The sequence below is a fragment of the Anolis carolinensis genome, chromosome 4, assembly GCF_035594765.1.
Source record: "Anolis carolinensis isolate JA03-04 chromosome 4, rAnoCar3.1.pri, whole genome shotgun sequence".
NCBI lineage: Eukaryota > Metazoa > Chordata > Lepidosauria > Squamata > Dactyloidae > Anolis > Anolis carolinensis.
The window spans coordinates 236,057,711-236,346,068 of record NC_085844.1 but is presented as its reverse complement, the minus strand read 5'-3'; the positions used below and the strand labels follow the sequence as shown (position 1 = coordinate 236,346,068).

Genomic DNA, 288,358 nt, shown 5'->3' with positions numbered 1-288,358 from the left:
GTGATGGTAATGTGGAATGTAACAAGAAACATTTACTCATTACTCTTAAAATAAGGTTTTTAAGGCTTGAAAAAAAAACATTAGTAACAATTTGGAAGATATTACTGATAAAATAATGAAAAGCATTAAACCTGATGGGTTATGGCTTTTGGTTTTGATATGTAAAATGAGCAACTAAAAGTAACACATCCTGCTTTTGTGAATAATGTTCCATGCTCTAACAGATACACACCTGGATGTGTACAGTATCTCTCTCTGTATCAGAGCCTCATTAATCTGGCTGGATGCAATGGAAGTTCACCTTAGAGTGAGTGAGTCTGACTCAGCTAAGTAATTTCAGAGCCAGGAATTAATGGCCTTATTGGGTGGGGTCTTGTTAGACGGGGATTTGTATTGCTTCACTCACTTACTTCAAAATGTGATAATCCAGTCCTGCTGCTTTTTGGGTTGCATCTTTAAGACTGTAAATTTATGAGCAGGGACTGCCTTGCTATTGATATTTAGAGGCTGTTTCAAGGAACCATTTTAATAGAAAAATGCACACCAGCCAGTATTTCCCAGATGAAAACAAGAACATATGTGGTAAGTGACACCAGTGTGTGGTCAAGATGGCAAAAATTACAATACGTGACAAAATTTGAAAAAAAAATCTGTTCCTGGTTTGAAAGTGTTATTTCCTGTTTAATTGTGAGGTACTTACTTTGAAAATAGTTGTTATACTCCAAAAACTTTGGTTTTGTGGCTGCCACAAACTATGTTGGATTGGTTGAGACTCTATGAGATATTCATTGAAAATTTGTAGCAAGATGTGCTGCAGGATTCCTGCAAAACAAAATTTTTGCAGTTTAATAAATCTTTTCCATGTTTTTATGCTAGAACCAATTAGGAAATGACATTTATAAACCAGGAACAAAAACTGTGAAACACAGTGTTATGGATGAAAGAAGAACACACATTCAAGAAGAAGTGTGTTTTTCACTGAGCCTACTGGGAAAAGAAAAATTTCTTCCTACCTCTCCTCCCTGCCACCTCCCTAAAGTAAAGGTGCAGCTACACTCTAGAAGTAATGCAGATTGACACTATTTTAACTGCGAGGGCTCGATGCTATGGGATGCTAAAGAGAACATTTTAATCAAAGCCATGAATACTCATATCCGCTAAAGCAAAACTTGTCAACTGTATTATCTCCAAATAGCAACTGGAATAAAAGGTGAGTTCAGACTGACAGATTAGCAGACAAAGTTTAGAAATACTGCTTTGGTTGGTGCTTAAGTATGCAGAAAGATTATTATATATTTGTTTTTTGTTATTTGCAGCAGTGAACTATGTTATTTGCAGAATTAAACTTTGTGTTACAGTAGAGTCTTGCTTATCCAACATTCTGTATTATCCAATGCAGTTTGCCTTTTAGTAGTCAAATGTTTTTGTAGTAAATTTTTCAATACATTGCAAAGTTTTGGTGCTAAATTTGTAAATACAGTAATTATTACATAACGTTACCATGTATTGAACTGCTTTTTTCTGTCCATTTGTTGTAAAACATGATGTTTTGGTGCTTAATTTGTAAAATCATAATGTAATTTGACGTTTAATAGGCTTTTCCTTAATTCCCTCATTATTATCCAACATTTTCATTTATTCAACGTTCTGCTGGCCCATTTATGTTGGATAAGTAAAACTCTACTGTATTATGATTTCAGAATGAATATTGGTATTCATGAATGCTTTGTTTTCCTGGTTGTACATTCTATTTTTTTTTAACTTTCTAGTGTAATCATGGCTACATAAACTCTGGAGTTCATCTAGATCAGTATACTTGGTCTTTCTTTCTTTCTTTCTTTCTTTCTTTCTTTCTTTCTTTCTTTCTTTCTTTCTTTCTTTCTTTCTTTCTTTCTTTCCCTGGTTGAATTCTCTGCATCACTTTTAAGGTAGCAACCTGGAATTACTTAGGCTTTTTTCCATGCTGAACATATTTCAAGACTATCCTAGGAAGGCAGGCACAGCATGATGCGACACTACTTCCAGCACGGAAGATGTGGTAACACAAACTTGACAAGTGAAATTAATTACTGCATTCCATTAATTTTGAGTCATACGCCCAGCCCATTAAAGCTGGGAGAACCTTGTGGAAAACAAGCTTGCCACACTGCACTGAAATGTTATTTTTGGCCTCCGTCTTCTCCATCCTGCTGGGGTCCTCTTGGACAGATCAACTCCTTTGTGGTTTGCTTCTACTGCTAGCATCAGTAGAACATCTGTTGTCCTCTGGAAAAAAGCGAGAGCGTGAAAGTGCAATCAAATCTCCATCTGGGGCTGCTGTGTAGGTGGATGAGGTCTCCAAAGCTATTTGAGATGGCGGCAATACCAGTTTCTTGCATTCTGTATGATATATTGACAGGTATTGTTTTCAGCCATTCTAGTTGAATAGCTTTAAACACAAGATTGCTAAAGTATTCTGAAAAATAAAATAAAACCACTATAGGCCTGGACCAGATGATCAGTCTGGCATGTCCAGTGTATTTTTTCACCCTTATTGGTCAACCAGATGCCTTTCAGAGCTCACAAGCAGGATCTGCCAATGGCTGATACCCAGTAACTGGTACCAGAGATATACAACCTCTGAAACTGGATGTAATATATAGCAATCATAACTGCTAGTCTTATCCTCCATGCATTTTTAAAATCTTCTTTTAATGCTGCTTCTGTTGGTGGCTACCTGTATCTTGGGTAGATCCTTCCATCATTTTTACTCCTTCAACATCAGATAAGCAATCCAATTCAGCCTCCACTGATGTGTGTGCACCTTCAAGTTGTATGTTGACTTATGGTAAATTCACAAATTTAATATGATTTTCTTAGGCAAGGTGTAGTTGGAGGTGGTTTGCCATTTCCTTTCTCTGAAATATACGAGGGTTATTCAGAAAGTAGATTATGTTTTGGAATTAAAAATGAACAAAGTATAGAAGAAAACATTTACCATATGCAGTTGAAAGCCACACCCAATACCACTTCTTAACATAGTCACCATTCAAATCTAGGCACTAATCATAGCGATGAATGAGCTTGGCAACTCCTTCCCCACAAAACTCTGCCACTTGCGTCCTCAACCAGCCAGTCACCCCTTTCTGCAGCTGTGCATCGTCGCCAAAACGCTGCGTTGAGGATGCAAGCAGCAAAGTTTTGTGGGGAAGGAGTTGCCAAGCTCATTCATCACTATGATAAGTGCCTAGATTTGGATGGCAACTATGTTAAGAAGTGGTATTTGGGTGTGGCTTTCAACTGCATATGATAAATGTTTTCTCCTATACTTTGCTCATTTTTAATTCCAAAACGTAATCTACTTTCTGGATAACACTCGTATGATGCTTGGTATTCCCTGGCTGTGATTGACTTTGCGTATTCCATGATTTATAATTACTATGAATAGCTAAACATATGGATAATTGTATAAGATACAATTGTGAATGCATTCCTTCACCATAGGAGCCTGTAGCTTTATACTGGAAAGATGAATATACAGTTCTCAGAAGGGATGCACTATGGAGAAGCAAACTGCTTTTATTTTTTGGCTTTAGTTCTCATTCATCTTATGGTGTGGGGTGGGGTCACTTTTGATCTACATACAGTTCCAAAATGTAGATGCCATGACCATAATATTGTCTTCTTCTCTCCCCCAAATGCTGTTTTATTTTCTGTCCCTGCTGAAGAAGCTTATGAAACTTTGACATCTAGCATGATGTAGAACAATTGCTAGAGGAAAGTTTGTGATTTTGGTGACTGAAAAGCCAAAAATACTCAGCAACAGGATTTCTGATTCAATGTGTCTGAATTATGGCTGCTGAGTTAAATTAAGTAGATTAATCCTCAGCTGTCCTACTTTTCTTCAGTTGAGTGCAAACTACTTTTGTACTCTGAACTCAGCTTTTAGCAACTTAAATAAGCTAAGAGGAAAAAAGGGGACAAAAGTAGTTTGCACTCAGTTAACTCAGCAGTGGGGAGAGGAAAAGAGGGAGGAATCTTCCCTTTCCCTGTGGGGCCAGGAAAAAGCAAACTTCAGTAGCTTCTCCTAGCTTGTCTTATTTTTTGTCATGAGGTGTTGTTCAGTTTCCAGGCTGTATGGCTGTGTTCTAGTAGCATTTTCTCCTGACATTTCACCTTCATCTGTGGCTGGCATCTTCAGAATGATTCCGGCCATGAAAGCCTTTGACAATACATTGAACTTTTGCCATCTTGACCAAATTTGAGGTTGCTTACCTACACAAGTCCCAGTATTCATTTATGTAATGCTGATGTCTGGGCTTCCCATGGGCATCTGGATAACCTTTGTGTGAAGCAAATGCTTGACTAGACAGGACATTTATCTGAGCCAACTTGCCTCTTCCTGTATTCTTATATATTCCCAGCCATAAGTATGTTTTTTCTAATGTCAGGCTATTTTTATTTTTGACCTTAAAAGCACTCCTTGTATACCCCTCACTGATGGGGCCTGGGAAGCCTCCTACACGGATGTTCATTATCTCATGTGAAAATGTCATAGACATCCATGTTGCTATAATTCAGTGTATAAAAACTCCGAAATATATGGAGCTATTGCCAAAAAAGAAAGACATTCACATGGATAAAATGACGTGCGTGCATATATGCACAATTTTGGCATGATGTATCTATTGATCATGATAGGTTGGCTATATTAGACATGATGCAATTTCTAAGCATCTGAGTGATGAGCTACACATTATCTGGATCCAAACTTCACCTTTGCCTCAAATTCGCTATGTGGCCTTAAGACATGCCAAGTTTCTTTCAGCCCATCTGTTGCAACATCAGGAAATGTATGTCTAACCTATTTTACAGAACCATTACGATGGTAAATGAGATCATGTTGTGTTGTAAGGTGGTTGAAAAAAAAGAAACATTTCAAAGGCTTGTCATTTTAGGTTCAGTGAAGCTGATTTAAGGTCTACTCCTGGGTAAGATTAAATTGCAGAAAAGCAGTATGACTGAACAATTACTGTATATCCCAGGCATGGGCAAACTTAGGTTCTCCAGGTGTTTTGGACTTCAACTCTTAGAATTCCTAACAGCCTGGAGAACCTAAGTTTGCCCATGCCTGGGATATACTCATATGTAAGTCAACCTCATGCATTAGTCTTGGGCAGGGTTAGGGGCCAAAATTACGAATTTTGAAATGATGGATAAATCAAGGGTCATTCTACACAGGGGAAAGCTCCAATGCCACCTCAGGAGGCAGCTGTCATTTCCCCATCCAGGCATTCAAAAAGTCCCGAAGTGACACTACAGCAGAGAGAGTAGAGGAGATTGCTGCTTGTTTTAGATCAGGGACAGACAGAGCCACATGTGTCTTGGTCTAACCCACGACACAATGAAATTGCTCCCATACCTCTAAAAATTACTCAGGGCACCATAAAACCATCTTTTGGGTTAATATCTGCATATAAGCCCCCCCCCCCCCCCCGCCAAAATAGTCTCCAGCCTTGTTTGTGTCTGTCATTGCACCTATCTGAAAAACCAAGCAAAAGTTTAAAAAATCATTATTTAACAAGGCCACCCAAGAGAATATGCACTCACGTCTCTTCACTAACAAACTCACAACTCAGTTTTCCTCTCATCTGTCATCTCTTCTCTTCCCGTCCATTTCTGGTTTTCCTACTAGATAACAAGGTGGTCTAAACATGGTGTCGGCCTCCATTATCTGCCTGGGTTATCCAAAAACCTCTTCTGAAGTGAACAGAGACACATTTGACATGCTTCACACCCTGGTGTCATACAGAGCTCCCCTTTTGGTTATCTTGCCAGCGTGAAGATGCTGGGAAAGGGAATGGATTAACAGCATCAAAGATAAGCTGAGCACACACAGATTTCTACAGTTGCAAGCGAACCATTAAGCTAAATTAGGGGGAGGATTTGTCTGAAAGTGAATTCAGTCTCTAGGAAAGACAACTGCATGATAAATGGTTATGTTTATCACAGGCAGCTCCCTGGACCTCAGGCCTCCACTTTGACCTCTAGTGGGAATTAATTGAGCCTAGGCTTGTAGGATGTCAGGAGATGTCAAGGAAGAAATCAATATTATCCAAGGTCATTCACTTTTTCCATTAGTGTTAGGAGAGGCAAAGCAATTCTTAAAAGTACCAGGCAGCCAAGCCTCTCCAAAAGATGTATGGAAGAGAGGATGAATAGAAGTACTGAACAGAAACCAGGGTTGGGAAAGGGGAGGTGGAAGGGGAGGAATACAAAAAAGAAACACAAGGGGAAAGCATCAGAAAAATTAAGGCTGTAAATACTTCCTGTATTGTGTGCATACACACCAAAGTTTCACAGATGAAAACCAGGGCATGTATGTTAAAGCAACATCAGAATGAGGTCAAAGTGACATTGGTGAAGAAGAGCTTGTAGGAGTGGTTCACTTTTTCCTGAATCTAGTGGGAAAGTCAAGATTATCCAAGCTAAACGGGCCGGCAGAAGCTTGGATAAGCGAATATCTTGGATAATAAGGAGGGGTTAAGGAAAAGCCTATTAAACATCAAATTAGGTTATGAATTTACAAATTAAGAACCAAAACATCATGCTTTACAACAAATTTGACAGAGAACAGTTCAATACATAGTAATGTTATGTTGTAATTACTGTATTTACGAATTTAGCACCAAAATATCACGATATATTGAAAACATTGACTACAAAAATGGCTTGGATAATCCAGAAATTTGGATAAGCGAGGCTTGGATAAGTGAGATTCTACTGTACTTTGAATTCAGTTTCTAGCAAGTGAAATAAACTGAGGGCAAGGTGGGAAAGCGGGAAGAGGAGATATAAGCTGGAACATTTTAAAAGCAGCCAAAAAGTGGTATGGCTGATTCTTAAGTAGGACTTTCGTAGAGTTTTCTGTGGTGCCCAGAACTGGATAGTATTCCAGGTCAGACTTCACCTGGGCCACTGCTTCCAATTCTGGGTACCACAGGTCAGGAACGATATTGACAAGTTGGGACATGTCCAGATGGGGGCAACCAAAATGATCAAGGGTTTGGAAGCCAAGTCCTTTGGGAAGAAACCGAGGGAACTGGGTATGTTTAGTCAAGAGAAGAGACATGATAGTCATGTTTAAAGACTTGAATTTAAAAAAATAATTTATTCTTCAGGTATTGTACAATTTTGATATATCACCACTTTGCTGAGGCTAATTTTCCTTCTTTTTTCAATGCAGATTTTGGACTTCTGCAATTTCAAAGTTTCCCAGAAGGAGGAGGAGGAGAAGAAATGGGCAAGGACATTTGCCCATGGGATAGCTTAGAACGTGGAGGATGCATTAGAAATAGACAAAAGTACATTGTCTGTGATGAGGGTGAATATATTATTCATTTTCCTTATAAAAAGAGTGAAATGTAACACTATTGTAAGAATACTTCCCATTCCTCTCAGGATGAAGTCATAGGAGAAGGCCCTCCTCTGAGGATCTTAGAACTCAAGCAAGCTCCTTCTGACTGTAAGAGCTGTTTAGCAGTGGAACTCTCTGCCTCAGACTGTGGTGGAAGCTTCTTCTTTGGAGGCTTTTAGAAAAGAGGCTGGATGGCTATCTGTCAGGGGTACTTTGATGGTGCTTTTCCTGCATGGCAGAGGGTTGGACTGGATGGTCCATGTGTTTTCTTCCAGCTCTATTATTCTATGATTCTGTAAGTGGAGATGCAGTCCTTAGAATATCCTGGATCTGACCCATATAGAGCTTTAGTGAATTGTGTTTGGAAACAAACTGGCAGCCAGTGGAGCTGATGCAACAAGAGTAATGTATGTTTCCTGCATGCTTCTTTGAAAGGCAAACTTTTTTTTTGTAGCTGGCTTGTTAAAATGACTAATGTCATGAAAGATCCAGACTGTTCAGCAGGCCTTTGTCTTCTAAACGTTTGAACTTCTCTCCCCACACCCCAACCCGTGTATGTACAGTTGAGTAAGTATCTATTTGTAACTGAAGCAGCATATCATTTTATTGTATTTAAACAGGAAAAAGCTTATCACAGGCGATAATGCATGGGTATTGCTTTGACAACTCTGTTGACACGAGCCCTCATGTGAAAGTCATTATGAAGCTGCTGGAGTGGGGTGGAGGAGATGGTGGACATATTTATTCCCTGATAGAACATTTGGAATAGGCAGCAAGGGTGTCTGTTGGACTTTGTGCATCTCACTTGGAAGCACAGCTAACAAAGGCCAGATGGAGTGAGGTGGCTTCGCATCCTCCGTCAGTACTGATGGAAACATTCAGGACGGGAGGTTGAAGCTTTTTGTACACACAGTTCTATGATGAGAACCACATTTGGGAAATTTCTTTGCTTTTGGAAGCTGAATAGAATCAATGGCTTCTTGGATATTTAAAGCCAAACATGCTGTGAAAGTGAGAAAACTATGAGTATAAAATCCCTTTTTAAAACCCGAGAACACCTCTTTAGAAATCTCTAGATCCTCCTTGCTTTAGAGGATCTAGACTAGAGACTCCTAGAGAGAAAACGTAATCAAAACTATTAATAATCAAAGTCAAATACGCAAATGTAAACATCTGACTGTATAGATCAGTTGTCCTCAACCTGTGGGTTCCCAGGTGTTTTGGCCTACAACTCCCAGAAATCCCAGCCAGTTTACCAGCCAGGGCTGTAGCCAAAGGGGTGGGCAGTTTAGGGGTTCAACCACCACCACCACCACCACCCCCCAGCCACCTTTGGGTTCTGAACCTGATTCAGAAATGAACTTTGACCAGGATGAAGCTTATTCTGACCTTTTACCCAGTTCTACGAGCTCCTTTCAATTACAGACCCCAGCTGTGGATAGCTCCGATGCTTCCTTAATTGGGAGAGATACTGAAAACATTACTCCCGTGGTAGAACCAGATGTCCCGAGTTCCCCAGGGAAGGTATCCTTTAACAGAAGGGAGTTTTTGCATCGCCAGAGATCAGAAAAACGGGAGCTTCGAAGGAGTCAATGATTGGCATCTAGAGGGGATACTGGATAGGAGATTCCCTTGGGAACCTTTGGGGAGTTGGTTTCCCTTCGCTGTGATTAGATCTAAGTTCCATAAAAGTGTCTTACACTGTGAACAATTCGTGGTGTCAACGTAGCAACTTCTGAGAACACTTCACCGATTCCAGTTCCCTGATTTCACCAAGCCAAGTCTCCTGTTCCTGGCGGCCGCCGAGCCGCGACTCCTGATTTAATCTGGAGTAAATTCATGTCCTTGCCTTGTTCCTGAATCCAGATTGCTTTTAGCTTCGTCTTCTGCTTGCCTTGATATCAAAGACTTCCTAGTGACTTTGGACCATGTTATTCACTCCTGCTTTCTTGTTTCCCTGCTCAAGAACTTTCCAACAGTTTTGAGCGTGTTTCGGTTTCCGGACTTTGGACAATAATATTGGACACAATTTTCTACTCTTTGGACTAATTCATACCACATCATAAAGGACTATTGCTCACTCACCCTTTCCGCTTATTCTTTCCTGAATTTATAATTGTTTTAATAAAGATATTATATGATGATTGGTCTCTCTTTGGTTTCCAGTGCTCACGCTGCCTTGGAGTGCAACACAGTAGTATAGATGGTAGGTGGACTAGGATGGATTAGGAATGTAATGTGGTAGGGTCATCTCTGTATCCCTGATCAGAATTGAGCCACTGTCTCAAGAATTTCAAAGCAGATTACATAGCAGACACAGCTATGTTCCCTGACACTTTAGACCAGGGGTCCCCAAACTAAGGCCCGGGGGCCGGATGCGGCCCATCGAAGCCATTAATCCGGCCCCCATGGCACAAGGGCAGAAGGGGGTTGGGCTAAATGACCCAAGGGGTCTCTTCTTCTCTTACAACCCTTATTATTATTATTATTATTATTATTATTATTATTATTATTATTATTATTATTATTATTATTATTAACATTGAGGCTGGGAGGCCATCTGTCAGGGGTGCTTTTCTTGTGGTTTTGTGCACAGAGGCAGAAGGGGGTTGGACTCAATGGCCCAAGGGTCTTATTATTATTATTATTATTATTATTATTATTGTTATTATTATTATTGTTGACATTGGGGCTGGGAGGCCATCTGTCAGGGGTGCTTTGCTTGTTCTTTTAGTGCACAAAGGTAGAAGGGGGTTGGACTCAATGGCCCAAGGGGTCTCTTCCAATCCTCTTTATTATTATTATTATTATTATTATTATTATTATTATTATTATTATTATCATTATTTATTGCTCGGTGGTCAACTATAGTACGGCCCTCCAACGGTCCAAAGGATTGTGAACTGGCCCCCTGTTTAAAAAGTTTGGGGACCCCTGCTTTAGACCCATGGTTTCCAACCTTTTTATCCTCCAGATGTTTCTGACTTCAGCTCCCACAATTCCTTAGGTGGCTGGGATTTCTGGCAGTTGAAGTTCAAAACACCTGGAGGACCAAAGGTTGGGAACCACTGCTTTCAACACTTCATGATGGGATAGGGGATCTCAGGTCTTGTGATCACATACAGCTCTTCCCGGGGCAGCAGGTGGACCTCTTGTCTTTCTCTGCTTGCCATACTTCTCCCCGATACTATTTCTGGTGTTTTCTCAGCTTTTGTATGGTTTTTCACCATTCTAGAAGGTCAACAGCAAGGGTGTTACATTAAAATATCCTTCTTTTGGCATTGTTCCCACCACTTACCAGTGAGCTGTAGCCTATAAGAAGATCTTAGAAACCGAATTCCATCATTTGGTTAAAATAAGTTATTCACTTTTGTCCTAAGATGTCAGCAAAAATCCCTAGAGCTCCATGGCTGGCTGCCACTATAAGAGGGATGGCAGGCCAGCTAAGGGGACAATCTCTAGCCAGACCAAACTGGATTTGGCCAAACTGGATAGTCTGGACTTCACTCCTACCACAGTGCTCGAACAGTTCCATGGAATCTGAGGCTGGTACAAAGCAGAAATATTGGTGCACATTAGGTGATCCTTTAGTTAATTGAGTGAATTGAGTGTGAACTATGGTACTTCTGTGCTTTGAACTCAGTTTCCACTATTGGAAATAAGCCATGGACAAAAAAAGAAAAAGAAAATGGGAGGGGGGAGAGAAATCGGGACACGTTTTACAAAGTTGAAAAAATGGGATGACAGAGGATTAATTGAGACTGTCCCAACCAAATCGGAACATTTGGAGTGGATGCAACAGGTGGAGCATCCCATGGCCCTGAACCAATCCTGATGTTTTACAGAAGTGTTTTCTGGCCCCGAATCTCTACCTCTCCAATCCTACTACTGAATCCACCCATATTTGCTGCTTGGCATTCAGCTGCAGCTCCCTTCATGTTGAAACCAGCTTGGTCCCCAGGCGTGGGAAGACATAATTTATTTAATACTTCAATTTCTTAGCACTTCCAGGTTTTAATTTCCATATTTCATATGAAACTTCATATTATATGGCTTTGGTGCAATGGTGGGACTTGGCGTCCATTTTGTTGGTTTAAGAAACTGATTTATTTTCCTCTCAGCATCTGTACTTCAATCATATTTTCCTAGACTTCTCACTGTTTTGGCGAAATGGAGACACATTTCCCTTTTTGGTGTTATTTTCTGCAAGTATATACACTTTGAAAAGCCACACACACACATTATTTCCAATGCATGATTACTCTGAAGTAAGTCTTGTGGAGTTTATTGGGATGTGAAACATGAATATAGCTTTTTAAGATACAAATATAGCTCTTTAAGAAGTTAATTTTGACACTTGGAAATCAAGAAGTTGGGAATATATGGATTCTACAAAACATATTTAATGTGGAACAAAAAATATAGCAGCAGGTAACAAACTTCTTGGAGCAATTCAGTCACATTGCAAAAGTGAAGTCCCAGAAAAACCCAGCAGCCTTTCCCCATTTCCTATTTTATTTGTACCAGACTATATTTATTTCATTTTAAAAATGACATTTATAAGCATGTTTTTCTGGTTTGCAGGTTTGTTAGTTATCCGTAGACCTCGCCATCCTTCTCTATGGAAAAAGTTTCCTTCCAAAGCAGGGAAATCTTCTAAATGTTTATGACTTATTAGGAAAAGAAAATATTCGGTGGTTTACAGAAAGAGGCCAACTAGAAGCCCATGGAAAAAATTCTAGCCCCCAAAGGAGTTTTATCTGGCCGAGCCACTGTGTCCTAACCAAATATTAAGGTGTGGTAAAAAGTCTGCTTACCATTTAATTTGTCAAGAAAAGTCAAATTTGTTTTCAGGCTCTAGGAGGCACATTGTGATTTTGCCTTGGGATTTAAAGGTAATGCCCAGTTTGCCTGAGCATATGTACATTCTTGCTTTGAAACCTGAACTATTAATATGGATCTGACGCTATTATGTAACCAAGGCAAACAATTTATTCAATAAAATCCAATTCCATCCTCTGAACTGGAGAAAAGAAACCCTCATCCATGGAATATTTGCATAGAGCAAGGATGGCGACATCAAAGGACCCCAGCCCCCAGTTTTCTGTACATTAATATATATATTTTTTGAAGTAACACCTCTCCCTGCTTTTGAACTTTGGTGCTGGCAGAAAATCTTGAGTGTGCCTTGGACCACAAGAAGATCCAACCAGTCCATCTTCCAGGAAATAATGCCCGGCTGCTCACTGGAGGGAAGGATATTAGAGGCAAAGTTGAAGTATTTTGGCCACATCATGAGAAGACAGGAAAGCTTGGAAAAGATCGTGATGCTGGGGAAAATGGAAGGAAAAAGGAAGAGAGGCTGACCAAGGGCGAGATGGATGGATAGTATCCTTGAAGTGATTGGCTTAACCTTGAAGGAACTGTGGGGAGCGATGGCTAACAGGGAGCTCTGGCGTGGACTGGTCCATGAGGTCACAAAGAGCCAGAAACGACTGTGCGATTGAAGAAGAACACCTCTCCCACATCTTATGAGGAGTGTGGAGTACCAATTTTGCAGGAACAGTTCCAGTTAACCTTCTGTTATCCCCATTTTTAGGCTACTTTTAAAATGTCCCAGTTTCTCTTTCATCTTTCCCGCTTTGTCCTTCTGTGATGGCATGCTCGAGCCTTTGGGAAAACTAGAGTGTCTGGCTTTATTCGGGGGGCATCTGTATACCTTCTATTAAGATCAAGACCCTTCCTTTAGTCAAGGTGAAAAGATAACCAAAATAATTTTACTGAAAACAAGATGAATAAAAGGTTAACTCCATCCGGAACTATTGTAAGATAGCTTAAAACAATACATTACAAAATGAGATTTTGCTGGTTGCAGTCATCTCTCTGGAGTCCTTAAAAGTCTTCTGCCTCTGATACAAAGCGATGGATGACAAGATGATGTTTATAAGGTGTCTCAGCTTTCTTTCTTTGTGAAACTCAGGCTGATCAAGAGCTTCTATTGCCTCTTGGACTGGTGGTATATAAATATTGCTAAATGCAGCGTGTAATGCTAAGGATGCCTGTTTTAGATTTCTGGGCCTAAGATTACCAGACAATGACCAGGCCTCTAATCACTGTAGCTTTGCTGCAGAAAGAAAGGGGAGTCTCGCAAGAAAGCTCTATACAGGCAAATGGAATAGACCAACTAAGGCTGGCCTCTAGGGGGATTTTATGCTCCACCCAAAAACTAATACAAATGGAGGTATCTACACTATTTGGGAAAACCTAAACAGAAGCTAAGGAGAGGAAAAGGCGAAGCCAAGACTTCACGCCTTGGCTTACTTCAGCTGCTGAAAACTGCATTCAAAGTATTAAAAATACTTTGCACTCAGTTCTAAGTCAGCAAGGAAGAAAGGAGGAAGCACATGGGACCTTCATCATGAAGCCACACCAAGAGAAGGGCATTTTTACTCTGTTCACCACATTGGTTTTTGTTATAAGACCAGAACAGCAATGTGAGAAGTTTTTTCGTTCCTGCTATATACACAACTTTACATTAACCAATAGCCTTTCCTGATTTCTTACTGCCTATATGCACTCCTAGGCCCCTTCCACACAACTGAATAAAATCTCATATTATCTGCTTTGGCAGTGTGGACTCAGATAACCCAGTTCAAAGCAGATATTGTGGGATTTTCTGCCTTGATATTCTGGGTTATATGGCTGTGTGGAAGGTCCCCTATTGGATTGGGTGTATCCCAGGGCAGTTACTTGAGCCTTGCCTGGAAATTACCTTAGCAATTCCATCCCAGTTTCTCTCTCCTCTCACTTTCCCCCATTGGTCCACAATGAGTTCAAAATCCAGAAGTAGTTTGCACTCAATGTAATGGATTTAGTGGCGGCTCTTCCACACAGTCATCTAACTCAGAATATGAAGGCAGGGGAGCCCTCGGTGGCACAGTGAGTTAAACTGCAGAGCTGCTGAACTTGCTGACCGAAAGGTTGGCAGTTCGAATCCGGGGAGTGGGGTGAGCTCCTGCTGTTAGCCCTGGCTTCTGCCAACCTAGCAGTTTGAAAACATGCAAATGTGGGTAGATCAATAGGTACCACTCCGGCAGGAAGGTAACGGCACTCCATGCAATCGTGCCAGCCACATGACCTTGGAGGTGTCTATGGACAACGCTGACCCTTTGCCTTAGAAATTGAGATGACCACCACACCACAGAGTCGGACATGACTAGACTTAATGCCAAGGGGAAACCTCTACTTTTACCTTTATCAAGGCAGGAAATCCCACAATATCTGCTTTGAACTGGGTTATCTGAATCCACACTGCCATATATTCCAGTTTAAAACATATTGTGGAATCTCCGGCCTTGATATTCTGGGTTATATGGCTGTTTGGAAGGGCCCTGAGTGGAAAGGAAACAAGAGGATAGAATCGTGTCCTCCCTTGTAGGCTCAATCAAAATCAAACTTCTGCAGCTTCTCCTAACTTTTCCTGATGAATAACGTTTGCCATCGTACCCACACACTGATGCTGCTTGGTTACACATGTTCTGCTTTTCTTCTCTGAGATGTTGGAGGTTGTGGTCCATGAGCTCTTTCAGGGGTCTGCAATGTACATGTTAGAGCAATCTTTAAAAGGACACTCCAAACTTTTCCATAAAGGACAAAATAAGAATAAATAAATTCACCAGGGAGAATCACCTCTCTCAAAGAAAAGAATAACTTAAGTGTTTACAATCTGTTATTAAGCCAATTACTTTAAAAGGCATTGTACTTCTTAAACAGATAAAAAAGGAGGGCAGGAAAGGGCCTTTTCGAAAATCTTATCAGACTCAAAATGGGAAACCATGTGAAAGGAAAGGCTGCAAGAGCCGCTATAAATGGAGGTGTCTGAGCTTCCCACAGTTTCAGTCATAACGGTGCCCAGCTTGAATTGGCTTTCAGCGGTGCAAACAGCAAGGAAACATAGGATATGGTAGGCTTGCTGATGCCCTTATCCTGCTGGTTGCTGACACTGGCCTTATGCACTCTATAAGGAAGCCATAGTTCTTCCAGAACTGTGTGCTTTTTATTAAGTTTGTGTTGAAATTCATTAGCATTGCTGCCAGTATGGAGATGTGGGGATGGAATAAGCTATGGAATTAAAGCTGGTCTTAAATGCTCTGCAGCATCCTGTTGTAGGCCTGGAGCCGGCTCAGGGCAGTTAACATCACTATGGCTTGCAATAAAAGTGTCCAGAATGATATGCTGTGCTCAGTCTTGCCAGAGGAGAAAGCGAAAGACAGTGGCTGCCTGCTTGTTCAGTCCTGGCAAAATGTTCTATGCAATGCGAAATGTTCTAGAAGACAGCACGGTGTAGTTAAACTGTGGAATGTATGGCCATAACATGTCATTACGGTTCCAATTGGATGGCTTTAAAAGGGGGTAGGAAAATATATGGAGGAGGGAGCCATCAATGGCTATATATCACCTCCGGAATACCTATGTAAATGAATTGCCAGGGTAAGCAAGATGGAGGTTTCAGTTGCACTCAATTCTTTCTGGGGACACCACCATATGAACACAATATTGAACTAGACAAGTTTGATCTCTTGGATTATGGGCTGTTTCATTTTTTCCCCATTACAATTGAGATGGGTCACTTCATGATTCTTAAACTGCCTCTCTTTCCTTCTTATTCCCCAAACCCTGAAACCAAAGAAGCAGCACTACTAATATCAACAGCTGCTGGATAAGGGCAGGGAGAGATAGGTGTAGCTTCACATGTAGGCTTTTTCTCTACAAACACACAGTGCAGAATCTCAGTCAATAGAAGCTTTTAGGCCAAAACACGATCAGCTGAAAGAACTGATATTACATAATGCAAAACCTGGGAAGTCTATTTATTGGGGAGGAGGGAGCTACCACTCTCAAAAACATGTAGCAAAAATTCAAAGAAAGGAACTTATAACACCTTTGTAATGGAGAGAAAGATTCTGGTAGAAGTTATCAATAACACAAGCAAGGAGGGTTGGATATCTGCTTCCATTGTGTTCTGTCCTTCAAGAGCAAACTACAGTAGAGTCTCACTTATCCAACATAAACGGGCCGGCAGAACGTTGGATAAGCGAATATGTTGGATGATAAGGAGAGATTAAGGAAAAGCCTATTAAAAATCAAATTGGGTTATGATTTTACAAATTAAGCACCAAAACATGTTATACAACAAATTTGACAGAAAAAGTAGTTCAATACGCAGTAATGCTATGTAGTAATTACTGTATTTACAAATTTAGCACCAAAATATCACAATGTATTGAAAACATTGACTACAAAAATGCTTTGGATAATCCAGAACGTTGGATAAGCGAGTGTTGGATAAGTGAAACTCTACTGTACTTAGTTTGCAGTTATTGAAATAAGCAGAGGACAAAAGGGGGAAAGGGTAGAAGGAGAGAAAACTGGGACATTTTTTAAAGCAGTTGAAAATATGGGACAACAGAGGATTAATTGGATCAATCGTTGTATTGTGAGTAAATACAATGGTAAATATAGTTAATTCAGTGGTTCTGCTCTGGTCAGGACTGACAACAGTATGGAGATAATAATTTAGCCAATAAAAACACAATTGGATAAATTGGAAACGATGCAAACTGAAATCCAATAACTGATCTTCCACGTCTTTTGGGAGATAGACCATTAAGATACTGAGCCGTTTATAAACAGTCTAGGGGATGGGGCATGGAATTACTTCACATCTGGCAGACATTAAAATAACAGTAAATATTTAAGAAAATAGAAGCTGCAATGTACGGCATTTGGAGTGAAACTTTACAAGATGAGGTATGGATGCCTCATTATGTTGTTAGCACTTTTTGAAGTTTGTTTTTGGCAGTAACACTTATTTACCTTAAAAGGTGGGTTTTCAGGATCACTGAGAACATGTGTATAATGTGCTTTTAACACAGAGAGTATTGACTATAAATGGAAAGTCCTGAAACGTATTGAGATTCTGTGCTAGATTGACATTATTCATTGTCGAAGGCTTTCATGGCCAGAATCACAGGGTTGTTGTGTGTTTTCTGCGCTGTATGGCCATGTTCCAGAAGTAACCCTAACTTGGAAAGACTTCTCAGGAGGTTTATGATGAAGAACTTTATTGCATGAGGTTTGTAACCAATGTTGGAGGCTCCTTAGCTACAAATGAAAAAACATATTACATGCTAACATCATAAACTCACTGGAAACTAATCTGCAGCTTATGTTGAAATAGTGATTTTTTGAAAGTGTGTGCACATGTGTGTGTGGAGGGGGGAGGACATATTTTGGGGCTGCTGAATGTATGTTCAAGGAGTCTTCAGAAGTGTTTTAAGCCATGCAGTGATCTCAAGCCACTTCTTCAGTAACTTTGTATCCGTGACATCTATTATGGATATGTTTTGGGCGTTCCTTCAGTCCTCTGCAATTCCCTGTTCCTAATCTGCTGCCATTTCAACATCTGGTAATCAGACAGAGAAGACCTCTGGCTACAAAGTCATTAATTTCCCCTTTCTCCCCAATCGCTTCCTTTTTGTTTTTAATTCAGCACAACCCTGTAACTCTACCAAGCCACTGATATAGACTTCCCATTTTAATTAAATGTTTCCCGTCCTTACAAGACTGTTTTTGCAGAATGTCCCAATCATGCATGGTTGTCCTTCGTTAGACAAGTTTATTAAGTCAAAAGTATACCTCCTCCTAGCAGAATACACAAAATAGGAAAACACTTCTAATCACAAAATTCTTCTTTATTTTTCAATTAATACCGTGTTTCCCCTAAAATAAGACAGTGTCTTATATTATTTTTTACTCCCAAAGATGCGCTAGGTCTTATTTTGGGGGGATGTCTTATTTTTCCATGAAGAAGAATTCACATTTATTGTTGAACAAAAAATGAACATTTATTCTATACTGTACAGTAGTTGTCATCACAAACCAACATAACCAAACCAGACAAACTGTGACTTCTGTCAAGAATTTCTTGTTACTATCATTATATCCGTATGTACATTTACCAATCCTGCATGCTATGGTGTTTTGTTTGGTGGGCGCCGGGCATGCTTCCAAACAAAAGCTTTGCTAGGTCTTACTTTCGGGGGAGGCCTTATATTTAGCAATTCAGCAAAACCTCTACTAGGTCTTATTTTTTGGGAATGTCTTATTTTAGGGGAAACAGGGTATTTTCCGTGCTATAGGGACAGTGCTTTGGTACATTGAAAACATGAAAGTATAGAGGTGTGCAGCTACGAACCTCTCACAGAGTGAAAAGCTCGTCTCATGAGATTGTGAACTATTGGAGTTGCACAATTCTAATTGAAAAGAGGAAGCATGGGGAATACATGATTGTATTCTTACAGCTACAGTAAGCTAAATGAGCTTTTTCAACATGCTTTCACATGGTTTTGTGCAATAAAAAGAGGGAGTAGGCAGGCAAACACTAGTCTCAAGCAATATGGGTTTGCAACAACAGAAACTCTTTTAGGAACCTCGTGTGATAATGTCCTTACTCAGTTTACTTCTTCCCTTCCAATCCCTGTGACATCAGGACTTAACATCTGCTCTGTATCTTCCCTCTGGTTAGAAGCTACATTACATGTTACATTACATTTCTCTATGTAAGTGAGAATGTAGATTAGATTAGATTAAATAAATCTTCTTGGCTCAAAAGTAGCCCTTCTTCTGTGTTGAAATGTAAAGGATGCTGCTATTTTTCCACCTGTTAATGTGACCAGAGACAATTTTAATTTAAAGTTTCACTGCTCTTGCCAACCACTTTTACCCTTTTTATTTTTTCAACAAGATCACATTATTTTGGTCATTGTAGACGTCTTTCTGGCTTGTAAATTCACCAGAAAACACTCACAGTGTCCTAAGCACAGAAACAAACTTGCTATTTTAAAGTATCGTACTGAAATGTCTTTGATAAACTCCTATATTTAGAACGCAGTCCCGTAATACCTAGGAGTATGTACCTACAGCACCTGATATTTGTCAGTCTTCCATCCAAGTACTAACCAGAACTGACCTTAGCATCTTATGCCTTTTGAGTATTTTGGAGGTTGCATTTCTCACCCAATTAGTTCCAGCTCAGACTGCCCTGAATCTTGTATATGTTGCTTTTAGTGATCTCACCCATATAAAGGATGCATCTATATTGTAGAATTAATGCAGTTCGACATACTTTAACTGCTATGGCTCAATGCTATGGAATCATGGGAACTGTAGTTTTATAAGGTCTTCAGCCTTTGGTAGAGCACGCTGGTGATGTAAAACTGCATTAATTCTACAATGTAGGGCCAGCCTTAGTTACACTCCCTTGGTGAAGAAAGGTGTGTCATAATCTCAGCATAAATCACGTATTTTGGAGTCATCTCAGCTCTCATTAAAACACAATCTCAGAATTATACCATCCTTCTTCAATGATACCTGTCCCTTTTGAGAGGTAATAACCATAGGCATTCACAGCAAGTGCCCTTACATATTGAAGTCTTAGAATGAAGAGGTAGAAGACATATTTGGAAACTCTTTTCAGATGCTGAGAAGGGCTCTGAAAGTAACTTAGAGTAATCTGAAAAGCATAACTAATTATCTCTCTATCCTGTAATATGAGATGAAAGCTTTGTAAGTAGGAAACCAAGGTAGAACTTTTTATGTGCTTTTCTGTTTTTATTTGTAACACAATTTTAAACCACATATTCCAACTTCACAAATTCTTTTGTATAAATAAGCCAAGCAAATATGAACCATGCCTTGCTCCTTATTTGCAGCATATATCAGTGACAGTTTTTCCCCCATAGGAATGAGTAATTCTTATCAACTATTCAGAAACAATTCGTTTAGGAATCTGACTTATTAACTGAATGAACAACCCAACAGTTCATAAACTGTTGCAAATCCCAAGAGGGGTTCCCACTGTTGTTCTAGCATCCATCTTGGGATCATTAACTGAAATTCTATCCTGGATCAAGGGAGAGATCTGCCAGAGCCATTATATCTAACTGTAACCCACTCCACTCTTATTCCATCAGGATTTTGACACTTCATTCTGCGGCTATAAACACAGACTGAGTCTAAGTATATTTAATTTGGGGTCCACCATTTTGAATTTTTTTTATGCTTTTGGATATTCCATAGATATAAATTGAGGACACATGAATAACATCAGATGTTGATAAAAAGTTATTAATGAGTAAGGTTATTCAGGCTGGATCTACACTGTCACATAATCCAGTGTCTGAATCCAGATTATGTGTTTTGAACTGGGTGAGTCCATACTGCCATATAATCCAGTTCAAAGCACATAATTTGGATTCAGAAACTGGATTATATGGTGGTGTGGATGCAGCCTCAGTCTAGGAGATACCGCTACAGTTTGCTGTTACCTGAATCTACCGGGAAGGGCAAGATTCCTCATCTCTCCATCTCATCTTTATTGAATTAGCTGGGTACAAACTACTTTTGCACCTGGGATTTCAGTCTGTACCACTTGAAATAAGCCTGGGAAAAGGTAGAAAAGTAGAAAAAGTAAAGAAAAACTGGGGGATTTTAAAAGCAGCTGAAAAAGTGGAATGGGAGAGGGTGAATCAGAATGTGCCTGCCAAATCGGGACATCTGGAAGGTATGAAAGTCTCAGAAACGGGCAGCTCTTGTGGCCAATGGATTCTACAGTGGATTCAGGAAGTTGTGGTCCAAAATGTAATTTCTCTGAGTAACGTTTGTGTCCTTTATTGGGAGCAATGATGCATGTTGGGCTTTGCAATTGGATCCTTCCTGCATGCAGAAAATATCGAACTATATTGGGCGCAGTCCTCATAACTGTAAATAATCACTGGCTTGTAAAGAGCTCTCTCTAAGGGTCACTTCTGCAGTGACATTTTGGATATAGCAGACTGTTCCAGATGTGATGGAAACTGTGAGACACCAAAGGCACTTTATGGTGTACCTTTTATGCAGTTCTATTTTCAATATGTGAGACATGTCCCATACAGTCTCAGGGTGGAATACACATCAATTAATTTATTATTATTATTTAAAATGTAAAATAATAACAATAATTTAAATGGACTCTAAGTATATTAAAAAAATAATAAATTAAGACAGATTACAAAGCGACATCTTGCAGCCATGTGTCATTTGGGAATATATCAGTTAGGTGTTAGCTAAAGGTAAAGATTTTCCCCTGACATTAAGTCTAGGCATGTCTGACTCTGGGAGATGATGCTCATCTCCATTTCTAAGCTGAAAAGCTGGCGTTGTCCATAGATACCCCCAAGGTCATGTGGCTGGCATGACTGCATGGAATGTTGTTACCTTCCCATCAGAGCAGTATCTATTGATCTACTCACATTTGCATGTTTTCAAACTGCTAGGTTGGCAGAAGCTGGGACTAATAGCGGGAGCTCACCCCACTCCAGATTTGAACCATAGACCTTTTGGTCAGCATATTTAGCAGCTCACCAGGTGCTCCATCAAAGGCTTTAGTTAGTCCTTTATAAAAGGTTTATACATCGGGGTTGCTGACCTGAAGGTTGCCAGTTGGAATCCAACCCAGGGAGATCATGGATGAGCTCCCTCTGTCAGCTCCAGCTCCCCATGCAGAGACATGAGAGAAGCCTCCCACAAGGATGGTAAAACATCAAACATCTGGGTAACGTCCTTGCAGACGGCCAATTCTCTCACACCAGAAGTGACTTGCAATTTCTCAAGTCGCTCCTGACATGAAAAAAAAAATCGGGGTTCCTAGATGTCAGGTTTCAATCCTTAGTGTAACGTGAGGATGAAAACTAGACCTAGATTACGACATCCACCCCATTTCAAAAAAAGGAATATCTCCTCAAATAATTTTTCCATACACAGAAAGCAGCATGATGTACCAGTGATGCACTCCTATAATCAGAAATAGAAACTTCAGTATGTGCGGAAAAGGCTGAGCCAAACATTTCAAGATATCTCAATGTAATCTCAGCTGCATATCTAATACGCAGCCTGACCCAAATCCTACAATTGATTTAACTTAGTCTTTACACAGGAAAACCTCCCACTGAAATAAAAACTAAGAAAGAAACCTCAAAACTGGATGCGCTGTTAATTTTCTTCAGTTTTTCATACAGCATAAAAGATTGTTTTGTTTAAACCTTATTCTCTACCCACTTCCACATCCCTGTGGGACTTTAAAAAATGTTTTTAGCATCTGACAGCTGAGCTGAAATGCCTTGATTCTTCCCTTTTCTTTTTTTAATGTTTCAGTTTGTAGTAATTACATGTATTTTTCCATAATCAAGTAAATCATGATGTCCAGATGTTGGCTACTTTCTGGCTCATTAAAGTCTACTTCAGAATGCATAAGAGCAGCTAATGAAAAATAAATACTGATTTTTGGTGTTTTACTGCAATGATTTCCAAAATTTAAAGGACTCCTTTTCACATTAGATTGGGTTCACGTATCAAAAGAGACTGTAATGTGGCTTGTTCAACCAATTTGTATAAACTGACCTCTGTTAAAAAGCCATATTTTTAAACTAGCTACAAACCCCAGTCATTGCCTCTTGGCTTGGGAATTCCGGCTTGTTTTTGTGACATCTGAATCTGCAACTATGGCTTGCTCCTTGCTTGTTTCCACAGCTGCCCACCTTGAATCAGAAGCTGGAAAAAAACAGCCGAAACAAATCAGAAATGGGGAAGGCAAGCTACAGTTTGCTTGGTGGCCTGCAATGCCACTCTTTTTAAGGCAACAGGGCATGGTTATTACACATCAAGCCATGGTGGCTTGTCATGATGTGGAAATATGTCCATGGAATCATTTGCTGAATAGTGCAACTAAGACTGCTAGGTCAGGAGGATGCCAGGCCCTGAGATTTCAGGGCAAAACCCAAAGCTTAGGGGTGGTTGCATGTGATTTCACTGGAGGCAAGCCCTAGTGATATGATGTTACAAGGGACAGCCTCTAGTGGTATCATTAAGCCTTGAACATTAAGCATCAACCACTATTTCAAACAATTCAAGCAATTCAAACAAAATGATCAGTCTCTTTGGAAGTTGCACTTGAAGACTATGGCTGTAGCTACACTGGGAAGTTTAGCCTGTTGTAAATCTGGAGCAACCCCAGATGGGGAACAAATGGAACAAATGTGCTTCTAGGCTGTCTAGATGAACATGCTAAATCTGGGGTTGCTCCAGATTTACAACAGGCTAAACTTCCCAGTGTAGCTACAGCCATAGTCTCCAAGTGCCTTTGAAAGGCCTTCAATTTTAAGGGAAGTCTAGTGCCTCAAAACCACTGTCAAATGTGATTGGTAGGATAGGGACAAAGGGCCGGGCTGTGGCGCAGGCTGGTTAGCAGCCAGCTGCAAGAGGTCATGAGTTTGAGACCAGCCCATGTCGGAGTGAGCACCCAACAATTAAAAATAAAATATAGCCCCTGCTCGTTGCTGCCCTAATTGTTTTAATTGCTTATATTTTATCTTTTTGTATTATATATTGAATTTTGCCAGATTGTGAGCCGGCCTGAGTACCTTTGGGTGAGAAGGGTGGGATAGAAATGATGGAAATAAATAAATAAACCTGAAAGATAGTTGCATCTATCAAGTAGGAAATTTAGGTACCACTAATTTACGACACCATAAAAATCATCCAGCCGTCGTTGGAATGAGGAAGTGCCATCGCAGTGGATGATGAAGCAGCTGCTCCCCCTGTGGCCAGAATCGAGCATATCCTCAGGAAGTTGGAAGCTGGAGAAGGTTTAAATTGCCTCTGTGTCTGTCTCTGTCTCTGTTCTATGTTATATGGCATTGAATGTTTGCCTTATATGTGTACAATGTGATCCGCCCTGAGTCCCCTTTGGGGTGAGAAGAGCGGAATATAAATACTGTAAATAAATAAATAAATAAATAAATAAATAAATGTCTCCCCAGAAGATGTCAAGACCCAAGCAGAATCATAAACAGTCCCTTAGATAGCCTGAACCTAGGCAGTACAGGACTTTATATTGATGTTACAAGACAGATGTATATTCTATCCAAGCTGTTTAGACTAAAAATCTTTGATAGTAACCATGCTCTTTGGGGATGAAGAGTATTGTAGCCCAAAGGCATTAGAAAGGCACTAGGTGAGAGATGCTATTGCAGGGCAAGATCATTGGAAGTGAGTGAGCTGTCTTTAAGAGAACCCTGTCTGCCATTACTGATATTCTCAGAAAGAAGGAACTGATAATTGTACCAAGAAATTTCAGCTTGCCCCAAGCCTCCTTTGCAGAATCTAGTGTCCTTCCTGCTTCCCTTCCTGCCAACAGTGTTTCCAAGAAAAGCAACCGTTTGGAGAATTACTGCAAGGGAAGACGGGAGGCAGGATGAGAGAGGCCTGTAAAAAGCAAGGAGAGCAAAAATGCACGGAGGCTCTGCAAAAATCAGACATGGACATCTGGACCACCCTGGCCCTACTTAAGAAATGCAATACCAGTCATGCCTCCCGAGTGGGAAAAATCAATTCCATGTTGTCGCCTGCAGATCCAACAGTAACTCACCCAGCTGATGTCTTGGAAAGATAATTTGCTCTTCTCTGCTGAACGTCATCTTGAGCCTCTTCCTTGAAAATCAATATTCTCTGCCTGTCAAGGCTGTATTTATGATGAGGATAACATTGTATTGTCTTTCTGCAAAGGCATAAGTAGATGGGAAGTATCTAGCAAAATCAAGCCAAGGACTAAAACATTTTAAAACTCCAAAGTCAGTCTTTCCTCCTTAGTTATATTGAGATTCATTACCCAGTCCGATGGTTGATTCCTTCCTTAAGGTTGTCTTAAGCAACTATGATGTGTCTAAGTCCAGGCAGTGGGGATTCTACAATGGAAAGCCAAGTAGATATGCTGGATTAGGGACATCGCAGACCCGGAAGGTTCTAGACCAAATTTTGAGATTTAAAGAGGGTACAGACAGAATAAGAATATTTAAACTGGCCTACTAGCTTCTAGACTGACGACAGATGCAAAAGTACAATGAAAGGTGAGTTCTGGCATCACAACAACTGGGGAGGAAGGAGGAAGCCATATAGATCCCTTGGAAAATCTTTGTAAGTTGCTTTGCAAATGATAGCAAACTGTTGCTTTGCTTTAAATTTATGTACACTTTTTTTCTTTGGCCTGGAGCCAACCCTTCAAAACTTCAGAATTTGCACCCTTCTCTGTCCCCTGGAAATGACCTAGACCTTGAGATATGGCAACCCTAGGTTGTTAGAATGTCAAACTAGATTTGGATTCTAATCTCAAATGAGATATAAGGTTCACTGGATGATCTTGTGGTAATCACTAGTCCTGTCCACACTGACTATTTAAAGCAGTTCAAAGCTGGCTTCAAACCGCAGTGGCCAAACAACAAACTCCCACAAAAGCGTGTGAAAGAAAGCCCTTAATGTGCACCAGAGCTCTGTGGCTTGTGTAATCATCATCCAGGCCTCAAACTGGTTCCAATATTTCCTAGGTAATCATCTCGACAGTGAAACAACTTTCTTCAATCCAGGTCTGAACCAGAATTAAATGGTCAGTGTAGACGTGCCCATAGTGTCTCTGTCCTTCACCAACTTCAAAATCATGTTGCAAAAATTGAGCAGGTGGGACAGAATTAGCTGAGTAAGATGTATTGAGCTTCTTTGGAAAGAGGTAATATCCAAAGTGTGTGTGATCATTATTGTTTGGCTATGTGAAGAATCAAAGAAGAAAAGTAACATTTACAACAATAACATCCAGCATGTTCACTGATCAAGATAGCTGGGTGATTCTGGGGGAGGGAAGTCTAAAGCATTAGGTTTAGAAGCTCTGAGAAGTATGGGGATTTCATACATGGGTCATGCTAGAGTAGACAAAGGGATTTTGAAACAGCAACTACTCCAGTCTAAATACCCTAAAGTTATTAGATTCTGCCTGATCTTGGAAATTAAGCAGGGTCAGCCCTGCTTTGTGCTTGGATGAGAAGCCTCTGACAAATACTAGGCTCTGTTTTCTATAGTCCAGAGGGAGGAACTTGCAAAACCACCTCTGAGTATTCCTTGCCTATGGAAACCCTCTGAAATTCATAGTCACCATAAGATGACAGCTGATTTTGAAGGCACACACAAACTCGAATACTACACTGAAAGAACCCACAAGCAAAAGACTTAGCGCATGTGAAATTCTTTGAAAGTTTAAAATACTGTTTTAAAAGTAATTAGCTACATTTCCTATAATTACCATAATACTTACAATTTTTGAAAATAACTTCTTCTCATGCTTCAATAATAACTCACATTCTTACCCTTCAGTTCTTTTTTAAAGAAGCATAACTATGCTATATGCCATTCAACAAGTCGACGGTACATAACACCTGTTGGTAGTGAGGACACAAATATGCGCACACAGCTATAAAAATAACTAAAACCAGTCACACTGCAAAGGGAAGAAAGCAATTAATTGCAGTGTAACTCAAGTTACACCCGCAATGCAGCTCAGGAGACACTCCTTACAAACCACAAATAACTTGCAATTAATTCTTCTTCTTCTTTGCAAGATGTTATTGCAAAAAAGGACTGAAGGAATGAATGAATTGCTCTAACTCTCTGTCTGTAATTGAGCTACTTCTAAACTTGGTGCTAGTAAGGAGTATTGGATCTAAGAATAAAAACAACCTCTTCACTTTGCTCACTACTTTGCCTTTCTGTTTGTCCTGCCCACCACCTTATTAATTTGGCCCCATACTGCTTCTGGCTCAGCCCCAACTCTGTGGGTCAATTCAGTGAAAGGAAAGAGTTTGAGAAGCATCTGGGATGGAGACGGCTCGGAAGGCCAGCCAAGGCGAGAAGAACAGAGGCTTTTCTTCTGCAGCCGGGCTGGCACCTGTGTGGGTGTTTGTGTGTGAGTACTGAGACCATACAGATGCCAGCACAAGAGTGGCATCTGCATATCTCTGGAGGAAAGTGTGCAAAGACACGTGGGAGTATGGCGAGAGCAGGGAAGTGGGACAGAAAGACTGGCCGTTTGTGTGCATTATTTAGGGCAGCCTACTGTCAGTGCCATACAGACTCAAAACCGTATGTGTGTGTTCGTTCCCTAAAGCAAAGACTGAATCTGGGAAGATATGAACAATCTAACCATTCATGCAGCCAAACTGGAGGAATCAGTAGGGCATCACTCCTAACCACCATAGAACAATAACGATTTCACATTGTATCATTTTCAATACTCAATGCAAAATTGTCTGACTTTTTGTACATGAGATCCACATATGATATAGACTACCTGATGTATTACAACCCGTCCAACAGAATGGTAGCACATTGGAATAATTGTTATTTATTCTTAATGGGGTGTAATGCTGTCTGTATATACTTTTTAATTTGGGATTTTCTGAAATGTTTGTAGTTTGGGCTCTTTTATATTCCTTAGTTTGTTCAAACTAGTCTTGTCAAATTAGTTTTGTCAAACTTGTCTTGCGCCTAGAAATGGAGATGAGCACCATCCCCCAGAGTCAGTCACGACTGGACTTATTGTCAGGGGAAACCTTTACCTTTACCTTTTGTCAAACAAAAGAATACATTTTAGCCTACTCTAGGGCTGTGCACAGTTCTGTTTTTCGAAATGGGCTCCAGCTGATTCTGCATTTTTGGATGCAGGATCGCCCGTAACTGCATGGGCGGCACAGCTATGCTTTTTTGGCTGCAACAAAAACATGTGGCAGCCGAAAACAGCTACTTTTGGTTTCTTTTGGATACACAAGGAGCACAGAACAGCAACCATGCAAGCGCACAGAGGGTCCCTATGAGCCCTATTGTTGTATCTCAGTGCTGTTGCTGCTTTGCACCGCTTTTTGCCTCAATTCTTTTCCTTTGGCAATTTAATTAAATTTTCTTAGTTTAATATCTTTCAGTCCTTTACAAAAAAATTTGCTAGGGAAGTGGGGGTGGGTGTGCATGGGGGGGGGCTGTGAAAGAGCATTTTGGGGGGCTGTTTAAATATTGAGGTGGTTTAGAGAAGGGAGGAGATAGCCTGACTCCCTTGAGCCCCTGTACGTTGTTTGTTGTTCACCTGTTTGTGGTTTCTGTGTACGTGTGCTTCTCCTCTCACACAAGAAGTCTATGCCTATTCCCTCCACCTCTCTCCCTCTCTCTCTCTCTCTCTCTCTCTCTCTCTCTCTCTCTCTCTCTATATATATATATATATATATATATATATATATATATAATATCTTATAATAATAATAAATACACACACACACTTTAAATCTAGTGGTGTCTGACTGTGAGGGTTGGTGCTCATCTCCATTTCTAAGTCGAAGAGCCGGCGTTGTCCGTAGATGCCTCCAAGGTCATGTGGCCAGCATGGCTGCATGGAGTGCCTTTACCTTTTCACCGGAGCGGTACCTGTTGATCTACTCACATTGGCATGTTTTTGAACTGCTAGGTTGGCAGAAGCTGGGGCTAACAGAGGGAGCACACCTCGCTCCCCATATTCGAACTGCTAACCTTTCAGTCAGCAAGTTCAGCAGGTCAGTGGTTTAACCCTCTGTGCCACCGGGCTCTCTCTCTCTCTCTCTCTCTCTCTCTCTCTCTCTCTCTCTCTCTCTCTCTCTCTATATATATATATATATATATATATATATATATATATATATGTTGATTGTGTGGCTGTGGTGTGGGTGCTGCTGGGTCAAGTCGCCAGGCTTTCAGGGGAGTGAAAGCCAGAGGGAGATATAGAGGGAGCTGTATTTACGGAATCTTAATCAGATCCTCCCACATAATACCTTTTTGGGTTTTTTAAAAAGTGAATTTATATCTAGAAATCTTAAGAATTTCTTAAAAATCAGTGGATGGCCCAAATGCTCTGAAACTTGGTGGGCTTGCAGTGGTAACTGTGTCCTCCAAGTGTGGCCATTTTCATCCTGAGAGCCCTAAAAATGACGAAAAGGGAAGCCTGAGAAGTTCCCCCATTGCTGCCAATGAGCTGGATCTTCCTGGGGTGAAAACAGATCTTTGGGCTGCTGGACTGAAACATGGCATTTTGCCCTCATGAATTCAGACAGCTCCCAGAAGAAGAAAAAAACCAAAATGAGGGCACTCGAAAACTGGACACCGAAAACTGAATTGGGTTTACGCAAAATGCACACCCCTAGCCAATTCAATCTCTGTAAGTTCTTTTTTAATATCAGGTTCTCATGCTATTCTAGCCCGATTGAATGTGGAGCTTTTCTTCAATAAGCCAACCATAAAACTGTTTCACTAAATTCTTAATAATAGGTCCCTGCATCATAGACCATTTCTAGGACTTCTCAAATTTCTTGGTATTTTAAGTAAGGTTTTTGTTGGCATTAGTCTATAAGTAGCCAATTGGTTGTAACATCTTATATTTTTAGTTTCAATTGTTCCCTAGTTATCAGTTGACGCCCCCCCCCCCCCCCAAAGGAAATATCTTTAATTCTAAAAATGGATTTGGCTCCCCATTCTATCTTCAATGTAATGTTTTTCTAAAATAATAAAATGCACTCTTGGAAAAAAAATGGAGGTACTATAGATGCTCATTTAAAGTATATCCCTTGCAAAAAGGAGGGAGAAAGTTTGTTTTTTGTTGGGGTTGTTGTATGTCTTTCGGGCTGTGTGGCCATGTTCCAGAAGTATTCTCTCCTGACGTTTCGCCCACATCTATGGCAGGCATCCTCAGAGGCTCTGAGGATGCCTGCCATAGATGTGGGCGAAACGTCAGGAGAGAATACTTCTGGAACATGGCCACACAGCCCGAAAGACATACAACAACCCTGTGATCCCGGCCATGAAAGCCTTCAACAACACTTTGTTTTTTGTTGCCCTGGATGCAGAACAATGGCTTCAAACTAGAGGAAAGAAGATTCCACTCGAACATTAGGAAGAACTTCCTAACTGTAAGAGCAGTTCGGCAGTGGAACTCTCTTCCCCGGAGTGTGGTGAAGGCTCCTTCTTTGAAGGCTGGATGACTATCTGTCGGGGATTTTCCTGCTTCTTGGCAGGGGGTTGGACTGGATGACCCACGAGGTCTCTTCCTCCTCTATGATTCTAGATGTGTCTGAATGAGAACTGGAGAGAGTTTCTCTACCTTGAATGGTTGTGCAGAAAAATGAATTACAGCAGCGGGTGCTTGCAACCCAACCAGTTAACAAGCAAAAACCTGCTGAAATTCAAACTTCTAAAAAATCATAAAATATAGGAGCTACTCTAATAACCCTAAGGTGCTAGGATCTTGGAAGATCTCAATGTTCAGGCAGGGTCTAATGGGAAGATAAGCCAGTGACAGTCAAGCAGTGTTTCTCAGTGTGCATTCCTGGGGACAGTTGGCTGACCCCAGTTAGGAACAGAGCTTAGATAGGTTTTTTAAATAACCTTTTTAGCTCTTTTTGAGAAACAGGATGGACATTAGAGCTGATCCTGTCAAACTCTCCTCTGGTGTTTTTGAAACTGAAGCCTGCACAACTTGCTTCACAAAAAAATAGGGACAAGTTCTGTCCATGGGTTTGGACTGATCACCGACAGACCTGAAATATGAGCAGCCCATAAAAATAATGACTGTCTGGGGATCCCTTTGCCTCATCTATTTCACTGGCTTTAAGACACATTCATATGTACACCTGAGAGTAAGCTCAATAGATCTAATGGTGCCCCCGTTAACATTTATACGTTCATACTAATATTCAGCTTATTAATCTTTCTAAGAATTGTACCTATTAGGAAGGACTAAGTGTATGCATAAACAAGGATGGGGAAAGGAGTCCCTTCCCTCCAAGTGTCTGTTCAATTATAGAGATGACCTTTGAAAGCCCTCAGCAGCCAAGCTGAACGGAAGAGGATGTGAAAAATACGGGATTCTGTTTATACTAATGATCAAATTTCAGATCCCACCGGTGGCATGAACCAAGAGGAGAAGGGAAATAGATGATGCAAGGTATCATTTCTCTAGTTTCATCTATCCTCAAGTGAAAAATAAAAGCTCAGCAGTGATCTAGGCTTGAAAATCTAGCAATTTTGCTGTAACCAAGTGCACTTGTTTCACATAGCAAAGCAATGGAGCAGTGGAAAGAAATACAAATAGGTTCAGAACAAGACCATATGTAAAAATGTGTGCGTAGCATATTTTGGGGTTTGTGCCATATGACTAAATACACTGCATGTCCAGTTATGCTGCATTTCCACATAGAAACAGACTTGCTGAATATAAGCAAAGTTTCATCTAGACCACCCAGATACATTTCCAGAGGTTCCACCATGACAACTATCTTCTCTACAGATGGATTGACAGACGTTCAGAAGCAGTATGTCTCTATACTCTTTATTCACCATAGTGCAGATGTACCCACTGTAACCTCCACAATTTAATCCAAATTAATCCAATTTATCTTAAGTATCATCCCAGTTACTTAGTAGTAAACCGTCTCCCATTGTATTGTCGAAGGCTTTCATGTCGGAATCAGTGGAGTGTTGTATGATTATAGCCATGTATAGCCATGTTCTAGCAGCATATTTTCCTGATATTTTGCCCGTATCTGTGGCTGGCATCTTTAGAGGATCTCTCACATCTCTCATTATTGGTCCTCACAATTAGAGTTGGTTTGAGTCTCTTTTACAAGAGGAAAGCAGAATCATCATCATCGCCATCATCTAAAAATGCTGGCAGCATTAATCCATACCAACCAAGCAATTATAGACATTTTCCATACTCACCACCATTTCTTCTCATAAGAAGGACAAAAGGAAGTGCTGGAGAGAGGAAGAGGAAATGGACAAGGATGAGAGGCATGAACACCAAATGTTTTGAGAAGTGAGACATCGTTTAAAAAAACACCTCCAACTAACTGGCTGTCTCTCATGAATGCTTTAACGATGACTTTCCTTCATTGCTGGGGAATACACTAGACGTTCCTTGAGGTTCCTTCCAGGTCTTTGGAAGACAAGTTTATGAATTGTAAAAATGGAAGAGTTGCCTCTGAATAGCAATAACAATATTTAAAATTCACATATCTCAAAACCCTCAACTGCCCCCATTTGGTAGGGACCATCCCAATTAATCCTCTGTCATCCCACTTTTTTAAGATGACCCAGTTTCTGTCTCCTCCTTCTGCTTCCTCCCTTTGGCCTCGGCTTACTTGAGTTGCTGCAAACTACATTTAAAGTGTCAAAAGTAGTTTCCACTAAGGAAAGTGGGAGGAGAGGAGGGGAATGGGGAGAAATCTTGCCAAGGCAAAAGCCAACTGCTGCAACCTATCCTAACTTGTGTATTCTTCATCATTAGCAACCTTGGCCATCTTGACTACTCTCTGATGTTCCTTGGCATTACATATCTGTTATTCACTGTTCAATTTGGGAGGTTATGCTACCTCTTCTGAGCCCACATATTAGCCATAGACTGTGATTTTCTGCATCGTCACACTGAAAATCTTTTTTTTCTTTCCAAATGGTGAAGGATAAGCAATTTTCCCCTTCACCCAGATGAAAAGCAACTCCCACCCCCTTTAAAAAATAATATGGCAATGGCCCTGGGACTTCAGGAGGAAAATGGTTTTTTAATATGTTTGGATCTGTTTTAACAGCTGCTTTATGGTTAACATAGCTAACGAACGAATACGAAGGGCTGTTTTACTGTTTCATTATTGATGCCAAGATTGCCAATGAATTCCTTTCTTCAGGCCGACTGAGACTGGCAGTGGCAATGGCCGGAACCACAGTTTGGATGTGGTACTTCTCAAAAATTGCATTAAACTGGAGTGATTTGTTTCCATGATGAAGGCCCCAATGGAAAGTGATGACCATGCAACAAATTGTTGTGTTTAGTCTACCTTTTTGCTCAAGCACCAGGACATTTCCCATGGCATCATTCCCTATGCTACAGCATTTCCAGGTTCTGCTACCAGAACAAGTAGATGGCTATGGGGTTTTAGGGAGTTTGTTACCAAGAGGTGATCTGGCATGAAAAGGGAGGGGAAAACAAAATTGCATGGCTTAATATTGATTAGAAAGCTCACATTCAAATACAGATGATGCTGCCCTCATATCCTACACCATGGTAGGACTCAAGCGAGTGCTGAGGGCATTCTATGAATATTGTGAGAAAAATCAGCTAAAGATAAACTACAGTAAAACCAAAATCATGATTTTCTCAAAAAAGCGAGCCAGACATAACTGGTATATAGGAGAAAACTTAATACAACAAGTTTCTTCCTTTAAATACCTGGGGGTGACCTTTCAGGCCTCAGGCTCCTGGGGTTGTCATCAAAAAATGGCAATACAAAATGCTTTATCCAGTAGTAAAGCTATAATACGCCTTTTCTACACAAAAGGTGGTCAATATATCCCTGCTGCAATAAAGGTTTTCCAAGCAAAGGTAACAGCCCAGCTACTTTATGCAATTCCTGTTTGGATCACAGGCTTCTCATCTAAAGCTGAACAAGTTCAATCAGGGTTCCTTAGAAAACTGTTCGCTGTCCCCAATTGTGTTCCATCTGCTGTTTTAAGACTTGAATCAGGAACAGCCTCATTGGAATCAACAGCTTGGAGAAGGGCCCTAGGCAGAGCCGGTTCTACATAATTTTCAAGAGTAGGCGAACAGAATTTTGGCGCCCCCCCCCCCCCACACACACCAATTGCTCCCATATAAAATTATCAAAGCAGATAATCCACATTATCTGCTTTGAACTGGATTATTTGAGTCCACACTGCCATATAATCCAGTTCAAAGCAGATGATATGGATTTTATATGGCAGTGTAGAAGGGGCCTTCTACACTCCCATATAAGATTATCAAAGCAGATAATCCACATTATCTTCTTTGAACTGGATTATCTGAGTCCACACTGCCATATAATCCAGTTCAAAGCAGATGATCTGGATTTTATATGGCAGTGTAGAAGGGAACCTTCTACATTCCCATATAAGATTATTAAAGCAGATAATCCACATTATCTGCTTTGAACTGGATTATCTGAGTCCACACTGCCATATAATCCAGTTCAAAGCAGATGATCTGGATTTTATATGGCAGTGTAGAAGGGACCTTCTACATTCCCATATAAGATTATTAAAGCAGATAGTCCACATTATCTGCTTTGAACTGGATTATCTGAGTCCACACTGCCATATAATCCAGTTCAAAGCAGATGATCTGGATTTTATATGGCAGTGTAGAAGGGGCCTTCTACACACCCATATAAGATTATCAAAGCAGATAATCCACATTACCCATTTTGAACTGGATTATCTGAGTCCACACTGCCATATAATCCAGTTCAAAGCAGACGATCTGGATTTTATATGGCAGTGTAGAAGGGGCCTTCTACACTCCCATATAAGATTATCAAAGCAGATAATCCACATTACCCGTTTTGAACTGGATTATCTGAGTCCACACTGCCATATAATCCAGTTCAAAGCAGACGATCTGGATTTTATATGGCAGTGTAGAAGGGGCCTTCTACACTCCCATATAAGATTATCAAAGCAGATAATCCACATTACCCGTTTTGAACTGGATTATCTGAGTCCACACTGCCATATAATCCAGTTCAAAGCTGATGATCTAGATTTTATATGGCAGTGCAGAAGGGGCCATTATCAAGCCTAAAACAGCAGTGTAGTGGTTTGAGCATTGAACGATGGCTTTTGAGACCTGGGTTCAAATTCTTTGCTGTGCTATGGAAGCCCATTAGGTGACCTTTGGTAAGTCACACTCTCTCAGCCTCTGAGGAAAGCAGCAGCATCCTCTCTTTGAACAAGTCTTGCCAAGCAACCCCTGTTATTGGATTGCCATAAGTTAGGAATGGCTTGAAGGCACAATGACCTAATCTCACCTAAAACTAGGAAATGAAGCACCTAAATATTAGGAATAATGTTTGTATTATGTGTGATAGTGGAATTGATTGTATGGGACTGTTGTGGACTTTCCATCTTTGGGGAAAGATGGTCATCTTTCAGGAATGCTTTAAGTGTGTATTGCTGTATGACAGAATGCGGTTGAATGTGATGGCCATTAAGGTCCCTTCTAATTTTAACATTTTATGATTCTACCAGCCAGTTGCTGTGGCATAGTCAATTGGTCACCCTGATAAGCACTTAATGGCCTTGGAGCCTGAAAGCCTGGTTTATTCCTCCCTGGGGGAATACTTTGTTGGGTGGTGTTAGCTGGCCCTGATTGTTGCCTGTCTGCAATTCCTCTGTTTTCTCTGTGTTGCTCTTTATTCACTGTCCTGGTTTTAAAGTGTTTTAATGGTGGTTGCCAGGTTTTGCCGATTTTCAATGGTTTATATAAGTATGGAATAATGTCCAGTGTGGGAGAAAGAACTCTTGTCTGTTGGAGGCATGTGTGAATGTTGCAACTGGCCACCTTGATTAGCATTGAATGGCCTTGCAACTGCAAAGTCAATCAGGGAGGGTGGGGACAAGTGGAGCGTATATATACCTGTGGAATGATGTCCAGGGTAGAAGAAAGAACTGTTGGAGGCAAGTGGGAATGTTGCCATTGGCCAAATTGATTAGCACTGAATGGCCTTGCAGCTGCAAAATCAATCAGGGAGGGTGGGGGCAAGTGGAGCGTATATATACCTATGGAATGATGTCCAGGGTAGAAGAAAGAACTGTTGGAGGCAAGTGAGAATGTTGCCATTGGCCAAATTGATTAGCAATGCATAGCTTTGCAGCCTTGCAGCTTCAAAGGCTGGCTGCTTCATGCCTAGGGGAATCCTTTGTTGGGAGGTATTAGCTGGCTCTTCCTGTCATAAATGTGGGTGAAATGTCAGGAGAGGGATATAAATAAATTAATAAAAAGCAGGAAGCTGCCAGGCTTTGAAGCTGCAATGCTATTCAATGCTATTCAAGCTGGCCAATTCCAACATTCACACTTGCCTCAAGCAGACAAGAGTTCTGTCTCTCACCCTGGACCTTCCATAGGTATATAAACCCCACTTGCCTAGTTTCCAACAGACCTCACAATCCCCGAGGATGCCTGCCCCATGGGCGAAATGCCAGAAAACAATGCCTCCCGACATGGCCACACAGCCTGGAAAACTCACAACAACCCACAAATAAAAAGCAGTTTTAAATCCTGCTCTAAATTTCTAGCCTACCTCGCAGGGCGCGCGTTGCTGGCCTGGCTGCTGCTAATGGAGGAAAGCAACAGGAGGGGGCGTGGCTTCCAGGCACGGGAGAGGGAGGGAGGCCAGTATCGGCTGAAACAGCGCCAAATAGCCAATGGGAGCCCATCCTGAACAAGTAGGAGAGATCCACCCGGGTGTGTCCTTTCCATTTTGCATGTGCAGGCAGCCCTGGCTCTCCGGCTGTAAAGGCAAAGGGGAGGGAAGCCGAAGCAGGTCCAAGGAGGCCAACCTGGCTCTCATCTGCTGCCAAACGGGGGAAAAGAGGCACTGCTTTGTCCCAAAGGGCGCCCGCCCAGAGCTTCAGCGAGGCTCCTTTGCCCCAGCGCCCTCCAAAGCATCTCCAGGAGGCAAGCCCCAGCAGCCTGGACTTCAGCTCAGCTGGGCAGTCCTTTCCAAACTCAATAGCGCCCCTGGGAAGGTGGCGCCCAACGCGGGGGCGTGGCCAGCGTGCCGTGTTGGGCCGGGCCTGGCCCTAGGATATTGGATTGAGAGGATATACAAAGGACCTGAAGCAGGATATATATATTTGATTCAAAAAGACCTCTTCAAATCCCACCAAATCAAAGCATTAAATGATAAGTTTAGGCAATTGGGGCTTTCAGAGAACATACTGAGGGGTTTTGAGTATAAAAAGACTGTGAAGATCTTAGCAGAGCGAATTAGTGACATAGACAAACAAACCTCAATGACTCGGGCGCGCTCCACATGCTCCCCATTGACTCTAGGCCTAACATTTAATTCTATGGGAGGTGCTAAATATCTAGAAAACTTAAATATACCAAAATTTCGCCTTGCTTTTAGCTGGGCCAGATTCAATGCACTCAAATCAGCCATACTAGAGGGCAGATACAAAGGCACTAAATACGAACACAGAGCATGCCCTTGCGGGGAGGGAAATGTCGAAACTGTAATACATGTACTTTTTATTTGTACAATTTACAAAGATGATAGATTAAGGTTAATATCACCTCTACTCACTAAATGGCCAGGAAGAACCTTAAATTGGTACCGCAGTTATTTAATGTCTGACTTTGACGAAAGGATAACGGAGCAGGTGGCTAAATTTCTCTTTTCAGCGGCAAAAAGCTTTAAGTGCTTCATGAAAAATCTGTAAGTGTTGAGAGTATAACAAAGAATATCTAGGGGACGGTTTACTAATCTGCAAACAGTTTTTGTTTTAGATTATAAAGATAGTCAAATAGCCAATAGAGATTGTACATACCTGTTATTAACCATAAGCCAAATGCAATGTCATAAATTACTCAAATGCTGTATTCCATCATTGTACTGTAACTTGATCCTAGCCAATGGTTTGTTGACCGAAATAAAGGCTACTGACTGACTGACATTCAAATACAGCTTGATCAAATGTATCTTCTTCAGGGGAATAACTATCAACAACAGGGCTTACAATCTTGCATGTGAATCAGCTAAAAGTAAATAAAGAGTTCTTGGCCAGATTCAGCATGGATATGCACAGGGATGAATTTTTTTGTTTTATTTGTTGTCATATTGACTGTGAATAATGGTGATCCTATTAATAAGAAGCCTCCAAGATTACTAGTCTGCAACTGCCCTGCTTAGGTCTGGCCCACTCCAGACAAATGGCTCATCTACACTGACCAAATTGCAGTAGCTAAATGACATGTTGCCAAAGTGCCCTAAGGAAATAAAAGTGCATCAAACGAAGTTGTGGGAAGGTCCAAAATAAGCCCCTGAATGCACTGCAGCATGGATACAATTTAAACAACATCGCATGGCGAAATTTATTCCACTGTGCATAGACACCAGCAATGCTAATGTGCATGATAGAATTCGAAATTCAAGGGAGGGGTTGCCGAAAAATGCCCCAAGAGCACAGCTAGGCAGCAGGTGGTCAACTGACTCCCTGAGACAGTTAATGGATTACCAATGAGCTGATTTTCTTCCCTCAGCTTTCTTCACTGTCCAGCTTTAAAACCCACACATAGAAATCTGAAATAGCAATATGTTGCCTGGTAAATTTGTGTCTGTCAAAGGTATAATTTCTGAAGACACAATGGTTTTGCTACTGGAGTGGAAAGCAGGAATGAGAAGGAATCTTGTGCCAACTGTATTTCTTGAAAACTTTTAAACCCCGCTTTCTTTTTTTTAAAAAAGCTCAATATTGCTATTAAAACAATGAATCCATTAAAATTCAATTACACAACTCATTTTCTGACTTCCTATGTGCTAACCTGGCACAGACAACATAGAACTGGGAGGCCTCATTGTCACCTCATTCACTTGGCAGAGCAAGAAGGCCTTGTCAGTTTCTCTGGTGCTCCTGAAGATGACATCAGTGCTCTTGCTCTGAAAAAAGAGACTCCCAGAGCATTTTAAGAGCTGGTGTGGTATTGTGGTTTGAGCGTCAGACTAGGTCTCTGGGAGGCCAAGGTTTGGACCCTCATTTGATCATGGAAACCAGCTGAGTGACCTTGGATGAGTCACACATTCTTAGCCTAAGAAGGGGGGGGGGGGTAATGGCCAACCTCTTCTGAATAAATCTGTCTAAGAAGCCCCCTATGATAGGGTTGACATAAGTTGGAATTGGCTGGAAGGCACACAACAACAGCAGTAGTAATAACTGAGCTGTGGCGCAGGCTGGTTAGTAGCCAGCTGCAATAAATCACCCTGACCAAGAGGTCATGAGTTCGAGGCCAGCCCATGGCGGAATGAGCACTCGACCATTAAAATAAAATAAATACCCCCTGTTCGTTGCTGATTTGAGCAACCCGAAAGATAGTTGCATCTATCAAGTAGGAAATTTAGGTACCACTTATATGTGGGGAGGCTAATTTAACTAATTTACGACACCCTAACAATTCGTCCAGCAAGCGTTTGGAACGAGGAAGTTGCCATCGCAGTGGATGATGAAGCAGCTGCCCCCCCTGTGGTAGGAATCGAGCATACCCTCAGGAAGCTGGAAAAGTTTAAATTGCCTCTATGTCTGTCTCTGTTCTATGTGTATATGGCATTGAATGTTTGCTAATTATGTGTATATTGTGATCCGTCCTGAGTCCCCTTCGGGGTGAGAACGGCAGAATATAAATACTGTTAATAAATAAATAGCAACATTTCATTTTTTCTGCATCTAATCGAACTGGAAGAAGTCATCATGAACTTCCTTCAGAAACAACATTGCTCATCAAAACTGACCTCTTCCAGGCCGTAGCAAGATGAACTGGATGATTCACTTATGAGGGTGGTGGTCATTAACTTGTGGTGGATAACTCATAGCCCTTAATGTAAATTCATAAGCCATTCATTGCTGGCAACAGTGATCTGTCCTTTCCTCTGGCCTGTTGGGCAAGGAAGAAGAAAGAGTGATATGGTAGGAAAAGACAGAAGGAGAAAAGGTGGTTTTGTAGTTCTTACCACCTTTGATTCTGGCCTGGAGGAAATGCCAACTGCGTCTGTTCCTTGAGAAGCCAGGTCTGGCAACGGTGGTCCATGACTTAGTTACATCCCATCTGGATTACTGTAACATGCTCTATGTGGGGTTGCCTCTGAAGAGTGTTCAGAAACTTCAGCTGGTCCAAAGGGCTGCAGCCAGGTTGCTCACTGGGGCTGGTTACAGGGAACAAACAAGCCCCCAGTTGCAGCAGCTCCACTGACTGCTAGTCAGTTTCTGGGCACAATTCAAAGTGCTGGTTATGACCTTTAAAGCCCTAGACAGTTTATGACCAGGCGATTTGGCTGACCGCATGCCCTTGTACGAACCTGCCTGGGCCCTGAGATCTTCAGGAGAGGCCCTTCTCTCAGTCCCACCTCCATCTCAAGCTCAATTGGTGGAAACGAGAGAGCGGGCCTTCCTTCTTGGTGGCAAATGCCTCCCGACTCTGGAACTTCCTTCTTCCCAGGGAAGCCAGAACGGCCCCCTCCCTGCTGTCCTTCCGGTGGCAGTATAAAACCTTTTTTATTCAAGCAGGCTTGTAAAGATGAAGGTGTGGTTTTTAACTTTGAATTTGTTTTAATGGGAATTTTGAAACACTGTTTATATTTAATCCTGTTTCAATGTTTGTATATTTATATATGTTAAATGGTTATGCTGGTGCTTTTATGTTAAGCTGCTTTGAGTCCCCTTTGGGGGAAATAAAACGGGGCATAAATATGATGATGATGATGATGATGATGATGATGATGATGATGATGATGATGATCTGGACAGAAAGACAAGAAAACTGATGACAATCCATTACTCATTACACCTGCGTAGTGATGTCGACAGACTTTACCTGCCCAGAAAATCAGGAGGCAGAGGGCTTCTGCAAATGAAACAAATGGTAGAAGAAGAGAAACATGCCCTGGAAGATTATGTGAAAGGCAGTCAAGAACCAGCATTGAGGGAAGTCAACAGTAGTAAACTGCTTCAAGTGCAAAAGATGATGAGTGAATAGCGTAAAAACACAATCCAGAGCAGAAGAGAAAACTGGCGAAAGAAGGCTCTCCATAGACAGTTCCTAGGAAAAATCGAGAGTCAAACTGACAAAGAAAAAAAATGGCTGTGGCTCACAAATGGAACTTTGAAAAAGGAGACGGAGGGCCTGATTCTGGCAGCCCAAGAACAAGCCATTAGAACCAATGCCATCAAAGCCAAAATTGAAAAGTCGGCAACAGATCCCAAATGTAGACTCTGCAAGGAAGCAGATGAAACAATAGATCACGTCCTCAGCTGCTGCAAGACGATTGCACAGACAGACTACAAGCAGAGGCATAACACTCAAATGATTCATTCAACTTGTGCCACAAATACTATCTGCCTGCGACAAAGAACTGGTGGGATCATAAGCCAGAAGAAGTTACAGAGAATGAGCATGTCAAGCTACTCTGGGACTTCCGAATTCAGACAGACAGGGTTTTGGAGCACAATACTCTTGACCTCACAATCATGTTAAAAGACAAAGTATGGATTGTCGAGGTTGCAATCCCAGGTGACGGCAGGATTGAGGAGAAACAACTGGAAAAGTTGACACGATATGAGGATTTAAAGATCGAACTACAAAGACTCTGGCACAAGCCAGTCAAGGTGGTCCCAGTGGTGATCGGCACACTGGGTGCAGTGCCTTAAACACAATCTGCACTGAGAAAAATACCATCTGCCAGCTGCAGAAGGCCACCTTACTGGGATCTGCTCGCATTATTCGCCGATACACCACACAGTCCTAGACACTTGGGAAGTGTCCGAAGTGTGATCCAATACAACAGCCAGCAGAGTGTCTGCTGTGGATTCATCTTGTTGTGTTTCAAATAATAATAATAATAATAAATACAGTTCTGAATGGGGGGGAAACCCCTATCCACATGGTCCTGACAGGATTGCTTTGAGTTAAGATGGGAAGTTGCTGAAGTCTGAAGGCCAAATCAATGCCATCTGAATGAGGCTCCCTTTGATTGGATCTCCCTATAGAGAGAGAGGTGAAATTCAACAATTTGTTCATACGCCAAAGACTCTGCAGAGGCCGATGGGCCATAAAAGACTAAGTGATGTTTATAAAGAAGATCATCTTTTTTTACAGCTAGATAACATTGAAAGTTTAGGTTTTGACCGTGTTTTTCATCCATAAATTTGCCAAAGTGAAAACTGGAGATGGTCCCTCTACTTTCAGTGGTTGTGAAAAAGAGGCACTTTCAGCAAGAGTTGCTTGTTAACCAGTTGCATGTAAACCCCATGTATTAATACTATGTACAATGTTGATTTCTGTTGATAGGTTGTTTATTTGTTTGTACCCTGCCTTTCTTTCCAAACTGGGATTCAGAGTGGCTCACGATAAGATTTCCATAAGTACTGACAAAAAAACAGAGGATTTCTGCCAGCCATGGCTTCTAGTGTCACCACAGGATTGTGACCTGGCAAGTCTAATGGGGCAACAGAGCCAGGAAACAGGGAAAGGAACAGCTGGAATTCTAAAATGCACTAGTGAATGCTCTGGCTATTGGCTTCTACTACATTTGTAGTGTATGGATGTGCTTGGTGTGGCTGCAAAAGCAAAATGTCTTTAGCAGACTGAAGCAAAAGGCTCAGTTTCGAGCAGGACATTATGTTTGAGTCTTTTGACCTTAGCTTGTAGTTTAATGTCTCCCACACCCACCGCATGCTGCAGGAAAGACAACTCCACCCTTTAAAAAGTTCTGGCATGTTGAGCATTAAGAGAGAGCAGTATGTCTCCCGCAGAAGGATCTTCACTTGGAAAGGTTCAGAGTATGAAGTTCCTTGTTTCGGATCCAGTTCTTACCCTGCTGTTCTGAATGACCTCCAATGACATTTCTGGCTTTTTACCATTCTTTCCCCTCTGTCCAGTGATGAGAGTTGTATTTCATAACTGTCTGTGGCTTTGAAATTGTATCAAGCAAAGAGACTTTTGCTTCATATAAAATATGCTAAAGATACTTACTGATGACCAGAAGCTTTTTTTAAAAAATCCATCCTCAACAGCTTTTGATGGCTGGTGGTTAGTCTAGTACCTGGAATATAACTCTTGTGTTTGGTTGAGATTTGGAGAAAAATGTATGGAGCTAAGACTGTTTTACCCAAAGGAGATAAAGCGTTCAACCTTTGCTTCCTGACTATGATGTAATACAGTTTTTGTTCCTGGGTTATAAATGTCATTTCTTAATTGGTTTTATCATAAAAACATGGAAGCAGTTTATTAAAGTGCAAAAACTTTGTTTTTGCAGGACATCCTGCAGCACTTTTTGCTATAGTTTTTCTATGAATATCTCATAAGAGTCTAAACCAATTTGACATAGTTTGTGACAGTGACAAAAAAGAAATTTTTGGAGTATAATAACTACTTTCAAAGTAAGTACTGCAAAATTAAACAGGAAATAACACTTTCTAACCAGGAACAGATTTTTTAAAAAATTCTGTTACATAGTGTTACCCTTAACATTTTAAAATAGATACATCTTACCAAAAAATCATTTTTTATAGAAAAAATGCCAATATGGCACCTGATTCTGGGATGTCTCTATCAACAGATAACAATATTTATCCGATTAAATTGTCTGTAATTTAAAAACTATAACCACATTTAGCCAGTGCTTAGTTGCTTGGCACACCTTCAATTTTATTAAGTGAGCAGTCTGTCTTTTTAAAACTACTGGCTCTAAATGCTCTCTTTACAATTAAATCCAAAAGAAATATCTTAAGTAAGATCTCTGAAAGGAGCAAACATCAGTAGGGTTTATATTTTCTAGAAAAACATTTGCTTTGTCTTCCACCCAGAATTGTGAGTATTTTGTTTCTGAAGTAAATGCTATTCATTTAGTTAGTACTGTGTGTTAGGTCAGCATAGACCTCAGTGTTTCTGGGTGATAAGCAAAGGCATTGAGACCCAACTTGTCCAGAAAGGCTTATTACAACTGCTGGATCTTGTGAGATATTTGCTGCAGGAGAAATATCTGTATTTCCAGCGAAAGAATACAGTTGCACATGAGTAGCAAGTCACTTCCAACATGTTGATGGGGAAAAATGTGTTGTATCTCAGAAGTTTTTAGCACCTTACAGGATATTTTTGCCCAGTCCAGCGTTCACATGGCATTTAGCCCAAATTTGAACGGACTCCCTCCCTTCCCTCACTCCATGCTCTTTACCATTAGACCACAAATATCTTTCCCGCTCTCTGCTGTAGAGAAGGACGCTTCGGTTTTCAGACTTGGAGAGATGTGGTGAGCTAAGGGCAGGAGGGATCTGCCATTCAGAAGAGAAGCGCGGCTAGAGTTTCCAGATCTATTTTAATTTCAAATTACTTTCTTAATATTGATTGTGGGAACAGAGCAAATCCTTGTATGCTGCTTGCCCTGGGAGAGAGAGAAAATAAAGCCACCCAACTTTCGGGTTGATGCTTCCAAACCAAGAACGTGTGCGGTTGCATTTTGCCGTGCACAAAATGTACAACGGTTGGTTCTTTTCCTAGGCATGCCTCCCTTTGCTGCCTCATTCGCTATTTAGATTTAATGCACACGCCAGATGAGTGTCTCAAACAAAACAGGGCAGCTCATTTATGTTCCACGGAGTCTGCAGCATGTTTTCAACTCCAGAAAACATGCTAAGAGCAAGGGTGGGGAAGTCCCTTCTCTTATGTGCTAACTCAGCCTTCCAATTATCCCTGGAGATGCGCATGAGTGATGAACTTCACTGAGTAAAAGGCCCTTTTCTTGCAATGATAAAATGTGCCAGTGCAGAGGGAAGGAGGGCAAAGGGGAGAGGGCTGTTAACCTTTTCTTCCTGTGGTTTTGTTCCCCCTCATTGCATTTACATTGGCCTTGAAGAGCTGGGACATTCTACAGATGGCTTAGGGTCTATAAATTCTTATTGAAACCACAAGGAGCCAAGTACAACAGGTAGCCGTCCAGACATGTCTAAGAGGGATAAACTCCAGTGAAAAGGGTAAATAACATTTTGGGTCCTTTTAAGCTTTATAAACATATTCATCAAGCCAGGTATCCTTAAAGCTCTATTCACACTCTACTGCTGTTGTACTATTCTGTACATTAGGAACGTTGGCTCAAACAACAAAGGTGGGTTGATTGCAAATTGCTCTATGAACTGAAGAAATGAAGGGAGTCCCCACTTCAAGGTCTGTTCAAATGCTTTGCTCTTGCACAGCTCTCAGTTTATGCATCACAGCTTCCTTGTTGGATGTGCAGAGTAAAACAGGTTGGTATTTTGAAGTCTTCTAGGTGTTGTTAAATGTCATTGTTGGGTTTTATCCCTGGAATGCACAAGTTTTTGTGTCATCAAGTTTCTAGTCCTCAATGAGTAGCTAAACTAGAGACAAAGCTAAGCTCAGTGATTCCTTATCTCACATTCCTATTCGTGTTTCCTAAAAGGGCTTTGTCTTTTGTCTTTACTGCTGGCCACTTTGATAACGTAGTAATGGAATTTCTGTGAAGGAAATTCCGTTTAAGTTTAAACCGCCCTGGGTTGACCATGCGGTCTCCATCATTTTAAAATCTCTTCACTCTAAGACCTTTTCTATCAATAATGTATTTCTTTTAATTCAATCAATATTTTTGAACCAAGGTTCTGACTCTGCAATCCTAAACCATGTTAAGGAATAGAAGCCTATCTCTTTGCACCACACCTAAGTTTCTGCTGGTTATGGAGTTTACTCCTGGTATTCTGCTATATTTTGGTGGAATTGCCCCAACTGAGGGTTATTTTTGAGCCTTACAACTCAGATTCCCCAACAGTCATCTCTCATCTAAACTTAGAGTTGCAAGCCAACAACATTTGAAGAGCTACAATTGCATTAAATGGCCTGTGTAGAAGGGGCCTAGTTGATTTGTTTTGGAAAATTGTAGAGACTCTCTAGCCAGTTCTTTGAACAGTATGACATCGATATCCATGGTTTCATTTATCCATGCATGACAAAATATGTCATCTGCAAGCATTTTCTAGGTCATCCATTGTGACTATGTTATTCTTGGGCCAGAATTCCTTCATTTCAACAAAGTTCCCTATTATAAATGGCTCTGCATATCTATGCAACATCCAGGAGCGTACCAATCATGGATGTATGAGTCATATTGTAGTTACTTAGCATGGTCCTTCTCCCTCAGTCATTATGGCACCAGGGCTCACCCTCCATTCTGTTCTGCATCCTCTTTCTGGCTAGAAGCGTATAATGAAATGTTCCTCATTTTGTATCCCTTAGTAACCACTTCATTTGACCTTGATCTGGGAACAACCCCATCAGCCAAGATTTCTCTCTTAATTTCCAAACAACAAAAATATGTCTGTCTGTCACTCTTTCTCTCTCCTTGAAAAAACAAGCTGCTAGCAAGTGTGCTTGGTATTTGTTTGCAGAATAGCATCATTAGAGGCCATCTGTAAGTCTCAGATTTGCACTGAGAAACTTGGGACAACCCCAGTCTAAATACATGCTGCAACAATTATGAATACAGTGGCAATCTTCAAGGAAAGGGGCATCATAGTCTTGTATCTTGGCAGATGTCCAACTGGAGAAAACTATATTCTACTCACTGGAATCCCTTCTCCTGTTTTAATTGGATATGGTTTTCTTCTCACCCTGCTGTTGTGATGTGGTGAGAGACAGCTGGCATTCTTCAGCCAGGCGCATCAACATTAGAGGATGTGTGTGTGTAATAAAACCTGTATGGAACTTTCTGTTGTGTTTGTAAAGTCTTGTGGAGGAATTTGCTAAGATGAAAAGGGTGCATGCAAATTAATTCTTTCATAACTCGTAAGAATGTGAATTTCTTTTGCCTTTTCCTATGAATAACAAAGGCAAAAGGATAGTTTTGCATGCAACTCTGGCCATTTTTCAAACTACTATGTGGTAGTTTTCATTTGCATAGATTTGATTTTCTTTTTACAAAATGAAAAGAGGGGGAACAGCATAGCTGCAGAAACATCCACCAGAAATTTGACTGTTGTGAGGATCTGTTAATAGCTCATATTGCAACCATGGCAAGAAAGGGATTAGACGCAAAGCTTGAAAGCTAAAATTGTCATTATGAAAACCACTTACTCTGTAATATTGTAATGTTGATGCACTTATTTTTTGTATCATGAACCTTATTATATCCCAAGAGACAGTCAAGAGGAAGATTTGCATGCAACCTCACTTTCTAAATGCCTCTGAAACAGGTAATTTAGAGGATGGGATTGTGTGTGAGAGAGCCTTGAAGTCACTTCTTGACTTATGGTGACCCCATGAATTTATTTATTTATTTATTTATTTATTTGCAGCATTTATATTCCGCCCTTCTCACCCCAAAGGGGACTCAGGGTGGATCACATTGCACACATAAAGGCAAACATTCAATGCCATGACATAGAACAGAGACAGAGACAAGACACAGGCACCGGGCTGGCCTCGAACTCATGACCTCTTGGTCAGAGTGATTTGTTGATTTGTTGCAACTGGCTTGCTTTCCAGCCTGCGCCACAGCCCGGTCCTTAGGCAAGGAATATTCAGAGGTAGTTTTGCCAATGAGTAGCTAAAACCCTGCACTTAGTTGTTTGAGGGATTTTTATATGCAGTAACTCAGAACAATATATTACTCTCTGCTTTGGTTTAGTGATAGTGCTGTTGGCAAAGGAGGCTACACAATAAGCCAGATCTTATCAATTGCTGCTGTGGTTTGGATCTGGAGGGATCCTAATATTGGCAAGTGACTCTTGGTTTTATATAGATCCTGGTGGTTTGGAATCAGTATTAATATCAAAGATGGTTTGAGATAAAATACTTACTAGGATCATTGTATGTCTGGCAGATAGAGAAGGACAGGGTCTGTTACTAAATGATGAAGGCACGCCTTCCAATAAGAATTTTGCCTCCCCAATAGGTTTTCCTTTGGTCTCCAAATTTGTAACGTCGCACACATTGAACATTTCCCACACTTGAGAACTCTTATATTTGTTATAGCAGAGAAATCGGTTTTTTAAGGGATTCTTATTTAAAGAATGATGTCCTCATTTTGTTCCAGTTTCTCTTAACCAGGGTCGGTTAAGAGTTTTTTTTTAATACCGAGGGCCAGATTTCCTTTCGGTGGCCTTTTAATTTCTTTGGATTCCTAAGGACTGTCAGGGCTCTTCCATATAGCCATATAACCCAGAATATCAAAGCAGAATAATCCGCAATATCTGCTTTGAACTGGGTTATCTGAGTCCACACTGCCTTATATCCCAGTTCAATGTTTGGTGCTAAATTCGCAAATATAGTAATTCCTACATAACATTACCATGTATTGAACTGCTTTTTCTGTTGATTTGTTGTAAAACATGATGGTTTGGTGCTTAATTTGTAAAATTATAATATAATTTGATGTTTAATAGGCTTTTCCTTAATCCCTCCTTATTATCCAACATTTTCGCTTATCCAGCGCTTTTATTTTTCAGTGATTGGTTTGTTTTTTTGGGGGGGGGGGAACGTGCCAAAATTCTGTTCGCTTACACTTGCAAATTACCTAGGGCGCCTCAACTGCGCCCCTTAGAGGATGGCGCCACAGGCAATTGCCTAAATTGCCTCATGGTTGAACCGCCCCTGCTCTTAACTATATCCCCAGCAAAGACTACTGGATTAAGCAAGCTGGAATGGAGTCAGATCTGAGACTGTCAATTCAAGAAGGCAAGAGATTAGATAAGAAAAAAGAGGGAAATTCTACTTACACATTTTTGTTACCATATCTCTAATATTTCACAGATGAAAACTGGGAGCTGTGTGACCAAACAACATCAGAGTGTGGTCAAGATGACAAAGATTATACTGGCCAACACATATTTTGGTACCTCAAATGCTCAACCAATTTCTGAGTTTGTTTGTCTTGCTGATTCCAAAAATGGCACCAGATTTCCCCTATCAGCTCTAGTTTTTGAGGTACAGAATATGTGCCTTGTACCTGTCTTCATTTACTGTCACATAGAAAATCATGATAACCAAATCTAAGCAATTAGAGCTTATGTGGTCTATCCAATACAATTTTTGGAATCAGCACACCAAATAACCACAGGAACAGGCATAAGACACCAAGATATATTATTGGGCTGTATTATTAATAAGGAAGATCACACAACCTAGGAGAAATTGCAGTAATTTGCTTAACCCCAACCTATAGGGCAAGATTCTGCCCCCTCCTTTCCTTTCTCTTGCTGGGTTGAGTACAAAATATTTTTTCACATTCAACTCAGTTTGAAGCAACTGAAGTTATCAGAGGACAAAGGGGAAGAGTTGGAAGAGGGGACAACAAAAATATGAGGAGATACCATCATGAGTTTTGCCCCAGAATCTTTTGCAGTGTTTGGGAATTATATGGCCAAGACGATGGGATATTTGGTAGTCATGATGATGAGGCTGACTTCAAGATGTCTTCATGACATCATCATGATTACCAACTAGTCTGATCCAGAAGAGCTCTTCTTAAAGGCCAGATCACTTCTTATATTTTTATTATTTATAAATCTTCCTTGTGTCAGTCATTAAGAGAGACTTCGGTCAAGAAATCAGGAGAAGACTAAGACTTTGAAGGACAGCCATAAAGGAAAGAGACAAGATCCTCAGGTGTAACGATATATCATTAAATTCAAGAGTGTTATAGTATTTCCAATTCTTGTGATAACTGAAAATGAAAAAAGCTTCAAGGAAGAAAATAACTTCATTTGAAATATGTTGGAGGATAATTCTGTGCATACAATCAACTATCAAAAAGACAAATGAATTGATATTAAAGCAAATCAAGCTTGAACCCTCACTAGAAGCCAAGATAACTAAACCCAGCATTGTCATATTTTGAACATATCACAAGCAGACATAACTCCTTTCAAATAATATTTGGCAAGATATTAGGAGAGGAAGACTAATACATTACAGATGGATAAACTCAGTCAAAGAATCTATTGATCTGAGTTTGCAAAACCTTGATGACAGGTGACTTAGAGATCTCTCATGTTCTGAAGTTGACTTGAACATCATACAAGTACAAAGATCCATTGAGAGCAAAGAATCATTAATATGTCCAGTCTCTACACAAGTGGTATTATAATTCTATCCTGTATTTTATTAGGTCCTTATCATCTATGCACTCTAATTCATCATTTTATTCTTGCATTGCTGCTTCAGTTTCTCCACCTATGTAGATGATAGAACTGTGCCTGGTGGTTGACTGATATTATTAACTGTTATAATATTCTCGTTTTACATTGTATTACTGTTTTTATCTTTTTATACTGTGAATTGTGTTTATGTTGTTTATTTTGTTCAATTATGTTGTTTGGGCTTTTGTCCCATGAAAACCACCCCAAGTCTCTTCAGGGAGATGGTGGCGAGGTATAAATTAAGTTATTATTATTATTATTATTGACACAACGACATAGTATGACACAGCAAACAACATAGATATGCTGGATTTCGTATCACAAAATCACAAGTCGAACACTTCCCAAGCGTTTAGGACTGTGTGATGTATTTTCAGATGATGCGAGCAGATCTCAGTAGGCTGGCCTTTTGCAGTTGGCAGATTGTAATTTTGTCAATGTTTATTGTTTCCAAATGCTGGCTGAGATCTTTTGGTACAACACCCAATGTGCCGATCACCACCGGGACCACCTGTACTGGTTTCTGCCAGAGTCTTTGAAGTTCAATCTTGAGGTCCTGATAGCGGCTGAGTTTTTCCTGTTGTTTTTCGTCAATGCGACTGTCACCTGGGATGGCAACATCAATGATCCAAACCTTTTTCTTTTCCACAACTGTGATGTCTGGTGTGTTGTGTTCCAGAACTTTGTCAGTCTGGATTCGAAAGTCCCACAGTATTGTTACGTGTTCATTTTCCATCACCTTTGCAGGTTTGTGATCCCACCAGTTCTTTACTGCTGGAAGGTGGTACTTGAGTCATAAGTTCCAATGAATCATTTGGGCCACATAGTTGTGCCTCTGTTTGTAGTCTGTCTGTGCGATTTTCTTACAGCAGCTGAGGATATGATCAATGGTTTCGTCAGCTTCCTTGCACCGTCTGCATCATCATGGAACTCAATTGACAGACCCAGTCTTTTAAACTTGAACACGCCTATCTGTATTTTATAATGCGTTTTATGAATGTCTTATGTAAGTTAATTTTTTAACTGATTTATAGTGTATTGTACAGTTTTTATATGTGTGTTTAATTGTAAGCCGCCCTGAGTCCCCTGTTGGGTGAGAAGGGCAGGATATAAATATTGTAATAAATAAATCAATAAATCATCATCATCATCATCATCATCATCGTCGTCATTATTAAGTGCATTTCAAAGTGGAAGGTTGATTCTCCCTCTTTGGAGATCTTAGGGAGAAATCTGTAATTATTTCTGTTTAGTAAAAAAAAAGAAAAAAAAAAGAAGGTTTAAGTCCAAAGTGAACTTTAAAATACTAAATTAAGCCGACCAGTGGAAAATTTAGAGATCAAACTTGAGAAAACATAATGAAATGAAGTTTCTTGGCTGGGCTGCCCCCTTATTTCCCTTTGCTTCTTCTAGTCCACTAAGGTTAGAGAAGGAGAGGGTACCACCATCAAGGGACCCAGCCAGGCGGGAGACACAAAGGACACCTCCAAATCTGGCGCCAGCCACAAAGACAGGAAAACCTTCTGATATAATGCTTCCTTTTAGAGCATGTCTGGATCGATTTGTCACATTTAGAAGTCCTGTCTATTTTGTCAGCTCCAAAAGAACTCCTAACCTCAAGCTGCAGCTGAGACAGTGGAATGAGTATTAAACGATCAGAGCCATTATATCTTGGCTTCCCCTTCTCATCTCTCTAGCAGAAAATTCAGGGCATGAATTATGATGCTTCATGTTTTTCTTTATTTGAACAGCAGAAAATCGTTTCAAGTCTACCTTTAGTCAACAATGAGCTTCTTGACCGTTGCCAATAAGTGGTATAAATGAGGGCACACATCCATTCCTCTTTCCTTATTTTTCTCTTCTGAGAATAACACCCCCCCCCCACACACACACACACCGCCATTTAATGTCAGTCTACATCTGGGGCCAGCTGAACTCTCAATCATTTCTTTCTCAAATAAGGCTAATTTGTAAGGAAAATGAAGAAAAGAGTGTGCAGGCTCAAATCTTCTATTTAGTGACGTCAGTCAGGATGAAACCTAATGTCGGATCCTGAAAGAGGCGAAACAGCAGGGGAGTTTCCACATGTCTCTCATCCAAATGTCAACCTCAATTCAGCTCAGTGGTAATTCATTGGCAGAATGGGTCACGTAAGTGTTGCCAACCCATTACCAAGGTCAGAGCAAACCAACTGGAAGCGCCTTGGTGAAATGACAGAAAAAATAATAACACCAAATACCACTGGAATCCATTGGTTCCTTCCAAAGTATTGCACATGTTTCCAGTCGACCATCCTTGTGTGGTTTACCAACTACATTCAGCATGACTCTTGCCACAGTTAATATTGTTTGCTAGTTGAAACCCACAGGAAGTCAGTTCATAAGAGGCTTCATAAGAGCAGAGGAAGAGCCCGAACTGGGTCCTCCTGCCTCAGTTGCAAGGAGTCTGGGCTTAATGCTAGTATTTTATTGGACAGTCTAAATAAAGGTATACCTCAGTTAAAGAGAGAGTTATTGGCATTACTTCTTTTACAGGAACAACATGGCAACAGTAGGGAGAGTTTCCTGCTTCACAAAAACAATAATAGACTTGAAGAGGCAATATTAGCAGTAATAAAGTAAATGCTAAATATCAGGAAACTATGGTTTGGGACTTCACTCTTTTGAAACTTCTACCACCAACGAAGATTTTATTTTAAATTTGGACAATGATTGACAAGGTTTACTGACAAAGAACCTAAAGGTTTTTCAAGATGTAGTAATACACAGTCTTACAAAGTTCGATATTCTGTGCCCTGCAGTTTTACACAGATCAGACGAGCTGAATCCCAAAGAGCAGTTAGTTTATTACTGCCAATTAAGTGGAGGTTTTACTGCTCTTTGCCTGAGTTCCCACATGGCCAAGAAGGGAAGTCGCTTTACCTGTGGATTCCTACATGGGCAAATAGTTCAGCTGGATGACAGTTAGGGTCACTCTCAGCTCTTTGATATAGACTCATAGAGCAGAACCTGAGCCAACAGCCCACACTGGCATTATATAGTGTAAATCTTCACAGGTTAATTTACACATTGACTATGCTATGCAACACATGTTCCATGGCAACTTTGTACAACTGAATGCATAACCAGATGTGCACCTGCAGTTGCATTTCCTCCTGCATGCACATCTGCATGAGGGTGCTCATTTCTGCATTTATTTATGCATTTATGCATAAAAGATTTGCTTGTACAACCTTCAGGTTTCTCAGCCTTGAACACAATATAAATTGAATAATAGAATCATAGAAGTGCAAGAGACCATAAGGGTCAAGTTCAACTCCTGCTATACAGTAACACACAATCAAAGCACCCCTGACAAGTGGCCATCCAGCCTCTGCTTTAAAACTTCCAGAGAGGGAGATCCCACCATGCTCCAAGGCAGTATATTCCACTGCCGAACCGTTCTTACCAGCATCCATTGCTGAATCCATTGCTCCATTGCGTCCTAGTCTCTAAGGCAGCAGAAAACAACCTTGCTCCCTCCTCGCTGTGATCTCCTTTCAAATATTTGAACATGTCTGTCATGTCACCTCTTAGCCTTCTTTTCTCTAAGCTAAACATACCGTATCAATCAAATGCTATAAGGAAAGTTGCCCATGCATAAGATGCTAATGGCATTCTAGCCTCAAAGTGATTAGACTCGAAAGAAACACCCTGAGCCAGACCTGTTTTCAGCTCAATTGCTCTCCAAACACATTACTGAACAAGGTTAAGAAAGAGAAAATCAGGCTTCCAGATTTCTTCTCCCTGCCTAACTTTCGAGTGTCAGTAATGAAATATACAGCTTATTACTTAAGCAATCGTCATACTCTTTGAGTAATGCTGGGACTTTTTGCCAAGATGCCTTCTGGCCTCTTGCATTTTCGGGAAGCCAGCTGTAGACTTAAGAAAAAATCAAAGGGGAGGAGAAGTTGGCATTTACCAAGCTCTGCCATACACTTGTTCCCTGGGAAACAGCCACTGAAACACCAGGGGATGAATGAAAAAAATAAACACTAGCCTGTAGTCCATGTTGCTGATAGAAAACTTCATTGGTTGGTTGGCTGGCTGCAGAAATGCTTTTTATGGGTGATCCCAGACTTTTCAGTAGTGGTTTCTCAAAGCGGTCCTGGTGGGAAAGGTATGCAGGGAAGAAAAGCAGGGCAGGAGAAGGGCTTCTCAGTGGTCCAACTGGCTGGCTTCCAAGCCAAAGGCAGGACGCTTAGATATAGTGATGCTCAGTCTAAAAGCTTACATGACTCCCGATTTTCTCTTGGGAACATGCTTGCTTTCAGCTTGATTCAAATTGGCTTCTTAGTTTTATAAATGGCGCTTCTGAAAGATCTGGCCATGGTTGGTGTAGTGATGAGATGCTGGACTGGGTTTTAAGAGATTAAGGTTCAAAGGTCCTTAAGACAGAACAACAACAACAACAACAAAATCCTCAGAAGACTGGTTGAACTGATGATATTGAAATAATAATTCTTTTTTTTTCAGTCTGACTGACCTCAAAGGGTTGTGGCGAGGATAACTCAGAGAGGAACAAAGCCATGTACGTTTCCCTGAGTGTATTAGAGTAGTGATTCCCAAGCTTTGGTCTTCTGGATGTTTTGGACTTCATCTCCCACAATTCCTAACAGCTGGCTGGGATTTCTGGGAGTTGAAGTCCAAAGCAACTGGAGGGCCAAAGGTTGGGAACCAATGTATTAAGGAATACCTGGGATATAAGTGCAATTCATCCATTTAATAATAGGAAAAGAAAAAAGTTTAGCCTGGTGTTTAAGACCTAATTGCATGATCAACTGGTTCTAGGGCTGCCCCAGGAAAAGCATACATAAGTAAGGGAATTTCCCCACCCTTGCAATCTTAATTACTATGTACAGACTTGGAAATTTTAGCATATCTTAGATGCACCAAGCTTTGCTAAGCAGGCTGAAATTCTAAACTTCTGGCTGATCAGATTGAGACATGTGGCATAGGAAGTATTCTTGAAGAATACAAGCAGTTACTTACCAGACCTGTAGAAGCCATCAGGTAGAACAATGCAACTGTCTTAGGTGAGAAGGCCGGGAGATGCCTTTAGAAGTCTTCCAGATGTTCTCTGTCCTTTCCCTTCTCTTAGAAGACAGAACTGTGTGTGCCATGTGGCCTCTACTCCACCTCCTAAACTAGACAGTTGCCTTCCACTATGGAAGAGGGAAACTGTGCCAATGTTTACTCTGTGAAGCTGTGTTCTAGAGTTGATATACAAAATTGTTATGATTATTATGCATTTTATATTGTTGTATTTTATATTGTGTATTTTATACCACGGTATTTTATTGTATGTTGTTGGGCTTGATCCCCATGTGAGCTGCCCCGAATGCCCTCGGGGAGATGGGGTGGGATACAAAAATAAAGTTGTTGTTGTTTTGTTGTTGTTGTTGTTGTTGTTATTATTATTATTATTTTGAAGAAAGTGTCAACAGCCAGTTTAGTCAGCTTCTATACATAACATGATGGTTGTCCTTTGTTCCCAGAAGAAAATGTTGATTGATATAATGCATGTACAGTGTTTCCTCACTTATCGCTGGGGTTAGGTTCCAGGACCACCTGGAAATCCGTGAAGTAGGGACACTATATTTATTTTAACATTTATACATTATTTTAGTAGTTATGCACTATTATAAGTCTTTATAAACCAGTCGTGTGTTGATAAATTGTCTCCTTCTCCTCCTGTTGCTGCTTGGGCTCCTTTTCTCTCCCTTTGGCTTCTTCTTCCTCCCCTCCTGAGGCTGTAAATTGTTATTTTTTATGATTTATAATAGTATTTTAGCGTTTATTGAAAAACCGCAAAACAGTGAATCTGCGAAAAGTGAACCGCGAAGTAGTGAGGGAACACTGTAAAGCTATTGCGAAAAAGATGTATCCAGTTCCTCTGGCTTTTTGTGAGTTTTAAGAAGTTATTGAACAAATATATATTCAGTTCCTTTGGTTGGTCCATTTGTCTGGTTTTTAAGTTGGGTTTTTGTAGTATTTGTGATATTGCTGGTGGTGCCACCATTGTAATTATGAATACCAGAATTTATGAGCTTGCAAGTCTAGCTTATGACAATGAAATACTGTACAGGATGGACATCCTGAATATTACCGTTCAGAGTGTGGATTGTCAGTGGGAAAGGTTATCCAATATTGGTGAATGCGCCACACACATGAATATGATGTCTTGTATTTTGAAATGTTTAAGACTGTTGTGTTTTGTAAAGAGAAAGAAAGAGAGCAATTCTTACTTCTCTTCCCACCCACATTATGCGCCTTTTAATTGTAATGGCTGCTGCTCACTGGAGCATTCAGAGGTCCATCCAAAAAAAGAACGTTTTGAAGTTGCGATGATTAAATAGACTGTCAATAAATCAATTGGCTTGCTGTGAGTTTTTTGGGCTGTATGGCCATGTTCCAGCAGCATTGTCTCCTGACGTTTCACCTGCATCTGTGGCTGGCATCTTCAGGGGTTATGTTGGCAGTGATGCAAGTGTGTGTGTGTGTGTGTGTGTGTGTGTGTGTGTGTGTGTGTATATATATATGGGATATCCAGGGTGGGAGAAATAATCCTTATCTTTTTAAAGCAAGTGTGAATGCTACAATTAACAACATTCAATTGTCTTATTTAAATCCTCTCATTTTTCAGGAGACTGGGAGTCAAGCTGTTTTATAGACTAAAAAGAGATACAAGTAAAACTGTACAGTGAAAAACATGCAAAAGGTTATGATTAACATAATATTAAATGGGGTGGGCATCTTTCAAGGCTGCCTTAGATAGGCTGTTGGGAATTGTGGAAGGTGAAATCCAAAATACCTGGAGGGTTTTGGAAAAGCATGACCTGTTAGTTATAGCCTTTTGGGAAAAAGCATTCATTTGGACACATAATCTTTTTGGAAAGGAACGACTTCCGGAGAAGAGCTAAAACTCATTTGAGTGAATCTTCTCTTTAGTGGTAAACATCTATTAGTATTCATGCAAGGCAATGTGGCTTCAGTTATTTGACTGAACCTATTGTCTCTGATCTGTTAGGAACAGAGATATGCCAGTGCATAAAAATATACAGCAGACTTTCAGAAGTATTATTTCAGTTGCCCCCAAAACATCTACTCTCCCTTAAAACACCTTGGTTTTAGTCATGCTCTCAAGAGACAAAATGAAGTAGTCTTTGTTGAAATAACGCAGTTGGTTAACTTACAAACTTCATGTATACAGGTACAGTGCTTATCAATCCAGTTACGGGAGCCCCCAATGGCGCAGTGGGTTAAAGCTTTGTGACTTGAAGGTTGGGTTGCTGACCTGAAAACATCCAGGCATCCCCTGGGCAATGTCCTTGCAGACAGCCAATTCTCTCACACCAGAAGTGACTTGCAGTTTCTCAAGTCGCTCCTGACATGAATCAAAAAATCCAGTTACAAGTAGATTTGAAGTAGTTTCTCTGAATAGGTGACACAGGGAATCTTTCTTAGAATCAACAGTCCAAAGTCCAAAGCACCTCTCAGAGTCTAATAAAGTCTGTTCAGTCTGAGAGTCCAATGGTGTCTCATGTTGTCTGAGAGTCTAATAGCATCTCATGTTGTCTGACCTGAAAAAATGGGGTCTCAGGTGTGAATAGTCCCGTATCTTAGGAAACTAAGCTGGAGTGATAAGAAACACCATAATGTTTACGGACTGGAACAAAGTGCAATATGATCTGATATGATGCCACAGGAATGTGTATGTAGATTATTGTTGTTTTAAATTGTTTATTTTATGATGTTTTATACATATTAGTGATGTAGTTGGACTGTTGTTTGCATGATTTTAATATGTTGGGTCTCTTGAGGGAGAAAAGCAGGATATAAATAAACATTTTTGTTGTTATTATTATTATTATTATTATTGACACAAAGACAGAGTATGACACAGCAAACGAGATATATATGCTGGATTTCATATCACAGAATCACAAGTCAAACACTTCCCAAGTGTTTAGGACTGTGTGATGTATTTTCGGATGATGGGCGCAGATCCCAGTAAGGTGGCCTTTTGCAGTTGACAGATCATAATTTTGTCAATGTTTATTGTTTTCAAATGCCAGCTGAGACCTTTTGACACGGCATCTGTGCAGCAATTACCACCGGGACCACCTGTACTGGTTTATGCCAGAGCCCTTGCTGTTCGATTTCGAGGTCCTAGTAATGGTTGAATTTTTCTTGTTGTTTTTCATCAATTTGACTGTCACCTGGTATGGTGACATTAACAATCCAAACTTTTGTCTTTTCCACAACTGTGAGGTCTGGTGTATTGTGTTCCAAAACTTTGTCAGTCTGGATTCGAAAGTCCCACAGTATTTTTGCATGTTCATTTTCCACTGCCTTTGCAGGTTTGTGATCCCACCAGTTCTTTACTAGTGGCAGATGGTATTTGTGGCATAAGTTCCAATGAATCATTTGGGCCACATAGTTGTGTCTCTGCTTGTAGTCCGTCTGTGCGATTTTCTTACAGCAGCTGAGGATATGATCAATGGTTTTGTCAGCTTCCTTGCACAGTCTACATTTTGGGTCATTAGCTGATTTTTTTATCTTAGCCTTAATTGCATTTGTTCTGATGGCTTGCTCCTGGGCTGCAAGAATCAGGCCTTCTGTCTCCTTCTTCAGTATAACATTCGTGAGCCATAGCCAGGTCTTCTCCTCATCAACTTTTCCTTCAATTTTGTCAAGGAACTGTCCTTGGAAGTTGTTGTTGTTGTTGTTGTTGTTATTGCTATTACTATTATATCTGGGTCACATGGTCTGCAGTCCCTCCCACAATATAGAGTTAAGATAAAACTGCATACCAATTCACATATACAAAACAGTAAGCAATCTGAATTATATACAGGCAGGGCTATAGCCCGGGGGGGGGGGGGCGGTTAAGGGTTCAACCCGAAATGTTTCAGGTTTTTAAAGAAACCTGGTTTACTCATGAATTTTAACTGGTTAACCAAATCCCCATGAGTGTCCACTGAAGTTTATGTGTCTTGAGTGTCCACTGAAGTTTATCGATGGAGCCTGATTTCTAAATTATTTTATGTATGGAACTACTCTTCATGATTCCTAAGTTTCAAACTGCCCCCAATTTTTTTTTTCTGGCTATAGCTCTGTACACAGTAGAGTCTTGCTTATCCAACCTTCGCTTATCCAACATTCTGGATAATCCAATGCAGTCTGCCTCCTGCTCGGATCCAGTTGTTTCTCTAGGCAGCAAGGACTGAACTTTTTACGAATGTTGTTACTGTAAGCTCATTTTATGCAATTCTATCTTTATTTATAGTCAATTTGTTAGTAGCCAATGTTTTTGTAGTCCATGTTTTCAATACAGTGCGATGTTTTGGTGCTAAATTCGTAAATACAGTAATTACTACATAACATTACTGTGTACTGAACTGCTTTTTCTGTCTATTTGTTGTAAAACGTGATGTTTTGGTGCTTAATTTGTAAAATCATAACGTAATTTGACGTTTAATAAGCTTTTCCTTAATCCCTCCTTATTATCCAACATTTTTGCTTATCCAAAATTCTACCGGCCTGTTTATGTTGGATAAGTGAGACTCTACTGTACATGGGGCCACTGGTGGCACAGTGTGTTAAAGCGCTGAGCTGCTGAACTTGCGGACCAAAAGGTCCCAGGTTCAAATCCCGGGAGCGGAATGAGCGCCTGCTGTTAGCCCCAGCTCCTGCCAACCTAGCAGTTTGAAAACATGCCAATGTGAGTGGGCCTGGGCTGTGGCGCAGGCTGTTGAGCAACCAGCTGCAGCCAGCTGCAATGAATCACTCTGACCAGGAGGTCATGAGTTCGAGGCCAGCTCGGAGCCCCGTGTTTGTCTTGTCTTTGTTCTATTTTAAGGCATTGAATGTTTTGCCTTATATGTGTAATGTGATCCACCCTGAGTCCCCTTCCGGGTGAGAAGGGCGGAATATAAATACTGTAAATAAATAATAATAATAAATAGATCAATAGGTACCGCTCCGTCGGGAAGGTAACAGTGCTCCATGCAGTCATGCTGGCCACATGACCTTGGAAGTTCTACGGACAACGCCTGCTCTTCGGCTTAGAAATGGAGATGAGCACCAACCCCCAGAGTGGGTCACAACTGGACTTAATGTCAGGGGAAACCTTTACCTTTATCTATAGACCTTTCCTTAATCCCTCCTTATTATCCAACATTTTCGCTTATCCAGCCTTCTGCCGGCCTGTTTATGTTGGATAAGTGAGACTCTACTGTACATAACAAATAATTAAGTAGAGGAGGCTTGTGGAAGGTTGCTCTTTCCAACAGAGGGACGAAGTTTGCCCATGCCTGATTCCTACACTGTGGGATGAATGCAGCATGGCACCACTTTGACTGCCAAGGCTGGATGTTATGCAATCCTGTAGTGTGTTTCTGCTGAGGCAGCAGCTCTCTTGGGCCGAGGAGAGTAAAGTCCTTGTAAAGCTACAGCTCCCTTCATTCTGCAGCCCAGGAGGAGGAGGTGGAGGAGGTGGAGGAGGAGGGCTGTGTGCGGAGTGTGTGCTGCTCCATGTGCCTGGAGTCCTCTCGCCCTGCTTCACCCCCCTTCCCCAAACCGGAGTCTCCTCCTCTTCTGGCGAGGGAACCTGCGAGCTGCCCCCAAGCAAGCAAGCGAGCGAGCGAGCGAGCTCCATCCAGCCAAGCGACCCAGAGGAACCCGCCGCACATTCCCCAAGAAGCAGCAGCAGAAGAAGAAGCAGCCTTGCAGGCAGGCGAGAAAGGCTTCTCTCTCTTTCTCCTTGGCAGGGTCCACGCGAGAAAGCCACCCACAGCCCGGGAGTTTCAGCTCGGGATTTGACCCCTTTGGGAAGTTGGCACATGGCTCCTGGAGCGCGTTGAGACTCAGTCCAATAGACTGGTTCTGCTACTCTGTTTCATTCCTTCCAGGCGTCGCATCGGAGTGTGCCATGTTCCCATCCTGGTGCCTCGTTGGGCTCCTCGTAGGTAAGAGAAGAGTTGGGGTTGAGTTTCTCCTCTTGTTGTTCTTCTTGTTGTTATTTTGGAGGGTCTAGGGTTGTCTGTTCCTCCCCCGACAGCTGCCTTGGAGATCCTTGGGCGCATCCACACTGTGCAAGGATTGCAGTTTGACCCCAACTTCACTCCCACGGCTCAGTCTTGGAAGTTGTAATTTCACAAAGTCTGTCGCCTTCTCTGCCAAAGAGTGCTGGCGGCGACTCACCAAACTACAGCTCTCCAGGATTCCATAGCATTGAGCCATGGGAGTTAAAGTGGTGCCAAGTTGCGTTAATTGGACAGTATAGACCAGGCATGGGCAAACTTCGGCCCTCCGGGTGTTTTGGACTTCAACTCTCACAATTCCGAACAGCCGGTAGGCTGTTCGGAATTGTGGGAGTTGAAGTCCAAAACACCCGGAGGGCCGAAGTTTGCCCATGCCAGGTCTAGACGTACCCTTGCAGAGAGAGATGCGACATGATAGTGGCGAAGTTTGTGTGTTTGTGTAATAACCGCTTGCTCCAAGTTCTTGTTTGGGTGCCCGCTGCCTTCCCGGTCGGAGTGTTGCGAAGGTGTGAACCCGGCACGGGATTAAGTCGGATTCACACGCGTACAGATGGCAGTTTGGCTCTTGGAAAGACTTCTGAGTGTCTGGAGCGTATGGATCGTTGCCTCGTCCCTCTTGGGGTGTCATAGTTAGCAGCCAGAATGTTTCATGAATGCTTAACCTCTCCAAAAGCTAAACTTGAAGTTTGTCTTGAAGCCATACGTCTCCATGTTCCCTCCGATCTTGGCAAGATTTATTCAGGAGAGGTTTCTCCTTGCCTTAGTGAGAGAATGGGATTTGCTCAAAGTCACCAAGGGGACATTTCCATATCTGAGCAAGGATTTGCACCCTAGTCCCTTAGAAGCGCCATCCAAGAAGGAAACCTCTCTTCCTCACTGGATTGCCATTGAAAGCCACTCTGTCCCAGGAAAATCAGAGCGCCTTATATCTGAATAAACCTATAGAGAATTGCTACACATGAACTTCTCCACACATAGTCTTATCCGTTTTGATGAACCTGGATTTCCACAGAATTCAAGTTAGAAAGTCGCAGTTAGTCAAGAGGTAGAAATATGAATTCATTTTTTGTAGGCAGGGAAAACTCAATTTTCCCCAAATGCCTATTATGAAATGTCTTATGTTGCTGTATAGCAGACATGGGCAAACTTGGGCCCTCCAGGTGTTTTGGACTTCAACTCCCACTATTCCTAACAGCCTCAGGCTCTTTCCTTTTCCCCTTCAGCTGCTTAAGCGGCTGAAGGGGAAAAGGAAGGAGCCTGAGGCTGTTAGGAATAGTAGGAGTTGAAGTCCAAAACACCTGGAGGGCCCAAGTTTGCCCATGCCTGCTCTATAGTAACCCTGATCATTTGTCCCTAACTATAATCTGAAAGAGTGATGGGATGCCAGTTTTTCTTCACCGCTGTTTAACACCAGATTTGGAAGAGGAAGAAGCCATAAAGAGGTGGTAATGGGTAACTCATTTGTATTAAGTCCCAGTCCATTAGCTCCCTCTTATTAAACTTTCCCCTGTTGCGCAGAGTTAGGTATCTGCAAATGCCGGAAACACATTCAGGGCTCGCTCTGTTAAATGCTCCTTAATATGCAGTAGGACAGCAAGAAACAATCAGACTGGACATTTAATCAATCTGGAGCAGGGGGAATGCATTTTGTATATGCCTTCGGAGAGCTAGCGTGTTTGGAGTGCTGAGCTTGGACTCAAGAAAGCCAAAGTTCAGATCCTTGCTAAACCGTAGAAACAAACTTGAGGACCTAGAGAAGTCACACACTCTAAATCTAGAGTGGAATCTTGCAAAAATCACAGTCTCTCCTCTAAACACAACTTGCCAATAAAATCCTATGTCACCATAAGTCAGAGTTGACTTGAACTTACATAAGAGTTCAGTGGATTTTTATTGGGGTTTTTGCTTCTCCTGTCTGTTTGCCTTCCACTCTTTTCAGAGTAGCTTGGAAACCGTTCTCTTTGTCATGTTTGTTTTAATTTTTTACAAGGATCCAGATATCCAGTAGGAAGGCAGGAAGACAGCTCTTAAAGTAGCAAGTGTATATGATATATTAAAATCTGACTCTTTGACTGGATATACATGAGGGAATCATAAGGGTCACAAACTCCAAGTCATCCTCTTCTTCTCCAGAGTCCTGTATAGATTTGCTGCCTTGTCCTAACACCAGATGTTGCTGCTGTGGAGAACAAATGCAGTGGCTGAAGGAAGAGACACTGCCACACACAAAGCCATCAGCTAATTCCTTCCCATGGCAAGTTCTGTGGCTAAGCCTGGATGAGCTCTGGCTCAGCTTGAATCCTGGGTGGTTGCCCTGTGACTATGCCAAATGCCTGGGACAAATTCCAGTCGGGTGGCCCCATTAGCCTATTATAACTAGTACAGCAAAGGCTAAACCAGTTTATTATGGCATGGTTTCCTAGAGAGAAGAGCTTTCTTATTTTCATAGGGCAATAGATATGGATCTATAGATATCTATATCTATATATCGATATTAGATGCAAGCGCACCAATTTTTTTGGTGCTGTTTGGAATGCCCCCTACTTAAAGTCCCCTTTTGCAGATATTTTGCTGTAACAAAAGGATTATGTGCACATCTGTACATGTGTTAGGGATCTGCTTCTATTTGCCATGGCAGGGAGCTTGCTCAGAGGAGCCAACGCCAGTCTCTCACAGCTAATAAAAGATCACAGTTAATAACCAAGGAGGAGCTGGCTGCTGACTGTAGCCAAGCACCTGAACTTGGTGCTGATCAGAGTCGGAGAGAAAGCTTTTTCTTGGCTTTGCTAGCCTTCCTTCCCAATGCTCCCTGTTTTATTGAACAGGTTTAACCAGCCAGGCAGAAATATTCATGGTAATGTTTTCCCTCTTTGATTCTGGGGTTGTTCCCTCTCTTTGTAATTTTTGCCCTCTTCCACCTTTGCAATCTTTTACAGCACTGTAGCTTTTGATCAGGCAATGTATGTATTCATTTGCATATCATAGTATTTCATCTGCCCAATATAACCCAAGTGTACTTGGCAGAGCACAAATTAAAAACACAAACTGCAAGCTTGCACTGAAACAGAGCTGATAAAAACAAGAGAAAACCACTAGTGGCACATACTAAAACGAAAAGTAAACATTTTCAGGTTTTTTAAAAATGGGATTAAAGAGTGAAATGTTCTTAAAACAGTTCTGGAAGTTCCTGGGATTTTTTAAATAAAGTTTTTACCCAGCACCAAAGACAGTATAACGTAGACAGGAACCAAGCAAGTTTCTTTGATGAGAGCCACCCACAAATGAGAGCCAACACCTTGCAGTGGTTTGAATGTTGGACTCTGGAAACTGGGGCTGAAATCTCCTCTCAACTATGGAAACCAACTAGGTAATCTTGGGAGAGTCATACACTCTCAGCTTCAGATGAAGGCAAAGGTACACTGTCTTTGAACAAATCTTGCCAAGAAAACACTGTGATAGATTTGTTTAAAGACAGGGGCCACACATGCACAGAAACCCACCTCTGGGGAGCCACAACTGAAAACTCATTGTTTTCTCTTTGCCCATCTCATCTTCTTTTCTAAGGGCACTGGAAGAAGAACGTCACTGGTGACGTTTACGCCTTTGAATCACTTTATCCAAAGCTGTTTAGGGTCCTAAAATTCAAGAACACCACTTGACTGGGATATTCACTTCTTCATATGAAATACAAGGCAGTGCAAAATACTGATATAGTGTGACCATGTCAGCCAATTTCCCTAACAGGAGGTTGTCCTGTTTGGTACCAACCAAAGTTTCCAGGTTATTTTTAGAGGCAACCCTAGATATAATGATTAGCAACAATCCGAATGGAATATTATTACAATGTTAATATGTGCATGAATAAAATATGTCTATTTATTAACATTTGTTTAATAATTATTGTATAAAATATGAATATTGTATTAACATTATTATAGCATGGGTAAAACACATGTACAAAATGAAAGAGAAGGAGAATACATTTATTTATTTATTTATTTATTTATTTATTTATTTACAGCATTTATATTCCGCCCTTCTCACCCCGAAGGGGACTCAGGGCGGATCACATTACACATATAGGCAAACATTCAATGCCTTTTAACATAGAACAAAGACAAACAAACATCTGAGCGGGCCTCGAACTCATGACCTCCTGGTCAGAGTGATTCATTGCAGTGATTCATTGCAGCTGCTCTCCAGCCTGCGCCACAGCCCGAGACCATTATTTTATGTAATCAGTGGACATCTTTGGTCCCAACATATGTTACAAGGAATGTCCAAATTAGTATTGTTGTTGACACTGTCAGGTTGTTATTGAGAGTCCAACTCAAGCTTTACAAAGTCACTGAAAAGTAACTACAGTAGAGTCTCACTTATCCAACACTCGCTTATCCAACGTTCTGGATTATCCAACACATTTTTGTAGTCAATGTTTTCAATACATCATGATATTTTGGTTCTAAATTCGTAAATACAGTAATTACTACATAGCATTACTGTGTATTGAACTACTTTTTCTGCCAAATTTGTTGTATAAGCTGATGTTTTGGTGCTTAATTTGTAAAATCACAACCTAATTTGATGTTTAATAGGCTTTTCCTTAATCCCTCCTTATTATCCAACATATTCACTTATCCAACATTCTGCCAGCCCGTTTATGTTGGATGAGACTCTAATGTTCAATCACAGAGCCTGAATATTGGAAACATATTTCTGGGCACTTCAAGATTCCATCTGGAGTAATTGGTATTTAGCTTTTGAAAACTGGTATTCATCACATTTTGAACAGTTACGATATGTGGACAACTGCAACTAAAGAGAAATTGAAGACAAAAGTATGAAATAGAAAGGAGCAAGAATGAAGGAATGTACGGTAGCAAGAAGGATGTTTTAGTTATTGCTATGTGCCGAGTTGTACAAATTATCTTCTATCTACAGTTAGAAACATTTACAGTTTATTTTAACATTGTGTCACTAGCACTAGAATAAAACAAATTGAAATTAATTTACAGATAGCATCTCATGATGTCAATTCATCATATATGAACAGCAATTTACCTCCAGCATGCTGGAGAATGCAAAGATAAAGGGGGTCAAAACCTTTTGGACACACATTCTGGATTTTCATAGACTCATTTTACTTGGAAGAGACCATAAGTGTCATCCAGGCCAACCCCCTGCTATTTCATTTCTGAAATATCTAGTTAGACGACTTACTTTTATTCTTACTACAGTAGAGTCTCACTTATCCAACATTAACGGGCCAGCAGTACGATGGATAAGCAAATATGTTGGATAATAAGGAGGGATTAAGGAAAAGCCTATTAAACATCAAATTAGGTTATGATTTTACAAATTAAGCACCCAACATCATGTTATACAACAAATTTGACAGAAAAAGTAGTTCAATACGCAGTAATGCTATGTTGTAATTACTGTATTTACGAATTTAGCACCAAAATATCACGATATATTGAAAACATTGACTACAAAAATGTGTTGGATAATCCAGAACGTTGGATAAGCGAGTGTTGGATAAGTGAAACTCTACTGTATTTGTTTTTAAGTGGAAGCAGTAATGGCCTGAAAGTAAAAACCCTGATATCTTTCCTTCATAAAAATCACTTTCAAGTTGAGATGCTTGAATGAACTTTCTTAAGTGAAAAACAGACTTGCAGTTTGATTATGTTAACCAGTGAGAACAATAATTTAATTGAAACATGATACACTTCTATTGCCTTTGCTATCAAGACTACGTCCTCATTGAATCCGACATTGCAGATGGCCAAACTTTGGCTCAGCAATTTTTGAACAATATAGCCAGACTGTTGAGTTAAACAACTTGAGTGAATCACCTTTCATATCTAAGCAATGAGATTTGCTAACTCTCGGAATACTAATGGTGATTTGAGTCTCTGTTATTGTTACTGCCATTGCTTGCCAAAATCCTGTACGGCCTGTAATGTTAATGTTAGCCAAGTAGTATAGGTGCTAGGAAACCCCTTTACTAAATGGTGAAGCTACATAACAGAGCAGTGGGAAGTGTGTGTGATACTTAATAGGAATTTTGCTGGCTCTGCTGCATAGTAACATGATAGCATCTCTCTATGGGATATGATCATTATGCAACTGTGCATTTCCATGTCCTGCAGATGTCTTACAAAGTTGTAAGATTCTGGTCAGTGTCTTTTTTAGAAAAATTAAAAATTAAAGAAATTAAAGAAAATTGGAACATATAGCAAACCAAGTATATGTCATTGGATGCTTCAAGCACGTTCTGCTAAATTAACAAAATTCTTGAACTGCTAGATATAAAAGAGAATACATTGTTATTGACAATTGAATGGATACATTAATTTGCTTTGCCGATATTGGGAAGAGAGAGTTGAATTTATTGAGATATTGTTAATTAATCTCTTATAAATCTTTCTCCACTGCATCTACCACCACTATCACTTTTTTCACCCTTTGAGCATTGTAGATTGTTGTTTGGATTGGAAAAGGTGAATGAGGACTGATAATGTTCATTCCAATTAAAAGACACAGATTTAGGGCAATACTGGTCTATGTCAATAATTGTTACAGACATTGGATGGTGACTAAAGGGTGGAAATTGGTTAATCATTATTTTTATGAAAGTCTCTGTACTTACATAGACAATTTTAGCACTATTCTGTCGTATCCTCTGCCTCCACATCCACTAACAATACAGGAGGTCCTGTACATACCAACATAGGGTTTGCATGCAACAAATAGGGATCTCAACTTGAATCCCTGCTATCTCTTGTTTCTAAAAGCCTGATTTTGGTCTATAATCCTACTTTTGAGGCTACTCCCTATAATGTATAAGGACATCATAGGCATAATGAAAGCTGTTAACATGTAAAATTGCTTGCAAAGCCATGCTGGGGGAAGGGTAATACAAGTTAAGTGTTCACACTCTGGGGATGATTGTTGGTAACCAACAAATTAACTTGTACGGAACTAATTCAATTTAACTAGTTATTTCCAAAGTCTGAGTTAATATGGAATTGGGAGCTATGCTTCACTGTTTCTCTCCCATCGAAGATATCCAAATACTGCTGTTGAACTTGTGCAGACTTTCCAAGTTGTGACTAGGGTGTCCCGAGATAATGGTGATCTTTGCCAGCTTTGTTGTGGGTGCTAGTAGCTTTAACATCAACTGCTAGATTATTTGTCAGTGAACTTACTCCAGGTTTTAGACCAGGGGACCCAAACCAATTAATTAATTAGTTAATTACTGTATTTATATACTGCTTTTCTCACCCATGGCGGGACTCTACTTGGTTTACTCAAGCCGTGGGCTGAATGTGATCCTCCAAAGTAATTTACCCAGCTAAACCTATGCTAAATTTTAGACTTAGGGTTACCCTAAGTCTGAAATAATGTGAAGACACACAACATCAACAATCCTAATTAACTTGACTACCTCTTAACTTGACTATCCAGTGAAATACTGTTAAGTTTATGTTGGTTAAAATTGTTCTTGATTTTAAATAGTGTATTGTTCTTACATGCATTTTTGCACTACAAAGATATGTGCAGTGTACATAGGAATTTGTTCAAGTTCTTTTCAAACTATACTCTGGCCCCCTAACAGTCTAAGAGACTTCTTAAACAGTTAAATGTTCCCTGTTTAGACTGAACTTCAGGGGAGGTATCCATTGTGCTGAACTCTATATTGAAATAGGCCCAACACCTTCAATAGCTCCTTTAAAGTTTTGGCTACAGGGAGCCACTAGCCTCCATTAAATTGTTCTGAGATGTGGCGAAAGTATATCATGGAGTGGTGATATGGGCTAGATATGGGCTATACTTCCTATCACGCATAGCCAACACATTCAATTTTGAGGGGTGAGATACGAGTTGCAATCCAATACCACCTCAAGGGCCACATGTCTTCCATCCCTGATCTAGGAGAATTATGCAATAATAATAATAATAATAATAATAATAATAATAATAATAATAATAAAACTTTATTTATACCCTGCCATCATCTCCCCGCGGGGACTCTGGGCGGCTTACATCGGGCAAAGATCCAAACAACATAAGGACAAAATAAACAACAGCATAATACAAATCACAATATAAAAAGATAAAACAGTAATACAATATGCAACAAGAATATTATAACAGTTAAAACCCGTCAATTAAAACAGCAATACAAGAATAAAAAATTGCATTTAAAACATATAAATGGTAAGGGCATAATAAATAAAGGACAAATTATTTAAAAACCATCTGGGGCTGATTAGTTAATGACTGTCTCACCGAAGACCTGCCGAAACATCCAAGTCCAAGTTTATAGCTTGCTAGACTTATTAGAAATAATAATTCTTATAGATATCTACTAGAACTGCTGGTAATAAGCTAAATTCTTATTTATTTCCTAGTAGATGTAGTTTCTGATTGCTATTCTACATAATTTGAAAGACTGAAAGGCGTGAGATTCTGGCATGAAATTCTGCTTCTCAAGCTCTTCTTCTGCAGGAAGTGCAATGCAAAAATGGTCAGCACTGTCTTGTATTAAGTGAAAAGTTCTATATAGCAAGAACACTTATCTGCTGTAGTGTAATGTGTAATATTTCAAAACACATTCTTTTTTATAACACACATGTGTTTTCAAGTAGAAGGAGATAAAGAGCAATATTTAGACTACGTAATTCTAGTGTTGTGATCCCATTGTTGGCCATATACATAGTTATAGTGCTATGGCTCCACTTATCTACCAACTCCTAGGAATCCTTATAAATTAAAATAGTATCAAACTGATAACCGTAATTGTATGCTGTAGATACATTTTTGTACTCTTGGCTATTGTAACTTCTAAATGGCAGATGGTGGATGATCCTAAATTATGCCACTCCCTCCTATGGGTTATGTTGCTGCTCCGGTCAGTGCTGAAGTTCAGAGAGGTTTTGAAGATCCATTTATTTCAAGTGAATTTTACTGGGTAAGCTTTTGTTGGGCGTGCTGCTGATTTATCACTGTATTTTGTTTCATTTTGTGCCAATGAATTTTAGAGTGTCATAGACTATCACTTGTGGCCGAATATGATTGTCTTCCAAGTGTAGAGTCTTGGCAGTAGTCTACTTTCAACATTTCATAATTTGTATGTGTTGGTTTTTTTGCGTAATGTATTTATTTTATTGAAAGCCTTTCGTTCTGCTCACTCTGCCTTTACAAGGCTGCCTACACGATTACAAAATGTATAGAAATACAAGTAAAACAAACAAAAATAGATAGCAGCAGATGTACTGTGGGAGTGGTGAGACACAGAGAACAGCCTCTGTTCTTTAACATGCTGGGGGTATCTGCTTTCCCCTCTTTGCTGTTTTTTGTTCCCATATGCTCAGTAAGGCATTCTGTAGGCAGTTGGTATTTACATTGGTTGTTGTAAGTCAGCATACCTGGGGTCAATTGGAGTAGAATACTGTTGTCAGGCCCGTAAACAGAAAAAAAATTCAGGTGGGGTTGAAACTTTTCCCCTGAGATGACTTTTGAAGCCAGTGTCTCCTGATCTGGTACGAGATCTCAACAAGATCCCGAAATTACCACCATTGTGCAAAGATTCTTCACAGATAATAGGCCCTGAATCATTGCTCCCACTTTAAGCCAGTTCTTGTCAGCCACAAAAGATAATCGTTTCCACATCTGGTAGAAGTTTATTTCTGTTTTCTTCTTATTTCCTTTATTATCAAAACATTTTTCATTGTGTATTAGCAAGAAGTTTTCAGCCAAGCACAAATTGTTCTGATGGTACTCTGTTTTTTGGTGTCTATTGAAGACTTCTATTGCACTTTACGATCGCACCAGTGGTATAGCAACCAATGTACCAATCTTCTGATGACCACCTTTACCGCCAACTTCTCCTCCAAACACCACACCATATTTACAAAGTGCACCTTGTACACGCAATGAGTAGGCCAACCAATTTGCTGAACCATTTGGGATGAAAATTTAGGTGCCTCTTTTTATCCACAAGAAATACATATCCTGGCAATGGAGTTTGTGGATTTTGCACTAAATGAGTTTTCACTTGGTCATCAGACACAGTCTTTTTCATAGAAAGTTCAAGATCTAACAATGACATCACTTCTTGTCTTTGCTCCTGTTCCATGGTTGCTTTGGCAGGGCTTGGATTAGATAAACCAGTGGGAGACACCTCAGTTTCTAGTTTCCTCAGTTTCCACATTCAATCCAGGTCAAATCCCCTTTTATCCATGCCTCACACCTCTGAGGATGCCTGCCATAGATGTGGGCGAAACATCAGGAGAGAATACTTCTGGAACATGGTCACACAGCCCGAAAGACATACAACAACCCTGTGATCCCGGCCATGAAAGCCTTCGACAACACATCAAATCCCCTTTGCCTGCCAGCTTCAGGTAGACCAACTTGGTCGCTTTCACTATGTCAGCTAATGCTTGCAGTTATGGAGGGACTCTAATTTTTTGCTTCTCATAGACTTGGCATTGGGATTTGGTTAACCAGTTAAAATTCATGAGTAAACCAGGTTGTTTTTTTGACTTGGAAAAAACTCCTAAATCATTCCCATGGCTATGGATTTGCCTGTTGTTTCTCAACTCAAGCTTTATTGCACTGATTCTTGCAGTCATACTGCTGCAACCTTGCTTGAGAAATCTTTGTTTCTTGAGCTTTCCGTAACCGTCTTCTTAATGTTGATGATGCTAAAAAAAGACAGAACACAAGTAAGAAGTGATGGGCATAAATAAATATTTTGTAAAAAGGAGCTTCACTGCCAGAGGCTTTGGCTGCATCCACAATATAGAATTAATGCAGTTTGACACCACTTTAACTGTCATGGCTCAATGCTATGGACTCCTGGAATATTTGACTTGATGAGACACCAGCACTCTTTGGCAGAGAAGGCTAAAGACTTTGTGGAAATACAACTTCCCTGATCTCATAGCATTGAACCATGGCAATTAAAAGTGTCAAGCTGCATCAATTCTATAGTGTAGCTGCACCTCCAAACACACACACATATACACATATGAATGATTTGGATAGCATAGGGAAGGGTTAACACCCCTGTGGTGTTTTTGCTATCTGTGCCCCTGTTCAGAAGATTTCACCTCTTTTTCTGTCCCTTTTGGATTTGAAAAATTTGGCTTGTTGTGGAAACATGGATTGGTGCTAAAGCTTCAGCTGAAACACCTTTTCCCCATGATAACTCAGATTTCTCTCACTTCTTGTTGTCTCACCCTGTTCTTAATGATGAGTCATTTGTAAGTCGGATGTTTGTAACTCAGGAACTGCCTGTATATCTGCCTGCGTTTTGTGCCGTTGATACCTTAATGGTACGGCTGCCAGGACAGAATGTTTAAGAGGATGTTTTGATCACACCACTTGTATCAATTAGATTGATGACTTTTTGCATTTTTAAAAACTTCAAGCAGTTCAGTCTTAAGGAAGTTGTTATTTTAACTTGTTAAACATAAACAGTGGAATGTGAGAGTGGAGCACTCAAAAAGATAATAACGCTTCAGAGATCAGGCAACAGGTTTCCTGTAGGTCCCAGCTTGTTTAAAGGTCATTGATTGAATGCAAAGAGAAATGTGTGAGTATTCAAGATCAAAGAAGGCTTTACGCTGAGTCAACGGCATCCCTCCAACAATATTGCTGGTGGCTGGACTTCATTGCCTCACACTTCATTTTGGGTTTTGAGATTCCTATCAGAAAGCTTCAACAAAACCTTTATCAGAGAGTGGTAACTTATGGATAAGACATGCTTTACCCACCTGTGGAAATGTTAACCTCACACACACAAACAGGGCTCCATTCCCAGGAAAACTCATGCTTACGATGAACCTGCTGGGATTGCTACTTCAGGCACGTCTTACAGTATATATTGCATGAAACTTGACATTCCCCATCTTGATTGACTGAGTGACTGAAGAAATGAATTATATTTTTATAGGCTTGGAGGAAGGAGGTGTGAAAATTGAAAAAGGATCAACAATTTAAAATATGTATCAAGTTAAGATACTGGAGGAAAGAACGTCAACAATTTAAAACATGGCACTATACTATCGGTGGGAAATAGCAAAGACTGAAGAAAGTCAAGGTAGAAAGTGTATAGGCAAGAAAGCAGTTGCACATTTAATAAACTACTGATTATTTCTTTAAGTTTAAAGTAGACAATGGCATGGTTAAAATAGTTAAAAGATTTTTTCATACCTTGGCTTAGCCATGAATCTCAAGAAAGACTGCAGCCAAGAAATCAGAAGAAGATTCAGACAAGGACTGCTGTGAAGGAGCAAGACAAGATCTCAACATATAAGGATAGATCATTGAACACTGCAGTTAGGACTGTCCATGCCTTCACATTTCCAACTTCTTTGTATGGTTATGATAGCTGGACAGGGAAGAAGATTAAGACATTTGAAATGTTCTGGAGAAGCGTTCTATGGTTACTGTGGGTGCCAAAGAGGGATATAGAATTATAGAATCGTAGAGTTGGAAGAGACCTCATGGGCCATCCAATCCAACCCCCTGCAAGAAGCAGGAAAATCTCATTCAAAGCACCCCAACAGATGGCCATCCAGCCTCTACTTAAAAGCCTACAAAGAAGGAGCCTCCACCACACTCCGAGGCAGAGAGTTCCACTGCTGAACAGCTCGCACAGTGAGGAAGTTCTTCCTAATGTTCAGGTGGAATCTCCTTTCCTGTAGTTTGAAGCCATTGTTCTGCGCCCTAGTCTCCAGGGAAGCAGCTCCCTCCTCCCTATGACTTCCCCTCACATATTTGTACATGACTATCATGTCTCCTCTTAGCCTTCTCTTCTGCAGGCTAAACATGCCCAGCTCTTTAAGCCGCTCCTCATAGGGCTTGTTCTCCAGACCCTTGATCATTTTAGTTGCCCTTCTCTGGACGCTTTCCAGCTTGTCAACATCTCCCTTCAATTGCGGTGCCCAAAATTGGACACAATATTCCAGGTGTGGTCTGACCAAGGCAGAATAGAGGGGGAGCATGACTTCCCTGGATCTAGATGCTATACCCCTATTTATGCAGGCCAAAAGCCCATTGGCTTTTTTTGCTGCTGCATCACATTGTAGGCTTGTGTTTAACTTGTTTTCCACGAGGACTCCAAGATCTTTTTCACACGGACTGCTGTCGAGCCAGGCGTCCTCCATTCTGTATCTTTGCATTTCATTTTTTCTGCCTAAGTGAAGTATCTTGCATTTGTCCCTGTTGAACTTCATTTTTTAGTTTCATTTATATAGTTCCTAGAACAAAAGCCATAAGTCTTCCTAGAAGTCAGGATGATTCCACTGTGAATATCATTCTTAGAAAATGACAATAATGCTTAGTAAGGCAGGAAAAGAGAAAGACTGCATTCCTGATGGATAAACTCGATAAAAGAAACCATGGCCCTAGATCTGTAAACGCTGAGAAGAGCTGCTGATGCTAGGGTGACTTGGAGGTCTCTCATTTATAGGATTGCCCTAAGCTGAAGCTGACTTGACAGCAGTTAACAGCAATGTGACTTCAAGTCGCCTGTCACTATGAATTTCTCCATGAATTTCATAGTTTTCTTAGTCAAGAAGTCCTCAAGAGGTGATTTTGTCAGTTTCTTCCTCTGGAATATAGCTTATGGCACCCAATATTCATAAGTTATCTTCCATCCAAGTACTAAGTAAGGCTGGCCTTACATAGTTTCTAAGATCTCCCCCTACAATAAATTCAAGTTTGCATAGTTTCTGTTTATCCTCATAACTATGAACCTTTGATGTAAATTAGTCTGAAAGTGACTCATGGTCAAGCTTTGCATTTTCATGGTTCAGTGGAGACTAGAACATGGATCTTCTGGACCTCACTTCTATCCTTCCTGGAACCAATAGAACCTCGATGAAGGAATTGTTAGATTAGTGCTGACATATTTCAGTGTTTTGTAATAGTCTAGATGTAGTGTTATTGGCTTTTTTCTTGGTTTTGAATCAAAGTACAGTACATAACTTTCAACAATTGGCTTCAATGGCTACATAAAGATGGGCCTTTGTAGATTGTGTCCAGTCTTTATTATTAAGTTTAACTGTGGAGAAAGTTCAAAAACTCACTGTAAGCAAAGCCTAATTCCAAACTTTGTTCTGCCAGATGCAATGTCTCTTTGAATAAGGTTCCAAGCTGGTTTTCTTCCTAGCAATTATTGGTTTTAGAAATCTCCTTACTCATCATTCTGGTCTTGTGGTATAAAAACCACAATACATTTGCATCTCCACCAGCTTATTTTATTTGAGTCCTGTTTTTATCTGTATCCCTAACTTTCTAGTATCCCTAAGATATCATTAGGAGTATGGAACAAACAATTTCAGATCTCAGGATCCAACATATACATTAATCATGGATATTTTTCTCTACTTGAAGTACTTTTTGAAGTACAAAATACATGCTTTTTAAAAAGAAACCATCCAAACCAAACATACACGGCAGCTGGAGAGTATGCATTTTGCTTATTAGATGTGATTTGTTTGTTCAGCATTCTTTAATTATAGTCTCCACTATGTACAATAATAGTGAATAGCTGTTAATCTTAACCCAGGTTTGACCAAACTGTTTTCAACATAAAATGGTCTCAAGCAATCTGTATGGATTCTTTCATGGTCGCAGTCTGGATCACATTAAAAAAATGGAATTTCAATACTTTAATGAACAGGTACGTAGAATTTTGACAATGTTGCTGATGACATTTCCAAGAAATCATGGTTGCTTGATGACCAAGGGACCAAAAATCGGCAAGTGGAAAATTGCTGTTCAGAGAAATTAGAGTTGTTATTGCTTTTGTGGGGAAGGGGAGAAAGAATGTAGCTTTTCCATCCATCATCACAGAAATACAGTACAACTGGCTGGACTCCCTTGTGAGCCTTGAAATTTGTCAATGATAGATGAGTATTTGGATTTCAAGGAGACATAGTGCAGATATGAATTCAGCCCAAACAGAAGTTAATGGTTTGAGATTAACAATGCCGACTTTCAAATTAATAGGTCCTCTTCAGTAGATCTGGTCCCTTCATGTAGGATTGGGACATTCAAATTTAACCCACTATTTAATAATAAGCAGGGTCCATTCAAAGGAGTAAGTGGACCTCCTATTCATTTTCCTCCATATGAAAGCAAACAGCAAATAAGTCATAATAATTTCCTTTTTTGTTTCAATTAAATTGTATAAAAGACACAACAATGCAATACAATGTATGCTTTCACATAGATTTAACATTCAAATAACATGTCCTTGATATGAATCTCAGTGTTGGTGTCTTCTATATTCTTCTCGAATGGCTGCAATGTTTAAAAACAGAAGAATTTTGTTCCACTCAGGAACAGTCCTTGCATCCTGCTGACAGCCTTCTGAGGTAATACACAGTCTGCTCACATCCACACATATTTCTAGGTCTTCCAGCATGACTCCATGGTCAAGCTCTGCTGGAAACTGACTACAAAATTGCACTGGAGAACATAGACATTTCTGGAGAGATGTTTTCTCTTGAAATCTCTAGGTCTTCTAACATTACCAGGACAAGTTGACTTTAGAATCACACTGGAGAGATTCCTTGAGATAACATTTTAATCCAGTCCATAAATAATACAATTTCCAAAAAGTCAAAACTGGCATGACTATATTTAAAAATACTGTAGATACGTTTCTGTTCTCAAGAGCAGGGTTGAATTCCCTGTTGTCTTCTTTCTGAGGAAAAACTATCTACTATATATTCCAGGGAGTCTGAAGAAGTTTTGTGTTGGTGTTGCAGTAATGGAATTGATATTGGTGAACAAACTGAGTCTTCTGATATATGCAGATTAAGGCCCCTTCTACACTGCCATATAAAATCCAGATGATCTGTTTTGGACTGGATTGTGTGGCAGTGTAGACTCAGATATTTCAGTTCAAATCAGATAATGTTGATTATCTCCTTTGATAATCTGGATTATATGGCAGTATAGAGCGGCCTGAGATGGAGTTATTATCCCTTGAGAAACCAATAGGGTGGTGGTTGATAGTGACTCTTAGGGTTTATCTACACTGTAGAATTAATGCAGTTTGGCACCACTTTAGTGTCGCTCAGACTAGAATTTGAACCCTTTTTAAGTCAACTTTAGGCCCACTTTAGGGAGGGGCCTTTAAACAGCTGAGCCAGACGGGTCCTGGGTCTCACCAAACTACAAACCGCAGAATTCTGCATGAGGCAGAAACCGGATTTAAAGTGGATGAAGGCTCAAGTGTGATGAGTTTGCTATTTTGGTGAGGAACCAGAACTCTTTGGAAGCAAAGGCTAAGCACTTCATAAAACTACAATTGCCATGATTCCATAGCATTGTGCCATGGCAATTAAAGCGGTAACAAAATGCATTAATTCTACAGTGTAGATGCACACTGCAATGTATTATTGCCTGTGAGAAACAAAGCATGCAGGCTGATACTATAACTATGCAAATTTCCGCATAGAAAAAGAAAAAGAGAAGAAAATTCAGTCCAAAACAAAGCATGCTTTGCAGCTTACTTACAAATCAGTAGCTTTTATTTAATAGATGACGAAAATGCATTTATGAATCTGCCTTAATTCATTAACTAACAGGACAATCCAGTGGCTAATGGGCCATTCACAGGCACAGCAGGGCTGACCTAGCACTCCACAAATCAACTCAGCATCTCAGCGGAGGTGCATTTCCCTATGAGTTGGTGCATTTAATTTGTAGTGGTGATTTTGCTGGGTAAAGTGTGTTCCATAAAAATGACACATGTTTATTTCTGGTGGTTGAAGGCAGACCACCAGCACAAATTGCAACTTGAATTGGCAATGGCGCATATATTTTGTCATTGCAACCACACCTCAAAATCTAAGCTGAAGTCATGGTTAACAGGTGCCAGTTTGAGATCTTGCGTTGCTAACGAGACATAAGGAGTCAAGGGTTGTGTTTTTGAGAAATAGTGTCGAACGCAATTTTATGAATGGTCCTATAAACTCTAAAGGCAATGTAAAGAATAGATCAGTACTATTTAAACCCATTTTGACCAGGAGCCAGAAAAACTCTGGACCAAAACTTTGAAGGGTCAATCCAAGACCCTTGAAAGGAAAGGTTTCAGCACCTTGGAGAGCTTTCCTCAAGTTTGGGTTAAAGCCCAGAGTGGATTTACAATCCCACTGGCATGAAAGCTCCTCTTTTGAACTCTACAGTGGCATTGTACTTGTACTTGTCAATATTATGTTTGCCAGAAAGCTCACGTGCTTCACAAATCAATATGCCTTTCCTCATGAATATGTATCCAAAATGGAGATTGGTCCAAGGGCCTTTAGTGAAGATTCTAAAGAGAAACATGTTTTTCCATGTGAGTTTATATCATATCTCAGTCTTGTGAAAATAATTACATAAACAACATAGAAATTTTCCTTTAAAAATTGAGGTGATAGATTTTGAAATAATAGCCATTAAGTACCTATAGTGTATATTCCTGCCAACCAATGGAGTTTTTAAAAGACATTTTACCAGCGATCTTGGAGACTCATTGAACATATATTACCACTTGATTGGCAGCTGTTTCCTCTGTCCTGCTGTAATGGCCAGTTCTATGATGAGGGAGAGGCTTCCTATGGCAATAGGTTGGGGATGTCATGTAACAGCAGGAAATGCCTAGTTATTTAACCGAGGAATGCTGTGTTACTGCAGGTTCCAGCAGTCCTTATTTGGATTTTTTCAGGCTGGATCTACACTGCCATATAAAGCAGTTTCAGAATGTGAATTAACTGCATTGAACTGGATAATATGAGTCTATACTGCCATACAATCCAGTTCAATTCAGTTAATTTATATTCTGAAACTATATTATATGGCAGTGTAGATCCAGCCACTGCTGCTTTTAACATGTCCTAGTTTTTCTCCCATACTACTGTTTTCCTCTTTTGCCTTCAGTGTTGCACCTCAGAATAGCTTCACCTTGCTGTAGACACCAAGCAGCACACAGATGATAGTCTTTTGTAGTTTATTAAGCAAAAGCAGAATATATATATATATATATATATATATATATATATATATATATATCTCGTAGCAAAGCAGACAGAAATACAGTTCCAATAATAAGAGTCCAGAAATCCAAATCCAAAACTTCATAGACAAAAACAGTAGTCCATTCAATGAGTTACAAAGATCCAAGAACAAGAATACATCCAAGGCAAAAGCAGCATGGAAACACAGACCAAGTTCTCTGTTGAAGCGATGATTTGCTTTGACAAAGAGTTGCCTCTCAGCAAACTGTTTTTAAAAGCAAATCATGAAAGCATTCTTTTTTCCTTCACTAGCCCCCTTCTTATTAGCTAATCTAAGGCTTCGACCCGGCATTCCTTTAAACTGTAAATGAAAAGCTGGAGAAAGCAATGGGGCTTCACACTCGGCCTCGGCCTGGCATTCAAGGTCGGTGCCTTCGTTAACATTATCTTGCACCTGAACCGGAGATACACCATCCTCATTATTTCCCATGGGAATGCTTCCTTGGTTTTCATCAGTGACAGGCTGCAGCTGATTCTCTTCAACAACAGGCTGCATCTCTGAACCTGACTGTGTCTGAATCCCATAATTCCCCACATAATCAGAATCACCTTGAAACCCATCTTGAATCCCAAAATCCTCATCACCATCATCCCTTTTGCTCTGAGGCTGTTGCTGAGTCACAACATTCAGCTTATTTCCATTACTGAAAATTGATTTGCTCTCAATTGACTGAGCAAAGGGAGAGGAGGAGATAGACCAGGCATTGGTAAACTTCGGCCCTCCAGGTGTTTTGGACTTCAACTCCCACCATTCCTAACAGCCTCAGGCCCTTTCCTCAGGGAAGGGCCTGAGGCTGTTAGGAATGGTGGGAGTTAAAGTCCAAAACACCTGGAGGGCCGAAGTTTGCCCATGTCTGAGGTAGACTTTTGCCCATCATAGTATGTTCAGTCAAAGGAAAACTCCTTCAGCTTCTCCTAGCGTGTGTGTTTATAATGTGTGCCATATTGATCACACTCTGATGTTGCTTGATCATGTGTCCCAATTTTCACCTATGAATTGTTAGAAAGTATATATTTCTACATCTCAAAAGGGGCAAAGGCACTTGTGAGATTATCTGCCACAGGTAATTTGACAGCCAAGAATATTATGTTCTCTCATTTTGTCTGTAATGATGCAGTTTTAATAAGACCTGTAGACACCAGAACAGAATCTGAAACCATAAACTCCAATGGCCTTAGGCTTTTTCACATTACACATCTTCACTTTAACTACTGAATTCTGGGAAAGGTATTTAGAACTCTTAAGCTAGAGAGCCCTAGTGCATCACCTCATGACTGAGATCATTGGGACTCTACATGGATACAAAAACTATGGATGATTATGCTGCATATTATTAAATGGCAGAGAGATGAATGCATGTTCTTCGTTCAGTATGCCCATGTTCATATCACATTATTAATATGGAGCGTGATTATCCACAGTTGGTGGAATCATGGATCTAGAACCCATGGATTGAGAGGGTCCAATATACAAATTTCAAGATTGTACAGGATGCTGCCATAAATAGTTAAAGTGGAATCATTGTGCTATGATTATGTTGTGTGAAAAGGCCCTTTCAGAATGTGGCGCAGCTGGCTAGTAACCAGCTGCAATAAATCACTACTGACTGAGAGGTCATGAGTTCAAAGCCCTGGTCGGGTTAAGCCCCTGACCATTAAATAGCTGTTGACCTATGCAGCCCCGAAAGACAGTTGCATCTGTCAATTAGGGAAATTTAGGTACGCTTTATGCGGGAGGCTAATTTAACTAATTTACAACATCATAAAACTGCCAGCAAAACACGAGGAAAGGAATGAGGAACTACAGCCACTAGTGGACAGTGAAGCAACAGCTCCCCCTGTGGCCGGAATCGTGAAGCTGAAAAAAAATGTTAAATGACTCTGTGTCTGTCTATATATGTTGTTTTTCTGTTGGCATTGAATGTTTGCCATATATGTGTTCATTGTAATCCGGCCTGAGTCCCCTTCAGGGTGAGAAGGGCAGAATATAAATACTATCAATAAATTAATGTGGAACTCTGGCAACCTTGCTTTGGGTGTCTCGTTCTCATTGCTATTTTTGCTTTCTATGAAGTGGACCTTATGTTTTTCAGTTATAGCATCAAACTTGGCCTCCCCCCCCCCCTTCTCAGGATCAAAAAACCCCAACCCCAAACAAATTAGGCCACCTGGATAAGACAAATGAAAAATCTAAATGACAGCCTGTATTTATGGCGAGGAAGTTCTAAACTTTGTTCTAATTTCAAGGAGCACAAGCTCTGTTATTAGATTATGCAGGGGGCAGCTTGAACGTCAGCTTTAATTTGAGCATCTGTCGGCGGCATTCAGGGGAACTGGAATGCATCAAAACGTTGGCCCACGCTGGCAGGCAAAACAGTAGGCTGAAATTTCAGACTATCTAGAAACCACACCCTAAGAAACACTCCCTCTCTCCACAAAAAGTCCCTGCATTTTGAAAGAATGCCAGTTCTTTACTTTGACTGAACACGCATATTTCCCTCTCCCCCTTTAGTCAATTGAGAGTCAAAATTAAACATGCCTCCCTTTTTCCTTTATTTTGGTTTGTGTCACTGGTGCTGTGGCATGTCTCACTTTAATAGATTTCTGAGTGTATGTTTTTCTTTTTGTGGTGCCTTCTGCCATGAAAGCATCTAATGCATGTTGACAGTGAAAAAATGTCCTTTTTAAATTGAAACATGTCTCTTTTCTCATATTTTCTATTGTGTCATGAATATCCCCAGGGCAATCTTGAAGCACATTTATGGAAGCATTGGGCAGAAACGTCTGAGTGGTCTAAAACTTAAAATTACCATTTTTGAATCAATAGGCATGCAAAAAAATGGCAAAAGGACAGAAAATAAATAGTTTATCACTTCATCATCTGCTTCATCATTGCCAGTATATTCAGTTAGCCAGTTGATAGGTAAATTTTGTTACCTAATCATATTGTTATTATCACGCTTCCAACTGTTTGAAATACTGAGGACTATATGATAACTTGTTATTGTGTGTCTTCAGGTCATTGCTGACTTGTGGCAACTATAAAATGAAGCTATCACTGGGGTTTCTTGGTAAGATTTATTCTGAGGCTGAGAAAGTGTAACTTGTCTGAAATCATCCAATGGATTTCAGTGACTACATGGTGATTTCAATCTGTTCTTAAGAGTTTTAGTCCAACATTCAAATGACTATACCATGCTGGCTCTCATGTGAGAACTTGCAATGTAATAAATCACATGTTTCTGAAAATAAAATGACATATTTTTCATTCACCATTCAAATAAATAACAGAAACAAATGAGCTTTTTTTTTTAAAATAAAGAAACAAAAAATTCCCAGTAATTAATCTCCACTTCTAAAAATCTGTTCTTCCATTATTAAAAGACCACATTATACCATCGATTTAGCTTTAGTAGACTAAAAATGTGTGTCCTGGCAATAAGGAATTAAGTGTGTTTTGAAACACCGCATTTATTATTTCCTTCCAAACCATTTATCATTTTCTCCCTGTCCTTTTCACTGATTATTTTAAATAAATATGGTGCTCAGTGAGAAGTATAGGGAACACACAGAAAACAAAGATGAATAATCTTTTCTTGTATAGGAGTATCCTTATCAGTTTTGTGAATGAACAGAAAGTTAATGCAACATGACATTTCTTAGTCTAGACTATGGACATTTAGGTCCATACCCAAATGTTAGCCTGGATGGTGTACAAAATGAGAAGATATAGGATCCTGAATCACTCTCCTCTGGACATGCAAAAGTAATATAATGCTAGACATTTGTTTGTGTGCCAGGCACTTTATTTCTGAAAACTTCATACTGCCTGGTCAGTTCAAGTGTTGGGTATTGAATGTTAGTCTAGTATGGATCTTAAGTGAAAGGGACAAATTCTGTCTTTGGAATTATTAGGAAACATGTCATAAATTCTAATATCATAGGCTGAGACCCTATATTAGAGATGTAATTATGAATGTGGAACTATTATCTCCTGGTTCAGCTCCCTAAACCTATCTTAACAGCCAGTAACCACATCAAGCAATGGATTTCTGTGGCAACTAGAGCACAGCAGGATGATGCTTCTGAGGTTGAAATTCAGCAACCTCCAAAGGAGTAGGCTGAAGTCCAGTGCCTAGCACCCCCTGCTACCTTGAGAATCAGATTAACATGCAAACTGGGTTTGAAGGCAAGAGGAACAGAGGTTTGTTCCTTTGAGGCCTGAAAGGATGTCAGATACAGAGTCTACACTCAAAAAGATCAGACATAAAACATGCAGTAAAGTACAGGACATTTTATCCTTTTTAACGACCATTCAAAATACCTGTGCCATCCCCAGATTGGTCAGAAAGCCAGCCCAGCCAGAGTCATGGAAAAGGAGTGGACAAGTGGAATGTCTTGAGGCAATATGCAAAGCAATTCATGATGAACTTAATTGCGAAGTACAGTTTACACAAACTGTGAGCTTCAGAGAACACAGTGGCTTGTTATGTAAATATAAACAGTCCAATGTAAAACATACAGAGTTAATCTGTACACTGATGTCTGGTGGCGACTCATCTCAGGATTCCCTCTGGAAATTGGAGAACTTTACATGATGGAATTAACTTTTCAGGCTGGCATTGTCTCCTCCTGATGATCCCACCTCACAATAGGTGAAGAGCCAGACAAGCCACTCACAGATATACACACAAACATATATTATTTTAGTTTTCCCCAAGAAACAAATGCAACACTGCATGAGTGCTGACATGGTTCTCTGCTCCAGCACATCTTAGTTACCTTTATTATAAAACACATATGTGGAAATCCCAAAGAGTCATGACCATGTCAGTTTTATAAATGATTTTTTAAAAGAGGATAAATGTATAATTTTGAAACAGTGAGCAAAACCATTTTTGTTAAAAGGATTTAGAGATAGGCTTTTTGTCTGTGCATTCTCTCTTCAGTTTCCCTGAGGTGATTTGTTGATGAAAGGTTAGTTAATCCCATTTGTACTGTATAATTTCCTGACCAGGTTACTGGAAATGAGACCAAAGCGGGGCTGTTCTTTCAGTATTGCAAAATCTTGTAAAATGTAAAAATAAAATAAAATTCATTTATGACTTCAGATAACACTTCCAGTCCCCTCCAGTTTGGGGCAACAATGAGAAGCAAGACCCTGGTTGTGACTCTTCATTATATCATAGTTAGTTGGCAAGAAGGGGTTGAAAATGTCATCCCTCTGCACCTCAGTCGGCAGCAGATCAGGCTTTTGTTGCTTTGTATAGCTGCTGACTGTTAAGGTAGGTTTCGGCAGCATTTGCAAAGACTGCCATGATTATAAACGTGAATATGAAAAAGTTATTACGCAAGTCTAGTTTACACATTTGTAACTGCTCAACTAGTTGTGAGCCATAATTCCTCTATATGTATGCATGGTGTGATGTGCTATAGTGATTTGAACATTGGACTACATATTTGGAGACCAGGGTTCAATACCCAGCTTAGCCATGGAAACTCACTGGGTGACGTTGGGTGAGTCACACACTCCCAGCCTCAGAAAATCCAATATAGGCTCACCTTAGAGTCATCATAAGTTGGAAAGAAAGGCACACAACTACTACAACAACTGTAACAACAACAAAGGTATGGCTAATCTGGGAATATTGTCTACTGACCTGATAATCTTAAATATAAAAGGTTGCTACCAAAGTTTCCAACTTCAACCACAACTCCCAGAAACAGATGTATAGTGCGACTAGTGCACAAAAAGATACTATCTACAAAGTGCTGATGAGCATGGCAGAGCTTGGGAAGGTTACTTTGTGACCGCATTTTCCCCTATGAACTGGCGCGGGCCTAAGATCTGCTGGGTAGATCTCCCACCTCCATCACAAGCACGGCTGGTGGGGACAAGAGAAATGTCCTTCTCGGTGGTGGTCCCCTGGCTCTAAAACTCCCTCCCCAGGGAGATTAGGCTAGCCCCTATTCTGTCCACCTTCCGCAGGGATCTGAAAACCTGGTTGTTCCAGTACGCATTTGATGATGGTTAGGCCCTGTTCATGAACGCCCAACCCTAATTGACCGGTAGATTGTACTCAGTATTTTACCCCTAGCCCTGGCACTATAATCTGCTTTTGGCACACATCCTTGCCCAGCCCCCTCTAATTCTGATCATGCCCACCATTTCCCTGGTTACTGGTTGTTGAGGTTTGATTTTGATACTTTTTAATGATGTTTTTATACTCTACTCTTTTTAATTGTTTAATTAGATTGTAATATATGTTATGTTTTTAACTGTGTTTTGTTGATACATGTTGTTGTATGCTCTGGGCTTGGTCCTGCATGTAAACCACCCTGAGTCCCTTCGGGGAGATGGTGACGGGGTAGAAAAATAAGGTTGTTGTTGTTGTTGTTGTTGTTGTTGTTGTTGTTGTTACTTCTTTGACAACAGCCAATATGAAGGTCATGGATTCTGGCTGTTGTCCAAAAAGTAACTTTCTCAAGCTCTGCCAGTGCTCATCATCACTCTGTACTGTATATAATGTCCTATTGTGCATTAGTTCCATTGCACATCAGTCACTTCACTGGTTCCCCTATGTGGTAACACTATGTCAACCCTTTGCTGAATATGGATGTAGCAATACAAGGCCATTCTATTTTTCTTAGACATGTGCCTGCTTACTTGTTTATTCCCCCTTATACATATGGTGTGGCTCTGCATTCTGCTCTGAAATGTACCAACGGAATCAAATTCTCTCAAGAGCTTTCTCTGCAGTCCGCCCGACACGGTTGTGATTATTCTCCATGCTATGCAGACAGTGCATTGCCTTTTCTAGTTCTGAAACAGTCCCTTTCTTTTCATCCTGTAAATATTCCCACTCCTTGCATGATTATACCCTTTGAATATTTATTGGTTTCTGTCATTTCCATACCACACTCTTCTTAGAAAGCCAGCCTATGCTGCTTTTATCTTACTTGTAACAAAAACCTCTCCTGCCCTTTAATAATTCCAATGGCAGTGCCTTTAAGTCCTGCCAGCACCCCTGTGCTGTGTTACTCAGGCCTTAATTTATTTCACTGTTATGTGGTAGGTGGTCGTTTTGCTTCTGACATCAGTACTAATTATTTAGACATTGGAAATACTTTTGGCAATCTGATTTAATAGTTGCACTATTTAGAAAACTTCATAGCAGGATGAAAAACAGTGCTTATGCATCACTGTTATAAGATACCACAACAGCCACTAATAAAGAGTTTTCCATCCTGGCTTATGCCAGATTGTTTTATGTCTTCCATAAGTTTGAAGGCCATACATATAATTTAGGTTCAGAATAAGATCTTTTGCTTTCTTTTGAAGCTCTTTTTAAAACTCTTGTATGCCAGGATGGGACATTAAGGTCCCCTAGAATCGTTTTGTTCTGATGTCTCACAGAACTTGACTGTAATGGAGGCATTCTATGACATTGCAATCTGAAAAGTTGTAAAGAACAAAGAATAGTTGAGTTCCTACACCAGACTGCATTCACTTTACAGTGCAGATGCACCCCTAGTCCTACAAGTGCCTCATATAGCTAGGTATAAGGTCAATTCAACACAAGGGGACTGATGTCTTGTTAGATATGCCTATGATTGCATTGTGAGTTAAGGATTTATTCAATCCAAGTCAGAGTTTATATGTGAATTTATCCTATTTCTTATGATTTACCATTATTTTGTCTTTATCCTCCTGCCAGACACTTCAAGACATGCCTGCCCATGTCAGGACTTAACACTAAAAGTAATGCTGTTTCCTTGTAGGTTCCCCCCCTTCTTTTGAGAAAATGCAGCTAGTTCCCCCCACCTCCCCACTTATGCCACACAATTAATACTCAGCTTGACATGCTTATTATTATTACATTGGCTCTAAACCCAAATGGCCACTTTAGAAAGTGTTCTGTATATTTTCATCACACCAGAAGTCACACAGTTTCACCCCACTCTCTGCTGTGAGACAACCATCCTGACCATCCTGTGGAATATGGATGGAGAAAAGCACAGCCTTGTTAGCTAAGTAAATAAACATATCCACCACCAATGGCCTGAGAAGCTGTACTTAGCTACTGACCATACTTCCTAGTGGTACTATGGTTTGTGGGTTATTTCTGGGTCTAAATACATGGTGCACATGTATGTAGGCGAGCCTCATCCCAGTTTTTCTGCTTTTGAAGAAATACAGTTTTAGAAAGGGGACATTTGGGACAGAGAGGCTGTAGTTTAACCTTTCCCTGCCTGTTCGATCTCTATCAAAAATAATAGATAACATCCTAACGTTTTGCCCACTGATAGGCTGTCCTTTCCAGCTTCAGATTTGTACTGATAATAGAATTGGAAGAAGCCACAAAGGCCATGCAGTCCAACCCCCTGCCATGCAGGAACACACAACTAAAGCACATCTATATAGATGGAGTCAAGATAAAAGTTTAGTGCATGAAGTCCTCTATCATTATGTTATAGAACTTTATGTATACTTAGTTATTGAAACTGTCAATTGTAAAGATGTCTTAACAGGACACATCTAGATCAAGGGTGTCAAACTCATTTCACCAAGGGCCATATCAACTTTATGGTTGCCTTCAAAGGGCCGTTTGTAATTGCAAGACTGTATAAATGTAACTGACTAGCTAGTGCCCTGAGGTGCAACAGTCTCATTCTGTATCTGTCACTTTGTCAGGCCTCTTATGTGGCAATGCAACACATCAGTCCTTTATTGAATGCTGACATTGTGAAACTGCCCAATTCTGAATTCCACAGATGTAAGTCTTTTTTCAGACATAAGTCACCAATAGGATTCCAGCCATTGTTTTTAACAAGAACAACACTTTATGTTCTGCTCTATTTCCCCGAGGAGACTCAGAGCAGATTACAACATACACAGATAGGCAAACATTCAATGCCTTTAATACAGTGAAATAACAATGATATACAAATGCACAGAACAAAGGTAAAGGCTTCCCCTTTCATTTCCAGCTGTTCTGAAGGCAGTGCTCAACTCTGGCCATGTGGAGGTGCTCTTGTTCCATTTCCAAGCCGAGGAGCCTGTTGTCCATAGACACCTCCTGGTCGTGTTGACTGCATGGCTGCATGGGAGCCTTTATTACCTTCCCGCCGAAGTAGTACCTATTGATCTACTCATATTTGCATGTTTGCGAATTGCTAGGTTGGCAGGAGCTAGGGCTAACAGCGGGAGCTCAATGCAACGTGCGGCTTCGAATTGCCAACCTTTAGGTCAGCAGATTCAACAGTTCAATGGTTTAAGCATTGCACCACTGTGGCCCTTGATTTTAAGTCCCTTTTTGTAAGCTTGTTATCTGCCTCATTGCCTTAGGGCTAACTCACAAGCTATGTGGCTGAATCAAGACTTTTCATATATATATTAGAAAAGATACTAGAGTTCCGATTTAGTTTTCTACTTTTGTTTATATTTTGTATGACAACATAGTTTTGCAGAAATCTTATGAGGAAGAGCTGGGCAAGACTTTGAGCACGGGGATAACTGTGTTTGTCTAATAGAGCAAGAGCAAAATCTTGCGCCACTTTGAAGATTAACAAGTTTTAGTTGGCATTAGCATGTGAACTCCAGCCCATTTCATCTGAAGTCCACAAAAGCTTATGCCAAATAAAACTTTTGAGTCTTTAAGATGCCATAACAGTCATAGCAATTTCAGTAAGGGCTAAAATTGACTCCAAAAAGAAAAGACAGGAATAATTCTGCAGAAGCTCAGCATTCAAAGAGTTTTTAACTTTGAATGCACAATTATAATTGTGAGCTTATTCATTCAGGGCTGATCTTTCTCATTATGTTCCCGACTCATCTTTGATGTTTTTATTAACTATTATGTCAATGTATCCTTTCCTTATCATTTTTTTACTGCTACTTCATTTGAATGTGCCCTCATGTGGTGAAGCCTGGAAATATCATTGCAATAGTTTTCTTGGATGTTTTCAAATTGCTATTTTCTGCACAGCAGTGATTTGGGGTAGAGATTTTTTAAGTAACATTCTGGCTTTTGAAACCTTCTGATTTGATGGTGCTTTGTCCCTATTTCTGATCACTAAGTGCAGTTTAGCTTTGAAAACCTTCTATTGCTTGTTGGCTAGGATTGGTTCCTTAAGGTTTCCAGGTCCCTTCACTTGATTTGACGTCAAAGTCATAATAAGCAGGACTCTCATTTTTTGGATACAAGTATAGTTGTATTGTTAATGTCTACATCTCAAGCCATGTTCTTCATGAAGCTACTTCTGTCCTTCTGTCACATCCTGTATTATCTCTTTCCTGATCAACACTGCCATATAATGCAGTTTCATAATGCAGTTCAACTGTATTAAACTGTATTATATGAGTTTAGTAAAGGTCCAGTCATGTTTGACTCTGGGGGTTGGTGCTCATTTCCATTTCTAAGCCGAAGAGCCGGCGTTGTCCGTAGACACCTCCAAGGTCATGTGGCTGGCATGACTGCATGGAACGCCTTTACCTTCCCGCCGGAGCGGTACCTATTGATCTACTCACATTGGCATGTTTTCGAACTGCTAGGTTGGCAGGAGCTGGAGCAACAGCGGCCACTCACGCTGCTCCCGGGGTTTGAACCTGGGACCTTTCGGTCTGCAAGTTCAGCAGCTCAGCGCTTTAACACACTTTGCTACCGGGGCTCCAGTATGAGTTTACACTGCCATATAATGCAGTTTAACTCCATTATATGGCAGTGTATATGAGGCCTATGAGAAGCTGAATTTAAAACCTTTGTTCTCTGACAGGCTGGAATGCTTGTGAACATTCCCTGTCATCTGAGTCAGCCAAGGTTGGCCCTATGGTATGTATAATTCTCAAAATATCTTACTGATTAGAATTTTATCTTATGCATGTCTGTGCAAGGTCTTATCTTGGATCCAAAGGAGAAAGGAGAGGAAAGTTCCTTTCCCCCATCTTTTTGATGTTTCAAACATAACAATTAGCTTGGCAAAGTATCTGTAACATCAGTGCAGACATAAGGAGACATAATAATTACCACACATTGGCTTGAATATGTTTTGCATGTACATAGTTGATTGCTAAGCCATTATCAGTAGACATCTGGAACAACTGCACTGATTAAAGTGTGTTTGTGCTGATGTAAACACTAAGACATTCTGGTCTCTTAATGCAGTATATTCTTATTCATTTTTAAACTGTTTGCAGGGAGATGTTATTTTACTCATAAATAAAGGAATGTTTTTGCATAGATTTATGGCCTATTTAGGGCTAATGCTAACACTTAGGCATTCGTTAGGCCAAATTGTTAGGCAGCTGCAAATCACACTGCAGTACCCCTGACATTGCAATGTGAAAAATTACTCTCTGGTGTGCAATGACTTGGAATGACACTGTGTTGTAGTTAATTTACAATGGCAGGTGGGTTGGAAGTGCTCACTGCTGATTAACCTTTGAAGCCAGGTCTTTCAGGTGGGGAAAGACGCAATCAGGTATCCTACAGTGAGTATTCTGCACGGTTCTTTGCAATATGTGGGGGAAATTATGAATTGTATTCCGAAAAGAAACACCCAACCATGTTAGATTGAATTCCAACATGGTGGCAAGACAACAGTGTTAACCAAAATCTAGAGTAAGAATGGAAACCATGTAGCCCTCCTGATGTTGTTGAACTATGCTTCATATCAGCTCTACCCATCATAGTCAATGATGAAGAATATTGTGGAATATCTGGAAGGCTTTAAGTCCAGCTATGTTTTATCTAGAACAGTGGTTCTCAATCTGTGGGTCCCCAGGTGTTTTGGCCTACAACTTCCAGAAATCCCAACAAATTTACCAGCTGTTGGGATTTAAGAGTTGAAGGCCAAGACATCTGGGGACCCACAGGTTGACAATTGCTGATCTAGAATTATGACAGAATCTTGCAAAAATTCAAAGTTCCATCTCAGAGCTTTTAAAAGTTACTTTTCCACCTCACATAATTCAACACAGTGAGCCATGACAGTTAAAGTGGTGTCAAACTGCATTAATTCTACAGTATCAATGCACCTTAAGGCAGAACATTCTATGAGCAATATGGTAGGTAATGTTGTGACCTCATGCCTGTATTTGTCTAAGGAAAACTGAATTGGGGAACATCCTACCAGCAGGAACTTACTACAGGGAATTCAACAAGCTATTGAAGGTGGGAAATTAGAGATTTTTCTGTCCTATGGTGGAAGCTCTGTTTTCCTGTCTAGCATTGGTCACCACTTTGCATTCCGTTGGAAACAAAAAAAAAACATACAACTAAACTATACTGTGATCCCTCAAAATAGCCACCTTCAATTCACTCTCTAGAGACTCCTATTAGTGTGGTCCAACATTTTTAGAGGGCACCAAATTGGCCAGAAGCCTTCAGTGAAAGGTTGTACATAGTATAGAAAAATCCCATAATTAAGGAAGGGAATATTTCCAGGATTTAACTGTTGCTATGTCTCATTTTATGTCATTGATGGCATATTGAAGATAGAAGAGAATGCTTTGCATGCTTCAAGGCAGACCACCCTACAAGCTTTATAAGCAAAGGGGGATGTCATCTTTCTTCCTCTAGTTTAAGGCCATTACTGTGTATTCCACACTGATTCCCTCCTGAGGCTTTTGAAAACAAAATTGAGGTGGAGGTTAGCCTGAATGGCCAAAAACCATGATGTGAAGGCTTGCCAGATTTTCAGGGGGGAAAATCTTAAGGCGTTCAAGGCCTGGGGTATATCTCCTCCATTGAAAAGCACCTACAGAATTTAGGTTGAATTTTGAACTGACTGATATATGTAACTTCATCTGGCTACATATTTTCCCATTGCCTAAGCCAATAACATCCGCTGCTATGGGAAATGAGGTAAGTGACAAGATTACTGTCCTTATAAAAGGGCAACAGGAAACCTTTAACATTCCCTGTGTTGCAATTTCCCTGTTTCCCTGTTGCCCCTCAGTAGTAAAATTGTGGAAGGAGCGAACTAGTCTGAGGTACAGCTAGGGGAGACCCTGAAATGAATGCAAGCTAGGGTTTTCTCAGATTGAAAGAATCAATTGGTTCTTATAGAAAATGAATCTTTAATACATCCATTCTGCCTAATACAGAATTTTTTTTCTTAACTTAAAAGCTTTATTTCATAACATATAGTGAGATACATGAGAGCCAGTGTGGGTTTTGGAATATTGTATTATAAGTACATAATGAGATATCTTGAAGATGGGACTGAAATCTAAACATTGAACTCATTTGCTTCATATACACCTTATACACATAGTTTGAAGGTAATTGTGTACATTTTTTTCAAATTTTGTGAATAAAACAAAGTACAGTAGAGTCTCACTTATCCAACACTCGATTATCCAACGCATTTTTGTAGTCAATGTTTTCAATATATCATGATATTTTGGTGCTAAATTCGTAAATACAGTAATTGCTACATAGCATTACTGCGTATTGAACTACTTTTTCTGTCAAATTTGTTGTTTAACATGATGTTTTGGTGCTTAATTTGTGAAATCATAACCTAATTTGATGTTTAATGGGCTTTTCCTTAATCTCTCCTTATTATCCAACATATTCGCTTATCCAACGTTCAGCCAGCCCGTTTACGTTGGATAAGTGAGACTCTACTGTATGTGTACATTGAACACATTAGAAAGCAAAAATGTCAGTATTTCAACTATCCATATGGACAGTTCTAGATTTTGACATTTTTTGGATTTTGGAATTACAGATGAGGGATGACTTGTATTACATATGATATATATAATATTTATATACTGTATTTGCATTCACTTGGTAAATTTGACTATTTCTTTTCTTTGAATGCCTAAGCAAGAATTTCTCAACCAGTGCTCTGTGAGAACTGTAATTGCAAATGAAACAAATCATTTTTAAGCTTTACAATAATACAATTTTTAATCGCTAAACCGAAGATAAAGATGACAAACTTGAAAATTGTTTGGTGCTGGTCTAAACCACATTTCTAAATGTTCAACTGGAATTTTCAATTACAGCAGTTCTAGAAATCTAGAGTTGGGAGAAAAATTTCATAGGAGTGACAACATTCTTTTTGGAATAGGGAGATAATGCTTACATCTACACTGACCACTTAAGTCGGTTTCAGTCTGGTATTGATTAAAGTGATTTCACTGTCCAGATGGTTACATAGGAAATCCTGGAACCAGTTTGAGGCCTGGATGGTGATTAGACAAACCACAGAGCACTGAGCATTAAGGGTTTCTTTAATGTATGAACGCTTTCGTGGGAGATTATCGGCTAGCCACTGCAGTTTGAAGCTAGTCTCAAACTGCATTAAATTGTCATTGTAGACACAGCAAATGTCATCATTTTGTTCTCCCACACTGTAACTATATTTCTGTTGGGACAAAGTGTCAAAGGATGTGCCAATTTTCTGTAAAACCACTAAGGCAAAGAAGCTCTGGACAGTGAGAATACAAGTACACCTAAGGCTATAGAATGCATGAAACTATGACTGTCTGTTGCTGGGAAGAGGAAGACGTAAGAGGGTAGGCAAAATATGGCATTAATAAATTCGTTGGTGTTGTTGTTGTTCTTATACAGGTCCATTTCCCGCTCTCTACTTCCATGTTTTTTAGAACTGTTTTCACCATCTGAGGCTGACTGGATACTTTGGATTTCACTTCCTGTCAATCCCGGCCAGCATGGTTCATAGTTAGAGATGCCAGGAATGGAAGTTCAAACTATCTATGAGACATTAAAATGGGAGGAAAATCAAACATAAATTGGTTGTTTTTGATAATGTCTCATTTGTTATGACATGTTATGACAGGTGCCATTAGACATTTCAATTGTGTCAGAGAAAGGATGACATGTATCATCTGCAGCTTTGTAAATGTTGTTATTAAACTTGGTTAATCAGCTTTTGAAATGCAATTTGTTCTGCATTTCAAAAGCTGATTAAACATTGTAGCCTCCAATATATTTGCAGGCAAGCCACAGTTACGTATTCTCTGCGCCAAACTATAAAATGGAAATAGCTGCGATATCTCATAAATCCCTTTACTAAAGCCAAGACAAAGATTATAAACTTGCAAAGTATTTGGTGCATTAAAAATCTATAGAAATTCCTGCATGCTTAAGAGCATCTATGTCCATATTAAAAATATCTGATTTCTCTTTACAGCATATGCATCTGGAAAGAAGCTATGGGATGTCCCCACATCTCAGGTGGACCAGAACGGACCAGGAAAATTGCATTGGGAGCCACAGTGCCAGTACCAATTGCGGCATCTTCAGGATGGCGCTAGGATTTCAGCTCTTCTGCCTCCCCGGTTGGAAGGCCATTGGGTTTCAACAGGGTAAGAAGGTTGACGCAAAGAGCAATATGCAGGGTTCTTTGCAGGTGTTCTAAGAAATTGCTGCTCTTGAAGGTACACTGGCTCTTACATACTTAATTGTAAGTGTCGGCTTTGAACAATAGTTGCAAAACTATTCTTTCTTCTGTTGAAGAGCAATTTGAAGGGCAGCTTCTAATTACATTTTAAATATAATGAGCTTCAAATTGGTAAGGGACTCAATTGACCCAGCCAGTTCTGAGTTGGAAGATGTTCACAATACACTTTTCTTCATGTAACCATTCCATTTATAGACCTTCTTTCTGGTTTCTTTGAATGTTGGGGGTGCTTTGAATGTGATTTTCCTGTTTCTTGGCAGGAGGTTGGACTGGATGGCCCATGAGGTCTCTTCTAACTCTTATGATTCTATGATTCTGTCTGCAGAATTGTTGATACTTTACTTATAAGCAGAGACTATAAGAGTCATTATTTGAAAGTGACCATTGAGATAATAACTGATAATGCTTATTGGCATTCCCAGTGGCTGTCCCTGAGTCATAGGTATTTGCTTAAATATATCAAGACCTGGGGTGATCTTGAACTGACAAGCATATGTACTACATTGGTACTACATTGGTGCAACAAAAATTTCTTTCTTTCAGATGCGAGGTACGCCCAGGACCTGAATTCCTCACCCGGTCATATATATTTTTTCCCAACCGCCTCTTCAAAGCATATCAGTTCTACTACCGTGACCCTGCCTGCCAGGACCCCACCTACTCCCTGGTCATCAAAGGCAAAATCAGGCTCCGCCAAGCCTCCTGGATCACTCGAGGGGCTACAGAAGCAGACTACCACCTACACAAAGTTGGCATTGTCTTTCACAGCCAGAGGGCCATGTGGGAAACAGTTGCCCGCATCAACCAGAGTTCAGGAGAACATTGCAGTGAGTTCCTGCCAGCTGGGCGGACCTGGGCTCCTGGAGCCTTGTATGAGCTTCTGAGTGCTAAAGCGGAACGAGACTGCACCTCAGGCCTTGGCTTTGCCATGCACGAACTTAGCCTTGTGCGAGTGGAAAAGTATCAGCCACCACTATTCCTCCAGCAGAACCAGGGAAATGGAGAGGTGGAAGAACTGCATCTCGGGGACATCCATACTGAGTGGTCAGAAAGACTCCATTATCGACCCACAGGATACCAGCGTCCCCTCCAGAATGCCATGGTAAGAGTATAGCTTATTGAAAACAGTGATCTGTCTGCTAGCATGGTCTGATTTACTGCCAGTTAAAATACAATTAGCCTTGAAATCTTTCAGTTACCATATATATAAAAAAGGTAAAGGTTTCCCCTGACGTTAAGTCCAGTCGTGTCCGACTCTGGGGGTTGGTGCTCATATCCATTTCTAAGCCGAAGAGCCGCCATTGTCCGTAGACACCTCCAAGGTCATGTGGCCGGCATGACTGCATGGAATGCCATTACCTTCCCGCAGGAGTGGTACATATTGATCTACTCACATTTGCATGTTTTTGAATTGCTAGGTTGGCAGAAGCTGGAGCTAACAGCGGACGCTCACTCCACTCCCCGGATTTGAACCTGGGACCTTTTGGTCTGCAAGTTCAGCAGCTCAGTGCTTTAACATACTGTGCCAACGGAGGATCCATATATAATTGTATATAAATCAATTTCATCTGTAAATTACGGGCAGGTTTGGGTACCAAAATTAAGGATTTTGGTATTTATTTTTTATACCCTCTCTCCCTCATTGAGGGACTCAGAGCAAAGTCGTTCCATACAGAGAGGAAAGTGTCAGTGCTGCCTCAGTGGGCCATTTGCTCCTGGCCGCTTCCACATTTTCTTGCAGACATTCAAAGGATCAGAAGCAGCATGCAACATTGGGGGTGAGTGCTTCTTTTAGGTTCTCTCACCTTTGACCACTGTACTTAGAGAAGGGGATGTTAGGGTTTTTTAAACTATAAGCATTGAGATACAATACTTTGACCCAGGCTTTCTGGGTTGAATTTTTGAGTGAGATTTCTAGACATATACATGAATATATACAATAGGCTCTTTGCTTAGTGCCAGGTTGGAAGGACTGATCAAGGCATTCAGCTTAATCATGAGATGGGTTCTACTGCCTTGGAATGCAGCCGAGCCTTTTTGGAGCCACGTGAAAGACTCCCTGCGCTTAAGTTACTAGAAGGAGTGCAAGAGCATATTAGAATGAAGTGAAACTGGCAGTTTGCAGTCTAAAATGTTACCATATCAATAAGTTAATATCACATAATTGTTCTGTGCGGTTCAGTACAGAAAAAGGGAAGCAAAACAATAGCTGGGGGGATGTTGGAATTTGAAGCCAACATGCTGTTTGGACTGCAATAAAAATATGTATGTTTTCTGGAAAACTGCCATGCTAAGGTAGATAAGCTGTAGATCCAAGGATAGCTGAGACATAGTCTGCAGGGGAGAAGCTGCCTCTCTGGTCATTTTGAGGGTTTCCCAATATTGTCAAATTAATCAGTCATCACAATCGTGCTGGAAAATATGAAATGCTGAGAGTGTACCTTCCCTTCCCTCAACGGAATCACATTTCCAGAGTTTTGTTGGGAGTCAGAGCTGCAGGGAAACAAGACATTAATATACTTTATATTCCTCGCTATCTCCCTAAGGGGAGCGGATTACAGGTACATATATGGCGAACATTCAATGCCATTATACAGTTGACAAAGACAGACAGTACATAAACAGAGGCCAGGCTTCCTTCTTAATATCTTAGGCATCCAGCTGTGCTCGACTCAGCCATGGGGAAGTGCTGTTGTTCCATTTTCCATACTGAGGAGCCTGTCATCCATGGACGCTTTTCCTGGTTGGATTTTTGCCAGCATGTTTTTCAGGAGTCCTTTTACTTCCCCGCCAAAGCGGTACCTATTTATCTACTTCCACTGTTGTTTTCAAACTGCTAGGTGAGCAGAAGCTGGGCTGACAGTGGGAGCTTGAATTGCCAACCTTCCAGGCAGTAGGATCTTCTATAGCTGGCAGTTTAACCCGTTGTGCTAGCCTGGCCCGCCATTACCCACCATGTTTCCTAGAGTTGTGGATTTGGGTAGCCGTGCAGAACCAATGTCCTAATTCTAGTCCTCCAGTTGTTTTGCATTTCAACTCCCAGAAGCCTCTGCTGTCTTGGCTAATGATCAGAGATTCTGGAAGCTGAAGTCCAAACTATCTGGAAAGGCCAGTTTGGGGAACATTGGCCCAAAGGAAGGGATGTAGGCTACTGCAGCTCGCAAGAGACCCACAGGGAATTGCTTCTTCCTTTTATACATCCAAAACTGTGGTTGAAAAAAGCAGTCAAAGAGCAAAATGGCATATGCTAAAAGTAGTTTCATTGATTCTGCACACATCAGTGGTTTCAAATAAAAGCAGACTTCAGGAGTCAGCATTCAAAATTAGTTCCTTTCAGGGTATTAAGCTCTCACTATACTGTGGACTTTCCCCCACATCTTAATATAAATACATTTATCTTCTAGATTAATAGGTGGTCAGAAAGAAAGCAGAATTCTTTCTAAGCCTAAAATGTTGCATTTACTAAGGTATTTTTTTTCTAAATGAAAATATTGTTGGTGTAGAAGCCCATGTTTCTCAACATGCTTAGTGTGGGTATGCCTGTTCCTGGTATCCCAACAGAGCAGGAGAAAATGCTGCAGATGTTTCATAGAACAGTGGGATGTAGATATACCATATGACAACAATAAAGATTTTTAAGGTGGGGAGGGGGAATGGGAAGAGTGGATGCTATTATTCATCTAATGGACTCTGTTCTGGCAGATACTTCTCAATTTCATATTTTATATGTCCCAATTCTAGTCCTCCATATTAAAATGAAGAGCAGTAAAGAGATATACATAAAACTATTATCCCTCGGCGGAATGCCATTATCAAAGGAAATAGCCCTGAATGTAATTATCATTAGCAGGTTTAGGATATACAGAAACTCAAGTGTTTCAGCTGAAATATGATTACAGAGCCGCCCTTCATTTCTTTTTCCTTTTTTTGGGCCAGATGCTTAGTTTTCCCCCCAGAGTGTATTTTTTTATCAAAATCATAACTAATCAATTTAGAAATGTGATTGAACTCCATGATAAGACTGTGAACAGCAGCAGAAAAAATGCTATTGTTACCAGTTAGGAAGAGAATGAAGTCAAGGGCAGGTTTCTCCCCTGCAATATTGCAACATTGGGGTTCTAGAAAAGGGAGAAAGAATGAATGAACACACATCCACCTAAACCTACCCTCCAAGATATACGCTCAGAGTGGCAAATTAAAGCAAACTCATGTATGTGCCAAAACCATGTATGTATGAGCTAAACCAGATGGTAAATATTGAATGCTTTCTAAAATTAATTTAAAACCATGCTGAGGTGTGTGAAATAGTGACTTCACTGTGCTGTTGCAATGAATCAACTTGCAGTTCGACACAGATGATATCACTGCCTAGGGAAAGTTAGACACTTGTCATTTGGATCCTTCGAAAGTGCTTCATTTAAGTGAATGTGTGAGAGATTTTTAGATAAAAGGAGGAAATTTGCAAATTTTGGCATCGTTTCATAGTTAGTCATTGTTTTTGATCACCACCAGCCTTGAGGGAAAGACCGGTAGTTCAGTTATACAGTACTCCATTTATCAGCAGAAGGCCCCAGATTTAATCCATGGCATTTCCAAACTGGACTGAGAAAGACCCTGGTCTGAAACTCTGAACAGCCACTGCCAGTCAGTGTGGGCAATACTGACCTTATACCCAACAAGACCAACTATCTTGGATACAAAGCAGATTGGTGTGTTCTCAGGCCCATCACTCTTGAAGTCCCTTGAATGCACCAACAATTCAGAGGAAGGGCTGGTGCCAGTGTCTCTATTCACTGGAGGATCAAAAGCAGCATGAATCCACAAGCATAGGATAGTTGCTTTGAAAAAATGGAAGGACACCATTCCTCAAATGGAAAAATATGCCTTTGTATGTCTCTTCAACATTTCACATATCATAATTTTAAAAATCTAATTGAGCAACAAAAATCCCTTGCTTAAGACCATAAGACCATTGCTGCCGGTCCCATGAAACAGTCCAAGACACACCAAAAGCCCAGTAGAAGGCTCAATAGAAGCCCAGTGTAAACCAGTTGCATATATGTTGATATAAAAGCCAAGAGCTTTTGGAGCCCCGGTGGCGAAGTGCGTTAAAGCACTGAGCTGGAGACCGAAAGGTCCCAGGTTCAAACCCCGGGAGCAGCGGGAGCGGCCGCTGTTAGCTCCAGCTCCTGCCAACCAACAGTTCAAAAACATGCCAATGTGAGTAGATCAATAGGTACCACTCCGGCGGGAAGGTAACGGCACTCCATGCAGTCATGCCGGCCACATAACCTTGGAGATGTCTATGGACAATGCCGGCTCTTCGGCTTAGAAATGGAGATGAGCACCAACCCCCAGAGTCGGTCACGACTGGACTTAACATCAGGGGAAACCTTTACCTTAAAAGCCAAGAGACTCAAGTCTTTAATACTGTTCTCTTTTCATAACTTTTTCTGTATAACCTATAGACAAGCAGTGTACTCAAAATGAAGGTATTAATCAGAAAACCAGAGTTAGTGGCTTGTGTATCCAAAGCAGCCATTTGCTGTAGAGGTTGCTTTCCCCACTGCTATACCCCCCCCCCCCCAAAGTATTCTGCCTGTACAAAAGAACCTTTTTTTATTTCCTCCAAATCTGTCTCTGTTTTAAAAAGAAAACTACTCTTGCAAAATTATCTCCCATTATTAAAGTATTTCCTGCTTTAAAAAGAATGTAGATATTTTAGTAACTGCTGGGAACATTTAGTTGTAATGCACTGTGTACCATCAACACTCCTTAGAATGGCAGTTGTGGTAAGGAGGACTGAAAATGGTCGAATTACTGCAAACTTCAATCACTGCACATGTGACTTCCCCTCCATACTATTAACTACAGTTACTAAGATGTCATTCCCATGCAAACATGACTGGCGTCTCTCAAAAATTGACCACCTGTAAAAGCCTTGGCATATGAAAACAGATACAGTTCACTGTAAATACTTATGTTGTTTATATCTGCAATTAGTACTGGAATATGTTAACGCTCACCAGAAACATTTTGGGTGAATTTTTTAAAATTTAAATACACGATCAGTTATGTGATCCTGGTGTGTGTCAGTGCAAAATACATGGGTTTCTTTAACATTAAACTCCTTGTATGGTATGGTTTTTATATGCCACTAAACAAACTACAAAATATTGAGTCTGGACATGAAATTTCTGTTCCCTATAAACTGCTGCTGCATTTCTCTTATGTGTATATTTTGCACGGCACCATCAGATCCATTTAGTTTTCATTTAATGAAAAGTTCAGAATGTTAGAAATTAGCCTAAATAAGAGAAAACAGTTGGGCTGTATTAACTTCATTTAGAATTGGGATATGTTTTGCTGAAACGGGTGCAAGAGTTCTAGTATGAAGTGTGTTGGAATCCTAAGAATCTCATCTTGGCTTCTTTCTAGCAAATTTCCAGACTCATACTTTATTTTAGAGGTCTGTGGAATAAAAAGAAAGGTGCGTTCTAACAAACGGATAAAACTAGGGAAGAATAAGGTAAAGTTAAAGGTTTCCCCTGACGTTAAGTCCAGTCGTGACCGACTCTGGGGGTTGGTGCTCATCCCCATTTCTAAGCCAAAGAGCTGGCGTTGTCCGTAGACACCTCCAAGGTCATGTGGCTGGCATGACTGCATGGAGCGCCGTTACCTTCCCACCGGATCTTTTGATCTACTCACATTGGCATGTTTTCGAACTGCTGTTGGCAGCAGCTGGAGCTAACAGCGGGCGCTCACTCCGCTCCCAGGATTTGAACCTGGGACCTTTAGGTCTGCAAGTTCAGAAGCTCAGTACTTTAACACACTTCGCCACCAGGGCTCCTCTAGGGAAGAATACACATTGCTTTACTTTCTTTTTAACTGCTTCTGTTCCAAAACTCCAATAAATCCCAGCATTTCTATTTACTATTCTAGCATTTCCCTCTCTAATAAGTAGACTATAGAAAAGCTGCCTCACCCCCTGCATTGCAGATTGCATTTTTTTTTCTTTTGTTGTACAGGTAGTCTCCATTTACAAACATCCGACTTACAAGTGACTCAACTTACAAATGCCTCATTGTTAAGAACAGGGGTGAAACAACAGGAAGTGGGAAGCTTTAGCAGCAATCTTCGTTTCCACAAGCCGTATTTTTCAAAATCCAATTATCACAGGGACAGAAAATGAGGTGAAATCTTCTGAAAAGGGCACAGACAGCAAAACAAACACCACAGGGGTATTAACCCTTCCCTATACTATCCAAAGCTAATATATGTCTATTTTCAGCTGGAGTTACACTTAAAATGTACCTGTTTCGACTCACAAACAAATTCAATTTGAGAACAAACCTACAGAAGCTATCTTGTTCGTAACTTGGGGACTTTTATTTTCATGTCAGGAACGACTTGAGAAACTGCAAGTCGCATCTGGAGTGAGAAACTTGGCTGTCCGCAATGTTTTACCATCCAGTGGGAGGCTTCTCTCATGTTCCCGCATGGGGAGGTAGAGCTGACAGAGGGGAGCTCACCCAGCTCCTCTGATTCGAACCGTCAATCTTTCGGTCAGCAATCCCGTTGTGCCACCGGGGGCTCCAGCCTGTATTACTATGCATATAATTGAAGTGTTGAGGACTTGCATTCTTCTTTTCTTTTTCAGCACCACATCCACCCTTGCCCTGCCTGTGGGATTGTATACAGAGCTGATGAACACCACCCACCTCTCCTGCCAGAAAGACCTGAACTCCCGATGCTGCTGACTGGCCGCTGGGTCAGCTCTCGATGCGAAGTCCGCCCAGCTGTGCTTTTCCTCACTAGATATTTCATCTTCCATGGTCACAACCGCACCTGGGAAGGCTACTACCACCACTACTCTGACCCTCTCTGCAAACAGCCAACTTTCACAGTGTATGCTTTGGGTCACTACACACAGGGAGCACCATCCCTCATTGTAAGGGGAGGCACCGAGCTGGTTTTCAAGGTGACCCACGCTCGGGTGACACCAATGGATCAAATAACAGTGACAATGCTGAACTCCACTGACTTTGGGAACTGTGGGGAGGCTGGCTTGTGGCGTATTGGGGAGGAAATGGATGTGACTCACACAAACGGATGCGCAGCTTTGGGGATCAGGCTCCCCCATATGGAGTATGAACTCTTTAGAATTGAACATGATGCCAAAGACCGCAGCCTGCTCTACATCGGTGAGAGACCGACCGATGGGTCAAGCCCCAATACGCCCAGCAAGAGGCCCACCTCCTATCAGTCTCCTCTCCTCCAATGTGGAGGACCATCGGCAGCCTTGGCAAGACTCAGCAAGTCAAACTTTCTGAGAAGTGATGATGTTAGTAGTGGAGCAGTGAAAACACTACCCCAGGTGTCATTGCTTGCATTTCTCTCTATACAGCTGGTCAGATGGGACTAAATGCCAAGACCCTGCTGAGTGAGCTGCCCAGAACATTGTAACATTGGTATATCTACACCAAAAAAAATTAGCACATTTGAAAGCTGTTTTACTTCATACTCATAAATATGCACGTTATGCTTTCTTGATGACTGCTGCATGACAGATGGACTTCCCTAAGTATTGACACCCATCTCCAAATCTGACATTCATGGGACAGAATCCTGTTAGGTGTCTTAACATAAGTGCAAGTTCTGCTGTGGTTGGACTTCTTTGTCCAAAGTGGAATAGCCATTTTCAGATTAAATCTGCAGATGCTCAGTTTCACATCAATGTGCATTATGCACAGATGAGCATGTGCACCATATTTGGACATCATTGCACATGAGTGTGCACATGTTGCTTTGCTTCAATAGTGCATTGTTGCCAATCAACACAACAAGGAGATTTACTCTATGCAACCCTAATGCAGGATTTCGGCCAGTTTCCAGCACAGAAGTGGTCAGCTTTTTAAATAGATGGCCTATATTTTATTAATCACCTACAATAACCTAATTCTAGAGGGGTAGGGGAGACCTTCATGATTTTCTTTCTCTGTTCCCTCTCCCCTAGCCAAATCATTCTGATGCATAGAGAAGCAATTCTGCCTTCACAGAGTAAACTGACATTTCAAAGTCATTCAAGGTTGCCCTTACATATACATTTGGTATAAATACACTTGTAATCAATATATATAATTAACAACTGCTAAAAAAGGACCTGTTGGGATTAGTGTTCAGGGTTCAGATTTCATACCATATGTCATCGGTGAGATGTGCGCATACATTAAAAACGCTTTATCATGTAAGGTGGTGGAGAGCTGCGAGGAAACAGATGTGTGCTCTTATGAAGCAAGAGAAAAAATATATTTTTAGCCTGAACAGGCAGTGTTGGAATGCTGTATTAATGGGGGACTTATTTTACAAACTCTAAGAATCAACTGTAATAAGACATCCCTTTAAGATGATGTTATGATTTAAGATAGGCCTGACAAGTTTGTCCAAATAAAGACAACCTTGCAAAAGTGAAGGGCAAATTGTTAACCACCTGACCCCCTTTCCCACTATCCAATTATAGTACTATTATTCCACTTTAACTGCCATATCTGCATCCTGTAGAATCTGGGATTTGCAGGTTATGAAGGGGCATTTAGAAACCACATCTAGAGAACTGTAGTACCTCAACCAGCTGTAAATCCCAGGATTCCCTAGGATATAAACATGGCAGTTGAAATGCAATCATAGTCCTAATAATCATTTAATGCTTAAGGGCCCATGTTGTTGTTTTTGCAGAAAAGAAGCTGGTGGCCTTCCCAAGCATAGATCACAAACTTGCATGTGGTGCCATTTGATAAAGTCTAAAGATGACTATTTCAAAGGGGTTTTTGCAGCATGGATTTTAACCTGGGAAGGAGAACTATTATGATGACAGTATGTGGAAAAGGGGAGTTTGAGCCATTCTCACCCACCATGGTTCAACAAAAGTATCCCCTCTACCTCTGAAAACAGGAAAAGCCCACTTTGCATCAGCATCACTAGGACTTTGCCTTCTATTACTATCTGCAGGGCGGGATAACATTTCAGCAGGAGAGGAAAGGAGTATACTTCCATTCCATTTTGGTGTTGCAGTGCACCAAAGCCAGAGGACTGCAGGATGAGCAGCCATGATTGAAAGTAACTCCTCTCTATTCCAATAATGTGTAAGAAACGTGTTAGTAAACAAAGAAAATGTTCAGACAGGCACTTGTTTACAACGTTTTCCTGCTCTTTCACTCTGCTGTGAAAAATACCCCCATAATGAGGTTTTTCGGCATCATTTGTCTTTCTTAACCAGTCAACAAAGCAGCACTGAATTGAGTTAACTCTGAAGAACACAGCCTTTGGCAACTGGGGGAAAAAGTCATTTCAGAGAATCAATTCAGAATTTCATTTCGGTAGTACAGCTCCAGTATAGTTAGCAAAAAGTGCATTCCTGTTTTGTTTTTTTCTGTAAGTTGTACAAGGGTTGAATGAAAAGTAATGTCTCCACTTTCGTAACTCAACAGATGGCAATACTGGTATTTGGCAGGTACTGGCTTGTTCAGTAGACTCTCTTCTACAGTTCCATTTGCTGGGAAGCCTTAGCATTGAATTGTTGTGTTGTTAAAGTGCGAAGTATAGAACCCTGCACAGGCGGTTGGTCAATGAGACTTAAGCAACGTGCAGTCATTGAATTCTTGACAGCAGAAAGTGTCACCTTAAAGGAGATTCATCAGAGAATGCAAGCTGTTTATGGTGATTGTGCTGATGTGAGTACTGTGCATCGTTGGGCGAGTAAGTTTAAAGATGTTCAAGTGGGAACATCGGACTTGAGTGACAAACAAAGAGTTGGACATCATGTGACAGCAACAACCGAGTTTCACAAGCAAAATGTGACAGATTGATTCAGGACGATTGTCGTATCACTCAGAATTTTCAAGCATGATCGGCATTTCACAAGAACGTGTGGGTCACATTATTGCTTTGCTTGGCTATCAAAAGACCTGTGCACGATAGGTACTGTGAGACGCTGGTTGCAGAAACAGTGTTGACTTCTTCCATGATGGCTTCAGAAAACTTGTTCATCATTGGCAGAAATGTATCCAATTGTCTGGTGATTATGTGGAAAGGTGAATAGTGGTAGTTTATTTTTTTTTCTTTTTGTGTCAGGAGCAACCGGAGTTGCTTCTGGAGTGGTAGTGGTAGTTAAAGAACACATTCTAAGATTATTTCTGCATTTATTAAAATATTCCCATCCAAACCCAAGTAACGAAGGTGGAGGAATTACTTTTCATTCAACCCTTGTACATCAACATTTTTAGATACATGATAATCGAAAATAACTCAGGATGATATATGCATAATGGCACATCAAAGCCCAGTATCATGCAGTGCCATAAGGGCAGATAATTAACAGATAGAATTATAGGATGGGGAAGTGCTATTTGATGCCTTCTTACCTACCATATTCCCAACAGAAATTCCTCCCCATATTGCAAATAGTAATAGGAAAAAGCTTGCATTGGCACCCATGGGATCATGTCTTCCATTGCTATCTGCCGGAATTTCATAGGTTGGAATAGTTTGCAAAAGGAGGGAGAAGGAACAAACCTCTCCTTCATATAGCTTGCAATTCCAGTAAAAAACTATTTTCCTATCAGGATAATATGTGTAGGATTGTATGTCAAGCACAGCCTCTTCTTAAACTGTAAAGTAAGGCAGTTTCCTATATTTCTACATAAATGAGCTGCAATGGAAAGTGTGCTCTTCAAAATGCTAGAACCCCTTTTTAAAGAACAGCTATGCAAAGTGCCATAATTTACATGGTATGTTTTCAAGTGTGGCTAACATGTAGATAAATTAATGGTATTTTATTATTATACTGGTGGGCAATCTGCATGAACAGCAAATTCAGACGTAATGCTTATTTTAATGTACAGTTTTTGAACAAAATGTATTACAGTATGTTAATTTTTTCAAAGAAAAATCATGTACATAAAACAGGTGCTTATCTTTTACAAATATCCTGCTTTGGTTATCATTTCTTGTGTAATAGAAGGAGTACCCACACGTGCCACTTTTAGACACGAATGGGGCAACCCACATTCAAAGTCTGGTGCGTTGGACCCATGTATTTTTGTATGGTTTTGTGAAATTCTCATTTGAAGAACTGATATGAGAAATTGGAGGATAATACCTGCTGGTTTTTGCTCTGTGATAAACTACTCACTTTGTGTGCAGAAGATTCACGTGCCCCTTCCGTCAAAAGGATATCGGGTAAATACAGCTAACAAGTAAGGCAAGTTACCGTAATTGTATATTTTCAGGGATCTCAGAGTTGAAATTCTCTACTGCTCTGTAACACCAAACATTGGATATCTCCTTTTTCCTTATCTCAGTATGCTGTACTGACAATATGTGCTAATATAACAAGAACAGGTATTGTGCCCAGCTCTTAAGAGCAGCCATGCTGTATCAGCCCAAAGGCCAGCTAGTCCAAAACTGGGCAAAACTGGAAGCCACAAGGTGGGTATGGCCACAGTGCAACCTTTTGGCCTGAAAGATTTTGAAAGGCAAATCCTTCCTTAGTTTGGTCTGATTTGAAAACAAGTGAGTTTAAGGGTGTGCCTTGTAAAGATGTACTTCCTTTTCCTTTTCATCAGTCCTGACCCTACCTCCTAATCAATTCCAATTGATGAACCAGCTGATTGTCCTATGATGCTATGGGGAAGAACTCTCCTCTGGAAGATGATCTGGTTTGAAGCTTTGGAAGAAAATTTGCTTGCATTTATATGGAGCTCTGCACTGTACCGACCTGTTTCTACATAACAGTAAAGGAAGGTTCAAGAGAAGTTCAAATACACAAAGAATAGAGGTGTAGCCACTTGGCATATATTCCAGAGACCAGGAGGGCCAATGGCCCAAAATATCTACATGTGTGAATGCTGACTACTCTGAATGCCATGTAGCCCACAAGCATGATTCAGAACCACCTTGGCCACCTTTCTGGGGGAAAAAAGTTCAATAGGAATATTAGGGAGTGAGGCAAAGGAAGTGTTTGCATGTTATTTTTCTTCCAGTAGAAGAACATATTTCTAGATTTTCAGGTTCTGATCCAACAGTAAATTGCTTCCACGCAGACATACATTAAACAGTTATTAAAAACAGATAGGCAAAACAGTGCTTAAGAGGCCCTCTATGACATTCATAAGAATAAAAACTGTACCACAAATTTACCAGAAACAAGAACGGTAACATATGTGCTGTGTCTGTAAACAGAAACCAGATGCATATAATTAATTCTTGCAAAAATAAATTCACATTCCTTTAAACTTTTTTTTTTATTTTCCTCTCTAAAACAGTAGTGTCATAAACTAGGGACATATGTACTTGGAAGCATAAAGTCATCCTTGATGTAACTTTACTCTGACATTTAAATCCGTGGCATACTCAATACATAGAATCTAACCTGGTATAATGCTCAAATGTTATGAAACAGTGCAATCTATTCCCAAGAGTAACTCGGAACTAAGTTTTAAAAACTTTTAAAATTAGGATATATTAAAAAAATAAACTGTGGACCAAAATATTGTTTCAATTTCGATTTGGAGATCTTTTTTGTGACGGAACTACCATTGCCTCTCCATTTTGCACCTAGATCTTGGCACTTTTCAGTAAGTAGATCCTATAAATCTTCAAGTCACTGGCTTACTCAGCTCAGTGCCTGGCTGTGAAATATAATCTACTATCCTTAGTGGTCCACCATACAAGTACTAGCCAGGCATGATCTTGCCTTCCTTCTAAAATCTAACACCGTTATTGTATTTATGAGGCCTTTATACAGGCCTTCTCACCCTGATGTAAGTGAACAGTGTTTGTTTCTAATGCTGCTGTTTCCACGGTTGGACTTAAAATTCCCATAAGCCCTAGCCAGCATGATCAATGGTCAGGATGGTGTGGGAGTTGCATTTGCGTATCTAATAACATCTAGGTTTAGTGACATTATTCTAAAGGAATTCTCTACTGGGACACTAATATAACTTGCCTGATTACAGTCTCATTATAGAACAGGTAGTCATATACAAGTAGAAACTTATCAATCTTAGGATAACTAGTAAGTAATGGAAATATCCAGAGTACATGCCTTTCACTGATAGCAGGATCTTAAAAGTGAGTCTTTGCTTGACTTAAGGTGTGAGTGGTAATACATTTTAAGGTGACTGGATGCAAAAAGCGGCCCTTTACATTTTGATTGCTGAACGGAAGAAATTTCAGGGGGTAACCTTTTCTTTAAAACTCCTTCATGCCATGTTGTGTAAGTCCAAAGTGTCACCTTAACAGCTATTAAGAGCCTTGCATTTTGATAGTTACAGAAAGGTAATGATGGGAAGACGGAAAGGATATAAGAAAGTAGAACTGCTTGTTGCAATTGCAGTGAACAGCTGAACTTGGAAATGGACATTTTCGGACAACTCCCTCTGAATTCCCCCTGGCATGGCAGTTGTCATTCAAGCTGGTATTGTCAGAATCAAAAAATTAAGTTGAAGAGGAAAACAGCAAAGAGATGCCTGTATGTTGAAAAACATATTCAAGAACAAAGAATACTACTTCTACGCAACTGTTTCAATGTTACGGCTTGTAAATAACAAAAGTATGAGTACTGGATAACAAAACTAAGAAGTGAAGTGTACATTGAAATGTTCCTTTTTTCTTTTCTCAAGACTGCAATATAGACTCAAACAAAGACAATATTCAATTTGGGGGTAGATTTATTTGATTATTTTAAAGATGCTACATAGTCAAACAGGATTGGTCTTTAATTTTTTTAACAGCATAGAACTAATTCCTACTATTTTTTCCCCTACATAGACTTATTTTATATACAAAACAGCTTCCTGACTGCAGTTTCCCCCAATGTTTAGATGATGAAAACTGAGAAGTATGTGGTGCCCAAAGTATTAGGAGGCAGAAGAATCCATCACCACTACAGCAAGAAAAAGAAAAAGAAATGCTCTTTCCATCAAACTCTGAACAGGTGCTTTTTCTCCTGCTTTTCGCTTTAACCATTTATAACAGTAGTCAAATTTTCCATGACAATAAAGAAAACACTGAGATGAAATACATTAAATAAGTTAAATGTGCATTAAATGTATGGGCATGTGAGTTTTAACTCAGCCACATGAACCGACAGCAATGGTAGGTTGGTCCCCTTTAAGAACAGCAAAGCATCAGCCTTCATTCCATTCAACCTGAGACACAGGTGACTGCCAAGCGGTACCTTTCAATCTTGCAGTGGGTCTGTGTTCGGTTTGTGCATATTCCTTGACACGCGAAGCATCCATTAAGCTGGAGACATGAGACATCACAAAACTGGGTGTATAAGCCTACTCTTCTGTATACAAGATCTCAATGCTGCCACACGTTCCTCCAAGCGTGCACCCTTAAATTCTTGTCTCCTTTCCATTAGCACCTGCAGTCTGAGAGACGCTATCTCCTGGATACAATTTCATCCAAAAGGCAGCCCTAAACAGCTGATGGGTGAAAAGAGAAATATATTTTCTTTCTCCCTCTCTACCTGGGCTATTGAGAAGTTGTCCTGTGCCACTGGAGACAGACAAATCTAACAGGCCTCTCAGCTCCAGGGGACTGAACACACGGTTGCTTTTTATCCGGTTCAAGACAGAAGCCTGATCAGGAAAAGCTTTGGCAGACTGCAATGGCCGAAGAGGGGCAAACAATGTTACAGAAAACACACACGCGCACACAAAACACACACACTGCAGTGTGTGCCTAAGCCTGTGAAAATTTGCTGTGGGCGCAAGTGCTGAGGAAGAAAGGGTCTTTGGAGGATGGGACGAACAAGGTGTTGCAAAAACAAATGTGATGGGATAAGGTGGGAAAAACACATGGTCCCCATTTACAGAGTGCCACCTGGACTGGAAAACAGATGGGGCAGAGGTCAGCCATTTTAACTGATTTAAGATGACCCAATACAATGCTCCTTTCCCCTACAAAGCCTGGTGATACTGGACCCGCATTTCCAGTTCAACTTGAAACACCCTAGTGCAATACGCTGATCAAGCTGGGCTAGGGAAAGAGGCGCCCTTATGTTTCCAACCCACCACTATCCACTAGGTCCCCCCCAATTATTTGCTTGACAAGAGGGAGGGAAGCATACAACTGATTTCTCCCTTCAATTTCTCTGGCTCCCCACTCCAAGGCAGCTCAAAACTACCAGATGCCTTTAGTTATACCAATTCTGTACAGGGACTGGCTGGGACCAACCACAGAAACACCACCTGCCCTTAGAGGCACTGGTGCCACTGGTTCCTTTCTGGGGAACCAAACCTGCTGTTTTTATCCCCAAAATTCTAATCTTCCATAGTGAGTTATGCAGTCCCTGCATATGGCACAGGGCCCAGAGAGGCAAGCTCCAACAGAGATCAATAGCTGTTTGTAGAGTCAGAGTCTCACAGCTAAGATTCTGAGACCTGAGTCATACTCACTGGACGTTTACAAAGAAGAAGAATGGGTTAATCTATTTTATAGAGAGCTTTCTACCTTGTCTGCCCAAGCCACCCTCTAAAAAACAGTGGAGGAATATTTTTCTGCCTCCAAAGAAGAGAATTCCAGTAATAGGTTCCAAAGTCCCAGAAATGTTTAAAGTTACTTTTTTCTTCTAAACAATGCACCATTAGTGTTAAATACATGATTTCTTCCTCATTGCTCACAATCAAGATAACTACCCTCTCTTCTCCTGCTTGCTCCTTGAACATTTTTGTAAAACTTTTCTAGAAGATTATGTTAATGTTAATGTTATATTTGTGCAGGGGATAAAAATTTAAAAGGCAAGACCTGTGAGATGTCATACATTTCTTAAAACATTTTGTTATGAATAAATTTAATCCAATGATATGGCAGATCCATCAATCCAATTTACAATCCTCAGCATGCGGCCTCTACAAGGCAATTTTCCCTATAATTACGCCAACAATAAAGAACAAAACCACCAGCGCGAGTAGTCTAGTGCTGAGGCCTTCTTCCTTCACAGCAGCGGCCGAAGCAAAGGTTGGATGGTTTGTCTGGGGAGCCTTCCTCATCCGCAGCCCATCTTCTTCCTGCAGGAAGGTTAATTAAACAAACAGTAATGAGCCATGATGTTTGTCAGAAGCTCAGGTCTACTTGAACAGGTGGCGCTAGCAATCTGGAGTCGGATCAAGGGTTCCCTTTCTAAAAGCAACTCTCATTACCACCTCAAAGCAGGGTCTGGAAAAGGGTATTTTTTTAGACTGTAGCTTTCAAATGGAAATGTCCAGTGGCCATGTTGGCTGGAGATTTTGGGAGCTATAATCCAAAAATGTACATTTCCAAATTCTAGTTCAAAATACAAAATACAAATTTGTTCAATGTCTGGTTAAGATGTAAGTCATGACATGAAGTCAGTTATGTGCATTTATGTTCATGTTGATTGTCTAGAGCCGTGGTTCTCAACCTGTGGGTCCCCAGGTGTTTTGGCCCACAACTTCCAGAAATCCCAGCCAGTTTACCAGCTGTTACAATTTCTGTTGAGGGCCAAAACATCGGGGGACCCACAGGTTGAGAACCACTTGTTTAGAAATAGGCGCTGATAAGGAAAGTATGGTAGTGTTTATAGTTAGTAGCTATTATGATGTTTCCATTTTTTTACCCCCAAAAACCCAAAGTAGTTATTAGGCTTGGGGTAGGGCCTTCAGAGAACTATCTTGTCTTGAAAGTTCCTGGAGTAGCAATTCCCATTTTCATTTGGATTTTTTGTTTGCGGTCCAAGGGGTTTTCACAGGTCAAACAAACATTCCTTAATGGTGTATAGGGTCTAAAGACCAAATGATTCCCATCTCTGATTTATAACCTTACATCCTATTCTCAACCAAAGCAGCCTTCAAAGTGGCTACTGACCTGAAAACACTAAACAGGGAAAGAGGTCAACAGTAAGCTAGAGTTGTTAAAAAAAAGTGTTAGAATGGCAAGATTGGAATAGGTTTCATATTGACCTCAAAAGAGACAAGATTTTAAGCATAAGGTGAGTCTTCTGTGGACAATATTTTGAAGTCAGTGAAAGATCTTCTGAATAGTCAGTATCTATCACAAGTCTCTGGAGAAGATCCTAAGATCTGGGTAGTTTCGTGGGTAATACAGTAGTAGTTAAAAGTAATATGAAGACATTTCCAACATGGCATTGATTCAAAAATTAAAAAGAACCCATATGAACTAAAACATAAATACCCATATTTTATGCATGTAGGCATATACACTACTTATATGCTGATTATAGAAATAAAAAACCTAAGTAGTTTACATTAAAACATATAATATAATACAGTAGAGTCTCACTTATCCAACACTCGCTTATCCAACGTTCTGGATTATCCAACGCATTTTTGTAGTCAATGTTTTCAATATATCGTGATATTTTGGTGCTAAATTCATAAATACAGTAATTACTACATAGCATTACTGTGTATTGAACTACTTTTTCTGCCAAATTTGTTGTCTAACATGATGTTTTGGTGCTTCATTTGTAAAATCATAATCTAATTTGATATTTATAGGCTTTTCCTTAATGTCTCCTTATTATCCATTCGCTTATCCAACATTCTGCCGGCCCGTTTATGTTGGATAAGTGAGACTCGACTGCAGTTACATGAAGACAATTTATAACATAAAGCCAAAGAACTTTGTATATATTTCCATCCAACTGTACCTTCAACTGTTTATTCTCCTCTCGTAACCTCTGAACCTCTAACTGAAGCCTCTTACATTCTTCCATTACTTTCTTAACTTCGCTGTCATCCAAAGAAGAACTTAACGATTTTGACATTACAGAAGATTCTGTCTTTATTGCAGTTGTGGATATAATTTTATTTATTTCTACATCATGCTGTTGAGAGAGGAAAAGAAAGTGTGTGTTTAATGGGGGCTTAAAACTGTTGTTATATTCACAGCTCTCAGACTTGCTTATAACTATTTAAGTTATAGCACCAAATCTAACTGTTAGTTCCGAGGAGATTGATTGAACCAGTGAGCCATACATAAACATTAACTTAACAATCCAATACTATAAAATGAACAGTAACATGGATACTAATCTAGAAAGTGAAACAGTGTTTAAGAAGCCATTACTAAAATTCAAGATGAAATAATGCTAAGCTAAGCAGTAGAAGACAGGAAGAGACAGAGGCCCCTTCCACACAGCTGAATAAAATCCCATATTATCTGCTTTGAACTGGAATATATGACAGTGTGGACTCAGATAACCCTGTTCAAAGCAGATATTGTGGGATTTTCTGCCTTGATATTCTGGGATACAGGGCTGTGTGGAAGGGCCCAGAGAGAAAAGGAACTCCCAAGTCAATTTTTCCAGTAACAGCCCCTTCTATAAATTATAAAATCACATATGTTGTGACTTAACACCTTTGGATTACCTGGACGTGATTCTAAGAGATCCGAATGAAGGGCCATGCTTATGTTTTGACATGGTCCCTTAGTTATTCGGAACCCAACCCTAATTTGAGTTTTACAATAATAACTTCTAGCACTTTGACTTCTACCAGGAATGTATTACAATATGAAGGGATTGTTGTAAAAGTGAGTATTACGTCCAGTGGTATTTTATTAATCTGGAAAGCCTGTTTACTATTGAATACATACTGAGGTGAACACTCAAGTTTTACGAAGGTGAATCCCGTGGGATATGACCCACCCCTCAAATTCATAAGATACAAAAAAGAAATACTTTTTTAGGACTGGCCCAGCAGTTGTTGTTGGACTCCAGCTCTGATCAGCCCCAGCCAGCACAGCTACAGACCAAAAAAAAAGGGTTGCCGACTGCATTCTAGGGAGGGGGGCAGGATCGCCATCTGCATGGTATTGATTGCTTGTCCTCTGGCTATTATCCAGTCCTAAAACCTGACCTGTTCACAAAAGTACCTCCTTGGCTACCAAACTGGCTCTTGTTGTGAGATATGTCTAATTCTCTGGGGTAAAAAGCAACATGCAAGAACATGGGAGTAGCCTGAAGAGTTTCTGTACACATCTCCAAGTGGCAAAACACTGGAGACTACAATCCTTTGCAGAATTTACTCAAGGACAGCATTCTAACCAAATTGAAAACAGCTGGTATACTACTCAGAGAAAGAAATTGGAAATGCTAGGCCAGGGCCCAATACACATCTTAATAAAGTCAGCCAGATTGGCCGTGGGTTTACATGTCATCCTGCTGACCTGTATTTTATATTCAGCCTCAGCGTGAAGCTCTCTAGCCAAGTAGTGTGTTAATTTTTAGCGATACAGTACAACTTCTATACCTATATGACTACTGCAAACCATCATCTGGCAAGGTATGTCCTCTCTAGTAATTTTCTAGGTTCTCTGGCTGATTCAATGATATGCTGCTGCTGTCAGAGGAGATTTTATAGTAACTTCTAGAGCAGTGGTTCTCAACCTGTGGGTCCCCAGGTGTTTTGGCCTACAACTCCCAGAAATCCCAGACAGTTTACTAGCTGTTAGGATTTCTGGGAGTTGAAGGCCAAAGCATCTGGAGACCCACAAGTTGCGAATCACTGTTCTAGAGGAAGTCATTCATTTCAATAGGATCTGCTATTATCCACAGTAAGATCAGGTTGTACTACAGATGGTCACCACAGATTCCAAAACAACCCAGGCTCCCTTTCTGCTTCAATCATTTTCTTCATTTCCTGTTTTTCACACTCTGGTATGGCTATCTCTATGTTTTGTCTACATGTGGGAAAGCATTTTGAAACATAAGCAAAGAATTGGAATAATCACTTCCATAGAGTTAAAGTGTGGCAGCTAAGATTTATGAAGGGCAAAGTGACCTGAGCACCATGAAATAATGCTCATGCCAAATGAGGATGAGTCAGGCAGCCAAGCCACAAAAATCCTGAGATATATTTCATATTTAACAGATTTGAGGGAAATGACTGACATTTCTTGTATCTCTGTTAAAACTGGGGGGGGGGGGGGGGGGGGGAGGAGGAGAGAGAGACCAATAAACTCTGCAAAGGGGAAAAGGACATTACTTGACCTGTGCAATTGGTGGTTGGTAACTAGGTCTAAATCACTGAACAAAACTCTAGAGCAGCTTTCTTTGACTGAGCAATTTCCAGATGTGTAAGATTATAACTGACAGCACCCCAGTCATCTGATAGAGATCACCTTTCACAAACTTCCACTTTTTTCCCCCATGTCATTTTGTTGACTACACTTAGATCTGTCTTTTTAACAGGCTAATGAAGTGCTAGCATATTTCCTTCAGCTTATCTGTATTCTTTTTTGCTTTTTTTATATTTATGCTCAGGCAGTAATAGATTTGGTAGGCAGCTCCTGCTTACTTTGCCTGTTGTAGGCAAGTACACAGCTATTGTAGAATCAATTACAGGAGAATTGCAATCTTTGATGCAGACATGCTGTTGCATTCATACACTAAAGATCTGCATTTCTCCAGCTCTCCATCATCCTTCCAATGCTAATGCTACAGAAATCATCAGTTACACTGAGAATAAGAAGGAAAAGTGGCTAAAAATACTTTTTAAAAAAACGATGAATGTATATGCCTGGGGCTTTGTCATCTGAGGTATGATTGTAGTTTTGTTTTTAAAGGAATTATTTTACTTGTTGCACATCACCTCTGGCACTTTGGTGGGTGGAGAGACTATAAACAAATATTTTAATAAAATAAATAATCAGATTCAATCAGCCAATGTAATTATCATTCCTGTTTTTCAAAAGCACAGTGAAGAATACCAAGGGAGGTACTCTTCTTAAAATCCATTTAACATTCAGATAGTGTTCTCTAATCACACTAATTCCTTGTGAAGGGAACAATTCCTCTGTAAAAACTCTGGAGGTGTCCTACACACCCTTCCTCTGGAATGTTTTATTCCTTATCCTTGCAATTTGAGTCAGGATGCAGAGTTCCTGAGTTAATAACTAAAAATTGAAAGTGGGAGAAAAATTAACCAGGATTCCCATATCTTTTACATGGACCAAGGCGTTTTCCTTTCTTAAGTACTGTTATAAAAGCTATGTTTTATGTTACATGCCAGTTTTAATGCGCAGACATCTACAGATACTTGTAAGAACAAAGGTATTCCATTTTTACTGACATAGTTTCTAAATACACTATACCATAGAGCGGGGTTTGGGAAATGGAAATTCAGCTAAAGAGTCCAGGATTTTCAATAACTCACAGTGACTGTTTCACCAAGCATATAGATACAAGTGTACAATGACACTCACGGGTTTATCGTTTTCTGCTGGCAGCTCAAACACACATCTAAGTTTTGAATCCATGAGGTCTTCAGGTTTTGCTTCTTTCCACTAGAACACACATAATTGAAAAGTTAAAAAATATTCAGAGATGAACTACTGGTATATTCTGATTCAAACTGGCTGCCTTGCTATCTTTGTAGGAGTAATACAAGCCCTCCCAATTTCAGACACTGTCGTTTTGGTGTGGGATATTTCATCTGTTCAAATTTTCAGAGGACAATTGCTCTGTATCTCTGAAAAAGACTCTTATCTCCCTGCCTCTTTAAACAAAAAAAAGGCTAAAACTCTACGGTTGGCATTTGAACAATTAACTTTTGAAAATGTGATTATTCGCAGATCAGACTGTTGTTTTTAGGAATCCCTAGGTCCTGCAGCATGGCTCTGTGACCCACTTCTGCCAGAAGTTGACTATAGTTGTGTTGGCTGACTTAGGGAGAACACTTCTCTAGACATTAATAGGTCTTTCAACATTAGAGGTTGACCACAAAACCACACTGGAGGACTTACAAATGTGTCTTCTCATGTTACAAAACCTCTCAGCCTTCTCTTCTGCAGGCTAAACATGCCCAGCTCTTTAAGCCGCCCCTCATAGGGCTTATTCTCCAGACCCTTGATCATTTTAGTCACCCTCCTCTAGACACATTGCAAGTCTTGCTTCTGCTTGCCTTTCCATTTGGAAATACCAATAGAGATAGCTGGAGTGGAAAACCTACAATTAGCAGAAAGGGCAAAGGGTGAGGGATAACAATTTTGAGTTTAGCCTTCAAAATACTGCAGATCCATGCAGTACCAAGGATACTATCCAAAGGCAAATATTAAGCAGCACAGACATATAGGACACTCAATCCTATGATCAGATAATATAGGACACTGCTCTGGTTACCCAGGAGTGCCGCTCCTGTAAAAAGTGAATTGTGCCAAAGTGCAAAAATGCAGTGGGAGTGAGATTAGCCAAACCAGCTTGCTCTTGCCAATCATGCTAGGCCTGTGGGTTGTATGCAATGTGCCCCAGCAGCAATTTAGACACTGTAAACAGCAGGTTTGTTGCTCCCACCAACAAGGGTAAACCACTCTGCGAATGCAAGCCACTGGCATTAGTAGCATCCCACAGAAGCTGCATTGATATCTTCACCTAATAGCAAGTGCACGATTCAGCATAAGTATTGTACTTTTTGGCACCTGAGAGCATGGAAATGTGTGAAAGAGCACCAGTTTGACTGCAGGTCCCTTTTACAAAACTCCACTCAATTCTAAAGCTATTTAATAAATTGTGGGTTCGTTTAACTGAAACAATATACCATTCAGTAATGTTAAGGTCATAGATCTTGGCAAGATTATACTACCTTGCAATGCTACAAATATAGAGTTAAACAGGACTATCATTATTTAGGAGATATGACTCGGTGACAACTAGCACTAAGAAGACCTTACTATGAACGCTGAGATGTTTTGCCTTCTTACTAAAGGGTGCTGGTTAAAGGTATTGAGATTGTCCAACATAATTCTCATTACCTGGAAATGCTGTCCCATTAGGATCCTAAAATCTACATCCTTTGTAGTAAACAACTCCTTGTCTCACTCTACTGCACTTCAGGCAATTCATTGTGCTTTCTTTTAAAAAAGGCATATGGCAAGATTACTCATATAGAAGAAAAGTTCATCATCTTGATAAGCCATTTTTCAATACTCACTACTGCTTCCATGTCTGAAATATCAGGAGGTGTAAACATCGACTGAACCATGAACTTGTGTTTACTTTTCTCATTAGGGTCATAATCAAAAGGCTGTAGCATCACTAAAAAGAAAAAAAATGCTGCATTAGAATATTATCACTTGCTTCTAAATATAAATCTTCATTGCTCTCATCGCTAACCCTTAAAAAAAATCAAGCATGTAAATAATCTGATAACACCACAAACATTTTATGCCAATATCGTTGCCAAAAAAGCAACGGGCCTGAAATATCAGCCATGCAACCCTCCCAAACGCTTGCATTAGTCCTCCAAATTTCTATTTTTTTCAGTCTGGTTTCTGTACTAAAGCCAAAAAATGTGCCCAATGTCCTCAGACTCTTAATACTTGATCGTTGGATTTTGCAAACCAGGAGTGACATCACATAACTTTGTATCATCATTTTATTTATATACAGTAAAAAGTAAATCACAGGTATTTTATTGGGCAGATAGTTAGGTGCAGCCTTCAGGGGAAATTAGCTTCCAGCTCTCAATATCCTTAAATAGTTATAATGCTTACTTGTGGATTTTGGACTTTGTTTTACATTTAAGAATCAACATCAAAAGGTACCTTGGCTTTCTATATCCACAGAGCTAAATAGCTATTGAATGCTAGATATTGTGCAAGATTTATGTGATTAATGAGACGGAAACATGCTTTAAAAAGTGAATTAAGCAGTGCAGGAATGTATTTCTTGGGGCAATTTGAGTAAATGGCAACTAAGGTGACCAGTCCAAAGGTTACTGAAATAAAATTTACACATTTTTTTCCTCTGGAAAGCTTAGAAAAACATTTAGAATCCTGTGCCAAAGAAGCCATTCAAGCCTAACCCAGCAATAATGCACCGGCAACATATATAGTATTATATTATAGATCAGGGTGCTGTGAGGAGTCAGTATGATGTGGGATGACTCTGGAGATCAAGGTTCAAATTCCTGCTCAGCTGTGGTAACTGACCTTGGACAAGTCATACTCTCTCAGCCTCATAGAGGAAATGACAAAGCCTCCTCACTGAACAAATCCTGCCAAGAAAACCTCACGATAGCCTTAGGACCATCATAAGTCAAACAACAATTTGAAAGCAAACAAGAACAACTAGGATGTGGTACTAACAACATAGATGAAGTCAGTTCTTTGGCACAAAGGGGCAGTCACAAATCTAAGCAGCACAGATGATTCATACAAAGATGTTCTCTGAAATAAAATGGACGCAACTGGGTTTAATGACATTACTTCTAGGTGTAGCAGAAAACAACAACAACAACTTTATATTCCGCCCCATCTCCCCATGGGGGCTCAGGGCGGCTCACAGACATAAAAAGGCAAATATATAATATATAATATATAAATAGTACAATTTAAAGAAAATACAATTTAAATTGTATGAAACAACATCAATAAAGGGGAAATTGAAAAGCCATTTCCATAAACCATTCCACATTTCATAAGGCCATGCATTCAATCATTCAAGCAGATGGATGAATTTCCCAACTTCATATTCTTAGTGTCAGCTGAGTTGAGAAAGCACCAAAATTGTTATAAACTGCTCCCAAACAACTGTCGTAAACGATGCTACAGCAGCTATGTCATTAATGCAAATGAACACCAGAAATGGGAGGGAAGACATTAGATGTTTCTCCAATAAATTTTTCAATACTGTTTTCAACTCTGACTAAAGACTGCTTTGAGAAAATGGTTAAGAGAACATTACTAGTAGCAATCACTACAACCCTAGACTACAGAAGCACAGCAAAGGTTCTGTGGAAATATGAATAATATTAATTTCCTGAAAGATGCTACCACTAGTTGCCACTTCCATTGGAGAAGCCTTGGGTATGGTCCTTCAGCATACTTTCAGCTCAAGCAGGGTATGAAGCTTACATGAAATATGTACACATCCCATGACACTCCCAGAACCTTTCACAATGTGTGGATGTTACATGGAAGCCAGGAAGAAATTACAGTACTTTTGCTTAAGGTGCCCAGGAAATTTTTCTTCTGATTGTTGTTGTTGTTGTGCTTCAGGTGCCGCCTTCAAGCCATTTCTGATGCATGGTGATCCTAAGGCAAACTTATGGGGTTTTAAGGGCAAGATTTATTCAGAGCGCCATTTCTTTTGCCTTCCTCTGAGGTTGAGAGAGTGTGGCTTGTTTAAATAAGTGGATTTCCATGACATGAACCCTGGTCTCCAGAGTCACACTCCAATGCTCAAACTACTACTTTCTCTCCCGAATAAAAACAGACTTTTCAAACATTACCATACTTGAAAGCTTACATGTAACTTACAGAGAGTACCTGGAGTGAGGTGTTTCCTTGCTTGTATCATCAGTTCCCATAATCACAGACCCCAAGGAAACTATTGTTAGGAAAATCCCATATGCCAGCATCCAAGTGGCAAAAGAAAAGGCTTTGAAGACTGTTTATTTATAAACTGACACTGTTTTGTACAGCAGCTTATCATTTTGTTGTGGGAAAAGAATGTGCAATAATGCCGTTACAGAAAACAATGCTGTGAACTGAATAAGGCTAAGCCTCACTTTTAACTATGTGAAAACTCTCTTGCTAAGCTGTTGCTAACAGCAACAGACTAGTTTCTAGTCCAGCAAAGGAAGTACATTTCTTGAGCTGAAAATGTTTAAGAACACAAAGAGATTAACTCACTAAATGCTAAAATCTCCCATTTTAAATTATATATTGTGCTCTTATTGTATTTTATATGGAGCCTCCGATGGCCATGGGGATAAAAGCCTTGTGACTTGAAGGTTGGGTTGCTGACCTGAAGGCTGCCAGGTTCGAATCCCACCCGGGGAGAGCGCGGATGAGCTCCCTCTATCAGCTCCAGCTCCATGCGGGGACATGAGAGAAGCCTCCCACAAGGATGGTAAAACATCAAAACATCCGGGCATCCCCTGGGCAACGTCCTTGCAGACGGCCAATTCTCTCACTCCAGAAGCAACTCCGGTTGCTCCTGACACGAAAAAAAAAGTATTTTATTGCTTTAGTTGCCCTGAGTGGTGCATATGACACTAAAAAGGAGGTAATAACATTTTTGGTATGAATAAAATATGTAAAAGCCACAGGCTTAGTATCTTTTGATAACAGGAGGGATAGCCAACACTCCAGAAGAAAGGAGCAGAATTCAAAACGATCTTGACAGACTAGAGAGATGGGCCGAAACTAACAAAATGAAGTTCAACAGGGACAAAATGCAGGATACTTCACTTTGGCAGAAAAAATGGAATGCAAAGATACAGAATGGGAGACACCTGGCTAGACAGCAGTACATGTGAAAAAGATCTTGGAGTCCTCGTGGACAACAAGTTAAACATGAGCCAGCAATGTGATGCGGCTGCTAAGAAAGCCAACGGGATTCTAGCCTGCATCAATAGGGGAATAGCGTCTAGATCCAGGGAAGTCATGCTACCCCTCTATTCTGCCTTGGTCAGACCACACCTGGAACACTGTGTCCAATTCTGGGCACCACAGTTGAAGGGAGATGTTGACAAGCTGGAAAGCTTCCAGAGGAGGGCAACTAAAATGATCAAAGGTCTGGAGAACAAGCCCTATGAGGAGAGGCTTAAAGAACTGGGCATGTTTAGCCTGCAGAAGAGAAGGCTGAGAGGAGACATGATAGCCATGTACGAATATGTGAGGGGAAGTCATAGGGAGGAGGGAGCAAGCTTGTTTTCTGCTGCCCTGCAGACTAGGACATGGAACAATGGCTTCAAACTATAGGAAAGGAGATTCCACCTGAACATCAGGAAGAACTTCCTCACAGTGAGGGCTGTTCGGCAGTGGAACTCTCTCCCCCGGACTGTGGTGGAGGCTCTTTCTTTGGAGGCATTTAAACAGAGGCTGGATGGCCATCTGTCAGGGGTGCTATGAATGTGATTTCCTGCTTCTTGGCAGGGGATTGGACTGGATAGCCCATGAGGTCTCTTCCAACTCTACTATTCTATGATTCTACAGCAGTCTGTCCCCACAACCTAATACTTTTCAGTGCTCTTTGATGATAGAAAACACATGGCTTAAACTTTCAAACATTTCTGAATAGTTCTTTATATTTGTTAGCAAGTTATACTCCCAATCATTTAGTTGTTTTTGTTACTGCAGCTGTGTGTTTTTGATTAATTACAGGACCAGTACTGAAGAATTTTCGAAACAGGAAAATATCTAGCAGTCCTGTTTACTCTGACCACATCCTCACAAAATCAACAGCTGGTTGCATCAACTTTGGGTACAGTGCCGTTCTCTTTGATCAGTCTTAGCATTTTGCAGCATGTCGTTGAAAATAATCATATAATCACAGTCAAAGAACTTGAGATTCCTAGAAAGATATTTTCTCTAAGAATCTCTAGGTCCTCCAGCATCTTTATTCGAGACTAGTCACATGCATATGAAAAATGAAATGATCAAGTCAAGTAAATCAACCAAAACATTTTAAACTTCATAGAGACTGCCTGAAAGCTTCTTCCAAAATGCACCTTGGGATGACTTTTTCTCTCTTTCATCGGTCTACAATTTTCTTATGATTTCCACTTTGAGGGCCTAATTTGCAGGACTATGTTTTTTCATCCTACTGGGATAGTTACGAGGCAAGGTTATCTGCTCTCACACTTCTGTTTTGTTGTTCATTCAAATTCAGTAAGGGAGTCTGCTGTGATTTACCATGGTTATTGTAGGCAGGCACAACTCAGTACCAGCAATCTGTATTTTTCCAGCATCCTTAGTTACTGTCGTGATCCCAATGCTACTTTTAAAAAAGCCTTCTAGCATTATAGAGGAAAAGGGTTCTCAGAGGGCATGAAAAGTTTGTAAAAAGGAGCTTCAATGGCAGAAGCTATAACTGAGTACTAATTGGGTAACACCTCTAAATTAATGGTGTCAACTTTTGGTTTTCCAGCTGTTTGGCACTCCAACTCCCAGGAGGCATGTTTAGCTTATCCAAGGCTTAGGCATTCTGGGAGCTGAGGTCCAAAACACCAAAGGACCAAAGGTTGGAAACCATTGCTGTAAATAGTTACTGACCCATTCTTTAGGTAAACTGGTGTCTGGACGAACTTCATTTACATATATTAATTAATTAGCATTTAGCCTGCTGACAAACAGTCGTTGTTGTCCAGGTTCTGAGGCAGGATTTTTTCCTAGCCCTACCTGGAGATTCATGATAACCTCTATTAGTCTTCCATTCAAGTATTAACCAGGCTTGACCATACAAAGCTTTCAAAATCAAATGGGACTGGGATGTGGTTCAAAGTGATAAGCTTTTATTTTACAAAGAAGAGGCAAGCAAACATGGGACCCTAGATCAGAAGTGGACACAATACAGTCTGCCGGTGGGAGCTGTGGATGCTGAAGGGAAGACCATTTACCATGTTTTGATCCTTCTGGCTTGTTTTAAACGAAGAGTTTCTCTGACAATGGGAAATACCTGTCCTGGCCCTAAAGTGGCAACACTATCACCCCATGTCTCTTAAAGGATGAAATGAGGAAGTATTTCAGCTATTTTTTTGTTTAAGGGTATTATAGCAGTAGGTTCAGTCCTAGATCTGGGTGAAATAATGTTCACAATCTCTTAGCAGTGGGAATGATATCAATCAACATATCTGAGAGCCAAAGCTCCAGCATGGACCACTCACCAGATACAGACAAAAGGGTAGTATCAGCAGGTTTAGAAAAATCCTGAGGCTTTCATAAATATTACAAAAGAGGATGTTGTTTTGTAAGACCCCATGCTTCCTTGACACCACTAAATCGGGGGGAACATGAGAGCAGACAATAATAGCAAGAGCAGTACAGAGAAACAGTGAAAAGAGAAAAGGGCTGAGTTCAGCAATTCTATGACAAATCACAAGAACAGGCAGGGTTGTGCTGACAGTGCTCTACAGTGTAAGCCAGCAATTTCTTAAGAAACTGAAGTGCATACAGGCAATAGACTCCAGAGGCCAAAAGGCAGCAGTCTTCTTTCTCTCTCTCTGGAAAACTGCCTGATAGTATGAATAATTTTACCAGAGGAGAGAAAAGAGAGCTATGAGCATACTGTATTTTCTGCTTATCATATGAATTTATTGCATTATTTCTGTAGCTGCGTGCTAACCGTAGCCGTGCAAAGGCATCTAGAAGTGAGGCAGATCAACTTTAGTTCACATAAAACAAGCCTCCCAGACGTTTTGGATTACAGCATCTATCTGTCAATGGTCTGGGAAAGCCCAAAATATCTAGAGGGCCCCACGTTGGGGAATACTGACACAGAAGATGCAAGCTCGGTCACTCACACAAATGCCATATGTGGAGACAACATCCCACTGGAGTAAGATGCCACTTTCACTTGTTTGTGATTAAGATGTATGCAAGAAAGAAACAGGTCTTTGTAATAATTCTGTGATGCCTATTGTTTGCCAGTTGCAAAGCATGTGGATGTCTGACCATCATAACATCAAGACAGATTCATATTTCAACCACTGAACAAGTGGGTGAAAATCAAATACCCGCCCCTCATGACTTCCCAAATGCTGTTAGACTATAACTCCTAAAATGTACTTACCCTTGACTATGCTACCAAGGTCTGCTGGGATTTCCAGACCTTCAACATCTGAATGGTTTCATGATGCCTATCTACTGCTTACAATGAAATACACCAAAACTATGAGCAAGGCATGATTTTTTTCTGCTCCCTCCAATCAAATTTAAATCACAATTAGTTATGCTAATTGCAATTCTGACTGATGAAGATTCACATTTTCTCCCAGGACACGTCTGCCATTAAGCATTTTGTGGCATTCTCTCAATCTGTTCATCTTTGGTTGAACAAATGGCAGCAGAAGCTACAAAAGAGCAACTTAGAATTTTAAAAAATCATTAAGTATTTCACTAAGTACATATATGGAAATATGAGTATTCCGAAATCCACAACACTTCTGGTCACAAGCTAGTCAGACAAAGGATACCTAACCTGTACTGTACATATGACTGTCAATAGCATCTCCAGAGGCAACCCCTTAATAAAATTAGAACTCTTCTTGGAGTCACTCCTTATTAATATCTGCAGGGAAATATGTAACAGATATCACCCTCTGTATTTTGTGACTTGATTGCCAAGGCTACAGCCAACATTGTTGTCAGATCCATTTCTGTCCTAATCTATGGGATAAGGGCACGTACAGAGGCATTCTTGGTAGCTGCTTCACAATTACTGAATTCCCTTCTCTTGAAGTTCTGCCAAAGCCACTTCCTTTAGTGTAACAAAAATAAAAATAATAGTCTTCTTCAAGGGTAGCTTCTAGTGGCAGTGGTTCAAATCAGAGATGGGAGGGGGCAGCAGCAAATATCTGGCATTCAGAGCAGCTTTTATTTAGAAACATCATCGTCCCATGTTTACTTTTTGGTTTTAGCCATGAGCCCTTGGGGTGGGTGGGTGGGTTGCAGGATATAAGTAAACAAGTATTAATTAAAGCATGCTTTACAGAAAGCTGTGCAAGAAATTAAGACCACATGCTCATGAAGAGGTCAGAAATAAGCTGATTAAAAACACAGCACACAAGGGAAATATGGCTGCTATGAAGCAGACTTAATCGTGAACACCAGCAGATGGAAATGGTCATGCTAGATCTGGGTGTTACGGCAGTTCTTTGCTTGGTTTAAATCGTTATTGATTAGCATTCTGTCCTCTCTCTTCAGCCCGGTAAATGGAGTTTAAGTGCATTAGCGGCAGACTTAAGAGAGCTGACAAATGCCACATCATTTTGAGGAGCACGAAGCGCATGAGCAAGCACTCTGAAGGGCACTGGCAAGTTTTATTTCCAGATGCATTTCGCTTCCAACAGAAATGCAAAACTGTTTCCACACAAAGAGTGTTAAGGGAGGTCTGAAATCCTGCTTTCAGGGAGCTCTCATTTTCAGAAATAGAAAGCATCAGTTCCAGTATATAAACTGTCACACTGAGATAGGTCAAAGGATATTCTATCCATAAAATTTGTGCTCAAGATACCTTAATTTGGCAGAGGAGGCTGTTCTTTAGTAAGTAATCCACCATCACCTGCCACCAAGTAGTACTGCCCTACGTAGTACTACTAGTTTTGTTGTTCTGTCCTTTCAAGTCATTTCTAACTTATGGGAACCCTAAGGCAAAGCAGGGTTGCCTTTGTCTTTCTCTAAGGCTGAGAGTGTGTGGGCTTCCATGGCTGAGTTGAGGATTTGAACACAACTGTAGTCCAACATTCAAAACACAATGCTAACAGTATTTTTATTATCATGGTTCTATCCTAAGGAACACTGGCATTGGTAATTTAGTAAGATACTTAACATCTCTCAGTGCAGGTCTAGTCTACACCTATGAATTTAGGAGGTTCATAGGAGGAAAAAATGACAAATGATGTAAGCATGAAACTGGGGCCCCTTCTACACTGCCAAATAAAATCCAGATTATCTTATTTGAACTGGATTATATGGCAGTGTAGAAGGGGCCTGGGAGACACACCTCAAGTAACATAAGATAAGCTATTATTTGTGTTCATCATCATCCAATCTGCCAATGTCAGGTTCAGGATCCTAGCAGAAATCAAACTCCTCTCTCATTTGTACGGTGACTCTAAAAAGATAGTGAATAGCATAGGACATTCCTGTTGGGGTTCTTACCTTCTCTTACCAAATCTCATCACAAATAAGAGCTCTGAGGGATAGCAGTGTGCCTGCCAAAAACATTTACCCCCAAAGTGTAGATTATAGATGCTTGCTTTGTCCGAGGGCACTTTCAAATTGGCATTTGGAGAGACAGCATGCTATATTCTGGGAAGAATTGTCTGGCCAAAAAGAGGTTTTGTTTGCTAGTGATGTTCACATCCTTGAGATGAAGCCTTCTGATTCAATACAGAAATGCTTGAGATGAGGAAACACAACATGCTGCTAGACAAAGCATCCTGACATAGTCACATGTAGATCAATGGTTTTCGACCACTGATCCTCCTAGTGCAGTGGTTCTCAACGTGGGGTCCCCCAGATGTTTTTGGCCTTCAACTCCCAGAAATCTTAACGGCTGGTAAACTGGCTGGGATTTCTGGGAATTGTAGGCCAAAAACATATGGGGACCCAGGTTGAGAACCACTGTCCTAGGGTTTTGAACTCCAACTCCCAGAATTCCTGAGTACTGCTCTGATGGTTAGGACATCTGAGAGTTGAAGTCTATGTATGGAGCATTGAAGGCTGAAAACCCCAGTTACCAACAATAAAGATTAATAGCACGGGCAAGAAGCTCTGTAGTCCTCCTTACTAAAGGAACTTCTACTCTCAACATCCCTCCCCACTGTCTAGGCCAGATAGGACTGACAGGATCTAGAGCAGGGGTATCAAACTAATTTTCATTGAGGGTCACCAAAGAGCCATTGAATTCATGGGCAGAGAAGTCATGGATACAGAGGGAAACTATAGTTATTTTTACATAGTGGTTAATGCTCTTTAGTTTTTGCCCAATTCGGCTTCCTGGATGTTATTGAACCACAACTCCCATCACTTAATTATCCGCTATGTGGACTGGGAATAATGGGAACTGCAACCCAACAGCACTTGTGGCTCTGAGGTTGGGGAAAGGTTAAAGGACATTTTAAAGTCTGATATCATATTCACAAGCCTTGCACAGTGTTCCTTTACTATTTTGTGGTTCACTTTTCGCGGATTCGCTGTTTTGCGGTTTTTCAATAAACTGTAAAATGACTATTATAATTACAATTACAATTTACAGCCTAAGGAAGGGAGGAAGGAGAAGCCAAAGGAAGAGAAAAGGAGCCCAAGCGGCAACAGGAGGAGAAGGAGGCGATTTATCAACACACGATTGGTTGATAAAGACTTAAAATAGTGTATAACTACTAAAATAATGTATAAATATTAAAATAAATATAGTGTCCCTACTTCATGGATTTTCACTTATTGTGGGTGGTCCTGGAACCTAACCCCTGCAAAAAGTGAGGGAACACTGTATCTAAATCCAAATCACACTACCTGAATAAACAGAACAAACTGCAGCCTTCCACATGTTACTGTACCACAACTCCCATCACCTTTAGTCAGTGCTAGCCATGAAGAATATAGGAGTAATAATCCAGCATCTGAAGGGTCACATAAAATGACATGGTGGACTGAACTTGGCTCACGGGCCTTGAGTTTGACACATGTGATCTAGAATCAAACATTATTTTAAAGTCAATGAATTCTCTAGCTCTCCTTCACAGATATCAAATCTACACTAGATATTTATTGGATTTATAATGTAAAAGAAGAAGACTATAATAACCATTTTGCAACACTTCGTAGTAATACCCAAAGGTAAACAAAGACTTTGAAGATATGCTTGCCAACCCTGACATGAAAAACCCTCTAAATATGCAGTAAAATGTAGAGGGAACTGCCTCAGTGAGTTTTAGATAGTACAAAACAAGGATCCCATCTGTAATGAATTCTTTGAAAAACTATCACCATTTCCCATGCATATTAAAAGATGTGTAGTTGAACAGTGTCTCTAATAAGGCTGTCTGTGTCATTAAAGGAACCATTAACACACTGATTAAATTATTTCCAGCTACCCTATTAGTATTTGAAGTCTGCACTGTTAACACTGATAGAAGTGCTGTAAGGTCATCATTTTTGGTATTGTACAAGTTAAGCTGCCCTTGAAAGCAAGGGAAAATAATTAAGAGATGGGAGAAATCTGTATTAAACGAAGAACCCTATCCAAACAAAATGAACACTTTTAAAGTCCATTCAAATCAATTGGTATAGATTTAAACACACATTTCATTTTGCTATTTGAACTGGAAAGACACAGATGCTTAACTTTGGTAAGACCACATTTGTAGCTTTAATGCAGAGTAAGAATGAAAAGTGATGCAGAACCAAGAGTTATATTCTCCCATTCTAATTGTTTATGAACAATGGGAAGCTACTATTTTAAGATTGTACTGATATTCTGTAGATTTTTGGAGAAAAACAGATACAGATCAATCTGGTTATTATACTCGTTTGAAAGAAATGTATGTTCACTTCTTGCCTACTCGTTAGATATCATAGCAAAAAATTAAATGAAAATGATTGTGTCCATCAGCTTTTATTGAACATCACATAGCCCCAAAAACACAAGAATAATGCGACTAACATCAATGGTTATGCCTGCAATTTTTTTTACTTAAAAAAGATAATTAATGTAATTGCAAATATTCTACGGGCACTGATCGGTTGGAACAATGTCTTTACTGCCATTATGGTATCTATGCAATCCAATGTGCATGAGTTAGCCTCAAAATCAGAATAAAAAGATATAGCACAAAAGATTTGTTAAAAATGTTACAATAACTTACCAGAGACATTAATTGACGTTCCAGCATCTATAATCCCACTGTTGGGCCTTACACAGTACCTGCGTGGTGCTGTAGTCTTCACTTTGAAACAGACATTTCTGTCTGTAGGGTTGCCAAGTTTCAGGTTTGTAGTGACAACATCTGTGAAGGGACCTGTAGAACAAAAAAATAAGGATTGCTTAAAAGAATTTTGAAATAATTCAGACGTTATTTTAGCTGTTTTATTCCCAAATATACATGCAGAAATAACATATTAACATCCTAGACTTCATCATCCTACTTTTCCTCTTATACCAATAGCTCAAGATTTATTTACCTTTGTCTACTGCTGGTGCTTTCAATTTTGTCTCGCCCACAAATTATGTTAAACTGTGCCCAAGTAGCTAGCTTAAGGTTACACAGTGATCTTTGCTGATGACTAGTAATACAAGCCAAATATCCCTTATCTGAAATGCTTGCTCCAGAAATGGATGTGGAACTAACTTGGCACACAGATCCAACACAGCCAACTCTGCATACTGGTGGGGTTTGGGGGTGATTGACATTGGCATCAGGGAATTACAGTTCACCTGTATTCAGAGAACACTGACTCCAGCAGATCACAGATCTGGATCAAATTTGGCAGACAGACCAAGATGGCTACTGGGAATACTGACAAGAGTTTGGGGAGGATTGACCCAAGATTTTAGGGAACTCTAGTTTACCCACATCCTTATGCATTTTCTAATGGGAGCACTCATAAAAAAAAACATCAGGAAAGACTGAGTTTTTTTTCCTAAAAGATAGTGTAACAAAGGACCTAACATCCAAAAACAAACAATGCCTTTTTGAAATAATCCAGGCACCACCAGGACCCAAGCTAGTATAAAATATATTCAATAATTTGGCATGTGAAATGAAGAGTATGTACACTGAACATCAGAAAGCAAAGATGTCTCGATTCTAATCAGCCATGTAGGCAATTTTGAAGCATTTTGGATTTCCAGATAAGGGATATTCGACTTATTTGAACGTATTTTGCCAAGATCCAAATTGATGCAATATCTTTCCCCAGGGCAGCAAGTTTCCAATATATGATGCTCTACTTATGAAATGATATAGGCTCCTATGCTATGAGTGTCTACTGAACATACAGATGTACAGAGAGATCCACAGGTTTGCAATCCCCTTCCCACTAATTGGTTCTCTAGTGACTAAAGTATTTCAGGTCTCTTTTAATTAAAACTAGGGAAGCAGATAGCTGACCCCATTGATCTGTGAGTCCTAGGGCTCTTGGTAGACATAATATCCCTGCCCTGACATGTTCAGTTCTGATACTGGTAAAGAGAAAGAGACAACAAAGAAATAGGCACAGTTTGTCAGGAAAAAAAAAGTCATGTTTATGTCAAACATACAGAGACATGTTATCAAAGAAACGCGATAGTTATAGCAGAAGTTCAAGAGTGACCAGAAATAGGAGAAAACATAACTGAGAAGAAGCTGGGAAGCAGGAACCTAATTAGAGAGATTCAGCCAGTTGTCAGCAACCTCTGTGTGTATGCCTTCAAGTCACCTGTTGACTTATGGTGACCCCATGGATTATATTGTTTTCTTAGTCAAGGAATACTCAGACGTCGCTTATTATTGCCTTCCTCTGAGATACAGCCTACAGCACCTGTTATTCCTTGGTGGTCCTACTTTCAAGTACTAACCAGGATTGACCTTGCTTACTTTCCAAGGTCAGATGTGAATCTGGTGACTTCAGGTTATTTAGCACAGAACACCTATTAGAAATAGTATTTATGTACAGGTGACTCCCCCCCCCCCCCCCGAGTTCTGTCCTCCACACCCACAGCTTGTCGGGACCCAGGCTACAGAGCACCAATAACCATGCGCAGAGGCCAGATTCTATCTAATATCTTTATTAAAGGAATATATAAAGTCAATAAAAACAAGTGAAGAATATAGTTCAGAAGTAGACCTTTCAGGAAAGGTCAAATATAGTCCAGGAAAACAATGTCCAATATGTGATATTAGAGTCCAAAGTTATAATCCAATAACCGAAACACACACTTTGCCAAGCAAAGTGTGGGGAAATGACAGGGTCCTTTAGTCCAATGGAGCTTGACAACAAGGCTGGAAGCAAACTAGATTCTTGGCAAACAAGACTTGATACGAGGCAACAAGAGGCAAGAAGCAAGAACGAGGTCCGTGGCGAGATCCGGGGACAAGGCAGGCTTGGAACTAGAACAAGGTCCGTGGCAAGGTCCTGGAAACAAGGAACTGGAGTAGCGTAGTCCACACACGATCTCACTCCTGAAGCTGACGAATTGACTCCGCAAGGATTTCCTTGCGGGTAAACACCTATATAGGATCTCGTTTTCCCGCCAAGGAACACTTTCCCTGGGGAACAAGAAGTGAAACCCATACTGTGTCCAGATGCATGACTCCTTAAGATTTCCCAAGGGAAACAGGCTTAATCAGCTAATTGTCTGGCAGCGATTCTGGCGCTTCGGCGATTCGCCTCCCTAGCGCCTCTATCTCGATTATAATTATCCCGGCGAGAGAACGGGGGAGATTACTGCTCCAGGCTTGTTTGGCTGACTTCTTGTGGGCAAACATCTTGCAGGTGCAGGGGCTCAAATTCTGGCTGAAACGGTGGGAAACCCAAGTTTTCCTCTTCGTCTGCCACAATAATACTAGGAAGGGGACTACATGGCCCATGAGACATCACACAGCTTGCCATTGAGAAGCACTCAGTTAAACCGTATTTGGCTGCTCTGCTGCTGTGTTCTAAACACAGCAGACAATATTCAAGCAAATCTAGAGCTTGCCATTTAAAGTGGCACTATCAGCATTCCTGTATCTTAAACACTCAAGATTGGACCAAGCAGGAGTAATACCAGAAGATAGCCACAGGTCTGGTATCCATAATTTCTGCCACATTTAAAGGAAATTGCAAGCATAAGGCAGCAACAAATGCAATTTTACTAAGAAAACTTGCATGTAGCAGAGAGTAGCAGACAAGGCATGGCTTTTCATTCAGTCTTTTCTGTATAATAAACCTTTTCATCAACACTGAGCAGGACATGTTCACTGCAGAAAAACTGAATAACGAATAGTACAGAACAGCAGATATAATACTGCATGTGTGTATGTATGTATGCAGAGGCGGTCCACCGGCAAGGCCAATTAGGCGCTTGCCTATGGCGCATTATTACCAGGGGCGCCATCGAGGCGCTCCCATGTACACCGGGAGTCCCGGCCCACCTAGGCCGCTTCGTGCGGCGCCAGGCCGAAGCAATCACTTCGGTGGTGCCAACCAATCATATACACACAGCCAAAATAGTAGGAAGGGAAGTGGAAGACCAAAATCTTCCCCAAGAGGGGAAGACAAAAAACTTAATGCCCCCCCCCCAAAAAAAATCCCAAAACAAACAAACAAACAAAATCAGAACAATGTTTCAAACTACTTATTGAAATGTGAATATCAATAAGGATAGAAAGTTGACACTGTTCAGGAGGCATAGAAAGTTAAGGGAGGAAAGAGAATAGATGGAACCTGAACACTACCAAAACTGTTTGGTGAAAGTCTCACTATGATCCTTTTTGTCACAAATTGGAGGGGGGGGGGGATAAAGCAATCACATTAGTGGCTTGCCTAGACCACCCAGTGAATTCATAGCAGTGTTGACATTTGAACTCATTAACATCCTGCCTTGCAGCTCATGCCCTTTACTATGCAAGACCAGCACTTTTATTACACTTGTGTCAGTGCTCCGACAAATGTTTTCTAGTACAGTATTGTGCATCTTAAGTTTCCAATTTTAAATAGTAGGGTATGCAAGGCCTTGTTAGCACCAGTTATAAATAGCCCCTTAGCAAACTATATTATAACCCAGCTTGCAAATTCTGAGGCTTCCAAATGGGATGTTGCTATTATAGGCAGACATGAAAGGTCAGGAGTTAATGGCTCCCTTGGTCAACAACTGAAGGAAGTTACAGAGACTAGCATTTCAGCAACAGGCTCTGATTTCACTTTCAAACTTTTTTATATGATTCTCTTCTCTTCCACAAGTACTTTAATATATATTTCATTTTTAAAAGGTGCATATTCAGAAGTCTAACAAATTTTATGCCGTAACAAAGAATCTTAAATAAATATGCCATAACAGAGAATCAATTTACCGACTAAGGTAATCACTGGACTCAGTGTGCCCCTTCCCAATATACGATTTTGATAAGAGGTGACAGTTAAAAAACCAAAATAACAGTGTAAATGTATATGTATGTTTTACTTTACATGAGCAGTTAATGATATACCTTTGCAATTTCTTTCTTTCTCTGTTAAAAACTAAAAACAATGTAAAGCAGGATTAGACTCAGAGGATAGAAAATCAACAATTTAAGTCATGCAGATGACACCATATTACTAGCAGAAGCCAGCAAAAATTCAGAGAAAGTGCAAAGGTAGGTTTACAACTGAACATTAAGAAAAGAAAAATACTGATTACAGAGTATTTATATACATTTAAAGAAGGCAATGGAAACATTGAAATAGTACAAGGTTTTCCATATCTTGACTCAATCTCTGACCAAAATGGCGACTGTGGTCAAGATATCAGAAGACTAGGACTTGGAAGGGCAGCTATGAAAGAACTAATTAAGTACTAACGTTAGGATTTTCCAGGCCATTGTATTTCTGTTTCTATGTATGGTTGTTAAAGTTGGACAGCGAAGAAAGTTGATAGGGAGAAAATCAGTAATTTGAAACATGCTGGAGATGAATTTTATGAATATTGTGGACTACCAAAAAGACCAAGCCCAATCTCTCCCTAGAAGCCAAGATAATTAAATTGAAATGGTCATATTTTGGCCATATCACGAGAATGTATCATTCCCTAGAAAAGACAATAATGCTTGCTAAGGTAGCAGGCAGAAATAAAAGGGATAGGGAAGCTTTCCATCAAAACAGTTTTTCTGTGAAGACAATCCTATGTCGGCTGTAACCAAAACCTCAAAATGGATGGAGGCCAAACCAACATCTGACACCATTGGTATACATTCATCATCTTCCTATTCGATCTCCAAATGCGGAGAAAATATACTATTCTGCATTACCGTGTTGTGCCTAGAGACAGGAGCTTAAATGATAAGGACAAAAGAGGTTTTTCTTCATAGTTTACAATCTTCCCAAAAACATTTAACTGTGATTTCATTCTAACCTAGCAAGGCTGGGTCTTATGTTCCTAACCTGCAGAAATACCATTTCACCTAGACATAATACATTAGTCTTAAGCTGTACGTACAAGCTTATCATAGAACATCCACAACCATAAACACTGAGCTTAATTCTTTGCAATCTTGTTGGTCAGAAGTTGTAAGCCATATGAAAACTGAGTTACCTAACTGGAAGATACAGTACTGTAACTGGAAGGTAGCAATGGATGTAATAGAGCTAGTGCCCCCAGTTATGAGTAAGACACTAGATTTGCTCTTTCCTCTAGATAAAAATACCAGCAAAACAAAAATGGAATGCCGAACTTTCCTGACAAAATCACATGTGCTTCATATCCAAATCTAGAAAACATGCTTCCTAGATGTTTCCATCCCTTTTCCCTACCTCCACTGCACTGTTAGGGAAAAGCCACTGCCAGCTACTTCAGATAGGATATGTACGTTTGAAAAAGTTTCTTGCACATATTTTAAGATTACTGCAGAAGAACACAAAAAACGAGATGTATCTGACCAAAAATGGGAATACACCCATTGTTTCATAGGAAGCCTAGTTCCAGCTAAGCTGTGGTAATAGTGGTAAAAACACAAGGGTCAAGAATATATCATATATCCGCACAAATATATTGTTTTTAGAAAATTTTAAGACTACAAGGGTTTGCAGTTCAGAAGTTAAGATGACTGATGTATTATTTCCAAAATAAATCACAGTCCAACTGTGAGCCACTGCCAATTTTGACTATAGTCGCATATCAATCTGAACTTTATGCAGCAGAATTACAAAACTAGAAGGTTTTGTTTAGGATATATGCTAAAGAAACTAGGGCAAAAGAACATAACATCAATGGAAGAAGTTCAAAGAATAGCCACAACTTTTATCCAAATCCATGTTTTGAAATTAACTGCAATTTAAAATTAGATGAAAACACTGTGCTCATATCCGTGGGGAGGGTGGGGGGGGGGGGGAGGAGTCTCTTCAAACATCAAAGATCCAAGTCTTTAGTGAACTGAAGATTATCAACAATGATTTAGTATGATTGCTATAGCACTCTGACCATTCTGCCCTATGCAGACTGCAGGGCTCTGACCATGCACCCATGCTGGATGCAGAAGATACGAGTCAGTATCTTCTGCAGTATCTGCATATACTCTCCCCTTCCTCAATTTTAAAACTATTCTCTTTCTAAAGATCTGGATGCATTCAGCCTGAAACAAGTGACATAATCCACTTTTGTCTATCAATTATTCTCTCAATGCTACAACCATAAAAACCTAGAACATATCCAGCTTAGATCTTTGTAGTATACTCAAGCTAAAATAACCCACCCACTAGGCTCTTACAGATTAGTGTGCACTGTGCAAAGAAGAGGGACAAACACCATAAATAATTGTCCTGGGTGAAGAGAGCCAAGCTCTACAGTTCAGCTAAAGTTCAGGGAAAAGCACATGGTTTTCATATGATCACAAAGAAAGATGATTCATAGCTATTTTCAGAGTGTAAAGCAAGGGTATTCATACAAATATTAGGGCTGGACAGGAGGCAGAAATATTAACCAACCACAACAAAATTGGCGCAATCCTGTGAGACCAAAACTGCGTCATGTTTAGCTAATTTAGTATGCTTATGAAAACATACACCTTTTACAATATTAGACAACATGAGTGATACAATAATCCATCTATATCTGTCTTGCACATCTCCATAGAAATTATTACTTCATGACTCTACATGCAGCTTTTAGGAGGGGTGGTGGTGACTAAGAGGATTGCTGTTCTAATTTTCCATTGCTGATGTTAAGTGAAATATCCCAATCCACTAAACCTTGCATGAAGAAGCAAGGAGACATTAGGAAGACCCTAGGACGTTGTGGGTGGTCTTTGGTCTGAACAGTTCTTCACACCTTACATACCCATGATGCTTGTGGCAGATTAGTCAGTGTGAAAATCTGCTTCTTAAACACTTAGGACTATATTCTAATATTACATACTACTCTACTAGTGCCATTTAAACATTCAGAAATTCTATGACTGGAATGCATGATCGGTTTTTTAAGGAAGATAGTTTATTTCTATTAAGAAGAGTAAACATAAGCTAAATTAGCAAATGCTTAACTTGCAAATATGAAGCTACATCATAGGCAAATAGAAGAGGGGGTTCCTCACCCTGGAGAGCAACTACGTATAAAGGACTAGACTGGGCTCCTAACTAAGGCAGCTTCTTATGGCCCTACACACCACAATTAGGATTGCAATTCAACACAAATGTCTGTCTGCTAATAGAGATCTTCCTGGGTTTATATGGCCTTCAAACAGAGCCACCATATACTTTTGTAACTGTGGCTTTTCAATACTACCAAGAGGAGGGCAATATATACCCATACCTATAATGAGGAATCTTGCTAATATCTGTGTTTCTTAAGCTCTGTACATGACAAGTTTTAGTCATCAACTTGCATCTCTAGAGACACCTGTAACTGAGCCAGCATCAGCATCTTTTTAATCATAAGAATGTTTAGTGTCAGCTCACCACAGCCGCTCCTGAATGAACACACGAGACTCTCTGTGGTATCACCAGGAACTTTTACTGTAGGAAACATGAACATCAGAAAAGCCAAGAATGGGAGGCTCCGGCCAACCCTCCTTTATATACCCTCCCCCTCATTTGAACAGTCTCTTCCCGCTCAGTAAAACCCCGCGCAAATTCCCCGCCAAGTCCATCAGCCGTTTCTCCTCCGAGTCCTGGGACGCAGGTGTCTTATCACTGTCAGTGACCCTGAAACTCAGAGCCACATCCAGGCTCTAGTAGCAGGGTTCTGACATGGCGTCCTCCTCCCCTTCGTCCTGGAAGGAAAAGATTAAACACAACTATTGTTCTCCGCTGTCCAGAGTTCCTTTATACTTTTTTAACAGGCTGCAATGGAATACCGGGTGTACCTTTCCTAGGTCCTTTGGTAGCCTCAGCTCATAGGTCACTTCGTTTATTCTTTTTGCTACCCTGAATGGCCCTATATAGCGTGGAGCCAATTTCTTGGATGGGAACCCCAATTTCAGGTTTTTTGTGCTCAGCCAAACCAGATCTCCTTCGCCCAATTTGTCCCCCTCTCGGCGCCTACGATCCGCAAAGAGCTTGTACTTCTTTTGTGTTTCCCGCAATGCCTCTACCACGGTTTGCCACCCTTGCTTGATTTTGGCCGGCCATTCCTCGTCGGTCTGGCCCTCCCCTTCCTTCCACTCGGGTAGCCTGGGGAAAGGTGCCACCTCCTGTCCGTATACTATTTCGAATGGGGCACGACCTGTGGCCGAATGTACGGCCCCGTTAAAAGCCATCTCAGCAAACGGAAGAAGGTCCGCCCAATCATCCTGTCTATAATTGGTGTACATCCTTAAGAATTGGCACAGTGTCTGTTGGGTACGTTCGACCCCCCCGTTGGTCGCGGGATGAAAGGCCGAGCTCAGGTTCCTTTCTGCTCCTAACAGCTGTAAGAATTTTCCCCAAAATTTTGCAGTAAATTGGACTCCCCGGTCACTAATTATCTTGTCGGGACACCCATGTAGGCGATATACATGCTTCACATACAAATCAGCAAGTTTTTCAGCTGAAGGGAGTTTTGGCAGAGCCACAAAGTGTGCCTGTTTTGAGAATAGGTCCAATATTGTCCAAATGTATCTGTGGCCTCTGCTGGGGGGTAGTTCGCCTACAAAATCCATGGCTACGCATTCCCATGGCCTCATGGGCTCCACCACCTTCTGCAATAGCCCCTGGGGCTTCCCCGGTGGTGTTTTTCCCTCTGCACATAATTCACACTGCGTGACGTATCCCCTGGCGTCTTTCCTCATTCCGGGCCACCAGCATTGTTTGGCCAACAGTTTAATAGTCCTGGTGGGGCCTAGATGACCCGCACCCTTGTTATCATGGTACTTCCTTAACATTTCTCGTCTTAAACATTCAGGAATATACAATTTCTTATTTACAAACACCAAATCCCCACACAATTCTCCCTTTTCTTTGTTTGTTTGTAACCATTTGTCCATTCCATACGCTCGCTTCAACTCTTCCTCCCATATTTCTCCTCCCCCCGTGGAAATGGCAGTACGTTTGTTTTCTTTGGCCGCTTGTGCTCGAGTTAGTACTGCCAGGCCCCATTGCTTATCAAGAAAAATACTCCCTTCAGATTCCTGAATTCCTCCCCCGTGCTGAGGCATCCGAGAGAGAGCGTCAGCGAGTATATTATGTTTCCCCTGGAAGAATCTGAGTCTGAAATCAAAACGGCTGAAATATTGGGCCCATCTAATTTGCTTCGCTGATAGTTTACGAGGGGATCTTAGATACTGTAAATTTCTATGGTCAGTCCACACCTCAAACGGTGTTCCACTTCCTTCCAGAAAGTGTCTCCAGCACTCTAGTGCTTTTAGAATCGCTAAGGCTTCTCTCTCCCAAATCGGCCAGTTTTTTTCTGTATCGCTAAACTTTTTTGACAGATAGCCACATGGCTTCAGGTTCCCCCCCTCGTCTTTCTGTAGCAGAACTGCCCCATATGCCCGGTCTGACGCATCGCAATGTAATACAAAGGCTTTAGACATATCAGGGTGCTGTAGGACAGGCTCCTCAGTAAAACGCTTTTTAAGGGCTTCGAAAGCTTCCTGGCATTCTATTGTCCAGGTCAGTTTGGCCCCTGGGGCCTTCACTTTGGCTGTTTCTCCCCTACCTTTAGTCTTTAACAAATCCGTTAATGGCAAAGTGAGGCGCGCAAAGTCCTTGATAAATGTTCTATAGAAGTTTGCGAACCCTAGGAAGGATTGCAGCTGCTTCCGTGTTTTGGGGGCTTCCCACCCCCTCACGTCTTCTACCTTCGCAGGGTCCATCGCCACTCCCTGGGAGGAAATCCTATACCCCAGAAAGTCTATCTGGTCTTTATTGAACTCGCACTTGGCAAGCTTCGCATACAGTTTTGCTTCTCTCAACTTTTGCAGGACTTCCCTGACTAGTTCTATGTGTTGCTCCTTAGTCCGAGATACTAACAATATGTCATCTAAAAAAACAAAGACTCCCTTGTACAACAATGGATGCAACACTTCGTTGATTAATTGCATGAACGCGGCGCCTCCGCCGCACAAACCGAAAGGGAGCACACGATAATTGAATAATCCGAATGCACAGGAGAAGGCCGTCTTCCACCTGTCCTCTGGTTTAATCTGCAATTTATGGTACGCTTCAATTAAGTCCAATTTAGTGAATATCTGTCCCTCCGATAACTGGGCGATCAAGTCCTTCACTAAAGGTAGGGGGTATTTATTTCCAGAACTGATTGCATTCAGGCCCCTGTAGTCAATGCAGAGCCTCAGCGTTTGGTCCTTTTTGCGCCTGAACAACACAGGCGCCCCTAGAGGGGAATTTGAAGGCTCTATGAAACCCCTCGCTAGGTTTTTATCAATGTATTTTCTCAGTTCCTCCTTTTCCCTAGCCGACATTGGGTATATTTTTGCCTTAGGAAGCTCTGCTCCTGGGACTAGCTCTATCTTCACTTCAACTCTCCGCTTCGGTGGGAAACTGTCTGCTTCCTTCTCATCGAATACGTCCACAAAATCCCGATACTCTGGGGGTAATTTATCTGCCAGTTCTGCTATCCTGATAGAGTCTTCCTCCCCCCTTTTCCCCGGCTCCCTTTCCACTTCCTGGCTCCCTCCTTCCAACTTCATCCTGAAGATCATGCTCTTATCCTCCCAGTTGATTTGCGGGTTGGCCTGCCCCAGCCATGGCATGCCTAGTATAACATTATAGCTGGCTATTTGTGATATCACAAATGACACCTTTCCTTCCCAACTCCCTATCTTACACTTTACATCTTCGGCACTGTACTTAGCTAATGATCCCGATGCTGTGGATCCGTCCAACTGCGAAAAAGCTATTGGGGATTCTAGGTTCGTTCTTTCGCATCCCAGTCCCTCGGCTAATTCAGGGGAGATGATGTTCCTGGAACATCCACAATCCACAAATGCTTTGCAGGTTGCTTGTTTGCTGCCACTTTCCAGCTGAATGGGGACCACTATCATGGCTTTGTCCTGACTTACCAACCCCCCCGAGTGGTGCCTCATCGGTGGTTCTTCCTCGGCGCGTTTCCCTGCCACGGCTCTTGGTTTGGGCGGGCCTCCGCCTTCCCCTTTTCTCTGCCAGCACTCGGCAGCCCTGTGGCCCAAACGGCCGCACACGAAGCAGCCCCTCCTGCTGGTGCTCACGTTCCCTGTCGGCTCCGTTCTCCTCCCGGCTGGGGTTGATCCCTCCTTCCGGCTCCCCTCTTTCATCTGCGGCCGCTGCTGTAGCCCTCCTCGGTGCCTCCTCGCCTGGGCCAGCGATGTCTCGATGCGCCCCGCCAGCTGAATCCATCCGCGCAGTGTGTCAGGCTCATCACGATGCACCGCCCAGGAGAGGATCTCCCGCCTGAGCCCCTCTTTGAAGAGTTCTATCTTTGTCACTGCAGACCATTCCGGCACCTTTTCAGCGAGGCATTGGAACTCCTCCGCATACTCAGATACCGACCTCTGCCCCTGGGAGACGGTCTTCAACTCCTCCCTCGCCCGGATCTGCTCCAGTGGATCTCGGAAACGGGTCTCCAGGGCCCCCATAAAGCGTCGGAGTGACCCCAGACATGGGTCGCGCCGCGCGTGTAGTTGAACGTACCAGCTGGCCGCTCCCCTCTTCAACACTGCACCAATGGCCCGTACCCGGCTGGATTCCGTTCTAAAAGTGTGGGCATTGTCCTCCATATAGCCCCTCACCGTGGTCAGGAAAAAATCCAGTTCAGAGGACTCTCCCCCAAACTCGATCCTTAGTTCCTCTCGTCTCGGTAGGGGTCCCTGTGGTGGCAATCCCCAATTCTCCGCCCGTCGCAAGCCCCCTTGCGGGCCAGTGGGCCCCGCTGCTGCTTCCCTTTGTCCTGTGCCACGCCCGGCATTCGCCAGGGGCACCAGGGTCTCAGTTGGGAGCGTAGCCGGGATTCTCGGAGGCTTTTCCCCTTCGTCGTCACTCTCCTCCACCCGCGTCAGGCTCGTTTGGATCTTGGGCCGGGCACCGGGCTCCTTTCGCATTTCCCTTCCCTTCGGTGCTGGGAGGTCTGCAAAGCCCTGGCTGCTTCCCATGCTCACGTCCCACATTGAGCTAGCCCGGAGTTCCCTTCCTCGCTCCGGCTCCGCCAAAACCGCCAGGCGCTCCATCGCCCTCGACATCACTGCCAGGGTGGTCTCCATCGCCGACATCCTCTCCTCCAGAAACACCATCTTTTGCGGGCCTGGGGAAGGTGAACCTTCCTCTCCTCCGGTGCTATCTCCCCGCACCACTCCGCGCCTCTGGGTTACCCCATTTGGCTGGGCATAAGCGGTGGATGACGCCAGGGCCGCCAGCTGGTGGAACTCAGCGTCCGTCTCGGGAGTGGCCCTTTCCGACCTTCCTCCTCCGGCGCCCAAGAGCTCTTCATCCTCCACTTGCATGTTACACCTCACCGCTACAGCGGGATGGTGTCCGTATTCTTGGCTTAGTGTCAGCTCACCACAGCCGCTCCTGAATGAACACACGAGACTCTCTGTGGTATCACCAGGAACTTTTACTGTAGGAAACATGAACATCAGAAAAGCCAAGAATGGGAGGCTCCGGCCAACCCTCCTTTATATACCCTCCCCCTCATTTGAACAGTCTCTTCCCGCTCAGTAAAACCCCGCGCAAATTCCCCGCCAAGTCCATCAGCCGTTTCTCCTCCGAGTCCTGGGACGCAGGTGTCTTATCACTGTCAGTGACCCTGAAACTCAGAGCCACATCCAGGCTCTAGTAGCAGGGTTCTGACAGTTTAGGAATAATGAGTGACGATAATGCAAAAACAAGTTGACTGAAGTTCTTCCTTGAAAATGGCCCTTTGAAGGACAAGCTTATAATTTCAAGGAGGAAATAGACAGATCATGTGCTTTAACAATTGTAAATGTGAGTTTCTGCTCACGGTGATTCTCATGTCACAACCCCAAAATGTCCAAATATTTTAAAACCATATTCTCCTTGGATTTGGATTATAGGATATGGATAGGTAGATATGACTGCTTCATGCCATAACATGTCAACCTTCCAACCAGGTGGTTGACATAACTGGTTGCCACACTGATTTTGCTCACATTGGCTTGGAGGCATGAAGAATTGCCACAGCAACCAGTATATGAACCAGGTCTCCCTGAAGACAGCGTCAATGGCATGTAGAAGGTAAAGAAATTTCAACTAAATTCGTGTAGGATAGCAAAAAGAAAGGAGAGTTGTTTCCACTCCACAAGTAGAATGCATGTGACGGAATTGTAATTAAGAACTTAAGCCACTGTTTCTTCATTAAAAAGGGAAACAAAAGAACTCTAACATGATTAAAAAGTGCAGATGCCAAACCTGAAATACTGTTACTCTAGATGGGTTCATTCTGTTTCCACCCATCTATTTGCAACACAATCTTCAGCTTAGCTGGAAGCTACCCACCCACCACTGGCCCAGCACCCTACTCATAATCTTCCCTTGTAGTACACAATGGAAATGCTGGAAGATCTCCCCCCCCCCCCCCACACATACCTACAACAACAAAACAATTTGTGAGCTCACCGCTCTTTGGAAGCTTACTGTGAGTCACACTTTTAGAGACAAAATAAGAGAAGTTAGAAGTGGAAACAACTTCCATGGTAAACTGTTAACATGCACCCTACATCATAGACAGTTCAAAGTATTTTGCTACATATTTTGCTAAGCATTTCCACATGCAGAGGTCTGTTGACCCTCAAGCTGAACCTTGTTTCACCAGTAAAGAGCCCACTAACTACCACAACTAAGGAAAAGGACTAATTTACAAAATCTGTTACTGCTTATGTGACATATATGTAGTTTGGGCCTCAAATAATGGGAAACAGCCAATGTTCAGAAGAGCCTCTTGGAATTTGAGGTCATGGCTTCACTCATCCTATGAATATAATTTATTCAATGAGAACAATAATCTGGTTCATTTTGGTGACTAACAGACGTTGGGACCACCACAGAAATTAAGAGGGCTGAGCCTGCTGCATTCTTGGGTCTTCATTTCAAAGAAGCATCAGTCTTATTTTCTAAAGAAGAACAACATTTTTACAATTAGGCTTCCTGCTGCAAGTGTATATATTGGAACTAGAATAAAGTTAAGTATCACACTCATTCATGGAATGGGAGAAATGTCTAAGAGATACACCATCCCCTTAAGACCTGCAAGGAAAAAAAAAGACTGCCTGAGCATATTTCAGCCAAAAACCTTAAGAACATCTTTGAGAAAGGTTCTTGTTTTGTAAAACCAGAGTGCAGTACAGTGACATAGTATAAACCCGGAGACGCAACACTGTAATTTTGACCACCAGCCCATCAACTTTCGGACAGTCAACACTGCAGTAAAGCATTGCTGTTTTCCCAGAAAGGGTGGAGTTCAGTAGTGCTGACAGCTTAATACGTACAAGACATCTGAACAATGCAGATGTAAAATAAAGCAATGGGCTTAAGATGTAGTCCTTTGTTTCACAACAAGATCCAGAACATTCAAGAGGTTTAATAATATAGACTTAAATTCTGTCTACCTTCCAAATTCACATTCTATATCTATGAATTCAACCATCACAGCTTAAAATTCTGTCTATCTAGATCTCTAAAAAGCAAATGTTTATTTTGCCATTTTATATAATGGACATTTACTACACCGCAGCATATAATGGAACTTCAGCATCTACAGATTTTGTTAACCACAGCATGTCGTGGAATCAAACCCATGTGGCTATCAAGGCCCACTATATTTCATTTTCTTCTTGTTTATTTATTTGTACCCCGCCCTTGTCAACCCCGAGGGGGACTCAGAACGGCCTCATATATCGGCAACAATTCAATGCCTTAAAATAACATACAATTGGTAAACATTTACATTAAAAACCAGATAATTAAAGCATATAAAAACAATTACATCAATTATTAAAATCACATTCCATGCATGTATATGGCTTGTCTCCCAGTATGTACAATGGACGCATATAACTGTCAACAATATAAGTCAACATTGGGAGGGAGGCACAATACAGCCTATAGGCCCTATATATTCCACAGCCCCACATAACCAAATTTTTGTCACAAAACCTTTAAATTGATAATGCTATGGGGATGGAGAAGGGCCTGTAGAGAGTTTAAACCAGGCATGGGCAAACTTCGGCCCTCCAGGTGTGTTTTGGATTTCAATGCCCACAATTCCTAACAGCCTATGGCTGTTAGGAATAGTAGGAATTGAAATCCAAAACACCTGGAGAGTCAAAGCTTGCCCATGCCTGATCTAAGTACTAACCTAAGCTGACTTCTCTGGTCTACAGTTAGAGAGCTACCAATCCACAAAACCAATTCCTATAAGATATATTAATGCACAAACTGGAAGACCTTTTTTCCAATGTAAAGAAGCGTCTTTCCACAGTGAAGTGATATTTCTGGAAGAAGCTCCAATTTGGAAATCAAATGAGGGAGTTTCCCATTATTTGTATCAATTGTTCTTCCCACTCTTTCAGGTGGGGTTCAGGGCTTGTAGACGGGGCAAGACTGTCATTCAGCCTCCAGAAGTTGCATCACTTCTTCAGTGTGAAGACAGCTAGCTCTTCTGTTATTTCAACATTATACTAAGGAAGCTCAGTCTCCTCCCAGTTTCACATGTTCCTCTCAAATATAGTTGTGAATGTTTCAAATTCACGTTATCCAAAACTTTAAACTTTTGTTAGTGAAAAATGCTAAAATACAAAACATAGTTTGAAGTGAGCTTGTTTCTAGTAATCACAGTTGAGATTAAAGATCAAGTTGTTCAGGTTCAGAAAGCGGTGCATGGAGCAGTTTTATCAAAAACTTGAAGGAAAAAACTTCCAATCCATTTTTTTTTACAGTTGTGACCAAAGAAATGGGACGAGTATGGAAACCAAGCACTCATTTTGACTTATTCTCATAATGATACATTGTGGTTCCACATCATATTTTATACCTTTTTCAGGGGATGTTCATTTTTGAGACAACTTTCAGAATTCATCACTCGACATGGCTATGTTGACTGAGGCATCCTGGTAGCTGTACTAAGAAAGTGGCTTTCTCTGAGCTCTGCCTTTTTCCTATATCTTGTCCAATGAATAACCTACCAAGACTAGCCAACATTTGTCAGTGCTTGCCGAAGGGGAGATTGCTTACTGTGGTGGATACTTCATCTTTGCTAGGAACCAAAGTTATATACTTCTACCTGTCAAAAACCTACACAACCAATGGCTTCCAAGGCCCCAGAAAACAGCTTACAATGCAAAGAAGAGTGAGCAAAACACACAAAAATGGTTACAGGCATGTTCTGTACCATTCTCTAGATAAGAAGGAGGGCATTGTTCAGGACAACGATTTTAACAGTTCTGGTTGTGGCTCACAACTTTATCTGTCACAAGCGCTCAAAGACAGCCCTGTGCAGAGGCAGGAAAAAGCAAAGAAAGGAGCATTCTGCTGTAGCTTCTTTTGCTTATTAGCTGTTCCTAGCACAAAGCTGAAATGGCAACAAGCCAGACAAACAGGAGGACATCATCTTAGGGAGAAATCAGGAAGGGTTTCCCCATAAACATCTTCAGAAGTGCAAGCTGCTGAAAGAAAGCAAAAGATTAGCACTTCCAATTGCTTGAAATCTGTCTTCTTTTTAAAACAAGGGTGAAAAATAATTGTAGAACTTTATGGAACCTGCTTCTTTGAGATAGGATAAGACAGAAACCTTTTAAATCACTATATTAAGTTTGCATCACAGTCACTCTAGTGTCTTAGCATCCTAGTACTTTGATGTTTTGTTCCTGCCTTTCCACCAAGGCCTCTTCTACACTGCCCTATATCCTAGAATCTGATTCCAGATTATCTGCTCTCAACTGGATTATACGAGTCTCGACTGCCAAATGATCTGGGATAAGCAGATAATCTGGGATCAGATCCTGGGAAATAGGGCAGTGTGGAAGGGGCCTAAGATAGAAGTTTTATGACTGTGATAAATGCATGCATTTTCCTCAAAAGATTTCCATGAAGAATTGAGGAACTTTGTTAATGGCGTCTGCCATAGAGCTGGGAAATGGGGGGGGGGGGGGGAAGGGTTAAATCAATACAACATCGAACGGCTGGTGAAAGTAAGGGATGGACAAGTTGTTTTCCACCAGCCTACTTAAATGCAGGTGTACCTCAATTCAAATTTACAGAAGAACATACACATTTAATCATGAGTAAGTGCCACTGAACTCAGATGTACTTAAGTAAACATTCAATTATGTTTTTGGATTTATTTTTCAAATCCAATAGGCACTAGTGGCAAGTCATGATACATTTACAGTGCGTCATTAGGGTGTTGTCAGAGGAAAAGCATAATAATTTAACTCCCCCTCTTTTTTAGAAATTTTCTTATGCACGTTGCTTCTAATTTTCTACGTCTTCTGGAAACGCAGTCTTCAAAAATACAAAACATGTATAAGTAATTACATTCATGCTGACAGTCAAATTGCATGTCTCCTGTCTATACTGCCAGTTTCATAGTAGCAATCAAAACACAGTTTTAGAAACATCTTCCAGCACTTCAAGACAAATTACTTATTATATATTATTTCTATGCTGACTTTCTAATAAAGCTGCTCAAAGCAGCATACAAATATGTTAATCAAATGTTAATTAAATAAAATCCTGTAATCAGCAACAGACTGAGGAAGAAAAACATGTATTTAATGAGTAATGGTAAGATAGTTTGGTTCTGGGAAGTCTTGCAAAGTAAATTCTATAGCTGTGAGCAGCTATCAAAGATAACTCTCCAGTGGAACATCTACAGATCCAACCTATCTCTTGATATCAATTAAGATACATTTTTACCAACAGAAAAGTGTGTTTTACATATATTGAATGTAAAACACACTTTTGTCCCATTTAATAGGCTATAAAATGAGATAGCCTTAGGCTTGATTTCACCTTATAATTATCTGGTTTTTGTTTTGTTTTTATCTCAAAGAAAGAGAAGGAGGACGAGTCCCAGCCCCAACGGTTCTGTCAGACTCCAACCATTTTGTTTTAATAAAATAGACTCATGCAGACAGGATGACTTTCAGCTTTTTTCACGCTCTCACGTCAACCCATAGGAAAAATTGCACTACAAATCTGCACTGAAATTCTAAAAAATATTGTAAGAAATCCCCCCCCCCAAAAAAAACCTTCAAAAATGGGCTGTGGCCTACATTTGATGGAGCTTAGATTAGGTGAAATATGGTATTAAAGATTCAATCCAACTAACACACACATTCCACCCTTTCGTCTTAAGAACTCAAGGAACTGGCGAAATCACCTCAGAGGTATTCCTTGCATAAGGAATTCCAATGAAATTCAAGAGGTTGCCATAAGGCAACCTGAAGCCACATAACACACACACACACACAAACAGAATCAACCAAGTATGCCGTAAGTGAAGGTAATAAGGTCACAGCCTAGGTAGTGGAATTCTTGCAGTGTGCATGCCAACAGTCGAAGGCAGATACTTTACACATACTTCATAATTACGTTCTACCATTTAACCAAAAATGAATATTCCTTCTGCTCTGACTAATAATGCCCTGACTGCTAAGAAAACTAGTACTGTATATGGCCTTTGTAATTTTCACGTAAATTGGTAGACCAGGAGATTCCACTGTGTTTATATACAGAAGGCTAATTCAAGTCTTCAAGAGAAGGATATAATTGAAACTTACTGAATGTATGGAGTTATGAAATACATTTATTATTCTTATATTCTTTTTCACAAAAGTATATCGATTTAAAATGTCATAAGTTATGGCACTCAAGCCCTATTCTTTGATCATTAATTTATTTCAGCCCAAATTAAGCTGCAAAAATATCCCTAGAGATCACCAAATTTCCAAGTCTGTTGTAAATATGACTTGCTCTTTTCTACTGACCCATCGGGGAAATGTAGACCTCAGGCTGAATTGGGAATGCTATTCCATAGGCATAATTGAGAAAGCCAGTAATAAAAAGTGATGAAGTAAATAGATGACTATCCAGTCAGAAATGCACATGGACTTATTTGCTGTGGTATTTAATCATTACTACCATAACCAAGCTAAGAAAGCCTGAGCAGACTCAGGAAGCAAAGAGAATGCAGTTATTTCTTGCCTACCAAATGCAAGGCCCTTAGGGCAGGGGTCTTCAAACTTTTTAAACAGATGGCTAGTTCACGGTCCCTCAGACTGTTGGGACCATAGTTTGAAAAAAAAACATGAACAAATTTCTATATATGCTGCACTTATCTTATTTGTAGTGCCAAAATATATATATGAAAGAACAATACAATATTTAAAATGAGTAACGATTTTAACAAATACAGTAGAGTCTCACTTATCCAAGCTAAACGGGCCGGCAGAAGCTTGGATAAGTGAATAACTTGGATAATAAGGAGGGATTAAGGAAAAGCCTATTAGACATCAAATTAGGTTATGATTTTACAAATTAAGCACCAAAACTTCATGTCATACAACAAAGTTGACAGAAAAAGTAGTTCAATATGCAGTCATGTTATGTTGTAATTACTGTATTTACAAATTTAGCACCAAAATATCACAATATATTGAAAACATCGACTACAAAAATGGCTTGGATTATCCAGAGGCTTGGATAAGCGAGTCTTGGATAAGTGAGACTCTACTGTATAAATTTACTGGTATTTCAATGGGAAGTGTGGGCTGATATGATAGTCAATTTGGGTTGTTGTTGTATGGCTTCAAGCCATTTCAGACTCAGGACATGTGTCCAGAGCAGGGTTTGTATTATCACTTCTATCACAACTGACATAAATTTTGCCATGGAAACCTACCAGGTGATCTTGGGCAAGTCATACTTTCACAACCTTAGGAAGAGGTAAGTAATGGAAACTTTTACATAAGTCTTGTTAAGAAAGCCCTACAATAGGACCACCACACAACAAAGTCAACTTGAAGGCACATATCACCACCATAATTGGCACAACCCAAAAGTTCTGACCAAAAGTTAAACTCCAAGTGAAAAACCAACCAGGTAAAGTTAACAATAAAAGAGCATGAAAAGGAGCTGGCATTGATTTGTGAACCCCATCACAGAGGCCACAAAACAAAAGAACATGCACCAGTGTTGCTATTTATTATGTATGCAGGCCACTTTATACCTTTGAATGGAATACATGAACATGGAAAGAAAAATAACCTGCATGGCATCTCTGTGTCTCCTGGACTGTTTTAAAACACTTAAGAAGAAACTTGCATAGTTTTTTCCACTATAAATCCTTCTTTGAAAAGCATTTCGGATGTTGCTATAAAAGATCCCTGATCTCATCACGCTGGCACAGCGAGTTTTCAGGCCCTACAGAAAGTGGAAATTATAAACTATGTTTTTACAAAGATTGTACATTTTAGCCTCCCCATCTGACACTCCTCCCCTCTTGAATAAGACCAAATCTATTACCAGGAACACACTGTTAATGGAGCAAAGCCCAACAATTCTGTGCTAATTGTTTCCAAGATGCTTAAACTAAGTTTCACTGATGGCAGCAATGTTAAGATCCTCTGACAAATTTTTACACAAAACACATGTGCTTGACCAAGATGTTCCAGGAAGCGCACAGAGGTTCCAAATAAGTTTTTTTTAAAAGGCCTGTCCCATTTCTTTTACTGTGAGAAAATGCTTCCATGTGACCATGCTCACTGCAAACATGGTGCACTACCCAAAATTGTTGTCCAATTGAAAAGACCTCCTACCTTATGGATCATACCACAAACCTCTTGCCTGAACTGAATCCAGATGTGATTTCCATCCTAGAGTTTATCTTCTGAAGATGGGCAACTTTTCTCAAAAAGCAGCTGCTATAAAAAAAGAAACTAACATGCTTTTTGGATTCCAACTCATCAATTATATGAAGAGGAAGGAGAAGGGATTGTGAAACAGGAGAAGGGATTGTGAAAGGAGAAGGGATTGTGATAGCAGCACTTGTGAAACAATGTGATTTATTTTAGCAGGGGTTGTTGTGGATTTCCATCTATCTTCAAATGCATTGTTGGGAGTACAATATCAAAACTATAGTTCTACAGTTGTAGGGTTTATGATACTACCTTGTTACTGTTGAGGTGTCACAGTAGGAAAGTTTTCTTTGGAAATACATTCAAAAATTAGTTGCCCATCCTCTTCCTCTCTCAAATGCATGTATGCATACTGATTTTATCTACCACATAATCCCATATCTTTTCTTCATGAAAGTACAGGCAGAGGAAGTAGTAGGCATTCTCTACCTAGGCATTTTTAGTCAGCAATGCCCAATGCTTCCTGCCATTAGGGGGTGTGCGTTTATGTGCATATCGCCAGTCTCGCTCCTTTCACTGTTGATAGGAATGCAAGTGGGACTGCTGCACAACTGGCCAGATGGTCCTAACTTGACCTCTCAAAGTTGGGAAGAAGTCCAGTTGCTTCTCCTACAAAAATCACTTTCAAAAGTGTCCAACTTCTGCATCAGAACCATAATCTGATAATATGTTTTGATTTTCAGTACAGTATTTTTTATTAGCAACAGAAGGGCTCTCATTTACTCCAGATGGCTGGAAACCGTTAGGTACAAACTTTTCCTAACTTGCCGTTTCCAATGTGCAGATCCACAAAGGGGCCAGCAGTTAATGATACTACAATTAATGTTCAAGGGTAAGTTCTAGAACTTATGCAATAGAAGAGACAGACAACCAACCAAACTAAGCCAAGAACGAGTGAAAATTCAATTGTTAAAACATTATAGCATTGCTGGTGGGCCACAACGTGGTTCTGGAGGAAACGAAGTACACTTATTGGTCATTTTCACATATTATTAAAGTAAACAAAGAAACAGTGGGCAGAAAACAGATATGAAGTTACTGGTAATTTGTTTACTGGACTTTTTGTATTTGTAGTAGATGTGCAAGTTGTTTCTGATGTCCAACAACTTAACAAGCAACAAGAAAAACATTCCACAAAAGGTTAGACTGAGTATGTACTGACATATACTGCTCTTTCCAACTACTTTTTATAGGTAACTGGCTCTGGCTTGTTGTCAGCTGGTTTCATTCTCATAGTCACTATTTTGTAATGGGTACTAGTTAGTTGACATTACTGCACTATCAAAAAAGAATATTCGAATTAATTCAGTAGCAATGGGCACCAAAGCCGTCATGTACAAATTGTCACTTTTAATGTCACATACACAAACTTGGTATCAGAAGTGCAGACTTGTGTATTTTAACACTTAAAAAAAAATCTACAATCCCGGGGGTCACCAACCAGATAGTACAACCAGTACATGCTGAAGAATTACAACCCCATAATTTTTTCTGAGTACCAGAACAGAATGGAACTCAACACTATTCCATAAAAGTACCGGTTAATCCAGGTTTTCTTCATTTGAGAATAGTATGAATATAAATCATATAAACTGATCGAAATCCAGTAAGAACAGTAAATACATTTTGGGCTTCCTCCAATCATCAGGTTCTAACCTGGTGCTATACTGCAACCTCAGATTTTGATTCTTGTTTTAATCTTTTCCTGTGGCACTATGTTCCTTCCATGGTTTAAAGCCCAACAAATATGAACAGGGATATCTCTGTGTAGAACAGATTCATGGCAGTTCTGCACCACAACCTTGTGTAGGCGGGTTCTCATAACATGTTTCACAATTCTGTGTGTTTATCATCACCAGAATACAGGTTTCCTGCCAAAGACCATTTCAATTTGTCACAGAAATGCGCATGCATAGAGGTATATCTCAGGGCCAAAAACATTATCTCAGAGCTTTCCAAATTTTGTGTCCCAACAAGTTAAGTGTGTCAGCCACAGCATGTAGGTGTGTCACGGAAACATATCTTGGAAATGTATGTAAGATGAAAGGTTATATTGTGTCTCCATATCTTTATTATAATTTATGTATGTGTCCATATCTCTTATAAAAGGTTGGTTTAACCTCCAGTTTGTTAGTAAAACTGAATGACTGTGTAACAAAATGATGCATGCCTGAAAAGTGTCACCAATGTGAAATGCTTGGAAAGCTCTGCGTTATCTAATGTCATTTTTTGGCAAAACATTCACGTGAACAAAAATATTCTTACTATCTGAACAGCCAAGATATAAGAATCCAGATTTACTGAACAGTCTAAAAACACATCTTGCACATTACCATATTACTATACTGAGATGATACCAATTTCTGCCAAATTTGCATGACAAGAAGTGAGTAAGCAGATATAAAAGGTTTCATGTAGAGATAGAAGAATTGGAAACAGAACAGCATGATGTAGAAATGTATGACATATAAAAGAGTCCCCAAGAACACATTATCACCTTGAATGGTTAAGACTCATATAGAAGTTAAATTGCAAGTCAGAAGATATTTTACATTTCCATTAGTAAAACCCAAGATGTTAGACATGGCCCTCCAGCACAGTGCTACCTTTCAAGACTGAACCAACTGCATAAAGCTCCTTTAAAAATCCCGGAATGCCTTTTCCCCAATCTATGGAAAGCAATTTAAACTCATGCTGAGACTGAAGTACTAGACTGACAATAAGAACCAGAAAAGCAGTAACATACAGCAAACATGCAAAAATTATACTCTATATACTTCAGTGAGAACACTTTGCTTTCCAAAGTTCAGTTTATGAAAGACGACATTAGCTATTTATAAAGGCAAGTAATGTAAAAGTGATTCTGCAGTTAATGCATTTACATAATAATGAGTTATAAGAGCCATCAGGATTATACAAGAAAGCATACCATTACTGGTGGACACCATTTGCTAGCACATTCCCTCTACTTTTGTGCACATTTCTACAAATACTTCTCTCAGGCTGTTTTGTTTGTCTGCAAGTGTGTTATTGGCTGAAAAAGTAATAATTAATACTACATCCCTACATCTTGAAGCACTTTTCTTGACTTAAGATATCAACCCAAAGCCTATTACAGGCATACCTCTGTTAACAAAGCCTCTGACAAAGAAGCTCCTTTTTACAAAGTATTTTTATTCAGGATTAGTCTCACCACCCCCTTTCAGATCTTAAAACTCTTGCGGGTTCATTTCAGTAGATATGGTCTTTCAGACAGTCTGGACCTAAAATGTATATGGTTTCACAGATCATGACCAGCACTTTTAATTATTACTAGGTTGCATCCATAGGAGTACAGTGTCTAGATCAACAGATGTAGTAGTCCCGCTCTATTCTACTTTCGTCAGACTTCACCAGAATGTTTCCAGTTCTAGGCACCACAATTTTGAGGAAGTCTGGCATATGTCCAGAGGAGAACAACCGAAAAGGTAAAATGTTTGAAAGTCCTATGAAGATCGGCATAGGGAGTTGGGTATGTTTAGCTTGGAAAAGAGAAGGTTGAGAAGGTACAGGATAACTATGTTTAAATATTTAAAAGGATGTCACACTGAGGTGGGGGACAAACTTGCTTTCTGCTGCTCTGGAGACTAGGACACGATGCAATTGGTTCAAACTGCAGGAAAAGAGATCCCACTGGATTATTAGGAAGAACGATAACTGTAAGAGCTGAGAATGGAATATGGCGGCACTACTTCTCTGGAGTTTTGAAGCAGAGGCTGGATGGCCATTTATTGGGAGTGTTCACATTGTGTGTTCCTGCATGGCAGGTTGGGGATAGATTGGATGGTCCTTGTGGTCTCTTCCAACTCTATGGTTCTATGCTTGGAAATTGCATGAAAAAGCAAGCAAGTTGCTCCATGAAGAGTGGCTGTCTGTACAATTGGAAGCTCAAACTATACAGTGGCATGGCACCTGAATTTTATAATTAAGCAGTGCAGCAATAGGGTACAAATTAAACACAGACTGAACCAATATAACTGGATGACTTAAATATCTGGTAGCTCATCAGTAATCAGCTAATTAAAGTAAAATGCAGACAGATGAACAAACAACACAACAAATAATTCTTTATGAAATTTTCACATGTAAATAGCAAAAAAAAAAAAAAAAAGGAAAAAAGGAAAAAGAAAGTCATTATCCACTAAGCTGTTCTGGAACAAGGCATCCTCGTACTTTCATCCAACCACTAAAGCCATCACACTGTACTTTTCACCTTCCCCCCTCTTTTCAGTGTTTCTGACTCCAGAAGCACACACTGAATGCCTGAAATCTAGACACACAGCCTTGAAAGACTAAAAACAAGAAGTTTCAAGTACAAATAATGATTACAATGGTAATATAACATGCAGTTTTTAGGTACTTATACTGACGCCCCTGTCTGCCCTGCAACACTTTTTACATATTGACAAATGTCTAAATTTATTTTTAACTGCTTATAACTGCTTAAAAATGTATTTAGGATTTCCATGTCAGAAGTCACTGAACCAACTACCAACCAAGAGTAAAAGTCAAGAATAAGTAGCACTATGTCTAGTCCATGGAACTGGACTAAAGCCAAAAGAAAGTTCTGCTGCTCTTTTAAGTTCAGAGGTGAAAGTCCCAAGCTGTACAAGGTGTACAACAGGATTATGAAATGTGAGACATCATTAAAAGTGGTCATACTTTAGCAAGAAAACCAAAGTCAGAGTTTGCAAGATCATAGCAGGCTGTTAATACAGGTAGAGTATCCCTTAGCAGGAATTCTGAAATCCAAAATATTCCAAAATTCAAAACTGTACACTGAGATAGTGACATTTTTGCTTTCTGATGGTTCAATGTGCCCAAATTTTATTTCATGCATAAAAATTATCTAAAAATATTATATGAAAATACCTTCAGGTTACGTATATAAGGTATATATGACACAACTGAATTTCATGTTTAAACTTAGGTCCCATATTCAAGATCTCTCATTATGTATATACAGTATATGCAAATACAAATTCCAAAGAACTCCAAACCCTTCTGGTCCCACATATTTTGGATGAAGGATACTTCACCTGTACCAGGGTGTCTTGGAGGTCTTTCATTCATAGGCCCCATCTACATTGCAGATCAGTGCTTCCAAACCTTAGGGCATCCAGGTATTTTGGACTTCAGTTCTCACAGTTCCTAACAGCTGGTAAGCTGGCTGGGATTTCTGGGAGTTGAACTCCAAAACACCTGGAGGCCCAAAGATTGGAAACCACTGGTGTAGACTCATATAGTACAGTTCAATGCAGTTAAATTGAATTATATGGAAGTGCAGATGGGGCCATAGTAAACTTGTAATAAAATTTAAGACAGCAAATTCTGGCCAGCATCATGGTTTTGCACGTAACCTGTTATCACTAATTCATATGTTTCCCCACCACAATCTTAGAATTTTGAGACTGTGATTTTGAACAGCTGAAAGCATAGTGAACACCTCACTTTTCTCTTCATAGATATATTGGATGTGAAAAAATATTTAGGTATCTCAGAAAAGAAAGGTTGGTCTATTATGACAAAAGTAAACAGCACCATCGGGAGGTCAGACTTGGCTACAGTGGTCCAAGATCTTGTTACATCCCGAAAAGACTACCACAACGCGCTCTACGTGGAGTTGCCTTTGAAGTTCATAAGCTTCAAATGGGACCAAGCTTTTGGTCAGTAAATTGGAGAAGGGCAATAAGAGACTACAATATGGCATAATGACGACTCGGACCAGCCCTGGCATATGATTTGGATTGTGTGATTTTAATGGATGCTTTAATGTTTTATGTTTTAATTGTTCTCATTTTAATGCATTTGTTTATTTATTGATATTGATATGTATATGTGGCATCGAATTGTTGCCTTTGTAAGGCCGCTCTGAGGGCAGGGTACAAGTATGGTAAATAAAATAAATAAATATTGTAAAGGGGGGTCTTATTAGAAACTGCTTTCTAGCATACTAACAAGCTGGGAACAACATATTTCTCTATAGTTACCCAAAATGGTGTTGGCAGTTTTGGTTATATTTTCTGTCTAGTTAACTACACAAAATCTTTTTCATGCTTGAGACTATCTTTCTACCATTTTCCCTAAAAAGGTAATCTATCACCTTGGGTCTCAATCTTTGATCTATCAGACCACTGTAAAAATTGGCTGGAGCTTCTGGGAGGTGAAATCTAAAACACCTTTGGAGGACTAATATTTGGAACCACTGGATTTTATCGTATTAATTGCAGTAAGATTCTACCAAGATGAAATTCCTAAACATGACTATCTTTTAATGAACATGCAATTTCCAACAATAAAAAATTAGATAATAGAATTGTTAAAATTTGAATCTGGAAGAATAAAAATGTAAATACACTATCTCCCCCCCCCCCCAAAAAAAATAGAACCTCTGACACAACCCAATCCTTTTGTTGTAGTTGTGAGCCTCCACATTATTTCCAATTTATGGAAACCATAATATGAACCCCTGGGGGAGAAGAGCGGCATATAAAATAAATAAATAAATAAATAAATAAACCTTTCATGGGTTTTTCTTGGCAAGATTTGCTCAGAGCAGGATGGCCTTTGCCTTCTAATGAACGAGACTTGCCCAAAGTCATCCTGCAAGTTTCCATGTCTGAGTAGGGATTTGAACCCTGGCCTTCAGAGTCATAGTCCAATGCTCAAACCACTACACCACACTGATTCTCCTGGTGTGTGTGTGTAATCTGTCTATCCCTGCCTCCACTTCCCTCCCCTTCTTCTGAAATCTGTCTTATGCGAACGTATTGATTTCTGGCTCTTGAGGCAGGGCACTTTCATTCTCTGCAAATCACTATGTGCATCAACAATGGTATAAAGAGCAAATTGCCAAATAATTGTTATGATAGTTATGGAAATACTGCTACAATAATGAGTTCTGACATTCAGTAAATGTTCCTGATAATTCTGTTATCTTCTTTAAATAAATGCTGCGCCAGCTTATATTCAATGGGCTGAAGGACTGTGTGTTTCAAGAATCAAGTGATACAGCTTTCCTTAGACTGTTTCTTTTCAGATTGCAGGTATGAGTTATACGCTTTCTTAATTCCTCCCCCCCCCCCCCCCTACACAAAATAATATAGTTGAGCCCTCTGGGTCAGGCGGGTTCAAGATCCACGATTTCCACCGAGTACTTTAAAGTGGCAGCAACATGAATGTGGATACACTGAAGCATTCACATAAAAGCTGCCACCATTCAATAATATGGGACATCATCACTCTCTTTTTGGCATCTGTGGAGGTCTCAGAACCAAACTGCCAAGGATGTGGAGGAACCACGTTATGTAGACTATATGGGATAATGATTTATGAAATGCTAGATTTCTAACAACACTGGCCCATCTCATGAGCCAACATCTTCAATAAAGGCTAAAATAATCTGGCACAATCTAAAAGAAAACTTCCGTTTGATTTTCCCAAAGGTATAAAAACAACAGAGACAAGGAACAGTAAAACTCATTTGTCCTCAGGACCAAATACAGCACTTTTCCAAATCATCTTCAGTGTTGGCAATTTTGACATACCAGGCTATGATTGAACTACTACCTTTTAAAAAACTGCCAACACTAAGTCTCTGACTTATCCCGCTGCAACCAGGAAAGCTGTCATTCATGTCAGTTTTATGAAATTGATGGACTTTAACTGCATGGAGGCAGAGAGGGTCAATCTCACCTTCCCTGCAAAGCAGCTGCCACTTTTAGACATAACTTGTGGGCTCAATTCTCCTCTCAGTGATAAGTGATAGCTAGGAGGCAGGACTGCTAAGCCTCAAGCCACTTCTGAAACATCACCCTAGGTTTGGGAAGAAAATAAAGACAAATCAAAAACAGGCTGTTGGTGGGACTAACATTCTCAGACTAGATGTATGATTTCCCATCTCTTTCTTTGGATACTGAACTATACAAACCAAATCATGAGAAAGGAGGAGATGAAATGCAGTGAAGTTAGAAATATACAGTGAAAATAAAGATGGACTTACGTAAACGCATTGAACTGATTTGGATGCAGGAAAGAAAATGGGCTAAAATAATTTTACAAGAGATCTATGCTTGCTGCTCTCCATACCATTTCAAATGTTTTGTCTACCAACACAGGAAGAGGATGAAGTGCTACTGTCATAGCAGTAGCATATGAATTAGCAATCAAACAAGATTCAAGCCCCCTCTGGTTTTAAATTTATTCTCCTTCCATCCCCACTGTTTGCACAGCCCACTCCTGGCATCAAGCAGCATAAGACTTAGTCTGGTTTCACTATCCCATTGGAAAGAAAGCAAACAAAATAAGATAACTTAATACAAAATAAGCAAACACCATAACTTAATACAGATTTCTTTTCAAACCTATGATCAATCTCATTTTGGCAGGATCAAAAAAAGTTGAATGAGCATCATATCCTGCGTGATCTTGGAAATTAAGCAGGGCCAACTCTGGTAAGAGGTTGGATGGGAGACCGCCAACAAATATTAGATGCTGTAGGGTGTATTTCAGAAGAAGGAATTGGAAAAACCACCTCTGAGTATTCCTTCCCTAATACAATCCTATGAAATTCATGGAGACATCATATATTGACAAGCAAAGGAAAACATATACCGTGGTTTCCCGAAAATAAGACATCCCCTGAAAATAAGACCTAGTAGAGGTTTTGCTGTATTGCCAAATATAAGACATCCCCTGAAAGTAAGACCTAGCAGGAGGGAGCCACCGCCACTGAGGAACGCGTGTGCAGCGCAAAGGAGAAGGAGGGAAAGGTGTCATTTTGGTGAACTTGGCACTGCTAAAGTTGAGAAGCTTTGATCTTCCAGATGTTTTCAACTTCATCTCCTGGAATGCATGATCAATAATAAGAGAAAGTGGGAGGTTACATCCTAAGCATAGGTTTTCTACCCATGTTATGTTTCATTCTTTCATGTTCTGCTTAACATTATGCAAAGACAAGATCTGAGATGCATTTTATTAGCGAATAATACCAAATTACAAGGGGTGTAATGAGAAATGTATGAAGTGTAGCTCCTACAGTTAAAAAAGATCTGAACTCTTACTAAAGCCAAAATAACTAAACTGAGGCTATCATATTTTGGACATGTCACAAGACATGTTATTCTTTTGTGCCTATCATTGGGTTTTCTTAGCAAAATTTATTCAGAGGGTTAGCCCTTAACTTCCTCCAATGCTAAGTGTCACTTGAGCAAGGTCACCCAATGGGTTTCCATGGCACAGTGGGGACTCAAGACCTGGTGCCCCAATATCTGAATCCAACACTCAAAACACTACACTATCTTGTCTCTTATAAGCAACATGACTCACTGAAAAAAACAGTACTGCTGGGAAAAGTGAAATACACTAAACAAAAAAACAAGACGACCACATCACAAACCGAATGATTTAGCAAACGAAGCAACAGCCCTGAATTTGCAAGGCCTGACCATTATGGCTCCTAGGGGTTTCACATTAACAAATAAACGTGATGGCAAATAAAGACAACACAAAATAGGCACTAACCATGACAATGCTGTGAATACCAGAAGCTCTGCTAACATTTTTTTTATCCTAACAGGTCTTAAAACAGGCCAAGTTATGCCAAAAATACTGTATAATACAAATCCAAGCTTTAAAATCATAACAGTGTATAGAAGTTGAGATAATTCATCTCCTGTTTCAACCATAGCAAGAATTACAGATAAATGTAAAAGAAACAGGGAAGATGTGCAAATGTCATCATCATCGCCATCATCATCTTATTTGCAATTATTCTGACCTTGCAAGTCTTGCATTCACTGTAACACTGCGTGTAACATTTGGATGGCTGACAACCCAGAATGTAGAAAACATAAACACAAACTGGAGGTTCACTTGCTTAATCACAATTCCATGCCACTTTATTCACACCAGTGAATACCCATCTAACAACATCTTGGGTCATACCAACTTTGCAAACATTTTTAGGATGTGTTGACAGTGAGTCAAGAGCCCATTAATTCTTTAAATAGTCTGCCCTCACTTACCAATAGTTGCAAACTGGTCTGTAGTAAATTGACAGTCTGGAAGAAAGCCAATCTTCCAGTTTACCAAAAAAAATTCCACTGTTACAGGTTACTTAAGCAAGCTTTGGACACATGCAGGTAAAGCTGTCCCTTTTAAAAATGGAACTTTTCCCCTGTTCTTTCAGAAGCTTTTCAACATACTGAAATCAAATAGAGGAAGCTTTCCCACTCACTTTTAACTCAGTTTAAGACAAATCTCTCATGTATCTTTTTCTTATGCAGGACTGTTAAAGCATGTGAGAATCAGTAAAATAAACCTATAAACCTATATAAAGCCATTGGAAAGTTGAATATAAATGCTACTTATTTATGGGACAATCTGTGAAATACATCCAGCTACAACTGACATAACTACTTGCCTCAAGGACAAGTCAAAGGCCTTTGACCTTGCCTGAGGTTGTCTTCTTCCAATAACTTTAATCTCCAAAGTAAACACAGGATGTCAAGTGAATGCTAGCGCTGTTATTGGTTTTGCAACACCTTCACTGCAAAACAGATACAAATGCACACATTCGGCCATAATCAGATTATCACTTAAATAATGCCTCACAGTACAGAACATAGCCTCTGCTATTCTGAAAGCTGAACAAACCATGAAAGGGTGGCAAGAGCTTACAAAAATCTCAGGCAGAGAGCTCTTGAGTGTGGTGGACTCATCTTCTCTGGAGGTTTTTAAACAAAGGCTGAATGGCCATCAGGAGAGCTTTGATTGTGTTTTCCAGCGTAGCATGGGAGTGGACTAGATGGCCCTGGTGGCCTATTCCAACTTTATAATGCTATGAGGAGATAAACATAGGAATGTTCCTCACATCAATAGACTGGTCCATCTAGCTCAGTATTTTCTACATCTGCTTTCCCCAAACTTCAGTTATTTCCACCCTCCTCAGCTATCACAACTAAATCACATCTAGACATTACAATGCTGGAGAGGCTGCCCCACCCTCACTAACAATGGCTATCCAGCATTTCAGAAGTCTTTCCAAGCTCTACCAGGAGATGTCCAAGGACTGGCCTTCTGTATACAAAGCATGTTTTCTGCCACTCGAGTATGAGAAGATCTCCATCAAAGCTATTTGAGGGTATCAATCCCATCCCTCAAGCACATCTTGAAAAACTGAAGCTGGTAGTGATCTGGATGCTGTGACATTTGGCAATGGCACCAATGAAACTCAAAGCACTTCTCTTGCTGTCATCCCTTTGGAACCTTAAGTCCTCTTTCACCTCTATTATTTATTGTCAGATTTTGCAGTTTCAGAAGTATAGGTTGCACATCCCTTGTGGGAAAATTTCAAAGTTTTTGCAACTAAATAAATAGCCCAAATGCTCTTAAATCCAAAATTGTGCACATGGGTGACTAAGATAGCGATAGATCTCTTTTTGATGGCTCACTGTGCACAATTTTTGTTTCATGCACAAAATTATTAAAATACTGCATAAAATTGCTTTCAGGCTATGTCTCTAAGGTATATATGAAACATAAATGAGTTTACCGCTTGGACATGGGGGGATGGGCACAATTCAAAACACTTTGTATGCCAAGCATTTTGGTTAAGAAGCACTTAATTATTTATCTTGAACTATTATGTTCATGGATCTCTTCGGAGGATCCTAGACAGAGGCTGAATTGGACACTTTTTGCTTATTTCTTCTTTTAACCCTAGCAAAATGCAGATTGCATGAAATAATGCAAACATCTGACATATTATGGAACCATATTTGCTTATCTAATGTTTATGCCATTCAACATCTACTACTCTCAAACAAAATGATTTGAAAAAAATGTACAATTCCCATTGTATGTAAAAGCATAACTTATTCACAGCCCAGCTGCAGTTAAGTATGAAGTCCTCTATATAGCACACATCTGAATATAAAAAGGAAAGATTCCATAAATTGCTTACATGCAAATTAATGGGCCTATTCTAGAGCAGCCTACTGCAGATTTAAGATAAAGCTTCTCTAACTAAAATACAGCTGTTGGAATACAAGGCTCAATGTTTAAAGAAACACGGCATTGTTATCAGTAAACTTTCAAAAAAACTCTCTCCTTCGCTTAATCCTTAGTACTTCATATGGTAAATGCTATTGATTGAGTCCCATTATCAGGAGAAAAGGGGGATATAAATGAATAAATCCATCATGATCTTGTGTAACAGCGGAAGGGCAACTTCAGCAAACAGGCCAAGTGGCTACATGAATGGACACAAATAACCATTAGCAATGGCAGCACAGAAAAACCAGTACATTAATATTTCATATCCTAGGAAATTGCATTTCTGTGGTCAAAGTCAGGCAGAAAAATGGATAGAAGAAAGGACCAGAGCTCATCCAGTGGCTTCTCTCGGTTTCACCAGACCTTAATGGCAATTTAGGATAGATGTTTCACTACAGAAAGTAGAACTCTCAAGTGTACTGCCATGAAAACTGAGCCCTGGCCAAGATTGGTTGGGTGTGCCTGAATCCGCAAAAGGGGTCCAAGGGCCCCTTGTGAGCAAATCTTGTTTACTTCAGTTGACTGGCTGATGAGTCATGTATGGATGATATATCCAATTTCAATTTGTGACATTTATTTTTAATCTCACCTTACACCGAGAGCTTCCCCACATATACAATGGATCCATGTTTTTACACACACACACTCAATATGATGAAGATTCTAGTTCAGACCCATATAAATGAACCTATTTGGAACCTTTCTCTACCCTTAAACCATCAAATATGGGTATATACATGCATGGCTTCCAGCATAATCTTATCCACATTTTGCTCAAAAATGTAAACTGTTAAATTCAACTGGATTTATCTTCCAAATAAACACACAGCATTAGCATTGAAAGCAAAATTTGCTAGCACAATACCTGCAACATCACTGCTATCCGAAATGTTTCTGATCAACCCAGTATAAATAAATAAATGGACTGTTGCTGCCTATTATGACAACGTTACATTACCAGAAGCCCGGTCCAGCACAATTCGATCCTTTTCTCAGCGCTTGATTACTCAAGTATAAGCCTAATACAAAAAAATCATTGAATGTGTTAAAGGCAGCTACCTCTTTAGGCTCCAGTCTAAAAATAGCAGGATTTACCATAACACATAAAGAAGGAAGACAGCCAAAATGAAAGAGTGCAGAAGAAGGTTACTGAGGTGTTCAAATGGATTGGGAGAGTGCTTTAAAGCAAAGGTGGGCTGAATGTAGCCAATATCTAGAGGTCTAATGCTTTGCCTATTATTTTATGAGTAGTAGTAGTACATCCTGCTCAAAGAAGACTCAACATGAGATATCAATACACATAATAAAAATGAAAATGTGTAGATGTGTTTGTGGCGGAGGTGTGGACAGACAGACTCCCTCCTCCACAAACAGCTAAAACTCCGACTGTGCAGGAGGTACCAAAAGCACTTCCTTCAATGACATGGCAGGTTATAGCGAGCGCCATGAACCCTGCAAATGTCTTCCACAACCACCATCCTGCCCACCACCCACATGAAGTCTTGCATACGGGGACAATTTCATCCTAAAATTTCTGTTTTTCCCCCACAACAGGCATTCCAGTTTTCCTTTCTCTCTCCACTGATGTGGAATTTGCATGACCCCGCCCACTGCCTCTCCCATAACCCTTTCCTATTATTTTCTATGACACACAGCAAACAGAGGAATTGATCAGCGACTGAACATACTGGAGAGATTTGTGGAGAATTCACCATGATTTATAGGAGTTGTAGGGCTGGGATGTATAGTTCACTTGCAATCTAAGAGCACTCTGAACTCCACTAAAGATGGAATTGGACTAAACTTGGCATACAGAGCCCCCATAACCAGCAAAAAATACTGGAGGTCTTTGGGGGGGGATTCCCTTTGATTTGGGGGAGTTGTAGTTCATCTACATCCAAAGAACACTGTGAATCCAAACACTGATGGATCTGGACCCAACATGGCACACATATCTGATATGCCAAAATTGGATTACTGGAGCAGTTTGGGGGGAACTGACCTTCCTTTCTGGGAATTGTAGTTCACCCACAACCAGGAAAACAGTGACCTCCACTGATGATGGAACTGGACCAAACTTGGCACACACAACCCTCATGACTAACTCAGCCTACTGGCGAGGTTTGAGAGGACTAACTCACCATAGTGGGAGTTGTAGTTTCCCCTACAGCTAGAGAGCACACTAAACTCCACCGATGATGCATCCAGAGCAAAGTTGCCCAACATAACAAACTTTAAGTACTGATGGAGTTTTTAGGGGTTAACCTGGCATGATGTCAGTTGTAGTTAATCCACAACCTTATGCATTTTGTACAATTACAAACTGACTTTTTCAAATAACGCAGGCAACACCAGATACCCTAGCTAGTAAATACATATAATATGTATTTTGGAGGCATGGAGAGAGAATCAACGCAAGGAAGGAGCAGGTTTGAAGGTGGGGTGGAGAATTATAGGAATTTTCCCTTCTCCTTCCTAATACTAGAAAGCAGGGTCATCCAATAAACTTGAACAGTGGGAGATGCAGGACACATAAAAAAGAAGTGATTCTTCACTGTAGAATTCTTCAAAGATGTGCTGATGGCCATCCACTTGGCCAAAAAGGGGTTAGAAGAATTCATAGCAATTTACTGCCCATATCCCCATGGCTATTTATGACTTTTAGTACCAGAGGAAGTACACCTGAAAGATGCAAGCAGGAGGGTGCTGCTCCTACTTGTGAACTATCCAAAGACACATGGTTGGCTACTGTGGGTAAAGAATCTTGGACTGGACTAGATACAGGCCTAAGCAATGCTGTTTTGTTGTTTTTTTTAAGCTCTCTCTCTCTCTCTTTTAAAAGCCAGCAGTATACTTCGCACACTGGGCCAAAGGTCCCAGAATCTGTTGCATCACAAGCAAAAACCTGTCCCACATGTTCCAGGCCACAGTACAATCTATGTATGCAATGTCTGATCGTTGTTGGATAACTGTAAAGCTGTAGTAGGGAATAACTGGAACATGGCTGAAACCTTGCCAGATAAAAGTGCCATGGGATCGCCTTCCAATTAAGCCTGCTTTGTTTTCCTGCTTGGAGCATCAAAAATTAACAAGACAGCGCGGATTCAGGCTTATCTGCGAGTGAGCTTCACTGGATATAGTGGGACTTCTGAGCCCTGACTCCAACTCATTTATGAAACTCAATGGGAACTTGTTACATCAGAATTTATGTAAATCCCCCAATTAACTGGGTCTACTCTACTGGCAAATGGATTTAACCCACACTGAGGACTGCTTTAGATCTCCATTTTTTTTACAGAATACTTATTCAATAACTGAGATGCCATGCCAAAACAGAAAATCTAATAGGGTTGCTGTGGGTTTTCTGAACTGTGTGGCCATGTTCCTGAAGGATTCTCTCCTGATATTTCACCCACATCTATGGCAGGCATCCTCAAAGGTTGTGAGGTTTGTTGGAAACTAGGCAAGTTGGGTTTTGTGATGACTCATGGGCATTGTAGTCCCATTCCTAGTGCTGTTGTGACTGACGAAGAGGAGAACTTGGGTTTTCCTCCATTTCAGCCAGAAAGGGAACCATTTCAGCCAGAAATTGAGCCTTTGCACCTGCAGGAGGTTTGTCTTCCAGAAATCTCCCAAACAAGCCCGGAGTCGAGTTCTCCCCCTTTTTCGCGCCGTAATTACATTCTCCAGCAGAAAGGAGTGCAACAGGCTAATCGCAGGAGTTTGAGAATAGCAGCAAAGCATTCAGATGATTAAGCCTGTTCCCATGAGAAATTTTAGGGAGTCATACATCTGGACACAGAGATTGACTTTCGGTTCTGGTTCCCCAGAGAAGTGTTCTCTGGTGGGGAAAACAAGGCCTATTTAGGTTCCTTGCTCCCGGAGGGTTCTTGCGGAGTCAATTCGTCAGCAACTGGAGTAGTGTGTGTGGACAGCTACTCCGCTTCCAAGCCTTTGTTCCTGATTCAAGCCTTCGTTTTCCAGCCTTGTTCTTCCACGGATTTTGCCTTGCTTTCCAAGACCCAGCCTTGCCTTGTTTCCCGGATTTTGCCAAGTAAACACCACGGACCTTGTTCTTGTTTCTCGTTCCTTGCTGTCTTGTATTCAAGCCTTGTTTTTCCGAGAGTCAAGTTATTTCCTAGCCTCGTTCAAGTTCTTGGACTAAAGGACCTTGTCATCTCCCCTCACTTTGCCTGGCAAAGTGAGTGTTTCGGTTATTGGATTATAACTTTGGACCTTAATATTTCATATTGGACATTGTTTCTTTGGACTAATTTTGACCTTTCCTGAAAGGTCTAATTCTGGACTATTTTCTACACTTGTTTTTATTAACTTTATATACTCCTTCAATAAAGATATTAGATAGATTCTGGCCTCTGTGTATGGTTATTGGTGCCCTGCAGCCGGGTCGTGACAGGTTTATATATCTGTGGAAGGTCCAAGGTGGGAGAAAGAACTCTTGTCTGTTTGATGCAAGTGCGAATGTTGTAATTGATCACCTTGATTAGCACTGAAAAGCCTTGCAGAGTCAAAACGTGGCTGCTTCCTGCCTGGGACAATCCTTTGTTGGGAAGCGATTAGCTGTCCCTGATTGTTTCTTGTTTGGAATTCCCGTTTTGAGTGTTGTTCTTTATTTACTGTCCTGATTTTAGAGTATTTTTAATACTGTTAGCCAGATTTTGTTCATTTTCATGGTTTCCTCCTTTTTGTTGAAATTGTCCACATGCTTGTGGATTTCAATGGCTTCTCTGTGTAGTCCGACATAGAGGTTGTTCTTAAATAATATGCTGTGTCCAGGTTGGTTCATCAAGTTATCTACTACGACTGACTTCTCTGGTTGAGTTAGTCTGCAGTGTCTTTCCTGTTCCTTGATTCATGTTTGGGCATTGCTGTGTTTGGTGGTCCCTATGTAGACTTGTCCACAGCTGCATGATGTATGGTAGATCCACCCAGGGCAAAAGTGTTCTTATCATACATCAAGGAACCACTGACCGCATAGGGAAGCTGATGACGAAACACAACCTACAAACTATCTACAGTCCCACTAAGAAAATCCAACAAATGCTACATTCAGCAAAGGACAAGAGGGATCCTCTCATCTCTGCAGAAATCTACCAGGGCCAGCTAACACCTCCTAACAAAGGACTCCCTCAGGCAGGAATCAGCCAAGCCTTGAGCTGCAAGGCCATTAAATGCTAATCAAGGTGATTAATTGCAACATTCACACTTACCACAAACAGACAAGATTCTTTCTCCCACCCTGGACTTTCCACAGATATATAAACCCCACTTGCCAAGTTTCAAACATACCTCACAACCTCTGAAGATGCCTGCCATAGATGTGGGTGAAACATCAGGAGGGAATGCTTCTGGAACAGCCTGGAAAACTCACAGCAAGCCAAAAATAATCATGCAAAACACCTGGAGGGCCCCGAGTTTGCCCATGCCTGTTTTAGACCCCTAAGATTTCCCTGAGGCTGCTTCTTCTCTTCCTTTCTACAACCACACAAATGAAAGCAGATCTCTCTTCCCATATTGCAACCCAATCCACCCACCTGCAACCTTAAGAGACCCAAGGCACCTCAATCCTCAATACAAACTAAGACCAATAAACAACACAAGGTTTGGAAGAAAGGGCTTCTGAAAGGAGGTTTTTCCAGGAAGGACTTTGCCTCCCCACCAAGCTGAAGAGGAGGCCCGAACAGAAGAAAAGGGCCAAGCAAATATATATACAGTAGAGTCTTGCTTATCCAAGCTAAACGGGCAGCAGAAGCTTGGAAAGAGAAATATCTTGGATAATAAGGAGGGATTAAGGAAAAGCCTATTAAACATCAAATTAAGTTATGGTTTTACAAATTAAGCACCAAAACATCATGTTATACAACAAATTTGACAGAAAAAGTAGTTCAATCCGCAGTAATGCTATGTAGTAATTACAGTACTCGCTTATCCAACATTCTGGATTATCAAACGCATTTTTGTAATCAATGTTTTCAATACATCGTGATATTTTGGTGCTAAATTCGTAAATACAGTAATTACTACATAGCATTACTACGTATTGAACTACTTTTTCTGTCAAATGTGTTGTATAACATGAGGTTTTGATGCTTAATTTGTAAAATCATAACCTAATTTGATGTTTAATAAGCTTTTCCCTAATCCCTCCTTATTATCCAACATATTTGCTTATCCAATGTTCTGCCGGCCCGTTTATGTTGGATAAGTGAGACTCTACTGTACTGTATTTACGAATTTAGCACCAAAATATCATGATATATTGAAAACATTGACTACAAAAATGGCATGGATAACCCCTAAGCTTGGATAAGCGAGGCTTGGATTAGTGAGACTCTACTGTATGTATCTATATACAGTAGAGTCTCACTTATCCAATGTTCTGGATTATCCAAGGCATTTTTGTAGACAATGTTTTCAATACATCATATTTTGGTACTAAATTTGTAAATACAGTAATTACTACATAGCATTACCATGTATTGAGCTACTTTTTCTGTCAAATTTGTTGTATAACGTGATGTTTTGGTGCTTAATTTGTAAAATCATAACCTAATTTGATGTTTAATAGGCTTTTCCTTAATCCCTCCTTATTATCCAACATATTCGCTTATCCAACGTTCTGCCAGCCCATTTATGTTGGATAAGTGAGACTCTACTGTATATAAAAAAGTGATGGAATCCTGGCACCGAGCAAAACAACAAAACTAAACACCCCCCAACCTCGAAATTTCACAACACATTCCATCATCTACGCATCGAGGTTGAAACCACAAAATATCACTTCACGAACCTCCACAGGGCCTAAAAAACCCCCAAAAACCGGAGCTATTCAGTGCAATTCCAATGGGCCACAGCAACGTGTGGCAAGGCACAGCTAATGTATATGTGTGTGTGTGTGTATGTATATAGGCACAAATCCAAAGGAGAGATATTGAAGAGGACGCCCAGTGCAGAAGGGGGGTTGGACAACCTGGGGCCCTTCCACACAGCCCTATATCCCAGAATATCAAGGCAGAAAATCCCACATTATCTGCTTTGAGTTATATGGCAGTGTGGACTCAGATAACCCAGTTCAAAGCAAATGTTGTGGGATTTTCTGCCTTGATATTCTAGGATACAGGGCTGTGTGGAAGGGTCCTTAGACTGGGTGGCCCTTGTGCACAATATAGACTCAGAGGAATCCATCCTGACCATATAATAATGCATCCTATGGCAGCGGAGATGTGGCCCAAGCAAGACTTTGGTTCTAGAAAAAGACGCTTCTGTGCCATCCTATCCAACCTCGCCATCGCACCAAGCCAAGGAAGGAGAGATTGCGCAGCGGCTTTAAGGGGCGACAGAGAGAGAAAAGGGGGCTGGGAAAGGGAGGGAGGGATGTAGGGGGAGGCAGCTCGGATCCCCCCGGTGCTTTTTCCACGAAGGACATTTTAGGAGGAGGAGGAGGAAGAAGAGGAGGGCGAGCCCCCGGAAAAATGGCTGCCGCTGGAGCTGAGCCCTTTTTGGCACCGCGGCAATGCGCGCCGCTGCTGCTCCTGCCTCAACCCCGGCGCCTCGGATTATATCCAAACAGATCTAGACAAGATCTCTTTCGGTTTAATGAAGGAAGAAGCAGGAGGGAGGGAAGAGGGAGAGCCAGCCTGTCGCCCAGCCAGCCCCAAAAGAAGAGGAAAAGGGCGAGGAGGAAGCCCGCTCTCTCCAAGTTACCTTTGAATTTGAGCTCATGCTGCGGCTCCAGGCTCAGGACCTGCTCGGTTTTCGCCATGTTTCTCCTCCTCCTCCTCCTCTATCCTCCTCCTCCTGCTGCTGCTGTTGCTCCTCCTCTTCCTCGGGAACCAAAATATATATATACAGGGCTGTCTTTATTTTTAATTTACAGTCAATTCCCTTTGCGCCGGACCCCGGGCGCGCATGCAAAAGGGAGCGCGCGCTCCGGCTCTGTATTTTGTGCAGGAAAGACGCCCTTTTTTTCTTCCTTTCCAAGGAGAGAAGGCAGAGGAGAGGCTGAGCCGGGCGCGCTCCCAGGGAAAGAGGGAAAGGCGCTGCCCTCCTCCGTTGCCCGGCCCAGGAAGGGAGGAAGGAAGGAAAGAGGGAGGGAGGACGCTGCAGCAAGGAGAGAAGGAGGGAAAGAGGGAGGAGAAAGAGGCGGGACGAAGGCGAGCTGCAAGCTGACGTCTCCGGAGAAGGAGGAGGAAAAGCAGCCAAGCCCACCTCCACCGCCTCCCTTTTCCCCCGGGAAGCGAAAGGAGATGCTGCTCCTAAGGAGGAGACGGGGAGGCCACGTTGATTTCATTTATTTCATAATTAATTGCCTCCCTTTTCTTTCCACCCGACTTTCTCCCCATATAGAGACTCCAGGCGGCTAACAGCAAACAACACCATCATCACATAAGTTTATTTTTATTTACAGTAGAGTCTCGCTTATCCAACGTAAACGGGCCGGCAGAACGTTGGATAAGCGAATATGTTGGATAATAAGGAGAGATTAAGGAAAAGCCTATTAAACATCAAAATAGGTTATGATTTTACAAATTAAGCACCAAAACATCATGTTATACAACCAATTTTATAGAAAAAGCAGTTCAATACACAGTAATGCTATGTAGTAGTAACTATTTACGAATTTAGCACCAAAATATCATGATATATTGAAAACATTGACTGCAAAAATGCGTTGGATAATCCAGAACGTTGGATAAGCGAGTGTTGGATAAGTGAGACTCTACTGTATTTATTTCCAATATTTATATCCCGCCCTTCTCACCCGAAGGGACTCAGGGCGGCTTACAACACTGGCACAATTAGGTGCCTATACAAAATCAACCAACAATGCATAAAATCAGTTGGTCCAGCTCTCGCATCCATAAGTTACTACGGGAAATACCATTGCTTTAACTATGCGGACCTTCGTTGCCAGTGTGATGTCTCTACTCTTCACTATTTTATCGAGATTGGTCTTTGCTCTCCTCCCAAGAAGTAAATGTCTTCTGATTTCCTGGCTGCAGTCTGCTTCTGTAGTAATCTTTGTGCCTAGAAATACAAAGTCTGTCACTGCCTCCACGTTTTCTCCCTCTATTTGCCAGTTTTCAATCAGTCTGGTTACGATAATCTTGGGGTTTTTTTGATATTCAAGTAAAAAAAAAAACAACAGGTTTATTCATGAATTTTAACTGGATAACCAAATCCCCATGCTAAGTCTATGAGAAGCAAACATTAAACAAATCCCTCCAGAACTGCAAGCACTATCTGAACCAAATTTTGACAATTTATTCACTGTTATTAACCCCCGGTGGTGCAGTGGGTTAAACCATTGAGCTGTTGAACTTGCTGACCGAAAAAATGGCGGATCGAATCCAGGGAGCAGGGTGAGTGTCCGCTGTTAGCCTCATCTTCTGCCAACCTAGCAGTTCAAAAGCATGCAAATATGAGTAGATCAATAGGTACCACTCCAGTGGGAAGGTAACTGCTCTCCATGCAGTCATGCCGGCCACATGACCTTAGAGGTGTCTACGGGCAATGCCAGCTCTTAGAAATGGAGATGAGCACCAACCCCCAGAGTCAGACACGACTGGACTTAACGTCAGGGGAAATCTTTACCTTTATTATCCACTGTCATTACTTGTAGCAATAGCTGATATAGTGGAAGCAACCAAGTTGGCCCACCCATAACTGGCAGGGAAAGCCTTAGGTATTTTGGAGGCCCTCATGAAGAAAACCAGACTTGGTGGAGGCGGTTGACAGGGGCGGAGCTGCAGGCTATTTGAGGTGGCTCTGCTCCCCTTTTGTGCTCTTTGCTTCAGCATGTGGTAGGAGGCAGGTTTCTAATGGGGGATTAGGCCTTTACCTACTTGCTTCTTCCCCTCCCCTTTTCCAGAGGATAGTAGGGTTCCCATTGCTATGCCTTTTCCCCAGGGAGACACCCTACAATTTGGGCAGTTTCTGCCATTGGCATTTATTGGCAAGGATTTCCCAGCAGACCAGAAGGGCTGGGCTGGAGCTTTGGGTTGCTGCACTAAGCAGAGATCCCCTCCAGAAGGAAGGCACATTCCATAGCAGAGGACATTTGCCTCCCCCACTTTAGAATAAACTTTTAGTAAGTTGTTGCCTGGGTGAGTCACAATCTTTCCTCAAGCCTCCAGTCATGATTGCTAGGCCACAGAGGTTGTAGACAACTCCTTCCTTTAAAATAATGCTTAATGAATTGTTGTCTGTAGGAAGTCACACACTCTCAGCCTCAGGAAGGCACAGGCCCTGATTACCTACTATAAACACAAAGAACAGGGAAGCCTTGGCACCTGAGCCTTTTAACTGGATGGAGGTCAGCTGTTACCAACAGAGCCATGGATTTTGAAGAGGCAGTAATAGAGAAAGGTGCCCAGAAGAAGCAGGTGCCTCAAACAAACCCTTTCAGGACCGCCTTCCACCTGGAATCAATGTCTTCATGCAGATCCAGAATAGGTCTTCACAGTCACTTACAGACTCACCATCCAGAAAATCATACTGGGCCAGGAGTGACTGCCTGTGATAATGATGATGATGCTGACATAAATTTATTCTTAAATTCTGATAGTTGATTTAGCTGTTAGAGCTCTTCCGACAGGTCCTTACACAGTTGCGGGGTAGCTGATGAAAAGATCTTCTGAGTGACAGACACCAGTTGAATTCTGGCAGGTTGGAGTAGACATCCCAAGAGGACCTCAGTGTTTGGAGCGGGTTGTACAGGAGAAAGAGGTTCTGTAGATAACCTGGACTCAAACCACTTAGGGCTTTAAAGGTTAAAATCAACACCTTGTACTTTGCCTGGAAACTAATTGGCAGCCAGTGGAGTGACTTTAGGAGAGGTGCAATATGCTCACTCCTGGATATTCTTGTAACCAATTTGGCTGCCCTAGTTTGAAGTAACTGGAGTTTCTGAGCTTGGTACAAAGGCAGCCCAATGTAAAGCGCATTGCAGAAGTCCAACCTTGAAGTTACCAACACGTGCACTACCAATTTAAGGTCCTCCAAATCTAGAAAAGGGCGCAGCTGGCAGATCAGCCGAAACTGATAATAAGCACTCCTGACCTTCAAATCTACCTGGGCTGACATTTGGAGAGACGGATCCAGGAGTACTCCCATGACACCATACAATTAATGTGTGTGTGTGTGTGTGTGTGTGTGTATTTGTGTGTACACACACACACACACATATCTCAAATCCTTTGTGTCATGGAGCATAAAACATTAAAATACAGGGTATTTCAGAAAGGTTGTGAGGAGAGAGATTTTATTTTAGTGTCTTTTATTTTAACAGGGAAATTAAGTTGTATCCTTTTGAAAACTTAATTTAAAATGTTTTTAAGATGAAAGATGAAACCAAATTAAAATCGTGCTTTCTTTGCAACTACCGGTAGGAACACCCATGAACGAAACCTTTACCGCTTAAAAAGGGGGGGGGGGGTACAGTTTCAAAGGATTAGTGCTAGATGCCTCTCCCAGTGCACTAACAGCTCTCAGCTTTAGTCATTTGCAAAATAAGACATAAGATATTCTCCATTTGTGGAGTTATTTTTTAGATTTGTTTCTGGCTCAAATTGATTAGTAAAACTTGATAACTCATTAAAGAGACTCCACCATATTCGGAGACTGTCTATTCCACTGTTGGATAGCTTTTACTATCAGGAAGTTCTTCCTAAGTCGAGGTGGAATTTCTTTTCCTGTAGTTTGAGTCCATTGCTACATGTCCTAATCTTTGGACTATCAGAAAACAAGCTTGCCTTCTTCTCTTCTATATGACATTGAGCCATGAGGAGAGGCAGACAATAAAATTATTATTATTACTTTCAAATATTTAAACATTGGTTTCAAGTCACCGCTTAACTTTTATCCAGGCTAAACATGTCTAGCTACCTAAGCTGCTTCTCATAGGAGCTGTGGTAGCGCAATGGGTTAAACCCTTGTGCCAGCTGAACTGCTGACTTGAAGGCTGAGTTGCTGACCTGAAGGTTGCTGGGATGGGCGAGCTCCCATCTGTCAGCTATAGCTTGCAGGGACATGAGAGAAGCCTCCCAGCTAACACATCTTGGCATCCCCTGGACAATGTCTCTGTAGACGGCCAATTCTCTCACACCAGGAGCGCTTGCAGTATGTTCTCAAGTCACTTCTGACATGATAAAAAAAATAGGGCATGGTTTCCATCTTGATTTCTAGTAAGGGTTCAAGCTTGCTTTGCTCTAGGACTCATTGATCTGTATTGGCAGTCCATAATATCCATATTCCAAATTTGCTTCCTTTGTCTCTGCTTTCTTAACTGTCCACTTTCACAGCCATACATACAAATAGGAAATATGATGACATGGGCAATCCTAACATGGTATCCTATGATATATCTTTACACTTGAAAGAAGAGAGGATTAGTAGATCCAATTTTCACATGAGTGAGTGTTAGGAAATAGGCACAGAGGTGTCAGTTTTAAATCATTCTAAGCCACCCCCTGCCAATCTCCTGCCAAAAGAATAACACTTGGCTTGAAATATATAAGCAGGGATGTAAACCGTTACAGGAAAAATGTGTGTAGGCGGGAATTATACAAGGCATAGACTCCCCCAGAAGTCGGGGTGGGCACATGAATGAAGGCATTCCTTCAAATAAGAATTGTATACTTTATAAGTAAAAGCACAACAGAACAGCCCCCTGTCCATCCATTCTCTCATCACTTTCTTCAAGCATATTGAAGCAACTGTACAGTAGACATACTCCTGAGGACTGTATGTTATTAGGCATGTGTTGTTTAATTAGTTCGTTAATCCCATGTTATCTCCTTCTTTCACTTTCATTTTCTTTTGTCCTCTTTGTTTTCCCTACTCTCAGAATTTTAGTTTTGTGCACTGGAGACAGAGACCTGCCATTTCTTGTTATTCTGTAAAGTAATTTGCAAAGTATTATGCTGAAAATAGCAACAACATATATGTTAGAAAAATTGGGTTGTTGTATGTTTTCCAGGCTGTATGGCCATGTTCCAGAAGTATTCTCTCCTGACGTTTCACCCTCATCTATGGCAGGCATCCTCAGAGGTTGTGAGGAATACTTCTGGAACGTGGCCATACAGCCCGGAAAACATACAACAACCCTGTGATCCCGGCCATGAAAGCCTTCAACAAAACATTGTTAGAAAATTGTTCAGCAATCCTTCTACTCGAAATCCCCTTTTAAATAACAGGCCTTGGCTGGTGGAACTGTTTGTGAACTTGGGATTTAAATCATAATATCTAAATTAAATATAAAATGCAATTTCTACCAAAATATCCCATTCCTTTCCTGTTCAGGAGAAACATCATATGTATTCTTACTTCTATCTCATGGCAGTTTTGTTACACCCATTTTCCGGACCATTTTTGCAAAGGAGTGGTTGCAAAACCAGATTTTCAAAATGATCCGGGCTTCTTTGTTTTCACAAGGTATGTCATTGCTGTTCTAGTTAATTACAGTGTCTTTTCACCATTTTTTTCTAATAACATGCTCAGAAGTTAGAATTTATTACTTATCAGTTTGGAAACAGATCTAACATGAGTCGGTTTTGACTCTTTGTGACCTCATGGACCAGAGCTCTCTGTCGGGGCGTGGCCACCCCCAGCTCCTTCAAGGTCAAGCCAGTCTCTTCAAGGATACCACCAATCCATCTTGCCCTTGGTTGGCCCCTCTTCCTTTTTCCTTCCATTTTCCCCAGCATCATTATCTTCTCCAAGCTTTCCTGTCTTCTCATCATGTGGCCAAAGTACTACACAGCCATATGACTCAGAATATCAAGGCAGAAAATCCCACAATATCTGCTTTGAACTGGGTGATCTGAGTCCACGCCGCCATATATTCCAGTTCAAAGCAGAACATTCAAAGCAGGGATTTTATTCAGCTGTGTGGAAGGGGCCCTCTTCCATTCAATAAAGGCCTAACCATGGTAGTGAATTGCAGTTTCTCAGACAAATCACAAAGTATACTGAAATATATAATTAGGTATTTTTCAAGATTATTTTAAAAAACCACAACACCTATAAAATGTCAGACTTTCATGAGTGGGAGGGTAGAAACAATAGTTAAGCGTAGAGTTGTGACGAGCATTTCAAAATTTGAGTCCCCAAGAGTTGTAGATTTGTAGTTCATGTAATTCCCAAAAAACTAAATTCATGGGCCCTTAATAAATCAACAGGCAACTTGAAAGCACACACATTCTAGTGCCGTAAGAATATATATTATTGATAAGGCACAATTTTGTGGTTTTTTTTAAAGTAGTGTATTGCTGGGACTTATCCTGTGGAGATCATCTGATATTACTCATGCGGCAGGTGCTTAATTTCATTACCATTGTTTTATCAGCCATAATTTTTGTGTCTTTGTGAACGCAATGGCAGTGCAACACACACACAGCGAAGAAAAACCTGTTCAGACAACACAAACACAACGTAATATTGTGGGTGTGGTTTTTCTTATCTCTTTTAATCAAGCAGCCTTGCTATCTGTACTCTATGTGCATTATTTTTTTTGCGCACTTACCTTTTTTGCATGTTTTTGCACATACAACCAAAAATACCTTATCCCTTCCTGCAGCACATCCCTTGGCCAGTGGCTGAGGATGGAAGAAAGGTAGAGGAAAAAGGCAAAAGAAGTGCAGGAAAAAAAATTAAAGCTTCAAAGAGGGAACAAACATTCTGAGATTCCCAGTTCCCATTGTTTTTGGCAATTAATTATCTATTGATTTTCTCTGCAAAAAAATGAAAGATCACAAGTGTAAACTGAACAGCTAGATCACACTGTTGTTAGTTAATTGCAAGATTGTATTGTAACCAAATTGTACCCACAACATTGGCTGAGATCCAGTTATTAGACCCAGCTAGGGTGGACGGACATTGAATCAATGACACATGCTGATTTAGCAAGCTTTCATTGATTTAGTGGTTGTACTCCTTTTGGGTCTTCGATTTAGTGTTGGGATTTTCAATCAATTCTCCTTACAAATTTCCATCCCCTCCTTCTCGTGTTTGAAATATAATTACTGGCTTTTGGAGTTACATACACACTTGCACAACTTAGTGACCTGGCAAGCGGTATGTACATGTAGTTGGCATGACACTGAAAAAGGCCAAGGGAAGGTCGTACTGTTTTCTTGATAAAACTGATGCGTTTATAAATACGTGATTACAGGGAAGGCTGAAAGTGTACTATCAAGACAGATTTTGGTAATTTCCCACTGAGACAGCTACTTACCAGACACTATAGCCCTTCAGAATAGAGGCCAAAGCATCTTTTAAAAAATAACAACACCAGGTTTTTGTGGGATAGAGAAATAACAGTTAAATTGATTTCAGGGCGGAAATAACCCAAAATGAATTAGACTAGAGGTGGATAACTTGTGATTCACCCTTTGTTTTTGGGTGGCACATCCTATATATCCTTTATCATTAGCTATTATGGCTAGGGTTGATGGAAACTATGTTCCAGAAACATGTAGAGTAGAACGTGGAAATATCGGGAGCAGCTCAAGAACAGCATTCTGTGCATCCACAAATGTCTTGCAGTATTTCAACGTTGCCTAAGGGTTGAGCCCCATGTGGTCAAGATTTGAGATGCATGAGGAGCCAGCTGTCTGGCCAGTAGCATTTCAAAAGTTGATTAGTATGGCTCAAGACAGGTAAGATTTTCTTTTCCATGTGCAGCAAATATAAGTCAGACACGTTCCAAATTGAGCAGCTGAGGTTCCCAAAGGCCAAAAACTAGCAGAATAATCCACAGAAGCAGCAAGACGACCAAAGACTAAAGGGGTGTAGAAACATAGTTCAACTGAGTTCTCTTAGCTCAAAAGATTATGATCCTGGATCCAGATTTATCCGCTAGGGCCCTCTGATTCTAGCCTGAATCCTATTATTGCTCACAAGCTGAGTATATCAATTAAATCAACAGGGTTTATTTAAATGCGGACTTACCATTAATCAATTTAGTGGGTCTACTCTAATTGAACTCTAGCTTTTCTCAAACTAGCCTTTAGCCCAGATTGTCATCCTGCAAACACAGTGCCAGCTGCAATACTTGAGGCAAAACCATTGGTTCAGTTGATGCTCTATAGTTCATCTGGTTCATGGGAACATCTGTTCAACTTGCACAAGTGGCCACAGAATGCCATAATGGGTAGTAGCTACTAGCTACATTTCTTTACCTATTCAAATTTTTCTCCCTGCCTCCCTCAAAGCAAAACAAAAAAGGTTTTCAGAACTAGATCAAATTAAAACATATTTTGTTTTTTGACATCAAGTTGATTTTGACTTATAGCAACCTGATGAATGAGACATGAAAGATCCCTGAACATCAACTGCCATATTTAGATTTTGCAAAATCAAGACCAAGTTTCCTTCTTTTCCCACTCTGCAAAGCATTATCTTTTACAATGAGTAAAATTTCATGGTATGTCCAAAGGACAATGCCCTTAGTCTTTTTTTGTTGTTGCTTCTAATGAGATTTGGGGGGGGGGGGGTGCACTAAGATCCTTTCATTTGTCTTTTTAGCAGTCCATGGTATTTGCAGAACTCATCTCCAACTCATTTCAAATGAGTTGATTTTCTTCCAGTCACATTTCTTCACTGTATAGCTTTTACAGACATGCATATAAATCAGAAATACAATGGGCTAGATGGCACTGCATTTTTAGTTAATTATACTGGCACCCTTATAAACATAAAAACTAATAGATACAAATAATGTGCAGTAATATATACTTATTCAGTTGCTAGTCTCAAAAAAGTGTGGTTTGTGTGGCCTTAAGCATTAGTGTTCTCACCTTCACCATCTCTAGGACAAATGTGATATATGTGCATGGGTCAAAGTAAAATTGCTTACTGCATGCTTTCTGAAATGTCTCAAAGGTGCCTTGTTCTATTTTCCTACTTAAGTATCTACTTGAATAAATGAATTTATTTTTTACGGTCTTAAACTAAAAGTAAGTATCTGCTTAAGATGTGGAACAGTATGTGGAATTGGATGTACTTGGCATGTCCTGTCTGATATGGTACTATATCTGGGCAAAGGCACCCAGAACGAAATGGAGTAGGTTAGAGGTCTATAAAACAAGTAAATCACAGCATGAAAGCAATGTTCCAAAATACTTGGCTGTAATGAACACATCTGCTGGCACCAGCCGTAAAGCATCATATTCTACCAACTGACACACTGTGTGAATCACAGACATCTTTATATGTCTTCATCTGACTTCTGACTCAAAGGTTAAAGCATTGCGTAGTTGTAAAATAAAAACAATTATATTAAAGCTGTGCAGGCATCAGATGAAGCCAGTGCTTTGAGGATGCAATGATCTCATTAAAAAAAAAAAAGATGTATTTTAAGGATGGGTTGGAATCATGCGTCCATTCAGATGTTGCTGGATTCCATCCAAAAGCATTCCTCTATGTTACTTTTTGGCTAGAATTGCTGGGACTTCCAGTCTAATCAAGTTAAAAACTGTTTTGATACAGTTGGCCTATAAATTCAGTCATCCACAGCTTGACATTTTAAAAATAAAAAATAAACTTTGATTTTGCCATTTTATATAAGGATTTTACCATACCATTGTCAGATAATGTGAGTTGAGCATCCATGGATTTTGGTATCTATGGGAGATGCTGGAACCAAGCCCCAGTAGATACCAAGGTACTTCATAAGCCATGTTCTCTGGGCAGCTAACAAAACTAGTACAATATCACAATAAAGTATGAAAGAGAACTAAAAACAGACTCAGAAAATTTCCCAAATGAATCTGTATACGAAGGTGATTCTATCATTTGTCTAGTACTTCATTTAATTTGATAAAGGCATTTGGACTGACTTAATGGATTAGATAGATAACACATGGATGAAAAATAATTGTGATAAAGGAAAACAAAGCAGAACGGAGACATTTTACACAAAGAATACAATGCTAGTTCATTCACTTTACCTACAGGGGAAATGTTAATGTAACAGTTGTGAAAAGAGAAATTGTACTTTCAGGCACGTGGAACTTAAAAACAAATTGAGAAGCATGTGTTACAAACAACATTTTTAATTAAACCATTTACAATTTTATTCTGCACAATACATCCAGCTTGTGAGTTAACATATTGTTATGGCATAAGTATACATTTGCCTAAACAGACACAAGGGTTTTAAACATGTTAACATGAAGGATTCTTTAACAAAATCATAATTACAAAAGGAGTAACAAAACATCTCTATAAATGATGTGAGTTTAAGAGTTTAGATATACTCTGCAAAACCTTTACTGTTATCCACTACAAGCTAACAATGCAAATGTACACTACACATGACTTAGGACCAGCCCAAGGACATTTAACAATTAGAAAAGTCTTTAGACTTTCATACACACTGCAAATCATAGTTAATGTTTTACAAATTCCCTACCAGGCTACTTGTCAAGCTAAGAAAAAATGAGTACAACCTGTTGCAACATCACTTGTGCAAGATTTACTGGGATTAATCTGACTTTCAGCACATTATCCAATAGTCTTTGCAGAACTAGATCTACAATACAGGCAACTCTAGACATAGTGGAGAATTTGAATCCAGATGCTTACCAAATACAGATTTTTTTTCCCTACACAAAGCCATTTCAAACAAATACATTGATTTTTTCCACTGAGGTAATATTTTTAGACCAAATAGTGTAACACAGTGGCTCTCAAACTTTGGTCTGCCATATGTTTTGAACTCCAGTTCCCCAAATCCCCAACCATTGCTCAAGGTGATCAAGGCTTCCATATGAGGAATCAAAACACCTAGAAGATCAAAGTTTTAAAATCCCTGGTGTAATGTATGGCATAAAAAATAAGTCCCCTGACATTTTTTAAAACATGTCATCAAGTTGACATGTTCTGGTTGTCCATAGTTTCTTTCAAGTGTCAGCCTCATGGATGTTCTAATCGAGGTGTTTGCTTTGATTCTAGAGACAAAAACTACCCTTCAGACATGGGGCATTTTAATATATCGACCCCTCATTAGGCTTAGAAAATGCTCAAAACTCACACAATCCAATATTCTTTCCTAGATGTTCTTCCGGTTTTTTTACCTCCTTTCTGAATCTCTTTCCAGGTTGCTGGTGTATTTCTTGAACTGTAGGACTAAAAACCAAATATGAAACTCCAGTTGTGATCAAATCTAACACCAAGATTCCTGGATTCCTGATTATTTGATGAACTTTTTGTTAGTGAAAACCATAATTAAACTTCTTTTTAATGTGACAGCATCACACTGAGAAATGTTTTATTTGATGTTCATTACAGGCCTGCAATCTCAGTCTGAAATATTGTTCTTTATATACTTAAATTCATTTTTATTTTTTTCAAGTGATTGCCCTTCTGGAATTGTATTTTAATACTGTTTGCCTAAATTCCCAAATAGGAAATCACTTAGAGGTTTGCTGGCCTGTGTTGCCAGCAAAACCCCTCCATTAATGAGACTGTCATGTGGTACGAAAATCATAGAATCATAGAATAGTAGAGTTGGAAGAGACCTCATGGGCCATCCAGTCCAACCCCCCGCTAAGAAGCAGGAATTCGCTTTCAAAGCACCCCCGACAGATGGCCATCCAGCCTCTGCTTAAAAGCCTCCAAAGAAGGAGCCTCCTTTGGAGGCTTTTAAGCAGAGGCTGGATGGCCATCTGTCGGGGGTGCTTTGAAAGCGAATTCCTGCTTCTTAGCGGGGGGTTGGACTGGATGGCCCATGAGGTCTCTTCCAACTCTACTATTCTATGATTCTATGATTTTCGTACCACATGACAGTCTCATTAATGGACAGCTCACTTCTTCATCTCTAGTACTAGAGAAGATTTTGGGAAGCATCAGATTGCTCTAGCCTACTCCTAAATACCTTCTTCTGGCTCAGTGCTGATCTGTTTGTTAATAGAACTTGAATCACAATTTATTTTATGACACATACTTAGCAAAACTGCCTTATTCTTATTTGCCCTTCATCATAAAATAACATGTGTTATTATAAAGATAGATTGTGCAATTTCTTGCAGTTTAATATAGGCAGTACAGGAATATTTTTTCCCCTCAGTGGATGGAGCATGATCCCAAGTAATATTTTAAAGGCCTATTTATGGATATACTGTACTATTATGAAATCAGTTTATTTTAATACCATTAATGTAGTTCACCACAGTTAGCACTTGTGTTTTTGTTAGCATGTTCACGTAGCATACAGATTAACATTCTACCAACTCAAAAACAAGCCAATTCTTTGTAATAATAGGCAATGTGTAGAAATAACTCAGCTGGCTTGAGGGTGAAATAGCTGTGACAGATAATCGCATGTGCTCTCAACACAGATTTGGAGGCAGAAAGAAACATATAGTCAGCTTGACCGCCCTTACTATACAGCAACCTTTGAGTTTATTTGAATTAAAAAAGGTTCTCATCTACTTTTGACCTTTTACACTCACAAATATCGTAATTTAGTTAATTGCCCATCCAGCTGAATGGTGAACGAACTTATTAAGGTTTCCTCCTAAGAATTACACCAAATACAAGTGGGAAAAATGCAACAGCTATTACTTTGAGGGAGAATTGCCTTTGACATCAACAAGTTTCTTCCATCTAATGCAAACCTTTGCTTCAGAAAAGGAATTATATGGTATTTAGGACTACAGCAGCAAAGAAGAGGGCATCCTCTCCACAACTGCAGCAATTCCAGCATTTTCCCTCTCTGTCTGAAAACAATTTGAATGTTTTTTTTAAAACGTTACACATTGAATAGAAATAATTGCAAACCTAGTTTAAGGATTTCAGGTTTCAAAATAACTGAAATGCCTTTGCATTTATTCCGACCTGAAACACATAATGTAGAAAGTTTTGTAAGTTCTGACCTTAGCTATCAAGATTAAACTATCCTTGTAGCTATCTTATTTGTAAATACATTTTGTCAAATCATATGCTTTTAGAGCTGAGAGAGAAAATTTAAAAATTGCCACTGATTTCCTTATGCTGGAGATCAAATTTCTAAGGCTCCATCCAGACAGCAGCCTCCCATCTAGATAATTGCATAGCTATTTGCTAGAACACTGGAATCAGAAGAAGCTGTCATAGAACAGTGACCCAAAGTTCAGCAAACTTCTCTTCCTTCTATCATCTGTTTAATGCAGTCCATATCAATTCCCACTAATCCCTGCCATTTGGACTAGTGATTCATGCATTCCTGATCCTTGAGAAATCATCTCATTTGGAAATTCTCTTACTTTATTCATAAAGTTGTGGTCTGCTAGACAGAACAGTATATCAACTCCCTTCACTAGAAATAAAAACAATGGAACTCATTTATTTTACAGCAAGGGTGGGCTAATTTCATGCAGCTTTTGGCCCAACTTCAAAAGTTCTCTGCAAACAATACACTCCAAACTTTGGAAAATGTGATTCATCTGATTTTCCTTGGAATCTACCAGCTGGAGAGGATGAAGAAGGAAGGGAAGGGTTTGGTGGAGAGAAAAATGGAGGCCCTGTTTTGGTTGTGGCTCTACTTGCTATTTCTTCAGATGTATTCATTGCATGCAAATAGTCTACTGATCACCATGAAGGAATGCAGCTAAGGGTGGGAATAATTTTCTTACTACTATTCTACAATGCCTTAACAGGCTATAGATAGTTTTCAGGGCCAGGCAATTGAAACATGTGAATCTAACAGGTCTTAAGGCTAAATCAGTGGATCCCAACCTTTTTTTGACCAGAGACCACTTTGACCAGGGACCACTCTCCAACATTAGTACCAAAAGGATTGCAAATCAGTTTTTGGTCAACTTTAGATTTGGTTTGATTATTTGGGGTGCTAATTCAGAAAATTGCATTGGGTAGAACGCATCCACTCTAGTTTCTGATACAGAACATATGCCATCCATAGTGAAAATCAACTGGAAATCTTTCGATAATATGTTATTTTTAAAATGTGAAATTTCCCAAATAAATAAATATTTATTAATGGGCATTTCCTAGTCTATTAGTGGCTTGTTATTCAGAGTGTCATTCCCATCAATGCTTACCTGTTATTTTGTTAATTGGAGATCCCATGAATTGAGCCCAGGACTTCACCAATACAAACTATACATTCTAACATTAAGCCATATTAACCCACTCAGCAGGACTTCCAAGCAATGTTACAGGTAGCATGTTATTTTTTGTATATATAAAAACGCTGTTCCCAGAATTACCTTTAAAAAGTAACATAAAAATTATTGTAACAACTAAAATTTACTCATTATACTTAAAATGTTATTTTGTGGGATGGGGAAGATTTTTGTATTTTTAAAAGGCACTCAAATTTTTAAAAGGCAATTTATTAATTGGTCTCTTTATCGAACACAAAGTAACAAGAATCATTTCCTTGAACAATATTTCAAGCTGTGCCCTGCATCTCCCTCCACATATATATGTAAAAAGAAAACCTTTAAAAATTGTCAATACAAATATGGTCTACATAATACTTCGTACATAACTCCTGCCTCCCACTTTATGCACATACACACACCTAAGAAAGAGATGCAAACATCAATATCATTCTTCTTTGTTCAGAATTCTTTGTGCTGAGCTGTTAAGTAGCTTGGTTCCGGATGTATGGTTCTCATAACATAAGAAAGTGAATGCAGTTATATATGGATGCAGGAAGAGACTGAATTAAGTATATCCTATCGGCAATTTCACAGGAGAAAAATCAATGGAAGGCATTTATTTAGTGCTCATCTGTGACTCTGAAGAAAGCTAAAGAATTTTGATCAATTTTTGAACGTTTCAAAGTGCAACAATAAGAGCTCTTTTCTGTTCAAGAACACCTATTTGTTCAGAATGCCTTTTCTTAGCCCATGATCTGGTGACTTCAGATATTATTTCCTGGGATGTTTTCCAATATTGTTTAGCCTTGCTTACTGCTATTTATAAAGTGAAATTGTAGACAAGGAGTGACGGGTTACACAGTTCAAATGGCAGCATGCCAGCTATATATTAGCAATTCAAAGATTATCTACAGAAAGATCTGCTTACCCAAGATGCTAAAAATAATATCTCTTCTCCTTAATAATGGCTCGATAGAAGGGATATCACCCCCAAAATACAGGGCTTTTAAAAGTTACTTTTGTGTAATACAACCCTCAAAAGAGTTCTGAGTTCTTTCAAAAGCAGATAGATCAAAGGATCTGGCTCAATTTCATTTTCTTTACTATGAAGCTTGTATCACTAATACAAACACAACAGAATAGTACTCACGATCAGGACTGTTAATGTGCTACAACTGAATCACAAAGCTTTTGCCAATAGCATAGCTTCTATTTTTCAAATATCTGGGATATTGTTTGGAGCTTTAAGTTATGCACAAGATTAAACTAGGTTTGCAGATAAGAGACAAATTAGCAATCCTCTGAGTGAATGCAGCAACAAAAATGTGCCTCAGATTTGAGTTCTCAAACTACTGGAGAGAGAGGGAATGCAGTATAGTTTAAAGGCCAAGGGCTCATTTGGATTATAAACAAAAGGGTGACTCAGCTTTAGGATTTTTCCAAATGGCACGGAAAATGATTCTGTTCACTGTATTGAATGTATATCTGATACATTCAAGTTTCGCCGTGTGTGGGTGTCAATCACTATTAATCCTACCGATCTGAAAGATCAGAAGGAGCAACACTGCAATAGCAGGAGTGCTTAACACATCGAACTCCCACATTAGTAAAATACCTTATTTCAAACACTCCCTGCCCAAAACAGTGATCCAAATTAAAGACATAGAGTCCAAGATAATACTTAATTTAACAAGTATCACCTTTGGGTAGTTTCCTGTTGGTTTTTCTGCTCGCTACAGTCAAGGTCAGAAATAGGCTGGGATTTCTAAAGGTGGAATTAATGCAACAGCTTTAGGTAAGGCAGTGGCATTATACTGAAAACATATCTAATGCCTGGAGTGCAACATGAAAAGATGCTCACATGGCCGGCTTCACATCTAGTATCAAACATAAAATTTATAAAAGGAGGGTTAAAGGTAACTTGTCAGAAATGACCATTTGTCTGGGGAGTGTTGTAAAAGATTAATACCTGGAGCGTACAAAGAACACAAATTATGCAGAATTATCCTGATAGGCCCCAATAACACCTTCTTTCACAAAGGGAAGAAGTAGGCACATCTCTCCTACTTCCATTCAGCTTTGCTCCTTCATTGGGTCGAACTATGCAAGCTTTGGGGTTTATGTAATTAGACAAAGTAGTAAGGGTGTTTGACAGGGTGTGTATTAACCTTATATCCCACAAACTGCCTTGAGGCACATAGACATTTAAGTAAACGAATGTGAAACTAAAATACACAGATCCAGTTCTCACACAGGAAAACCAATTTCTTTTGAAAATGTACTAGTTTCATAAAATTGTAAGCATTTCTAAGCATCAGTACCTCTACATATCAGCATTATGACCATTAAAGGCACTTTGTAAAGTGCTTTCCAGTCCCCACCCACATGATACATTTTAATATCAATAGTTGGCAAAAACATTTAATATTTTGTACCTAATATTTTAATTTCAGTTTGGGGGCACAGTGCAGTGTAATTTTTAGTTCAAGGGTCTTTAAAAATGTATTGCATTTTTACAAATGTTCAAGGTCTCACGGACCAATCATTCTCATCTCTTTGTATCCATTCGACAAAGCACTGGAAACTGGGATTAGCCTTACTTCTTATCAAACAATTGCGTAAAATATTGCTTGGGTTTTTTGCCTTATCACTCTTGTGCCATGTCTATGGATTTATTCAGAGATAAGCCTCAGGGAAGAGTATAGAGCAGGGGTCCCCAAACTAAGGCCCGGGGGCCGGATGCGGCCCTCCAAGGTCATTTACCTGGCCCCCGCCCTCATTTATAATATAATATTTTTATATCAGTTTTAATAATATAATATATTGTATATACATATGATATTGATAATAATATTATCATTTTATACAATATAATACTAATAATAATACCATATAATAATATTAATTATATGTTATATATTACATATAATATTACAGTATAGTGGTATTGTTCAGTATAGTAATATATAATGCTAATATTGTGCTATGCTAATAATATAATATATTGTATGTACATACAGCTGCTCTGAGTTCCCTTCGGGGTGAGAAGGGTGGGATATAAATGTAGTAAATAAATGTAGTAAATGAATAAATAAATAAATAATTTTGGACTTAGGCTCGCCCAAAGTCTGAATTGACTTGAAGACACACAACAACAACAACAATCCTAATTAACCTGACTATCTCATTGGCCAGAAGCAGGCCCACACTTCCTATTGAAATCCTGATAGGTTTATGTTGGTTAAAATTATTTTCATTTTTAAATATTGTATTCGTCTTTCATTGTTATTGTTGTTGTTTTGCACTACAAATAAGATATGTGCAGTGTGCATAGGAATTTGTTCGGGTTTTTTTCCAAATGATAATTTGGCCCCTCAACAGTCTGAAGGATTGTGGAGCGACCCTCTGCTTTAAAAGTTTGGGGACCCCTGGTATAGAGACTGCAGTCTAAAAGGTCTAGATGACGAAAGTGACTTAATTCTGAAGGCCAATATTCAGAGAAGGAACCTGAAGGATCTTTGACAGAGCCAGGCTTGAACAGGGAACTATGTGGCAATGTTTCAAGGTACAGCTGTCATTTTATTTTAAAAATGGCTCCTGTACTTGATGAAAAAAATGTATATTTAGATTCAACTTTTAAAACACTTAAGAGGTGCCTTGTCATAAAGATGCTCCTCTTAAATCCTAATGCTAAATTGTGATTTCAAGCAAACAAGTCAACTTTATGTCTTGGCCTTGATTTGAAACAATATGTTCTCTGTGCCTATTTGCTTTGTAAACCCAGAATATATCAAGGGGCATTTTTTTGAATTAATCTACATTGATTTTAAGTGCTCTGTTGAACAATAACCTCCCACAATGACGCTGCAAATCCAACTTTTGATGAAATATCCATGTGTCATTTTGAATAAAAGTGGAAATACTCAAGAGAAATGCTAGAAACTGAGCTTAACTTATTTAAAGAAAATCAAGGCAACAACACTACAAAAAACATTCATGAATTCCATTGCAAGGCTCACTCCTGGTTGACATTTAAAGGCTTACACTGTTAGATTTAAATTTAATTGTTAGTCCCAGAATAGATTCTTCAATTGACAAAGCTTTATAAAAATATTATTCAGCAACTGCTTCAGTACTCTAGTTGAGACTTGCAGTTTGGTTTAGCCTTTCATGCTATTTCTCCTATGTAAAAATCCATGGCATCAGCGTAAGATGGAAAAAACTCTTAATTTTCAAATGGCACTTTACTGTACATTACTGTCCTGTAAAGCTCATGGTTCCACATTTCATTCCCCATCTTCTACTCCTAATTTATATCTTAAAATTTTGGCTATGGATGTTAAGTTATACTGAGATAAGTGGGTTGGCATTCAGGTAATAGCAAGAAAGTCACGCAATATATTCTTGAAAGTCAGTGTGGTGTAACTGTTTTGAGTATTGGACAACAACTCAAGTTCAAGTTCACTTTATCACCAGCTTAACTCTGGAGATCAAGTTTGAATCCCTGCCAGATATAGAAATCCACTGGATGAGCTTGGGCGAGCCTCACTTCCTCAGCCTCAGAGGAAGGCAAAGGCCCTTCTGAACAAACCACTGTGATAAGTTTGCTTAGAAGCTCCGTAAGTTGGAAAATGAACTGAAGGGACAAAACAACAGCAAATACTACATACCATTTATGTTTAAACTCATAAAAGACAGTGTTGACACTTATACTTCTCAGCATTCAAAGAATGAGAGACCAAAACCCACAGGGTACAAGATCACTGGTACTGCCCACACAGGACAACCACTAAAGCAAGAATTACTCTGCAATGTTTACAGAGCAGATGTGAAACTTAATCATCAATTCATGTAATTTGAGATAAGCAGACAATAGCAGTGCAGTAATGCATTGCAAGCAAGCCCTTTGTCAGATATCTGGCAGGATTTAGGCTTAAATTATTTTTCTGCAAATATTTGATTAAGGACATCCAGTGAACTCTAAGGCAAGTTGAAACACTTGCAATTGTACCTGCTAGCTTGGAAAGCAAGAGAAGGCTTTGAAATGGTGCCAAGAACAACAGCTTGTGAGTTGAAGTGTTATGTTGCATAACCCATGTGGTAACCGAAGGCAAGGATATAGTAACAGCTTTAAAAGATGCTACTGGATGTATACAAAGATATTCTATTTACAAAAAAATCTAATTATACATTATAGAAATAAGGGAGCTGATCGGCATCATCATAATACCATTGATCTGTGAAAGCCAAACTGCATGATGCAGACATGATGCTGCTACTGTGCAAAAATAAACTAGACTGTTATGTGCAAGATTACAAAATGAAGCTCACTGGTTGACTTGCTTACTAAGCATGAAACTGCAATATTTTTGAAACTTCGAATTATGTAGACAATATATTTGTCAAATACTGGCTTAGAAAGAGGCCATATGAATTAGATAAAGCTTTAATAATAATCCATTTGGATAAGCATATATACAGCTAGGCACTGGCTCTGTAACCTGTCAGTCAATTTTATAACACCAAAGTTATGCAGGTTGAACATCCCTTATCTGAAATTCCAAAATCTGAACTACTCCAAAATTCTCCACATTGGTAGCTAAGATAGTGACACCCTTTCTTTTTAATGGCTCAGGGTATACAGCCTTTAGTTCATGAACACAATTATTAAAAATGTTGTACAAAATTATCGTCAGCTAATATATATGTGTATATAATGTGTATATATATATATATATATGAGAAATATAACTTAATTTCAAGTTTAAATTTGGGTCCCATCTCAAAGACATCGCTTTATGTATGTATATGTAAATATAAGTATTTCAAAATTTATTGTTCCCAAATTTTAAAACACTTCTGACCCTAAACATTTTAGATAAGGGATCCTTAACCTGAACTAAAAGAAATCTAGACATTTACTCCAAGCACTCAAAAGTTACAGATTTTCTCATTTTCCTCCTCAACAGTAGCTCTGCTCTACACTCAAGGAAATCTTACAAAAGAGAGCAGCATCTCAAGGGTAAATCATCATGCAGTACAGATAGGACAATGTCACAAGAGCAAAGGACTATAAAGTCTTGTTGGAACCTACTATACCTCTTTGAAATGAGGCCATTATGTTGTTTGAACTTATCTAGCACATTTTTTATTCAAATGCCTGATAGGAAGTTTGTCATCATTGTGCTTGTTATACTTATTTTCAGTCCAATTTCTGCTATAAAACCAATGGACGTGGCCAAAGCACTAACCAATCTGGGCTATAGTGCCAGCATCTTGTGATGGCAATCTACCCTAGGTCACAACACTACAACAGGCCACATTGTTGTGCCCAATCCTAAATATGTATTTTGGCAGCAAAGCACTCTTTGGACCAAGTAACAGGTATACACAGTTCTTCAGGTGAAAGTTCACAGCAGACTGATGTCACAAATTAAGAGGCGTATGAAATGCATTGTAAATGTTTTTGTTAACAATGTTTACAGTTCATGTTGAGTAGATGTTGTGTTCTATGGTTTAGTCTAAACATGACGTTTGCTACTTGATATTATTTGCTAGCTCCAGGCATGCAGCTGTTTATGCATGGAAAGATAACCTTAGATCTTTGAGTGCCTTAGAGAAGTTTTACACTTGATTTGAAATAAAAGGAAGAAGAAAAAACTATTTTGAATAATTTCAACCACACTTTTTAGTTATAGTAATTCATTTGTGTTGAGAAGTGCGCTGAAATAATACAGTCTAGTATTTTTGAAGCACAAGCTGTTTCATTTCCTATGTATCCTTTGAAATTTCCTTCTCAACTGAAAACACTTACTTAAGATGGTCAAATGCCAAGCAACTGCTTGGGGAAAAGCCACCGTAGACATGTTTCTGTGAACATCAAAGCGTTATAACTTATTTTACACATTGTGAGTTTATTAAGTAGTTATATTTTTTGTGGGGGAAACACACATAAGTACCGCCCAAGTCTATTTTTGTATGAGCAGTTTCAACAAAAATAAATAATGAGAAATAGTATAATCAGGCAAGATTAATTTATAGTTTAATATAAAATGAAAACACAATACAAAGCCAAGAATTGGTCTGTTTAAAAACAAGATTTTAAAAAATTAATCTTTAGGATAGGACCAAGAGTGAGGAGACAACGATCTACGCTGCTCCACACAACTTGGATCTGAATCCGTTTCACTTTCCACATGCAGAGGTGATTTATTCCACACACAAGCTTCAAGGTACACTAGCAGCAACCTCTACTGGACAGATAGAAGACTGTCTTCCAGCACTGTTCTAACTAGAGCTGCTAGTTGATGCAAGGCCTCATGCTCACAGGATGAGTCCACAGCAGTCCTGACCTTAGGACTCTGCTATACTCCCATCATGGAGTTAAGGGATGGAGAGACGAAAGGAAATTGACTCTTAATCTATGGCACTTACATAATTTATAATACTTCAGGCATTAGTCTTATAAATAAGAATATAAAAATTGCTCATGCTAAGCAATTAGAAATGTTCCCTATCCAACATGCTAATTCTAAAACCACTGACAGCAACTGATGCCTGTCAGTTGTGGTCAAGTTCATTTTGGTCAGCTTCAATTAGGATTTTTACTACCTTAACGAGAACCCTACTGAGAGGTTTCTAAGAAGTGTGTCTATTAATGTTTAAAATAATTCTGCATAACAATGTAAGATTGTCTAAGGCTATGTTTTGAACCTCTTGCCTCCCTAAAGGACACCTTTTATTTCTACACTACCATTTGTACATAATAAAAGTGCAATTAAGATTGAGGACAACACAGGTTGAATTTGGTCATTTAAAATATCATTATTTTGCAGCCATCTATGAATCAGTTATTCATTCTGTACTTTGGAGAAGCAACAATGAAATGAAAACAGTAAGGCTTGCAGGAACAAAAATGTGGAGTGCAGAGCTGCATTAAGATCAGAGTTCACATTTGAATGCACAAAGCTTGCCCACTTCCACCAAAATCCACAAAGTGCTTGTTTCCCTCCCTCCCCCCTTTACAAAAAACATAGCAAAGTTTTGCTTACAAAAAACTATGAAATATCAGGTCTTACAATCTGTACGTTGGAGTCTTTCTCACAAGGCTAAAGCAGAAATGAAAGATGATTCCCTTTGAGTACAAGAGATAGTCCACAAGCAAACAGTCCAACAGCATAACCATTGCCGTCTCCTCAGCATGTATAAATATGCCAGGATCAGTCCATTCTGGGGTCTATGAACATCAGGCAGACAGGATTTGAAAACCAGTAAGATAAAACAAACCCTTAACTTCCAAGGCCAAGTAATTTATAAAAGTTAATATGATATACTATAGTAACAGTCAGCAGCAGCTACGCTTTGTCACTGAAGGCTGTCTTCTAAGTTTGAAGCCCTTACCACTAGATGGAGGGTTGGTATCTGTTGATGGAATTCTACGACCTATAGCAAGAGAGAGAGAGAGAGAGAGAGAAATCCATTGTATAATTAAGATAAGCCAGAAACTTCACTGTCTATAATTTAGCTCTAAGCACTAGGGTACTTAATATTTTAACTTGCAGTGCTAAAAGTTACCAGCACAAAATCATTTGCAAGCAGCTACGGCATTTCTTATAAAATATATACCGTTTATTCTGCTTGAGAGTTTGATGAAAAATTGAAGCCAAGACAGTTTTCACAGAAGCACCCAAAGAAGCAGATTTCTTCCTTCGGATAGTCTATAGCATTGCTAAAAGAGGAATATTTTTTAAAATATGAGAGCTGTATATTTTCTAAATATAGTAATAGCATCTATGCACACATAGGCCTGAGCATGGCTTCAGAACAATCTAGAGCTTTTGGCATTATTGCTTCATGCTCCCCTTATGCCCCGTCTCCAAAGAAATGAATATGTTCAATGGAATATCACAATCTCTGGGTGGAAAATGAGAGAACACCACCTACTATGAAGTTCTAGGAATATTGAAGGAGTAATCCATGAGCACTGGAATATTACCTTATATCGTCTGACCAAGACAGGAGACCAAAGTTTGAAACCATCGTGACCTTTGCTCCATTATCTTTCCTTTCAGTTTTGTTACATAGCCTTGTATGCTGTTAGTTTTAGAAGTCACTCCGACAAAGAATTTAAAAAGATATAAACTGACAGAATGTTCTCTTTTAAAAGTATTTAAATGCAACCTCAAGCAGGGGTGGATTGCTCCTTCATTTTCCAACCATGACTATTCATGTGTGCATAATCATAGCATAAATCAATGCAACCTTCCAACCATATTGAAATCATGGCTTTGGTGACCTTTAATCCCAATGTTCTTGAATGAAACAAAATAAATAATGCATCGATACATCAAATTGATGTTTTCCTTTCAACATAAATCTTTACACCACCCCTCCCCCAACACCTTTTTTTCTAATTGATATGTTGAATTTGGACAAATTTTGAAGTTGTAATGTTGGAATCATGCAAAAGCACAACATGGCTTTTGGAAGAAAGGATGGAACAATAGCCAAAGACAATTTATCTCTGCCAAATCTGCATAGGATAGGGTTTACTGAAAGCGACACAATGTCTGACACCTTTCTTACTGAAGTAATTGCTGCTAGGAATATTATTTTGAAAGTCATTAATCTTAGTGATGCTTCACAAATTGGCTCAAAAGATGATTTGTATTTATAACCCAATTCAAATCCAAAGTAAGGAATCCGTAAATGGTTGGATGGGCTTGCAAAGTCATCCTCCTCTCCAAAACAGTTTGACAGGAGGATCTGAACAAACACATATACTTTAAAAAACTTTTGCCTGACAATTTTAATATTGGTAGTTTAACTACTCTCATTTTCAATTCACCTTTTCTAGAGATGGAAAGATCTAGAAAAACTCCCATAAAAAATAGAAAAAACGGATTGTTTCCCAACACCCCCCCCCCCCCCCCCCCGGGCCAGCCTTCCCATCTCTAATCTTGCTCCAGTGATTCCGGAATATCTCCTTCTGAGGTAGATTCCATTCCACATATCACCATGAGATTATTTTGTTAACCTGAATGTACAGGGAACATCTCAGTGTTAAACATTCCTGAAAGTTGGATTACTAGAATTAATGGCAGTCTAGTGACTGTTGAGTTCTTCATTTGTTCAGCAAATTATTTATATTCTCTCCCCCCCACCCTAAGACTAGACAGATCTATAAGTCCATACTTAAGAGATTTCAGTGTTAACAGCTAAAAGTGCCAGGAAATTGGCAAACCATAGGTTGTCACTGACTCAGAGCAATTAAGAGTCTAGAAGTTTCCACCAAATCCATGTGTTTGATCCGTGAATCTCTAACAAACTTGAGCACAAATCAATTTTATACCTGTGTCCTAAATACAAGAATTTGTCATAGTTGTGAGTGAGCGATTTCCCCCCTTTACATTGAAAACAGCATTGGAAAGAGGTCTCTGAGACCACTGGTGAGATTGTGCCATCAGCTGAATGAAAAAAAATTGTCCTCAAATATGATAAAAAGGGTGAGAAAAAATGACACAGAAACATAAAATGCCAAAAGTCTCTAGAAGTGCCAGAGACGTTCCACTGGGATACTACCACTATTGCAGACAAAGCAGACTTGAGGAAAACCAGCAGGCACACATAAGGAAAAAGGATAAATATCAAAATATCTTAAGAAAATTACAAAGTTATGTTCTGCACAAATGCAGATCCATAAGTTTCAGAGACCACATTAATTTATCTATTAAGAAGGATGTAGACAGCTAATGCATAAGGTAGAACCTCTAATGTGACCAATGTGAAAAAATTCTCATTGTTCTGTGTTTCTATTAACCTGTAACAAATACGAAACCAATGGTCAATAGGCAGTAACAAATTCAAACCAAATCACTGTGATTCCTTTTTGCTGTTCTTCAAAATGAATGGAAAAAGAGAAATCCCCACTGATTTATTGATAATACTTACTAATTTCTATAAAGAGTTCATTTATGTTTATTGCATTTTTTGCACTGGTCTCTACGAATACTGCATGGATGGAATCTGCATAATCTTTAGCATCTTTCTCCATGACTTCTCTAGGGAAGGAAAGAGAAAGAAAGATAAAGCATATAAAGATTTTCTAAATCATTTTTCCCATTTTAGAAAAAAAATAGCCAGAAATCAAGCTACTATTAAAAACCTATTTGAACTAATCTAATGCCTACTTAAGAGACTTTACCTGGGAGACATACAAAAGTTACCAATATGTTGACAGCCCTGCCCTTAACTCCACTAACATTACTGAAATCCTTTGTATTTTTATGATGCATTAAACAGTCATATGAAATGGATCAAATCAAGCAGCAAAGGGGGAGTGCCTGATAACTAGGTATTTTTCTTTACAGACACCACACATTATTGATGGATGAGAAAATAGAACTACATGGATTTAAAATTTTCCTCAATCACAATACAAGGTCAGTCACTTTACAATCCTAAACAATTACTGCAAAGGCAGAAAAGCATTCTAGTAGAATAACTAAAGAAAAAATGGCATGAGATGACTATATCAGGATAAGGTAAAGGTAAAGGTTCCCCCTGACGTTAAGTCCAGTCGTGTCCGACTCTGGGGGTTGGTGCTCATCTCCATTTCTAAGCCAAAGAGCCGGCGTTGTCCGTAGACACCTCCAAGGTCATGTGGCCGGCATGACTGCAAGGAACGCTGTTACCTTCCCGCCGGAACAGTATCTATTGATCTACTCACATTTGCATGTTTTCGAACTGCTAGGTTGGCAGGAGCTGGAGCTAACAGTGGGCGCTCACTCCGCTCCCCGGATTTGAACCTGGGAACTTTCGGTCTGCAAGTTCAGCAGCTCAGTGCTTTACCACACTGAGCCACGAGAGGCTCCTTTATGAGGATATATATATATTTAAAAATATATTTAGTATTTTTCATTTACTTCCAACCTATTTATAGTTGGTTTTAGATGTGTCAGCTGGCATCATGCTCCTTGGTAACAACTAGAGCAGACCTATTTAATCAACAGTTAAAAATTGAGTTAATACAGTAGAATCTCGCTTATCCAACATTCGCTTATCCAACGTTCTGGATTATCCAATGCATTTTTGTAGTCAATGTTTTCAATACATCGTGATATTTTAGTGCTAAATTCATACAGTAATTACTATGTAGCATTACTGCATATTGAACTACTTTTTTTGTCAAATTTGTTGTATAACATGATGTTTTGGTGCTTAATTTGTAAAATCATAACCTAATTTGGTGTTTAATAGGCTTCTCCTTAATCTCTCATTATCCAACATACTCGCTTATCCAACATTCTGCCGGCCCGTTTATGTTGGATAAGTGAGACTCTACTGTACATAGATAAAACATAAACACATATGTTGGATCTACACTATCCTATATCTCAGGATCAGATCCCAAATTATCTGATTTGAACTGGATTATATGAGTCTATACTGCCAGATAATCTGGGATAAGCAAAAAATCTGGTATCAGATCCTGGGATATAGGGCAGTGTAGATCGAGTCCCCATTGGGAGATGGAGGCGGTTTACAAAAAGAAAGTTGTTGTTATTATTATTGGATAAATTGAATTGATTCAAAATGTCTACTCTAGTCAGGACAAAAGAGGATTTATGACTTTGTCTTATTGATCAAGATTTACTGCATCAGACAGCTTTGCTCCAAATATTCCCTGCCTCAATCTGATGCAAGACTATTGCTATCTTTATACAGTGGTACCTTGACTTACGAGTTTAATTTGTTCTGTGACTGAGCTCTTAACTCAAATTGCTCTGATGTTAAATTTCTCCTTTGAAATGAACTGAAATGCCATTAATCCATTCCAGCCCCCCAAAAACTACACCAATTTTTGCTGTATTTTTAAATAAGAATAATGTATAAAAATAATACATAATAAAAGAGAATGTAAAGAAATACTGTATTTATTAAGTGTAGCATATTATTTTCCTTCAAAATGTTTATAAAATGAGTGAGGCAAATGCCCGGAAGTATAGGGAAGCTCTCTTGGGATTGGAGGAGGGGACAGGATTGGAAGGTTATAAGCCAATATCATGAGTTTCCTTTTCTTGCTATGAGTGGGAAACTTCAGTAAAATTCTTCTGCAATGATCAATTACAAAGACAGGTATCTGTGTAACTTGCCTATTTTAATCAGGACAGAAATTTACTGATGATAGATTTCTGGGCCCCCGAGCTTTCCTAAAATTTCCCAAAGCCCTAGGATTATAGAAATAACCGCAAGGACAGGAGCAAGGAGATTTCCTGGCTGCTTCTTTAAAGCCCTGCTTAAGATGGTGGGGTGGCATTGTCTTATGCTAGGTCTTGCACTAGCTCTTGTTCTCATGCTACCTCGTAACTCAAATCTCGATTTGCATGTCAAAGAAAAAACTCGTAAGTTGGTTCACTTGCAAGTCAAGGTTTCACTGTACATTCATTCTAGATACAGTTGGTTCTAAGTTCCCTTTCAATCCTCCAGCATCCTAGCCACAGGCAACAAGAGCAGAACTCCTGTAGTCTCCTTTCCTGCTAATCTCTTAAAATCCCTGAAAGACACGTGTTTCAACATCCTACAATTTATAAAATCCAAGGTCCTCTAAAGATTTTGGGGAACTAGAAAGGCTGACTTTACTACATACTTCTTAATCAAATATATACCTACAGAGAGGTAAGAAGTGATTTAGTTTACCTTACATCATTAAGATCACATTTATTTCCAGCAATAGCTACAACAATATTGGGAGGTCCATGCTGGCGAAGTTCTTTTACCCAATTCTTTAATGTTGAGAACGTTTCCTACAAAAGAATGAAAGAATTAGTAAATGTAAAAATATTGTGTGCATATATATATATATATATATATATATATATATATATATATATAAGTATATTTTAATTACCTCTTTTGTGATGTCATAAACTATAATAGCTGCTGCAGACCCTCGGTAGTACATTGGTGCCAGAGCACGAAACTGTAAAGAGAAAGACCATATAACAATTACTTCTATGTCATATTAAAAACACACTGGAGGTAGTATGAAGAGGAAATCAATCAGACACATGACTGTGTAATGGTGAATCATATTTATCTACTATCACATTTGTATACCACCCTTCCTTGGCGGCCCTTAGGGTTGTTTCTCATGGCCTCCTTCATAGAATTGAAAGATACAACAAGGGCCATCCAGTCCACACACACCCCTTCTGCCATGCAGGGACACACAATCAAAGGACTCCCGACAGATGGCCATTCAGTCTCTACAAGAACCCTGCAGAGAAGGAGACTCCATCCTCCTGTCGCATGCTCATAAAAATAGTCTTGTGAAATAGTTCAGAAAGACACTAAATGACTGGCCTAAGGTTGCGTAATGAGTCTCATTTCTAAATAAGTATTTGAAATAGGTCCCCCGCATTGCAGAAGAAGACAGTAATAGAAACAATAAGGCACAGAAAATCTTGCCTCAAGTGCCGCATCTTTCAGACAAGGCATGATAACATAATGCTCGTTCTGAGAGCAAACACAGAAGTGGAGGAGCAATATAACTCTTCTCTACAGACAAAAGGTCCTAAGTTCAGTTTTCATATTTTGCAGACATGATGGGAATGTTTGTGTCTAAAACCTTTAAGAACCCCACATGGACAATACTAGGACAGACAGCACAAATGATCCATGCATTATAAAGAGGGTTCCTATATTCCCAATATAACTATGGAGGATTCAGTGGACATATGATGTGAAGGACAGCTTTCAATGCCTGTCCTTGTCTCTCAATTTAAATTCACTGTCTTGAATACAGCTTATTGTAAAATACAGTGCTGTTTAGTTGCAGTTAAACCTTACTATTTATTCCTTGCAGAGGCCCTCACTCTGAGCACATATATTGGTCATCATAGTGATAGGCATTTCACTAGAGAATACATGGAATGCAGGAAATATTGTCTGGATGCAGAGAAATGCACACAAATGAATCAGAGAAGTGACATATTAAATGGAGCATGATATTGTTAGCTTAGATTTCCCTCTGCATTCTGATAAATTGAAATGCAAGAAGCTCAAGCTCTAGAATGCAGTATTTAAATTAATGAGGTTTTAATAGGAGTAGGAAAAATGATTTCATAATTAAATGCAAATCCCAAGCCTATGCAAACATGGTGAGTAATAAAAGCAGCCGACAACTACATACTGGCCACTCGCAAAACTGAATGAGGATGTGCTGCCCTGAGTCCTCTTAGCTGCCCTGAGTCCCCTTCGGGGTGAGAAGGGCGGGATATAAATGCCGCTAGTAAATATAAATAAATACTTTGTTAAATCACCAGCTTGCTGCTTTCATTACATGACAGACTGACGGAAAACCATAATGTAAACCATTAGTCAAAGAAGCCAGCTTTAGCCAAGAACCCACTCTTTTATGATAAGCACACAGAAACCAGCCAATTAAAGCTACACATAAAATCAATAGATCTGTACATTTTTCCTATGTAATATTGCAGGACTTTGTTTTACTTCCTTGTAGTTACACAATTGAGGGAAGGAGTCCTGGCACTTCATACCAAAGGTATTTCATGGTTCAAAGCTGGATAGTATGCACACACTTGATATATCTACCTGATATGTATATTTTATAGAAATGCAAAAGATGGGGAAATTTTTTAACTGTGCTCATTAAAAAATAAGGGATCAATCAAGAGACAAAGATATGAGAAAGTAGAAAAAGGAACACATTCAAAAGTAAAAACAGAGTTTGAAATGTACTTTATAAGCATTTAAAAGTTTTGGGTTAAGTGTAAATCCAGAAACACAAAGAGCTTTAGGAAAATAGAGACCTGGAGGAATTATGTGGATTAACCACAAGGCATTTCTTTGTATCATATTTTCTTGGAGCTAGAGGTATGCGGGTCATGGCTTTGATTCCCGGTTAAATCAATAGGCAGAAGCAGTACATTTCCCTCCCTCTATTCTAATAGCCTAAATTATCTTCTAGCACTGGACATATCTATGTTCTATACAAAGATTACTCCATACTTGCTGTAACTATTATAGTGAGGAAAAACTGCAGAACTCAGTCAATGCTGATGAAGAATCATGTTATTTCCATTGCAAAAGTTGCAAGATTTACTGGAGTAAAAATAGAAAAGAGGATCTTGCTTTTTCCTTCTTTCTGAAAGTACTGCACAATCAACCACAATGGAATTACATAAATTTGCATTCAAAGAGATTGCATTTTTAAAATGTTTTAAAGAGATCAAATAAGAAATTTAAGATTGCCCCAGCATTCATTTGAAGTGTCATACCAGCTAACCATTGATCATAGGATGAAAATTGCTATCTTATCAAATGCTTTGATTTCTTTTAATAAAAACACCCTTGAAAATGACCCACCTCCCACCAAGATCCATGAAGCAAATACACATGGAGGATGAATCCACACTGCAGAATTAATAGAGTTTGATACCACTTTAACTGCCATGGCTCAATGCTATAGTAGCATTGAAATTGTAGTTGTACAAAGCCTTTAGGGTTCCCTGCCAAAGAGTGCTGCCACCTTGCTAGATTTTAGTTTCCAGGACTCCATAGCACTGAACCATGACAGTTAAAGTAGTTTCAAACTGTACTCATTCTACAAGGTAGATACATCCTGAGTCTCAGGAACATCTAGGCTTTGATAGGGACCATATTCTGAACTATATCCATGTGAACTTTCTTTGATGGAAACAACCAACATATGCTGGCAGCACTTACTCTCATCCTTGGATTTCTGAAAAGATGAAAGTGAGATAGACCACAATGTGAATGGTGGTGGAAACGTTTTGTACAGAACCTAACTTGAAGGGGAAAGGGGACAGCTGCTAGGGTCATGCTTTGTCCTCCAATTACACATCAAACATAACAAAATATAGGAGGGCGTGAAGACTGAAAAAGGAAAAAATGAGTCAGGCTGTCTAAAGGTGGGGGGATAGTCTTGAAGATAGAAGCTGGACATAGGGTGAGAGGGAAAGAATGACAACTCACTTGCTTTCTCACAATTGAAAATCCCCTTTAAACCCTTCTGCATGAACTTCCATTGTATTTACTTCTTTAGAGAGCTCCAAAACAGCCTTTCAAGTATGTTTGTTATAAATGCCTGTGTCAAGTTCAGACGATTCATAATGGGAGACTTCAATTAATAGAAAAGTAATTTTATAAACAGCAATGCTTTAAATGTAGAACATTCAGTATCTCTTTTTGTGCACAAGGGATTTAGGATATTTTATGCTCTCTAATCATTAAACACACATGAATCTAACATATTCACAAATATTTAAACCTGAAGAGAAAGAGATATAGGTTACTAAGCTAGGTTAGTATCATCTCAAACTATCCAAAGGTACACAGATCTTATTTTGGTGAGGGATCAACAGGCTTAAGAAGTGTGGCGAAAAATTTCAAAGAAGAAGCAGTGTTACTACTTACTCTTTCTTGTCCAGCCGTATCCCATATTAGGAATTTATGCAATTCATTCTGATATTGTACTGTCTTGGTCATAAAGGATGCTCTGAAATGTATTTAATGGATGCATGTGTCAGAAAATAAAATCAACAACAAAGAGTTCAAACTCCCATCCAGAAATCTATACATCCACAATCAACATGCAATTGTTTCAGATTAATATGTCACTTTAAAAGTGGGAGTTGAAGAAGGAATAGTTTGCTTACCTGTAGCTGTGGGTTTTTCAAAGAGGCATTTGTAAGCTCACAACATTATGGGTTATTCTGGGCCTGCACAACTTGTTTTGGAAATTCCTAGAGCTGAAGGAAGCCATTAGTGGTGGTAGCCCAACCCCACCTCATGGTGTCCTTGCTTTTTCTGCTGGTACCATATGGCAACAGTGTTCAGGGAAAGTTAAAAATAGAGACAGCCAAAACAGCCACAATGGGGTGCAAGGCACAGATGACCACTTGGAGAAATAGTTATAGTTAAGTAACTTTTTTTCTTTCGTGGTCTCTGTGACTCAGGCATCAAGTTCCCTGACCTCAAGGTGGAGCAGTTCACAGTGGCAAATGGATAAAAAAAACCCTCTGCTTCTTCAAACTTATTATACTTAAGTGTTGCAACACATAAGTCTATAATGTCTGTCATAGAGAACAAGTGTCCATGTTGAAGTTTTGCAGATGATTGGCAAAGTCACGTTCATGAGAAAAGCTGTGGAAGCTACCACAAAAGATTTTTTACTACATGGCTTTCATCCGAGCAAAGTAGATAATGAGAATGGTTTTGTGGATCATACCTCTTGAAAATTGCTTTAGGAACGATGAACAATTGTGTTAGGTGCCATAGGCTAAATAAGGTATGGGCAAACTGCATCCCTCCAGATGTTTTGGACTTCAACTCCCACAATTCCTAACAGCTTACTGGTTGTTAGGAATTGTGGGAGTTGAAGTTGAAGTCCAAAAACCTGGAGGGATGAAGTTTGCCCATTCCTGGGCTAAATAGACTGCATGAAGAGAAGAGAAAAAGAATAGTTAATAACAGAAAACCAAACAACCAAAAATGAAGATCAGAGTAAACCACATTAGGAACACAAGCGGAAAAAGAAATGAAAGTTCTTGGTGTAACAGAAGACGGCCCCATATGCTGCTTCAGCAAATTCAAAGGATTATAGGAATACAGTAGAAATGCACAATGAACAAGGGGTGTGGCTACCAGGAAAAATGCTTGCCTAGTTCTATATGTTTCCAAAATGTTCTGCACAGCCACAGAGCAACCCATACCTATAAGCCACAAAGACCACAAAATGTTTTTTTTTAATTTTCTTTCTATGCTGTTGGACAGAGCTGGTAGTTGGGTAGAAAAATGTTCTGGGCAACTAAAAATCAATAGACTGACATAAGAATTCATGAACAATAGTCACAATAAAGACAATAAAGGAATCAAGAGCAGCAGCTACTAAGCAACATCAGATTAATACAGAGGGATACAACTTTTGTGCATCTGTATGTGCCTTAAAGTTGCCATCAACTTAGGACAACTCAATGAATTTCATAGAATTTTCTTAGGAAAGGACTACTTAAAAGAGTTCGTTTGCTACTGCCTTCCTCTGAAACACCTATAGCACCTGATATTTCCTGGTGCCTCCATCCTAACCAGAACTGACCTTGCTTAGCTTCCAAGCTGAGAAAGATCGGGTGGCTTCAAAGCGCACCACAAATCTACCTAAGCTGAACTGAGTCATGTGTAAACTGCATAGGTCCCCAATTGCAAACAGCTCCAATCTAGGTTTTTGAAGTCATTGATATCTACATAGCTTGGATAACAAAACACTGTCTTCAACATTGTTCTTTGAAGAAGAAATCGAATGAGGACTGTTTACTGTTTTAAACAGAGCTTGCACAGTTAATTATTTAAGAGTTCATTTTCTTTACAAAGACTGAAAACTTTTGGGGCCTAAGGTAAAAGCCTATCTGCTCCTGTTAAAAATAGTCACTGCAGTCTCTCTGCAAAGATGTTTTCGGCAATAAGTCCTTAGTAAAAATATCTGTCATCTTTCTGCTCCACCCCAAGTTCCCAAAATAGTGGGTGCACAATATTTTTAGGCTCCCCACCCGAGGTGGGGGAGAAAGGTTAGGAAGGAGAGAAGACTGATTTCTTTCTTTAGTTTGGACAAAAGAAGGGTAATGGAGAAGGGACATTCTCAGGTCTGCTTTTTTGCTGAGTCCCTATTGATGCAGTTATTTGTGTATATCGACCAAGATTTGGGGTTTTTTTGGCCTATAAACAAGTATGCATGGTATATGGTCATTTTATTAATGATACTCCACTCCACAAAAATTTGAACAAATAAGAACTTAAGAATAATAATTAAATAAGAACGTATTCCAAATTGCAACGAGTTCCCAAGAGTTAGTATACAGAAGCATAATTCACAAATATTGCATTATGTTGGCATAATACCAAATTATAATGTTTACTGTTTGTTACCACTTTTATCTTACATAAACTTAATTCTACCACAATATGTTTCAATGGTATTATTAAATCAAGCGAACAATCACAAATATTAAATTAACCACTGTATTTCAACCAGTTCTTCATAAAAATGCTATATAAAGCTTAACAGTGCTTAGGAAAAAAAAGAAGCAGCAAAAAATGGTCTTTGATTATTCAGCATTTATTTTTTTTACTTATTTCGATTGGGTCTAAATAGACAAATTTTATGTAGAAAGGAATGCAGCACACACCAATAAGCTTCTTACCTACTTTGTATATCTCAGAACATTGCCCTCAAAGCACTCAAATTGCTGTTCAATAAATCAAAGATTTCTGAAAGGTAATTCTGATGCTTGTTTACATTGGTTGTTCATGGAAGCCAGATAACTTTGCAAAGATTGTTTGAACTTTCCAATTTAGAATTACCAGTAATACTTTTCTTGGATATATGTTCAAGACATTTTAACCTCCCAGTATTTCTCACTGTGTGCTCTGCTTGTGTAGGGGCTGATGGGAATTGCTATTCAATAGCATTGGGAGGATTGGAAGACTCTCACATCTATTGTATTGGTACATCTCATTTTCCATTCTTAGAGGTAAACCAAACACTAATAGAAAGCTTATGATAGGGAAGAGAATGACAACAGGATAACCTATTTTCTCTCTGGGGCTTTTGGGATAACCAAGAATGCGAAGAGCAAAGTGCAGCCCTGCAGATGTTGGGCTGTACCTCTGAGCAATCTTCAACTTTGGCTATGAAAGCTAAGTCTCAAGAGAATTAACAGTTCAAAAAATTCTGGAGAGCTAATCATTGTTCACAATAGCTTTCCATCCACCCATACAGTTGATGAAAGTTCACATTATTAGAGGCAAAGCATTGCTAGCATTGTTGTTGGTCTTGTTGTGTGCCCTCAAGTTTTTAACAACTAACAGTGACCCTAAGGGAAACTCATCATGGGTTTTCTTGGCAAAATTTATCCAGTGTAAATGTGTGTGTGTGTTTTGACATGGCCTTCCTCTGAGGCTGAGAGAGAGTGTGACTTGCCCAAAGTCACCCAGTGAGTTTCCAAGACTGAGCAATAGTTTGAACCCTGGGCTACAGAGTCCCAGACTAATACCAGAACCACTGTATCACATTGGCTCCCCACAGCCAGTATACATCAGAGTAAAAAGCTAGAGAGCTTGCATACTATTGGCTATTACCAACAGGTTTACTGCTACACATCAGAACAAAGATGCTGGTACAAGCCAAGAGTATGCAGACCTTCCAGATTATACTGATCCTATAACTGTAGCTTAACTAAATAGTCTGCTTGTATCTGTGAACTGCAAAAACCTGATCTGCAAGGTCTACAGATCATGTGATACTGATTAACTAGCATCAGTATAAATATGGGTGTGACAAGATAATCTTTTTTAATTGTATTACCCTTATTTACTTCAGTCTAATGCACCATCAAATCTAATGTACACCTCAATTTTCAAATCCCTGAAATCAAAAAAAGGATTGGCTGGTGAATGTAATGTACAGCTGTAATATGGCCATTGCAGCTGCTGCCTGCTTAGAATTCTAAAGCTTCCAGCAATAGAAAAGAAATCCTTGGTGTGCACCTATGCTATAGAATGGATCCACTTGGTTCAATGCTATGGAGTAATGGAAGCTGTAGTTTTACAAGGCCTTGAGCCTACTCTGCCAAAGAGTGTGGATGCCCCACTAAACTACAAATCCCAGGATTATATAGCATTAATCCATGACAATTACAGATGATATCACTCAAATAGGAGCTCCAAGTGCTCCTGAAGCAGCTTCACCTGGTGCTTTGGCTCAGCACTAAGATTATAATATTACGCGAATGTAATACGCATCCTAACTTTGGCAAGGTGATTTAGCCAAAAAGGTGGGTGTTAGATTCAAGTAAATACAGTATTTACTGAATATATATCTCGACAGTGCAACAAAAAACATAGATAAAACAGCAAAATTATTAAAGTTGAAATAAAATATATCCAAGCAGCACACTTGCTGTAAGAAGCGCTATTACTGCAGCAAATCAATTCAGAACCAAAATGTCTGTCTGAACAAAATATCTCTCCTGGATAGTGAGAGGGTAATGGCAGGTAGATCCAAAGCCTTCAAGCAATTTTGCACCTACCTTTGGTTTTCATTGAAACAAACCAAGAACTGGAAGATTATTTTGGTGGGGGGAAGAAATTACAAAAATACCCTGGTCTTCACATCTCTATTGAGTAGCAAGAGTAGACTATCACTAGCCTATAGATTAATATTATATCTGTAGTTACTCAGTACTGATTTCTCTAGTTACAATGTTAGTTCTCATTTGTGAGAAGCAGTATGGGCTGTTTTGACTTTAGGATACTGTGATGTTCTGGAACAGTAAATCAGAGTTACAACTTTCTCTATAGCCAGATATACAATGAAGATGAACACCCAATATATCAAATCACAATATCGATTCTACTGAATAAAATTCCTGTAGTATTCTGAGTGCATACATATTCATTTTTGAGAGTGCTTTAACTTCCTATATAAGGAAGCAATGTGTGGAAAATATTGCATAATGTTCCAACAGAAATAATTAAATACCAAACAGAATTTTGGGAACCAGTTCATGGATTAAAGATAGTTTTCAATTGATTTAATTATACTGCTTAGTTTGTACAGAGAAGAACCAAACTATTATTTTGGTAATGTAGTTCATTAACAATAAATATTTTGAACACTAAGAAACAGTGTGGATATAATACATTCTCTCTCTTACCAGCAGCTAGAAAACCTGAAAACAGTTGTGAATGTTAAGAAAAAATTAAAGTGGTAGACTTAGTTGAGAAGAAAATTAATAAAGGACCCTTTTAATTGAAGTTACAAAAGATAATTTTAGAGTGAAATGACAATCATGCAGCCTTCCGGATTTTTGACTACAAATCCCAGCAGGCCTAGCCAGCTGGGAGCTGCAATTCTAAAACCTTTGGCAGCTGCATGATTCTCATGCCTGTTTTAGATGCTGATCAGACATACACTGTAGACATTAACCATGGATTGACTTCCATCTCTCTGGCTAAGAAAAAGTATTATGTTTAAACCCAGTATGAAGAATTCTTGATTTTTGTCAACGAGCACCTAAATGATGTGGATTACAGAACCTAGTTCACACTTACATAGTAAATATATATAAAGTTTCTGGATGTTTAGCATAAGCTTCTTTCAGTTTCTTACCCAATTGTTGGATTGATGTTGGGATCAAAGCTGTCTTCTACAAAGCGCCATACAATGCTTGATTTGCCAACACCAGTATCCTAAAAGAGAAGTCAAAGCGGTATTTTAAAGATAAAAAGGGTATTTTAAAGATAAATGGGCAATAAGCATAATATCTAAGGAAGGGTTTCTTTTAGTTGTTTGTCACTGAGTACCTTCATATCTTTTCTGACAAAGGCAAAGCTATCACAGGGATTTCTTGGAAGGATTTGTTAAGAGGAATTTTGTCATTGTTATGGCTGACCAGGGATTCATAGTTCCAATACTCAAAGCAATGCCTCCACTGGCTTTCCTTGTAATTATATGATAAATTATACAATACTGGTCCTGACATTTAGAGCTCGAAATGGCCAAGGACCATTATATCTTAGGGACGGCCTCATTCCTTTCTTCCATCAGTGGTCACCTCGATCCTCCCAGGAAAATCTCCTATACGTACCGGCCCTAGGGAGGTACACCTGGAAGCTACAAGGCGTAGAGCCTTTTCGATCTATGCTCCAATTCTGTGGAACTCATTGCCTCCATATGTTAGAACAATATCGGAGTTGCGACCTTTTGGAAAAGCGCTCAAGACTTGGCTATTTGGTTGTGCATTTAAGTAAATCAGATCTAATTTGCCAAATAGTCACTGTTGAATGTTTTTAGGTTGAATGTTTTTATGTTGAATGTTTTTATGTTGAATGTTTTTATATTGTGGAATGATATTTTAAATTGTAAGTTGCTCGGAGCACTCTGGTGGAGAGCGACTAATTAAGAAATAAAGTGAAGTGAAGTGAAGTAAATTCTGATTAAATGATATTTTTCTCAACTGTATGATATTGAGACACAAAGAAGAAAATTGTATGTTGCTATAGATATGACTGCAGTTAGTGTACAACATTTAGTCAACAGGTGTACTCCTGGCTGCCACTTGCATCCTCTCAAAATGTGGTGAATCCAGTAGGACCTATAACTTGCACAATTCATCCTTCATCCAATTAAACCAATTCTCCAATCCACAAAATTTCATTTTAGTTTCAGCCTGTTCTCATTCATTTGTCCCAATACTACACCCAGGTAGGCATTCAAGAATATTGCTGCCTCTTAAGAATACTATGGGAAGTAAAGGCAACACCTTATTAAGAAATTTGGAGAATACAGGCACTTGTTCTTTTGCTTTCACCTTAATTTTGGCAAAGCAGATAGTGCATCTTTAGAGGCCTGAACAGATTATGAAGTATCTATGATAGTAACAATATATTTTTATCACTTGTGGAGGAGAAAATGCATGTTACCCACTGAACACTGAAGTACTTAAACTGACTTGAACCTCTCTGTGAGAGGAATAAAGTTTGTATTCCTATAATTTCAGACTCCAATATTAGTGTACCAATATCGATCTTTTAGTATTCACTACATTGAGATATCAATTTTGGCTAACTCAGTGAGGCTTCCACACTTTCACAACACATATTTCACAGGAACAGAGAAGCTCTGTGTGAACCAACTCTAAAGATGTGTATAGTAAATACCTCAGGCTAGAAACAAAAAGGTGTTCAACTAGTTGGTGAGTGTTTGCAATGCTTGTTACTCACTGAGCTCCACCCTATTTCATCAAAGGCCATACATACTTTCAGTGACACTCCTAAATTATTAAGCAGCTATGAGTAAATAATTTTACAACCTGAAAGTTCTAGATTATTTTCATCTTGATTATAAATAGGGTCAAACAGTAATCTGGTCAAAAATCCATGATCCAAAGCATTCCAGGTAACCTGTATTTATTACTATGGCCTCATCTACACTGCTCATTTAATACAGTTCAAAGCTAGCTTCAAACTATGTGGCCAGCCAACAAACTCCCACAAAAGCAAGTGAAAGAAAGCCTGCAATGCACATCAATGCTTTGTGGTTTGTGTAATCACCATCTAGGCCCCAAACCGGTTCCAGAAGTTTCTATGTAATCATTGGCACAGTGAAGCCACTTTTTTCAATATCGGTTTGAAACTTCATTAAATGATCAGTGTACATGGAGCCTGAGAATCAAATATTAGTGCCATACATGGCATCACTATAAGCAAAGATACATCAAGAAGGTGGTTAGAGCATCATGGCCAGGTTGCATGGTAAGAAACTCAATCTCAGGTCTTTGTCATTTCAGAAATGAGCCTAATTTTGAGATAGCTGGAAATTCTGGATCTGACCTCATTTGTTTTATGATTTGTTTTATTGTTGATTGACTTGTTTTATTGCTATGTTTTTATATTGTCTGATGTCTGGGCTTGGCTCCATGTAAGCCGCCCCGAGTCCCTTCGGGGAGATGGGGCGGGGTATAAAAATAAAATAATAATAATAATATATTTTTAAAATTTATATACCGTAATTTTATATTGTATTTAATTGTTTTTAACTGATTTTATGTACTGTTGATTAATTTTGTATAGGCATCTAATTGTGCCAGTGTTGTAAGCCGCCCTGAGTCCCTTCGGGTGAGAAGAGCAGGATATAAATATTGGAAATAAATAAATAAATAAATTGGCATCTCTGCCTATGTGAAGGTTTATGAAAACATGTTTCATCTTTAAACTTAAAATGAAAGACATATTCCATCTTTATATCATTTAAAGATAACTAAATTGATACTTTAAGAGACCATATTTAACTCTCTTCACTATAATGAATGGGCTATTTTGTTCAAAAGTCATTCTACATAGAAGAATTATCTACCATGTATGCATTCTTCAGGGACACCTTAATAGAGATAAAAGTGCTCCTAATTGTCATTGATCTGTAAAGCCCCCCCCCATAAACAACAACAATAAAATAAATCCCGTAGAACTAAATATATTGACATTTTTATACCAGCCAATAAAATGAACTGAAAGAAGAAGAAGAAGAAAAGGGAACTCAAAGCGACTTAAAAGAATTAGCATAACGATTTCAAATATACAAACATTAAAACATATAAACAGTATTTAAAAATTCCCAGTTAAAAACTATTAAAACAAATTCAAAGTTAAAACCATAGAACCCCCAGAATTGATCTTAAACACCTTGGCCCCATTGAAGGAAATTGATATTTCTTTGGAAGGAGCACACTGGATTATGTTGGGAAGGGTAGGATACCATACAATACATATACTGTATCTATTATTTTTTATCTGATTGTAAGTATTTTAAATTTTGGCTCTATGTATTTGTTGATTCTACAGATGCACATAATTTTGTGGCTGTGGGATATTTCTACACCCCTCAACACTTTGGAAACCTCACTGTGGCCAGAAAATATATCACAACTAAAACATTAGGTTCTTTTCTCAGAGCAAGAAAGTAAAAATAAAAGATTAGCAGAGATTAATATCTTGGCAACGTCCTTTTCATCTTTATACACACAACATTTCCTGCTCTATAGAGGTCAGTCCTTTTCAGGAAGAAGTGAAACCTATCTGTCAAGTTTGTCACAAGGTTGGCAGAAAAAAAGTGAGCATAATACAGACTAGACTCCATTCTCTGAATCAAAGTATGACTTCAAAAAGGCTTACTTCTAAGGAGACATGAATAGGTATTTTGTCCTTAACCCAGGGTCCTTCCAAACAGGTCCTATATTCCAGGATCTGATTCCAGGTTGCCTGCTTTAAACTGGATTATATGAGTCCAAACTGCCAGATAATCTGGGATAGACAGAAAACTTGGGATATAGGGACTGTCTGGAGGGACCCCCAGTAAAGAAAATTTGATTTGGAATTTTACTACTGAATCCAAAGGGACTTATTCACCAATATGTCTTGCAGCTCTAAACAGTTCCTCTTGCTATATTGTTGTTGTGCGTCTTTAAGTTGCTCTTGGCCTATGCTGACCCTAAGGAGACACTATCAAATGGTTTTCATGGAGGGAAATTGCTAATTATTCAAATAACCCTTTTATACTTTCAAGCCATCCATGGATTCAAAATCCGTGGATTCAGAGGGGTGAAACTGTAAACATGTACAAAACCTCTGCAAATATTACATGCATGTGTCAATTACATGATTCTGGGCAAAGATAACAATCATACATCTAGAGCATTCACACCTCCTTATATCCATTTCTCTAATGATGTAAATAAGCCTAATTAGGGCCCTATCACACTCTAAGCATTGTTATTCCACTTTAACTGCCATGGAAATATTAGGTACATCTTTACTAACCATCAGCCACAGCCATCACTCACAATGAGCTTTATTATATGATGATGACCTTGGCCTAACAACACAAGCAAAAAAACCCATAGAAACAGTAGAAAACCAACTTACTAATGCCCTGAAAGATCTCTCCAGCTACTACCTGAAGCCTAACTCTGCCAAGACACAAGTGTGTGCTTTCCACCTATGTAGCCATGAAGCCAACAGGAAATTGAAAGTTACCTGGGAAGGCCAAGAGTTTGAACACTGTTCCTATCCTAAATATCTCAGCATCACCTTAGATCAGGAGTCCCCAAACTAAGGCCCGTGGGCCAGATGTGGCCCTCCAAGGTCGTTTACCTGGCTCCCGCCCTCAGTTTTAGACTTAGGTTCGCTCAAAGTCTGAAATGACTTGAAGGCACATGATAACAACAATCTTAATTAACTTGACTATCTCATTGGCCAGAAGCAGACCCACACTTCCCATTGAAATCCTGATAGGTGTATGTTGGTTAAAATTGTTCTTATTTTAAAATATTGTTCTTTCATTTTTGTTGGTTTTTGCACTACAAATAAGACATGTAGAGTGTACATAGGAATTTGTTCGTATTTATTTTCAAATGATAATTCGGTCCCTCAACAGTCTGAAGAATTGTGAACCGGCCCTCTGTTTAAAGGGTTTGAGGACCCCTGCCTTAGATCGAACGCTAACATTTAGGAAACATGTATGAGCACCAAGCACAAAGTAACTGAATGCAATAACAAAGTAGCACATGGAATGCAGACTCATAATTAGTAAGAACATCAACCCTGGCCTTGTCTTACTCAGCTGCAAGTATGCCTGCTCAGTTTGGTACAAGTCTACCCACGCGAAGCAGGTGAATATAGCACTGAATGGAACATGTAGAATAATCACAGGATGTCTCAAATTTACACCTGTTGATAGACTGTATAGAAGGCATGGGCAAACTTTGGCCCTCTGGGTGTTTTGGACTTCAACTCCCACAATTCCTAACAGCCGGTAGGTTGTTGGGAATTGTGGGAGTTGAAGTCCAAAACACCAGGAGGGCCAAAGTCTGCCCATGCCTGCTCTATAATCTAGCTGGTATTGTCCCTCCCCCACATGTGTGATGGGAAGTTGCTGCCAGAGAAATATGGTTGAACACTGTGAAAGCCACCCACTACATAGTTATCAGCTTTCTCCCAAGAGACTCAAAACAAGGAAAAGTTTCATGAGAACCACCACTCCTCTTAATGTTCCCCTAGCAACAGCAAGAGTATCCCCTGGGCAGCTAAACCAGAAAATCCCAAACGGATGGTCCTTTACTAGGGTCTTCCTCCAAGGGCAACTTGGAAGTCCATGAGCAAACTCAGAGTTGGAGTTGGGAGATCAAAGGGCAACCTTGCTAAATGGCACTACCTAGAAGAACCCTAACCCTCCACCTTGTGCGACTGTGGAGCAGAACAAACAAGTTCGCATCTGTATGCTTGCCCACCATGCCCTGCCCTATGCACAGAAGAACTGCTTGAAGCAGTGGTTCTCAACCTGTGGGTCCCCAGAAGTTTTGGCCTTCAACTCCCAGAAACCCTAACAGCTGGTAAACTGACTGGGATTTCTGGGAGTTGTAGGCCAAAACACCTGGGGACCCACAGGTTGAGAACCACTGGCTTAAAGCTACAGACAATGTGGTCGCTGTTGCTTGTTTCCCCCTATTTTATCAGTTTTATAAGTTATGCAATGCTTTTGACACGAAATAAACACAGCATCTTCAAATTGGGACTCTAGTCCAGGCATGGGCAAACTTCGGCCTTCCTTCCAGGTGTTTTGACTTCAACTCCCACAATTCCTAAGTTCAAAACATCTGGAGGGAAGGCCGAAGTTTGCCCATGCCTGGACTAGAGTCTTTCCCAACTTGATGATGCTGATTGATTAGGATTCGGGTTTGAAAACCCCAAAGCAAGTTCCCCCCGCAAGCTTACCCCGAGAAGGCAAACTTTGAGCTCCCTCAGAGCCATGGCGAAGGCAGGCGAGGCGTCTGTGTCTCTGTGTCTCTTCAGGGCCCCTTTCCACCGCCCATGGCCTCCCTCTCCTCGCCTCCCCAGCCCTCTCTCCAATGGGATGGGGAAGGAAACAAAGCTATGGCTCAGTCCAGGCGCCCTTCTCCCGAGTTCTGCCTCTCAGCCCGCTCACTGACAGGGAAGCCTCCTCTTCCTCCGCCTCCTCCTCAGGCTCCGCAGGCCAGGCGCCATCTTGGGGCGGGGCTTTAAAGTCACCTGACTAAAAGCCGCCCCGCCCCTTTCAGTGACGCAACGCTGTCAAGCGCAAAGAAGGCTCTTTCATTGACATAACATTGGGAAGACAAGGAAGGCGGTATTATTGATTGGTTATTCTACTTTATTAATAACCGCTTCTGGGACACACCTTTCATTGACATAAAATTGGGAAGAAAAGGAAGGGGGGAAGAGAGCTGTTGTGAGTTTTCTGGGCTGTATGGCCATATTCCAGAAGCACTCTCGCCTGACGTTTCACCATATCTATGGCAGGCATTCTCAGATGTTGTGAGGTCTTTTGGAAACTAGACAAGTGAGGTTTTATATGTCTGGAAGGTCCTGAATGGGAGAAAACTCTTCTCTGTTTGAGGCAGGTGTGAATGTTGCAATTGTCCACCTTGATTAGGATTGAATAGCCTTGCAGTTTCAAAGCCTGGCTGCTTCCTGCCTGGGGGAATCCTTTATTGGGAGGAAAGCTTTCTTCCCTTTGCTGTATGTATTGTGTAGGTGTCCCAAAAAATAAGGCATGCGCACATAAAAAGCTGATAACGTAATTTTTTTCCCCTCCAAGTTAACTGATTGGAATTAATAATGGAAGTCAGACTAAGTTCTGAACAAAGAAAATTCATTTTAAAATGCTAGTGGAAGTGTGAAAACGTAGTTGAAGTGCAAAGACAGTTTACAAGGGAGTTTCCAAGAGATCATCAATGTGATTTACAGTAGAGTCTCACTTATCCAAGCTAAATGGGTCGGCAGAACCTTGGATAAGTGAATACAGTGTTCCCTCACTACTTCACGGTTCACTTTTTGCAGATTCACTCTTTTGCGGTTTTTCAATAAACTCTAAAATACTATTATAAATCATAAAAATTACAATTCACAGCCTAAGGAAGGGAGGAAGGAGAAGCCAGAGGGAGAGAAAGGGAGCCCAAGTGGCAACGAGAGGAGAAGGAGGTGATTTATCAACACAAGATTGGTTGATAAAGACTTAAAATAGTGTATAATTACTAAAATAATGTATAAATATTAAAATAAATATAGCTTCCCTACTTCGCGGATTTTCACTTATTGCGGGTGGTCCTGGAACCTAACCCCAGCAATAAGTGAGGGAACACTGTATCTTGGATAATAAGGAGGGATTAAGGAAAAGCCTATTAAACATCAAATTAGGTTATGATTTTACAAATTAAGCACCAAAACATCATGTTATACAACAAATTTGACAGAAAAAGTAGTTCAATACATGGTAATGCTATGTAGTAATTGCTGTATTTATGAATTTAGTACCAAAATATCATGATGTATTGAAAACATTGTCTACAAAAATGCGTTGGATAATCCGGAACATTGGATAAGTGAGACTCTCTCTCTCTCTCTCTATATATATATATATAGTATTAGTATATATATATACAGTATTAGTATGGAACCCCGGTGGCGAGGTGTGTTAAAGCACTGAGCTGGAGACCGAAAGGTCCCAGGTTCAAACCTGGGAGTGGCGTGAGCGGCCGCTGTTAGTTCCACCTCCTGCCAACCTAGCAGTTCGAAAACATGCCAATGTGAGTACATCAATAGGTACCGCTCCGGCGGGAAGATAACGGCTCTCCATGCAGTCGTGCCGGCCACATGACCTTGGAGGTGTCTACGGACAACGTGGCTCTTCGGCTGAGAAATGGAGATGAGCACCAACTCTTAGAGTCAGACACGACTAGACTTAATGTCAGGGGAAATCTTTACCTTTACTATTCACTGTCATTACTTGTAGCAATAGCTGATATAGTGGAAGCAACCAAGTTGGACCACCCATAACTGGCAGGGAAAGCCTTAGACATTTTGAAGGCCCTCATGAAGGATACTAGATTTGGTGGCAGTGGTTGACAGGGGCGGAGCTGTAGGCTATTTGCTTCAACATGTGGGTTTTTGTGTGTGTGTGTGTGTGTGTCAGGAGCGACTTGAGAAACTGCAAGTCGCTTCTGGTGTGAAAGAATTGGCTGTCTTGCAAGGACGTTGCCCAGGGGACGCCTGGATGTTTTTGATGTTTTTACCATCCTTGTGGGAGGCTTCTCTCATGTCCCTGCATGGAGCTGGAGCTGATAGAGGGAGCTCATCCGCACTTTCCCCGGGTGGGATTCGAACCTGGCAGCTTTCAGGTCAGCAACCCAACCTTCAAGTCACTTAGTCCACTACGCCATCTGGGGGCTCCTGTGGCAGGAGGCAGGTTTCTAATGGGGGATTAGGCCTTTACCTACATCAGTGATGGGCAACCTTTTGCACTTGGTGTGTCAAAATTCATCAAAAAACCTAGCATGACTTGTATAGTTTAAATAACAAAAATGTATAACTGTAATATATAACTGTATTTAATAAATTAAAAAACTATTTACTACCATTATTTCCATGTACAACAATCTATGGTACCTCCTGCAGTTTCCATGCGGATTTCTCTCTATTCTAGTTTCAATGTAGTCATGAATAATGAAGAATATAATCTATATATATAAAAGGGTAAAGGTAAAACAACTAAACGCCCCACAACCTCAAAAATTGACAGCACAACCTCTCATCCACGCCTCTACATTCATACAACAACAAGAAAAGAAAAAGTAAGTCCTAGCCACAGCAACGCGTGGCCAGGCACAGCTAGTAATAATAATATAATGGTAATAATATGATAATATACTACAATAATAATAGAATGATATAATCTATATATATAAAAGGGTAATGAAATTTCAGCCTAGGACAAAACAACAAAACTACACATCCCAGAAACACTAAACTTGGCAGCACAACCCCTCATCCATGCCTCTACGTTCATACAACAAAAAGAAAAGAAAAATAAACTCCTAATTAGAGGGAGAGGAATAATTGTTTTTATCTAATTGCTGCCAGTTAAAAGGCTAAGCTCCGCCCACTTGGTCTCCTAGCAACCCACTCAGTCCAGGGGACAGGCAGAGTTAGGCCTCACTTAGGCCTCTTCCCTACTGCCTATAAAATACAGATTATCCGATTTTAATTGGATTATATGGCAGTGTAGACTCAAGGCCCTTCCACATTTATAATGGACTTAATGTCAGGGGAAAACCTTTACCCTTTACCTTAACTACCACCAATTCCTCAATGCTTTATTTCCCATACCACCATACTTCGCCACAGCAACGTGTGGCCGGGCACAGCTAGTCTATCTATCTATCTATCTATCTATCTATCTATCTATCTATCTATCTATCTATCTAGTATTAGTATGTTACTGGGGGGAGGGGCCTCCAAGTGACAGATAAAACATTATCCTGTGGTGTTCCCTTATGTTGATCATAGTGAAATATACTTTGGGACAAATGCCTGCCTCTTCGCCTGAGAGGCCTTTTTCTCCACGCTTTTCCAGAGACCTGTCTTTTGGAAGAAACGTTGCTGCCTTCCCCTGGCATTTTTGTGTCACTGTGCTACTACTATTACTTCAGGAGGAAGAAGAAGTAGTCGTAGTGCTGCCCCTTCCTCCTGAGGCTGGGCGGGGCCCACAGAGGCCTTCCTCCTCCTCCTCCTCCTCCTGCTTCAATCTCCTCCCTTCTCTCCTCCCCTTCCCCTTCCCTCCCCACCAATGTCTCTTTCAAAATGGCTGGTAAGTGGCTTTTCATTCTCTCGGCTGCTTCCTTCGCGGAGAATGGCTTCTTGCCTCGCTTTCGCCCTGGGCGAGCTTGTCACGCTTTCCTTCCCGCACCCGGCACTGGCTTCCCTTTTATTTCTGTTCCTGAGCGCACCGCTCTCGTTATGTCTGCCTTGATAAGATATGGAAATGAATGAGGGTGTTTTAAATGTGACGTAAACTTTGCGTGCTGGCTTTCTTTATTTGCTGTGGTTGATGCTTATTTTTTTTAAAAAAACAAATCTGCCTCCTCTCTCTGGAAAAAAAAAGCGCCTTGGGAAAGGGAGAAGAACAACAAAAAACCCCACCAACCCCGTTGTCTTTTCTCCTCTCTCTTTTTCTCTCCATCTTTCTCTCTCTCTCTTTTGTTTCTGTTTGTAGGGATCCCTTTGTATTTTGTGGATTTGCAGGATGACTTAGATGATTGTGAGTAACTGTTTCCAATTTCATTTATTTTCATTTTAAAGCAAATACATATGGTAATAGCAGGGAAATGGCTGGTGGCGGTGGCTTTCCATTTTTCAAGCCCCTCGCCTTCCTCTTCACCTACAAGGCAGAGGGTGGCAAAGATGGTGATCCCCGCCCCTTCTCTCCAGACTTAAGGCAAATTGTTATTTTTAGCACGATGCGTATTTGATAAGTAGAGGCTTTGGGTTCGGTTGTGGCTTGTTGATCTCTCATGGCTTGATTTCTGTGGCCTTGAATCCACTACGCCTTTTCCTGTCAATGGCACTTACTTCCAATGAGTAGGCACTGGAGTAGATCTGACAGGTCTGACTGTCACGCCCGCTTTGCCATGCTGTTCTAATGCATTAGGATGGATGCAGGTGTGTGTACATTTCATGCTTAAGGATTAATCTTCCCCACTTATTTAAGACACAGAGCAATTGTGTTAATAAATATTTTTTTCCCCATGTCAGGAGTGACTTGAGAAACTGCAAGTTGCTTCTGGTGTGAGAGAATTGACCATCTGCAAGAACTTTGTCCAGAGGACGTGCAGATTTTCAATCCTTGTGAGAGGCTTCTCTCATGTCCCTGCATAGAGCGGGAGCTGATAAGCAGTGGTTCTCAACCTGGGGTCCCCAGATGTTTTTGACCTACAACTCCCAGAAATCCTAGCCAGTTTACTAGCTGTTAGGATTTCTGGGAGTTGAAATAATAATAATCATCATCATCATCCGAAAATACATCACACAGTCCTAGACACTTGGGAAGTGTTTGACTTGTGATTTTGTGATACGAAATCCAGCATATCTATCTTGTTTGCTGTGTCATACAATACAGTAGAGTCTCGCTTATCCAACACATTTTTATAGTCAATGTTTTCAATACATCATGATATTTTGGTGCTAAATTTGTAAATACAGCCGATCCACAGCTGTTTCTCTAGACAGCAAGGATTGAACTTTTTATGGATTTAATTTCTGACAATGTTGCTACTGTAAGTTTATTTTATGCAATTCTATCTTTATTTGTAGTCAATTTGTTAGTAGCCAATGTTTTTGTAGTCAGTGTTTTCAATATATTACGATGTTTTGGTGTTAAATTCATAAATACAGTAATTACTACATAACATTACCGAGTACTGAACTGCTTTTTCTGTTGATTTGTTGTAAAACATGATGTTTTTGGTACTTAATTTGTAAAATCATAATGTAATTTGACATTTAATAGGCTTTTCCTTAATCCCTCATTATCCAACATTTTCGCTTTTCCAACGTTCTGCAGGCCCATTTATGTTGGATAAGTGAGACTCTACTGTACATATAAAAACAGCAACTTCAACCAGATAAAACACATTAAAAGCAAATAATACAATATAATAACAGTAAAAAACAATTTAAAACATAGGATAATGACACAAAAGGACCACCATTTAGGAAAAATGGAATAAAATGGTCCAAAAACATCTGGGGGCCCTAGGTTGAGAACCACTGTGATAGAGGGAGCTCATCTGCACGCTCCCCAGTTTGGATTCGAACCCACAACCTTCACGTAGGCAACCCAACTTTCAAGTCATCAGTCCTGCCCGCACAAGGATTTAACCCACCTTGCCACTGGGGAATAATGATAGCTTTTTTGTATCCTGTCTCCATCTCCATGAAGGGACTCAGGTCAGCTCACAAAAGCACTCAATAGTGCAACAATATACAAGGCACAGGGTGCAGCATATGACATAAAACAGTACATAACTATAAAAACAATAATACAGAAAATTATAACAACCACTACCAACACCCATAACATAAACTACAATTACTCAATTTTAAAAATGCAGAACACCTGTAGATAAAAATAGCTGCCATCAATTCACAAACTAAAGTACCAGAGTGTCAACCTCATACAGGTCCATTACAACCTACTTGAGGTCAAAGGCCTGTTTAAAATCCATGCTTTATGTTGGATCGGAAGGATTGGAGGGTGGGGGCTAACCTAATCTCTCTTGGGAGGGTGTTCCAGAGCCAGGGAGCCACCACCGAGAAGGCCCTCTCTCTTGTCCCGACCAACCATGCTTGAGATAGTGGTGGGACCAAGAGAAGGGCCTCCCACTGCAGATCTCAAAGCCCACACCGGTTCATAGAAAGAGATGCGGTTTCGAAGATAGATTGGACCTGAAGCATATATATATATTGTCATTGGAAGGAACTGCTTTTGGATTGCATAAATTTGCACTTAGGTTTGCATTCATCTTGTTCTAAAACCCGTTATTGGTTTTGTTCATCGTTATTTCTTATGTGCCTTCAAGTCATTTCTGACTTACGGTGACCCATTTCTGATTTATGGTAATTTATGGTAAACCTATTACGGAGTATTCTTAGTAGAGATGTCCAGGGTGGGAAGACCATAAAAATATTCTGTCATCATATGAGAGATTGAGTTGCTGTGAGATTTACGGGCTGTATGGCCATATTCCAGAAATATTCTCTCCTGACGTTTCACCCACATCTATGACAGGCATCCTCCGAGATTGTGAGGTCTGTTGGAAACTAGGCAAGTGGGATATAGATACACATACACACACATACACACACACACACACACACACACGTATGTGTGTATATATATATATATATATATATATATATATATATATATATATGGACATATATATATAGAGTAGAATTTGTTCAGGGTGGGTTTACCCTCTCCTTCTGAGGCTGAGAGAGAGTGGATTGCTAAGCCTATCCAGAAGGATTCAATGGCTGAGCGGGGATTTGAATTCTCCTACTTAACCGACTCACTACATGCTGCCTCTTAGATGGTTTAATGCATATTTACAATAATTTGGGCAAAGTCTAGTCCTGCGTTTGCATGGACACTTGTTACCAAGGTGGGTGTGTAGGGCTGATCTTGTGCCTAGAGATTTGAATATATGGCACCCTTGTCCTGATTATCATTTGTTCTTTCCTTCAGAAATTACTAGTAAGGCAGTCCCTGAGTTACAAACATATGACTTACAAATGACTCACAGTTAAAAATGGGGGTGAGGAAACAGGAAGTGAGAGAAATCTATCCCTTGGAAGGGAAATTCACTCCTGGAAGTGTTATCATGGGTAAAAGGTGTCTCAACTGAAGCTTTCTCACTAATACTTGTTTCCACAAGCCAAATTTTCAAAATCCAATTCTTGCAGGAACAGAAAAGTGAGGTGAAATCTTCTGAACAGGGACACAGAGAGCAAAACAAACACCACAGGGGTGTTCACCCTTCCCTATGCTCTCCAAAGCTTTTATATATAAGTTCTGTAGGTTTGTTCTTAAGTGAAATTTGTTTGTAAATTGGAACAGATACAGTACATGTTTTAAGTGTAACTCTAGCTATGCATACATATATAGATATACATATACATAGGAGCCCCCAGTGGCGTAGCAGGTTAAACCGCTGAGCTGCTGTAATTGCTGACCAAAAGGTCAGCAGTTTGAATCCAGGGAGCAGGGTGAGCTCTCGCTGTTAGCCTCAGCTTTTGCCAACCCAGCAGTTTGAAAACATGCAAATGTGAGTAGATCAATAGGTACTGCTCTGGCAGGAAGGTAATGGCGCTCCATCCAGTCATGCTGGCCACGTGACCTTGGAGGTGTCTACGGAAAACGCCATCTCTTCGACTTTGAAATGGAGATGAGCACTAACTCCCAGAGTCAGACATGGATAGACTTAATGTCAGGGGAGATATTTACTAAATATATATGTGTGTTTGTGTGGAGTAACGTGTGTGTGTGTGTATGGTTGGAGTTACACTTAAAAATGTACGTGTTCTGACTTACAAATTCAGCTTAAGAACAAACCTACAGAACCTATCTTGTTCATAACCTAAGGATTGCCTGTACTTGGTATTATTGTGGGTTTTAGGATTAATGTAAATTACTGCAGGAAGGCTTTATTACCATAACAAGGAGTATTTGAAAAGATAGAGTTTATAGTAGAAGCTGTTTTTAACTTGTATACAGTAAGTTCTCTGTTGCATAAATATGGCAGTGGTAACAAATTAGGTCATCTGCAAACCCTAGAAAACAAGATTCAAGATTCTCGAGTACACAAAGTAGGCTAGACTGTCGGTGCATGTACATATTTAGAGCCAGATTTTACATGATTTTTTGATGTCACAACTGCAAATTTGGGAAATAGTTAACATATGTATTTACTTCTTTTACATGAATTGTCAGTTGCTGCCAAAAATCTGCTGCTTTTTGGAACCAAAGGCTTTGTGTCATGGAGAGAAGTTATCTTGTGAGCAACTCTGCTGTATTTAAAAGGGAGACAATACTACAATCAAATGTCATCATAGCATAGCATATATATCCACACATGTACATATGTTATGCCAGTTAACATTGTTGTATGCAAATTCACTCCCACCACTATCAGAAGAATATGCTTCTTGTTTCATAGCAAATAAGTCAGCATGGCCTATAAATGCGTGGGACGCTAACAGGATGCTAGCCTATGTGTTGTATTTCAGCTCAGACAGCTCAGTGGTCAAGTCACTTTGTGTCAATCTGCTTTACGTGCATGTTTTGAAGATAAAACGTGTTTATTGCAGGAGGAGTGGGATGCAAATGCTATCAACAAATGAAGTTGTGAAAAATAATAAAAGCCATAATTTCCACTTGAGGAGTAGTTACTTAAGTATCTACAGTTGATTCAGTAGTCTGAACTTGTTGAAATTACATGTTGAAATGCTAATGCAAGTTATGTTTTCCCCATATTATGAAACTATCAAAAGGCAGCTTTTCTAATTATGGATTTTGTGAATTTCTGTTAAATATTTTGTAGTTCTCTTGTTGCATTATACTTCATCTCCACACCTTTGCCATGTCGGAGTTTCGGCACATCTGATAGCATTTAGATGTTCAATCTAAAAAAATAACTACACTCACAATTGTTTTCCTTGTGTTCATTTTGTGTTGGCTGTTTCTTACAGTGAATTAAAGTTGTTTTTTTTTTCGTGTCAGGAACAACTTGAGTCGCTTCTGGAGTGAGAGAATTGGCCGTCTGCAAGGACGTTGCCCAGGGGACGCCCGAATGTTTTTTGATGTTTTTACCATCCTTGTGGGAGGCTTCTCTCATGTCCCCGCATGGAGCTGGAGCTGATAGAGGGAGCTCATATAACTGGGGGTTCTTTACTTGACAGTGATATATCACCAGCTTATGAGTTGCTTTACATCGTGGGGGTATGTGGGATTTAGTTATTTGATGTTTAGTTGAATAACCAGTTAATAAATCAGCTTTATTTGAATATAAGTAAAATAATAGATTTGAAGTAAAATGCATGCTTTTTATTTTTATAAGATGTGTGCATGTGTCTTAGGTGGTATATCATCAGAAGAGGTAATATGTCAGAGGAAAAGGAATTGTCTTTCAAAATGCTGCTTTGCCATTTGCACTTTTTATAAGTATTAATACAGTATGACGTGATATCACCGGCTCCATCTGCACTGACCATTTAATGCACTTCGAAACTAGGTTCAAACTGCAGCTGCCAAACAACAAGCACCCACTAAAAAAAACCTTTGATGTACATCAGTGCTCTGTGGTTTGTATTGTTACCATCGGGCCTCAAACTGGTTCTAGGATTTCCTATGTAATCATCTGCACAGAGAAACTATTTTCCTCAAGACCAGTTTGAAACTGCATTAAATGGTCAGTATAGATGGCACCCTATCCACACTCACCAAAAGTATTCTCTCTTAGAAGTATTTCCAGGCATCTCTTGGTCCTCCAGTGTAATTCTGTGGTATGCCTCTGGGCCAAATCTTTTTTGTTGTTATCCATGGCTTCAAGCATCCACAGGCAGGAGCTTGGTGTGTTTACCCAGTGGAAAAGGTGGCCATACTGTTAATAATTTTAAGTTTCCTGCCTAATTGGGGAAATTCCTTGTTGTTTAAAAAGTTTTTAATCATTTAAACATTTCAGGCACCATGGCAGCCCTTTCACACAGGAATAAATGCTGGCACTTTTATGACATATAAGGCTGTCAGTAATAGGAATTACATATATGTGACGTCCCCTGAGTAATGCGAGTACCCATATCAAAACGTTTGCCTTGTTTCAGAATTTCTTAGATGTGTCAGCTGCCTTATCCCTTTATTGGGTGAAAATTCTTTATAACTCTATTAATTGTAATAGTGAGAAATTCTGTGTTGAACGCAACTATAAGTACAGGTTTTATAGGATAATCCTGGACACATCTAATTAAAAGCAAGTCCTGTTGAATCAGTAGAACTTATTCTTTAGAAGAAATGTATAGGTATAGAACCCAAAGTTCTCACGTACCTGAGAGTAAGTTCTATTTAACTTTGTGGGATGTAATTCCGAGTAAGCATACATAGATTTGCTTTAAAAGATGTTTCCCTTCCCTTCTTTTTACTTTTTAATGTATGGTTATTTTCCAGTCTGTAACTGCTAATTCGTATGAATTTGTAAGAAAAACATGGCTATGAAATAATTTGGGGATTCTTCTTTTTATTTATCATGGCATGACATGATATATTTAGAACAAACAAGCTGACATTTCAAGCTGCTTAAATGGGAATATGTTGACTTGAAAAGTAACATCAGTAAAAAAAAATCTTGGCTCCCCTTTGTTCTCTTGTTACGATCAAAAACATTGTTGGACTATTCTCACTTTCAGAGGGGTAGCACTAAAACACATACAACTGCTGCTTTTGTGGTCTCTGCTTGCAATCTAGACGACTGTGTAGCTTAATCTCTGACCTTTAGGTGTGAAACATAATGTGTGGACAGTAGCTGAACCATTCTGTTTACAGGCCTTTTCCATTATCTCCTTTTCCATTATATCAACATCCATTCACTTTATTGACTTGTATGGAGAAATGGGGAAGGATCTGCAGTTACAGAAATAAGTGGCTCGAGGATCTGTATGTGCTTGTACTCCAAATTTAGGAGTATTGATTTTAATCTGATAAGAAAGAATTCTCTTTTCCCTCATTCTGATGGCACTCCCACTTAAAATGGCCTAGCTGACCACTCCAAAAACAATCTGGGTTACCAGATCCTCCCTTGTCTCCCTCTATCACAGTCCACTTTTGCCTCTCCTTCTCCAATTACCATAGTTCCCTCTGCCGTCTTGAACCCTTCTATATCTTCTAATTCTAGACACTTTCTTTGCCACTGTTGCCCATCAATTGAATTTTATCTTGTTTTTCTCCTCCATCTCTTTCCCATACATAATCAGCAATTGCCAGAATTGTGTCGACCAGACCAGAGCACCATCTCAGACAAAAGTTTTCCAAATATTTTTAAATATATACTTGGTTCCCCACATGTGGAGGTTTTTCTTTTTTGTAGGTTTGATAGCTTATAAATATGTAGCTGCTGATTAATTAGCAGATCTCCTTGCCCCATTCCTTCTGCCCCTTTGTCTGTCTTTCCGTGTCTTGCCCAAAGGGCCAGTCCATGACACCATTTACTACCTTCCAACCGCAAAGACCCTTATGTTCAGTTTTGAAAGCTAGGATAAATTGTGAAAGTAGAAACCCTTCAGGAAGCAATATGAGATTAAGTGTAGAGTGCATTAAAAGGTTGAAAGAACAGGAAATGTTAAAACTTGAGAAAGGGCTGTATATGTTGGCCTTATAGACATCAGGAAGACAATTGTTCATTCTCCAGATTTTGGAAAGGAGGGTGCGTACTGGTGGGCCAAAATTGCAGAAGATAAATGTAAGTGAGCCTTATGAACTCTGTCAAATAAATCCATTCTATACTTTGTTAATCCAAAGATAACATTTTGTTACGCAAATGCATGATGTCAAATAAATATAACAAATTTATTTTACATAGGGTTGATTTGATTGAAATCCAACTGATTTAATTCACAGTTCAAATTACGGTTCTGAACTGTTTTTGGACTAATTTCCAGTTAATTAAAATGGGATTGCTTAAATTTATATCCAGATTCCTTCTTGTTCAGTTCTATTGCATATCTCCACAAATTCTCTATTAATTGATCTTTGCAACTAGGGTCACCAACTGTATGTATGTGAGGGTGGAGTGAGCTTGCTTCATGATTTAATAGTTTAAATCCTTTCTCTGAAAGAGTTTGAGGAAATTAAAACAGCTATTCACTGGCCAACACACATTTTGGTGTCTCAAATGTTAGCCCTGTATCTGGGTATGTTTGACCTGCTGATTCCAAAAATGGCACCAATTTTCCCCATCACAAGTTTTTGAGATACAGAACGTGTGTCGTTTGCTCACCCACAGAAAATGACGACAATATCTAAGAAACTGGAGCAGATGCAGTCTATCCAATGCTGTTTTCTGAACCAGAGCTCCAAATAAACCCAGGTCTAGCAGCCTTAAAAACCAAAACACCAAGACATTTTTTGTTGGGCTGTGTTATTTATTAGACTCTTAGAACATATTTGGTGATGTATGTTGGAATATCAGTTTAGAAATATAAAGAGCAATCTCAATTGTTTTCAGATTCATTTCCTCTTTTTAAAAAATCTCTATACACTGACTTTTATTATTTTCTCTTTTCAAGAGGGAATACAGTGGTAAGATAGGGTGGGAGGCAATTTCATGTACACATTTTGCTGAGTGGCCCCAGTAAGTTTTATGATCTCTTCCTAAACAGTTAACATATTCATAAATTCTACTTAGAAGTTGTAGAATTAATATTCTACATGTTTGATATAGGCTTTTTAATTATTGTTTTATGAAGATTTTGAAATGTCATTTAAATTTTTTAAAGTCCTATATAAATAAAAAGTTTTATTTTTATTTTTCAATATTGATTGATTTTTTTTTCAATCCAGATTTCACAGAACAAGTTACTGTGGGGGTAAAGAAACATCTTAAAGGAGTAGTGGCTCTTTTTTTTTCTTTCATGTAGCATGTTATTAATATGTAGAATTTTTCCCTGTCTTTATCTTGAATGACACCCTAATACTCCCATTAGGTAAGTTGCTATTTTTCTTGTTTAGCATAATGAAAGTTGAGACTAGGAGATCAGCAACTTGTTATCCGTTGAATCCATATTCCTTATACATTATCTGAGGTTTGTGATAAAAATTTCTCTTTCGAAGCTGACAAGCCAGATGTACTCCTGGATGCCTCTGAAAGATATGTCAAATGTTAATAAAGATATGAGAAGAAAGTTTTCATTTGTAAGGAGGTCATCTTTTTAATGTGAAGAAAACTATTCTCAGCTTGTTAGAAATGGAAAAGTTAATCCATTGTCATGTGAGTGTACTCCCATTTCTACAAAAAGACTTTCCCTTGCTCTCCCCTTACCTCCTAAAGCTGCTATGTACAGGTAAGTGGAAATTCATTCCACAAGCAGTTTCCATGTATGGATATAATCCAGAAAATCCACAATTTAATATGCTATCCTTGTTTGTGTTTTGAATCTACCTTTGCTATTCCCAGAAGCATGTGCTCTACAGCCCTGTAGGGCATGTTGCATGAGGGCACTTGTTCTATTTTTAGAGCCTGCATGTCCATACACATTTATGATAAAACACAATGTCAGAACAAATGCACATATGCATGCGACATATGAATGATCAAATCCCATTCAGTTTATGTTAATGATTAAAAATGCTAGTGCTGTACCTTCTTTTATTAATTGTAAGAAAGAACCCTTTCCTTTTGATTGTAATACAGGCAGTCACCAAGTTCTGAACAATATAGGTTCTTCAAGTTTGTCCTGAAGTCGAATTTGTATGTTAGTCGGAACAGATGCATTTTAAAGTCAAAGTCATATATATATATATATATATAGAGAGAGAGAGAGAGAGAGAGAGAGAGCTGTAGTTACGCTTAAAAATGTACCTGAGCACAAGGGCACAGACAGAAAAGCAAACTCCGCAGGGGTGTTAACCTTTCCCTATGCTATCCAAAGCATTCACATCTGTTCCAGTAATCACTCACTTTTAATCCCTTTGAAAATTTTTGTTGTGGATCAAGGATTGGGATAAAGCTCCAGTGGAGATCCCTTTTCCCCATGATAACTCTTTCAGGAGTGAATTTCCCTTCCTAAGAGATTTCTTTCACTTCTTGTTCTCCCACTCTAGTTCTTAATGAGTTGTTTGAAAGTAGGATGTTTGTACTCATAACTCTGGGACTGCCTGTATAGTAAATCTAGAATTTGCTCATAGTAGCCCTTTAACGCAAATACATATTGTGGCATATCTTTGCACTGAGCTCCATTATAACCACCCTGAGTCCCCTAGAGGAGAAAATGTGGGTTATAAATAAAGAAGTTGTTGTTGTTGTTATTATTCATTTACTTCTGTTTAAAAGAAATGTGCTCTTTGATAAGTATCCAGGTATCTTAGAAAAACTATTACACAGGGCAGTCCTGGACATGTTTAATTTGACTCATGCCCATATCGTCAAAGGGAGTGACAGACAAACCTGGATAGGACTGCAGTCTAAGTGAACATCTATCCCCAGAGAACATATACTCCATTATATGTGACTTACTCTACTGTGTGGTACTCCAGAGGTGCCTGTTTTGTGTCATACATAAAAAAACAAATCATTCAAGCAGAATTTTAAATACGGCATGTTGCCTTAATTCCTTTTTGAACAAGGGCACAGAGGTAGGGCAAGACAGCATGTTTAAATTTAGAATTTGTTTACTCTTGTAAATACTGATTAAAATGATAATTCTGGTATAAATGCTAGCCTGGCATTGACAGTTGTAGTATTGGTTTTAGAAGATGAGAAAGATTATTTTGAGTCTAGTTGCTGCTTTTCTACTTACCTGCCATGTTTTTCTTGATTTTTATTTCTCCTTGTTCATGGTATGCTTTACTTGCTGCTTAACGGGGAGGGGGTTACTGTCATGTGGGATTAGCAGGAGCTGTATTGTGCTTTTCTTCCTATCCTTTCTTGTATGATCCCTAGTTCCCTTTCCTCTGGCTGCAGTCCTGTTAGCTTTTATTTGGGACTACGCCCTATTGGGTTTTTGAGTGGACATGTATCGTATTGCTCACTGCTTACGCAGAAAAAGACTCCTTTTACCAGGTTAATTATGCACATAAATTACTTATGCAGGGATTAACATAGATATTTATTAATGTAGATATATGAACATGCATTCATAATTGACTCTTCTGCTTTTTATTACCATATATGCATCTACAAGTGCAGACTTGAAACTAATTCCAGGTAGTCTCACTCTTATTCCACTATTCCAAACCCCGCTTCATTCCCTTATTGCTCTGTCATCATCTATGCCTAACTTCTAATTCTTAATATAATTCTTAATATAAAACTGAATTATGGCAAGATAGACAGCCACTGTAACATGTTACATGGGAAAACATAGTTCAGTGTAGTGCTAAGGTCCCTTTTGATGTTCCTCCTTGACAATAGGTTATTATGTGAATCTCATTTTTTGCAAGGACATGAAGACCGTCTATAAAAATAGCAGCTAACATGCAATACTGTGTTCCCATTCCTATTTTTCTCTTTTAGGAACTGCTGGTGGTGATAATGCTTTTCTGCTAGATTGGGAGGCAAGTGGGGAGCAGGCATAGTTGCCATACAGTACACTTGCATTTGCTCATTCTCCCTCTAAATGAGCTGCCCCTGTTTGCATAGAGGCAGTTATGACAAGGCTGGTGCACTAAAAGGGTTGGAGACGTGAGATCCTTTTGAGTAAAACGATTCTGGTGTAGGCGGTGGCCATAGAGGTAGCAAGGTCAAGTTATTGCTGTCATAACTCATCCCCTGGGAGTTGGAAGATGCAGAAGCATAAGAGAAGGGATATTACCAGAAACCTACAGTGCGTGATGATGGTCATCTCAGAGTCCCAAGGATTGGGGACTGATGCAGAGGAGGTTTCCGCTCCGCAGAAGCAGGTAGCAGATGCTGAGGACATATTACTATAATTTGCAGAGTACTGAAAGAACTCTGAGAGATTACGCTGTTTCATGCAGCTGTTAAAGACGCTGACTAAATTAGGCATTGAGGCAACTGCCTATAATCTCACAGCAAGCTCCCTGGCAGCTTTGTTGCTATCAGCCATTGCATTTTGGTAACTGGCAGTATTCTTCATTATTCATGTTTGCTGGATCTTGGACTGACTATTGTTTATGCCTTTGTTTTACTCCTTACTGGCTTTGCTTTTTTTTTTTAAACTACCGACTTACTGTACAACTTCTGGACCACCTGACAATTGCCTTTTTATTTCCCCTTTGCCATATTGTATAACCTGTAACCATTTAACCTGTAACTACCTGATAACAGTTGCATTCCAACCACCTACTTCTTGGAGTATTTGCTGATTGGAGCGTAGGACAATTGCCCCCATCATTGGGAGAAGAAGGCTGATGGGACAGGAAAATTTCCAGAGCAGTCTTATTACCTTGCCTCTGAGGATATTTATAGAAGCCAGAAACTGAAGAAATAGGCTGTGCAGAGGCAATAGATTGCTATGATGAGAATAACTTTGTCATACTTCCTTTGTGGTCATTGCACAACCTGAATGAAAATGCAACCACTAGTATCATGTAATAACAGAATTGCGCCCATGTCGGCAGAATCTCTGCATTGATGTTTAAAGAAATGCAACCCTAAATATAGCTTTCAACCTTGTCAGCAGTTTTAGCAGGTACACTTTGTACAGATTATCAGATGCTTCATCCTTCTCCTTTGTCTTGAGGAATGTTGACAAATCTTTATTTTCTTCCATCTTTTTGCAGATTAGCAGCCTTTCCACACCATATCTGCAGCCAGAAGAGTGACTCATAGTCTTGTCATATCCTATCATATTGCACTGGCAGTAGTCTACCTCTCCTTACTCTGTTGACTTCTTCCAGTGCAGTAAATGTTTCTGGCTTTCAGATCTCTTAATCATCTGGCACACCCATCCTTTTGGCTGTTATGGGAGACAATAGGAAGGGTTGGCAAAACTGGTTGCCAGCCTTCTGGGCCTTAATTCTGTATAGAGTCAAGCCTGTCAGATATATGAAGTAGACAAAGATATAAGAAATTTCTAATGCTATGTTTTTTTATGTTAATCTGAAAACATAATTATACAGGTAACCCAATTATGACATTTTGCAGCAAAGTGCTAATTTTGTATATAACCAACAGATGACCTTTTAAGTCTCTCAACCTTTCTATTTGTGTGTTCTTCTCTTTCTGCAATTATGAAAGATAGCAGCATTAAGCATGTACAAATTCAATAGACATAAACTATGCCCTTCTGGTTTGGGAAATACAATAGAATACAATGACAAATGTGTCTACACTTGTGGCTCAGATTTCACTTTCCAGATATGACCAGATTCATGGCCAATGAAGCATAATTTTCTAATTTCCCAGTATTTTCACTTTGTATATAATACATAGCACATGCCATGCTTTTGTTGACAGATTATTTGCTTTAAAAAATCAGAGCAACACCTTTACACCTTGTGAAAGTTTATTATAGAAAGTAGTCAGAACTATAGAAGGCATCTTGTTAACCAATTATAAACATTTTTTAAAAAAATATGGAGATTAGGAAACAAACTTTTAACTTGAGGATTAAATTTGTATATTAAAATATGTTTGACAAACTGCAACTTTTTGTCAGGAATCTGCCATAGCCTCACCATCAGCACCAGAGCTTCTGCTGTTGGTCACATTAGGCTGATGTAAAGAAGGAGGTCTTTTTGTTGGTGGGTCTGAGACTTCAGAAAGTTTTTCCTAATTGGCATGTCTGCTTGTTTGTATTGATTTTTATGTTTATGAATTAATGTTTGCATTGGCTAGTTTTGAAATGAGTCGATACATAATAACCACTTAAAGGCAGTCCCCGAATTACAAACATCCAATTTACAGATGATTCATAGGTATGAATGGGGGTGATACAATAGCAAGTGAGGGAAATTACCCTTCTAGGAAGAGAGAGTTACTCTTGGAAGATTTATCATGGGGAAAGGTGTTTCCACTGAAGCTTTATCACCAATCCTTGTTCCCACAACAAGCCACATTTTTCAAAATCCAATTGTCACAAAGGCAGAAAGTGAGGTGAAATCTTCTGAACAGGGTTGTCTGACATGAGTAGTACATATATATTTGGCTGAAGTTACACTTAAAATGTATTTGTTGCAACTTGCATACAAATTCAATTTTAAGAACAAACCTACAGAACCCATCTTATTTGTAATTTAGTGTATTTAATTGGTCTTTTGTTTGTTCTATGTATATTGCTTTGGCCATGAATTTATCTTCATTAGAAGCTTATTGAGGGAATGACAGGTAGGAATATGTATGTTAGATCGAAGTGTGTGTGTGTGTGAAGGGGGGGGGAGACCTAGAAAGAAAGAAAGAAAGAGAAGGGAGAGAATATGTAGCTAGAATACAGGGGGAATATACATGAATTGTTTTAAACAATCAAATAGTACAGTTGAAATGGGATGATTAGCTATTGTATATTTAACCGCTTTTGAGTCTCCTTGTGGAGAGAAAAAGTGGAGTATAAATATAGTAATAATAACAATAAGAATAAGAAAAATAGTAACAGTACATATTTTATTTCTGTATCAGTTGAGTACAAGGTATCCTTTTTGTCCAAATAAAAATTGAAATTGGCATCGTGTAGCACAGCATCTGTTCTCTTAAGAAGTTCTTTATCAGGTCCCAATTTGTTTGCCTTTTTGGTATGCCATTATTATTTTTCAATAGATACGTCAATTTGTCCATATTCATAATTTCCAACACTTTGTTTAACCAGCAGCTTAGCTCAGGGGTTTCTTTAGTTTTCCAATGTTTGGCATATGTCATTCTTGCCGCCGTCGTGAGGTAATTAAACAAAATTTCTTTGTTCTTATCTTTTTTGATATTAAGCATCCCCAAAAGAAAATCCTTTGGGTCCAGTTCAATCTTAACCTGCAACATCTCTTGTATTTTTTGGTGGATTTCCTTCCAATATTTCTTTGCCTTTTTACATGTCCACCAACAGTGGAAAAATGTTCCTACTTGATCGTCGCATTTCCAGCACCTGTTTGAGGCTCCTTTATGATAATTTGATAAATTTTGAGGGGTCAAATACCAGCGGTAAAACATTTTGATCCAGTTTTCTTTCAATTCTATAGCATATGTTATTTTTAGTCTGGAATTCCAGGCTCTTTCCCACTCTTCTAGATAGATTTTTTTCCCTATATTTTTTGCCCATTTAATCATGTTTTCTTTTATTGCTACCTTATCTGTCTCCCATTCAATTAACTTTGCATAAATTATGGATATTTGTTTTTTTTCCCAATCTCATTACTTTATCCCAGAAGCTCTCTTTCTCTTCAAACCCCAGATTTTTGTCTTTATTGTAATATTCTTTCAACTGCATATATTGGAACCATCCTACGTTATGGAATTTCTGATTGATCTCTTCCTGGCTTTGCAAGGAATATTCTCCGTTTTCTTTGGTTAAGATATCTTTATATCTGGGCCAAATTTCTCCTCCTGTTTCTCTTCTCTGGCAAGCTTCTAATGGTGAGATCCATCTGGGTGTTTTCCAATATAACTTCTTGTATTTGTCCCAAATTTTTATGAGTGAGGATCGGATAAAATGATTGCCAAATTTTTTTTCCGTAGCTTTTTTCCCATACCACAGGTATGCATGCCAACCTGCCCGTAAATCTATACCCTCCAATGTTATAATTTTAGTATTTTCCAGTGTGGCCCAATCCTTCACCCATATAAGGGTGCATCGCATGCATCGTGGTATAATTGAAAATCTGGTAGACCTAGTCCTCCTCTTTTTTTTCCGTCTATTGTATAAATTCTTTTTATTCTAGGTTTTTTGCCCATCCATATAAATTTACTAATGTCTTTATTCCAATTTTTGAATTTTTGTGAATTTCTGACAATGGGGATATTTTGAAATAAAAATAACATCTTGGGGAGAATAGACATTTTTATTACTGAGATTCTTCCTAGCAATGATAATTTTAAGTATTGCCATTTTTCTAACTTCTTTTTTATTTCTCTCCATGTGAGGTCATAATTGTTCTCTAACAATTGAGAATTCCTGGCTGTTATTGTTATGCCTAAGTATTTTATTTTTTTCCTAATCTGTATCCCTGAAATGTCTGTTAATTCTTTTTGTCTTTTTTTTTACATATTTTTTGGCAGTATCATAGTCTTATCTGTGTTTATTTTTAGTCCCGAAATCTCTCCGAATTCTCTTATTTTGTGTAGCCACTGTTGAATCGTTTTTACTGGATCATCAATTATACAGATAAGGTCGTCCGCGAAAGCCCTAATTTTGTAGTTATGTTTTTTAATTTTGACGCCTTTCAATTTGGGATCATCTCTAATATTATTTAATAAAATTTCCAATGAAAAGATAAATAACAGGGGGGACAGCGGGCAGCCTTGTCTGGTACCTTTACATATTCTGAAATTTTTTGATTCCGATGAATTTATTTTTATTTTTGCTTCTTGTTTATCATAAATTTGGTTAATTGCGTTTGTAAATTTGTACCCCATATCTAATTCTTTTATTAATAATTTAAAGAAATCCCAATTTACATTATCAAATGCTTTTTCCATGTTGATAGTGAGTAGTGCCAATTCATCTTTTTTTGTAAATTCATAATATTCAATTATATTTATAATTTCTCTCACATTGTCTTTCATTTGTCTTTTTGGTAAAAAGCCTGTTTGCTCCTCTTTTATCCACACTTTCAAAAATCCTTTCATTCTTTCGGCTAGTATATTTGTAAAAATTTTATAATCTGAATTTAATAAGGATATTGGCCTATAATTTTTCACATTTTTGGGGTCGTATCCTTCTTTTGGAATCATAGTTTAAATTGAGTCAATATATCCTGTTCCGTCGTGTAACTAACTCCTCCTGCAGTGATCTCAGTGATAACCTGTGTTTGTTTTTTCTTCCTGATTTTCCAGGCTAACCATTTGCCTGGTTTGTTAGTGTTTTGAAATTGTTGCTGTTTAATAAATCTCAGTTTTTTCTCTGTCTCTTCTAATTCTATATGAGTTCTTTGTTTCTTCAAAATTTCTAGTTCCTGTTTAATTTTGTTGTTGTTTGGCTCCAGTTTTAATTTTTTTTCATTAATTTTAATTTCCTTATTTATTTTGTTAATAATTCTGTTTTTCATTTTGTTTTTTTGAGCATTTTGTTGGATGAAGTGGCCACGCATGACCGCCTTGCTTGCGTCCCAAACTGTTTGGATCGGAGTTTCTTCTATATCATTCAATTCGAAATATTCCTTCAAATTTTTTTTATTTTTTTTAATGTCCTCTTCCGATTTTATTAAATTTCCATTTAATCTCCAATTTGGATTTCTATATGTTTGGTTTATAATAAATTCTAGTGGACAATGTTCTGAGATGTACCTAGGAGTGATTTTTGTTTTTGACACTTTTAGAATCAATGGAAGGGTCATCCAGGCCATATCTATTCTTGACCAAGAGTTGTGTCTACTTGAGTAGTATGTATAATCCTTTTCTCCCTCATGTTGGGCCCTCCAAACATCTTTAAGTCCCCAATCTTGTAACATTTTAATAAAATTTACTGGCAATTTGCCTAGTTGTGTGGCCTTTTTTGTTTTATTTATATTCCCTTTTTTATCCCATTCTGGATCTAGCACACCATTGAAGTCTCCCAGGATCATCAATTCATCGAATTCATGCTCTACTGTTTTGCCTTTTAGTTTTTCTAGAAATGCTGTTTTTGACCCGTTAGGCGCATAGATGTTGCAGATTATTATTGTCTGGTTGCCCATTTTAATTTTTGCTCCTACCATCCTTCCATCATCGTCTTTAAATGTTAGTTCTGGCTTTAACTTTTCATTTATATATAAGACCACTCCCCTTTTTTTCTCCAGAGCGGAGGATATAAATACTTTCCCTAGATTTGTTTGACTTAAATATGCGGTGTGCCTATGACAGATGTGTGTTTCTTGGAGCGCTATCAAATCAAAATTCAATTTTTTCAAATGTTTGAACAAACTGTTTCTTTTAATTAGATGAATTTAGACCATTAACATTATTAGAGTGACATTTTATTTCCATAATTTATTGCTGGGTATCTTCTTCCTCTTCTTCTTTTTCTTTTTCTTCTTCTAGGCTTATAAGATTTGGTGTTTGTGGATTTGTTGCGTAGACGGTCTTGTCAGGGGAGGTGATCCTGGCTTTCTTCCTTGCTCTTTCTGAGTTTGGATCCGTTGTGGTGGGCCCATTTTCTTTCTTCATTAAATTCTTGTAGAATTCTTTAGCCTTATCTTCTGATGTTATCCAAATTCTTTCTTGATTGTAGGTCGCCATCAGTCCTTCTTTCCATTCCTATCTGAATCGTGTGTGTCGTTTTTTAAGTTCTTCTGTGAGGAATAGGTACTTCTTACGTTTTTGCATTGTGCTGGCAGGGTGTTCTTTCAGTATTGTTACCTTCTGTCCTTTGTAGCGGATGGTATTTTTTTTGCTCGTTCTTAGTACTTCTTCCCTTGTTTTCCTCCTTTCGAATTCTACTACTACATCTCTCGCCACCTTGTTTTTTCTTGAATAATTTGTTGTTACTCTATAGGCTTTTTCAATACTGTCCTCCATTACTTCATCCTGGATTTGTAATAGGTCTGCCAGTATCTGAGTCGTAATTTGCTTCAAATTTTCTTTTGGCTCTTCCACGATGTTTCTTACTCTTATTTGGAATTCTAATTCTTTCCTCTCCAGTTTTTCTTGCCTTTCTTCTAATCTGGTGTTCTTTGCTTCTAGTCTTTCCAGTTTGGCTTGAAATTTGTCTTGTTTCTTTTCTAATTTTTGTTTGTCTTCCTTAACTTCTTTCATTTCTTTTTGTAAGTCTTTTATTTCTCTCTTCACCTCTGTGAATTCTTCTGATAATTCTTTCCTCATATCAATCATCTGTTCTTGGAGGGTTCTTTGATTTTCCGTAATTTTCTGAAGTTCCTTCATCACATCTTTTAAATTTATCTCCTCTGAAAGGGATCCCTTTCTCCCAATCATCTTTTTTTCCTCTGTCTTGAATTTTTGCGTTGACATCTTCTTTGTTCGTACTAAAATGGGGCTTGGATGTGATACTGGAACTTATTGGCTCCTATAATGATCAATGCCCACACATGTCCTTAACTTTGTTTCTTTGTGAGTTCCTGTTTATTTTGTTATGAGGGAAAGGTCTTCTTTGAAGTGTTTATATCTGTCCACAGTAATTTTGGTTTGTGTCTTGGTGGATAAGGAAATTTCCTGTGTTGAATAATTTGTTGGAATGAGTTCCAGGTGTACTTTGTTACCTTAACAAAGTGCCAATTACCATTAGTAGTCGCCACCAAGATATATATATCTAATCAATTCAATATAATCTCAATATATATAATCTCGAGGTCAATTTCCCTATAATAACTATAAGAAGTTTGTTTTCGGTGTTCTGTCTAACCTCTTGATTAGTTGATTAGTTAAGTACTTATTTCCTTCTTACAGATCACTTATTTACTATTGCTGATATTGCTAATATTGCTGATCTATTGTACAGTATTCCTCCTCTATTCTAGACCCTCATTTGGCCCCTGTAACATTAAATCTTTTCAGTATACTTCCTTAGATGTTCCGTCCCTCTATCTTCCCTATTGTCAGTCCTTTCCCCCCCCCCTTTTCACCTCTTCTCACCCCTTCTTCTTTATTCTTCTTTACTCCCCCCACTCAGCAACTCAGCAACATCTCCTCCCCACCTATTCCCTTTCTCTGTCCCTCTTTTTTCCTTCTTCCATCTGCTTCCTTCCCTTCCCTCTCGTCTGTCTCTTCTCTCACCGTCTGCTTCTCATCCTCTGCTTCCTCCCCCTCTCGCACCGTCTGCTTCTCGTCCTCGACTTCACCTCCTTTCTCCTCTGTCTTCTTCTCGTCCTCATCTGCCTCCCCGGTACCTTCAACCTTCAACTTTCTCCCTCCTTCCTTCCTCTCAGGGCCCCGGCTTTTTTTTTTTTTTTGTATATATATATGTGATCAGTCCTTCAGACTCCTGCAACCTTGATTGCCGGGCTGCCTCCCTTGTTTCTCTTTATCACTCTTCCGTTTGAGCACTTCCGCTTTCCTCTCTCATCCGGGTCTCTGGAGCCTTCTATGACGCTCAGTCCGTAGACTAAACAATAGCCCTCAAGGTCGATGTTTAACCCTTTGCCTCCTGCGGGGGTTTCTCCCACTCTCTCTTCTTTCTTTTTATTAAATCCAAACTAAGTAAATGGCAATTAAAGATGGCAAAATTTCGTCACTGAGGGTCAAGTTCTATTTTGTCTTCTGCGGATATTTATTATAGGTAAGTTTGGATACCCCCCTTGCCGTTTCTTTCCCTCCCATAAATTTAAGGGGGTTACCTTAATCGTTTTTCTTCTCTTCTTTTCTTCTCTTGTTTGTGGTTGGCATCTGATCTGCAATATCTGTGTTTCGATCCACTCTTACGTAGGTTTAAGTTTCAATCTTGTTTTTCTTTCTCTTGGATTTGGAAGTATGGCTAGGCTTCTGTTCGAACCTTATGTCCTCAGCCTCTTCAGACCCGCTGCCACCGCCCGTTCTCTGATCTCTCTACCGACCCCCTTGAGGGGGACCAGCCTCAAGATCCGTGATAGGGGTTTCAGTGGGTTCGCTGTCACCTGGGAACTCAATCCGCCCAGGAGAGGGGGCGAAAAACCTGCCCTGCCCGGTCTGCTAAGAGGTCGGTGACTGTGAGCTCCACAGACACTCATCCAGCCGCCATGCCGCCATACCCGGAAGCCACAGTGTTTTCTTAAGCAAAGAGCACTGAAAGATTATTTGCTATGAAATATAGCCCAAATTATATTATTGGCAATCTCTCATCCAAGTACTAAGCAGGGCCAACCCTACTTAGCTTCCAGAATCTAGTGCCTTTAGGGCAGTGGCTCTCAAGCTGTGGATCCTCAGGTGTTTTGGCCTACAACTCCCAGAAATCCCAGCCAGTTTACCAGCTGTTAGGATTTCTGGGAGTTAAAGGCCAAAGCATCTGGGGACCCACAGGTTGAGAACCACTGTTTAGGGTATTTAGGCAAGCTTGCTAGTAAACCACAGTTATCGACAGCCTTCTTCTCCAATGCTGTCATACAATTTGTTTTGTATATTTCTTGTTGTTGAGTCCAAGTTGGGGTTCTCAATGTTTATGCTAAACATTTCAAAGCATTAATAGTTTCCTTCTGTAAATTTCTTCATTGATCTGAATATGGATGTAACAAAATAAGCTTCCATCCATAACTAATTCTTAACAAAATGTATTAATGTATGTTACTATTTGATTTACAGAACTTTTTGTTCATATGAGTCAACCAATTATTTTTCAATTCAGCATATTTTAAAAATGGAAATGTATAAGTTTAATTTTCGTTTTTTAGCTTTTTCATATTAGTTTTCTGCATTCTTTAAAAGTTGTATTACTGAACTCATGACTTGGAAATTCCAAACACCATGAAGATTGGCTACATTGATTTTTAACACATATTAATTTCAAAAGGATCACATTCTTCCTGATAATTACGTCTGCTGTGAAGTGTTCCCTCTGTTGCTGACACACTACTTTTCTTCCCTTCAAGTTGGGTTTGAAGACTATGGACCAGATTGTGATAGCATGAGGATAACTGCGTTCTTGGACATTCCAGGGCAGGATAACTTGGCTCTGCTTGCACGTCTGGAAAAATATGCTTTTAGCGATAATATCTTTAACAGGTAACAAAGCAAGTAATTATGCTATTGTGAATTTTTGTGTCCTTTTACATGAGTGTCATATTTTATTACAGATTTTAGGCACAAAATTGGTATATGTAATCTATTCAGTTACAAAATAGAATCATAATTTATTCATGTACTAATTTATTTAAACTTTCTAGTTTAATATTTGTAGGTTGCATTAATTGAGAACAGCAAGTTTTCTTTACCATTGCTATACTCCTTTACCATTCTGAAATTAAAACTTTCGTCTCTTAAGTGCAAAGCCCTACAAACTGTCTATGTTGTCCAGATTGAATCTGATTGTTTTGCATGATTGTTATTATTATCTACTACCAACAACCTTGACAAAGTAGCTGCTAGAGTAGAACAGTCTTTCCTCTTCTGTTCCAATGTTGCCAGCAGCTATGATGTTCAATCTAGATGATTTCCAAATCAGTGGCTGGCATCTTGTCTGATGTGGTATTGAACCTTTGGTCCTCTAGGTATTTGGGAGTTCAGCTCCCAGAATTCATGAGCATTGGTCAAGCTGGTCAGGGCTTTTGAGAATTGGAATCCCAAACACCCAAAGAATGAAAGGTTGTACACTAAACTGTTGTTATACACCAAACGTATGGCATCATAAATATTGGTACTTGATTTAAATTGGTTCAGTGACAGAGAGTGTCTGCTGCCCCCAAACCTACCTTTGAAGCTAGGTAGTGTTATCAACATAAGGATTTATAAGGTGCTGAGGAGTGGGGCAGTAAATGAAGCAGGATCCATCTGGTATTGAGACCCTTCCTGAAAAACTATTGTGATAAGGTCCAGCACAGGTCCCCATGGCTGTCTGTCAGGAAGCATCTTGCTGGAAGGAGAGAGATGAAGACTTCATTACTCAATGTCTGTCTCTCAGAACCATGGAAATTATTATGTTGATGTGCTGCCTGGTTTCCAAGGTCTGTTTTTAGGGCTTGCTATTGCAGTAGAAATCTGTTAGCATCACTACTTTGCCTGTTGCAGGGCCACAACTGTGATTTTTAAGAGTTGAGAAGGAACAAGCTGTTCACAGACTCCTTTATATTTTGACATACATACTTTTCTTTTTCATTTCTTAAATCCACTAAATACAAATGAAATTAATTCCATTTTTCAATAATGGTTTGTAGATGAATCCCAAAGTTGCATTCATACCCAAACAGTAGTCTGATTTCATACTGATTTCATAACAGAAATTGTACTAGACTGTTTCATCTTGCTCATAGCTGAATTTTGTATTAAAATCCCATTTTTCTTAATTTACAAAGTTACTCATTGTCTTTGCAGGCAAATCATTGCTAGAGGTCTACTTGATGTTTTTCGAGATTTCAGTCATAATGAGGAAGATTACTTGACCGTAATGGCAATAGTAGTTAGGCTGTCTGAAGATTCAGGTAAAAGCTCTGGTTGTTATATCCTTTGTCTCTGAAGTGTCATTTTATCTTACTCTATGTGTGTGTATAGAACAAAATATGTATTTAGTCCATTTAGCATATTAATTTCTACATTGACAGGAACAGCTTTTATAGAGTTGTCAGTAGGACATTTTGTCAGGAGATACCAAAGATTGCATGTAGTAACATCTGCATGCCCAAGCAAGTGCTCTACCTGATATCACTAAAATGGCTAGGAAAGTGAGACATTTAATACATTATGTCTGTATTAAATGTTGTAACTTGAAAGAAGTTTATAGAGAAATTGCTGTTTCTAGAGTTTTATGATGTGACATTTTTATCTGTTGAATTCCATACATTTACATTTTTGAAACTAATTGAAGATACTTGTTCTCTAAATTACCAGAGCCAACTGTACGCACAGAATTAATGGAGCAGATACCACCCATTACCATTTTTCTACAAGAAAGTAGGCCAAACTTCCCTACAGCTTTTTCCGAGTATCTTATGCCCATTGTGGTGAGATATCTTACAGATCCAAATAACCAGGTAAAGTTTTTTAGACTGACTATGTAGTTTAATATAATGCTGTTAGCATTCTTCAGGAGCAATAACCTCATGATAAGTCTACAAGAAACAGTGGGTTTTCACAGGACTTTAGACCAATGGGGATTTTTGTAATATTTTTGAGATTTTGAAACTAAATTAATTTGGTATATCAGCATATCCTCAAAAATAACAGTTTATTTATTTATTTACAGTATTTATATTCCGCCCTTCTCACCCCGAAGGGGACTCAGGGTGGATCACATTATATACATATAGGGCAAACATTCAATGCCCATATACACATAGAACCGAGACAGAGACAGACTCAGAGGCAATTTAACCTTCTCCTGAGGGGATGTTCGATTCTGGCCACGGGGGGAGCAGCTGCTTCATCATCCACTGTGATGGCACTTTCTCTTTCCAACGTCGTAAATTAGTTAAATTTGCCTCCCCACTTTATAAGTGGTACCTTATTTCCTTATTTCCTACTTGATAGATGCAACTATCTTTTGGGTTGCTAGGTGAGCAACGAGCAGGGGCTATTTGTTATTTCAAGACAGTTCAAGACTTTTCACATGCTCATACTATTCTCCTTATATATTTAGACTTACCCGCCATGAAGTTTGTTTCCAGATTTTAGTTTTAGCATAAGATGGTCATAAAGTTACAGTATTTCAAACCTTGCATCACCCCGAGAGTCTTAAGCAATAGGTCTCTTCTATGTTCTTCCTGAGCAGATCAAACTGCTCTTATTTTTAGCAGTTTTTAGCCTCTCCGTGCTGGTTCTCTCCACAAAACATCTCATTATCTATCCTGGTTTTCTCTGATCTTTCATTCTTTGTTCTGATTTTATTGATTTGCAACCTGCCAAATTCTGGTTTATGACACTTCTTTTTATTATGCAAACTGTGTAAACATGTTCAGTGTGGGTCTTCAGGAATATATGTATATGTTTAAATTCCACAACTGAATGTTACAACCACATGTAAGGGGATTAATTAATTATGTTAAATGTTACATTTCTTATACATGGGAAACATTCTTAACATCATTAATTTTGGGTTTTGCATATTGACAGGTCAGGAAAGCAAGCCAGGATTCATTACTGATACTACTAGAACAAGGTCTTGTTGCTCAGCCAGATATTGAAAATAAAGTGTGTCCAATCCTGCTGGACCTTTCTGCTCCAGACAGTGATGATGAATACAAGGTAGAAGCAGTAAATGTAAGTAGTAATTTTGGGGTGTTTTGAAAGTTTTGTGAATATGTATCAGGATGCTATGTAGTTTATTTAGCATTTAATATCGTCTACACATTTGAATATTGAAAAACTATAGATTTATTTTTGATATTTGTTCATTATTAGGGCCTCTCCAAAGTAGTGTACACCCTGTAATTGTATATGTTCTTCTAGTAGTCTAGATTTATCTTTTAATTTTATCTGTACGAAGGCAATGAGGAGCAATTGGCATGAATGAATATCTTTATATGGGTCTAGATCAGGCCTGCACAACCTGTGGCCGTCCAGTTGTTTTGGACTTCAACTCCCAGAATTCCTGGTAATTGGAACAGCTGGCAGGAGCCTCTGAGAATTGGAGGCCCAAACACTGGAGGGCTACAAGTTGTGCAGGCCTGGTCTAGATGCACTTCTCTGTATATTTTGTTAGGATAGATGATATAGGCAGAACCCGAGTTACAGACACCTGACTTACAACTGACTCTTAATTAAGAACGGGGTGAGACAAGGGGAAGTGAGAGAAATCTACCCCTCAAAAAGGAATTTCACTCCTGAAAGAGTTATCATGGGGTCTCAACTGAGGCTTTATTACTAATCCTTGTTTTTCAAAGTCCAGTTTTCACATGGACAGAGAGTGAAATCTTCTGAAGAGGGTCACAGACAGCAAAATAAATACCAAAGGGGTATTAAGCCTTCCCTATGCTACCCAAAGCTAAAAATACGTATCTTTGGCTGGAATTACACTGAAAAAAGTACCTGTTCTGACTTACAAACAAATTCAATTTAAGAACAAACCTACAGAACCTATCTTGTTTGCCATTTGGTGACTGCCTATATGCCATGGCTCAACCCATGTTATTTTCCTGCCTGCCTGCACTGCAGATGAGTTTCTTTGTACATGGCATCTGAACAGAACAGACCAAGGAATAAAAAGAATGGTGTTTGTATAACGAACGCAGCACTACACTATACTTTCTGAGGACAAAGGACAAAGGATGTTTCTCGTATGACATCCAGATGTCAAGTTGGTTGTGTATCATCTGGTTATATGTAGGAATGCCTTATGGACTGGAAGTAAAACCTGACTAAGAAAGGTAGCCTTCCATTGATTCCATTACCCTTGGTATGGACCGTCAGAAGTAATATGCCCTAATCTATAACTTGAAATTACAGTAGAGTCTCACTTATCCAACACTCGCTTATCCAACATTCTGGATTATCCAACGCATTTTTGTAGTCAATGTTTTCAATACATTGTGATATTTTGGTGCTAAATTCGTAAATACAATAATTACTACATAGCATTACTACGTATTGAACTACTTTTTCTGTCAAATTTGTTGTATAACATGATGTTTTGGTGCTTAATTGTAAAATCATAACCTAATTTGATGTTTAATAGCTTTTCCTTAATCCCTCCTTATTATCCAACATATTCGCTTATCCAACATTCTGCCGGCCCATTTTTGTTGGATAAGTGAGACTCTATTGTAATTTCATTGATGAGGGTGTTATAGTTTACAAGACAGACGCTGTAGCAGTAAAATTTTACATCCATTTTAGAATATGGCTTCTATAAATTTATGCCAGTTTTCATGTGTTGTTTACTCAAATGTACAGTTTCATTTCAGCAGAAATCACTGTCAGAAATTGTTTTCCTATAGAAAAAAGCTAAGCTATATACCATTACATAGATAACAATTTTAAAGGTGGGGGAGGGGGAGGAAATGTTTCTCAGCTTCATGTTAAAAAGATATTTAAAAACCCAGACTTAGATGTATGATGAGAATGACCTATCAATCTGTCATTCTGTCTAGGAAGCCACCAGTCATGTCCTTATACAATGTTATTTTCAGTACAAGTTGCTTGTCATCTGCTATGCCACTTTTTAAAGCTGCAGTGATCTGCAAACAGATCACGTTCTACCATGGGGAACTGGTGATCTAGAGTCTTTTGGCATAGTCTGAATTGTTTTTTAAAGGGTTTGGAATAAAATACAGCTTGAAAGTTTATTGAAAAGTGTGTCAGATTATATAGTTACAGTTAGCTCTTAACTTTAGAATACATGACGAGACAACTTCTTCATGAAATAACTATCTAACTGTCCAAATGTAAAATCTTCAGTTCTGACTGTGCTGAAGAAATGGTGGTAAGGACTGTAAATACTATGTTCATTTTCCTTTCTTTTGAAGTTATTGATACATATATCCACATAATACAAAATGCACTTTAATTTATTTGGTTGTGCACCAATACTTTTAAAATCCAGGTTAGTCAAATATACAATGGAGTGACTGTTTACTTGGAAAGAAATGTCAAAATATTGAAAGTTTTTAAAAACAATTTTTTATCTGCTAGAAAAATAAAATTTTGGAGAAAACCCTAAAAATAACTTTGATCATTCCAAACAGTTACACGTTCAATTTCAATGGTCTGTCATCCGACAACTTTTCTTAATGGCACTGTCATAAAGCTATGTTTTTCCTTTACACAAATGTCTAGAAATGTAGAAAAAATAATTCATTCTTTTTGTCAATTTAATGTAGTAAAATACAAATTATGAATCGTTTTAATTTTCAAATGCTTTGAGTTCTTCAGTTCATTTTCAATAAATAATTTGTGTCTCTACAAAATGTGAACGTTTACGGTTCCATTTCAGTTTGGGGGTGAGGAGAACTGAGGTGACAGGGATGGAATCCTTTTGAATCCCACCGCTGCCACCAATTGAGGAGAACTGTGGCAGGGAAGAATCCTTTTCTATCCCACCGCTGCCACCAATTGAAGAGAGGTGAGGCAGGGAATGGAATCTTTTTGATCCCACCGCTGCCACCAATTGAAGAGAACTGTGGCAGGGAGGAATCCCTTTTGATCCCACCGCTGCCACCAATTGAGGAGAGCCCAATTTGTGGTACTCAACTCAGGCAGGGGGAAATCTTTGTCTAAATCCCACTACTGCCTCCAATTGAGGAGATGTGCGCGTATGTGAGAGGGAGGGATGGAGGATGTGTGAATGTATGACAGGGAGGATTTAGTGGATAAGGAAGGATAACGGAACTGATTGGGTTTAAATGAGTAAAGATGGTAACTTATATAGGAAAGTACGGTAACTTATATAGATAGGTACGGTAACTGCCACCAACGTGAGGTAACAGGCTTACAGAGAGGCAAGGAGACTTATCTTTATGAACAATAACAAAATTCAAGTTTATTTTTGGTACATAAGCGTATGGTTTCAATCAGTAAACGTTTCGGATCTTAAGTTACAATGTAGTCTTTCTTGAATGGATATTTCTTAAATAACTTCTCTTCAACACAGTATACTAAACTCCCCCGGTCAGCTTATATTCCCAGCCTTTCCCCTGAGTGACCATAAGCTGCCGTCCTTAGCTGATTTCCCCAGCTCCTAATCTTTTCAAAACCTAATCGCAACTCTTCTTCTCAAACCCCTAACAGCCACTCCTTTTAAAACCCTCACAGCAACTGAACTTTTTAAAAGGGAATATCCTCCAACTGTCATCTTAGCCACACCCCTTTTCTCCCAAGGGAAGCTGTGTTACCATGGCAACCTACCAAATGCTGCTTCCAGCTAGTTTCCATGCTAGGCTTTTCCTTGCTAATATATAACTCTTTTTTTTCTTTAACAAACAAATAAATAAAATCATATCAATAATCTCTGTTTTACACATAACTTCTCTACAGGGGGCCTGACACTTTACCCATAAAATGACTTTAACAGTTACATTACAGTATCTCATTTGGGAATTGCTTAGGCCAGCTTCCAAAATAACATCTGAATGCCAGATGTCTTTTTAAAAAACTGACAATTCCATTAAAATCAGAGTAGGATAATGTTTCCACTTTTTCTTGGCATTTTTTCACAAATTCTGAGTCCTCTGAGTGATAGTGTATTCTTTTAAATAACTATACATTTATAAATATTATATATAAATGTTTTGAGACTTTAAGTTTTGAGTGTGCTCATAATTTTATGATATGCTATGAATCTTATGACAGTTGGTGTTTTGCACTTTGTACCGTACTTAAGGTTTGAGTCAAAACCTCTTTCTGTTTTGTGGGAAACCAGTAATTCCAAGAAGTGCTCAAATCATTATGCTGATGTTTGAAGAGTGTTGTTTTTTTAATAAGGAAGGAAATGGTAACTGAATGTTTACAGTTGTCTTGACTGTTGCATTTATAGAGAAATTGACATAGAAAGCATCATAATTAAAATCAACAAAAAAGAAACATATGATTATGACTATGTTGAAATGTAGGACAGTTTCTGCTAGTCCTAGGAATTAACCAGAGTTTAGAAAAGTTACAAGTTCTAAGAATCCCCAATCCAACATGGTAGCTATGCTGACCAGGCTACTCTAAGAGCCTTTTCTGAAAATAGCTTTTCGGAACTCTGATTCTGCACGTTTTCCTACTGGAGGAAGAAGTAGAGCAACCTACAGAGGAAATCAGACATGGGTTAGTATTAAGAATTCTGTGATTTGTGGAAATATTATGGCAGTTTATTCTGTGTGTTAGTCTCTAATGTGATCCATGATTGTCCTGCTCTGGTCATTTGATCACTCATTTATTCCAGGAGAATCCAGATCCAGGAAGCACTTTTGCATAGTTAAACTATAAAATTCACTATCCAAAGAATTCGTGATACTTGTTCAACTTGTATAGCTTTGAAAGGGAACGGAATAAATTCATAGCGGATTTGAGTTTTTCAAGAGAGAACTTAACATGGAAATAAAGAAGTAATATCTCTTTCACCTAATAGATAATCTGCAAAATGTCTTCAATTGTCAACAAATCTACAGTTGAACGCCTGCTTCTTTCTCGTTTCTGCGAGCTCTGTAGTGATGGGAAGCTTTTTCAAGTTCGGAAGGTTAGTTTTTAAAATTTGAACTCTTCTTTACACAAACATAGGGTCTTCTCTTTTTTATTTAGTGGTGATTTCTTGTCATATATCTTGAGTTGCCACATTGTGTAGGTGTTTTTCTGGTGTGCAACCAGGGGCAACATAATAAGCCAGATATCATTGATGGTTTACCAAAAGCAATTCAATATACACTTGACAATTTATCACATACCTGAGTTTTCTTTTAAATAACAAGCTTGGATCAGATAATCATTTATATTTTTTATTCATCTCACATTCTGCATGAGATAAGTTGAGCAGATACTTCTGTACATGAAAATATTCAAATAACAGATCAAGTAGCATTTATATAGTCTTGTTATGTCTAATAAAACCTGTGCATAGGAAATGTACCAATAGTATATTTCCTGGTTGGGAATATAGACAACTACGTTCTGTCGTCTGATGAAACAGCAGATTTAAATCTTTATTTTGTTAAGAACGGTGATTAAATCAATATGATATTATAAAGAAAGAAATTGAGAGTGAGAAATCAGCTCAAATGTTCAGAAAACAACCAACCTCTCTCCTCCACCCCCTTTTTTGACTTTAGGTTTGTGCAGCGAATTTCGGTGATATTTGCAGTGCTGTTGGGCAAGAGGCCACAGAAAATAATTTGGTATGTTGGCATCTGAAACACCCAAATCTTGGAGATATAATTATTTCAAAGTATTGCATACTATTGCATTTCATATAAAGTAGTAAAATATGTATATCTGAAATAAAAGAGGACACCTTTTGGAAAAGCTATTGTTGGAATGTTTTATCCTACAAAGGACTGCTGGAAAACGACATGTGATTACAGTATACACAGTTAATAATATATACTGTCATTCTGTCCAAACTGACTTGATACAGCAGGACAACCTGCAGTTCTTCTACTGTTAGAGGAATCTGTCAGTCTGTCTATGTCCACAGTTTACTGTGGTTAAAGCAGATCATTTTTAAATCTCCAATAGGCCATAACAGTATACTTTTGTTGAGAAAATATGGGTGTTTCAATCCACAGTAGAGTTAACTTGGCTAGTAAGTGGAAGATTGCAACTTAATGTATTTAGTTATTCTAAGAAAAATACATTCTTAGGATAGACTTGCTTCATTAAACACCATATGTAGCTCATTTGTTTCGGTCAATATGCAAAAGAAAAGGTGAGATCTGAGAAACTAATGTAGTGTTTTCTCCTTTCATCCTTTAAAATATAGAACAGAATAAATAATAGTTTCTCTAGGTCAGGGGTCCTCAAACTTTTAAAGCTGAGGGCCAGTCCACAATCCTTCAGACTGTTGAGGGGCTGAATTATCATTTGAAAAAAAAAACAAATTCCTATGCACACTACACATGTCTTATTTGTAGTGCAAAAAGAAAAAAAACAACAACAGTGAAAGAATAATACAATATTTAAAAATAATTTTTTTTAACCAACATAAACCTATCAGGATTTCAATGGAAAGTGTGAGCCTGCTTCTGGCCGATGAGATAGTCAAATTAATTAGGATTGTTTTTATTATCTGCCTTCAAGTCATTTCAGACTTTGGGTTGAGCCTAAATCTAAAACTGAGAGCAGGGGTCAGGTAAATGACCTTTTTTGGGGGGGGGGGTTGAACCCCTGACCCACCTGCCCCCCGGGTTCAGACCTGTCAATATCTGCATGAGATAGTGCCTGGAGGGACTCTTATAGAATCATAGAATCATAGAATAGTAGAGTTGGAAGAGACCACATGGGCCATCCAGTCCAACCCTCTGCTAAGAAGCAGGAAATCGCATTCAAAGCACCCCCGACAGATGCCCATCCAGCCTCTGCTTAAAAGCCTCCAAGGAAGGAGCCTCCACCACGGCCCCGGGGAGAGAGTTCCACTGTCGAACAGCTCTCACAGTGAGGAAGTTCTTCCTGATGTTCAGGTGGAATCTCCTTTCCTGTAGTTTGAAGCCATTGTTCCGTGTCCTAGTCTGCAGGGCAGCAGAAAACAAGCTTGCTCCCTCTTCCCTATGACTTCCCTTCACATATTTGTACATGGCTATCATGTCTCCTCTCAGCCTTCTCTTCTGCAGGCTAAACATGCCCAGCTCTTTAAGCCGCTCCTCATAGGGCTTGTTCTCCAGACCCTTAATCATTTTAGTCGCCCTCCTCTGGATGCTTTCCAGCTTGTCAACATCTCCCTTCAACTGTGGTGCCCAAAATTGGACACAGTATTCCAGGTGTGGTCTGACCAAGGCAGAATAGAGGGGGAGCATAACTTCCCTGGACCTAGACGCTATTCCCCTATTGATGCAGGCCAGAATCCCATTGGCTTTTTTAGCAGCCGCATCACATTGTTGGCTCATGTTTAACTTGTTGTCCACGAGGACTCCAAGGTCTTTTTCGCACACACTGCTGTCAAGCCAGGCGTCCCCCATTCTGTATCTTTGATTACCATTTTTTCTGCCGAAGTGAAGTATCTTGCATTTGTCCCTGTTGAACTTTATTTTGTTAGTTTTGGCCCATCTCTCTAGTCTGTCAAGATCGTTTTGAATTCTGCTCCTGTCTTCTGGAGTGTTAGCTATCCCTCCGAGTTTGGTGTCATCTGCAAACTTGATGATCGTGCCTTCTAACCCTTCGTCTAAGTCGTTAATAAAGATGTTGAACAGAACCGGGCCCAGGACGGAGCCCTGCGGCACTCCACTTGTCACTTCTTTCCATGATGAAGACGACGCATTGGTGAGCACCCTTTGGGTTCGTTCGCTTAGCCAATTACAGATCCACCTAACCGTAGTTTTGTCTAGCCCACATTTTACTAGTTTGTTTGCCAGAAGGTCGTGGGGGACTTTGTCGAAGGCCTTACTGAAATCCAGGTACGCTACATCCACAGCATTCCCTGTATCGACCCAACTCGTAACTCTATCGAAAAAAGAGATCAGATTAGTCTGGCATGACTTGTTTTTGGTAAATCCGTGTTGACTATTAGCAATGACCGCATTTGTTTCTAAGTGTTCGCAGACCACTTCCTTAATGATCTTTTCCAGAATTTTGCCTGGTATTGATGTGAGGCTGACCGGACGGTAATTGTTTGGGTCGTTCTTTTTTCCCTTCTTGAAGATAGGGACCACATTCGCCCTCCTCCAATCTGCTGGGACTTCTCCCGTTCTCCAAGAACTCTCGAAGATAATTGCCAGTGGTTCTGAAATAACTTCCGCTAGTTCCTTCAGTACTCTTGGGTGTAGCTGATCTGGCCCTGGGGACTTGAATTCGTTTAGAGAGGCCAAGTGTTCCTGGACAACTTGTTTCCCTATTTGGGGTTGGATTTCCCCCAATCCTTCGTCCATTCCGTGTTGCTGAGGTTGAAGATGGCTTTCTTTTTCTGAGAAGACCGAGGCAAAGAAGGCATTAAGTAGTTCTGCCTTTTCCCTGTCCCCTGTCGCCATCACCCCATCTTCTCCTTGCAATGGCCCTATCGCCTCCTTTTTCTTCCTTTTTCTACCAACGTAAGCAAAAAAGCCTTTTTTGTTGTTTTTTATGTCCCTGGCAAGCCTGAGCTCATTTTGCGCTTTAGCCTTGCGAACCTTTTCCCTACAGGTGTTGGCTATACGTTTGAATTCTTCTTTGGTGATTTCTCCCCTTTTCCACTTCTTGTGCATGTCACTTTTGAGCTTTAGCTCAGTTAGAAGTTCTTTGGACATCCATTCTGGCTTCTTTGCACTTGTCTTATTTTTCTTCTTTGTTGGCACTGTTTGAGTTTGCGCCTTGAGTATTTCACTTTTGAAAAACTCCCATCCATCCTTAACTCCCTTGTTTTTTAATATCGGCGTCCATGGAATGCCGCTCAGTAATTCCTTCATTTTTTGGAAGTCAGCTCTCTTAAAGTCCAGAATGCGTGTTTGACTTGTCTTAGTTTCAGCATTCCTTTGTATTGCAAACTGCAGGAGCACATGGTCACTTGCCCCTAAGGATCCAACCACTTCAACTGTATTGATCAGGTCTTCCACATTTGTTAAGATTAGATCAAGAGTTGCTGATCCCCTTGTTGCCTCTTCTACCTTCTGGACTATAAAATTATCTGCAAGGCAAGTGAGGAATTTGTTGGACTTTGTACTCTTGGCTGAGTTTGTTTTCCAGCAGATATCGGGATAATTGAAATCGCCCATGACTACTATATCTCTTCTTTGTGCCTGTTTGGTCAGCTGTTGACAGAAGGCTTCATCAAGTCCTTCATCCTGACTCGGAGGTCTGTAGTAGACACCCACGACAAGATCTTTTTGAGTCCCGGTTCCCTTGATTCTTATCCAGATGCTTTCAAGCTGGTTTCCCGGATTACAGTCTTGCATTTCTTCTGCAACGTAACTGTTTTTGACATATAAAGCTACTCCCCCTCCTCTCCCCTTTGTTCTATTTCTGTGAAAGAGGTTATAGCCCTCAATGGTTAAATTCCAGTGATGGGAGTCATCCCACCAGGTTTCAGTGATGCCTATGACATCGTATGTGTGGTGCTGTGCTAGGAGTTGGAGTTCGTCTTGCTTATTTCCCATGCTCTGAGCATTAGTGTAAAGACATGTAAGCCCCTGTGACCTCCCCTCGAACTGTTTATTTGGGATTATTGTGCTCTCTGTACTTGGTCCTTGCTGTGTTTGTGCAGCCCTCCGTTTAGCCTTTCGGCAGTTCCCTGTGGTCGTGGGTAATATAGTGTTCGCCAGGCTGTTGTTCCCCTCCCCCAGTGGATCTAGTTTAAAGTGCGCCTGATGAGGTTTGTGAGTCTGTGTGCAAAAAGATGTTTTCCTACTTGTGTGAGATGCACCCCAACCTTGGAGGGCCGCATCCGGCCCACAGGCCATAGTTTGAGGACCCCTGCTCTAGGTTAAGGAGTGGGTTGTAAAGTTAAATAAGATATTTAAACACACACTAACCATACTTTCTCTATTTAGCAATGCCCTCAAATGAAGAATCAGTAATTAATTTGTATTAATTTGTAATAATTTGTAATTTGCAATATTTGCAGAGCAGACAGTAATACTATTCTGGTCATATAGTAATTGGACCACCATGGAATAAGCTTATTTCTGGTTCACTGTAGCAGCTGTGACATTAGGGATGAATTTGCCAGTTGCTTGAGTGAGGAAAGAGACACCTTTTCATGTGTGCTTTGGTTATGTGCTATAGTGACACGGAATGAAGTGAAACCTAATCTTTGAAAAAAAGGAAAAGAGTTCAGCAATGTATTTTTTAATGGTGTGCCATAAAGGGTCCAGATTCGAAAATCCTGATCTGCCTGACTTGTGAATAGAATACAAGAGACAGGATTGATATGAGCGGGTGACAGGACACTATGTAACTGGCTTTAAAAAGAAACCATTCAGTATTTTAGAGGAACACCCCAGGACTAGATGCTTGCTCTATTTAGTTCTTTCTCTCCCCTTTTTTTCTTTTGCAAGGGTAATCTTCCAGTGTTAACATTCCTTCTTGCTGAAAGGACATGAATATTTTTAAAGTTATCTGACCCTGATGTCAGCTTCTCATTATGTGGACTGAAATAAATCAGATTGGTTTTCCCAGACAACTTAGCTTTCTACTAGGAGATATGCGTTTACTTAGAAGACTGAAACACAAGTGTATTCTGTGTAGCTAAAATGTTACTGATATGAATGTGTGTATTTATTTACTATTAAATTGTTAGATATCATTTGCTGCTCTTCATTAAATGGAGATTTAGAAATAAATATTCTTTACCCCAGTCCTTAAATAATTGTTTGGGAAAAATTACCTTTAAATATTTGAAATGTCTGCACTGCAAAACGGGTATTTTAGAACAGTTTGATTTGTGACATTTTCTCTTTATTGTGGCAGATTCCAAAGTTCTTTGAGCTCTGCTCTGACAGTGTTTGGGGCATGCGGAAAGCCTGCGCTGAATGCTTTATGGCTGTTTCCTATACCATTTCACCTGAAGTCCGGAGGAGCAAGTTGTCTCCCCTCTTTATCAGCCTCATCAGTGACCCTTGCAGATGGGTAAGTGGGGTGGATTAGTTAATCTTGCATTGCCATTTATACAATTAAATGACTGATCTGTTCTTTGATTCAAGCAGGCATATTCAAAGGACTATGACCCGCAACTGGCAACTATTAATGGATAAAAAATTTTAATGTGATTTTTTTCCTCCCATCACCATCTACTCATTTGCATATAATTAAAATTATGTTTCATATTGATAATACATGGTGGCAACCTTAATTAGTTAATGCCTGGTGCTGTGACCAGTTATCAGAACAGAATGATAATAATCGGCATTCTTATGGCATTACATTTTTATCAGATTTACCCAGCCAGCATTGTCCATCATGTTGGCTGGTGGTTCTGCCCCCAAAGAGTAATGTTTCTAAGCTCTAAAACATTCTTAGTGTTTCTCCTTTTTCTTCGGTGAAAAGAACAAGTTTCACATCTTTTTATTTTGACTTGTTCTTTTGTAAACATTTATGGTTCTAATGCAACATCTCTGTCAGAGGATTCATATCTTCAGCACTATCCTTTAACGTAATGCCATCCTAAGTATGTGCAACTGACATAAATATTATTATTTTTCCTTTTTGCTGCTTCCTGCCATTGCCATCACTTTTATGTATTGTTACCATTTTAAACTTTCAATTGCAGGGCAACGGATGTGTCCTGTTATATTTTAAAAATGTCATGCATATTTTTGGAGCTATGTCAATTATAAATCGCAAGGGCTTTGACAGTTTTTCAGTTTCTGTGCTGAGACGCTCCAATTTATTTTGACAAATCAGAACAAAGCCTGTAACAAAATAAATTAATAGACTCATCACTATTTCTCATCTATTAATGATCAAAGAAAATTATATCTGTGTTCTGCAATAGTTTCGGCACTTCCCATTTGTGAACATGTGCATACTTGCACCCTCAAATTCTGAATTGCTGAGCTATGAAGTTTGTTCATTGCAAGTGATGTGGCAGAATCTGTGATGCATTCAGCCATGGTAGTCTGATTAATTATTGCTGTAATCTTGAACAAATGTAGGAAAATATTAGCATGTATGGCATTTCTTTGCAATTGGCTCCCTTTCAAACTTAGACGAATAAACTCTTCTGTAAATTGCTAGATGTGCATTCTAAATTTTAGTTTATTTCTTTCTGGATTGTCAGTAAATGAATAAAATAAAATAAAATAAAATGAATAAAATAAAGCTCTGTACCCCAAGCTACATTTCTGGATGAGCATCTGGGAGAGCATGTATAATTTCTTCAGTTAGCTTGGTCCCTGGATTTTAAATACATGAGCAACTGTCTGCTTTACAAGTGCTGGGTGCATATTTAAAGAGTATCCAAGAACTGAACCAAGAGGATCACTTTTCAAGTTTTGTATTGGTTTCCCTAGTCCTAAAGAAAGAAACAGGGTGGTACAATTTCCATTGCTGTGATAGTGATGGATTTAAAGCAAATATTTTAAGACACTATTTGACTTGGTTCTGTTGGTTCAAATTCATGGAAGATTTAAAATATTACTCACTAATGGTATCAAATTATGGGATAACCTTTTCTTACTGGAAATTGCAAGTTTAACATATGTGCACTATTGAATGTTGGTTTCCTGATTAATCCAAATAATAATTGCCCATCAAAGTCAGATTAAGTGTCTTCTTAATTTTGTAATATTCTAGGTACGTCAAGCTGCTTTCCAGTCACTTGGGCCATTTATTTCTACTTTTGCAAACCCTTCCAGTGCTGGTCTTTATATTCGGGAGGATGGGACACTCAGTATCCGACCTTCCAGTCCATGTCCAGCTGCCAAAATTGCAAACAGCGTGTTATCTAGGTATGGTTATTTAGCAATAAAGATTTTCCTGAACTCTGTTTTTTTGTGTAAGGTCTAAAATTGAAAATAAACTGTTAACAGATTCTCTTCTGTAGGTTTTACAGATCAGGGATATTAGTTTTATTGGTTGTACTTTCAATACATTGATGTTTAAAACTTGTGTAATGAAATAAAATAGGATTACCATGAGCAGTATAAATAAAAATAAAAATGTGTAGGAATATACTATAGTTAATTTCAGGCTACATTTGTTGCTCATAAGATCAGGTAAGCTTGTGATGAAAAATGAATAGATGTTTGCCTTGATATAAATGTCTGATGTGTCTAAGCAGTTACTTCAGAAGTATGAAGCAAAAGTTTTACTGCTTATCTGTGATGGTGGTAAGGAAACAAATTGTAAATTTCAGATCGCTTTTAAAAAGTGACACTTTAAAAAAGTGGCCACTATTGATGGATATAATTTTTTAATGTGAAATTTTCCCTTTTCTCATCATTTGCATGATGCTCATTTGCATAAAATTGATTTTTTTAAAAAGTGATGAGACAGTTTTAGTCTTGGAAGAGATAACCTTCTTGAAATCTGTGTGATTCTGTCATGATTTGTTTCTTGTTTTTGCTGTTCTTTTTCCACACCTTGTTTCAATATTAAATATAGGCAGTTCCCGGATTACAAACAAGATATGTTTTGCAGGTTTGCTCTTAAGTTTGTAAGCTGGAAAAAGTACATTTTAAAGTGTAACTCTAACCAAAAACATATATATGTTTATCTCTGGATTGCACAGGGAAGGGTTAACACCCCTGTGGTGTTTGTTTTGCTGTCTGTGCCCCTGTTCAGAAGATTTCAGCTCACTTTCTGTCCCACTGAGAATTTGAAAAAATTGATTTTTTTGTGGAAACAAGAACTGGTGATGAAGCTACAGTTGAGACCCCCTTTCCAAATGATAATTCTTTCAGAAGTGAATTTCCCTTTCCGAGGGGTAGATTTCTCCCACTTCTTGTTGTCTCACCCCCATTTTTAGCCCTGAGTAATTTGTAAATTGGATTTTTGTAACTCGGGGGACTGCCTGTATAACTATTTTAATGGTCATCTCAGGAATTGCTAATATTTCCAGAAATATCACTGCAAGCAAATTCAAAACAAATGAACTCAGATTTAGGAAAACAAGAATCAGAAACATTGTATAGACAATAGGTGACAACACAAGGTGATTTTAAAGCAACACATTTACATTTGGAGTTAATTTGACCATAAACATTCTCCATGATATGAATGGGCATTGCGCATGTGTGGACTTTTCTTCACTTTTCTAAATAGATCACTCTTGAGCAAATGTACAATCATTGACTAATTCCCCAACTCATTGGAACTAAAATGTTGAGAAGCACATAATGAGTGTATTGCTCAGAAATAGGTTACGTGAAGCTTATTGTGACTAATTTTAAGAAGCACCTATTCTGCAAGTAGGATTAATTTTGAGAAGAATCAATAATTGCAGTTGAAATCCTAATAATTGCATGACCCTTTGTTTGTTACAGTAATAGTAATGACATTTGTTAGCGTTCAGTTTTGACTAACAATAATTTTCTTATCAGTTCAGAGGAGCCAGCAGAAAATAAATTGGAAACATTTACAGAGAAGTCTTCTGTTAACTGCACTGCATCAAGTTCAAGTGCACAAGAAGAAAGTTCAGCCGCACATGTTAATTTTGGAGTTAATCAAATTATATTCAATCAGAGTCACAATGCTGGTCCTTTTGTGACTAAAGATATTAAAGACTGTGAAGTCAACAGTTATCAGGGAATGAACTCAGGGGTCCAGTGTGCTGATGATGTGTTCAATACTTTCTTATACTGGCGTCCACCTCTTCCTGACATAAGCCAGGATTTGGAACTGCTTCAATGCAAAACTGAGATACATGAAGGGAGCTGCTCAATGTCAGAAGTTCTGTGCAATAACTGTGTGGCCAGCAGTGAGATTAAAAAAGTTCTTCAGAGTTTGCAGGAGCATATGGATGACCCAGATGTTCAAGGTAAGAGACTTCCTTCTCCATGTATAACACTTTTTACAGCAAGTCATCAGTACAAGAGATTCTGCTCTGACCACATTGGTTCTTAAGGCTTCTTCATTATGATATAGAACTATTTACTGTCCTGAATGCAGTACTCTAATACAGCAATAAATTTGTGTTGTTTTAAAAGTGATATTTAGGAAATGTATGTCTTGAACATCAGTTGAACATCAGGTGCAGGTATTGACCTATAAAGCCCTATACGGCTTGGGCCCTGCCTATCTCCATGATCGCATCTCCCCCTATGAACCGGTGCGGGCCTTGAGATCTGCCAGGGAGGCCCTCCTTTCGCTCCCACTGCCGTCCCAAGCGCGACTGGTGGGGACAAGGGAATGGTCCTTCTTGGTAGTGGCCCTCCGGCTCTGGAACACCCTCCCTAAAGAGATCAGAGAGGCCCCCACTTTGCCCACTTTCCGTAAGGAATTAATAACCTGGTGGTTTCGGCAGGTTTTTGAATAAGATTAGTCTCATTAGTCAAATCAGACTCTACTTTGGTACACTGCCCACCTCTTGGCCCAAAGATATGTTGTATAAGTTACATATCCCTAAAAATGGATTATGTCAACCTTGCCCTGACTAATGATTCCCGCCCCTCGATCGAAGGTTTTGACTGTGATTGCTTATTTTAACTGAGTTGTCCTTGTCTTCTTTTAATGATGTGTTTATTTTGCTGTGTTAAATTATTGTATGTTGTTTCACACTCATGTTTGAAACTGCCCTGAGTCCCTTTGGGGAGATAGAGCGGTATATGAATAAAGTATTATTATTATTATTATTATTATTATTATTATTATTATTATTATTATTATTATTTACCTTTATTGCTTAGCTGTCGGGTGGGAGATAGACAACAATGTTGATGCTGGTAAAAATGTCAACTGCCCCCACCCCACTCCACCGCCTGAAAACTGCATATGTCCTGAATTATCCCCCAGAAAAATAAGGCCCTTGATATCATTTCTGAAGCAATTTACGTATCTTCAAATGTGATTTGTCTAAGTCAGTGGTTCTCAACCTTTTTTTTTTTTGACTAGGAAGCACTTGATTGGGGACCATTCTGACCAGAGACCACTTTGACCAAGGACCACTGTCCAACATTAGTACCAAAAGGGTTACAAATCAGTTTTTGGTCAACTTTAGATTCAGTTTGGTTATTTGGGGTGCTGATTCATATAATTGCATTAGATAGACGACATCAGTTCTAGTTTCTGATACAGAACATCTGACATCCAGTAGTCGCCATCTGCTTGCCCATAGAAAATGATATTTAATAATCTAGAGCTTCTCTTTCTCTCTCTCACTCTCCTCCAATGGCATCACACACCCCTGGTGCCAATTTTCCCCGCATGTCTCACAGACCTTAATTTTATGTCTTGGCCGTGGCCACAGGTTGGGAACCACTGGTCTAAGTCAAGCGTAGTTTACCTAAATGAGACTAAATAAGTCTTGGGCTCAAATGCAATTACTCCTAAATGTATTTATTTTAGAGTAAATATTGCCATATTCAATAATGTACTTAAAGTCTTAGTCACCAGTCTCCTAGTACAGTACTTTTCAGGTTATCTATTACGAGATCTTTTTTTTTTTTTTTTTGGCTTGGACTGGCACTAACTTTGGGCCCATTGAGTACAGTTGCTCTTTTTTTCCTGGAAACTTGCAGGGACCAACAACCACTGGCATTACTCCAGGTAGCACCCCTTTGAGACAAATTATCCTAATAGATCATTGGATTGGAAAACAGCTCATCTTGTGCAAATACCTTCTCATAAGACCTAGGTATAAAGCTGAGCAATAACCAAATACGGATTTTTAAGCTATGAAAAAATAGCATATAAGAAATAATGCAAGCGAGAAAAAGAGTGGAAAGGTTCAAGCAGTACTGTGCTAGAAATGGCACATGTGTTTTTTCTCCCTAGATTTGTAGGCTTTTTATTTCTATAGACCTATATGTTGAATTTAAATAATTCTTCATTAAATGTTATTCTTTACCAATCAGTAAGTTATTATTTTTACAAAAGAGAATAGCTTCTGCATCTAGGAGTATAGTGTTGTCATTATGGCTAATATCAATCATCTTATTCTTAGTGAATTTGTCTAATACCCTTTTGAAAAGAAGAACTGTAGAAATATTGTTTCACAGTACATGATATAATTCTCTGATCATGTTTTTCTTTTTAAAGGTGGTATTTTAGCCAATTATTATTATGAAGTTGAAAAGGAGAGGCATGAAAACTAATTCAGTGAAATTTGTTTCATCTAATTAGCTCAGGTCCAAGTATTATCTGCTGCACTCAGAGCTGCTCATCTTGATTCAGTCAGCGACTATGCTGTCAAACAGAATGAAGAAGTTAATGGTGACCACAAGGAAGATGCAGCCATTTTGGACCTTGAAACAAATACAGTGAATGAGAGCAATCTGTCTTCATTACCAAGCCAGGAGGAGGTGATTAATCCATCCCCTCCAACTGTAATTAAAAATGTGGTAAGTATGTTTTTCTCAGTAGATTGACACCAACCTTTGCTAGCCATTCGTTGTTTATTTTTATTTTTAATCTGATATAGGAGTCCCTGGTAGTGCAGCGGATTAAACCGCTGAGCTGCTTAACTTGCTGACCAAAAGGTTGGCGATTCAAATACGGGGAACGGGATGAGCTCATAGAATCACAGAATCATAGAATAGTAGAGTTGGAAGAGACCTCATGGGCCATCCAGTCCAACCCCCTGCCAAGAAGCAGGAAATTGCATTCAAAGCACCCCCGACAGATGGCCATCCAGCCTGTGCTTAAAAGCCTCCAAAGAAGGAGACTCCACCACAGCTCCCTCTGTTAGCCCCAGTTTCTGCCAACCTAGGAGTTTGAAAACATACAATTGTGAGTAGATCAATAGGTACTATTCCAGTGAGAAGGTAAAGGCGCTCCATGCAGTCATGCCGGCCATATGACCTTGGAGGTGTCTATGGACAATGCCGGCTCTTAGAAATGGAAATGAGCACCAACCCCCAGAGTCGGACACAACTAGACTTAATGTCAGGGGAAAACTTTTATCTTTTTACCCTGAAAGTAAGAGCCAAAGGGATTTTAAAAAAAGAAACCAAATTGTAACTATCAAGGGTTGTGAAATTATTCCTATATATTCAGCACTGCCTGAACCCCAGGCTCTGAAACCCAGCCAAATACCAAGACTTTGCAGTACTTCCAATAAATGCTTAGATTGGAAAATCCCCATGAGGAGGGAGTTCGAGAAGTACAATTGGCCATTGAGAATGACTCCTTCAGTGGTTTAAGGAAAAGTTACAAGCAGTGTGATGGTAGAAGACTGCACAGAAGAATAAATGAAACTCAAAATTTTCTGCTAGATGTGCCAAAGCAAATATGGCATATATTGGTGAATTGGTTTTTCCTGAGCAAATATTGGACTACTTTGTCAATGTTTTCTTAAAACTGGAATGTAGAATCATTATACTGTAGGCACAGACTAGCACATCTGAAGCTAGTCATGCTGACAGTAATTAAAAATGAATTAGCAAATACCATGCCTGTTTAATTACGTAATTGGGAGAAAATATGATATTTTAAATATAAGAGAATTTACAGTAGTAAGCCAATATTCTCAACTTTCCTTTCAAGTAATATTTTCTACTAATGTTTCTTAGGAGATTCACAGTTATTAAACAACAGTAACAATAAGTCATCTGGATGTGATATCAAACCCTGATATGCATTAGTGATTAACAGATACTTTGAACTTCCATAAGCTTCTGTATAAGGTATTTTAAGCTTCAAATATAGATAAGTGTCTGATGTAACCTGGTCTGCATTTTTACAAAGCTTGAATGCATATCTTACTAATATGTTCGTATTGAATCCCCTTCAGGGTGAGAAGGGCGGGGTAAAAGTTAAATAAATAAATAGCCATGCATTTTAATTCTTTATAGTGCTTCTCATAATTTTTTGCAGGAGTTAGAAGAGCAACAGAATGGGCCCAGCAAAGTTTTAGAGGCTGATGAGAATGAAGCACTTCTGGAAGAGGATAAATCAAAATTACAGGTTGTTTTAAACATTTGTTAATATAGTAGAGGGAAGTTCAGTTTTCATAATGGAAACAGTCTTGGTAATTTGGTTGTCAGCTACCATGTATAAGAGATAAAAAGTCTCATTGGACATTACTTTGTAAATCTGATTCTAAATGTGTAGGGCTCTAGGTCATACATTCATGCCACCTTACTTTCTTTCTGACTCCTTTTCCTTACAATATTATGTTTACTCATCTGAATACTTCATTCCTCTTACTTGAGATCTCCCTCAGCTTGGAGTTTTATATCTCAGTGTGGGATGCTTAATGGGCAATGCTGGGCGTAACATTTGGCTTGGAGAAAAGTTACTTGCTACTTGGAAAGAGGAGTTTCTGACTGTTATACTGGTTTCAGAAGATAATAAATGACCAAGCCCTAAATCAGATTGTATTCTGGAAATAATCTGTGTAAACAAAATGTTGAGGCACTGATGCCTTGTTATTTATTTCTGTACAATTGGCCCACATATTGCGCAAGGGTTCTGTTCCAGGACCTGTTGCATAATATGACTTTCATGTATAATCTGGAGCCTTTTTCAGAGGGAGATTTCACTGACTGGATCTTGTTCACAACCGAAATGCTGCTGAAAGCTAAACATACTCTATAGTCAAAATATCCCCCCTTCTTTGTTCACCTACTGCATCACAGAGATAAGAGTAGCTGAAGGGAAAGACATGTTGGGTTCCAGGCTTTCTGCATTCAACAAGGAGTAAAACAGTCATAAATTGTAGCCAGTCCAAGGTTAGGAAATCGCAAATACAGTAGAGTCTCACTTATCGAACACTCACTTATCCAACGTTCTGGATTATTCAACGCATTTTTGTAGTCAATGTTTTCAATACATCGTGATATTTTGGTACTAAATTCATAAATACAGTAATTACTCTACATAGCATTACTGCTTATTGAACTACTTTTTCTGTCAAATTTGTTGTATAACATGATGTTTTGGTGCTTAATTTGTAAAATCATAACCTAATTTGATGTTTAATAGGCTTTTCCTTAATACCTCCTTATTATCCAACATATTCGCTTATCCAACATTCTGCTGGCCCGTTTATGTTGGATAAGTGAGACTCTACTGTACTGAAAAGTACTTCTATTCATGAAGAAAAAGGGTTGAAAGCAACCAAACTTCAAAGGAGTGGATGAGAGATTTGTCAGTAGCTGTTTCCATGCACAGGTGCATAATTAGTTTAGTGTCTCCTACTTAATAACTACTGGACATAATATATCCATGTCCCTTTGTCACTCAATGAATGGTGGCAATGGGTTTTCAGTGTCTCCAGCCCGCTGCAGAGGAATACCAGTTTTGTATTATTGGTGGAGGGACTTGTGGATATCGGCCCAGATTTTTGTGGTTTTTACTAAAGATTGATTAGTTAATTTATTTGCCAGATTTCTGAGTGAGAAGGGGTGGTGTACACTGAATGTAAAAAGAGCTATTAGAGTACATATGAAACGAATGTCCTAGTTTAGACAGACTGACACTTTGTTTTTCTCATTTATTCCGAGAATATTAGAGAAAGCATCAGAAACAGTGATAGATTAAGGCTTGTATTTTCCAGTGTTATGACTATGAAATAAGCCAAGCAATGTGTGGCCACATTCAGCAAGATCAATGGCTATGAATATAACCTATGCTGTGTCAACATTTTTACAAGATGTACGTGATGCAGCATGGTGGAAGGAACCAATTGCCTTCATTAAACATTATAAATTTGATAGGTATAAATCAGCACATTTGGCAGAACTGTGCTTCATGCAATGTTTTTTGTAGTTGAGAAGTTTATCATTTAGTAGTCTTGAAATCCTACTCAGCTATCGCTCTTGAATAAAGCCCAATTATCATGAATTGCTCCTTTGTTCCAACCTGAGAATTAGAGGTTATAGGCCTCTTCTACACAGCTGTATTAAATCCAGATTATCTACTTTGAACTGGATTATTTGGCAGTGTAGGCTCAGATAATCCAGTTCAAAGCAGATAATGTGAATTATCTGCCCTGATATTTTGGATTATATGGCAGTGTAAAAGGGCCCATACTTATAATAAGTACTCATTCTGTGATGGCAGGAGGAGCAATTCAAACCCACACAATGATGACTACTAATACAGCAGCAGCAACAACAACAACAATAATTTGATGATGCTGAAACAGATTTTTCAGGAATTAGTTGTGCATAGATATAGTTAGGTCAGGGCTTGATAATAAAAATTGACTGATAAGGGGAGGCGTATTGACAGATCAAACAAATGTATCTAGTTGGGTTAGCACATGGAGATAAAAGTGATAATGGTGGATTGCTTCTTTTGCCATGTCACAATGAATATTCATGGTAAGTAAAACCACTCTATCTTCTTTCTTCTTGTTCACCAAGCTTGACAAAGTGGCCTTCTTAAAATATTGAAAAAGATAGCTATTATTTAAGGCAGAACTGATGGTGTCCATCTTCTTGGACATTCTGTAGCTGTTGCTGTTCTGTATTGTGTGTTTTTCCATTCTTTCATTGCCACCTGGAGAGGGTGATAGAATGCTATACTAGAACAGCTGTCTTTCAGTGCTTGTATATTCTTCCTCTTGTTTAATTTATTATTATCAATAATTTACTATTTTTTTAATCTCCAGGATATTATACCTCAGCCTTTATTGGATCAATACCTATCTATGACAGATCCTGCTCGTGCACAGACTGTTGATACAGAAATCGCAAAGCACTGTGCATACAGTCTTCCTGGTGTAGCCTTAACATTGGGCCGACAGAATTGGCACTGTTTGAAAGATACATATGAAACCTTGGCATCTGATGTACAGGTAAAGTACAAAGGAGTCTGGTTCACACCAAATGTTATTCAGGTGTATATATCATGTGATTTTTAGAACAAACCCATTTCCACAACAAATGTAATAAAGCCTTTTAAGTGTTTGTTTTAAAATCCACAGTATTATGAAAGATTTGTATAAATGTTTTTGAATTTGCTTTTCTACTGTTTGCCCAACAGCATTCAGTTGTTTTATATTAACTATTTACAGTGGAAGGTGCGTCGGACCCTTGCTTTCTCCATTCATGAGCTAGCTGTCATCTTGGGAGATCAGCTAACAGCAGCAGATCTGGTGCCTATTTTCAATGGCTTCTTAAAAGATCTGGATGAAGTGCGCATTGGAATCCTCAAACATCTTTATGACTTCCTTAAGGTAAAAGTTGTTCATATTTGTTCTTTGCTTGCTAATATTTTTTTAATCGTAAAGGCCATGTTTGGAGAAATATGTGAGATCCACTTGTGCAAGCAATTTTTTCAAAATTTAATGTAATTTTTAAAGAGTACCACACTCTTGCATGAAAAGCCACCATTGACCCTCCCTATACCTGGGAACGTCTTTATATTCTTGGCATTAAATGTTGCCAACTGTTGTAAGCCGCCTTGAGTCCCCCCGGGTGAGAAGGGCGGGGTATAAATGCTGGAAATAAATAAATAAATGTCCCTTGTGTGAATTGCACATCTTTTCCAATTATGTTGACAACTTGTTTCAAGTGCTGTAACCGGTGTGCATCGAAGATACTGGACTCTGATGGCCATTCCAAGTGCCTTCTTTGCCCTGGAGAGAGCCATGTTGTTGGTTCATGCCAGCATTGCCAGGCCATCCTGGCCAAGTCTGCAAAAACAGCATGGCCCGGCTAAAGGTGCTGCTCTATCAGCAGGTCCTGGCTCTATCGGCCTCTATGGTGCCATCAACATCGGTGTCATCATTGGCCCCTTCTGAAGGATCAACCCCTTCAAAGACTTTGTAAGCTTCGAAGAAGTCTAGACTGCCTAACCCGCCCCACAGATCAACATGTCAAAGGCGCCATTAACATTGAGCTCGTTAGCCTTGGCATGGTCGACTCAATTGATCACAGCCACGTCACCCTCTATCTCCTCCATGAGAATAGCCCATGAAGAGATGAGGAGAGCAGAGGTCAAGGAGATGGGGGCGTCACCCTCCCTCCCAGTCCCACTGACTCCGGGAAAGTCAGTAGAGGTTCAGCTTCTTAAGCAAAAACAAAAGTCTGAGAGAAGGTGAAAGATCCAACAGCTCTCTTCCTCCTCTTATTTGAGGGTGGAACAGGAAACTTCATCGGCAGCCTCATCGGGCCATTCATCTGTGGTAGAGCCTTTGTCGGATGGTGAGTTACAGGACTCTTCTCCCCAATCAACACACACCCCCATCCAGCTGCAACCACCCCTGGCTCCACCGGTACAAGTCTATCAGGAACTTTTCCCATTGACAGAGACATCCCCTGAAAAAGGTTGCCAGACTTCCTGCCTAGCCAGAGCGGCCCAAGGCTCAGCATCGAAGCAAGGCCCAGCCACACCATTCCCACCAAGAGCCCCAGTCGCACCACCAAAAAGACTGCCCCCTCCGCTCGTCTCACAGGTGCCACACCAGCCAAAGAGGATGACCTCGAGCCCTACGTCGTTGAGTCTGTGGGCTCCGAGTCAGTGTTGTCCTTTGGCCTCGACCTCTCACTAAACCCAAAGGCTTACTGTGTGGATCCGCCCTCCCCCATGTGAGAGCGTTTTCTGACTAGATGGAATGGCATGGAAGTCAAACAGACTTCGAAAGCCATCAATAACCCGGTCTTCAAGAGAGTTCAGGCCGAAACTCCACTTCCTTACCTGCCATATCTACTGGAAGTTATTCAGACATCCTGGAGAACCCCATCCTCCATACCTTCAACTTTGAAAAGGATTAAGGCCTGGCACTGAAGTGACAATGAAGGTCAGAGTTGGCTAGCCCACCACCCTGACCTGAACTTGGTAGTAGTCAAGGCCTCCCAGTCTTCAGGCAAGCAAAACTTGACCCCGGCAGACAGGGAAGGAAAGAGGTTTGACTGTTGGGCTTTAACTCTACTTGGGAGCTTTCCTACTTACAAGAATCTCCAACTATGGTGCCTGTATGGGCACATATCAGCAGTTACTTTGGGAAAAGGCATAGGTTTTCCATGCTCTTGGAAGAGAACAGAGCAGTGCTTTCTACACTGCTACAAGACACTACCTCCTTTGCCCACCACCAGATACAGGTGGCAAAATACACCGCAGACACAGTGGGGAAGATGATCGCCGATGCTATTCCTATTCATCGGCATGCCTGGCTCCGCTACTCTGGACTCTCTATGGCCTCCCGTCAAGTCATCAAGAATCTTCCCTTCGATGCCATAGGATTGTTCAATGCAGGCACTGATTGCAAGCTGAAATGCAACCAAGATTTCCAACTCTTTTCCTCAGTGTGCGGGATGCTGATTCAAACTCACCATCATTTGAGGACTTGTTGGCACCAGCACTGCTACAAGCACTTCAACCAACCTGCTTGCTAACACCAGTAGAGGATGTCTCCTGCCCCAGCATCACAGCCACTCCTCTGCCCTCACCAGAACCAGAGGCAACAAAACTGCCCAGCCACTAACCAACCCAAGCACCGGGTTTGATGGCCTCGCTCAACAAGAGGCATGGCAGCCTCAACAGCTTTCCTCCGCGGCATCCTTCTGGACTCAATCTGCAGGATGGCAGTTTGGGCCAACCCTTTGACTTTTGTGTCCCATTACAGACTGGACTTGAGATTGCACGCAGACACTGTCTTTGGCTGATCGGCCTACTGCCTGGCCTACCTACCACATCTGACCAGGCCCTGCCCAGGGTTTAGGACCCCTTACATATTGTACCAATGACAAACAAAAAGTTTTCTCTGTATGTTTGATAGATTCTTTATTGAGAGTTTTCCATAATGTTTATACATGAACAATGCAAAGTTCTTATCTTGTTCTGTACCATTCCATATGGTGTATCTTATTGCACTAGGTTGTCAGACCGTTTGTTTAGACTTTTTTGTACTGAAGGATATCCCTTCCTAAGTAAGAGTACCTTCTGCAGTCACAGTATGAGTTATTCTTCTTTGTACGGCACTTCTCTATTTACTTTCTGTCACCTGGCAGGAAATGTGTTTTTTGTACTGTAGCATCTCATACTTTCTATTGCTATGTGCCAATAAATGTTACATTTGGTTTACATTCTATCTGGTGTCGGTTTGACATATGTCCTGCCTACCTATACCTCAGCTTGCTAGTCTCCATATGTGTGTATTCACAGAGACCACAAAGAAAAAGGATACAGTGTTTCCCCTGTAAATAAGATGTAGCAGAGTTTTTGGTGAATTGCCAAATATAAAACATCCCTGAAAGTAAGACCTAGGAGGAGGAAGCTGCCGCTTCCTTTGTGGCGGTTCCCTCTTCCTTCGCCGAGGGAGGTACGTGCGGCACGAAGGAGGAGGGAAAGGCACACATCTTTCCCTCCTCCTTTGTGCCACATGTGCCTTCCTTGGCTGAGGAGGAGGGAGCAATAAGACATCCCCTGAAAATAAGACCTAGCGTGTCTTTGGGAGCAAAAATTAATATAAGACACTGTCTTATTTTTGGAGAAACAGATGAGGTTGCTCATCTATAACTGTGTTTCTTTGAGTGGTTCTCTTTGAATTCACATAAACCTGCCCGTTCCTCCCTCTGCTATGCATATCTCCCTGTGCCTTTATGCCCTGGGGAGGAGTGGGTGGGGTAACCACCAAAACTTGCAAATCAGAGCTTGGGAAGCTTTCTGTTAGAGCCTGTACAGATGCAGTAAACTCTTATGTATGAATTCACAGAGGACCACTCAAAGAAATAACAGTTCTCACTGACATCCACAATTGGCTTGTTTGTTTAAACATTCCTTTAATTAGAACAAACTGGGATTGTAAAATGTACATCTCTTACTTTTGTCTTGTAGCTCCTTCATGCTGACAAAAGACGGGAATATCTTTACCAGCTTCAGGAATTCGTGGTTACAGATAACAGTAGAAATTGGCGGTTTCGTTATGAACTTGCAGAGTAAGTAAAACTGAACTATAGCTAGCACAGCTTGTTATTTCCTAGTCATCTATGATAGAACTGTCTGCCACCCAAAGTTTAGGGGTAATGGGGCTGAATAGGAGACCTCCTATACCAGTGATTCCCAACCTTTAAGAGACTACAGACCACTGAGGCAAAAGTTGGGTAGATCAGAAACTATAGAGATCAGTCAACCCTTCTCCCCATCACCCGCACACAAAGGGTGCTCTCTCTATCTCTCTGGCCCAGGTCACATGCTCCCTTCTCACCCCACCCTACCAGGAGCCAGTGATGGAGCTTGGCTTGGGCCCCACCTTCATTTGGCTGCCTCCTCCTCCTTGCAGTCCAGCCTGTGAGCGGGGCTTCCTTCCTTGCCTCAAAAGCAGTTAAGAAATAAACGATCCAACAGCACCAATCCTGCTCCCTCTGTTTATCCAGCATTAGACCCTTCCTTCCTCACCTGCTATTTATTTATTTATTTATTTACTGTATTTATACCCCACCCTTCTCACCCCAAAGAGGACTCAGAGCGGCCTTACAATAGGCAATAATTCAATGCCACATAGAACAAACATATATTAAAATAGACATATACATTAAAAACAGAAAATTAAGCATATAAACATTAAAACCAATTATTAAAACCACACATTCCAAAATGTGGTTTTAATAATTGGTTTTAATGTTTATATTAAAACCACACATTCCAAAATAGGAGCCCCCAGATGGCGTAGTGGACTAAGTGACTTGAAGGTTGGGTTGCTGACCTGAAAGCTGCCAGGTTCAAATCCCACCTGGGGAGAGTGCGGATGAGCTCCCTCTATCAGCTCCAGCTCCATGCGGGGACATGAGAGAAGCCTCCCACAAGGATGGTAAAAACATCAAAACATCCGGGCGTCCCCTGGGCAACGTCCTTGCAGACGGCCAATTCTCTCGCTCCAGAAGCAACTCCGGTTGCTCCTGACACGAAAAAAAAAAAAAATTCAAAAATCATGGTCCAAAAGCCGTTCCAATCGTTACTGCACATATTAACTTCACTCTTGAGGAGGCTGCTGCCAGAGACCCATTTGCAATCTCCTTCTTGCAACCCAGCTCCTCCCTGGGTCTGAAAATGGATAACTGGCATCAGCAGCTTCAAGCCTACGCAAGGAGGGAAGGATCCAACACTGCCATTCTTGCCCCCTCCCTTTGCCTGATGTTGGATTTTTCCTTCCTTGTAGGCCCAGATAACAGGTGGCTGGGTTGCAAAGAGGAGACTGAAAATGAAGCTCTGGCAGCAGGCCACCAGTTGGGAACTATTGACCTATACCATTCTCTGAAATTGGTTTTATAGATAGGAGTGGAATACCATGGTATAGTCTCTCTTACTCTCATCCCACAGAGTTTATCCAGTAGGATACTCTAACTAGTGATTCCAACTCTACTGGTAGATCTAGGAGGATCATCTTTTCTCTGGAGTAGATTGTATGTGAGAACAACTAAGCATGTCTCAGTACCTCTCTTTGGACTGCAGTCAGACTGAAGTGAGGCCAGATACTTTTTTCCCTCCTGCTTGGGCACCTTGCTCCCAAAGGGAATCTTAGTAATATCATCATCACCTCTGTGGTACATATCTAGAGTGATTCTCTTCAGTATTATCTGTACACTGTGCAGGCAGTCCCCAAGTTACAAACATCTGACTTACAAATGACCCATAGTTAAAATGGGAGTTAGAGAACAGGAAATGAGAGAAATCTACCCCTTGGAAAGGAAATTCACTCCTGAAAGAGTTATCATGGGGAAAAGGTGTCTCAACTGAAGCTTTATCACCAATTCCACACCATAGTTTCCACACCAAGACAAACTTTTCAAAATTCAATTATTATAGGGACAGAAAGTTAGGTGAAATCTTCTGAAGAGGGAAGCAGACAGCAAAACAAAGACCACAGAATCATAGAATAATAAAGTTGGAAGAGACCTCATGGGCCATCCAGTCCAACCCCCTGCCAAGAAGTAAGAAATGGCATTTAAAGCACCCCCGACAGATAGCCATCCAGTGTTAATCCTTTCCTATGCTATCCAAAGCTAACTAGGGGACTGCCTGTATTTGGTTCTAACCAGTATTTTGATGTAAAAATCTTCTACCGTAAAACATTGTCTATAGTCTTTGGGTGTAATAATTCTGACATCTAGTGGGCGTACCATGAAATTTCAATGCATTTTCTCTTCCATAACTGTTAATGACATTTGCTGATATCTCATGCTGCTGCTCAATCATTTAGTCATCTCCAACTCTTCGTGACCTCGTGGACCAGTCCATGCCAGAGCTCCCTGTCGGCCGTCACCGGCCCCAGTTCCTTCAAGGTCAACCCAGTCACTTCAAGGATACTGTCCATCCATCTTGCCCTTGGTCGGCCTCTCTTCCTTTTTCCTTCCATTTTCCCCAGGATCGTGATCTTCTCCAAGCTTTCCTGTCTCCTCATGATGTGGCCAAAATAATTCAGCTTTGCCTCTAGTATCCTTCCCTCCAGTGAGCAGCCGGGCATTATTTCCTGGAGGGTGGACTGGTTGGATCTTCTTGCGGTCCAAGGCACTCTCAGGATTTTCCTCCAGCACCAGAGTTCAAAAGAGTCTATCTTCCTTCACTTTGCCTTACTTATGGTCCAGCTCTGGCATCCATAGGTTACTATGGGGAATACCATTGCTTTGACTATGCGGGCCTTCGTTGCCAGTGTGATGTCTCTGCTCTTCACTATTTTATCGAGGGTGGCTATTGCTCTCCTCCCAAGAAGTAAACGTCTTCTGATTTCCTGGCTGCAGTCTGCATCTGCAGTGATCTTTGCGCCTAGAAATATAAAGTCTGTCACTGCCTCCATGTTTTCTCCCTCTATTTGCCAGTTATCAATAGATGTAGTTGCCATGATCTTGGTTTTCTTGACGTTTAACTGCAACCCAGCTTTTGCACTTTCTTCTTTTACCTTGGTGATAAGGCTCCTCAGCTCCTCCTCGCTTTCGGCCATCAGAGTGGTATCATCTGTATACCTAAGGTTGTTAATGTTTCTTCCAGCAATTTTAACTCTGGCCTTGGATTCCTCAAGCCCCACATGTCGCATGATGTGTTCTGCGTACAAGTTGAATAGGGAGGGTGAAAGTATGCAGCCCTGCCGCACTCCTTTCCCAATCTTGAACCAGTCTGTTGTTCCATGATCTGTTCTTACTGTGGCTACTTGGTCTTTATACAGATTTCTCAGGAGACAGACAAGGTGATTTGGTATCCCCATACCACCAAGAACATGCCATAGTTTATTATAATCCACACAGTCAAAGGCTTTAGAATAGTCAATAAAGCAGAAGTAGATGTTTTTCTGAAACTCCCTGGCTTCCTCCATTATCCAGCGGATATTGGCAATTTGGTCTCTCGTTCCTCTGCCTATTCTGAACCCAGCTTGGACATCTGGCCACTCTATGGATATCTCATGACTGTAATGTTTTCTATAAGAGTCCCTAAGTATAGGTTCATTGAAGTTTTATTGATGTCATTTTGTAAACACTCTGTTTTTTTAAAACAGTGTTCTTTAAAACAAGCTAACTACCTTGCAATCCTACACTAGGAGAAAGGTGAGATAAAAATGAAATAAATAAATTCAAATAAATTCAAAGTATTAAGCACCACTTTGAGTCCCCATGGGTGAGAAAAGCGGTATATAAATGTAGTAAATAAATAAGCAAATTTTCCTACTCTTATTCATATTTGTTTCTGTACTGAAAACTCACTGGATGACATTGGGAGAATAACACACCATAAGTTCAAAACGACTTGAAGGCACACAACAAATAATCCAAAATAAACAATAAAAACTATTTTAAATGAATTTTATGCTACTACAAAAAAGAGAAAAAAAGGAGAAATGATATTAATGAAGAGCACACAATTAGTAAGAGTATGTGCTAATGTAGGACTGGATCGCTATAGAAGGGGGAAATTTTCTCCTTGTAGCAGGTCATACTTCAGGCTTTCTGCCAAAATCTATTTCCAGTGCTTGCCTTTAGGCTTTGGGGTCAGCATTACATTTTTTTTTGTGGGGCAGGGCGAGTATGCCTTCTAGTGTGGCAAGCTTCACTTGCTTCACTTTTATGGCTCAATAATTTTTTATTTTTTCGTACCTCTGGGTTTGTTTGTTTTTTTGCACTGGAAACAGCTCCCAACACAGATGAGACACCAGAAGCAACATCCATAGCATTCTTAATATTCAGATTTTACTCATTGGACTAAAGTACATTTTGAAAGCAAACGAGTGCAATCAACCTTAAAGTAATGATGTAAATGTTTATTTCTCTTTTATTTTAGGCAACTCATTTTGATACTTGAGCTCTATAATCCCAATGATGTATATGACTATTTAAGGCATATTGCACTAACTCTCTGCTCAGATAAAGTCTCTGAAGTCAGGTGGATCTCCTTCAGGCTGGTAGGTTCCTCTAACATTTATTATACATGGTGTCTGGTTTAACAAGTCTCTTGGAGTAAATTTTATTATCTCTTTGATTCTTTCTTCTGATACTTTTACAGGTTGTAGCAATACTACAAAAGTTTTATGTGAACAATGCAAACTCTTTGGGATTAAATTTCATTAATGAGCTGATTGTAAGGTTTCGCCATTGTTCTAAGTGGGTTGGAAGACAAGCATTTGCTTTCATCTGCCAGGTAAGTCTGTCGTCCCCCCTCCCCCCACCCTCCCTCCCTCCCTTCCTTGTATGACTGTTATATCTATAGAGAACATTATGGCTCTGTTGCTGAAACTAAAGATGGGCATATACTGTCTGAATGGGAGATTAACTGGGAACATCTAAATCACTTTGGATTGTGTTGTGAAAGAACAAGGTGCTATACATTTCTGTCATCAGCATTTTAGGTAGGAACATTAATAATATTGAAAACTGTTTTATCTTCTAGACCTATGCTTATTTATGGAAATCTTAAGATAGTGTTCATTTCTTGTACTGATATAGAGATTCAATCTTAATGTCTCTTTCCCAGAACACAGAATCATACTCAAAAGTGTATGTCATTCTTGGCTAAGAAATAAAAGAGAGATATGCTTATAACTAGTAAAAGATTTGTCATGTTCATGTGCTGTAAGTGCATCAATGTCACTATCTACTCAGCCTTCCTTTTTATAAATAAGTTACTTAGCTGCTCTGGTCTCAAAGAATGCTCGCATAACTGCTTAAAAGTTTTAAGAAAACCTGATGAGACTCCTTGGTGAGAGCATTCCATAAATCTACATCTCCTACTACTAGCGCTACTTCTTTCTCTGGATTCTACAGAGGAGTAATCCACAAGTTTTCTAAGTGCTTCACATCCATTATATTTTAAGACTTTCAACTGTAAAAAATAGGCTACAATTTTAACCTCCATATTGCAGGTGGAAACTGAGACAGGGTATGGTTTGCCTCAGACCACTTAATAAGTTTATAGTTGATGTGAGATTTGAACTGGAGGCTTCTTATTTACGAGTTTAGTCTTGTATCCATTGTATTACAGATTTGATAGTTGTAAGGCCTTTTTTCTCTTCAGTTAGAACACCAAGTTTCTCTAATGGGAAGTCAGGCGCAAAGTAATTTATTCATGATTGTATTAAATATAAAAACATTTCTATCCTTACCTATAGCAAATGTTCTCTAGTCAGATAAAATAAATGTAAAGCGTTTAAAACAGCAAGGATAATTTAAACAGACTAAAGACATATTAAACAATTAAACAAAGTAAAACAAGACCAATTAAAACAGTCTAAGGCAATTTAAAACCAGGCACGTGTGGATTTGGATGAAATCATTTAGACCTCATGGATGTTAGTAAACAAAACCATATTTATGTGATGCCAGTTGGGTATCTAAGGGGAAGATATTCTATTCCTTCTGCAGTGTATGGCCCCTATTGGAAGATTATTTATTTACATCCCATCTTCTACCCATTTGGGAACCCAAAATGGCTTACAACATAGATTTTAAAAAATACAGCTAACCACCACCACCACTCCTGATCATTTTAAAGAATGTAAAAATTGATGGATGGAACACAGTCTTCAAATTTAATTTGTTTTCACTATCCTAACTAAGATTACAGTAGTACACAATCAACTTCAGATTTTCAGTCCCAAGTTTTCTTCCATCTCAGGAACATAATTTAGAAGCAGGTAAAGATCTCTTTTGTTGTTGCTCTTATTCATCAGTTCAGATCACCCAGAGATTTATCAGTATTTCCAGCTGTTCTCTCTGCTCAGCTCTGTGTTATAATAGCTCTCCGTACCATAATTATACTGTAATTACAGAAAAGGCCCTATCTGAATGTCCAAAGTTGTCATGTATTTCTAACATTTCCAGTTCAAGAACTTTCCATAGTTCCTGGTGAATAGGCCCTCACTGATGAGCAAGAGAGCTCTCAATCTTCTTTCTTGTTGGACCATGCAGACTCTTTAAATATCACTACAGATAAAAGGAAGTATGAAAATAGATAGTAGCAGCAAGTGATTAGCAGTGATAATCATAGAATTTCTACTGAAACTGTTACTGGATAATCCATTAGCAAAACATTTTGTTACTCATTTTCGCCATTATAGGCAGTGGTGGAAGAAGAATGCATGCCTGTTGACCATTTTGTTGAACATCTGCTACCCAGCCTTCTCAGTTTGGCTTCTGATCCTGTGCCAAATGTAAGGGTTCTGCTTGCTAAAGCTCTGAGGCAAACACTGTTGGAAAAAGGTATGCCAATTCCTTCCACGCGTACACGGTTTTGTCATATAGTGACTTCTGTAGCTAATAGCACTGTGTCCTGCATTAGTTGGTTCTAAATGAAAGATGTTTTTAATGTAAACCAGCTTGAAACTGGATGTTCCTTTTGAATGTAATCTGTTGTAGAATTTGGTTCTAGCTGCAAACATGTCTGGTATTGCTGCCCTGCATATTACTTCTGGTAGCAGTTTTGGCATTTGAGTGAGGTATTTGGACTGCTGTATCTTGCTGTTTCTGACTTCCTTGGAACAAAACATGGTAATAGAATATGAGACTGGTTGGATTACATCAAAGGTCCATCTGTTCCACCATATTGTTTTCCTAGAGCAGTGGTTCTCAACCTGGGGTCCCCAGATGTTTTTGACCCTCAACTCCCAGAAATCCTAACAGCTGGCAAACTGGCTGGGATTTCTGGGAGTTGTGGGCCAAAAACATCTGGGGATCCCAGGTTGAGAACCACTGTCCTAGAGGCTCTGTTGGAGTTTGTCATCCATGAAAATGTCTGCTTCAATCCCTTCTTATTTGGCCAACATTTTGATTTCATCCATTTTGAAATAGTTCACTTCCCTCACACACTCTTCTTGTTCATTCATTTGCATTTTAAAACATTTACCAGTCACCAATCTTTTAGGATTTTTTTTTCTTAATAAGGAGTATTTGGTGACTCCTTTGACTTATTGAAATATTGTACTGAATATCTGCAAAAGATAAAAGGTAATACAATTCTATCTCACACTAGTAACAATATTTCTGGAACTATCTATAGAATTTTTCAGATAGATAAAAAGAAACTTGCCTACATAAATTATTATTCCCAGCTCTGTGTTCTCTTACTTTCAAATGGAATGCAGAAAATACTTCTTTGGTTGTGGGAAACCACTTCCTAGAAATTGTATGACTTACAGGATATCTTTATACAGGCAGTCCCAAAGTTAACAAACATCCAACTTACATTCGACTCCTAGTTACAAACAGAGGTAAGACAACACGAAGTGAGAGGAAACCTACCCATAGAAAGGGAAATTCACTCCTGTAATCATGGGAAAAAAGTGTCTGCACTGAAGCTTTGTCGCCAGTCCTTGGTTCCATGACATCCCAATATTTTCAAAACCTAATTGTCACAGGGACAGAAGGTGAGGTAAAATCTTTCGAACAGGGGCACAGACAGCAAAACAAATGTTACAGGGGTGTTAATCCTTCCCTATGCTATCCAAAACTTTTAAAAAATGGCCAGAGTCACACTTAAAAATGTACCTGTTTGACTTGCATGCTGAAATTAAGCTGAAATTCAACTTAAGAACAAATCTATTTGTAACCCAGGGACTGCCTATTTCTAGTTTTGTTTTTAGTTTGGGTTGAATAAAATAATTTTTTAATTTCACATTTTATTGTTTGCTTTTTGTTGTTTTAGTCAACAATGGCCAAATTATTGAGCGGGTGGAGCAGGGGTGGACATTAAGAAATAAAACCTATAACAATATTCTTTTGGTACTGAATGAAAGGGCTTAAACTAAAATGTTCTCCTTTGCTTCCACATCCTAGCATATTTTAGAAGTGTGGGCAACCCTCATCTTGAAGCTGTGGAAGAGACTGTTTTAGTTCTACAGACAGACAGGGATCAAGATGTTTCCTTTTTTGCCACCATCAAGCCAAAATGCAATAACATACGGATTACTTCGCTTGAAAAACAAAATTAATTTTGTTTTCCTCTGGACCTCAACAAATTTAACCAGCTAAGAGGTTCCTGCTTTGTCTATTAACCTAATGGAAGACTGAATCAAGTAACCAATGCAATCTAAGCGAAAAGGGCTTGTTCTTAATTCACATTTAAGTGAAGAATATGCTGACCTTTTATCTACAGACTGGTAATAGTGATGTGGAATATTCACCAATCATACTGTCTTCATTTTTTCTTACACAAACATGAGTAATACTCATGTACAAAAAGTTCAGTATTGTATGTGTGTGTGTGTATATATATATATCTATGTATATGTTCATGTGAGTTTACACAAATTCACAGCTTCAGCATCATTTTGGAGAACAGGAATATATACTTTTTATATAAGAGAAGGCAAGTGATTGTTTGGCTGCAGTCCAGTGTGACACACAAAGCTTTAGCCAGTGAACAATTTAAAAATGATACTTTTTTCATTTCTGTTATAAATTGTTCCATGGTTAGTGGCACATGTTTTTTATATTAATCATTCAAAGTGAACATAATGTGCTCCTGAAAACTGGAAAGAACTCAGAAAACTTGAATCCATCTCTACAGGTAAAGGTAAAGATTTTCCCCTGACATTAAGTCTAGTTGTGTCCGACTCTGGGGGTTAGTGCTCATCTCCATTTCTAAGCCGAAGAGCTGACATTGTCTGTAGACACCTCCAAGGTCATGTAGCCGGCATGACTGCATGGAGTGCCATTACCTTCCCGCCAGAGCGTTACCTATTGATCTACTCACATTTGCATGTTTTCAAACTGCTAGGTGGTGGAAGCTGGGGCTAACAGCGGTACCTCACCTTAGATTTGGACCACCGACCTTTTGGTCTGCGAGTTCAGCAGCTCAGCAGTTTAATCTGCTGCACCACTGAGGGTTCCCTTCCATCTCTACACCCCTCCCCCTTTTCAAAAAACACACAATTGTCTTGTTAGTCAAAGTATTTTGGGGGCTTTCCCTTCAAAGTAGATAGTTGTTTTTCAATCAGAGAGTTTCATATTGTGAATTATAGCATGGTAGGGCACAGGTTGGGTGTTTATGTTTCATTAATGAAACATCACAGTGCAATTTTTTTCTTTTTGCCCGCTGTTAATTAATTGCCCTTTCCACTGGGGGTGTGATGTATAATCCTGTAAACTCATTCTCAAACTACTTAATTCAGAAAATAGTACATACAGTGTATTGGTTCTACTTCATAATAAGGCATTTTAGATTTATAGATACAGTCTCGTAGTCTTCAGTACTGGATTATTAGTCTTCAGTAATACAGTATGATTGAAATTTGTTCTAAATTCTTGTTTCTATTTGGGAAATACAAATTGAGGTTGAGGATGTAAATTCCCCAAGAACACATCAAGCCTTTTTACTTAAATATGTATGAAAGTTCAAAGCTATGAGAAATCTCTATTTTGAGTAATGAGCATTTCTCTCTTTTGGAACATGATTAGAAACTTCTGTGTAAAGTGTGGCATCCAGCCCTGATGGTGCACACATCCCTCCCCCCAACCTCCTTTCAATTACATTCTTTCCCAAATCATCTTCCAAAGCGTACTTCATTAGATATGGGAGGCCACACACAGAAAAGAGAGTCAACGGCGTGCCATACAGCAGGGTTGACTCTCTTTTTTGTACATACAGTAGAAATGGATTGCATATGTCCACAGACTATTTTAGATCCCCACTATTTGGATTTATTGCTGAAGACTATGATTACAGTAACAAAAATCTGGATTTCATTTTTGTCTTGGATAGGATTTAAATCAGTGAAAATATAAATGGGAAAATGGATGACCAATGCGATCTTAACATTATGCTGTTAAGTAGTACGATACACGAAAGAGTCTTAGGGGAAAATAATGAAACTGAAGACTCATTAATGTTATGAGTTTTCCAGGCTGTATGGCCATGTTCAAGAAGCATTCTTTCCCAAATTTTAGCCCACATCTATGGCAGGCATCGTCAGAGGTTGTGAGGTCTGTTGGAAACTAGGCAACTAGTCACTTGCTTAGTTTTCAACAAGCCTCACAACCTTTGACGATGCCTGCCATAGATGTGGGTGAAACGTTGGGAAAGAATGTTTTTGGAACATTGCCATACAGCCCGGGAAGCTCACAGCAACCCAGTGATTCCAGCTGTGAAAGCCTTCAACAACAGATTAATGTTATGTTATTCATTGAAGGACCACATCAGTGAGTTCTATCTATAGTTATCCATGAAAAGTTGACATGGCACAATACATACAACCGCTGTAGGAACTTGAGAGTCCACAAACTCCGATTATGTGGTTTGCACATAAAAAAATGATGTTCAGCATGAATAGTTCATGGATGTTATCACTGCTGGAAGTAAATATTGTGAATCGAAGCATAAATATAACAGTTCTACAGAAGGGTCATAACAGTTATGAAACAATTTTCTTTTCAGGTTTTAAAAAATTGAATTAGTAGCCATTAGAGATTGAAATACAGAAAGCTTCAGAGGGAATACTGACTATATTTGCTAAATATTTTTAAAAAACATGTAGCAAAAGAAGTTTTATTTAATGGCAAGTTAAAATGTTCCATTCAGTATTTGTCTTTTAGCTAAGTAGGCCACAATTGTGTTCTCTTCAGCATCTTTGAATCATTAAGTGGTTGCCTTGTCTGGATTCTCAGTCTACTTCCTGGTATGTTTTCTCACTTTTAAATAATGGTTTAATTTGCCACAATTGCCTACGAAACTCTGGATATAATCTCATGAAAGAGTCTGTTCCAGACTACAATACAGTGTTTAGCGTTCGTAAGGATATTATGTGCTTTGCAAGATCCTAAAATGCTTTTAGAAACAATCTAGAAATGTGTTGTTGCTGCTACATTATAACATGGCTAAACTCTGTGTTTCTGCAAGGTGGTTCTACATGTTTTAATAAGTTTAAAGCAAAATGCCTCTTCAATGCAAGTGATTTTTTACAGCCGCAGTTTCTCAACAAAATGTCATTTTTTTGTAGTTTTAATATCTTTTTCTAATGCTAACATTGTACAAGTATTTTTAACAGTTCAGATTTTTCTAAAATTGTTCTAATCCTCTCTGTTTTTGTTTATGTTGACCTTAATAGGTAGGTCATTAAAAAAATTTCAGCACTGATCATTTTTTTAAGTGTACATAGAAATGTTTGTGAAGAAATGTATATAGTTTGCTGTTTGGACATTCAAACAATCCAATTTGGGCTACCATATTAGTTTTACATTGATACGTACCCCATTGTTATACTAGCCTACTCGATATTACGAACTTTCATGTGTCCTTAGAAAGCTGGAGTAGTTATTATTTGGTTGCTATTACATATGCATGAGGAAATTAACTTTACCAAAATGGCAGATCCAATTTTTCATTAAAATTTGCACCTTTTCCTAAATCCAAGATTTACCCCATTTTAAAATGTGTTTTTTGTTAAAAGGTTTTAAAAATATGTTTATTATAGTTGCATGCACTAGTGGGGAAGATAATCCTGGGTAATTTGGCTCAGTCACTCTTCTTCTTCCCTTGCTTTCCCCACCTTGCAATCCTTTCTTCATACTTTTTTGTGTTTCTACATTCAAATTATATTTGCAATGGGTCTAAATAGCAAGAAAAGCACTGGCACAGACATAATTCATTTCACAATGGCTTGTCAATAGAATCTTCATAAATACCACTGAAATTATGAAATTGTGTTCTGCAGCTACCTTATAGCTCCTTCTCGAGAACAAAGAGACAAAATTAGGCAAAGGAGTCAAAATTAATATTTTTATCCTTTAAATTAAGGGAAAAGAAATGTAAAGCAATCTGAGCAAAAGCTGATATGCACTCTTCCCAGACACACAAACAGAAATGCAATGATTTCACTTTAAAATGTTTGGTTGAAACAAACATTAGTGCTACAATACTGAAATAGTGGGCCTTAAATAGGTTAGTTGCTTTTGCATAGAAATGCTCGTATCTGATGCACATGATTATAAATTTGGCATCTCCTAGAATTTGTCCAAGTGGCAGTTGTATGCCTGTAAAGTAAGGTGTTTAGGGACACTCTGGAAGTGCTACTGATTTTGTCAGAAAATAGTCTATGTAACTTTCTGTTCATATTTATCTCAATAAATCCCATGATTGTTTTATCAAATGTTTTCTTTTGTTTACTGACTTTACATAAAACTTTGAGCATGGTGTTCATTCCAGTCATTCAGTGGCATGTAAATAGCACAGTGTCAACCAATGTTTCATGTATCCCAGCAACATACTGGACAAAGAGGAGGAGATCGGATAGAAAGGCTATTCCTGCACTCAGATGTTATGCTCTCTCTCTCTCTTCTTATCAGAAATCTGTGATAGTGGACTTTCTTTGAAAAGTTGTGACCTCTCAACCAATATTTAGAAGCTTTCAAAGTTGTGTTCTAGCTGTAATGCAATGTGACATCACACTGGCAGTGTTCTGGTGATTTGTTAGTCATGCATTGTTCCTGCGTCATGACATCATTACTGTGATCTCTGATGGCAGCAGTCTGATGAACGATTTTGTTTAGAAGATGAAGCACAAGAAGAAGAAGAAGAAGAAGGAGCAACTGAGTGAACCTTCCCTGTTCAAGGGAAGGTTAAGTTCTCGCCTCACTGCTTTCTCTCGGCAATCAGGGGAGGGAACAACTCCACAGGCCCGTTTATTCAGCGTCAAGCTGCATGTGATGGAGACTGAAGAGGTCTTTACAGTGCCTGAATGTTACCATAACTTAACCATAAAGAATCTGAAGAGCCGTCTAGAACTCTTGGTTGGGATCCCAGTGAATTTCATGCGACTCCAATATCTAGATGAAGGTGAGGTCCCTTGGCAAGCAAAGTGAAAAAAATATCACAATACCAGGTGATTCTGAAAAGGATTGGTTTTTGAAGTCCTTCAAAAAAGGTGATCCTTCAATGAATGATAACTGTTCATGGTCAACCTCAACATTTTATTTTTCTCAATTTATTAATTTATTAGTTTTGTATGGGATAGCCACAGCTTATTGACAGCTTATTGGGCCAACTTTGAGACAAGTTGCCAATGAGATGCAATACAGAAGCACAGTGTATTAATCAATGTTGCAAAAAGAAATTGCTCCCATGTATTTATCTGTGGATGAAAGGGCCTAAATACCCTAAGGGCACCAGATCTCATCTGATCTTGTAAAGTAATAGTTGGATGGGAGACGGCTCAAAAATAACAGGTGCTGTAGGCTGTTTTCCAGAGGAAGGAACTCACAAAACCACATCTTAAGTATTCTTTGCCTAAGGAAGTCCAATAAAATTCATAGGGTTGCCAAAGCCAACAAATGACTTGAAGGGATATACACAAAGAATATGTCAATCCTAAGTGTGTTTTTGAAGTTATTTTAAAATCTTCATGTGAGACTGAGATTCCTTCAAAGTATTGGTTATGACCTTTAAAGCGCTAGATGATTCAGGTCCAGGCCCCTTTGTACGAACCTGCTGGGGCCCTGAAATCGTCTGGAGAAGCCCTTCTGTCAGTCTCACCTCCATCTCAAGCTCGGTTGGGAACGAGAGCGGGCCTTTTTGGTGGCTGCCCCTTTATAACTTCCTGCCCACAGAAGCCACGATGGCCCCCTCCCTGTTATACTTCTGGTGGCAGGCTAAAACCTTGCTATTCAGGCAGGCTTTTAAAGATCAATTCAAGGGGTGCTGTGGTTTTTAACTTTAAATGTGTTTTAATGGTTTTTAACAGATTTTTTAAAAATACTAGTTATATTTAATCCTGTTTTAATATTTGTATATTTGTATATTTTAAAATTGTTGTGCTGATGCTTTTATGTTAAGTCGCTTTGAGTCCCCTTCGGGCGAGATAAAGCAGGGTGGTGGTGGTGGTGGTGATGATGATGATGATGATGATGATGATGATGATGATGTCTCATTTTAGAGTAAAAATCTTTCAGTCCGCTAGCTACCCAATTGTATTTCTTTTCTTTAATACACTTGTATTTTGTTTGCTACTGTAGTTGATCTTAATGAAGACTCTACATTTAGGAACAACGATATTATCCTTGGAGGAACTCTCACTTTGCGTATCTGGTCAGAAGATGCTTGGGGACATTTGGTGACTGCAGCTGCAAGTGGAATCAAAGAAATGGTTGGTCTGATTGCTCTTGCAACTGTATGGCAAATGTACAGGATTTTTCTTGGCATGTGGGACTGTTTTATTCTGAACAAACTAATATTTAGTAAATGGAGAAAGCAGGGAAATAACTTCTTTCATTCATTTCTAATAATTCCCATTCCTGAGGCAAGGCAACAAATTGTGGCCCTAATGCACCCAATTCAAAATACATCACATCTAAAGCAGGGAGAAGCAACATGGGATTTTTTTTTGTAGTCCCAGGATCAACCCTCACCTCCAAAATGGCAAATTGCATTCTTGAAGCCTCTGGGAAACATTAACATTTAAAACAAGATATAAACCTCTTGCATACCTCATTTCAATGAAACAAATATGGTTTGGTGGATTTCTGAAACTGGTAATGACCCATTCACTTCTAGCTCAGATGAGGGAGGGGTATAAAATCACAGAATCATAAATTTGGAGGAAACCACATGGGCCATCCAATCCAACTTCTTGCCATGCAGAAATACCCAATCAGGGTTGCTCAAGGGTGGCAAATTTCCCTCAAACCTTTCTAAATTTGCCTGCCTGATCTGTAACAATTTGTGTTTTTTGGTACATGAAGTAGAACATTTGTTTTCATTTATAAAAGTTCTCCTTTGAACTTTGCTGAAGACTGAGTTGACTATAGAGATCATACTGAATATATATACAGTAGAGTCTTGCTTATCCACCTTCACTTATCCAACATTCTGTATTATCCAACGCAGTTTGCCTTTTAGTAGTCAGTGTTTTTGTAGTCAATGTTTTCAATATTTTGCAATCTTTTGGTGCTAAATTTGTAGATACAGTAATTACTACATAACGTTACTGTGTTTTGAACTGCTTTTTCTGTTGATTTGTTGTAAAACATGAAGTTTTGGTGCTTAATTTGTAAAATCATAACATAATTTGATGTTTAATAGGTTTTTCCTCAATCCCTCCTTATTATCTAACATTTCTGCTTATCCAGCATTCTATCAGCCCATTTATGTTGGATAAGCAAGACTCTACTGTATATATAAATAATGAATATATATAATAATAATGTCAATATCTTTCTGAAAGTATCCAACCAACCCTAAACTTGGCTATGGTCCTTCAATATGCATATTGGAATGGACATTTGACATTTTAATTAAATCTGCTTACCAGTAATTTTTTGCATTGCCTTTTCAAAAAAATATCTCATTTTTCATGACATAATTAAGTGGGGATAAAAAGCCAAGAGGCAACTAGAAGATGCTGTATTTCACCGCATAATAGTTGCACCAAACTTTTTGGACCTCCCCAAAATACTTCATTCACCCATGCACCTGCCTTTTTCCAGGTATGGGGCTTAACTCAGCCAAGTGAACCTCATAGCTGATTTTTAAAAATGCATAACAGTCTCACCCTCCCTTTTTTTTTTTTTTGGCAAAAAAGGAATGAAAAGTGTGACTAATATACGGTGAAATGCTAATCATCCTTTTGCTTTATCTCTGAACTTACTGGGTTTCCTTGGAGTCTTAAGGCTGATCTGGAATAGATTGTCTATTTCTACTTCAATTTCTTTAGGTTGGATAGAGTCTTTTTCTGACATACAACTTGGCACACCTTACTTTAAAGAATAAGTTAACTCATACAATATTTTTTTTCCTTGTCAGCTTGCAGATGTAGGAGGTATAAGCACTTCTGTATTTAACACAGCCAGTGCAAGGCGGATGGGGCCAGAAAAGAGGAATGAGTGGTTAGCCTACCGAACATTTGTGGCCTTGTTCATCACTGTGCGCAGGGGCTACTTGGACGCTGTGGAACTCCTGCTTCAAAATGGTAATATTCTGACTTTGGGAGGGGCACTCAATGACTGCAGTTGCCTAACATGATTACGCTCTCTCTTCTGTGGATCTTTTCCTTTAATTGTTCAGAAATATGAAGTAGACTATAAGGTATGAAGTATAAGCAGGCTACTCACCCTTAGAAACCCATTGAAATACACAAACACACAGGATCCAAGGTAACTTCTAAGAAGAGCTGATGGGAAATGATAGTATTAGGTGTGTGTGTCTGGTTCACATTACTTGTGCTCTTTCCAACAAAAAATTGCAACAAGAAAAGAGTACCCTCTTCATTATGGGCTTTGGGCTCCTTTCCCTTCCAAAGCAAATTCTTCTCTTCCAACTTTACATTGCAACCCATTTTGATGGCTGAGGCTGTATTAAAGTTTAAAAGCTATTTCCCACAAAGTGTTATATGCATAAAATAGAAGGAGGTGATCAAGACTCAGAAAAGGCAACATGGAAGTCTACACCTCTTCTGCAGGTGGGTAATGAGACTTATCTTTTAGCCATTTAAAAGCATGTCAACAATCTCTCCCCCCCCCCCCCCCCCCCGGTAAACATAGTCTAGTCTATCTGTCAGTGGAGAACTGGGTACTTTCCTTTTCCAGCTTATCCTGCTAAATTGAGGCATTTACCAAATAACAAGTGCATAGTTATCTCTAGGTTTCCAGAGGGGGAGTCATATCAGTTTGTTGTGGGTGTCAAAAGATTCTTTGTGGTTTAACCTGTAGCTATAGCCTGGCTTAAAAGGATTGCTCTTAAATGTTGAGTATTTTGAAAATAATGAATAGCTAAATTCAGGATGCTGAAATTCCAAAACTGCCTTGTTTTCTCTTTAGGTGTTGATCTGAAACTTAAAACACCTCTGGGGAGGACAGTCCTCCATGTCGCCGTCATCTCTGGCCACATAGCTTGTGTAGACCTTCTCCTTAGCTATGGGGCCAAGATCACTGAGGAAGACTATGAAGGTTATACCCCTGTGGACTTAGCTCGCCAGTGGGGACAGAAGGAATGCGAGCGAAGGCTGTTCCAGTTCCAGTGGAAGTCGCGAAGAGGAGTCAGCAGGACTAAATTGGATTAGAATGTGGGGTCACTATTCCATGACTAGGATGCAAAGGCGTGACTCCACTGAATGTTGCGCTCAGAAACATGGACTCATTGGTGGATTAACTATAAGATTTTATTTTATTCTTGAGAGGAAAAAACAAAGCTGTCATGTAAGGGATGGCTGTATGAATGAGCTGCCATCATCTTTCTCAAGCATATTGGCATTTCATGAGTCACAAGATACCTACATGGCAATCTGTGGAAAAAGACACAAGGTGCATCTACACTGCAGAATTAATGAAGTTTGACATCATCTTAACTGCTATAGTTCAATGCTATGGAATCCTCAGATTTATAGTTTGATGAGGGAAAGAAGGATAAAGATCTTGTAAAACCATATATCTCATAATATCGAGCCATGGCAGTTGAAGTGATATCAGACTGCTTTAATTCTGCTCATAGGTGCACTCTGTGAAAGCTTATGTATTTCTGTTTGTCTAAAAGGTGCCCGAAGATCCCTTTGTATACTGATATTACAAATCAACATGTCTATATCTTTGAATTCTATCACAATGATATCATCTCCTAGTTGTTAAGGACCCATTCTGTAAAATAATTGGGAATAGGTTGCAGGGCCAGGGACATCTCAAATGCTGAGACTTTAGGGCCCAAACTTAGCTTTCGTTCCTGGTGATGTCTTTAGGTACAATACATTGAACATCAAGCGCATGGATTGCTCCATGGATACCATTGAAATAAAAACCTACAAAATCTAACAAAAAATTTATTTTATTTATTACATCACTTCTACCCGGCCCTTTTCACCCATCAGGGGACTCAGATTGTTTCTCTAGTTGAAAATTAGTTTGTGGACGGAATGAGCTGGGAGAGAATTTTTCTCTTTGGGGAAGAAGTGAGAAATAATTAGGGTGCTATAATCTATTTAACTCAAACGGTACTTTGTGGCTTCAGGATGTTGTGCTCTGGTCTCCAGGTAGATACAGCTTTAAA

The 288,358-nt window shown here is 39.6% G+C and overlaps 5 protein-coding genes across 6 annotated transcripts; 3 read left to right on the top strand and 2 right to left on the bottom strand.

Moving 5' to 3' along the window:
* The first annotated feature begins 60,637 nt into the window (after window positions 1-60,637).
* Window positions 60,638-106,711, top strand: apcdd1l (APC down-regulated 1 like). The gene is made up of 4 exons (XM_062978974.1): window positions 60,638-61,118; window positions 94,460-94,634; window positions 95,273-95,831; window positions 102,390-106,711. The coding sequence occupies exons 1-4, from the start codon at window positions 61,082-61,084 to the stop codon at window positions 103,152-103,154; spliced, it is 1,536 nt and encodes a 511-aa protein (XP_062835044.1). The 5' UTR covers window positions 60,638-61,081; the 3' UTR covers window positions 103,155-106,711.
* Window positions 106,712-109,440: 2,729 nt separating this feature from the next.
* Window positions 109,441-171,463, bottom strand: vapb (VAMP associated protein B and C). Its single transcript, XM_003223735.4, has 6 exons — window positions 171,046-171,463; window positions 130,096-130,248; window positions 118,711-118,814; window positions 116,987-117,067; window positions 113,430-113,606; window positions 109,441-111,807 (listed from the first exon to the last, which is right to left on the bottom strand). Exons 1-6 carry the CDS (start codon window positions 171,101-171,103, stop codon window positions 111,649-111,651), a joined length of 732 nt encoding a protein of 243 aa, XP_003223783.1. The 5' UTR covers window positions 171,104-171,463; the 3' UTR covers window positions 109,441-111,648.
* A 19,417-nt stretch (window positions 171,464-190,880) lies between these two features.
* rab22a (RAB22A, member RAS oncogene family) lies at window positions 190,881-215,116 on the bottom strand. Its single transcript, XM_003223733.4, has 7 exons — window positions 214,818-215,116; window positions 208,660-208,739; window positions 202,911-202,992; window positions 199,360-199,431; window positions 199,149-199,255; window positions 196,401-196,510; window positions 190,881-193,892 (listed from the first exon to the last, which is right to left on the bottom strand). The coding sequence occupies exons 1-7, from the start codon at window positions 214,851-214,853 to the stop codon at window positions 193,795-193,797; spliced, it is 585 nt and encodes a 194-aa protein (XP_003223781.1). The 5' UTR covers window positions 214,854-215,116; the 3' UTR covers window positions 190,881-193,794.
* Window positions 215,117-218,636: 3,520 nt separating this feature from the next.
* LOC100556649 (serine/threonine-protein phosphatase 4 regulatory subunit 1) lies at window positions 218,637-282,479 on the top strand. Of its 2 annotated transcripts, XM_008115230.3 has the most exons (20): window positions 218,697-218,727; window positions 219,133-219,177; window positions 240,778-240,910; window positions 242,216-242,322; window positions 242,729-242,871; window positions 243,950-244,096; window positions 248,886-248,993; window positions 249,580-249,645; window positions 254,840-254,998; window positions 256,664-256,818; window positions 258,412-258,848; window positions 261,152-261,369; window positions 262,844-262,933; window positions 265,587-265,772; window positions 265,992-266,153; window positions 269,756-269,856; window positions 274,184-274,304; window positions 274,406-274,540; window positions 276,456-276,597; window positions 278,170-282,479. In XM_008115230.3, exons 1-20 carry the CDS (start codon window positions 218,721-218,723, stop codon window positions 278,322-278,324), a joined length of 2,817 nt encoding a protein of 938 aa, XP_008113437.2. In that variant the 5' UTR covers window positions 218,697-218,720; the 3' UTR covers window positions 278,325-282,479. The 2 variants fall into 2 exon arrangements, with proteins under 2 accessions (XP_008113438.2, XP_008113437.2); XM_008115231.3 differs by lacking the exon at window positions 219,133-219,177 and having other exon boundaries at window positions 218,637-218,727.
* A 151-nt stretch (window positions 282,480-282,630) lies between these two features.
* ankrd60 (ankyrin repeat domain 60) lies at window positions 282,631-288,130 on the top strand. Its single transcript, XM_003223737.4, has 4 exons — window positions 282,631-283,165; window positions 284,341-284,471; window positions 286,127-286,292; window positions 287,140-288,130. The coding sequence occupies exons 1-4, from the start codon at window positions 282,883-282,885 to the stop codon at window positions 287,379-287,381; spliced, it is 822 nt and encodes a 273-aa protein (XP_003223785.2). The 5' UTR covers window positions 282,631-282,882; the 3' UTR covers window positions 287,382-288,130.
* The last annotated feature ends 228 nt before the right edge of the window (window positions 288,131-288,358 follow it).

Bases quoted from the DNA above. Each gene is read 5' to 3' on its own strand.
- rab22a (XM_003223733.4), bottom strand. From the start codon at position 214,853: ATGGCTCTGAGGGAGCTCAAAGTTTGCCTTCTCGGG. The intron at 199,256-199,359 runs GTAATTAAAATA...ATTCTTTTGTAG, and splicing joins TTTATGACATCACAAAAGAG to GAAACGTTCTCAACATTAAA. The intron at 196,511-199,148 runs GTAAACTAAATC...TTCCTTCCCTAG, and splicing joins TGTGATCTTAATGATGTAAG to AGAAGTCATGGAGAAAGATG.
- apcdd1l (XM_062978974.1), top strand. From the start codon at position 61,082: ATGTTCCCATCCTGGTGCCTCGTTGGGCTCCTCGTAG. The intron at 61,119-94,459 runs GTAAGAGAAGAG...TTCTCTTTACAG, and splicing joins CCTCGTTGGGCTCCTCGTAG to CATATGCATCTGGAAAGAAG. The intron at 94,635-95,272 runs GTAAGAAGGTTG...TCTTTCTTTCAG, and splicing joins GGCCATTGGGTTTCAACAGG to ATGCGAGGTACGCCCAGGAC.
- vapb (XM_003223735.4), bottom strand. From the start codon at position 171,103: ATGGCGAAAACCGAGCAGGTCCTGAGCCTGGAGCCGCAGCATGAGCTC. The intron at 117,068-118,710 runs GTGAGTATTGAA...TGTGTGTTCTAG, and splicing joins TTTCAGACATGGAAGCAGTA to TGGAAAGAAGCAAAACCTGA. The intron at 113,607-116,986 runs GTGAGTGTCATT...CTCTCTCAACAG, and splicing joins CAGCAGAAAACGATAAACCC to CATGATGTAGAAATAAATAA.
- LOC100556649 (XM_008115230.3), top strand. The intron at 242,323-242,728 runs GTAAAAGCTCTG...CTAAATTACCAG, and splicing joins TAGGCTGTCTGAAGATTCAG to AGCCAACTGTACGCACAGAA. The intron at 276,598-278,169 runs GTATGCCAATTC...TCCACATCCTAG, and splicing joins GCAAACACTGTTGGAAAAAG to CATATTTTAGAAGTGTGGGC.
- ankrd60 (XM_003223737.4), top strand. From the start codon at position 282,883: ATGAAGCACAAGAAGAAGAAGAAGAAGAAGGAGCAACTGAGTGAACCT. The intron at 283,166-284,340 runs GTGAGGTCCCTT...TTGCTACTGTAG, and splicing joins ACTCCAATATCTAGATGAAG to TTGATCTTAATGAAGACTCT. The intron at 284,472-286,126 runs GTTGGTCTGATT...TTTCCTTGTCAG, and splicing joins CAAGTGGAATCAAAGAAATG to CTTGCAGATGTAGGAGGTAT.